At 36.3% G+C, this 288,358-nt stretch overlaps 1 protein-coding gene across 1 annotated transcript; it reads right to left on the bottom strand.

Moving 5' to 3' along the window:
• Positions 1–78,595: 78,595 nt before the first annotated feature.
• Positions 78,596–205,392, bottom strand: LOC124157230. Its single transcript, XM_046531791.1, is given in 19 exon segments — positions 78,596–79,994; positions 80,773–80,944; positions 81,115–81,249; positions 81,823–81,979; positions 82,098–82,307; positions 83,781–83,986; positions 84,158–84,270; positions 85,135–85,251; positions 86,856–87,081; positions 87,494–87,630; positions 87,711–87,839; positions 92,534–92,666; positions 95,335–95,460; positions 96,781–96,893; positions 102,823–103,011; positions 104,519–104,702; positions 127,450–127,716; positions 143,395–145,715; positions 204,786–205,392. Coding segments are annotated over 18 exon segments (2,928 nt in total). The 5' UTR covers positions 143,504–145,715; positions 204,786–205,392; the 3' UTR covers positions 78,596–79,789.
• Between the last annotated feature and the right edge of the window lie 82,966 nt (positions 205,393–288,358).

The following is a 288,358-nucleotide window of genomic DNA, read 5'->3' as shown; positions in this document are numbered from 1 at the left end:
ACATATAATTAATAGGAAAATATATTTTCCTTTAGATTAAGCTTTTCAAAAATTTTCTCATACATTCTGACATTTCAATTATTTGCTTATTTGAACATCGTTATCTGAGCGGAACAGCCGTAAGGGTAATCATGATGTTCTCAACTCCTTCAGAAAATCCTTTCAATATTTTTATGAGGTATTATCCTTTAAATAGCATAATTATGTTGTTAATTCTAATCTATTTTCTCTATTTTCAGCATTTGACTTGATATTAATGATGATTTCTGAGTATTTTTCTTAAAAACAATTTGAAAATCCGTATTTTTTTTAGTGAAACCATCTGCTGTCTCACTTTAGCACTCAAATTCATAAAGTCTCCAATGGCAGTCTTGAAATTCCCTTCTTTCCATTATTCATAAAACATTTCTTTAATAAAAATTAGATTCCTGGGATTGTGTGTCAAGAATTCCATCAGCAAAAAAATAATTCATGAATAAAATTCATGCGAAGTTATAACAATTTTAATAGAGAACCAAATTGGAACTGGCAGTCTTAATTAGGTTGGTAATAAATCACTTGTACATGTACAACCTATGGCTACATAGTTTATGACAGTTGAAAGCTAGAAAAAGGTATTTGTAAGCGAAAAATTAATTATCACGTTACATTTAAAATATCGTTTAAAAAAGTATTTGAGAGTTGAAGTGCTTCATGTGAAAAAATGAAGGGGAATTAAAAGTCGAATATTGTTTCCATTGTACTTAGCCGATGAAAACTATGTTTCAAATTATACATTAAGCAACGACGTAAAAATGATTCTTTCTTTTTTGGCGACATCAGCTGACGTTATATTGAATGGTTAATGTTTTAACCTTACATGGTTCTCATAAATTGCCATTTATGCCCTTTTGCTAACAGGTGTATAGGTGAAGTTATCATGAATAAGACAGATCTTTAATTATTAAAAATAAAGTTCCATATCAATATTAAAACTTTAAACATGAGCGATGCATTGGTCATATCCATACCACTCAATCGGTCATTTATGGTGACGTATTACTCATTTGAAACTCATTTAAACATCTTGTAATTTATAGGGCACATAGATTAGACTCTTGTGAATATTTCCTGACACTTTTTTTTAAATTACCTAATAATTTTCTCAGATGTAAATTTTTGGAATTTGAGATTCCGTCAAATTTCCGCCTAAAACGAATATAAAATGCAGCTGGTTCTCGAGAGACCGATGCATTTTTTAAAGGAGAAACGAGTTTCATGGGATACCGTTGGGTGTAGTTCTTTCCATCAGAGTCAATCCAATGGCGATATTGGAATCTGTCATTTTAAGTACGAGCCAGAACTATCTATTTTCATCAACTTCACTTTGAGGTTCATTGTTTTGCAATGCCATTAATATCAATACCACTAATGCATATGGCGGGGGAATCAGAGAAGACAACCATTCTGCATGAGAAATGGGGTCCATTTAAGTGGATTTTCACTCAACGATTGCGATTCACCCCTTTGGCAGTTAAAGTTTCCAATCCAAGCAAGGGATTCCTGCTTATGCATGGGGATTTTAGCGCTAAAACATGGTCCTATGGTCTTTACTAAGCTTCAAATCATTACAATGACATATTAATTTCTTTCTCGCGCTAAAGCGTTATTCATGCATATTATATAGTTTTAAATTATTTTTTTCAGTAGTGATAATACCCTAAAGTATTTTCGGGTAGCATAAAAATTTCTCGGGCACTGACTCAGGTTTGATAACTCAAATACAACCTTATCTAAATTTTTTTAAACAGTTATTTCATTAAATATTTGTACTAATTGTTAAAACTTTTGGTAAATACTCATCGCATACATCTCGCATAAATTTGTTGAAAATTCATTATTATTGATTTCATATAATATGTGTTAAGAAGCATTTATTGATGAAATCCCAAAGACATTAATGAGCCAAAATCAGATTTTCATTAGAACAAACATGAAGGAATTTTAGCTGCTTTCATTTTGTTACCTATGTCAAGAGCTACCTGCAGAAAAAAATTAAAAGATAACCAGGAGAGTGCGCAAATCCCCGCTCAAAATACAATGGAAAGCCTGCCTTCATTTTCTGTAATGTGAAAGGGCAGAAACAAATGTGCTGGATAATGCTATGCCAAGTGGGATTTAAAAACTGGGTCGTCACTGTTTCGAATTATACCTACAAGCAAGCTAGGATGCAAGAGCCTCGAATACATGTTGCGGGAGACTTTCATATTCTCTCTATGAAGCTGTGGTTCTGCGGATGAGGTCGTTTACGAGTCATTTCCGAGAGTTATTTTGAAAGTACTTTGCACTTCTTTCATCCAGCAACTCATAACCTAAGGAGTGTTATGTTTCACTTAGAAATTACCACGTATCAAGAAATTACGATGTAAAAATCCCCGGAAAAGTTGTACGTGGTCTCTATTTCGCAGTAATGACATATTATAATTTTTTACCTGAGTAACATTTGCTAATTTTTATTCAAATTATGAACCTAGTTCAAAAGTATGAAAATATTTGCGAAATGTTTCATCGGAAATTGTCCCAGTGTACGTAAAAAGATATTTTATTTCTTTATTTGTATCTTACACTTTGATGTATTGATATCAAACAAGGAGTCATCGATTTTACTACCTTCTCAAAAAAACTAACATCATGAGGAGTCAATTTTCATGAGGTTTTGAAGAAGACTTTGACAAACTAGGAAAGGACATTGCCCAGATATCAGCTGAAAATCAACAAAAAGAAGAATAAGATATCAGTTTGCAGCAAGAGAGGAGGCTAAGATAAATATTAACCTAGGAAAACATAAGCTTAAAGAAGTGAAAGAGTTTTCTTACCTGTGAAGCCGAATTATCAACGATGGACGATGGAAGAACGAAATACTCTGTAGAATAGTGCAGGCGGAGAGGGCTTTATACAAAAGGAAAAATCTTCTTACAGCTGAGAATACAAGCATAGAAGTAAGAAAGCGATTCATCATATGCTACATATGGAAGTGAAGCTTTAACATTGGCAGCATCAGAGAAGTCAACAGTGGAAGCATTCGAAATGTGGTTCTACCGATGAATGATGAAGATAAAATGGATTGACCGTGTTAGTAACGATGAATGTAATGTAAACACACTGTTCTACATCTACATACTACCCCGTAAGACGCCTAAAAGGCAGGGGGTGTTAGGACATCAGCCATTTCCGCAAAGAAGGAAACGCTCCATTGAAATTACGACCGGTATTTATTAAAGTCCTTTATGTTTCGGGGGAAAAAGGAATTCGCATATCTATCCGTTCGACAAAAGATCTCTCTTAATTTATCGCTTCTGTCGCAAGAATATCTACCTGTAAAGATATCCATTCTCAATTGTTCACGCAATATAAGCCTAGCGCGCAGCCTCCGAGTCTCCAGCCGCTCGCAGTCTAATTCGCTTAACATCTAGATAACGCTATCCGTACGCCCGCAGCAGTTTTTGACGCACTGCGCAGGCTTCCTTTGTTTTTTATTCAATTCACGGATTAAGTCTTTCTGTACCGGACTGTTGTGTGACATATTAAAACTAAAATAGAATTTATTTAACCGAAATAACATCAATACAACAAACGCAAGTACTTAGAGAGATATGTTTTCCTTCTATTTCCCTTTCTCCCATACAAATATACCTATAGGTATATGACTTTATCTTTTTCAATTAAAATATCTCTATAAAATTTCAGTAGAACCACCCATCTGCAGTAGTTAAGCAGTTTTGCCCCCAACGGTTTCTCAGCCAAGTTAGGATAAGTTTTAGAGTTGAGAAAGATCATTCTGCTGCAGCAGCTGATGAGGGTTGTGAGAATCAATGACCAAGATCGTATGGTGGAGAAAATTGCTGCAGTGCAAAGCTGAAAACATTTTACAGCATAGGTTTGTGACGGGGTTGTGCTTGGAGGTTTCATTTTCCTTTTCCAATTCGTTTTGATACCCAAAGTCTGAATTTTACTTTAAAATTCGAAATATTGCTGCTTTCGTCCTCTGCCAACGCTTCTAAGTGGATTTCAATTATTTTTTTGGCGCCGGTGATTACAAACTCAACGGACGTTTTTTATAAGGAGGTTTTTGGCTTAAGCGAGTAAAGCTTGTACATATTGATAAATTCTTGTAGAAACCTGTTTTCAAGATAACTGTTTATGGAATCAAGACGGGTTGAAGATATTTACCATAACTTAATTTTCTGTGCTAGATAAAGCAAAGGTTTTGTGTTTTAACTGTGCTTCCTGTGCATTCTGCACATTTTTTGACTTGGCTATATAGTGCCTATACTAAATTATATCTCAGTATTTTCCCCGCTTTCCTTGAAGACCTAAAAAGTATCGCCATAGAGCTCATTTCCTTTGGTAATGTCGAGAGAACGCCAGCTACCCCAACTTTTCCAAAATTGGGAGAAAGAGCCTGTGATGAAGAAGTGTTAAATCACTATTATATAAATAAGATAGCATTTAACCATATTTAAATTCACTGCGAACAAAGAGAACACTCCGCCATTTCAGTAGCAGGTAGGACAACGAGGTCCATGACACGACCGGCTCTGAAAACTGAATCTACAGTTCACTTCACCCTGCAGTTCACAACATCACACTGCAATATGACATTTTGTTTTTCTTGGGGATATTTACGCCCACCCTCCCAATTAACCTTCCGTCAGGCGCAATATTGGAATTGCTGAGCTCAGGCGCAATGTGCCTGATAGCCACAGGTGTGAAAAAACATCATTAACTGTTAGCATATCCCGGCTGTACACCTTTAAAGTTAGGAACACCATTACCTATTTGTGTAAGCGAGCACTTAAATGATGTCTTATTTGCTATGTATATACCCCTTTCCACAACTTAATACGGCCCCGGATCGATCCAGAAAAGGTGCAAATTAACGTGCTCTTTAGTCTATTAAGTATTATTATATGTAAGTAATGCATTTCAGCATTTTTGTGAATTCTATAAAATCGGTGTTTTTTTAATTTGATAACTTATTTAGATAATGACGTTTTTATTTTGCTTTATTGTGCCACTATTTTATTTAACTATGTTAAATATTTCACCACTGATGCATCAGCATGAATGAGAAAATCAAAAGGCTGCATATAGCATGTCAAAACAAATAGCTACTATAAGCGCCAAGGGTATATGCCGCCTGGTGGCACGGAGAAACAAAAAAGCACTCGCGCTGTGCGTATTAGATCCATTGCGCCCGACGGAATGTAAGTATATCAACACATTAATATCAAAGTATTTAAAACTTAAAACAACCTTTATAAAAACACATTTTATGCAATTACAATTATCTAGATTCGCTGATTAAAAACGGTATTTTCCCAATCCCCAATAATTTTTATAAAAAGCAAATCAGGTTCAATCTCCATTCAGATAAATATTATGGATAACCTTTAAGAAAGGAGAGAAGAGAGGTATGTTACGTTTACTAACGTCATCTTCTTTCCAAAGCCAATTAAACATGATAATGGGGTATTTCTAATATAAATCGCGACAAGGACTTTGCTCATCAAATGTTCGGTTGGAAATGATTGAACTGCAGGAGCAAGTTCAGCCAAGTCTTGTCCCCAGTCTAGCCTGCTCGCCGGATTAAGCGCATGGAAGAGACCGAATTCACTCTCGTGGATATAATTCCTAGATCACATTAAACTTCCCATCTACTCCGAAGACCAAATGAAAGAAGTTATAACGTTTATAGCAATCATTACCACCATAAATAAGGATTTTCATTATACCGATGAGCTGTAAACTTAGATTTAAATTATTGAATTAGTAATGCAGCAATTATTCAAAATATATAATATATAAGAAAGAGAATTTGCCTAAAATTTTGTGAATCGTTACATCCCATAATACTTGTGCACACATCTATTTGCGTTCCGCACCAATATTTTAGTTTTTCCTGTCAACTCCTTTCGTTCCATTTTATTTTTTGCTTGCGCTTTAATGCTCTAACCATGAATTTGGATCTTTACAGGCACAGTGTATTTAAAGTTTCAAGGAATCTGCTAAAATGCGTTATGCACCTTTTGGTCAATATTTTTGCATAAACAAAACGTATTAGTTATTTTAACACACTTTACAAGTTTATGACACAATTGCACAAATTAATGATCAATTTTGGATTAATTCTCTTCAGGATCTATCAATATCTCCATTCAATTAAAACATGATGGAAACACTTCAGAGCCTTAAAAATCAGCTTAAATATTTCTACAAAATTGTAATATACTATAAAAAAATTCATCAGCTCGCTTTACGCTTAAGCATGACTGTCCCTAAAGATTGCTATTTTTTATTTATTTAAAAAAATTCCATATTTTATCATTGATTTCCGTTGCCTTTCATCTTCAGTCATTAAAAATAATTCAAATTAATTTCTAATAAGACGATAAGGCATAAGGTTTTCTCTATTATAGCTAACTTAAAATGATATCTGTGAGGGCATAAGACACTATACTTTCAAGATTTATGTTAACGTGTCATTTACCATTATGATGTTATTAAAAACAAATTATATAGCAATTGAATTAGAATATATACAAGGATCTTTAGCTTTCAAATCACTAAGAAGAGATCTGATGCTCTAAGCTATAACCATGAGCAAAAATGAAATAATTTTTTACCAACTCCAAAGAGAAAATGTGCCCAATGCTCGCAACGTATATCTTGAATTTAACGAGAACTGTGAGTGATGTTTACTTCATAACATTAAAATTTTTTACTCTTCTGTATTTATCTGGGTCACGTCTTTCAAATGAATATAATCTATTTCATACACCCATATAATATTCGTGGATACTGTACGGTCTCAAAGGAAAAATATTTATATAGGTCTTCTGCCTACTGAATTGCGATAGGAATTTCAAAATTGCGCCCTCCTTACTATCAGTCCATAATCAACCTTAACGTGCCGAGAAGAAGCAGAGATTTAGCTCTATATATAATAAAAATAAAAAATTCAATAAAAAATATATAAATAATAATTTATTTTTTATTTACCTATGCAGCAATGATTAAAAATGTTTATTATATGAGAAAGAGGCTTTACCTAAAAATTTGGGAATCTTTACATCCCATAATACCTACTTGTGCACACATAAATTTGGGTTTATTCTCATGGTATATTGTAAATATTCATTAATGGGTTTGTCCTCATAAATATTAAGCGTTGCGAATCGGTCTCAGAGGAAACGTGTTGTCACTCGATTCCGAGCTCAGATGAAATTTTGCTTCACTCCCTCACGGTCGCAAGCGAACCCTCGGCTCCGAACCGAAAGTTCTACAGAAAGCAAACACCAGGTGACAGGAGCGGAGAACACAGGAACGTAATTGCGGAGGGCACGCTTTGAAATTTGCTCTGCGACGGAGATCGCGGTTCGCCACGCTGCTGCGACGAAAAGGCTAAATCAAGTGAGGTTGCAGTAGCATTTCGGACCTCGTTACCGAGAGGCAAACATATAAAAGGACCCCCACATGAAAGAAAAAAAAAAAAATTCGGCAAACAGAGAAAAATAAGCCACAGTCACTGTTTTAAGTTCGGGGCGAGGTCTCGTAGTGAAGCTCGCGGTGTGCAAACCCAAATGACATTTAGGTACGCGAAGCACACCCATTTCACTCTCCCGCAAAACCCAGATCCATCGGTAAAGGTCTCGAGTGGGACACAACATATATATATTTCTCTCCCCCGCAATTCGCGCGCAAAAGGAAGTGAGAAATTGACCGTGACTCTCATTCGGTGGGATTCGTCCCAGTTTTCTTAGAGGAGAGATGCGAAATTATCAGAGGGGTAAGGATAGATTCTACCGAGTCATCAAAGGCTAAAAATGTTCTTTTTTTCTCTCTTTGCCAAAAGCTGAGCTGCAAAAGTACATGTCATAGAGTGAGTGCACGAGAACAGAACGCAAACACACATAAACCAGGGCATATAAAGCTTTGAAAGTAATGACAATGTAGTCGTCGTTACGCTGGTTACTTTAAAAATTCGCGACTCAAGTAAAAAACGTTAACCGTCACAAATAACGAGGTTCAATAACTTTTTTGAAATTTACATCTTAGCGGTTTTTACTGCTAAAAAATCATGACCTTTTGATACTATCAAGTTATGTGTTATGTAAAATTGTATTTCGCTATCCAGTGAGAAAAATTATACTCTACTTAAAAAAAAAAAACATTTTAAATTAAGTTAGCCATTAAATGAGATAGTGAATAATTTCGGTTGAGGTTTATCGTTATGCATGAAGCAAATTTGAGCACTTTGAGAAAATTATTCGAGATTAACTTTGCGTGGCTGCTTGAAATTTAAAAATAATTTACTAAAATGTTAATTAATGGTTAGCCTAATTTCCCAACTGAAGTGATACTAATAAAAAAATAAAGGAAATCATAAAGAATTTCAGCTTGGTTGTTAAACATCAAATTGATATGGTCTGGAAACGACAAATAATTTCGATAAATGTAATTAATGTTGCTACTACTGATGTGTAAAAATCTTCACTTGGGCTGCAATTCAACTTCTTACTTCAAATGCCATGCAAAGTAATGGGACTGATAAAAATAGAGAGCCTCAACCAAATTAACATTTAAAATTCAATTTTTATGAATATAACGTTAGTATTTAGAAACATAATATATGATAACTACCTGTACTGAACTTGGTTTTTAAAATTTACCATATCAAGGAATATAATTCGCACATCATAACAAAGTAATATGATATTATAATTTTAATTAGCTTTGCAATGATAATATTTTATGCTGATTTTAATGACAAAAAAGTAGAACTATAAGTATCGACTGCATTTAAATATACGGTCTAATAATTCTTAAAACAAGAACGATTTTTTTGCACAGCATCATAGATATTTTTTCCCATTCGCACAAAGTATCACTTAAGGCAGCTTTTATTGTTTTATTTCCATTTCTTCTTCTAGAGCAATGAATTTCGAGGGTATTTCGCTCCTTCGGTGTCAATACCTGCTGGACACCATATCCTTCAACCGAAAAGAGGGCACGCATGCAACAATAAACCCGTCGGAAATTTCATTTCTCGCTCCCCGTGGCAACGCAATCTATCTCTTACATTCACGTCGACTGCGCTTCTATTTCCAGCCCCATGTCCCCTTATATCACCTTCCAGTATACTTCCATTGCTTTCCAAAATAATTTCTTTCAGCATCGCTGCGAAATATTTTGTGGCAATCTCCATTGAAAAGTTCAACCCTGACTGACAAGGGTCGCAGTCATCACTGGTTACTCGTCAAGGCTACATTTAAAATTAATGTGAAAATCCGTAATTATCATCACAGTTGCACGGGTGGACATGATTTAAAAAAGTACATTTCCTAAAACATTATTTCATTATAAAGCATTAACATAACTGCAATAACAATTCAATGTACGACAAAATATAAATTACAAAAGATGGATAAATATAGTCATGAAAGAGGAAAAAAAACAAAGGTGATTATTTGAAAAATACTTGTGAGGAGTCTTGACTGTTAGCACATTACAAAAAAAAAGAATTATCTAAATTGCATCAGTATCGAAGTGCACGTATTTTACTGCCACCATGCAATTAAAATAAAGTAAAACTCACTCTCGAGAACTACCCGCCCATTTAGAGAAATTAATTTATAAAATAAAAAAAGACTTTCATAGATTGGATAGATAGATAGATAGGATGGTCTCTACATCAAGTGTATCCACATTTTGTCTTCATTCTAATTATAAAATTATTTTTTGCTCTTGTAGCCACTGCAATACTTCTGCGCAGCAGACACTATCACGTTTTCTAGTCTTTAAGGGAAGTTATTTTTAATAAAGGCGATTACTTTTCTTCCGTTTGTAATTCGATTATGGGTTAAATTTTTCTTACGTACATTTAATTAAAAATTAGGTAAAAGTAAAAATGTTTTAGGTAGTATCTCAATTTATTATATTGAAATGTGTGCAAAGTATCAGACCAGTGTACCAATGCATAACAAACAGTAAATATTCAACTTAAATTCACGCTTTAATGCACTGCTAAGTAACGCGTTACTTGCTCAAACTTTGAAGTTTGTGCTACGATATTATTACGTTTGTTTCAGAGTCCTAACACCAACCAGAGTACTGATTTCATGGCTTTTAATGAGGCGAGCCGTTTTGACCCTCCCAAGCAATTTCATACGTGAGCAAACTAGTTCAGCATATCTCGCGGCAAGGTGCACGATATTTCCATTCGCAGACCAAGTAAGGAAAATACGTGTTCCACAAACGCCTACGTGAGAAAATGAAGAAACGATGTCTGCTGCACCAGCTTGAACCAAATCACGAAGATATGGCACTCTACGTCTTTCACCTCTTCAACACCGAAATCTTGGCCTAAAAATTTCGTTTTCAGTATTGAAAAAAATTGAAAAACCAAGATAGGGGATTGCACTTCTCACGAATTTCAAGCATCCGTGCTTTCAAATGTTCAAATTCAAGTCATTTTCGGACGAGTTTGATGACTTGGTTTTTGCGTCGAGATTTAGCAAGCACATGTGTTTTTACCTTTCCTAAAATACAAAAAGCATTATCTACCCTTGCCAGATACAACCATTTAAGCTCATTACATTTCAGCCCATCTTCTGTGACCAATGAGAGCGTCTTAATGATAAGAGTTGTTTATTTTCATCAAGCGAAAAACCTCTACTACAATTGTCTGAAAAAGGATACTCTCGGAAGTAATTATATTATTCAATAATGAACCGAACAAGTTCATCATTTTCAATGTTTTGGGTTATAACATATTATTTTAGTACCCTGGTGATCTTTTGAAATACTCTGGATTGCTTCGTTAACGGCTCGTATAGTGACGTCCCATGGTAACGGATTATAATGTCCATTTTCCTAAGGTTCTTCACACTCGGTTTTTATCATCGATTTCTATTTCACAACCTAAATCCTGTCGAATACAATGCCTAAGAATTTCATCCCCAATGGGATTTTACCCTAATCCAGGTGAGGGATAATTATTTCTTTCTAATGTAACAACCCAAGTACATACAATAAGCTATATGAGGATGTTTCTGAAAGTTATCAAATCAATATAAAATTATCAAGCATTTCCGAAGACCAGCTACAATATTTTTGAATGTTAGATACAATATTGTTCCAATTAAGAGAATTTGAGCTGCTCCCTTCCATGATTACTACGTGGATAACTTCCCTTGCAGAGGGAAGATAATGGCCCTTTGTCCTGAGTTACCCCATGGCGTTGATCATAGATTTCTAATACTGTCAATAAGAGCTGCCAATCAGAATGTCTAAGATGATAATTCCCCATGGGTAGAGGACACTTTGAAAGATTAGGGGTGTTAATTTTTATCCACGCATGACAGGAGGAATATGTATATTTTTTCGCACACATTAAATTAGAAAAAATGAACTAAAATCATCTTGGAACACTCATAATATTCAATGAATTGGAATATAATTTTGATCCCCTTTGGGGCTTTTGAGTACCTGACTCTCTACCATGATTCCTGGAGACGTCTTAAGGAGAAGTATCATAATCCTCCCGAGTTTCTTCACCCCATAGCGTTAATCATTGATTTTTAATACGAAACCTAAGATTAGCACCACTCATACTCCAGACGACTCATATCTCCATTCTACGAGGGCTGAAATTCTCAACCATAGAATTTTTTTCAGTCTCAGTGTAGGCCATTCATCTTGGCCCATTACCGTCGTCTGAGATCCACCGTCTGAGACCATCCGGCCAAGTGACACGCAGTTCTACGCCTCCAAAGAGCGATATCATCCAATTATTTGACGGAACTTCCAATACTTCGTCGGAGAGACGTTTCTCATCTACCGAGAAGAAGGTGGGGTGTGGGGAGGCCCAGACCGCTAGCAACCCATCGGTCGCGCTCTCCATAACTTCCTGCGGATATCACCACCCCTTCCTCCCTCTAGCCAGGCATCTTAATACTCCCTTTAATGATTGAATTTATCTCTATCCAACTCGAAACTTGCTCATTAGCTCCTACTCCGGCTCTACACCCAAAGGTACCATTAATCCTCCTCCGCTCTTCTCCACGCCAAACTATTTCAGAAGGAGATTGGAACCTTATCACTTTCTCTCCCCCAATTTTTGCCCATCGTCCAATTAACGCATCTCCTTTCGCATGGGAAATGTGAAATATAAATTTTGTTATTATAACCCCACGGATAAATCATCTGGATGAACTCTCCTCGACGTCATTTCTCTTGATTAAGACTATTCAAGAAATGTACACAAGCTGTACGGAGCTCTCGCAAAAATTTGAAATAATTTTCAGGCTTCATTGAAAGTAAACATAAATTAACTAGGTATTTCAAGATCATTTCATAGGCATCCATCATTGGGTCCCAAATAATATCCACAGAAGAGTTCTAGCCATAGAAAGCTTTCAGAAACTATCAAAATAAAAATGCTTCAATATTTTTATCACAGTTTTGTTCATTCATAAAGCAGAGACTTTTGCCAGTTAAACCTAAAAGTAAATACGCCAAATCTGTAAAATGTTATGATTAATTATCGATGTACTATTACGTGTATAAACAAATACGCCTAGCCTTTCCGCAGAAATTTTATCAGCTTATAAAGGAGTATAAAGGATTATAAATATTATAGAGGAGTGAATTGTCATTACAGAATAGGCATTGACTATCCTAACAAACCACAATCGTTGCACGCATTTAGTAAATACATGTTTAAAATATAAAATTAATGTAATATAGGTAGGCATATAGATAAAATAGCCAGCCCAACTCAGAAATAAAATGTGCTTGCATTTAACTTAGCTGGTTTCAAAATCAGAAGCAAAAGAACGATGGACAGAATTACTCCAGCCGGATCCTTGCTTTTTTTCGTCAGATTTTCTACTCGTTTAATCGACAGCTTCAAACTTCATTACCGTCCCCTAATTGTATGAGAGATACGTTCTAAGAGAGAAAGGGTGACTAATTAGTGCTACAGGGTGAAAGTGAGAGATTATTTAGGGAAGTTTCACGCCATCTATAGACCTTGTGTGCTCAGTATATCGTCTGTTGACGTAATAACCTCAGGAGTGCATACATAGCACCGGCTGTAAATTAATCAAAGGCCGTTTAATCAGGGTGCGGAAATTTAAACGCAGTTTCTCGTAAGTTCAAGCAAATAAACACATGGCAAGTTGGCGTAGCGGGGCTTGCCTCACTCTTATTCATGATACGTTTACCTATGGGATACTAGAGACTTCCATCAGACTGGAAACAGCAATTAAGTTAAACGAGTGATGATTTCACGAGTTCATTTCCGAGTGTGCCAATTATTGATGGAGTGATGAAAGGCGTGGCCACAGGACCAGCATTCAAAGGCTCATTGCCAAAGTCTGAGCAATTTCCCGCTGAAGACATGAAAATTTCCATGAATCTTGAGAAGCATAATGAAAGATGTATCTCCAAATATCGGAGCATTCAGAGTGAATACAATGAGCTAGTGTACTTACCTGATCCATAGTCTGATCCTGAAATCCATAACTGATAATTTTTTATATTTTATAAGGTAATTAGACCAATACCAAGGGTTTAAGTAAAGGGGTTATTCCATTACCCGTAATGGACTAAGCCCTTAAATACAAGGGATAAAACGAAGATCCATCTCCATTGCTTTTTGAAGGTGCAGGACAAAGTATTTGCAAAAGTTATATATTTTACAATGACGGATGTCAATCATAATTTAGGTTTCTAATGACCCACATTTGTTGGTCATTGAAAGAGAAAGAAAAAGTCCATTTCAGACAGCATACGTCTAATTTAATTTCTCTTGTAGGTTAATATGCCACCCAAAAATTAAAAAAAAATATTTTTATTGCTATTACCATTGCCACTAAAATTGAACAGTGCGACTGATCATGGTAAATAAGCACACTAACCTTTTTAAATTACATAAAAGGGGGATTTCAAGAAGAAATACCTCATAATAGAGATATCAACTCAAAGAGCTCAGCTAAAATAGTAATGAAAAATAAATTAAGATTAGGTGCTTTACTCCATCTTGTAAAAAAATATTTATCCATGTCGTAAAAATAAAGAGGAAATGCTTGTAGGAAAATGGAATACCACGGACATAAGTGTATTTTTCAAATTGAAAATACAGACAATTGCATGGTGGAATGAAGAGATTCATCTTTTTTGTTTTGAATTATGTAATAAATGAAAATGATACAACGTGCATTCATAATTACAAGAAAATGCATACAACTTAATAGAAAATGCCATTCGTAAGAGGAGTTGATGCAATGGTCGAATTTGGAAGTTTTTACTCAAGCAACTATAAAAAAAATAATACGCATATTAACTAGACATTGAAAGTACCTCAGCAGTATGGAGTCGGTACGTTTAATCATTTAATTTCTTTTTATATCCGTGGGAATTAGCATACCTATGTTAATATTGAGTAGATAAATTCATTTGGAATAATTTTATAGGGATGAAAAGCATGACTTCGTATTGACCTGTAAAGTGTGCAAGGTTCAAATTTGAATTTGAATGCGATAATTCAGCACCAAATGCTCTGATGTTTGGGCAAATCAAACAAGAAACAACAAAATTTTCACTTGGTTCCCATTGCTCAAATTGTTAGCGAAAAAACTTTGGCTTTGGTAAATTATTTCCATTTGGCCAAATGAAATGAAATTAAATCAACTGTTCCTAAACCTTATTAATTTAATTTTATATTAACTTAAAAAAGCCATAATGGATGCGTGAACTTCTCGCACACTCTTTATTTATCCGTTCATTTAGGTGCTAGTTCACGCAGAGCATAATTACAGACCACAGGATGTGATGCATCGAAATGGAAACAGGCTATAGAAATTAGCTCCTATGTTCATGGAGCAATTCCATTGAAATAATTTGGGCGTAGGTAATTTCTATGTAGGCATACAAATAGTGTTGTTCCAGAGAAATTTACATCGTTCAAAAAAGAAAATTGAATAAATATAACAGCTAATTTCTCTTTACAAGGTAACAGGAATGATAAGTGCAATATATTTTGCAGGTGAGGTGCATGATATTTCACAATGCCTACCTTTTTTACATAATGTTATATCTTACGTTTTTCCTACTCAAAAAGTAGCAAATAAACAATATAAAATATCGTTCTATGTAAAGATATGTATGTTAAATGTTACTTGGAGCACAATATTAGGAAATGTAGTAATGACGCTTGAAATAAAATCTTTTAATTGAAATTCATTTCCCAAAATATCCAGCGTCAGCTGCACTATCGTTCCAGTTTCATAATATTTTTTACTCCACATATTATAAGGGCAGATAAAAGGAATATCATTAAAATATAGGAGCGCATTTGAAAGAATGATTGATGTTTATTTATTGTTTCATTTTTATGGCAAGAAGGAAATAGGAGTTATTTACTTTTATTGGATTTAATATATAATAGGGTAAATTTTAATTTTAACAATAAAGATTGTAGCCGATACCGGAATTTATTAACCTTTTATTTCATTTAAGGCCTTATGGTAGAAAAATTATTTAACCATAGAAAATTTGACGGCCACTTTAATGATTTTTTTGATGATATTTTGACTGAAGATAACTTTAACTTTTAATTTAGCGGAACAATCATCAAACGCATGGACATTTATTAAGACTTACAGCAGTTTAGAAAATTTATTGGTCGTGACAAATACTCTATATTAAACTACGCAACTTTTATGTTTCTGTATCGTACAACAAAGGATCATCATCTTGCATTGGTCGATTACCATCATAAAATGTTTCAAAATATTACTGTAATATTTATTTTTAATAAGAGTGATGTAATCGGCAATGAAATACTCATTAAGTAAACAAAAATGTCACTTATGATAAGAAAATATCTTTGCATGATACAACGAAGCAGAACTGTTTAATGCTAAATGGTGTCAGCATATATTAAAACATGGTATAATTCAAGGCCGTAATTTCGCCTATCTACAAATTTCATAAGTTAATAACATCTTGCACAAAGGGATTTCACTAAATTATTAAATTATTGACGTGTTTTCGAACTTTGAGTTTTCCTCATTATATCAAGTCTCATCAAGTATGTTCATTCTGAAATATTTTGAGATTACGGAAAAGAATTCCGTGAACTCAAATGATCCAATAAAATATTTAACTCTTTGAAACCCAGTGCTGCTTCTGGGAGAAGTTAAATTTCAATACTTCTTTAAAAAATGTGAAAAACCATTAAACTTTACAGCACAAAAGTACACGTGCTTAACATATTTCCTGAATAGAGTTGAAAATATATACCTACATTTATGATGTTATTTAGAAGCAACTTTGGATTATAATGGGTTAAATACAATACAAGTGCGAGAAAGGCTTTAGTTTCAACAAAGGAGAAAACTCATGCATGACACGATTAAATGTAAAACTGGCTGTAGACTGAAGAGAAGATTATATTTGCGGTGATGGAAATGAGGGCACAACTGGTAAAGGAACGTGACACGAAAAGAAGAATATTAGAGCAATTAAATGCCGATGCGAGGGAATTCCTAATTACCACTTTAAATTCAATATTCCATGTGGACAGGACACTAGGGAAGCTTTCTCGTGAGTAGGCATGCCATCTGTTTGAGTGATCTTAATACCCTATCGGAATGCGACCCGTTCGAGAAGAGATCCATCCGTTAATCATTAATCGATAGGATCATTTCGATAACTACTTACGGAATATTTATGCTGACGCGTTCTTATTAAAAGTCAATTTAAAAAAATTACATTACTGATATATTTACAGTCACAAAATACTTTCTCATTAGTGTATATTCAATGAAGATGCAGTCATACACCAGACGGTTTCATGCAACCATTGGGTGACTGTCGTTGAAATATTGAATTTCTCTGAATTAAAGTCTGAATTTACGCAAATAATTTAATTGCTTGACTTTAAACGTTTTTTTTTTGAAACGATATGCCACTTCAGTACACCATTTTCATTAAACTAAAGGTGGTATCTCGGCCTCATTGTATGTAATATTTAATGAAAAAATTCGCTCGTAATACAATAATACGCAACCGCGATAGAGTTTAAACCTGCATATTGTAAAAATATTTCAGCAGTTGGAAAAATAATTATGTTTTATGAGTGATTTTCAGCTAAACATTACCTAAATATGGATAATTCCATAGTTTTAAAGCATCATTTGAGTTTTCTCTGGTTTACCCATTTCCATGATTAGTGCATCCTAAATTCTCTAAAAATGCGACCTTAATGCGACTGGAAATCGGCCACGGGAATGAGAACAAACAGCGTGACCTCCAAATAAATTGTTATTGCATCATTTCAACGCAATTTTATAACTATGGATAACAAATGGTAAATGCATAAAGGAGGGGGTAGTGGCAGCTCATTGTGAATAAGAAAACGATGTTTTTTATTAATAAAGTTTTTTATAGCAGATCCCTAGCGATTTGTCATTTTGAGGCACATTCATGTTTAAACTATCATGCCTCAGAGTTGAAAAACCCACTTTTCATGTCAAAAAAATACTTGTTGAAACAACGAAATGTTGCTCATTGCACAGAGTATACAAAGTTTCCACCAAGTCAGGTTTCATTTCCCGCAGTACCTAGGGTTATTTTTCTTTTAAAAGCAAGGCAAAGTTTAAATTTTGGCCTAAATATTGATTCTACATATAATTACAAAAAAATATTTTGAAAAGAAAATGCCCATTATAGTCGTCGGTTTAACTTTGAAACTGATAACATATGATTCAACGGAAGAAAAAGGTAATTCTTTGTCACTAAAAAAGGAGGAAAGAGCACGAGAGCAAATGAATTATGTACATTGCAATATTACAGAAATGAATTTTGGAATTAACTAATTAAACCTCTAGGTAGAGGTTCTAAATAAGAGATTACCGTTAGTACGAAGTAATGAAAAGCATCTCCTTAATTAGATTAGCATGGAAACACATCCCGATTTTTAGGTACAGGTTTATAAAGCGGAAAATCGAATACGCAATTAATCTGCGGTAATTGTATGGGTTTCTATCTCAAGGATTCAAAGATCAAATGCGGGATCATCCTAAGTTCCTATGAAAAATAGAATACACCTAAAATATCCAATTAACGTGGTTAATTGGCTCTTTGTTCCATAGATGACTTTAATCAAAGGATAAAAATTTTATTTGAGTGTTTTTGGTTTTTTGAACTTCAATACCACATCGATCTTGCTACTCTTAGTCTTCTTATAACCTAACATGCATTTTTTAACGATACCTAATATAATGGAGGCACTACCATTTAAGTTGCGACTAGGTACACTAGATGGTCTTCAAAAATGTTTTCTTCGGTATCGTTTTTTCAAACCCTATTTAAGTATTGTTAAAATTACCAAAATAATCCATCTCAATTTTTTTAGGGAACTGCTTAAAAACATAGTATCAAATGGAGAGATACAGTGCGGATTTTATGACTACGTAAACAGAAACAGTTAGCTACAAGTTTTTCGAACTGCATTAATTTATGAAATATGGATGCGTCTACATGTGCCGGAGCGGTTATACATGCTGGTGAATGAATTTGATTCAATATAAAATTGGGAAATATATATTGGGAAATTTTGGTCCACGTGATTAAAAAAAACATACAGAAATGCAAAAAAATATTTTCCATAACTTCTATCCGACCACATTTTCCGTCAATTGAGTGATATTTTTTGAAAACCTGCCATGACGTGGTACAAGCATTGATAATGTTTAAGATGGTCAAAGTGAGTATCAATCGACTGGAAAAAATAAAGCGGTAGAATTTATGTTTCAATAGGTTGATAAGTATTTTATTCAGGGTTCCGATAACGAGATTCATCAAAATTATTGCTTTCTACTTCGCTCAACAGTATTGATTAATGTCTAAAATCCTGAAGTTTTTAAACGAAAAATAAAAATTGGGTCACAGAGACACGGACGTTTTCACACATTCTGTCTGAACAAACTTTGAAGCTAACTCAATTCACCACACATGGCCGCAGCCCAATTCTTAAGAAAATTCTTGGGTCTATGCAAATCGTCCAGTGGCATTAACTTCTGCCGGAGAGCTTTCTCCGCAGTCACTAACCGTAAGAGTTCCGTGAATTTTAGCAAAAAAATAGCCGAACGAAGTTGCAGATGAACTCGGTAGAAGAGAGGAGGATCTTAAAGAAACCTTGCCAGAGTTCTTGAACTTGGGTAAAAATTACGTAAGGAGTAGAGAAGTGTCGAGGAGAGAGGCTCATGCGGAAGGGGAAGTCGTAAAGAATTAGAGGTGAAAGATGCTGCAAGTAGATGGTTGGACAGTCCCGTTCTGGGATGAATATTCTCGAAAGTACCTCACCCATTCCAACCAGCCTTCATCTCCAGCCCTGAGTTTTTTTTTAATATTTCGTCAAGAGTTCCCCATTTTCCTTAATCGTCCGGAATCGCCCGACTCAGCTATTTCCCTGGAGAGAGACAGAGAGGGTGGGGGGGAGAGGAGTAGGTACGCACATACTTCTGTTTTCACGGTCGAAAATAAAAAAAAGACAATTTTCTTCATATTCCGCAGCCATATTAAGAAAAGCACTCACCCAAAGTTACGCCCGCATCCCCCTTTTCTTTACGAGGAAAGTTGAATGTGGCCTGCCACGGTGGGAAAAGAAGAAAAGAGGGGTTGGGCGGGATTTTGAATGAAAGATCAATGACTTCAAGCAAAGAAATTTTTCGCGGAGCTCGAATATTTCTGGGTCTGTTCTGAATTCAAAAGTAGGTATCCGTCTGGCAACACGAAGTTTTCGACGGAGTTTTGAGTTAAATTATGCAACAAATAGGTTAAAGTAATGTCCTATGAGGTAAAGTTATTAAACCATCTTAGGAATTGAAACATTTACCAATTGTATGATTAATCACCAATAATTCCTTCTTTTCGTTAGCATTGATGAAATAAAAGTGGTGAATACTGAGATAAAAGTGCAGCTTCATGCAACTTAGTAATTTATATCAATTGAAGTGTAGTGAGATGGTCAATGACTTCGATGACTCTTAGGAATTATTGGCATTCATTTTTTTAACCAAATTAAGAATGCCCCATCGGCAAGAGGTCATTTAGTCATTTAGAGTTAAAAATACGAGAGATCAAATTCTATCTTTTTAAAATCTGAAATTAATTATGGAAATTCACCTGCAAACGAGAAAAATAGAAATAAAAAAATTTCTAGGAACACTGGATTCTACATTATGAGTAAAAATCATACAAGGAAACGAAATATCATAGTTGTGAGGTTATATATATATTCCGAAACTACGAAGTAGACGTAATGAAGTCGCAAAGAACGGTAATAGTTTATTTTCCTACACAGATAATGACACAAATGCACGTCTAATTTTTACCAAAAGTGCACACGTAATTGTTTGTGTTTACTATGATGAGGGACGATCAGCCAGGAAATTCGTGAATTAACTTACCATGAAATCGTATTTTCATGATATATTATGACTCGTTAATTCACTAACAAATGTGTATGATATATTTTTAATAACCTAAGGCGTCTGTAAGTTACAACTACAAGTGAGGTGAAACAAGGGCAGGTAAATATGCGAAGGATGGTAATTCATTTTATGTCACCATTCTTGCAAACCCTAAACCTCTCTGATAAGCCTTAAGCCGCGCACCTTTTTTCCGGAAATGCCGGTGAAAAGAAGGGGGTGCGCGGCTTACACGAATCCTCCAAATTTTAATGTAAGCCATGCACCATTTTCCCTCAAATTCTTTTCGTTCATTTCTTCTGAGTTTCGCATTGAAACTAGAAAACCTTCGCAGGAATTACATTTCTAACATTTTTTAACCTTATTAATCCAGAGAACGTAAATTTATCGATTTAGCAACGAATCACGAGTTCTTATATTACACCGCACCCAAAAAGCACAAGGAAGTGTTTTTCCCTCACGAGCCGGCCCAGAAATGAAGGTGCGCGTGAAAATAATTTGAAAAGCATAGCGTTAGTTTCATACGATTAATTCTTCGCGAAAAAAAGACAAAATGGGGTCAATCTAGAGTACGTGATACGTCCTCTTAAGAAAATAGATTCATCAACTGGCAAAGCCATCTACTGCGCAATGCCATAAGCTTTAGCGAGGGATGTACATTTTGTTTCGCTGATGAGGGTGTCTCATTGTTTCATAATCTTAAGAATCTCATAGAAGATCAATCATCGTCTACAGAAGCGTGATGCTCATTGCATCTTAGCAACTGGAAGTGGGAAAGGATCAATGTGTGACGGCTTTAAGCGCGGTCCCTTCGATAAGCTGCAACTCAAGCCTTGGCAGCACCCAATCTCCGATTCGTGCGATTTCCCGGCTCTAAGGTGACGTCGACATCCGCGGGACGTGTCAAGGGGTGTGCTGGCGCCTTAACCGATTCCATGGGGACGAAGGGTTGATGCCAGGGGAGGGGTTTCATGAGAGGTGACGTTGCAAGGACCCCTTGTCGCCTGGGGAGAAAGATATTAAAGATGCCGCAGGAGATTGAATCGCGTGGAAGGTATAAAGGTATGAGAGGATTAGAGGTGGCTGGATGAGGATGAAGAGGAAAAAAGTTCATATTTTCTATTTAACCTTTAAAAATCACGGTTGCCAATATATCATCGGAACAATGCGACACATTCTCAAGCAACTTTGCTGTCTTCAAAGCGACAGGTGCATTTTCGTATGAAGAAATGCACAAATTGCAAAAACGATTGAAAATTGAGTACCAGATGTTCCGAACTAAATCTAGCACAACATTTCTAAAATTTTGCATATCAATTAAAATTGTAGGGTATGGAGAATTAAAATAATGATAAAAAAGGTAAGCAACACTATATATTTAACTGCATGTTTAACCGCCAAATGCTTTACTCACAAATAGGGAAATAACGCACGCAAATTGTACCGATTTAGTAAAATATCAATCATGTTTTGACGTAGAATCCAGACACATACATCAGTATTGCTTTACGTTTAAGTTTTATGGTGATTTAAATCAGAATGAGGAACATACATGTTTGTTCATCATGCTACTAAGTCTCATTAAATAGACAGTTTTCTCACATGTCCAAGGATTTATGCCAAAACTATCCTTGTACTTCACAAGCGTTAATAAATGCTAATTAAAAGTTCTGGAATATCGCTTGAAGTCACGTGATCTGAAACGTCTTCCGACGTCATCGCACGGTACACCATTTACTTCGCTAAGGGATTAGAGCCCTGATTGAAAGAGATCGAAGTACATATTCATCGTCGAGCTTTGTTATAGTTCTTCTAAGGACCGTGACGTGAATTTGACTTGTGCAAAGATAAAGTGAAAGATCAAAAGAAGTGTGTGTCTGACGAATAAGGTTGGGTTTAGGCATAAAAAGGTGAAATGAATCATTAAATAGCCCCACTCAGTGAGTGTGCGAATCAGGGAAGCGGTGGTCTACTTAAAGTAGTGTGTGGGGAGACACAATTGGTAAATCTTTTCCCGCGAGACTTTACTCTGTTTCGCCCAAGAGCCTCCTTAGTCCCTGCCAAAATTCGTACCTCATTTCCTCAGAGCAATCGGGGCACCGCGCCATACCAAGGCCCATTCATTCCCGCTATTTCATTCCGCCGATCTATTTCCTTACTTACGCCATCAACCGCGCTAACTTCCCTTCGTCTCGAATACTGCCACCCCAACCGTTTCTTTTGTATAATCTCTTTTTTATTACGCACCTCCGCCTCGGTGACGACCCTCTGTCAAACTTTTAAAGCTCAGCCTGAAATAAAAGGGAGGGAGGGCCTCCTCCTTCTTTTTATTAGACCCCCTCCGAAGTCATTCTTTCCCTTCACTTCCGGCAGACCTCCACGAATGAAGTCGAGCCCTCTTTCTTTGCACCCGTTCATTTTTCCCTTCAAAGCTCGGCTAACACTTGAACGCCTGTCGTAGGCAAAAGTCGCCCGTAGACGTATTGATATGGTCTCGCATCCATGACCTTTACTCGCCTTCTTGACATGAAAATTCCATTAGCTCAAGTGGCACCCCACTATGAGAATGAAAATAGAAAAATATAGCTGCGTAAAAAGAAATTAATTGTCCAGTTAGACTCTGTGGGAAAAAACTCATTTTTCGGTGATAAAATTGAAACAGGAACTTATGATTTTGAGCCAAAAAAATGAAAACAATGGTTTCTGGTGTGTCTTAGAATGGAATGGCTTAGAATAATGGCATCACTCAAGAACCAAAATGGAAAAAATATGCCTATTGTAGAATTATAGTCATATTAAAAGTAATATACCTTTGTACATATTTTATACAAGGCATTAAAGTAAAAATAAAATCTTACAGCTTGAATGATAGAAATAAGGGTAATAAAGTCCATAAAAAAATAATAAAGTCAATCGTTATTAAAGATAAGTCACCAGCATAATCCAATCGAATATTTTTTGTTAAGTACCTTAAGAAGAATTACCCCATTAAACAACTGCTGTTAAGCGTACTGTCCAAAGTAATTATAATCCTTTCATGATCATATTTCTCCTATAAAACAACAAATAAGTATTTATCTAAGTTTCATCCACACAAGCTGGATTCTTCAAATATCTTGACTGATATGATAATGAAGCGAATTTACTCTATCATATTTCAGATAACTTTTGGATCGTTTTTAGGTTCTTCTATAGGTCAGATAACTGCTTCACTGAAAATTAACCAAGGAAAATATTTTATTCCTTATTCTATCTACATTAAAGGGGAAGTATTAAAGCTCTTCTTTCATCGCTAACACGCAAGGGGCTATACTATCCTCTTTAACTCAGCTACTCTAAAATACGAAGCCGAACCCGCTAATTCTAATAATGATTCAGCGTATGAATGAAAGCCATATGATGTTTTCGGAAGAAGAATTTTTTAATGCATTCAGAAAGAATTTCATTTTATGCAATTCTTTCAGAAAGACGCATGGAATTGGTGGGAGTGTCACTGAAATAATTGCATGGTCAAAGGAATTAATTAGGTGCAGGCGTACAGATAGAATATGTGAATTAAATACTAGTTGCATGGATTAATATTAAGAAATTAATTACGCTTCGCCATTGAAAGAAGCAGTAAGAATACGCTTTGTTATAAAAAGAGTTTTTTGAGGAAAAATTGGATAATTTAAATTAACCTGTACCTTCGATTTTTAGTTATGTCAGTCTCGCGCAAATCGTCGCTAAAGAGTAAGTCTTGACATTTTGGCTTCAAAATGGAACTGAAAAGTAATGTAGAGAGAAAATACTCCCATGACATTATTCCTTACAAAGAAAACCAGGAGATTCTGAATCAGCATATTATCCGAGGAAAGTACAGCGCCTCATTTTTCTCCTTAAATTACGCACAAAAGAAGTCATATCAGCTCTAAAAATTTTCATGAAGATTATCTTTCTCTCCGCTTTTCAAATCTCTTTTGATTGAAATGGCGATAAAAATATATCTTGGTAAGAAAATGGCGCTGAAAGTTTGATATACTGAATGAGTGTCGAGGGTTTTTCAATAAAATATGTGGGTGACTGAGAATGGGCTATTCAAATAATTGCATATTCCGGGTAGAAACGATTCAATTATAATTTCTTGTTGAAAATGAAGAATTGATGCAATAAAAATAGTCATTGGTAAAAAATGCGACACTAATTTTGACCGTTTAGAACAGTAAAAAAATGATAAAGAGATTGAAAAAATAGGGTGTTTCCAAGGCAAACAAAACTGGGGTGAACCGGAGTTGGAGCCCCTTATTCGCCAATTGGCGGTGGTTTCTAGAACAATTTTCCCCGCGCGTTATGGTTACTACATTTTATCAACAAATCGGATTTATTATCGAAGTTACCATTTCATAAAACGTTCGAACATGACTTTGATGGGAGTGGATTACAAAATGAATTTCGAAAAATGTTTTTCACGAGAGGTTAAATATTCTAGCGGATATTTCGCTTTATTGCCTGTTTACGGACAAAAGTGTGTGTTAAATTGGTGTATGAATGAAGGTTTGATTGCGTCAAGTTATGAATGTCCTAAGTGTGAAAGGCAATGAAATTAACTAAGAGACCAAAGAAGACTGATGGAAATGAACGGGTATGTAAAAATCAAACTCAAAATAATCCGCATGAATGTTCACGATCTGTAAGAAAGGGTTCTTGGTTTTTCAATAGTCATCTAAGTATATGTCAAATTTTAAAACTGACTAGTCAATGGCTAGGGCAGTGTATGCAAAAGTACAATATGGCAGTATTGAAAGTGACGGATAAAACAGAGACTGATTGGTATAGTTTTTGTAGAGAAGTGTGTGAGACTGTATTGCAAAATAGTTCTAGAAACCGCCGCCAATCCGCCAATTGGCGAATAAGGGGCTCCAACTCCGGTCGCGCCCAAAACTGTTACACATTCGTCTCTCCTCGGATGAATGACCAGAAATACGCAGTTGAATATTTTAAGCGGCTCATCATCGATTCATTACTGTTACCACACACATTCCTAATTAATCTATATGACGTCAACCTGTGGGAGCACTCTCCCGAAGTGTCACGCAATTGAAGTTATCGATGAGAGCGGGGGAGAGACAATTTAACGGATCCCAAAGCATCTTGTTCGGTAAAGCCCAGCCCGAAGTTCGCTTGGCGGTGTAACTGGCTAACACACCTGACCGGCAATCGGGAGATCCGAGTTCGAATGCCGGCTCCGTCAAATATTTTTTCATGTCGAACTTCATCCGTTGGTGTATTTAATTTAACGGATAATGAAGGAAATGATTGAAGCTTTTTTGAGTATCGAGAGATTGATATCGACAATTTTCCTAAATAGCTTCCGAATACTTCCAAGTCGAATACTTACTACTCTCATTTTATTCGCTTACTCCCAAGTCATTAATAAAATTATTATTTACTTAAGTGGTAGGAAGTAAATAATGAATGTAAGCTTAGGGTTGGCAGCAGTCAACAATAAACCAAACGTATGCAACCATACGTTGGCGGCCATCTGTTAATTAGGCAATTTTCTTCATCTTCGCACATGGAAACTTTATAGTTGCTAACGTGGACCCATGGATCTAATTCGTCATGAAAGAAACACATTTCTTTCTATAATACAATAAATAACTGTTATATCACGAAGAATATTTGGATGTGTTCGCCATCCTCTGCCGATAGAAATGGTCATGAGATGAACCGAAAATTTAATGCCACTGCGTACCCTAAGTATTCAAAATTTTGCATTAGGAGAATAGGAATTAAATGGATCGACTGAGTGAATGATGAGGAAGTCCGAAGAAGAATGAGAGGAAAAAAGTCTGCAAAAATCCCTAAGAAGAAGTCGGCCATATCATGAGACATGATGGCCTGATGAATACAATCGCCGCAGAATTGGGGGATGGCAAGAAAAGGGGGGAAACTGGGGGAAAACTGGGGGAATAAAGGTAAACAACAGCCCCAGATGAGTCACATAGGACAGGTTTTTAGTAATGCAAAAGATAAGAAACAAGCATAAAAATACTAGCACATAGGACGGCGAATTGGAGAGCTATATCAAACGAGTCTCATAAATGTCTTCTAAATAATCATAGAATGGCCAACAACTTCTACGGACGATCATGTACGTCAGCAGACATGAAGGCCTAAGGAAGAATATTAATTTATGCAGGACCAATGGACGCCAAATATGGTAAAGCCCAATTTGCAATGCCATTAATACGCTGCAAGGCTATTAAATTCAAGATTTTCATTTCACAAACAGAAACTCAATTCATTCCACTCAACCGATACCGTGGTCTTTCTCGACCAAACTAGCATTCTTTTATCTGCAATGGAAATTAACTCAGCCATTCTGATCATGAAAAACTTTCACTCATCCTGCTCCCAATTTATGTTATTCAACAATTTACTTCCTCGTTAACACATAATTTATGCTATTTAAAAGCTGTTTCCAGAGATAGTTTTTTTCTTTTCTATTTTTATCTATCTGATGATTTTTTACGGTATATTTTTATTCCCCTCCTAAAATTTACAAAACATTGAACGTCACTGTTAAAGTCACACAACATGTATTACAAGTGCTGCGGGAGAACTTTGTCGCCTGGCTGTTTGACCACAGGGCTTATTCATTAATGTGATATTCCAAATAAAATAGTCGAGTTATTAAATTATGTTTATTGGGGAATTTTAAAATCGTTATAGGCCCTGCAGAAAAGAGGTGGGAATCCTAAACCATGTATTCGAAATCCCAGGGTTATTTGCACTCTACCCTTATGTGTCAGAACCACTCCTCGAGTCATAATTCATAATGAGAACTTTCATCAATATTTAAAAAAAAACATTTTCAACTACCGTAACTAAATTTTTAGCATTCTTACCTTAGAAAGGAAACATTTTGACACCATATTTTAAACGAGCCAAGCCATCAAATTTCAAGTACCTTTATGAGCCCAACAATCTTTTTTTTTGGAAATTGAGGGAGTTGAGAGAATTCGGGAAATCAAGGAGCTCATTTAGGTGATGCAATTATTTGATATGAACGATGAATAGTTAATAGAACACCGTACCAAAGAGAAGTGTCAAGGATTATGCATTATGAACTATGTCCTCGTATGTCACTAATGAGATTTTCTTCCTCAAAGATCATGAACCATAATTCAACGTCCATTTTACCTCCAAGAATATCCACGGGGGAGCAGCAGCGATCAAAGGCCCCATTGCATGCTACTAACCAGTAAGCGATGTTAATTAAGGAGCATGCTCCCATCAAAGGACGTCTCTGGTAACTGCTGCCGCTTACATTGCTATCCTGTTGCATTTTTATTTACTTCTGTGAGTGGTTATTTTCTCGGTAGAGGACTTGCATAAACTCATCAACGCAGGGCGTATTCTCCACTTAATATAATCAGGGATTAAATTGCGATGAGATACCGGTGCATAAAATACTAACAATACAACTGCACTAGCCATGAGCACAAGTTACTCATATTTAATCTCAGTTAAGATACCAGTAATATGATTATTAGGAGACAAATACCATGGTTAATGGAATATTTGTCCATGATTGCTATTCAAAATGTTACTTAAATCCAATATATATCAATCAAATCAAAGCAAAGGAAAATTTATTCAGGTGTTCAAGGTCCGATTGAAATTGAAAAATGGGTTAATATTGACAGACCACTCTTATTTTTTTTTAATCGGCCTCATCAGTTTTTGGCATAACTTGATCACATATTCTTATATCACCTCATTTGAAATGCTTGCTTGCGTTCTTGATTACTAGCTGAAAATATATAAGGGGAAAATTTGTTTTCTCCCTCATTTCCCAGTTGCTAGAAAAATAAAGATTACAGACTACTGCTCAGAGAAAACTGCTGACGGAAAGAGAAGAAATAAAATTCAATATGAATCGTTTATTTGGTCCTGGTGACCCGTATTACCGTCTAAAAACTCAGTGATGCCGTATGATCTGAAGCAAAGGTAGAACTCAGGGATCGAAGCAAAAGGTAAAATCATTGAGGAATCACAGAAAATGAGAATTCTTCCTGTATTTCGCAAACGACCTCCCCTGAAGAACCGAATTGAAGGGATGGAATCGAAAGAGATGGAGGAGGAAGAAGGGAAGGTTGGTCTTTTTTCGGAGGTTTATTTGGGGGAGAACGATGCAAATGAATGAGCTGTAGACAGAGAATCCCTCGGAAATCGGGAGAAAACTTGCGGAAGAGCGGGGGCCGAGTTGAGAGACAAATTGCAGAGTAGATTACCAGGGATGGCAGGAGACAGTTGCGAAGAACCAATGAAAGGTAGGAGAGGACTGGGTTGGCATGATAATGAGGTAGTAGACGGAGATGAAATTACAGGCGGGATCGAGGCTGGTGATTTGGAAGGAACGACTTCTTTCCAAGAATGTGGCGAAAGATGTAATATGAAAGATGGATACGTTTAAAGTAGGTTATTTGGGTTTGTGAAGGTTATGCTTTGCTCTCTCAGATACCGAAATAGAAATGACCTTTAGTCAGCCGGACTTACTCTGCATCCATCAGAATTTTTTGATCAAATATAAATGGTACAAATAATTCCCTTCCTTTTTCTCTACATTTTTGAAACTACGCATTCAGTGAAGGTAATTGATGGAGATGGCTGATTATTTTAAGGTCATTTGAGCTACGAAGAAAGGATAGGGAGGAATCGGCGTCAGCACTTGCCTGCTCTTACCTGAAGTGCCCCACGAAACACTCAACACTGATTTTTTTAGTGAACTTGGCACTTAACAATGAATTTTTTAGTGGAATAGAAAGATTTGAGGAGTCAATGGTTTCGAGTTGGTGCTACTACATGATTCATGGAGGAGATTTGAATGTTAGTATTGCTGAAAACTTCTTCAGTTTTAATTATCTCCTTTATAAGAAATCTTATGGTCTACTAATAGGGTGGTTTCCTATTATTTTTTTATTGCCTAAAACGAAAGATTATTACTCCTGGAGTACGTATTTTACGCTTTCAGATTTTTAAATGACGATATCTATTTTTCGCGATTATATGACAAGTGAAAATTTTCAAGCGCGCGAAAACGCGACGGGTAAGTATGAATGCCGGGAAAAACTCCGTGTGACGTCGTTCTGGTTCCCGCTGCCGCAAGTGATGTGACCTTGGGGCGAGGCTCTGAGTGCTGATACGATGCAGGATGCTAGCAAGTAGCAGAGTACCATGCTAGCTGGTAGCGCTAGGCTCAAATAATGATTATTAATACCTTATCAAACGAAGAAAAGTTTCCGACCTCAGCCAGTTTTAATAGGTAACTATTAAGACATATTTCCCTGAGCTCTGTGCCTCATGCATTCATTGGTAACCTAAGACGATGTAAAACTCCTATCTACTCGTATAGAAACTAGGTTACTTAAGACGTCACGTGGAGTGGTTTCGCATGGGCGCCAATCTGGCCATTTTCAAATGAGGATAAATTGACCATTGCCATTCGTCTAAACCGGTATTTATAAAACCAAATAATTTGTATATTATGAATACACTAATGGTGGGTAACGAATCGCAATCAATGCCTTTCGTTTTCTTTGATGAAGGAAACTACCCTATTAGGAACGAATCTTCAAAAAATGGGCCTTAGTAAGCAGAAAATATTATATTGGATATAAAATTAAAGGTGGGATTGGGTTGGTGTGGTGGCCAGCGTGCTGGCTTCCCATCGTGTGAGTCCGGATTTGAATCCTGGCCGTGGCGGAGATTTTTAAAATCCAATTCATGCTTAAATGCTTATTAGAGACACTTCAGATAAGAGAAGGCTATACTGACACCGGGTATCTCTCCCCATTTTCCTCCCTACCCTTCCTTCGTAGTAAAAATTACCTTAACTATCGGTCACCTCCTTTAATTAGGTGCCTTCGACGGGTGGGTGATTTCAGAAACGTAAAGAAAAAGAAAGGGAAGATTTTGTAACATAATGTAAACAAGCCACCATGTTGTTTGTAAATAATTTGAAACTAACAATGGTAGTGAGGGACGCGGAGATTGTTGTGAAGGGAAAAGGGGGAGTCGTGTATGGAGAGAAGGAGGAGGTAGACGTGTTATAAAGATCGGGAGAAAGACTGAAGAAGTGGTGTATTGAGAGAGCGGAGGACGAAATACGGCAGAATTCAAGATCGGCAGGGAGAGGGAGAGAACGCAGAGAAAAGGAGGCGCCTACGAGAGGAGAAGAGAACGGGAGGAAGAGATACGGCAGAACTCAAGATCCACACTGGTGCACTTCATGGCGGTGGTTCAGTGAGTGGTAGTACGGATAATATAAATGGGATTGCGATAGTAATGGTGGCTTTTTGATGTTCCCAAGTTTCAAAATATAGAGCTTGTTTTTGAATTGTACTGAAATTATTTGTTAAGTTAGTAGTGGATATTTTAAAAACGCTACAATGTTTGCATATATAATGGAACAAATTAATCCGATGGACATGATGTAAGTATTGTTACTTAATTTTCATTTCAATTTCGGTATCTGAGAGAGCAAGCACAAGCTTTTTTCAGGCACCGAAGATTTTTCGTCAGGTTATTAAAGCTTAATTTATGATAGAGGCAACGGAGAGTTTCTCTGTGACTAATTTAACTTTGCGGTACCTCTTATTTCAGACATGTGTTTTTGACTTGCTAAGAGGGGAGGAGAAAGATTAAGAGGAGCGATGAAGTTTTTATCAGACATAGTTTATTATTATCCACTAAGACTATTGGCAAGAAATAGTTTCACTACATATATACAACTTGTTTAAATGATTTTAAATTTTCCCGGCGAACAACTTTAGAAAAATCTTCTCGGGATACCGCGCGGGTTAGATTATTTAAGAGCGCCGACGTTTCGGGTACCGACTCGCTACCCATTCTCACGGCTACTGAGAGAGAATGGGTAGCGAGTCGGTACCCGAAACGTCGGCGCTCTTAAATAATCTAACCCGCGTGGTATCCCGAGAAGATTTTTCTAAACTTGTTTAAAATCAAAATTGAAATTAAAATAAGATCCGTAGGTATAATGAACAAAATTTGATTTGCGCTTCCAAGCGAGGAATTCCATTCTGAAAACTAATTGGCAAATTCTAATAGGTTATCCTATATCCTCTTAATGCCCTGCCGAGAAATTTAAACTAGACTCAGAGGAAAGAATCCAATTTTTCTGGATGCGTTTTTTCAAAGTAAAAATTCTACAAGCGGATCCGGAAAGATTAGGGAAACAGATATGAGAGAGCTGCCTGCCTAGTGGATTTGCGAGGTTGATATTTAGTGATAGAAAAACGTAAACCCCTTTTTGCTATACTATAGAAATGCGAACAAAGAGCGAAGAAAGGCAGCAGAAAACTTATTCTAGACTGTTCAAATTTTAGGAGCAACGTGGATTTGCTCTGGATAATTGAGTTCATAGATACATGGTGTCATTTAAATTTTTATTGGGCTCTTACATGTTGGTTAACCAAACTTTTATTTCGAAAGAGCTCTAAAGCTATACCCAAAATTATATATGTAACTATATTTTCTCTATTTTAAACAGCACCTGGATAACACAATGCTCCCACTATAATCCAATAAAGATTCAGAGAAAATACTTCAAAGAAAATATGAAAAAAATAGTGAACCATTCCATTGAAATTCGCGGTGGAGGTGCGCTGTGACGATCATAGTGGTATTGATAGCCTATGCCAACACAAGATAATTCGCAATAATTTGAGGAAAATAAAATCTCAGGGTTAAAGTAAAGTTGCGTGGAGTCCATCTACGTTTCAAATAAAGTATTCAGCAAATTAATAGAATTTAAAAATATTTTCGCTACCTCAGTCACTAATACATATTGCCGATAAAAAATCTATAAAGTTTTTCCTTTCCTAAGTTTGGTCAATATGATACAGAATATTATTAATTTGAGATAATTTTCATCTAATAAAATAACCACTAATATATTTTAGCAGATTAGTATTACCCACTTACCATAAACATCTGCGATGCAACAATTCAAATACACGTGGCGAAGTACACTTCAAAGGCGCAGGAAACATAAAACACACATGCTGTCATCACGTCATACTCATTGTAATACCTCTCCGAAATGCAAAAGGGTTTAAGTCTAGGGAATTGATTTCCAGTGCTAGGATTTGGGAATGAATACTTACGCATGCCTGGAAAAAACGGTTACAAATGAAACAGAATAAGATACATGATTTGCAGAGTAACTTGCTCGACTTTAATGTGCGATTATCACCTCATCAATATAAAAATTGGTTTTCCTGAAAAAAATAACATGAAACAAAAAAGTAAACCTTGTTATGAATGTGTTATATTCAAATACAAGTGGTAACCCTTGTTATGCTTGTATTATCATTAATTTTATTTATTCTATTGTTAGAAATTGAGTGGATTAAATAATTGTTGCCTTATCTTCTGTTTCCAAAATTTTAATCATATTACTTTTAATGACAATTATTCTTTTTATGGAACAAATTGTCGTATTCTTATAATTAGAATGTTTCCGAAGAGTCAAACTTCTTTTTCTCGACAGATTGAAAAGTATTTCATTAGCATCAACCCTTGTTATGCATGTGGACGGCATCATTCATTTCAAAATTATGGAAATTTTAACTATAAATTTTCAAATATGGCTCAATATTTGTTCCAGGAAATCAGCTTCGAACTATCTACACTATATTAACAAAAATAAGTTGCTAAGATATTGGCAATTGATTCAAATAATATGAATGAAAGTTAATGGCAATCAAATGAATAACTACTGAAACGATTTACGCGTAATCTTGTCTTTCAAAGTTGTTTTTCTTCCCCACTTGCCAAGAACCTGCTGCATTTACATAATATATTGAAATAAAATATTTTTAATGACTAAGGAAAAGTAAAGATACTCAGATAAAGAAAATTAAAAGAAATATTAATAATTATGATGTAATTATACAAAAATTATTCAGTATGTCCAACCTTAGCTTTAGGTATTTATAGCATCATCAAAATTTTAGCTCAACATGATAAAAAAACGTTATAATGGAGAACGAAACAAAAACGAAATTGGTGTAAGGCCTTACCTATATTTCTTCAGGCTTGGAGAATTGAACGTCGTGTCTATTCGTATTTCATTTCTACATCACTTGTGTTGCACCTGTGACCGACTTTTAGATCTTTGAGGGAGCCGGTCCGGTTTCAATAAACAGAAAAAAAAACAGACAAACGTATACGTAATCAAAGTTACCCAGGATTTCGAAAGGTTTATGGATATAGTTTATCACTAAAGGTCACATAATTATAGTTCATGATCGTTGAGGAAGAAAAATTTATTAGTGATATCTGACATAGGTTCAATGCGGTGAAATTACAGCCAAAGAAACCATACTTATTGAGGGATACGAGCCCTATTAAAACCAATTTCCGTATTATAGTAATAAATTGTCATCATTAAAAAATTATAGCATTGAACCCATAGAGCTCCAATCTCAATCCTGAATAGTTTTAGTAATTCCAATTTCTTCAAAAAAGGTCCTTAGATATTTATTTATGAGGATGCATGGTAAATATTTGAATGATTTTCGAATTTTTTTCGATGCTAACTGGATTTTCAAAGGAGATAACAAAGCGCTGCGCATATAAAGGTACCTTGAATAATCGAAATGATTTAGGCAGCATTCTAGTTGATGACGTAGGATTCATTTACAGACATTGTCAATGCTATGTCAGGGACAGGAAGGTCACTTGATCGTATCATGGGAATTAAAATAATAGAATAAACGGAAATCGGTTTATTATTACTCCTTTGATGTCATATATTGCAGTTTACTGCTTGTGTATGGACTGAAAGTCTCTCCCTTGGGAGAATTTAAGGTTATATGTCCTTACCTCTCCTCTTCCTCCAATTCTCCAAATCTGATATCATATCACCAAGTAGCAAAGAGTAAAATACAAATATGTCCCGCTCTTTTTTAACCCTGAGGAGTGCTGCAACATATATTATTTACATCAATCAAGGCACGATCCGCAGAATTTATTCATTTGGTTGAGTGCACGTGGAACAAAATCTAGGAATGCAACAACAAATCATCTTCAATTTAATTTTAACTAGCTGTAGTTGGAATGGCTGAACACAATAACTTCGAGATAGTACTTACATTTAGGATAAAAGCATATAAAGAGTTGGCTTTACGGGATATAGAAAGGCACATTTACGTCAACCGCCATTGGAAACCGACAGTTGTCTCTGAAAGTATTAAATTTTTTCTAGAAGTATCATATGGAATTGTTTAGAGACTGCTACTTAAAATCCCTTTACTGTACTGCAAATAACAACTCCATGAGTTGAACTACGTATTGCAAAGTATTTCCATTTAATTTTAAGTATATTTTAGCATAAATAAGTTCTTGCTTATGAAATAATGGGAAAGTGATGTTAGAGAAATTCACTTGCGGCATGGGCAATGGATGTGGATGAATTCTTTTCAGCTACATCGCCAGAACCTGTATCAAGCTAAACACTTCCATTCATCGACAGCGCCTCAGCGAGAAAACAATCAATCAGCTCCACTGAGACCTTGTTTATGGGAATGTTCGAGCTCTTAGGACTTCGCCTTCGTGGATTTCGAACGGGAGCATTCCAGCTCATATTTTTAGAGGCGTACGATTCCTTTAATGACCTTTATTGTAAAATTATGGCCTAATTTTAGCACCTTACAAGGTATTTACATAGAGGTATTTCTTTATTGACTACGAAATTATTATTCTCTTGATTAGAACTTAAGTGTGTCTTTCTTTATTATGATACTATCGAGATAAACACATGATAATTGATATTTTTGGTCCGACAATTTTTGGAGGAATCGCATTTCAAATTATTTGTGAACAAATATTGATCAGAGACTTTATAAAATTTAAGGGCTGAATTTTAACTGAAAGCTGTAGGCGTACGAAAATTGTATTTTCAAATTTAAAACCTGTTAATATAAAGCTAAATGGATTGATTAATTTATTGTGAATAATTTCGCTATTTACTATCCTGTCAATCTATTTCTTCTTCTGGATTTCAGCAGGGTTTTTACAGTTCACTTTCAAATCGTTAAACTAAACTGTAAGGGTTGCACTTTTTTTACCACTAATTCCATGCAAGTTAGGTATTTTATATTTTCAGGTGAGGATCTTGGAAAATTGTTAATGTGAAATGCATCGAGTAGGATGTATTGGTATTGTTTTAATGGCTTTTGAGTTATTAACATCAATACTTTGACATGAATTTAATGATCCCTTCATCAACCCTTCCGTGACTGTTCCGAGAAAACTTGCGAAAACGACAATGTGGGTATCACAGGTACCCCAACTATAATTCATAAATTATATGTTATATTTAAGTATATCCTGTGATTCCTCCCCGCGGCTCTTTTTTAATGATATATCATCTTCTTTTGTATAATTTAGAAATACATTGTAGGCTGCATTTAGTTTTTTGCATTGGTTTTGTGCGAAATTACAGGAATCTTTTATATTTTGGTCTTGTAACTGTACATTGACGAACATGAAAATGAACAATGAAAAAAACAAGTAAAAAAAGGTGCCATTACGTAGAATATTGGAATTATTGAAGTTGTAATATAATAATATTTATTGCACTACACTTATATCCTTGCACTCATATCATAAACAAGTTTTTTTCTTCTCGCCAACAGCAGAGCAGGGTTAACTCAGTTACCCCACCAATTATAATGAAGTTTTCAAAACCAATTAAAATAAAAAAAATAATTCGTCGCCTATATAACGACAAAGTGGTTGAACTGAAAAAAAATATCAAAGGCACAAAATAAAAAATATGAAAATCATACAAAATTAACATAATTTGGGGTAACTGAGTTCCCCCTCACAGTCACGGAAGGGTTAAATAGTATAAAATACCACTTCTTTCTTACACTTTTGCAAACCTATATGACTCGCTGGTGTACCTAGCAGCTACTTCTCCCATCAAATCCCAGGGGCGCGTCACTCGAGTACCAGTAGAGTGCGCTCAACTCACGCCGCCCCCTCCCATCCGAATCAGGTTTCAAGAAAGGCAAGTGGTAGATGGATCCAGCTCTCTTGAGAGCTTCACCCCAGTGCTTTCCCAATTTTTTGCGGCATGCCGCAAAGCAAATTGGATATGCAAGCCCAAAGATTTGCATCTACTGCGGTTTCCGCAATGGGTACTCCAGTGCCTAAAAATAACAGGATTCCATCCAGGATTCTGTTTTTGCTGCAAATGAAATAGATGCACATTCGCCGATTCAACTCTACCCAGGGACTCTGATTAAGCTAAAATAATATTTCACCTTTTTATTCCGATACCCTACTTGTTCATAAGGGAAGATATGATATGAGATATGATACCTTCGATGGTTGAGGTCATGAATTCAGCCAGAGATATAAAAAAATCAGTGATATTCACTTAATATCGGAAAATAACTAAAAAAGAATCTCGATCCGCTTCAGTTTGCATTAAAAATTGTAGAAGAACCGGTAAATCCTCTTAAAACCTGTGGTAATACTGGAAGCATCTAACAATTAAAAAAATACAAGCGGTACTTTCATTGTTACAGCTCACATCAGTTCATATTCTATTAAAAGACTTTATGAGCATTGATTTAGAAATATAGACTTCACAAAAATCTAATATAGTTATTACTATTTTGATATAAAGTAAAAGGCCAAAATTAAGACAAGAATTCCAAGGTACACTTTATTAATAATATTTCATATTAGTTTATTATATTTTCAAATTTATTTTATTTTGAAGATTATCTATAGGCCTTTGGCATTGTATCGTGATTGATGAAATGGTCTCTTGGGGGTAATATAAAAGTCAAGAGCTTTCAATTTGCGTTGCTTAGGATAAAAATTATTTCCTTTTTAATTTTAGCCAAGTTTTTTTTGCATTTCTTTGATTTGTGCAGCCAATTATCACAACGGAATTCATGAAAATAAATAAATATATAGTTCCATACAAAAGATTCCAGACTAAGTAACATACGAATAGATTATTATACAAGGAACATGCAGGAACATAAGCTATGTATGGTGTGAGGAGGGAATCATAAATTGAAACTGAAGGATATGCAAAATTTTAATCGATGAATTAGATCTTTATAAAAGAATAAATGATAGAATAACTAAATAATACCTTTTGCTGTGCAGAAAACAACATAGAATTCCGACGCAAAAACTTTCATGATATTTTAACCTTAGAAAACTATTCCAATTACTCGCGGACAGGTAAAATGTTATAAATCCAGAGTTTTCTGTTTTCCAAACATTACCGCAAACATTAATTCGCAAAAAAACAATTTACGCTGGCAGAAATATTTTTGACTGTGTCATGTGTCAATGACTCATGAAATGGGGTTCCAGCAATGAAGAAGTCTTTCAAATTTTAAAGATGCTGAAGGAAATAAAACAGGAGAATATTTTTCTAGGAAAAGATTATATTTATTTCGAAAAAATGGCAATTTCAATATTGCGTCATGATATTACAGGGGGTACCATAGATACCAAATTTCATCGCCTTGGCATATATATGGCACCTGTTTCCTATGATATGGCGATAGAAAAATAGCAAAACCTATAAGGCGTAGGTGGAGGGGACGGGTGGGGCAAAGAAGCTGAGCTTCATTTCGGAGGCAAGGGCTTGTCTATGATTGGGAGAGGCTTTCGGAACGGGAGGCCGGAATTTGATTTCGGCGCGAGGAAATCGCAATTCGGAACGAAGTGAAGGCGCGCCGGATGGCCATGCCAGTTGAAGAGCCTTCCACCGCTGCCAACAGCCTTTGTTCTGTATCCTGCCCAACGTTCACACAAGAAAAAAAATCAACCCAGAAACCCTAATTGAATCGCAATCGGGGAATATTGTGTTTCCGGGACCACCACTGTTTCTACACCGTAAAGTTCGAGCTCGTTCTTTCCCTCCGCGGCTGGGTTCGGAACGAGGAAGCAAGAGGTATCATTTAACAGGATCCTCATACATGGATGATCTTTCCAGAGCATCAAGACAAAAAATCTGAGTGCGGAATAAATCGCAAACAAGCAGGATAGAGAAGTTGTAGCGTGAAAACCTACTCAAAGATTATTTCCTAGCTGAAGATATATGTATTCAAAAGCTAATCTCATGTGATTTGGGAGTACTTTTATTTTATATTTCATAGTTTCAATGCATTATTCGCCGCCATAAAAATCGCTACATCATCACGAAAATGATGAAAGTTAATACATCTGAACATATCTTGAAATAAATTGAAGTAAATAAGGCAAGAAAATATTTTTCATGTCAAATCTCCAATAAAGTTTCGAAAGACAATGCTTATTTCAGCAAAGTATTAATTTTTATGGTACGTCATGATGTTACAGGAAGTACCATTAACAGGGTTCACATATATGGTTGATCTATCCATAGCAAGCAATAAGCTCTAAACTCAACAAGAGGACGTTTCCACGTTTCAAAAGTAACATACCTAAGAGACTGACCTTTGCTAAAATACACAGGGACCAGGACGATATTTTGGTGGTACAACGTGCCGTGGTCCGGTGAATCAAAGTGCAATTGATTTTCCTTTAATGGAAATATGCATGTCAGCTCTACCGAATGAATTTTTATATTTCGTGGAGTAATCAAATCGGGATATTGGATTAATACATAAAATACATTTGCACTCAATTTTTGATTGCATGCAATCGATGAAATAAACTTTCGATTCCGCGGCGGAAGAAAATAAAAAAGTTGAAGATTACAAAAAAGTTAAAAAAAATCGACAATAAAGAAAATAAGATGAGTGCGTGTTATTTACGAATCATATGATCTGAAATTTTTATATCATGAGAATATTTGATGGATTGATCTATCGCATATACTTTTAAAATGCAAATGAGCTAGAATTATAAGAAAATAGCTAAAATAATTTCTAGTGTTTACATTTGCATATTTAGGCCCTCACTGAGGCAAATTGTAATACTTTAGCTTACAACCCATTCGCATTTTATTCATATGGAATCAAAGCTCGAGGAATTTTGTGCGCTCAGTAGTTATGACCTAAATATACCTTGCTACCATTTTGCATCAATAGTTGAAAAACTTGAAATTACTTACGAAAATGGTCGAAGAAAGAGCAGTTTAGAAACCAATTTCCTTGTGATAAAACTGAGATACTAAATCAGAAATCTCCAGATGGTAACGCCAGCTGCATACGAAATTTCATATCCATTGGAAGTAGGTATATTTATATTTTCTTTAGATACATTTGGAATAATGGGTTAATTCTTTAACTGAGAACTTGCGGAGAAATTAAAAAAAAACTCTGGGCCTTCACACTTCAACTAAAGTGTAAATAATGACGTACAAGCCTTTTGAATCCCAAATTAATAAAAATAAAAAGAAAGCATTTCAATTTTGTTGCAAGATAAAATTTTAATAAAAAATATGCAGTTAAAATATACATAAAATCCAAAGGATAATTCCATGAAATGCTGTTTGGCCACAGAATATATTTCTATGGTCTCCTAAGACAGTTAATACTTAATGGTGAGAGTTCTGATCAGATCAGAACTTCGAATTTATTTGGAGTTGGACGGATAAATTACTTTAAAACTTTCCCGCCGCAATCATTAATGCACAGTAAAATGTAGAACATTTTTATTAATATTAAGACCATAAGAAATCATTTTATGAATATTTTGCTCGCATACAATATCAGTTCATGTCAAATAGAATAATGGGTTCTGTTTATGCATATTTATGAATTCATTCAATAATTTCCCGAATGACTGAGAAGGAACCCATCACCAGGATTATAAGCTGAAAAAAGTTGGCAATTCCTTGAGTATGTGGGGTCTACCTATTTCTTTTTTAGAATAAACATTCAATATGGAGTTAGCAAATTATATTTCCAATGTATATTTTATTACTTTACGAGAAACATCAGGCAAGTTGTTGATTCACCTATTCTTTAATATATTGAATGTTCAAAAATTAATGAATATTTGTATGAATTTATTTATTTACAAAAAGACAACAATAAAAAGTTTGTGGAAAAAATATGAAGTATTGCAAACCCTCTTTTTAAGAAAAACAAGAATCACCTAGAAAGATGGTTTAACCCTGTCATGCGCTGGTACAAGGAAATATCTCGGAAATTTCTCTGAAGAGAATTCAGCGCACAGCGCAACACGAAGAAAGCGGTGGTATACGATGACATGGGAATGTCCCAGTTTCTCCCCGCTTGAAGCCACGAAGTGCTCACCGATGCAAACAAACTCTCGCGGTAACACAAACCAAACTCACTCATACGCATTCCCACGGGTCAGGAGTAATGAGACCTGAGAATATCTCTTCCACTGTTCAGAAAAACGTTGTTCCATCACGTTTGACAAATGATAATGACTTCAAATTTTTTCTCACAGGTCTTACACACTGTCACATTTCTTCGACCTTTAACAGGGAGGATAAAATTTAAATAAAATAAGATACCGTAAATGGAGTAAATATCAACAACTGAAGCCACAATGTATTATAGCGATAAGGGTACATTAATATTTTTATTTCATACGATTGGTTATAAAAAAGTTATTGTGTCATTTGATTATAAAAACCCTAAAACTAATATTTTGATGAAGGAGACTACATTATAATCATTACTAATTTTAAGAGAATAAATATGATTGACGATTGGATCAATTCAAACCAGTAAAAAGTGGATAGGAGATCAATTTTCAGTATTTTTCCAGATACGCAACCATTTGTAGTACTTTTAATCTTAAAATTATTCATTTTAATCTTAAAGTTATGATAATTACCTTCATGCTCGTAGAAAATGTTTGGTATTTTTTTGTGATGATGTTCTAGTATTTTACTTAAGTTTTTGGAATTTACTTTTATTGAATCTTTAAATATGGATTTTAAATTAAATAATTTTTTAAACAGCGCAAACAAAGAGTAATAAATTGGAGAAAGATATATAGCCATTTGAACGCTTTCGATGAACTATAAACAATACGGACGTGAGCCTAAGGAGGTGCTCTCTTAAGCTTGCCCAAAATATTATTTCAGCAGGTTACATAGGGTTCAATTTCAATGCGATTAATGGCATGTGATTTTCACGTTGATCTAGAGTAAAAATTCATAATTATAGCTTCTTAATTTATCTGCGTTCCTTGCCCATATTTTTACGTTTGCCCAATTTTCTCTACTCTTAAGAAACTCAACTCCTTATCTAAACTTTTGTGATGAATTTTCCCTCATCTAGCATTCTAATCCAGTAAAAAAAGTTGTACGTGGTCTTAGATAACTTTCTGTAAGGAAATTTTATTAACAAGTCCAATTTACGAAAAAAGCTGTTAAGATTACTTTGCTATGCTCCATTGCTTCCATGCGCAGAATAACCAAGTTTAAGTGCCTCATTTAACATTATTCCTTTCGGTAGATCATAAAATCTGGTACTGACGGTAGCTTCACGTACTCCTCGGATATTATTGCCTTTCAGTGTTTACTAGGGCCCACTTCGATCCAAGGTGCAATTCCAAGATTTATAGTATCAGAAGCCACTCAAAGTTTCCGCATACCTCGCATTCCTCGCAGACGAAATCCTGTGCTTTCTGCAGAATAGTTTCCATTTGAGCACGAATTCTTTACCCCGGTTCGGCTATTCCGCGAAATTAATGGCCATAAATTATATAGCCTTCCAGTGCTCCATTGTTGGTGATATTGGTGGTCCATTCTACTTTCAAATGGCTAATAGCTGGTTTCTCTCTACCACATGGGTGGTCCCAAAGACTGGTCGAATCGAAGAAAAATTAAGTTATCCCTAAATTTTGATTGAAATAGCTGAAAGAGAGCGGTCATAATTTAAGGCAACATCCAACCCAACGCCAAAATTTTACCTTTTTACCGAGTAATACTTCGTTCACGGATTGCATGAGATGAGTAGACGGACAGTGAAATATCACCTGAGTAATTGAAGAGCCAATGAAATGTTACTAATAATAAGTAAAAAATAAAGTTAAAGCTATGTATTTTTTCCTTGGGATAGCCTCATTTTAAAGTTGTGCATTTATTGCAGCGAAAAAATGTTTGTAAAGCTGTAGAATTGTACAATATACTGCTACTTGTCCGCAAAAATATTATTAGGTTTTTTTTCCGCATCGCTTATACGTCTTTAGAGAACGAATCACTCCTACTCCAGCTGTCTCTTTTAATTTCGTATTATGCGTTAACTATTATGTCATCCTCTGCCAATTTTCATCGTACCCAAAGAATACCCGCGTCAATATTTGAAAATATATCTAGTTTGAGAAGTGTACCTATTTATTTTCTCAGATATAAAATTTTATTATAAGATATGCGGGAACATATTTGCAATAACGGGATGCTAAATACACCCAGAAAGTTTGAACATATTAAAGTAATTATAAATTGAGTCATTTATAGCGAAATACGGACATGATGCAACCGGGCAAGAAAATTTACGCACCTATGTTTTAACACGTCTTCACTCCTAACGTATTCTTACTAAGGAGGAAGAACATTGTATCTTATCAAGGGCTTGCAACACTGGAACTCACTCTCTTTATATTGTGGCCCAAGAATCCGATTGATATAAATGTACTTTCGTGTCATATTAAAATGACCACAAGGCTAAAAATATTGCAAGCTGGGAGATAGATTCACCAAAATGATCGTTGGTTGGTTACAGCCTCGGCACGATATATTTCTCCGTACTACCAGTGCGGGGATCGTTAACGACCGTGGAAGGAAAAAAAATAAAAAAATACGAATGGAGGGAAAGTGGTTAAACATTCTGCACGCGTGGAAAAATTCATGACGCATGTCCGTGGCCATCCTCATCACTGCATTCTATTGATCTGGCTAGGGGGGGAATCAATTTTGACAACAGACTTTGATGCATTCCCCTACCATGAGATTTCTCATCCGTTTAAAATTTATTCTCACTTTATTTTTCATCCATTTAACTGAAAACGTACTTTAAGGTGGCACAGAAAGAATCTAGGAACTGCGCAGAAATCTGCGTCGTCAAGAATTTACGGAGAGTTTTCGATTATTATTGATTGGAAAATTCGGTATCACGAGTATCCTGGTTTTTGCTGGGTCAATAATTCAAAGGGTCAGAATTTCCGAAAGGAGAGTATAATGAATCAAGCACGACACATTTGTTACAAGTACTATGTTCCGTGCTGTTCGGCTAAAAGTTTAGTAACCAGCTATTTATCATTAAAATTTTGTTACCAAAAAGCAGCCGCCACCTAAAATAATGGAAACTGTATACATTGTTCAATATAAAGTAGAATTATCAATTTCTTCTATTTTTTGTGAAAAGCATACTTTAAATATTTACTACAGTGATCTAGCTATATTAAATCTCTAACTGAGAAAATTAGGGTAGATTTACTCACAAGATGATGTCAGATGGAAGATTTTAACATTGATAAAACTAAACACCACCATCCACATATTCACCTATTATTTCCACTTTGCCAAACTTTATTCAATAATTATATTTTACTAAATATTCCGAAAAACTTGTACGATTTGAAAAATCGAATGAGGGTAGCGTTATGAGAATTCACGAAACCAAACGTCCACGGCACTGAACTCTGAGGGAGAAGAAATTTTTAAAGAAAATCCATATTAACTCGTATGAATTGCCCTATATAACCATTAGGGATCTATATTTCGAATGAGATTACTTCTTCATATGAGAGAGATACGTCTTCCTTATTTCATCAAGACCATCGATATAAAGACACCTGTATCTATTTGCCGTCATAAAATGCCTTCCTCTGTACCATCTCGCAAAAACGCATAAAATTAAATGTGGTTAATTTCAAAAGCGAACTCAGTAGGTTAAAATATCAACACTCCCATTAAAAATTTACAATTTTAGAAACTACCTACTGTTAGAGTTGACGTAAGATCACCATCATAAATAAATTGAGGCTTACTAGAAATGATATAGCAAAGTATAATGTTGACCATTGATATGTTAAGATGACCGTAACATGCTTCTGGATATTAGTGCTTTATGGATTGATACGTTCTCTTAATTTTTGCTACAATGCGTATTTCAGAGTGCATTAAAAATAACCCCTATTTCCTCAAAAAAAATCTTACAGATGGGTGGAAGAACATTGAAGACGAAGAGGTACCAATCTTTAAATGCATGCAGGTCGCATGCACAACAATGCATGAAATTAAATTTATATCATTCATTTATGCAATATATCTTATTAACAAATAAACCCATATTTTATTATACCAGCATAACTGTATTAGCCGTGCGGGTAATATGAAAATGCATACTTGGCGAGGACGGAAGGGTTTCTGCGGCTCGCGAATTGCCGATCCGTTATCTAATGGAATTTTTAGCAAAATTTTTAATGCCGTATGAAATAAAGCAAAAATACTCAAATATTAGGGATGCCATCCAATTTTAACGCACAATTGGTCTTCTTTCTGAGACATATATTCAGGTGAAAATGCATATACAAATTTACTTACAAACCCATGTCCCCGAAGAAACGCCATGCAAATACGCCTTTTGTTTTTAATAGGATAGTTTCCTTCGTCAAAGAAAACGATAGGCATTGATTGCGATTCGTTACCCACCATTAGTGTATTCATAATGTACAAATTATTTGGGTTTAGGAATCCCAGTTTAGACGAATGGCAATGTTCAATTTTAACCGCATTTGAAAAAGGCCAGATTGGCGCCCATGCGATGCCACTCCACGTGACGTCTTAAGTAACCTAGTTTCTATACGAGTAGATAGGAGTTTTACATCGTCTGAAATAACCAGTGCATGCATGAGCCACAGAGCTCAAGTAAACATATCTTAATAATCTCCTATTAAAACTGCCTATGGTCGGAAAGTTTCCTTCGTTTGATAGGGTATTAATAGCCTTAATAAGCCAAGCGCTACCTGGTAGCAGGGTACTCTGCTACCTGATAGCAGCCTGCATCGCAGTGGCGCACATATCCTCACCCCAAGGTCACCTCACACGGTGGCAGCGGGAACCCGAATGATGTCGCACGGTTTTTCCCAGCATTCATACTTAGCCGTCGCGTTTTCGCGCGCTTGAAGATGTTCACCTTTTCATTTACTCGCGAAAAATATATGTTGTCATATAAATATCTAAAAGCGTGAAATGCGTACTCCAGGAGTAATAATCGTTCAATTTAGGCAATAAAAAATAATAGGAATCCATCCTATTATGAAACAGCTGGAGGGAGGAGTTACGTAATTTCAATTTGTTAATGAACGCAACATTCAAGGCCTAAGAAGACTATACTATGGTGGTCTAATGAGTACAACGCTTCCCGATAGTGTAAGGGTTCCAGGTCCGACTTCCGGATGAAATTTTCGGAGACTCCCAAACCGAAGTACGAGGCATTCCAGTGAAAGTTACTTACCTTAAAACAAACCTGACTTGAGTTATTTCGCAAAATGAGTCGCAGAATCCAGAATGAGTTTTACCCTCACCTTTCCAAATTATTTTGAGAGTTAAGTTACATAAGGGTGACTACAATGAATATAAAAAAAACATCGTTACTTCAAAAGGTTAAATTAGTCAGTGGAACACGCAATAGTAAATATTTATCGCTTTTCGAATGGTTCCTTTTTTAATTTATTATTTCTCTTCCTTTGCTTTTTCTACCCCTGTCACTACTCACATCCAAATCCTTTCTAATCACCATTATCTCTCTCTCTCGTCACAGTCATGCTTGCCGGTGATCCTCGTATATAGAAAGCTCTTTTCCTTTCGTCTCAAACACACTTCCGTCCTGTTGACAATCTCTTAAGCCGTATTAATTTGAAAACTAGGGACGTGTAGCCGTCCCATAAGCTACAATTAAATAATGCATGCTTGAGTTTCGTTGCTGACGAGAGAAAGTGGTGAGAATTTTTTTTTCGCATTTCCTTCCATCCCATGGGTGAAATATTAGAAAAAAAACCTTTGGAAAGCGCCAGACTGTATGCTAATACGCTCGTAAGGGTGGAAACGTCGTACAGCTTTCGAAATTGCCATGTTGAACGAAAAGAGAACTCAATCGTAATCGTCAGCTCCGTAAACATTTATGCGCGATTGGGATTTATTGGAGAGGCAATAATATGGTCTTCTCGGGTATCAAACTAGGCGTAGAAAACAAGCTTATTTTAGTCGGATTAATAATATATGAAAAAATGATCAGTCTGTATATTTTAAAGGCACAGCAGGCAAATTGAAAAGACTTCACGGACCCAGATCAATTAAAATGGATGAAAAATATACGTAAAGCCTGACAAGTCCTCTTTAAAATAAAAAAAATGCATAATTCATATTTTGATTCTCATATTTATTGTACTTAAATGTTAATCTTTCACTTTAAATCAATCCATTTTTTTAATTTAGACTGAAAATTGTATCTAAAAAATAAAAATCATAGATTCAGCCTTTTAGCTATTCCTCCTTGGCTTGGATAACTTCGCGAATATTATTACCAGACAGAAATGTGCAACAATAACAATTCTTACTGGCTAAAATATATATGGCCTTATGTCAAGTTAGTGTGAACGATAAGAGATAGATTGTTAAATGTGGTAACAGTCACCCAACACTTTAACACCGACCAATACCGGAAACAAGGAAAAAAGAGAATTACAAATATAAAAATTTATTCTATTAGCCAGTGACATGAATTTCTAATGTTTCATTAACTAACGATCGATAAATAGCATTTTTGAGCCAAGGGAAGCTGAAGGTCACGGCTGTTTTATTGGACAATACTCTTTAGATTAGTAGTGGATATTGACCTCACTACCAACGGCAGAATTTATGGTTTTATTTTCGATAATGCAAGAAAATATTAAGGACTTTTAAGAGCTTTATATTTTCCTATGACGGTCCTTTTTTTACTGAAACCATAATTTTTAAACCTTTTCTTCATAGCATGAGCGATGTTTGCTCTAAAATAATATTTACATGTTAAGTAATTTTTTTGGATTTATTCTAACGGTATTTGCATTATGACTCTGCTTTAAAACTAAATTAATACTCACAAAATGAATTCCATTAAATCCGTTATCTAATTATTTGAGAATATCTAAGAATTTTTTGAGGTGCTAAAACGTAAAGAGCCTATATATGTATTGGCACCTTGATCGTGCAATGCTGGAATTTTGTTGTTTCCCTATTCATTAACTCGACGGCATAAAAGCATTATCCAGTCTATCTCTTCCATTCAGTGGGTGGCCACACACACTCCTTCCACCTTGAAAACCCTCTTCACTTTCACTTAGGTCTCTGGTATTATTCATGCTCCTCTCCCACGGCCGACCCTCGCCCCCGGAGCAATTTATCTCAACGGGAGCAAGCTCTTCCTTCGGCCCCACCCATCTTCCGGCCCGCCACACATCGCATACCACCATGCATATACATGCTATCGTTCCCCGGAGACGCGACACTGTCTACACATCCTTCATGATCCTCTCCTAAGTTTTCCCATGTAATCCGTCCAGCCATTACGATAATATCAGGTATTGCAAGTAAAAATATAATATTCTATCGTGTCAGTGCTTCCTAACCCAGTTTTGCTCTTGAGAAAAATCAAGTTTGAACATGCAACATTAGAATACATTTTCAGTTCAATCATAATGGTCATGATAGCTAAAAGATTAATTTATGACGCGAATCAAGATCTTTCTTTGTATGAGAATAAATGCTGTCCTGCAGCGCATTAATGCATTCATTCGTGGAAAATGTACAAATTTAATGTTACTTTTTAAAATCTATTTGGTAAAATAGAGTTAGAATGTCACCAATCTATCGCCAAATCCGGAATTCATCTCTCATTTGTCTTCTTGTAAAAGAAGGTGCTTGCTTGATTTCCGTACTCCATTCCTTTTTTTCAATATTGATATCAAGTGTATTTGAAATGGTCGGAGAACAAGTAAATCCAAATGCCGATTACAGTTAGAAAGAGTTGTCTCCCCGAAACTTGCTTTTCGATCAACTTAGGCGTCATGTGCAGGGAAGAGAATACGTATTTCACCGCAGAGGACTAGGCTGAGAGTGATAAAAGGAGACAAGTGTCCTACAGTGATTCTGTCGTTTGGCTCCTCTGAATTCTGAGCAGTTGGAAAAGAACTTTAACATTAAAAAGATCCTGTCGGTTTAAAAAAAAGGATCAACTTCATTATTATAATCAAGTGTAAGGTTTCAATCCATTTTTACCTAGCCATTTACGTTGATAATTTACAAAATATCCGTTTATACAATCCGTAAATATGAAAATAAACTTATATTTATTCAAAGCTGCTTTACAAAATGGCAATTTTAACTTGTAGCAAGACATTGGAAACAAATTCGGAAGTCATATCGCAGAGAAAAATGTTACGACTAAGTACTCTTTAGTGATTATTCAACGATGGACAGAATGTATGTGACCATCATTATTGTGGATTCAATTTCAGAGGAAAACCAGACGTGCTCATAAACACAGCCTCTTACACTCACTACCTATATAATGATAATATTTTACGAAGGGCGAAAAGAGTTTCGGATAAGGGGACACATTTTTCTTACCCAAATGATAACTCAATTAATTCGGGCTCAGTATGTAATTGATTTTTTAGACCAGACGATTTACTTCAAAAATCAGAATGTGCAATCAAAATTACTCCTGCAACGATACGGATGTATAATCATCGGCTAACATGCGGCTTGCAAATGAATTCGGAATGCTTTCATGGTGCCTTCTCAACCTCACTATCCCGCGGTCGCATTTAATTTCATTATGTTTCTTCCCTTTGAAAGCCGCACAGCGGAGTGGAAATGAGTTATCCACCATTGGTCACACGTAATTAGTTTTCGTCGATTGCCATCACTGAACTTTACCAGACATGCAAAGGTTTGTAGCCATGAGAATGGAATGAGTTCCAGAGAAATTAGATTACCGATCCCTTTCGTCTGCTATCGCGTGGATTATAACGGTTGAAACAAGCGCGAAACCAAATATCACCAATGCGCTGTCCACATCCTACTGCGGTTTTCATTAAACCTTTACAACAGATCAGCCCTATATCATTGGTAAAGATACTCAGGATGATTGTTGCAACGTAAATTCAACATTGCAATTCATTGTTAGAGGAGATAACGTATTTCAAGCTATAATCGGTTATTTAAGCCTAGGAACACAAAAACTTCGTTCATGCAATCTGTAATAAATGAAGGACCTTACAAATGGCAGTAAATTTAGAGACTGCTCAAATGCCAAATGAATTTATAGTTTAGGAGGTTTGAGTTAAAAAAGATATTTTTGAAGAATTTCGAAACGCTTTGCAATGAGCTTAAAGAAGTAACGGAGTTAGGTGTGAGCAAGTTCAAGAAAAAAATCTCTCTTTGTTATTAACGCAGTGATAATCAATGTATAATTAACTAAATATCTTTGTACTTGATATTTACATCCCTGGTTTTTTTTGCTTTTTTGCAAAGCTGCATTTGTAAAAAGTAGTTTAAAAATCATTCAACAAATATCATGTTTAGTATTTTGTCTGGTAGGTTTTGAAATTTATACCCCCATAACTACCAGAGTAAAATAGGTTTCAACTAAATTAAGGACCTCATTAAATACTATATTATTATTTTTCATTGAAGTGCTGCCCAACACCACTGAGATGAAACCGAAGAGGAGAACCAGAAATATGGAAAAACCAAAAAAGTTCATTCGTGAAATTATAAACTTACGTTATGTTCCATGCTGAGTGGCTGATAAGGAAATTATCAATAAAGTTTTGCTTTGTGTATAAGTTGATTTAATACATTTTTTATCTTAGCTACGTACTTTACTCTGGTACTACGTAGCTAATTCAAAAACGCTGGTAGCATTAAAATATATTTTTTCATATGAATAAAATTCAAACATTCCTGCACGAATTTATTTTATTTCATTTACTTTTAGGACAATAAACTTATTGTGTGAGTACTAACAAGGGCTAGTGATAACAATGGTAATGGTAATGGATTTTCGAATTCTGAAGACAATCGATGCAGTTCACCACCATCAAGAGGTTTGCCTTTGTCTCCAGACAATTAATATTAAACAACCGTCCATCGCAGGCAATCACTTTCCTCACTCGACTGTACTCCAGTCTTCCATTCTTGCGCCCACTCCCATCCATTCCCTTTATTCCTCATCTACATCCTTGATGCTCCGCCGCATTGTGGCCCAGAGACCCCGAGAAAAGTCATCGAGAATAGAGAGAGGATTCGTCCATCTATCATTAACTTCTACTCAAAGAGGCTTTAGGCGTCCCTCCATGGTTCTCATAATACTTCACCTTTAGAGGAATGACTAGGATGATACAGTTGATATATATGGACAACGATAGGCCACCTAAGCAGTTAATGTATCGCTGTATACAGCTGTTCATTCTTAATGTTGTGTCACTGGACAAGGTGGACAGATGACATACCTGATATCATTGGGACAGTTTCTCTTGTCTCCTTAATTTGGGTAGCTAAAATCTGCATGCCCAATAACTAAAAAACGGTTAAGATCAGCTATGTATCCGGGTAATTCCTGGTAATAATAGGAAGACTGGAGGTTACTTAAGACGGAAAACACATAAAGAGAGTGATATTTCTTTGCACCAGGGATCCTCTCGAGTAATGAAAACAATAGAGTGTAAAAATAAGCATGCGTAGGAGCATTCCAGTTGAGTGTGTATTGGTGGGTCGTAGAAATGGGTCAGAAGAATAAACCATAAAGGCATATCGAGTGTTCAGCTAAGAATAAGCGGATTTTACCCGAACAAACTTAAAATTTATATAGTCTGATCATATTCACGATCGACTATTTCCAGTGTAACTCAATATAATTAGGCCAGAGTTTAAAGGCTAATTCTTTGCCTCTTTCAAGCAGGATTAGCAAGATTTTCGGCGTTAGACGATCACGGTTAATTTTCCTCTAATGGATTTGAGAAAGTGAATCATTGAAAGTAACAGTATTCCGAAAGTTTAGAGATTAGAGAGCAAGGGGAAGGAAGCCACCAGGTATCCGAGGCTGGAAATCACTGGAGGTTTCCACGGCAGTTGGAAAAGGTTGCGAACTGTCCGATGAATAAAAACTGAACTAATTACTTTCGATCATTCATTGGATTAATTGGATTGGATTGGAACTAATTACTTTCGATCATCACAGCTACGCAATGGCCTACCTACGAATAGCTCAGCGCCATTGTGAATAACGGAATGTAAGGATTAGCCTTTAGCCTTTGCTTTCCCCGCTCTTGTATTCTCTGTGAAAGACGAAGCATTGCAGCCACACATCTCACATAATGACGATCTCAAGGGCATTTACAAATATTTGTGACGTACCTAATTGTTGCGAAAAATTGGTTTTTAAATTGTACTCTGAAATATCCTACTCAGCAATAATCACATAAATGATTTCCGCGGAGGATATGACGGCTACAGAATACTTCGTGTCTTAACCCCGTGAGAAATTCACGGTCGATCTGAGGGCTCTTTCACGCCCCGTCATAAAAATGACTTCACAGGTCAAGCCCCCCTTCCTCCATGAGCTACATACTCCTTTTTGACCGCTCGAGTGACCACCGAAGAAAAGGACCTCCCTCTCAACGTAAAGGTTTTATTATTCTCCAATGCGGAGGAATGGTTCCGTGGCCTTTCAAATTCGGGAATTAGAAACTTTACTGCTCCTGGGTGGTAAGAGTTTTGTGTCCGGTACTGTCCATAGCTGCTTTCTCTCTTGAAAATTATTGATATCGTGCTTTATATACATCAAGCTTCATTTTTAGGAACGATAAGAAATTAAAGAACAAATCTTCTAAACTGCTTATAAATTTTATTTTTTTGTATATGAAGTTGTAACTTGTAATTTAATATAAATGCTTCCTATGTTGCCACTGCGTAAGATAAATGGAACCTTCTGACAAGCCATAAGGATTAAAAGGACCAAATTTTGTACATGCTAATACAGGGAGTCTATATTAAATTTCCACGAGACGAAATTTCGAGAATACCTGAACGAAATATCACATTTTTAGTGTTCGCTAAAATTCAGATTTTTGCTTCTTGAATTTCTGCATCAAAATCATAGTCTGAGACCTCAAAAGCCTACAAATACTCTACTTTTGTTTCAATAGTTTTCCGCGCCGCATTTTCCAGCATTCTAGACCATGCACCGTCCCGAAAACTTTGCGCTGTTGAAACGGGGGGTTCTGACTAAAGGGTAAATGTGTACAAGAGCGCTCAAAGTGGATGCGCATTCAGCAAAAGACGGGGACAAAATTGTATCATTCAACTTAGGTATTATTTAGAAATTGGGGAAAGCTAGCGAATGAAATTCTATTATCAATAGATTTCATTTAAATACTCAACTTTTCCTTTTTAATACTTCTGAATTATAATAAAATTTCCAATGGAAGTCAACAATTATTCAACGAATGCCATCGTCACAATCAATTTGAGGCACATATGGAAAATAGAAATCTCAGATATTTACCGTTAAAATCTTAGTTGCTTGCCAAAAATTGCTCTTTCAAATATGTACTTCGAGGGCTGCCCTATTTGGCCACTATTTCGATCAATCGACTCTCGCATAGCATTCAATATTTCAACTGAAAGACATTAAAGAGGGGAGAGGAAGTTTTATTCGTGCACTTTTTATAAGCTCTAAAACGAGATAGGTCCAAAGTGTCACGTCAAGTTTGCTGTTGGCAGTGTCTACCGTTTTATTTGCCATAATGACCACAGCTGTGTTCCATTGGTTTTGAGCCAGATGAGTAAGTAATAATTACATTCACAATGCCATTGATGCTGTCTTACTTTATTTATAGACCATCGACAAGGTCAAGGCCGTTATCTATGCATCGACCTCTAGGCATGAGCATGTGGGCTACGAATTATTCGAGAGAATGGTTCAAGCAGGAATAAAAAAATAGGCCATAGCATGCATGCATGTAATTATTTCATTTGTGTGAAAATCGCGTATCTTATAAGGTTATTTAAATTGATCACCTCATGAACAGAATAAAAGATTAACTCAAAATGAAGGCCAAATTAAGATTTTAACATAAAAAATAACTCACTAACTACGGTGGCTCACGATGCAAACCTATTCTTAAGCTAAGAGAAATCTTTGGCCTAAATTCAAAAATAAAGTTTTCAGGATTACAAACAAATCAAAATATACTAATGCCATAATTTGTAAATCGTTGAGTGTGTTAGTTATTATTAACTATTTATTATAATTTAGTGAATAATATTATTTGTGAACTCTTCTTTGCGATTATGTTAGCAAAATAAATACACAATTATATCGCAGCACGTCTGTGTTGTCTTGTTTTGTCATTTTGACCTTTAGAGGGAAAAATATCAAGAAGGTGGTTTTGGGTTATTAATGGAAAACCTACTCTGATATTCTGATACAACTCTTTTTTTTTAGCTTTCGAGCTTTTGTATTGCTTGGGTATTAAAGAGAAGCTAATTGAAATGTAGATTTTTCCATTCGTAAGCAATTTCAAATGAAAGCGCGGCGTGCCTTCCTGATTTTGGCGAATTTAATAGGTAAATGAGATGATAGAAATGATATAGCCTCTCACATATTCTGCGTGAGCCCCTCTGTAGTGAGAGCTGGGATTAAATATCTTCACACAATGTGTTTGGAACTCAACGAAGATAACAGTATTGGCGGACGAGTAATCGGGAAAAGCAGCTGCCCTCAAGCAGAGAGAGGTTCGGAGCTCAATGGGAAATCAGAAGCAGATTGACTAGCAAAATTGGCCACTGATTCTGGCTACTACAGCATTTGTTCGGGAAATTCCACTGGTAAATTATTTAAAGTGATCTTACATTTGTGAGCAAGTCTTCAGGTCCCAAATGTTCGAGTGAAAATAGGGTAATCATTAAAATTAACAATATAAACACAGCCAAACAACAAGCCATGGTTTCATTAAATATTGATTCATTTGATGACAGATTGATAACTTAAATAAAGTTTAACCACAAAATTAAAACTTTGACATTCCACTGCTGCTTAATCGAATTGCTCATACTAGTTGCCTTTTATAAACTACATTACACTTAACTTAGTCAAATTAAATTAAATTCAAAATTTTGAACCTCGCCTTCCTAATCAGATTCTAAATAGATACGGTGATTTTGACAACGTAATTTCCAAATAGCTAATGGTAAATGTGAGCATCCCAAGTTAGTCGTAGAATTACTATTGATTATTTACTATTTTCCTTTTATTTTTTATTGCACATTAATTTCATTTTCATGGCTTGCTAAACTCTATGTTTTGTAAATAATGGTTTTGCACTCTTTTTCGGATGCCGGACTCGTAAAAAAACCTTGTACTTATAAGAAAAGGAAGCAAAGGCAGAGATATATTGATACCGGCTTTTTACACGCACAAAGTCTACTTTCTGCAAATATCAATTGTAGGCCTCTTTTACCGTTCCATGAAGGTCTTCGATAGAATAATGAGAAGTTTTCTTTCTACTCCAAAAAATACTCCTTGCTTTCAAAATAATTACTAAGTGTAGTATTTTATAAATAGACTCCAATTACATACTAGTAGTCAGTTGAAAACCTTGGCTGCTTCAGTATTATGACCTAGACGCCTGGCTGGAATTAAAATAGCTACATTCTTTTCAACTATTCTCCGTAACTGCTCTATGATCGAGGCTTGGAAGCCTTTCTGCTGGGTGGACCCATTAATTTCAATACTGACGATAAATAATAGTGCTTAATAATTCGTGAAAATTTACGGAAACGACTTCAAACCATAAAGTTTCATTTCTATTTTAAACTTTATTTGATCATAACTACATCGCAAGGCCAGTAGAAGAACGAGTAATATCATTGCCACTGAAAAATAAATCCGGAGAGAAGACATATTGACAATGTATAATCATTCGGAGAGAAGACGCAAAATGATTTAAAAATCTATATGATCCAGAGTAAGAATTATATATGTTTCTAAAGCATCACCAGAAAGATAAACCTGGTCTCAAATTTGTCAATTGGCGTAAAAATAAAATATTTTTATCCTCCTACTGCCAGTATAAATAGAAAACTCTCATTACAGTGCATTAAGGGCTCAAAATTCGAACTCTTTTACTCAGAAAAAATATCTCCATAATATATCAATAGGTTTACTGAGAGTGTTGGACATGCACTTTAAAATTACAGTCATTCGATCGAAATCATTTCTCCACTTCACCATGTCACGATCCGGATAACTGAAAAAAAGGCAAAGCGTTCCCTATGTCTGATCGAAGCCCCGAACTACTCCAGGGCGCGAGCGTGAATTCACCACTTCTGCTCGGCGGGCCCGCAAAATGTAATTCCGACGCCAACTTTCACATGGGGACACGCTGTTCCGGAGTTCCGGGCGGCGGCGATGTTAAATTCGCAAACACCACGGAGTGGTCTCATCGCGACGCTACGAGTCATTTTTTTGTAGATCATATTTTTTTTATTCTCGCTCCGCCCGAGATCCCGCGGCAGGAAAAACGAACGAAACGGGAAGGTGCACTGAAAGAGGTCAGACGTCTCGAGGAAACGCGATCGGCCTTTGAAGGCGCGCGAGAGACGAGGCGCGGACATCCCGAGCGAAAACGGACGGACGAACAGACCAAGCATGGGAAGAAGTACTGACAAATACCAACAGCAGCGAGGAACCAGCCTCTCAGCTCGCTGGCGTTTCTTACGCTGTTCTGCCGTCGGGAAATCTTTCAACGTTATCACTTCAAAGCGTTGAGAAGAATTTTTATGCGATTGCTATAACTTACAGGTAATATAACGCCATTTTAATAATTATGAAAACCTATATTTTCAATTGGAACACATATGAACTAATTGTATAAAAGCTCAGCTTAAAAGTTTTAAGTCAGCTTCTCTTAACGTGAGTCCGATTAGGAGTATCGGACTCACGCTAAGAAATTTAGTATCTATATCGTTGAAATTTAAACCAATTACTTCATCATGTTTATATCATTAGTTCATCATATAATCGTTATCATTTAATTGAAAATGAAGATTTATATCATGTGGAAATGCCATGGTAATACATGAGAGAAACTCAATTATGAAAACCACATAATATTATCCGTTTAAAATCACTTCTAAAGTAATTTCTATATTCACAGGCTCACCTAGTGTTGAAATTCATTTCAAAAATTAAAAAGAACAATTTATGTATTTATCCACCAATTTATTTTCGTGGTACAACTAGTTTCGACGCAGCGGCGTCATCCTCAGGTGCTGGTACAGGTATAAATTGTTCTTTTTAATTGTTACTGCTAAAGGCTTTCTAGTGAAGAAATAATGGCGATAGCTTCATAAAGATGATTCTATTTTTTCTTCAAAGTTGAAGAAGGTAGGTGTGCAGGAGAAGAACAGCTGGAGGAACTATCCTCTCAGCTCGCTGACGCTTCTCACGCTGCGCTGCCGGCGGAAAATCTTCCGACGCTCCACTCATCTCAACACGTCTTCTACAATTCAGTGGTTCTTCGCAATCTCTTTCTTTCTTCTTTATTTTCCGAAAACAAATTCCGCCGCTGCCCGTGTGGCTGCTCGGATTCAAATTTTTGTCGATCTCTTTCCTTTTAATACTGTTTTTTATTTGAATTGCCATCTCTTACGACGTATGCCGTGGAAGCAATGGGAAGATCAAGGAACTCTACCAAGAAGTTGCACGGCTTTGACGAATCCGTTGCATAGGGACCGGACTGCAGGTTGCGTGTGTGTAGCCGCGTCAAAAATGCATGCAGTTATTATATTTGAAAGATAATTCCACATTCAAAGGAAAAACAGCTTAAAAATAAGTGCTCACCAGGAGCACTTAAAATCAGCTGTTTAAATATTTTGAACAACATCTCCACACAAGTAAACGGTATCCAAAACATGCATTTAAATTATAGATCTTTAATTCATGAGGCATGGATTATTATTAAAGAAGAAATGGATGTAAAAATTAATTTCTTTCGGGAACTGTGGTAGCCATAAACAAGTTATAAGCATTTAATTATTTTTCGTTTTTTTGGTTCAATAAATAAAAGTCGTCAGAAAGCTGATCAGCTGACCGTATTTTTAATAATTTGACCTAGATATAGAAGGTGGCTTATTACGAACCAGCCTTTTATACCAAAGATTCTCTGCTATGAAAAAAAATTCTTCATGTACTGGAATTATCATGCATATCTATCCAAAATGTTTCTTCAATTAGGGCAGAAATCAAAGTTTATAGGATTTATAGGAACTTAATTAAATAGCGACCTTCAATACCTCATTTAGTCAATCAGCAGCGTCGGGTTTGCGAAACAAAATATATACATTGATTGATAAGTTTCATTTTGATACATAACATTTAGAGTTGGCCTAATCGTAAGTGGCTTGAGATAACCATATTTTCTTCGGAAGGAAGGTAATTATAAGTATTTGATGCTTGAAAATGTCAATAGGACAATTAATATACTCATAGTAATCCTATCTCACTCAAACATTCTTCCAACATTTTATAACCGTTCATTGTGCTATATTTTTAAATTTTAGTTCATAAACATCTAGATAAGTTATCCTTATTCTCACTCGAGATTGAAGATAAAATAAAAAGTGATAATTCAATTAATTGTTTCAATTGCAAAAACATTGGTTTTCATTACTCTGTAACGGCAATATGGTACCATTTCTAAAATTCTTATTATCATTATCTCGTAAAAATACTGTCTACGTATTCGATTTCATGAACGACTGTGATAAATTTTAAGGAAGGCGATTTATTTCTGAAATATGGTGAAAGGTGGGAAATAAATCTTTGAAATAGGATATTTTCCGCTTACAGATTTCTGTTCTCCGACAATAAGGGAGAGATTTCCAAGAAATCCCTTTTATCCTACTTGTTTGGGGAACATCTCGTTTTGGAGGCCATGAAAATCCATGGCAATAGACTGGAAAATATTACCACAAGATCTCATTGAAATTACACCCGGGGCAATAGTTCTTCGCGTCTCTAAAATGTGTCGTTTCAGTATTGCCTCCGTATTCCATGCATCATGGAAGCTCTTGTAGGAACAGTCGAAGAATAGGGATAGTGAGCTCTAAGGCAGTGCCACCGGGAGGCAACTAAACGAAAAAAAAAAAAGATTTCTCTCTCCATTTTGGGGAAGCAAAGAACTCTGAAGCAAGCGAAAAATATGCATGCATCCTCGGCGTGTGTTGCATGAAAATTTCATCCCCAGAATCCACGACCGTCTCCTATGTTTAGCCACTATGCATATGTCTTTGAAAGTACATACCCCCGAGCGATGCAGGAGCACTTGAAATATTGATGTACTGCCTAAAAAAAATTGCTTCTAGCGGAGTAACCCTTATTTTGCGCGGTGAAATTTGCAGTGCTCACGAGACAAATAAAACGCCAAAAAATGAAGAAAACCTCAAAAGCTGTTCACGTTTCAATATTAGGGATTTGTGAATCAATGGTGCCACCCACGAGCGAAAGGTAAGGCCTACATGTAGAAACAGTGAGACTAAAAGGTTTCTATTTATAGGTATTTTTTTCCTCTGCCTGTTAATTTATCACTTTCGATAATATTATTCTTCATTTTGAGACTCATTAGGTTCATTTTGGAAGTCTATTAAATTTATTTCATATTTAAAGGCATAGATTAATGCGAGGTAATAAAACATCAGTGTGAATTGCATTTATTAGGTGAATTATACGCGAGAATCTTTATAATTGCCACTACGGTTGATCAAATTAGTAAATGCATCTTTTATTAAAATATCATATGAATGATTCAATATAGATAGTGTAGCAATAAGCAAAGCGATAGCGATTGAGATAGATACACTTTTCCTCATTTTCAGTATTATCCCGTCAGTGTTTAAGTAAAATGGTAATTATTAGTACACAATAGGGTGCCTCGTTTTGCCCCTTTTTTTAGAAGCGAATCATAATACCCGGCAAAAGTTACGTACCCGGGTGGCTATCATAGACATTATTTTTTTCAAAATCGGTTAATATCTTTTGCTCGACATTTTGTCTTGAAATTTCGAAATTTTCAACGAAAAACGTTGAAAATGTAAATAATTTAAATTTGGTTTTAGAAAGCACTCATTTTTTCCAATGGGGTTTAAAACTTGCCTTTATTATATTTTTGACCAAATACTTCAGCTATATTGATTTTAATTATCGAGATATTAATCTTCCATCGTGTCCCCGAAAGCAGTTTTGTGGTAGGCAACCCGCAACACATCACCTTATTGTACTCTATGCATACGATAAATGACGCGAAACAGAGATGTTTTTCAGTGAAAAACGTGGAAATCATGTCTGAAGTTGTCTAGGGATGAGAGTGTGCCCTTTTATGCCATCGCCGACTATAGTGACCATATTTTCGTGTAAGAAGATATCACTGAAGATGGAAATTATCATTCGGGATTCACTATCCACTACACAACAAGTCAAACGTATGAAAACAATTCCATCTTTTTCAAAATATCTCGAATGGACGCTTGAAATCATGCGTGCTAACAATACTTACCGACGCCGTATAATCTCTTTTGTGCTGGTATTCATTCATTTCCGATCCATTGGGAGGCCGTGAGTGGGACACTAAGCGTAAGCTGCCCTAATCCATCCGGATGAGCTACATTCGAATACCCAACGCACAGCGAGTTTATATGGATCTATTGGACTTTTGAAACACATTTCTCAATTTGACGTCACGCAAGGCCCTCGAAGATAGTTTTTGCTCTTGGACTCCCTTATAAATTGTACCCGTTCGATGCCACCCCTATCCTCTTACTGAATTCCTTTTCCACATTGTTAACTCCACTTTTCTAACAAAGTCTGCGATGAAAGACCCGTTTATATGAATCCCTTTTAGTAAAAATCAAGTGAATCATTTCGAGAGGTTATCTGGCAGAATATATAAGGCTCAAAAGTGGCCACTGCGATTAGAGGACTATCTTTGCATGAAAACAGCATGCAATATAAATTGCCTTTCTACATGGCTTTGATGCTACAGAATCAAATATATGATCTTATGTATCAGGCCCATAAAAAAAGTTCAGTAAAACCTTAAACACGTAAATGAAAAAACTCGAACAATACTTTACTCTATTCTATTCTTTAGGTTTACATAAATTATTTTATAAATGTGTCATACAAAAACAAAGATTTAATCTTTGCAGCTTACATATAACATCTATCTTTTATGAGATAGACCAGACGGCTGCATTAAAAAAATTTGCCTCGGGCAAAGGTAAATAACTAATATTTACCTCCATTATATGATAGTTATCTTTTATTGATTCATTTAAATCTACATACTACCCCGCAAAAACGCCTAAAAAGGTGTGTGGCAGGGGGTGTTAGGACACCAGCCGTTTACACATAAAAAAGAAATACTCAAACGAAATTACGATGTGCATTTATTAAAAACCTTTATGGTTCGAGGGAAAAACGAATTCCCATATCTAACCGTTAGGCTAAATATCGGTTCTCTTAATTTATCGGTTCTGGTAAGTCTACATGGCTGCAAAAACTTTAAATTTTGATGATTTTTTTGCACAAAACTGACACTGAACTGGAAAGGGTTTTCTAATGAATGCACAAATAATTGAATTTTAAGGAATATGCGGAGTATTACCTATCCTCTTGCATCAAAATATAGTACAAAAATATCAATCTCGCCCGGAACGCATTCGGTGTAGATAAAAATTTCATTATATGTTTAAAAATCACTGTTATCATCTATTAAAAATTACCGTATAACTACGAAATATTATGAATAGTATATAGAGTAAATCTTTTTCAATGCTCAACTCAATCTCAGATATAAACAGTTTACTTCAATATACGCACACGCGTCAAATTTTCACTTTCGAGATACAGGTGAACACATTGAGCAATTTAAGAAACCAAAAGAAATATTTTGATTAATTATAGCGACATCTTCCGCCGAGGTAGTAATCTCTCTTGAGGAAGTACGGGTAGAAATATTAGGAAAGAAGGAAAAAGGGCTCGAAAATAACCATTTAGTCATTCTTGCCATACTTCTTAACGAATGCATCCAAAATATGAGTATTCCACGTCATAATCAATATACGGTTGGAAAGTCATTTGTGATACAAGTGATAATTGATAATTGATGTATGTCAACTCTTCATATTCATCTTGATAATTTGAATATGATTGTGCAAGTTCTAGGCTTACTATTTCCGAGAATTTCAAGGCGTCATATGACCATCTTAGTGGAAACAACACACCACCACCTCCTCCCCAACCGGTCGTTTAAGTGACGGAGCTTTCGGTTAAACTTAGGATATCATTTTGATTTTTTCATCGTTTAAAAGGAGGAAGAATATTTGAATATTTGTCTGTATCTGAAATTTGGTAATGATGCCTTTTAATTATTTTCTCAAATGTATTTATTTAACATTTGAAATAAAGGCAAATAATAAACAGGGTTTCCTGCGACTACTCTAAAATTTCACAGATAATAGCACGAGCTACGAAAGTAATGCGTAATAATATAAGACCGGTTTAGTAGTGGGAGGTAAGCATTCTCTTCAATAAAGCTATCCCAAAGCGCAATGCATCTTGAAGACCTATTTTCGAATGGCCTTTGAGCATCGAGGTTATGGGAAGGAAATAGATTACAACAAGCACATTCCTTAATTTGACGCCATAGACTCTATACGAGAATATTTGTTTTCCCCGTTGTTTTTCTTATCCACAGTACCGCTTGTTATCTCTAGGCTCGTACTGTGTTCTCTTTCCCAACTAGATGAATTTTCATTTCAAACATTAATCTAGAGAGGCTCCGAAGGAAGGCTCACTAGCACATTGGTAAGCTATATGAGCTTAGATCGACCATTTGACTTTAGGTGAGGGCAGTAGGAAACTCTGCGTTGACAAAAATAAAGCCAGAGTATGGATTATATGAATGGAATATTTATATTTTTTCACTAACACCGTGGACACATTCGTGTGAAAACTCGGAAAATATTTCAGTATTTTCATGTTTACTTGCGACTTTGTAGACTATATTACTTTGATTTACACAGATAATTTCAATATCCATGCCAATGTAAATATTGAATAATGACCTAATGCAAAATTAATGATCACTCTTCGCTGTTAAAAGGTGATATCTTAATTTGGTCAAGAAAATGCACGAAAGCATGTTGAAAAAAAATTATGCAACGCTAGTTCGAAATCTGTTTTCCATCATCAAACACAATGAAACAAACAATATCTCGAAAGGACTATACACATCCATAGCATACTAAGAATTCACTGAAACATAAAAGTGGTGTAATACCATTAGCGGACGCCACAATCTCGCTTGTTCGGCCGTATTTTGTTTCCATCCGTGACTAATAATTTATTTACAACTCACGCTATCATCATGAAATATACAGGGAATATTGATGAACTTAGTCTACGTTTATCTGATTGAAAAATATAAAAAAAATTCACTCCTGAGTAAATCATCACATAAATCATCAAAAATCATTAGCTTTATTTTACTGGTCAACAATCCTAGGATTGGTTTGACGCAGCTCTCCACTCAGCTCTCTTTAGCTCAGCTAATCTTTTCACACCTACGTATTTCCTCCCTTCCACATCCTTCTTTACCAGATCCATGTATTTCATTAGAGGTATTCCTTTCCCATTCTTACCATCTACTGGTCTTCATCAGGCCATCATATCTCAAGCTTTGGCCTATAAGGTTGTTCCGTCTTCTTATCAAGGTTTTCATGATTCTTCTCTTCTACTGTTCTTATAGTTAGTCTTCCTACTCATCACTTCCAACTTACTCTTCCTACTTCCTCATAGCTTAATCGGTTGATCCATTTGATCCTCATCATTCTTCTTTAGTAACACATTTCGAAGGCCCTTACCCTTGATTTCTAAGCGACTGTCAATGTTCATGCCTCACTTCCGTAGAGAAGCATACCCCAAATGCAAGTTATGATAAATTATTTCCTTGCTTCTATGTTTAAATTTCCCACTGTAAGCAGACCTTTCTTTTGGTGAAATGGTGTCATTGCCTGGGATATTCTCCTGATAATTTCTTTCTTGCCAATCCTATCGCTAGTGATCCTGCTTCCCAAATAGCAGAATTCATCCTTTTCTACCAGTGTTTGCTGCCCTATTTTGATGTTAGTCTTGTATTCATCTTTTCTGCAGCATACTAATACCTTAAATTTATCGGTGCTTATATAAAAATACTTCTCAGTAAATTATAAAGTAAAATTTTCACATATATAACATACTCGTAAAGTTGACGATAGGTTTACCTATGTCGCCGAAAAATTTCAAGGTAATGTTTGCGAAATTTTTAAACAAGCAATTTAGTTAGAGAAAAATAGGTACTGGTTGAAGAATCAACCGGTCATTGTAATGGTCTGCAGTGATGCCCACGACAATGTGCAGAAGCCAGTGCAGGGATAAATTTTGCCCGAGAAACGGGAGGAGAGGATCACAAAGGGCCATTAGATTTTGCCCCCATCCTTCTTCCAGACCCCGATCCATGCAACGCATGTTACCCGCACGATGCGCTCGCAATGCCTGCATATTTTCTTCGCTTCTCCCTCCCTCCACTTAAGCTTGGAACCGGTCGAGGGAGAAGCAGGCTAGCGGCGGCGTTACATGCGGCAATCGACCTCTAATTTTCATAACCCACTTAGCGCCCTGCCAAGTATCACGAAACCCGCGGGACGTCCCCCCCAGCCCTCGCCAAGAGCCATAGCGTCACGGTTGAGAGAACGCAGAGAGAGCGGAGGATGTGGGGTACGAGGCGAGAATGCAGTTTGCCCATAACACGAGGGGCTCGCATCCGATCCGCAACTTTTTACTCTAAGATTTAAGCCGGCGGCTGCAGTCAAAGCAAAAATAACGGAAGCCAAAGTACACAGCCTGATATATTAGCAATGGAGAAACGTATGTGAAAATAGTTTTACAAATATATTATTTACTCCGCATTTATGCTAATAAAATAATATATTCGTTCATGTAAAATATTTACATGTGATTATTTAAAATGATGTGATGGAAGACAAACGTTGACACTTTTAACGGTGAAAATTTCAGGAAATTAATAAATGAAGAACTTCTATTATTATAAGAGGGGATATTAAATAAAAAAAAGATATAACTAAATAAGGTATATTATCGTAAGGTAAGCTATATTTGTAATGGCATATCTAAATGACGTGGATATACATCTCAGGAAATTAATAAATGAAGAAGTTCTATTATTGTAAGAGGGGATATTAAATATAAAAAAGATGTAAATAAATAAGGTATATAACCGTAAGCTAAGCAATAGATGTAATGGTATATCTAAATGAAGTGGGCGATGGCATATATAAATGAGCAGGAAGGCGATACCGCGGAATATCGGAGTTGGCCAGAGACTAAATTGTCAAATTGTCATTATTTTTTATTTTCAATGCAGGAAAAAATTACTGCTATACAGGGGATATTTGGAAATCAATACTGTGAGGGAATAGGAATAGAATATTTTTTTGCAATTGTGCATCCTGATTATCGAGCTGAAGGCCTCGAAACGAGTTCTACCAGGGAAACAAGCCTTCCAAAAAAATTAATAAAAACTAACGGTTTGCGCAAAAAAGCTGAAGAGGAAATTACTGATTACTTTATCTATCCATTGTCATATCCAAAACACGGAAAATACCGATAGTTATAACGCGTTGCTATGTCATCACAGCTGTTGTTATTCCGAATAAAAGAATGAACTATGCAACAAAAAAAATTTCGGGAACAAGCGAAATATTTCTCATTCCACGATGAAAAATCGACATGCTATCAACACTGAAAATTTATATTCACAATCAGTGACTAGTATAAAAACGTAAGATACTTTCCTAAACCGAAGTATTTTATCCTTTCCGAGTTTGAGAATCCATCACATTTTATAATTACTTTCTTAATCATTAATTTTCTATATTTTTTTAATACGAATTATTTTTATTTTTTATCTGGTAAATAATTATTTGCCAAATGACAGTGTTTAGTTCCTGAGCGATGCGAGTGTTTTTAAATTATAAAATTCAGAAGTAAAAGGATGTGGGTATCATCACTATACGGAAGGATATCTTAGCTATTCATGATAGCACGAAGGCTGTTCAGCAGTCTCCCTGCCCTAAATGTATGAAATGCACAAGCCCCAAGCTTATTTTGGGGGGGGGGGGTGTAAAATCTTCCCTCACATTCCCTAACTGACCTACCGCTTGATGAAAACACTTACTGAGTGAGTCATATGACAGTAAGAAGATAACGCATAACTCCCACCCGTGTTTTCTGAGGTGCATTATTTACATAAAGCATATTTTATCACCAAAATCTACATCTAAATTCTAACCCGCAAGCCGTCTCAATATGCGTGTGTAAGTATACCAGCCGTTTGCAAATAAACAGTAAATATTCCATCTAAGTTCCACCTAGCATTTATTTTTTCGGATTTTTTTTTCCTACGGGAAACCTAATAACTACTTATAGAATCCGTTGTCATTGAAGTTATCATGCAGCGTATATGTTTTGGATCACGTAGTAGAGGTCGGAACCCCTTATAGCTGAAGCACAGCGAGGAAGAGGCGTTGGATCCACCATAACCTCCCTCCCTTTATTCGGAACTATGGAAACCGTGTGGCATCTGGTGATAAGGATGATTTTCCGAAATACAGAGGCCGGTCGCTAGGCAACGGATAAAATCCGAGGAGGCAGGCATGTGTGACTGGATGCATTGAAGGAATCATAACAAGTGACGTAAACAAGAGGTGCGGGATATAAGCCGCCCCGACGATTATTATTTTCGGATATCCACGGTTGCCTCGATATTCGCAAGAATAGGTAGCTCATAATTCCCCGTGAAAAGGAGGATGAACATTCCGCACACAATCGGATCCCATATGGCGCCACTCTTTCCTGCATCGGCCCTCATGAAATCGTGTTTTAATTTTTTACATTCGCTGCCACCCAGACGATATTTGTAAAGCGCCCAAAGCCCTCTGAATAGCATGATTCCTAATATTTTTTAAACAAAATTAAAACTAAAATCGTTTTCATCTACCTTTCCATGAATTTTCCTTTTGTTAACATGATGCAATTGAAACATGCATAAATTCGATTGTGAAAATGTTAATTGCTCTTTCTCGCGGCTTTGACATTGGGTATTGTTTTTATTTTCCTTGTATTAAATTATGTAGTATTCAATTATGAATAAACAGATTAATTCCATTCTTTCCATCGTAAAATTGGATTTTTCAGCCTTAATGAGACAGTTCTAAATTAAATTTTTCACTTGAAATCCATGCATAGTCTTTGAATTGGGTATTCGTATTGTCTCTCATTATGATACATTATTTTTATGTATTTTGATTTTATAACATGACTAATTAATTTCTCTTTATCACTCAAATAGATAAATTAAGTTTATGAGTATAGAAATTTGGTTTCCTTTCGCCTCAGTTTGGTATTTTTACTAAATAACAGGGATCAGATAATATTATTATTTTGTTGAATCACTTTAACATATCGCTTAGTATATTATATCACAAAAATGGTCACCTCTTTATTTAATTTGTGTACAATTTTACTTTCTTACTTAATTTGCATGTAAATTTCTCGTAAAATTTGGTGCTGAGGTTTATTTCTCCATTGAATACTTACTGGAAGATGAAACCCGAAGATTAATAATAATAATAATAATAATAGTAATTTATTTCACCGATTGGCAAGAGTACAATTGCATGGCTACGTCAAAAAAAAAAGCTAATACAAATATCAAATAAAAATACAATGATGATGTGTCATCAAGATTTACAATTTACATAGAAACAATAAAAATAATTTTTCTAAATACATAAGAATTGATGAAATAAATAAGTACAATACAATAGTATGGACAAAATAAGATGTCACAACTAGCATCATGGAGATCATCATATTTACAAATTATCTTCCATGTATTCGGAAATGCTGTAGTAGCACTTTTTAGAGAGAAGGAGTTTCAGCTTGTTCTTAAATACAAAAATTGAGGTGCATTCTTTTATTTCATCAGAGATTTTGTAAAATATAGCAGTGGCTGAATGCCTGGGACCCTTTAAACAGAGGGAGCTGGAGTACTGCTTGTGGTGTATATTATTACTTGATCTTGTGTGGTGATGGTGGAAGGTGGCATTAGAAGGAAATTTATCAAGGTTTGCTTTAATAAAGTTGGCACATGTCAGGATATAGAGAGAAGGGAGTGACGTAATTAGTAACGTTGTGAGCGTAACAGAAAATCAAGAAAATGAATTTAAATCAACTCAGATGACATTTTATAGCTACTTTTATTACAACGTACCTAGATAATATCGCCAAATGAATTCTATTTAGTACATTTTAGGCCGTATATTCAGGTATGCATTTGTACCCTCTAACCTGGTGACACTATCATGAACTTATAATAAAATGATATTATATACATATATTACCGCCCACCCAGACAATCGCCATTCTGACCATTATATTCAAGGTATTATGCTCAGGTTACACAATGTACTCCTACCCTCTAACCTGGTAATGTTGTGGAGCCAGGCACTTCTGGGAGCTTTTGAAGAGCTCTCTGCGAATGTGCTCAAAATGAGATTGAGGCAAGTGTCTGATTCCGTCAAGAGAGCCATTGAATACAGCAAGGTGTTTTAACAAGGAATTGCACGGTCCTTTTGGTATCTTTTTCGAATTTCATTCTGAGGAATATCCTTGATTTATCGTGATATGAAAAATAAACTGTTTCTAAATATTTTGAAAAATTGAAAGAGGGAAGCTATCGGTGGGATTCTGACTTGCATTACTTGTAACCCATTATAAATATAAATCAGCTTAAAACACAACAATGTTTAGTTTATTACTTTTGATTTACAAATTTATCATCTAGGACTAAAATTGTGCTTTGCTTCGCTGCAAACGGGCTTTGCGAAAATCTTTTTATATTTAGCTCTTATTAGAGTATTTTTAGCTTTTATGCCGAGAGTCTGTACATGTTTTCCATAGTGGGACCACTGGCTCTTCACACAATAGGGTTGTTAAAACAAATTTTATTGTACATGCTTATATTGTGCTGGATGCTAATAGACTCAGTTTACAAAGATGAAAAAATATTTCTTACCGAAAGCCATTCCTTAGCACTTAGTGCATGATTTATTTTCAGTTTAAATGTTTTAAACTTACGCATCCCGGCCAAAATGCATTTATTTTTCCCAGAAAAAAAAAATGTTTATCTATTAATAAATGTTTTTTCCATGATTTCTAAATGGAAAATTACTTTCTGAACTTCTTGCTGAATACCCAAGCCTTCATAAATCAGGGTTGAACTTAATAAATAGTATTTTATTGATATATAGATTGACTTAGTTTATTCAAAACTTATAATAAGGATTTTTTTTCTTTTTTATATTTTTTTTCGGTACTTATATTTTCTATAGCGTGTTTCTATTTCTCATTATTTTTCCTTGACAAATTGTATTCGATTGAATTACACCGGTTAGGATCAGATATAAGATTTGGCAGCATTACTTATCCAGATTCATATTGAAGTATCAATATCCGCGACCAATTTCTGCTATTGCATTTTCACATTTCAATTTCCGCCAAGTTAGTGTGCTATCTCCAAAGGACGAATCAGTTATATCTCTCCCAACAATGACTCCCCCTCAATCAGTCATATATTGCGTTTTTTACTGTCTTGTTGAAATTGCTACAATAATTTTTTTAATTTAGCAGACCATTTCCAACATACGTCAGTGTCTCAAACATAACATATTATATCTTATATCAAACATAAAAATATATCTTATATTGAGAAAGTACTGGTCGTGGGTCAAATTTTCTGGCCTCTAGTGACGCGGGGGTTAAGTCCTCGCCTGCCAAACCGATGGTCACGGATTCGAGTCCCACCTGGGCATGTGCATTTTCAAATGTATTGTGCAATTACATTAAAATGATCGTGATCGGGACAATCAGCGATCATTACAGATATTTAAAGTTTGTAATTATTAAATACAAATATTATAAAGTGTGTGCAAAGATCTCCTCTCTATATCCTGAACATTTAAAGAGGCTGTATGCTAATTAAAATAATGCGTCAAGAAATAGAGCTGCTCTAGTGGTCCCTCCGAGTTCTATTCCCACTTCCTCATTTGCAACTGTGCGCTCGCGTCAGCCCATCTTGTCCATTTTCATTAATCGGGCGTCAATCAAGTCCGGGTACCTCTAAAAAAAGTCCACTCACGCCAGAGCTAAGAACTTGGATAATCCTACGCACTAAGTGATCGAGAAAGGAATTGGGAAACATAGTGTTGCGTTCTTGCGGACGAAGGGGCTTAATGCAGCAGAGCGCGTTGGCGTGAGCCTGAGCTATTAGACCGTGCTAGCGAACAGTTTCTCGCCGTTGTGGGCGCGGCTATTAGGCGATACACTGTTCCTCCCATTTCACGCCGATGGATATTCCGCGCTGTTAGAAGGAGCACTTAAAAGCCGGCGCGCCCGCAGTCAGCGGGGCTTGCGGGCGGAGGCGGCGGCGGTCACTCACACTCGCCCGAGCGCAACATGTGCGAGCCTCGAACCCTTGCTGCATCTCCCTGTGGCTTTAAGCAGTCAAACGCGAGTGATTCGAGGAGACCGATAGACGCCGTTCACACCCTCTCCTGAGTGTTTTGAAATCATTTTCGGCTGCTCGTCGAACGAGATAAAATATACAGTCCGTTTGAAGTTAGGTGGCCCCTGCGCGGACATTTGTATCCGGCACGGGCGTGTCTTTTTTCGATAAGAACCGTAAATCGGGTATGTTGGTCGAAAATGAATCTTATACTTGGCAGTGGCGCAGTCAGGGGGGTGGTTTGGGGGGGATAAACCACCCCCCAGATCTCAGAGAAATTTTTAATAGAAATATTTTAATCTGACAAATTTTTAAACTTATATTTGTGGGGACGGATGACTCACAAACAAAACATCAAAATATTCACACAGCCGTATGACTCACCATTTTGAACCATTTATCTTAAAAAATTTCTGGGGGAGGGCCCCCCTACCTGTCGGTTACCCTGGTAGGCATCTCATACCTACCAGGTCCCGAGTATTAGTTGCGCCGAAACCCCCTCCCCCTTTGCCGTAATTCCTAACTGTGTCCTGATGGTTGTTTCTCGTCTCCGTTCGAGATCAATGCTCAACTCACAAGTATGCGAAATCTTAGAATTCGATCAAACTTTGCTGAGCTCAGAATCCCATTAACTTTGTAGAGTTAGAGTCCATAGGACGTTGTCCTCAAATTACCCCCAATATGGATTAATGAAACCAATAGTTTAAGCAAAAAATGCATTCAAATCTTTTTAAGGGCTTTAGAATGAGTCTAACACCCTTAACTCTGCATAATGGTAACACACACATTTAATGTATTCTGAAGGGAATACATTCCACCCGTAAATGTTTAAATGGGTTTTTTGTTTAAACTATTAGTTGTACAGGGTGGAGAAAAAAATGTGTCACGAAATTTTAACCCTGGAAAGCTGATTCGACTTGGAACCAAATTTACTGATGATAATTAGTTCGAAAACGCACCATTTTTAAATAACAGAAACTTTGAGCCAAGCGCTCCGATTGGCAGCGAGTTTTCCCTGTTGCCCGATGCTCTGCACAACTCGTGATTTCGTATGATTTGCCTGCTGGAGATTGCGATGCATCCAAGGCATCCGGCAACAGAGCATACTCGCGCCCAACCGAAGCGCTTGGCTCAACGCATCTGAAATTTAATAATGCTGCGTTTTCGACCTAAGCATAAATAGTAATTTTGGTTCCTGGGTTAAAATTTCGTGAAATAATTTTTCTCCACCTTGATTGATCCCATATTGGACAGCGCCAAATGGGCTATAACACTTTAAAGTTTGATTGAATTCTGAGACCCGGATTTCAGACACTCCCCTTGTCAGTCCGAAGTACTTCCCTCCCTTCCGAAGTTCCCCCACCGCAGCCCCTTTCCCCGCCTATCGCTGCAACTCTCCGCATTCAGGGGTCACCAAATTTTGATCGGCCTCTACTGTGAATGTAAAGGAAGCCTCGAAATTGGACTCATCCCTCCCTCTTGACAGGTCATATTTTGTCTTTAAGGTGTTGTATTACTCATATAGAAATAACACTGCAATTTTGAAATTCTTAGGGAATGTGGAGAAGATATTTTTTAAGTATCTATGTAAATCCAAGTAAAAAATGTTTAATTATCGTTGAAATATTTTCCAATTTGCCGTGAAGGCAAGACTACAAGTTGACTACATCTTCGACTGGAACTTAAACTCGTTGAAGTTATTATGTTAAAATCAAGTTGAATTCCTAAGTTTATTGTTTGATTCAGAGATGGCGCTGCGACGCCGATTTTGTTGTTATGTACGTTACTAAGAGAGTCAACAAACAGAGAGAATATAAATGGCTAAATTATCGTTGATAAATTTTCCAATTTGCCGTGAAGGCAAGACTACAAGTTGACTACATCTTCGACTGGAACTTAAACTCGTGGAAGTTATTATGTTAAAATCAAGTTGAATTCCTAAGTTTATTGTTTGATCCAGAGATGGCGCTGCGACGCCGATTTTGTTGCTATGTACGTTACTAAGAGAGTCAACAAACAGAGAGAATATAAATGGCTAAATTATCGTTGATAAATTTTCCAATTTGCCGTGAAGGCAAAAATTGAAAATATGATAGTTTGCACAGCCTGAGAATTTCAAGATGACTACATCTTCGACTGGAACTTAAACTTAGCAAATGTATGGCGGTATATATCTTACGTAGGTCGTACAAATATGTGTATACGCAGCTGGTGGTGTCAATATAAAGGCGACATATAAATCGAAGTATCAGGGAGTTAAGATAACTTTGAACCTATCTTGGGAAACATACATAAGAAATATTTGCGGTAGAGCGTTGAAAGAGCAAGCATACGTGCAGCGTGTTGTATACCGATTTTCGTAAAAAACAGTAATAATAGGGAGATGATATTTTGCACTCGTCCAGCCTCACCTAGAATATGCAGCGATTATGTGAGATCCGGCACAGAAAGACATAATCCAAGAAGTTTCTAAAATGCAAAGGAGAACTGTGTGATTCGTCAGTAACTGCTCCGAGCGTACAAAGCGTTACACATATGAATCGCTAACTGCAGAAAGGCATCACTTCCAAGTTCTACGATTTTTCTTTTTTTATCTTTAAGTTGTTGCGAGGTGCAAGACTCAACGTTTTCTACAAAAAGGAAATATGTCCGCACGGTGTTATTAGCATGACAAGGCCTTCAATATTGTGTAGTCTAGGATAAGTTCCCTTCCTACGGTAAACAGCTGCCTGTTAGACGTGGTAGACGCGTGAACCAACATCCAGTTCACCTGAGTTGCATCTCGTATCCCTTGCATTCCTTCCCAAGACACCTATTACCTCAGACAGCTTGCTATTAACGTCTTTGGCGAGCATAATTTTAATGACTTTATCATCCGAGAAACACCACACGCTGCATCGTAACATGAACAACGCCGCTTTGGCAACGGGTTATTTCAGACTAAGGAACGCCGGAGAGACGATCCTGGCTCCTACCAAAAAAGCCTTTTCAAAGGTACTCCCAATTAACATAAAAATTGAATATCTGAATAAAGCAAAGGTATACCAGATATAAAATACCAAATTACCAGATTATACCAGATTAAAAATTGAACTTTTGGAATCTGATTTTGTCATGGCGAACGACAACAGCATCCAAAGAATATGAAAATTGAAATAATGTAGCCAAACAATTTTCTTTCTTTATTCTAGTACATTTTTACAGAAAAGTTTGTTTGTATACGGATTGTTCTTGTTTACGGCAGAAAATTCTTGTTTATGGCAGAAAAGAAACGTCCTCAATACAAAAAAATCTCTAGCCAACTCTCTTATAATATTTTACTTACTTTGCTAGCATATACAAGTTCCTAATGCCCATTCATAAAAAAATATTTAAAAAATATATATGTAGTGTATATGGGTTAACTAGGTCTCTTCTCCCATGTAAAGTTAGCCAAATTAGACATGATGCCTTTCTGCAGTCAGCGGTTCATAAGTTAAACGAATTAGACTGGGAGACCCTACAGACTCAGATTAGGCTTCGGTTGCTTGGGCACCCTTGGGCGTCCAATTGAAACTAGATGGAATGGTAATTAAATTCACTAATTAATGATTTACTTTGTGGTATTCCACTTTAAGTTTTCCTAGATATCTGACAATTACTTATACCACTTATTTTATATCAGAGCGCGACCCGGGTTTCAATGAGTTATCATCATCTTCAGGCGCTAATTATGATTTGTTTATCTTATTATTGTTACCTAGTTACTTGATGAATTTTACAGTGGATGCCAGAATAGGGGAAAAGGATGGGTAGAGATATTCATTTATAAGAGTACTGTCCTGGCTTTAAAATAAAATGAATATTTGAAATGAATATTTTAAAATTTTGCAAGTAACTAGGTAACAATAAGATTAAACAAATCACAATTAGCGCCTGAAGATGATGATAATTCATTGAAACCCGGGTCGCGCTCTGATATAAAATAAGGGGTATAAGTAATTGTCTGCTATCCAGGAAAACTTGGAATGGTAATTTTTTTCGGACCAGCAATACTTCTGGGAGTTTACCCCATGCTTAGTCCCCCCTTGTCCCTACCCTCGATCCGCTACTGTGTGAAACCAATCTATGTTACCACCCCAAGGAATGGTCGGCTAGTAAATTTATATTTAATAATAAAATCATATATATTTTATTATTCTTAGAGCCGGTTTTATAATTTATGGTTACCCCTTGCCATAAAAAGATACAGCCTTTATCTTCACCTGGAGGTGGGTGAAAGTTCTTGTTAGCTTAAGTCTGATCTTATACAGAAGCTAACCAGAACTTTCAATAACCCCTTATTAAAGCTAAAGGCTATATCATCTCAAGGTTATCGTTAACCACACATTGTAAAATCGGTCCTTAAAGTACCAAGTACCTATTATTCTATGATAGGTACTTCGTACTTTATTCCTGCATTATTCGTGAATTCGTCGTAATACCATTGCAGCCACCCCGCCCAAGTATCTACCTCCTGCTATAAGTCCTAAACCTCTCCTTCCGCTGCAGGGTCATCGACCGAAAAGGAGAGGATGATGAGAGTGGATGTGTGAGAGAGAGGAAGAAGATATAAGAGCAAGAAAGAGGAGGGATTTTTTTTATCCCTCTCGGGGCAATAAAAAAAAACAAAGCACCAGTCCCACCTCCTCCAAGTCCCAGGGGACGATCGGGTGCGAGGGTTAAAATCCTTTCGCGGTACCGATACTATTCCCGAACGCCTTGCACACATCCACCGCGAACAAACCCTCCACGCCACCACCCATATAACCACCGCTCACGCACAAACCAGCCCAGATCCATACAATCCTATGAGCGCATTTCTCTCGCCTTCAATTCTTCCCGCCCTTTCCAGTCTGAATGAAGCTATTTCCGCCTCTTGAGACTACCCCACTCCAAGGAAAAGGAATGGACCAGAGAAATGTGTCTTCTTTGGAAATTCGCTCAACACAACCATTCTCCATTTATGCGTTCCTCTGATAGCACATTCGGAGCTTATGGGCGATACGTCACACTGCCTTCATTCCTTCGAATCCCACTTTATTTTCGCTTTATTCGGGAGTGTTTTTTTTCTTTGCTGATTCGAATCGTTTCAAGGTCGTAGCCAGGAAACATATTCTTGGGGGAAGGGGGAGGTGATTTTGGAAGTGGTTGATTTTTGGGCTTCGAAGGATAAAAATTGACTTTTGAGACCAAAACACTCGAAGACGCGAAGAAATTGTAGATTTTAGGGAAATACAACCTAACATATGATTGCTTTAACAAAATTGTATCCATTTGTCAATTTTTTCGGTAATATTCATGGTAAAAGAAATCAAAAAACACTGCTATTTCAAAAAATAGTATAATGGTGTCCACTAGTTTCATCAGCTTAGCGTCATTATCAAGGCAAGTAGATTTTAGGGAAATACAACCTAACATATTATTTCTCTAATGTCATTGAATTCAATGGTAATATTTTTCGGTAATATTCATGGTATACAAAAATTGAAAACGAAGTACTGTTCCACAAATTATTTAATGCTCTGTACTAGTTTCAGCAACTTAATATCATTATCAAGGCAAACAGGAAGCTAAGCCTTTTAAACTAGTTCACTGCATTAAATTATTTGTGGAGCAGTACTTTGTTTTTGCTTTGTTCTACCAATGGTTTTACCTCGTTCCACATCGTTACGCCAAATTCACTCGATTTGATTCATTCGGTAAGTTCGCTCTTTTTTCACACAGAGGTGCATTTGGGCATTTTTATTTTTGTATGTGACAATATTTAAATATTTATAATTTATTTTTATAATATAAAGCTTCAGAAGCCTGGTCTAAGCCACTGCTGATCCAATGCGGAATCATGCGCAAGGAGAAGCATGCGCAGTCTTAGCGGAAACCTTCCATTACCACAGAACAGTGAGGGTGAAATGTATGGGTAAATTAGAGGAAAGAAACGTAATGGAAAGTGGACACATAGCAGGTGGGATGCCCAACAATGCTCCTCGAGTTTAAATGGGATTCGTGGCTGAGCTACGTAATTCAACTTCAGAAGAGGCTACTTCTGTCGAAGGGGCTACTTCTGGGAGAAAGTGAATTTTAGACTAAATTATTAGACTTTTTAGAATTAGACTTTTCATTTTAAAAATTTGAAAATATTGCACTCAATCATAATGATTGTGGCAGCTACATATTTCGCCATTTAACTTTACAGCACAAAAGAACAGGTTGTTTAAATTTTTCAAAAATAGAGATGAAAATTTTTGCATATTTGATGTTACTGAGAAGAAAATTTAGGTTATAATGGGTTAAAGGCCAATTACTCAATCCTGTGTTAGTTATGAAAATCGTGAACATTAGCTCGGAGGGACTACCTTTGCACCCACGATGGCTGATGCATGGAATATTGATTCTTCCAGCCCCAAAATTATCTATGTAGAGGATATACTCACGCGACTATGCGTTGATTAATGCTAAGGTATGGCGACTACTATAATCACGTGTGCCCTAGCATTTAGCCTACCGTAATTCCCCTCCCATACATCAAACGGAAAGCATAAGCCACTCTGCAACATTGGAAGTGGACGTGTCGATGGATGAAAATCATTCAATGTGTCCCTTTGCCCTCTCACGCATGACAAACTAAAAGAGAACGCCAAACCTCGATTTCCTGTAAGGTATAGTATATTGAGCAATTACTGAAGGAATACCACACATCACTGACACTTTGCATGGTTGTATTGATAAATTAGGAACACTACTTTAGAAACACTACTTCCAGGAAAGAAAGAAAAAACTGACTTACCTGCGTTGCCGACAAGTAGTCAAGTATTGATGCTGCATGCATCGACAGCAAATGTTGAAGGGTCCATAAGTCTCCTCTCATAGTCCATTCCGCGAAGATTAAGCAAGATGTTCCTCACAAGTATTTGCACTCAGATAGTTTCAGTCTTTCTCTCAAGTACGTCAATATTTATATAGGCTCTACAATTGATGGCAGAGACGAGAATAGCCCGCGTGAAGAATTCGTCCAACAATCTCCATGTGTTGCCCTCAGGTCACTGAGAGTTGTCCCTAGAGGCATCTAGCAGCTAAGATATTATATGCAATCGAAAATTATCTCCTCATGAGTACTTCACTGCAACAGCTACCTGATGACAGGAATTCACAATCCTAAGTTGAAACGATGTGCTTAGAAGAAGATTCCACTCTTCTACAGTGACAATAGTTGCATGGAGGAATCACTGTTAACCACCTTTAATTGGACTTTTCGTGTTTCAACTTAAAGTTCTTCCTCTCCGTGATAACAGTCAAAATCCCGCCTTTGTGCGTGAATTATTTCGTTACTCCAGCGCTAGCACAGGTAGTGCGATGATGGCAGGTGACAAATCATTTTAATCACAAATTCACAAAATAATAATTTGAGTAATAAATTTGACTCGCAAATAAACGAAAAGAGTATAAAATTTCCTGATACGATGTATACATTAGAAGTTAATTGAAGATGAAGCATCCCAGAAATGATATCTAGGAAGTTCTCGAAATCTCTCCAATCAAGCAATAAACGGAGACTTAAATTCAGCGAGGTGATTTTCCTGATAAGGAATTAGATCATTAATACTCTAGATTTATTAAAAGAGTGTGTAAATGTTTTTTTCAGTAATAAACAAAAGTTCAGGAAATTTTGTGATATCCTGAATGTTTGAGCATGTAAAAAAAAGACGATTTCTAGAAACACAATTATGAAAAAATCACAAATACATGAAAGAATATCATGTTAGACATAATTTAAATAATATGGAAATATTCGTTTGATGCGGCTTTACTACTTTGTACTATCTTACATATAACGTTTTTGGGCGTAAAAACTGAATTATTATCATTATGAAAACAGAAAATTAAGGCAAAATAAAGTCATGAATGTTAAATTTTGCTATGATAATCAAAATTATATTTGATTTTGTGTGAGAAGTGATTTTGATAAATTTTATTCCTATTTTTAACAACTACGAATCAATCATCGTGAACTCGGTTGGAAATAGTCCACAGCCTTCGTTGAAATACCAGACAGATATGGAAAAAGAATTAGCTTGCCCGAGAATGATTCTTAAATACTAAAAATGTTTAATGTCTATGCGTTATATTTAATTGGAAGCATTTAGTGTATAGCCCTCTTTATCGCTTATTTACATGACAGTAAAAGCCTCCGTCTATCTTCTTCTTTAAGTTTTTATGGGACTCTCTTCTCTTCTCTAGGGAACTCTTCCCTCCAACTCTTAAAATGATATGCGAGCGATGTTCACATTTCCTTTAATATATTAATTTTTTACAATATTCTGACACCATTCACTGGGCGATACAAAGTTTTATCAAACAGATTATTATTTAAAATAAAGGATTTTTTATCTGTTTTCAACATATGCCGCTGCATTTAAGCACTGCAGCATTTCAGTCTTGACTCGATTTCTAGGGTCACATAATAACATTTGAATGAGTGTCACTATTTGAGGCAGGAAACATCAATTTCACCCGTCAAAATCACTTTTTTTTTAAAGTCCGTGTGACCACTTGAGCCACACTTAGAAGACACATTAGGCACTCCATAATCCATGTACGCCTGGCTAACACGTTTCCCACGATGAAGGGTTTTCTTTAGTTTATTGCCTAATAATATCTAAAGAGGATAATTTGCATGTAACACTGCTTGAGGCATAATATTACATTATAAAAAACAATTCCTGTAAACTCCTTCGTCGAATAAATTGAGCAGTTTCAGGATGCTCATTTACTTGGCCGTAACCATTGGGCGTATCCAGGGGTAGTGGTCGCTTAGGAAGTTCGCTTTGAATGGGAGCGGACTGATACGTTACATACTCTCAGCCTTCAAGAAGTCCATTGAGAGCCACGCTAGTGATCATTTTAATCACCTAGGGACACTACTGTCCACCCAGCACTACTTATAGAGCTCCCAAGAATCAAGTTTTATAGGCCGGTTCCTAGAAAAATTAACATTAAATTAACCACAGGGAGCAATTATATCGATATTAAACCAACAATGACGGAGTACATAAAAAAAGCGCAGAATCTCATGATGTCAATGGGAAAATTGGTGTGGAGTTCGGTCAAATTTGAATTTCAGTGACTTTTTTCGAACGTTCAATGCTATAAGCATTATTTCGTGCAAATTTCATTGTGTCTTTCGTAATTTTTAGGAAATCATTTTATTGAAATTTCCGCTAATTTTTCTCTCAGCAGGTCTTGAGGCTCATGATCACTAATTTGGGTGTGGGATCTTCGAAACAGGCCCATACCAACTTCAAAATATCCCATCGTTACGACAACTTTGCGTGGGCAATTTTATATCGTGGCAATCGCTAAGTCATTAATTCTGGGTGTATCTTGAACATCCTTAGCGCTCACTCCCCCTGAATGCGCCAACTTCTCACAAATGAGCATACAAGGCACACTGTCATCGAACACTCCAAGGACTACGCCATCGTAATCCCTGAAAACAACAAACTTCTTTCATATAATACAATGATATACAGAGCAACAACAGAGAGATCATAGCGCCAACAAACACTTCCTTTTGATTGACTTTCGGGGGGATCTGCGGTTCTTGTATTTGCCAATTCGGTCTGAGATTTCCATCTTATGGAATATTCTGCGGGGGAATTGGACAGTGATGACAACCTGTAAAAAAATGCACATTCAGATAACATTTATTCGAGTACTTACTATACTTGAAATGGTTAACACTTTGAGTGCCGGCCGCTAAGTTTAAAGCCCTACTGAAAAATCCAGTCAATTTTACTAAATTCACATTTTTTTAAACATTAGCATAAAAAATTAATTTATATCGATGTGTATTTCAATAAAAATGGACCATGCTCTTCTATATGAATGAGTTGAATAACATTTATTGCTAACTTTTAAATATATATTTTAATAATGAAAACCAACTGTTTTTTGAAAAAAAGTAGCAACAAATGATGTACCGCCATAAATGCAATTATTTATTTTTTTACGCTCAATTTGAACTATTTAAACCATGGAAATCATAAAAAAGCATAGTTCCAAGAATGTCATTCAAAATCCTGGATGACAAAAAGGGTCACTGCACCCTCAACGAACGGTTCTTTCCTCCAAAGAATTTTCACACAAAGAAAGCTGAGATAAGGGTGCCGGTAGCTGTCCTCAAGACATTAAAAGGACTCTTTTTCCATCGAGCAGTTGATTTTTGAAACAACAGAACCAACATTAGCAGTAAACTGGAAAAGTACCATGGGCGAAATATTACAGCTTGACGCAAACAAAGTCAATTAAATAGATAGACGTAACATTACGTCTATGGCAACCCTCAGGAGAATAATATTACGGCAATAATATTATGGCAATCCTCAGAAGAATATTACGCCCATGGCATGCAAAGTGTTAATGACAAGTAGTCAAAATACATTGAGTGACTCACTTTATAATGATATTATTTTGCCTCCATTGAAGTATGAATATTTTCTTCTTTTGCTTGGGACAAAATGTGTGCATAGTTTTTCCAATGCTGTGCTCCGCTATTTGGGTTATGTCTCCTTGAACCCCAATATCCCTGTACTGAATGATTGTGACATTCCACACGTTGCAAGGTTCTATAAAATAAGACATCACGAAAAATAAAGACGACGAAGATATAAAAAGGCACCAATTTTAAGCTCATTGGTAGCAAGGTCTCCAAACTGTGATGAATTTAAGCTTCAACCTTCACAAACTTATTCACTTTAAATATCTCCTTATAATTTTAAATTAATGGAGTACTTACTGTTTTCAGATGAGTACATTTCAATCGTCAACTGCCTATCGATTTTGGAATGTAATAGCCAAGTGCATGACTCATGGTAATAGTTTCTTAAAGCAGCAGGAAGTGCTTTCATTTTAGTTTTCGAGTCGATTGAACCTGGAACATAAATTTATTGCTATAAAATGAAATAAAAGAAAAAAGTAGATAGGCAACTAAAATCTCAAAAATATCTTTCATTTTTATAATTCTATCATCACAATACATTTTATTCGTTATCGTCTACCACCATTACCATACGGTAATAATTTAATTTTATGATGATAATAGATATTTTAAATAAAATTGAGGTTTTTGAGAAAGTTTGGGAAGCGAGATCAAAAAGTCCGTCCCACAGCACATTTATTAAATATTTTCTACATTCTGACGATATAAAGTTGCCTAGCAATTGTTTTTAAGATATTTTATTGCCAATGGAATACGATGAAAAATAAAATAATAAAAAATTGTACCTGCTGTAATTTCATCAGAATAAAACCAGGTCATTTTTGAATAAAAGATCCGTTAAGAGAATATTATCCGTATCAATATGAAGGCATTGCATCAAAATACTGTTGTATTACTTGAGTTGTAAAATACTAATAAATCAATTCGCATGCATTAATGTTGCACTCGTCTTGAAAATTGTAAATTATGCAGTGGCTGATTTTTAAATAAATTGCGTTAAATCACCTGATGGCTCAGTTCTTATCTTCTCTCCGCATGAATTTTCGTCATCGAATCGAAATGTGCCCTTGAAGCCAAATCCTCTTGCAGTCCAATTGAAATGCGAAACTCTGTACTCGACGAGGAGACTGGTAGTACTCTTCACAGCAATTGGCATCACATGCTGCAAAGAAAAATTTATTATAATAGACTGAGTACACTTATAACGGCGACGTCAGAATTATTTACTCTGAACCTGGTGCAATCGTCTTCGCCAAATTTAGAGCGAATGAAACACTCACGTGAAAATCACCGCAAAGGCAGGAAACCTGGCTTCCTGAGCCGTCTGCGGCGAGAATCACCATGTGGTCCATTTGCTATAACGGGATGGAGTTTGTGATACATGAGCATCCACCCCCAAGGTCTTCATCCATTATACCCCCTCCACCATTCTCAGTCTGGCAGCGAGTGTTGCAATGTGGATCGTTCACCAGCCTCTCCCCCGATGTAACCTTTCGGGGTGATAAGTTATAAATCGTCTTGTGATTGTTTTTTATATGCATACCTTGTAAAAAAACTAGGGATGAGTCGATTCCACTTTTTTCGATTCCGATTCTTTCAAATCGATTCCCGATTCAGATTGCATCGATTTCTTATTCATACTAAAAGGTGGGACATTGATTATTCTTCGGCAGTTCTATTGGAAAAACAAATAGGAAATACGATTAAGTGGCCTAAAAGGTATAACTATTAAAATAGCATTAGAAAAATAGAAAAATAGAATTAGTGTTTTAGTAATATAGCCTCAGCTTGAGTAAAATAATAAAAACTGTAACTGTTACAGATATAAATTGTTAACTTAATAATTTACTGTACATAATGACTCAGGCATGTAAGTTTGCATTTATGCCCCAATGTTAAAATCTATATTCGAAATATTTATCTTCCTGGAATCAAATTAGGCCATCGAATCTCGATTTCAAATCCGTGCCCGAGAATCGGTGGAATTGATCACCGATATTTGAAATAGAATCATCCCTAATAAAAACACATGACTGAATTTAAATGACATGTACTATTTGTCAAAGATGACTCCTCATAGAATGCGCCACCCACGATATAAGAGTAAATTTAACTTTTTCTTTGGCCGTTTGTAACTATAAAGCCAAGATGTAAATTCAAGCACCGTATGACAGGGAAGGAAAGAAATTTAAAGGCAAATTATGCGTTATTAATTTGCACTACACGAATAGCTGTCGTGAAGCGCCGGGACTGTACGATCATTCGCCTTTACCGTGCTTAAATTTTGATCTTCAAATACGTTGCATTCACAAATAATATAATAATGAAGTAACTCATTTTAAACGCGACAGAATGTAGTACCACCTCATTATTTAGAAATTCAAATTTCACCATCAATCCCTTAATGGTGGGTATCCAATCTTTCTGATCGAAGCAAAAATTTAATAAGGTAAAGAGTTGAGAGGTGGTATAAGTTCGTACTATTTCGTAGAAGGATAATAACGAGAAATGACAATCCTCTTTTAAACCGCTGAATGCAAGAAAAACATTCCAAGAGCAGAGGTCGAGTAATTGTTCGAACAAAAGTAATTTTTCCTTGCATCGCATAATTTTTTGAAGTTACATGAATAGTTATTTCACTGTATATATAGTAAGAAGCGTCCATTTATATTTCCCATTGCAATCACGAAGTCGTGTAAAATTTTATTAAAAATAAAATCGTCATAGTTGGTAAGTTGGATAAAAAGCCTTTAGATGAGTAACTTATTATGTGGTAATTAAACACCCATTGAGCAACTTACAAAACAATTCTGAAATTTTATCGTTTGTTATAAAAATCGTGATTTTTATATTTATGTAGATTTCAGGAGTTGTGGAGGAATACTACGAGAATGGCTAAAAGTGTATTGAAGAAGCCAATTTGGTTGGGCTATTACCATTTTCCGCACAGTCAAACTAATTACCTTTAGTGTTATGGTTTGGCCTTGGGTAAGATCAAATCTCTGCGAACATCGCAGAGGTCCTTCAACATTCCTTAGAAAATGATGCGAACGACCTGATACAGGTTCAGCGAAGGGTTCCTCCTTTTTCGCGACCCGACCTTTTCTTTTAGCACCATCATAAACAACATCACAGAGAGTTGACGGCTGAAGAGCACCATCCATACGTTCTGAAAAAATAAATATTAAATATTCTGAGAGGTGTGCAAATTAATAGAGTTATCTCAAGATTTAGCCACAGAGGATGTGGGAAACATAAACAGGTAGAAATAAGGGGAAGTATGCCTGTGGAATCAAAATGATCTACCTCAATCAGATTAACATAGACCTGTAATACGTACCGTCGTGAAAAAGGAAAGCACCTTCGAGATATTCCATGGTTGGGTCAAGCACTTGATGAAAGACTATGGTGAGTACGTTTCCAGTAGATATTGTTGTTTTTTGATCGGATAAACTGTAATGAGAAACAATGCATTCAACACACATAATGTTTTTTAAAGATTCGTGGTAAAACACTGGAACACATTACAAATGGATTATATACAGTATAATCATGTTATTCATAGGTGTATAATTATATCAGTGGTAAAAATGAAAAAATGCGTACAATATAAGCGGTATTTATAGTGTATTGAGAGGGTAGTAGAAATTTTACGGTAATTTCCTACACACGGTCTTATTTTCTATTGAAACTAAATATATAATTGAAAATGGAATATAATTATTGCCCACAATTTCAAAGCTCGGAAGAGACAATCCATGACAATTGCGAATAAAATGTCTAATCTCAAATATGATCTAACACTTCAAAAATGAATGGGAACAGTTGATTACTAGCCTGAGATTCTTTGCAATTAAGAAACGGTTTATTAGATATTTTTTTCTCAATCAGCACATATTTTTCAATAAAGCAGTAATTGGCTCTTTCAAATATATATTTGATGGTATTTGATGCATTAATGTATCAAATACTAATTTTAAACGGGCATAGCAAAAACTTTAATTTTTTTATTTATCTTAAGCAAACTATGCCGGTAATAAATGGCTTTTGGAATGTGGTGGCGTTGGGGGAGGGTTTTATGGCCACTAGCCTCGAGTAAAAACGCAGAATGATTTTAGATAAGACATTCAGAAACTAAAACCCCGCGTGGTATGAGGCGGCCAAGGCAAAGTAAAGCTCCCACACATTTAATCTCCAAATCAATCCAACCTCCGGCATGAATATAACCGGGAAATTTGATAATTCTCGTAATACGACCAATTCATTTTATTAAATTATCCGGAACAATAAGGAAAACATATATTACTAGTTATTTACCTCTCTTGTCGATCTTCAACACTTCTTTTGTTGGGACTGCATATCTTTTGCACACATTTACTATTTTTTCCCAGTTTTCCATCGAAGATTTCAATCGATGATTCACAGTCCGGTGCTCTGGAAAACAATATTTTTGACAAATTAATTTTATTGTGCGCGTCAATTTTTAACATTTAACCAAGTTTAATTCTCGGAAAAGAAATTTATGTTTTCTCCGAAGCAGCTACTCCAATGCAGGATTAAAAATATAATAAAGGAACCAAGGATGTTAAAAAACTGAAAAAACTATTAGAAAAACGATATATTACGCAATCGATACATTGCAGCATTGTGCGACTAATTAGAGAATTGAGAATATTTCGGCAGCAGAGAAATGGAATATTTTCAAAAGCGACGGACTAAATAGCTAAAGAGAACATAATGACAAAAAAGAAAAGAGGATTATTGGAGTTATAGAGGATATTTTTACATTCCTTTGTCCGGACAATGTTGAAGTGGGTTTTCACCTAAAACTTTGCAACTTTTGCTGCGTTCACGTGCACAAGAAAAAATGTTTCTAATCCAATTGCACCCAGCCCCACAAGAGATGTGTCGGCAGTTGGCCTATTCAATGTACAATCTTCTCCACGAGCTTGTAAATAATGACGTTGCATATTGGAAATATTTTGCACAGAAGTAAGAGTGTGTCGTGATATAGGTTTATACGTGTTACAATAAAATTTTCGCCAAATTGACTCTAACGCTTGTTACTAATAATGCAATTTTATGCCTAAAATTTTTAAGCGAAAATTTTCCCATGTTTGAGTGAATTTTCAAAAAGTTGATTTTCAAATAGGTTTGCACCTTAGGAAAAACTTCTGCACGGGCACATATCGTGACGAATGTCTGTCGTGAATGAGTTAGGTGGTAATCAGCATGAGTGAGAGATAAATGAGGGACAGATGCTTAGGAGGCAGTGATGATCCATTCAAAATAGAATCCTGGATCAGGAATTATTTGTAACGATGACGATACTCACTTAGTATCCATACGTGTGATCGGACAATGTGTGACCCGGTTCCAACGAAATACTCGGTTTCAGCGGTGAGGCATTTTTTATATTACTATAGTAAAGCTAACTTTTCATTTTATAATATTTCGTGAAAGTCAGCGGCAAGACCGTTCAGGCGTAGATACGATAAGGTTACATAGAATGTTCCTGCCTGCAAAATCTAACGTTTTTGGTTAAAACTTGGTGCGTCAGAACAATTCTAATAATGGGTGTATATGATTGTTTATATTATTAATATTAAAAGTTGGAGAAATGCCTGAGCAAATATACAAATTAGATATTTCATTGATATTATTACTATTTTTAAATAGATAAAGCCTCATTAGGGCATATATATAACTACCAAGTTTCAAGGAAATGTAGCAATCCTAACTTATCGGAGGCCTTCCACGCAGTCCGCCGTATGGGGATGATTTCAGTGGCAAATATTTCACGGAAAACTTACCGAACTCTCAGTGATACATATTTTTTTAGCCGGCTCACAAATCATAGGCCTTTTCAAAGAATTTAATGCAAGATACGAATAAAAAAGGGGCAAATCAAACTGCCATAAAGAATAAGGGATGACGATATCTGAAAACATCTTAAATTTAATTTTAAGCAAAAAATACTGCTAAATTTAACTACTGCAAATTATATATTGGATTATATTTATAAAAAATTTACTTACCTTAAATCAAAGTTGAACAGAGACATGTAAACTTTATCCGAATTTTTTCCGTAAAAAACCAGTTTACAAGTGATGGGAACGGTGACAGATGAAGGACTTTGTGTTGCGAACATCTGAAGACCTTTGGTTCTAGTATCGAATTGGCCTGATCTTGTTGTATTGCCGTAGTATACAAAATCACAGGTAGTATTTGGCACTCGACGAGGAAGATTTTTTATTTCATCCACTGAAATAAGGTAAAGTAATGATAAAATTATCAAAGCATTTATTTTAACAAGGAAATCTTTTAAAATGCCCTAAGAAGTACCCTTAGAATACATGTTCTCCTATAGATTTTAGATGATAGTTCATTTTACTGCCTCGCAGCTGGTAATTACTAAAATTTTACATAATTTATACACTAAAATAACAATTTCGGTTGATATTTTAACCATACGGAAATTATTTACACTTATATTATTACATTATTGTTATATCCATAATGTGAAAAATTTCATAAGAAATAACAGTTTTTAAGATTAAACCCCAAAAAAGCACATTCAACATTCTGAACCAGTACTTTGCTCTCTAAGAACGCAGTTAGGTGGTCGTAATGTTGAAAACTTGATGTTTTTAATTTAATATTTTCTTAAACTTACTTAAAAGTCCAGAATCCGCTGGTTTTGTGGACGAACTAGTAGGCAACTCTGTTACTGGAGGATCTTCAGGTACTTCATGGAATTGCAGCCTGGCCTTGAATCCGTTATAATCATAAGGTGGAATTGGTGGGCCGGATCTAAAGAAAAATGAAGCCGGTTAAATGGAAGAATAAAATATTGGTGCCATTCTGACTAGAGGTTGATAAAAGTCAATTACCTGAATTCTATGAGCATGTTTGGTCCAGAGAACTCGAGTTGAGTTTTACGACTGCCGCAAATTTTCGTCATCACCTCACTGGATGTGGTCGATCCTTTATGGATGGCAATGTAGTCAGTATCACACTGGCTGAAATGCAGAAAATCATGCATTTATAATACAGTAGATTGCGATTAATGGGTCCACCGGTTACTTGGGGCAGCCGCTTAATTGGGGCAGATTTTGAAGAACAGTACCCAATAGAGGAATATCCTAGAATATTCTCCGCTTAATTGGGACAACATGCCGCTTTATTGGGCCATGAGTCGGCAAAATAGACTTTATACTCGCGACGAAATTAAATTTTTTTCTTTTCAGAATACTATTTTTTTATATTTTCCTCCTTTGATTTACTCTTATTTTTCACAAACGTTCCTATTCTTGCCCTATTTTGAAAGTTCTTGTTGCTATACTATCCGCAAGAGGATAGAACTTTTCTTTAATAGGACTTACATTAGTGAAAGACATTCATTCAGCGTTGCCCGAGGCTGTGAAAAATATTTTTAACTAAATTGTTATAATTCTTAAAAAAATTATGATAAATTAACTAAACTAACTAAACTAACTAAACTAACTCGCTTATTTATGAATCAAAATAATAGTGCAATAAACTTATGTTGCATTATAAACATTATTTAGTCTTCTTTATAATATTTCAACGTTTGTTTATGCCCATATACCGGATAGTTCGCCTAATTGGGGCAGCCGCTTAACTGGGGCAAAGTGCACAAGTTCCGATATGTCCCAGTTAACCGGAATCTACTGTACAAAAAATACTTCATCTTACTCCACTCGGAACTTCTAAAGCGAAAAATCTTGTAATTTATAATAAAAAATGTTTAAATATTATAACTTTGGGCATCATCACCACATATATATTTTATGATTTCATCGCTTCAAAAAATACTGACGGACTAATTTAACGAATGATGAAGTAATATTAAAGTTTTAGGGGGAAAATGCTTTCAGAAGCATTGTATTTTGCTTCAAAGGCTGTCACATGTCATATAAGAGAACGTTTCACGTCGTAGTCAGTTTCACAATGTAGTCAGTATCACACTGGCTGAAATGCAGAAAATCATGTATTTATACTACAAAAAAACTTCATCTTACTCCATTCGGAACTTCTAGAGCAAAAAATCTTGTAATTTATAGTAAAAACTATGTAAATATTATAACTTTGAGCATTATGACCACGTATATATTTTATGATTTCAGCGCTTCAAAAAATACTGACGGACTAATTTAACGATTGATGAAGTAATATTAAAGTTTTAGGGGGAAAATGCTTTCAGAAGCATTGTACTTTGCTTCAAAGGCTGTCACATGTCATATAAGAAAACTTTTCAGTCTACGTGCCCTCTAAAATAAATACTTATTATAAAATACGTTGGCCTAAACTCCAGGAAATATTATAACATGTAAATACTTATTCTGATATTCAGGTGCACCCAACGCTACTAGCAAAAAAACACAAATTTTCCGGGCCCTGTATCTCAGCCTACAGGGTTAGCTGGTATTTGCATATTCATTGACATCCTTAAAAGTTGACTTCATTCTTAAAGGTAGTTACCACCATCATCTTAACCATTGACAGAGAACTGTTTCATTGCTCTATACTGGATTAAATAAAAGTTTTTCTAGTGATTCAATAAAAAAACGTCGTCGTTCTTTATTCGTCGATATTACACTGGAGCTTCAATTTTAAGTGCGAGTACACCATTGAAAATATTACATTCCGTATGATATGGAATTAATTAATTGGTGCTTTATCCAGTTCAGATTCTAAGCTGTACTTAGCCCAAGTATTTTCTTAACATTCTTCCATCATGGAAATGAGCTCCTCTGATATAATTTACTACAGAGAAAAAATTTAAAGTTACTCATTTACCAAGGAAACATTACTTAACTGTTATGATTAATTGGTACTTTGCACTTTTTTGCTTCACCCGATAATTTTTCTTAAGCATAAAATTCTCAAGCGAGGCTCTCATTTTACAATGCTATAAATTTTAGCATTTTAAGGGTTTAATTGGGTTGAAATGTAGGTGATGTATATTAATATTTTTTTTCATAAAGTCACGGAGCTAAATGCATCATTATTATGTTGCTAACTTGGAATTCTTGGCGGCCAAGTACCGCTAAGTCTGTTGGTAAATAATGTTTCATTCTCTTGGCATTGAGGCACATCATAGCATATCAGATAATGATCAAGCACATGAATAGAGCTAAACCAGGACATTAATAACCGCTAGACTACGCTCATGTCTGTGGTACCCCAAGAAAAGTAACTGGCTCCACAAACCTCAATGTTTGGCATTGACACACCTATTACTTAGTCTGGAATGAACTCGACCTTCACCTATAAAACTTACCCTGCAAATGATAGAGTGAAGGAGGTTTAAAAGCAGAACCAAACGATTTTCCGTTAAAAACATTTTCCGGTCACGGTCGAAAGAAAAAGACTTCTGCGAGAGAATGGATGTAAAAATAAGCCATTCCAGTCAAATGAAAATGCGAGCCTATCTTCGAAAAAAAGGAACTTCGAGAGAAAGAAGGTCAAAGTCTGAGCAAAGAAAGAAGCTGAAGAGGAATGGATTACACGTGCTGACACAAGCGTGGCTTATCAGGATCTTAAGAACGCCCTCACTTGCCACTATTTGTCCTTCACCTATTTTTTTCTGCCATCCATTGTGGGCCCTCATATTTTTATTTCAAATGCCACCACTTCACTCCTCCATGCCTTATTCTCAGATAGTTTTCACGTTTATCGGATTTGCAATGACAACGAGCTTAGCACACCGGCGAAATGTCAAGAATTTTCCGATAGTTTGTTCCCTTTATGTGAAATGTAACCCGATGCAGGAATTTAATCATTGACTACGAACATAAAAATACTAATGTTTAACAAAATAGCTTGAGTTAGAGGTGAAATATGAATTTAAAAATTTGATGCCACAACTATCAGTAGTTTTTCCGTTATTATGACAGCAGTTTTCAGTTAACTTATGAAGCGAAGAGATTGCGATTTAACATGAAATGAATTAGGGATTTTAATTAAAAAGATTACAGGGCTTTTCCCTAAATTATATTGCTGTGAACGAAAGTACAATGAAGCGTCAGTTTGCAGGAAAGATAGCGTAACCTCACCTAGTTTTCGATAGAGAATACATGAGGATAATCTCATCCAAATTTTAATACTTTGATTATCCTAAAAATTTGATTTTTTTATCGATGGTCAATTAATTTTCTACAAGTTGTCATTAAACTTATATTAAGTTCATATCGACATTATGTAGCTATTCTCTCAGAAATACGATGAGCTAAACATTTATGACATTCTAACATGTGTAATTGGCATAGCGATTATCTGTGCTAAAATATTTACCATAAGCATGATACATAATGAAATATTGGAAAAGTGAAATACTATTATAAGTGAAGCAAATAATAATATTTTGTGTGTAGCATAATGAATAATCCACAAAGATATCAACGCATTATCTATTCTTGTTCCATTTCACGCTCATTACTGCAAAGGTCATTATAATGTGTGGTGCTTAATTGAATATAGCTGCTGGCATAACGGTAGCAACACCATTTTGAATCTCTAATCGCTCATTAAAGTGGAAAATGAGCTTATCTCCATTGAAATTTCATCAGATATGGAAATTGGATACAAAGCTTGGCAACGTTATACATCGTTTGGGTACATTATTCAAAAGTGACGGTTAGATCAATATATTTAACTTTTTTGGCTCTGTTAAAATATTATGGGAAAAATCCATTCTACTCTAGCTCTATTAATTTATAATTAAATTATAATATTTTAAAGTATCATATAAAAAATGGGAATACGACCAACTACTTAATACTTAACCAGAAATGTAAAGAATCTGCAATTTAGATAAAGCTTTTTGGAAGTCTGTACAAAAAAGTATTCGATTATTTTTTGTTTTTTTCAAAGTGTTTGTTTTCTTTTATACAATTTTTAGTTAAATAGTCGTAATTGATGCATCATTTTCAAATGTTCATCTTTAAAAGCAAATTTCCACATTCAAAGGTGAAAACGAGATGTAAAAAAATACCCGCAGTCCAACAGAACAGAACTTTTTCCATAATATTTTTTTACAGCAGTGGAAATCCCTTAAAAAACATCATTTTTTAAAATATTAATGAACCTAAAACAATTATTACAATGAAGACGACGCTTTAACATTAGGGACTAAGAAAAAAATGAAGTGCAACATAACACGGCTATAAGAACATGGGTTTCAAAATGACACCCTCCCGGCATTCTTGGGGTATGCCAATTTCCCGGCATTCTAGTGCTAATGCAATGGGAGCAATGTATTTTATTTGATTTAAAAAAATTTATTTAATTGAATCCAGTTTTGAATTTAATTGAATTTAATATAAATCCAGTATAATTGACACTGCCTTTCGTCAGAATCTTTGAGAGACACTCAAGTCTTTCTGCCATTTAAACTGTTTTCAGAGTCATCGTTGCTGTTCTTTTGCCTGCGCCTATTCCAATCTCAAGCGTAGTATAGAGTAGCGTAGAAATGAAAACAGGCGTACTTATCCCTGTTTCTATTCCCTGATAGATAAACTAATATTTACATTAATAATATAAAAGAATAAAATATTTCTTGATATAATAAGGATGAAATATCCAACATGGATCTTGTAGTACGTCTATGACTATAAAACATACCAAATTGGAAAAGAAACAAGCTAGAAGGCCTATTTTCCGAAATCAAATGATGACTGATTCTACTTACTTGTAAGGTAGGAGTAGACTCGTAATAGTTAGATTAACACGCGTCCTACTTGATGACGTCGTCACCAAATACTTGCAAACAGTATTTGCTGGATAAACACCAGGAAACCCAGGACTGGCGAGTACACATCCTCCTGAAAGAAAAGGAGCACAAAAATTCACGAATTAAATCGCTAATAATTAGTGCAGAATGCCTCACATATACCCCGCAATAGAGAAATATGTCTTTAGGCCAGGATAAACGATTCGCTAGCTCGGACACATTGATTTGCAAATGCATTTACGAGAGAATGAACGCGGTTTTACGCCGCGTAGCCACCCAAATTGTGCAATAAAAAAATGTTCCATTCCGATCCACCAAAACTTGCATGCAACAGTGTGTTGTGTAAGTGGCCGTATAAAGGTGAAACTGTGAAATATGCATTGAGCCATCAGCTCAATTTTAATTCCGGCTGAGAGGTCCGCAGAATCATAAAGTTTAAGAACCCCATCCACGTAATTATCTCTCAGAAAAATTCCAATTCGCATGAGACCTTACCTTCAGTTAGCAATGCTTTTGAAAGCGGACGCGGTAGGGGGACGTTATCGGCAGGGGAAAGTTGGAATTAGGAACACGCTGTATGCCCTCTCGTCAAGTGGGACTTGTATGCAGAAGATTCGTCTGGCATGTAGGCGCTGATAGTTTACTTGAGCTGCTCACGGACGGTATAATTCGAAAACCTTCCTCATAACCTTAGACCCCAAGCGGTCTCAGAAGAGATTACCTACGAGCGAACATCACCGCCCACGACCTTAGCAATCAATTTTCTTTTGATCATTTTAAGCATTTTCCTGCAATAGAGACAGAGGTGCTGCTTTGACTACCTCTTGGCATACTCGCGATATCAGCCACTTTAACGCGAATAGCAGTGGGCGAGGGAAATTTATTAGCTCAAAACTTAACTTCATTATTTTTTCATGGAAAATCAATCATTGCTGTTGCCAAAAAATGCAAAAAAACACGGTAAGATGTCACTGAATATCGATGGGCTTTGGATAAAAATGATGTAAAAAAATATCTTGCATTGAATTTTGAATAAAGGCTAACGTTATCGTAGTTATTGGTCAATATTAGTTTATTATTAACGATAAAAACGCACCACAAAAATATTAATACATTATTATAGGATTACAGGGTTAAGAAGAAATTCATCTACAAATTTTCTAACTCAAACCCAAGAAGGGATTTTTACAAAAAACAAGTGTTTCATACATTATTAAAAATTACGTCTGGATTGTTGAATTTTTTTGTGAGTTCTTTCATCCCTCTTGAATGCAAAATAAAAAGTTAATCATATGGTAATGAAACTTGTTTTCGGAAAAAAATTATTTTACGCGGTGTGAAAATATAATAAGGACGGTGAGCTAAGTTCCTTGAAATAAGTTCTTCTGTTTTTCAAACTCCTCTGTTAATAAACTATTGGAGGTGAAGAACACTTTTGGTCTCGATATTTCCTCTACGAGGCAGTCTCATCCCGTAATTAAGACTCAATATTTGTCGCGGCTGAAAGAGGGACTTGCTTATACTTAGATTGTCCCGGTTAAAATGGTGGCTCGTTGAAGGTGCAACTTTGCTATTACGGCCCAGTATGTAAGCAGAAGCCACGAATAATAAACTGGAGGATTCTCTAGTTGGTCACTGTAAGTATTTTCTATGCGTTACGGGTTTATATAATGGTATGGTATGGTATTTGGAGGAGGCGACCGACAGCTGTGGTCATTGGCGCCATGAGGGAAAGGTAGGTAAGGAAGGGTGGAGAGAAACCTGGCGTCGGCATTAGCCTGCTCTTTACGAATGGCGCCAAGGGGACCACGGCTTAACGTCCCATCCGACGGACGGAGTGTTGCGATTGAAATACCAACATTCAAGCAGGGATCGGGCAGTCTCTGAAAATTCTCTGCCGCTGCCGGGATTTGAACCCGGGCCCACCGGGTGGGAAGCCAACACTCTAGCAACCACACCAACCCGATCCCCAGTTTATATAATACGGGTCGCTACTCGCGTCGTTGTGTGCTTTGTGATCGGAAATTCACGGGGAATTTAGCAAGGATTAGAGCTGCTGGCCAAAATTCATATTCATGATTGTATTATCTAACATATCAATAACTTATTCATCCTATTCCTCTCGAGTCTAAATACTCTATTGATAATATCGCGAATTAAACAACAGAGGATTCCTCAGTCGGTCACTAGAAGTGTTCTCTACGCCTATAGCCCGTCAGGTTTATATAATATGGGTTACTTTCCGCGTGTATGAGTGCTAAGTGATCCGGAATTCGCGGGAAAGTGAGCAATAATTCGAGCTACAAGCCAAAATTCATATTGGTGATTAATCTGTCATATGTTTAACCTTATTATCCTAGTCCTTCTAAGTTTAAATACTCTTTTGTAAGTAATTCGAATAAAAATTACGTCTAGATGGCTTAATATTTTGTAAGATCCCTCCTGGATGAAAAATAAAAAGTGATAAAAATGGCAATGCAAATTATTTTTGGAAAATAAATCAATTTATTTTACGCGATGTGAAAATATTAAGATGTGATATAAAAATGAGTGAGGTTCGTTCTTAGTTTTTTCAAGTCCATATTCAAGCTTTTCACTCATCGTCGCACCACGGAAATTTTCTAGCACTGATTAAATTGCGCCTTAAGAGGCTACAAATCAAGCTCACGCGGGACGGACTGAGTCCTCCCATATGTAGTCCCTTTGACTGTAATCTATGCGTTGGAACTTTAAACTTTTCCTCCCTCTCTCTCTCTCACCTTCTTCATTTGCTGGGTCCTCGCCCCCTCCTCCCTTCCCTTTCCCCCTGCTTCCCCTCCCGCCCCCGCCTCCCCCCTTGCCAGGCTTCATCCGACACAGGTGCTCCTGGTATATCCAATCGCACTCTGAAAAGGAAAGCGGGAAAAATGGAGAATGAATTACCCTCGGAGAAAAATCTTCTATATTATTTCTACTGTATAGATACCTTTTTCTCAACTTATACGCAACTAAACTCTATAAATGAGGTACCAAAATGCACAGAATTTATCAGAGAACATGCGACGGCATATCTTACTTCCTAAATATTGCTATTGTTTCCTAAAATTGGTTTTTAATTTATATTTAAAAAAACGGTAAATATTCCTGGCGTTAACGGCGCACAAACTGATACATTTGTTCATTTGCAACAATATCTCGCATTCTTTAAGTAACTTTTATCAAAATGCGGCTGATTCCACATTCAAGTCTCCTGTTGATACGCAAGTATGAGTCATCATGTGCGTTTAACAGAGGATAGTGTAATTACTTCCAATGTTGTGTTTAAAGAGGTCCTCTGACCTCAATTTGTACATGAACATTCCAATTAAATTTGTTCATAAGATCCTGCCTTTTTTTTCTACATTTTAAAATTAGAAACGCGCCTATCCCTCTGTGGACCTGCATTGAAAAGAGCGGAGGAAGCCCGCTGGGAGTGGGTGCAGCACGCTCGTATAGCCTAAATGAAAAGAACTCACAGCGCATCTCCTCCAAAAAAATCCATAAGGCCCTCACCATAGTTATCCCTGATACGAGAGAAATATGGATTTCCTTCTTTGAATTTGAAAACACAGCAACACATTTTACATATGCTTAATCCATTTATGCCCAGGAGATTTCTTTCTAAAATTTGACTCTCGTCATCTTGTAATCATTCCACCTCGTTTATTAGCAAGGCGCCATCTGATTCAACCAGACTAATTAAATCCTAAATATGAACATTAAATCTACACGAGACCATCGCGTGGTGGTTTCTGAATAGTTTATGACCAGCCATGCAAAAGTGAGCAAAAAATGCAAATATTTGCTAAAATAATCGAAATCACTACCATACCATTTAATTAAGGCTCTCTTCTGTCATATTCAAGTAAGAAATTGAATAAAAACAAATAAAAAGTATTTATGAATTTTTAAAGTACTTATTACGTATCTGATGATGCGTCTGGGCATTAATAGGTTAAGAAAGATAAGATTTCATAAAGAGAAAGAAATTATTATTCAGCAATATATGTTAGAAAAAATGTACTCAAATTAAAATTTTCAAAGCCTTCATATTGAGGGGTGTAGTTTTAAATTTGATATCAACATATTTCGACTTGACTTTGTCTGTTATATCTGCTGACAGTGATGTGGCCGACTAAAAATATCATCGGAGTCATACAGATGATCAATATATCCTTATTCGTTACCTGTATTGTCCACTTTTCTTCCGCCTCGGTTGGCAATGCCCAGTGTCCTGTGGTCATACGGAGTGAAACTGAAGTACGCGAAAAACTGCGATCGTAGAGTAGGCTCTTCAACTCTATAAAAATAGTTAAATGAGTACATTAGAGTTTGCTCTTCTAACTCCGATATATCATGGTAATAGGTAGGTACTTACTAATAAATATCATCACTACGTCTATGGATTCACGAATTTAAATTATGATAATACCAGCAGAAAGGTACCAATGGCGGGATAAATGATGAATAGGAAGTTAAGGCTGATGATGTAATAACAGATATGATATTTATAAAACCTGTATGATAGATAACAGAATAGTAGACAGAATAGCAGATAGAAACAAAACAGTAGATAGAATAACAGATGATATTTATAAACCCTGTATGATTGCCATCTAGGAGAAATACTTTTATATTTGATTTTAACGGGAACATAGACTCTATCCTCGTCCAAACCTGACAGGATGGGAAACCGATTTTGGCTCAAAAGGGAACTAATCCTCCCCCCCGTTAAGGTACGGGGGGAAATAGTTCCCTTCTGTTTCTAAGAAAAACTTTAAGAAAGCGAAGAAATGAAAAAAGAATCCAAAACAGTAACTCCACGGTAGCAAATATGCAGCTTACATAAATATTAAGCATAGAAGAGACGGTATGCGCTATTCGTGTTTAGAAAATTCGAATTTTTCTTAGCTTTTGTTTGTTGCAACAATCTATTTTCATATAGAGTGAAAACTATTATTAAGTTGAGTATATTAGGGATTCGAGATGGTTCGCCCGTGAATTTAAGAATTAGAGCATGGATATATATTTTCAAAGAATTAAATTCACGCAACCTTTTGTGCTGAAATTGCTAACTTCCTGAAGCTAACTTATCACGAAGATATGACCGTAAGAAAAACACATGCGAAGCAAAGAGGTTTTGGGTTTGTGGGTTCCCAACGGCTTCGCCCTGTAGCCTCCGAACCGTACCTCATCAAACAAAGCGCTGATATGGCTCTTTATTTGAGGGGAAATTGGAAGTAAATGGCCACGAGAATTGGCCGCCGCCCTCCTCAAGGTGATGATATGATTCCCTCGGAATCGTCCAGAATGGGAGATATCAACGTCCCGTGGATGAAGTCAAGAAAGAAAGAAAAATGAAAGAGGGAGAGTTGGAGAAAGAAGCGCGTGTGAAATGGAGCGGAGCAATGGAACGGCTCCAAAGAATGGAGGAAGGCTCTTAGCGGTATGGAAGAAGTGCGGCTCTTTTGAAGGGAATGAGGGAGGCGAGACGGTGCCGTGGGATGAGGAGAGAGCAAGGAATGGATGCAAGGAGAGGGAGGGGAGGGCCGGAAGTGGAAATGGAAGCGATCGGAAGTGGAAGGAAGTCTGGAAGAGACACTCCGCAGGGGATTGATGGGGTGGGGAAGTATGGGGTGGAGACGTGGGGAAATACAAGGGCGGCATAAGGGTGGTGGGGAGGTCAATACTCCGTGAAGAGCGGCCCATTACTGCATCAAGATGGATACGAGAGAATATCTACGATGAAACACGCATCTGTGCCGTGAGATCGCTTTCATGTAGATGCAATAGAATGCCTCGAGTGAAAGGGACTTTCTGGGGACAAAATTGAGATGAACTACACCAAGGTTTCGTAAAACAAAAAGTGAGTGGGTGAACGGATGAAAGGAAGGAGAAATAAAATAGGTTTCACGATAAGCGGCCATAAAATAAATATGGCGGCTTCTAGTTGATCAAAATTGAGACGCGAATAAAAAAGAATATGGTGTTGCACAATTTACGATAACTATGTCATATGAGTGGGTTGGAAGCCAAGGGGTGCGAGTGATTTCTTTTTTATATTCACAGTTACGTATTGAAATAAGGTATAGAAAACAAGCGAGATCAATTAAATATTTCGTACTTAGTGCATTTGATTTTCCACTCGATGTCACCACAGGCCTGAGACTCACTCGTATACCTTGGCAACAAATTTTTGGGTATTTCTTCTAAAAATTAACTTTACCTGCCTCTGTTTAGAAAGAAATCTTTTTTACCCCTTGGCTACTCACCATCTCAAATATATCGATGGCTTAGTTCTAAAAACACGTATCCCAAAAATAGCAAATTTTCAGGAGAGCAAAAAAACTAATTCTTTTTAATTGTATATAATCTTGATTGAAATTAAAAACCAAAAATACATGAAACTGAAAAAGAAGTACATATACATTTGCAAACAAATAGTTGTTTTTTGCTTGAATTCTATTTTTTATTAACAGTATTAGCATTATTGACTCAGACCGGCCAAATTTTGAGATACGTGTTGCTAGAACTTAGCCATCGATATGTTTGATTACCTAAGTGTAAAAATTATGAGTATCAAACATGAAGGTGTTACCCAATATACAACATCAAAGAAAGAGAAATTAATAAACGTTTAAAAGAGAGTAGATAATTACTAAGTTGCAGAAGATATGCGAAATACATTTCCGCACGAGAAAATATTTTAAATATATTAATTATATTAATATATGCATGGCGGCTTTTTAAGCCTCAGTGATTATTACCGGAGTCGCGGGACCGAGTACCACCTCTATCGTCCGCCAAGGGGACGCGTATTTGTCACCTCGTATTTATTTCATATCCCACGATTTCTAAAGTCTCAATAAAAACTTATCAACGTATCTTATAACTACTCGTCGTAAAAATGGCAAAATATACAGCATTGTGAATGAGAGCCTTAAATGCGTACTTTTTTCTGTTTCTCAAATTTATCGGATTGAAGCAAAAATATAATTGATATAGCAATTGACTATAACGTTGAAATACTGTTTTCCTTAATTAATGATCATTTGAAAAACATTTGAGTTTACCACAGTTGTGAAATATACCAAAAGCCAATTTCGATGGTAAACTGATGTAAAATTGGGTAAAAAAGATGAGCTCTCCGTAGCGGAATTAGTGAGTGGTTGCTAAACCATTTATTACCTATTGTATTAATTGGTTTCCATGTGATAATCCTGATTCAATAAACTTAGTTAAAACACGTCTTTAGACAAAAGACATTGATATGAAGACCGATTTTTTAAAAATAAAAGTGTTTGACGAACTCAGACGAATTTGTTACTCACGCAGACCCTTTGTTTCCAGAGAATCAATATTGCGAAAGCTAAAGGGTTCTTGGACACATCCTTTACCCTCCACGTCAACCCCTGCGAAAAGGAATTCCCTGCTCGAAGAAAAAAGACCCTTTCACAGTCCTTTTGGCGCACTCAAACGCTTCTTCCCATACTTCTCCTAGCAGTGTCATTCACACGGCTAGCATTCCTCATCCTTCAAGCCTCTCAGTCCCATTGCTCTCCCTTGCAATGAAAACCGCTTCAACTCACAGCCCCTCACTCTAACGCAAAAAGAAAAGTCAACAGCACTAATACTGATGATGACTTTGGTGAGGCGTCATGGAAAGTAATTTCAAAATAGTTTCCGCGACCAACCACTGGGATTTTATCATGTCAGCGATGCTGCCTTCGTGGTGATTTTATTGCAGGAAGACGGGCGTGGCTTAATCTAGAATTTATTTAAAAAAGATTTGGCATTCAATTGATTTGCAGAAACTAAGGCTACAACTGCTTGAAGATCGGGAGAAATCTTCTGTTATTCATAATTTATACTATAACCATTCTAATTGTATCTTCTATTATTCATGTACAGAGCATTGATTTAATATATAATAAATCAAAATATTACTATAGATAATATTCACCTATCTCCTATCTCATGAATATGTAAAGCTGATTTGGAATACGAGCGGATATACCTTGGAATACATAAACCTTACATAAATCTTAGAATCTCTGCAATGCAGCCGTGAAAATGGGTAGCGAGTCCGTACCTGAATCGTTGGCGCTTTTACAAAATCTTACCCGCACGGAATCCCGAGAAAAGTTTATGCATTCTGTTCGCCGGGAAAGTGCAAAATCTTACATAATTTCTTTCTAGTTATATTTGTGCTAACGCTGTGACATATCATGCACTATACCAATACAGTACAGTAGCCGAACTTGTTAAAATCAGTAAACTTAAAGCAGAATTTGCTTAAAAAAATATAATTTCAAAAATTAAAAACGCGACGTAACTGTTCATAAAATTACTAAAAATATAATTTTGAATGAGAACTTTAATGATCCTGGTAGAAATGCTCTCGGATGATGGGGGTTTTAAACCCCCAAATGCGCCCCTTTCGAAACCATTCGATATTTTGCGTTGATAATAACCCACAAATTCCACAAAAATAGTATTTGATTGCATTGGCCATAGTGTTATTCGAGCAAAATACGATATATATTAAAACTAAGCTGCGTTTTCGCGCAGATAATGATCTTATAGTTTGAAGACCTAGAAATGTGTGACAAATTTGGCCCCCAGTGATAAGTAAAAACTTACATCCAAAGTGATTGACTCAAAGACATGCTATTTCACAGCAAGTAAATTCCGGCATCCGACCTTCCTCGAGACCCAGGAAAATCCTCTTACATTCATCATCGGGGAAAGCTTGTCCACGTGGACGAGAGGCGAAGGGACACATGTCAATAGATTAGAGGGAAGACGGAGAGACGTGTTTTAGAGCAAGGAAAGGTTTTCGCAAGGCCCTTACGCTCTCCTAATTCCTGGAAGATCTTGCGTAACCCATTTCTCTCACACTGCCCTTTTCTTAATCCCAAACCCTTCACCCTCCCTGGCATCTCTCCAATCCAGAAATTGGGCTTAGGCCGAACACTCTTGGCTCTTTCATTTGCTTTACAGGCGGGTGTATACAATCCAAAATTACTGTACACGTACATTTTAATGGGTCCTAAAATAAATTAATGCATGAACTGAAAATAACATCTATTTGAATTAAAAACAAAATAAATTTAGTATTTTGTATGCTTTAAGTTATGACTAAAAATGTTGTTTTTTGTTGTTACAACTTTTCCTCATCATTGAAAATTGTGGACTTTTGGTGGTTATTATTAATGAATCAAATTTATTGTTGATAAAAATAAAATCTAGATGTTATCAATAACTCATGTCTCTAGTACGAAAATTAAACATTTATTAGTAGAAAATTATTGATTAGTCTAATTACTCATCACCTATTCAATCCATTCAATTCTTATCATATCCTTGATGTTGCCATTGAAATCGAAAAAAAAAAGATCAAAAACATCCTGAAATTGAAAGATACCCATTAATGGAAAAAGAAGGTAACGAGTAGTGATTTCAAGATGATATAAACCTGTTAAATATATAATTTTTGCAACTCAACTTGATATTCAAGCACCAGTTGGATAACAAATAAGTTTTATTCCTCATTTTGGAAAAGGGAAAAACATGAGATCCTCCAATATATGTCAATGAAATTTTTTTATACATAACTGACCACACCATTCATTCCATTCCTTTCTTTGACAATCGACAGATTTACTTAGCTCCCTTTTAGAGCAAATGGAATGGGCCATTATGAGCGACCACTTCATAAATTTTATGCCAGAGCAAAGACTAGTAATTAGACGTAAGAAACCGCTATGAGGGAATGACGAGTCCTCCGCATCAAGTGTTTTTGTGAGATTACGCAAATGTCTCTCGACGTTCAAAAAATTTAGGATTTTCGAATGCAATTCCAGGAAAAAAATCAGAAAGTCAACTTTTGTGGACGCTAAGTGGGTACGCTTAGAGGACCAAATGTTGAAATGTGCATCAAAATAGTATACCACTTTTCCCTCGGACCATAATCCATAACCTATGTCTCAAGAAGTCTACTATTGTTCTCCACTTGTTCAGGTTTTTCATGGCCGACGTTTCAGTGGTAGACTCGCCTATCATCATCAGTTACATGAGTTACCTGCCCCGATTGCTGGTCGAGCATCGAAACGTCGCTCATGGAAAACCTGGCCCGGGGTAGAACCCGAGAAAAATTCATGCAACTAGTTCGTCGGGAAAGCCTAGGATCCTATTAACTTGATATAAAATAGTTGGGGTCCACTTACTTGAAAAGCAGAGTGGCCGACATTCGGTCAGCGAACATGACGGCGGGGGGCGCGAACCTCTCGTTCTCCCCGCAGAGCCGTAAGCTCCGTCCGCCACCGACCCTCGGGACTCCCCCGCCACTCTTGCCCTTGTTCTTCTTGCCGGAGGCCTCAGGTCCCTCGCTGAGTTCAAGGTAACCCGAATTGCAACTGAAAGCAAATGCAGTGTGGTCGATATATTCAGCTGCACATTACTTGGAGACTCGTGGGATCAGTTAATAATGACGTCATGACCACTCGGAGGGAGCACGCCGGATGTAAAGGGACGCAGCGTGACTCTCACTTGTTCCATTACATTCACTCTGACAGAAAATATTAATAACTAAATTTTTCGAATTCAGTGCGTGCGACTAAGATTTAAATGAAGAAATGAATACCACTTCGTACTTTTCGTGTCAGGGAAGGTCGCCCATTTGCCGACATCGATGACTAAGTTTTATTCCATATTATGCATTTCGATTGGAATTTTATATACATTAATATTACATTATTAACTTACATAGAAAGAAGATCACCACGACTTTGACATAATACAAATATATCTGTGAGTATTTTATATAATGACTCTATCCATTTCTAATATTAGCAATTGCTGAGTAGGGGAATAATAAAGTATCATACCTGGCCTTTTGATGAGGTCTATGGCTTTCTACTGCGCGGCCACCTGAATCACTCTTCTTGTAACTTTGAAGAGCAAACGTGGAGCACTTGAAGTTGATTTAGACATCATTATCAACGAATCATGGAATAAATGTTTTGTTCAGCCATTTTTCCGTGGCTAAAATTCAGACTTAAAAGTCATTGTCCGTAGGCTGTTCACTAAACCACTCTAAGTACAAGTTTATATTTTAAATGCTGAGCATTATGAAAGTGTCGACTCTGTCCGTGATAATTATCTCCACTTTCCTTCCATTAAGAACTTAAAGGAGATAGAGGAATATATAAATCATAATCATGGCCTTGGATGACGAAGGGAGTCAAGGAAAGGGAAAGATGGATTTTTCTACTGCACGGACCATTAATTTCCGTTACCATAAAAAGCTATTAGATGGGTCGATAATGATAATAAGTCCCACAGTATGGTTGAGTGAGTGAAATCGATTGAGTGATTAAGTGGCTTATATAAAGCAGAAGATAAATACAAAGCTACCTGGCAATTCATCATTGAGAATAATGATAAACAAACAATAATCCATCATTAAAAATATTTTGGGAGAATACTGACGTACTAGGGTACATGCCCATTAAAAAGATAATTATTCCTTATAGTGAGATTAAGTCCATAGAGATTCTACTCTATTCTCTACAAATTGTTTGGGATGGTATGTTTCAGCTAGGTATTTTAATATACGTACGAATTTGAAACAAATATTGCTCCAAAATATAAGTCATATAGTACTTAAGGTAATTGAAGCATAATATAGAGATTTCAAATAATTAGAAGGTGTAATCACTGAATGCAATGAATAAACAAACGGCACTTATATCATGAGAAAAGAGTACGCAAAGATGAGTCCTATGACTGCGAGCAATGATTTACAGCAATGGAAGTTTAAGAGTGCTACGGAGATTTATAGTTGTCATCTAATGGTATGGGAAAAATATTACACAAAAATAAAATAGTGGAAGTCGATATGTAGGTATTTGTATGCAGTACCTGGTTCCGTTGAAGTGTCCTACACTCACGAGGCGGTACACCTGTATCTCGATGCGCTGGTTTCGATCGGCCAGGAGTAAATACCAACAGGATCCGGGGCCGACGAGGGAAGGGGACTTGATCTGACCGAATGTCTTGCCGGAGCGGGACCTGAGAACTCTCGAGTCCAGGGTGACATTGCACACTGAAAGCAAAGGAAGCAGAAGGAAAAAAATTATACAAATTTCACCACTGCTGCACATAGTAATCGATAAATGACAAATACCTAAATGAATGTTATCGATTAATCAAGTTTGAGCTCAGTCGACTTCTAAATGTTAACACGTTGAGTGTAAAGGTAAATCTTGCGGGAGGGTAAAGTTATGCTGCTACAGACTTAAAGAATATAGTCACAACGGCTCCGAGTTAGCTTTGCATGGCTTAACTGATTACGTAACTGCTTCAGAATATGTTTTTTATATAAATTCTCTTTACAATCATACATGGTGAGCTAAGTAACGCAAAATTTCAATAGATGTTATAATCTTTTGGAGGATGATTAGATTGATTTGAAATATCCTTGGTACATGAATAACTCGTCGCTGACTGAAATCTTTTTGATTGATTAATTAGTTCCTAAATTAAGTAATTCATGTTCCTAAATGATGTAATTCCTTAATCCGTAGGCTCAATATCTCAGGCGATTGTCATTCGAGCTGTTTCCTTTTATTGTACGTAAGTACATAATTGCCATATGACCACGAGTACCTTTCCGAAGATATTTCTTTCGCTTATTTAAATGGAAATTTTTCACGCTTTAAACCATTTATACAACGTTTTTTATGCTATTAAAGTAGAAATATAACCAAGGAAAGAAAAAGAAAAAAAAAGAAAAAGAAAAGGTACTATAACTATTACTGAACTATTACCCCCCTACAAAAAGCTTAAACTCAAATCCTAAGACGAATCATCTTAACTGTATTTTTAATTCAATGGCATTTAATTCAATAAAAACAGCAAGTTAAACATTTTCAGCCTAACCTAGATAAGCTTTTTCGTTAAGAAAAAAATAATAAAAAATGGTAGTGAAGTGCTTATTTAAATTTTATCTAGGAATAGTATCAGAAATTATTAGGTCCTTTTTTATGGAAAGGAATTGTAGGTGAAAAACATGAATAAGTTTTATATGCCTTAAGGTTTTGACCAAAAAGCTGTGAGTTATCGTAATCTAGATTCCTCACACGCCAGTTTAATGTAAACTTCGCTTTGTTTTCTTGTGTTGGAATCACATGGATTAAATTAGTTAGAGCACTCGCAAGGATTAAGACTTGCGAAGCACTACTTCACCGCCAGATCGTGAAGCTTGTGGGCACTTTGTTTTTACAGCAAATACGGTCCTGGAGCACATGCGGCACTAAAGTGAAGGCACGGAAGAGGAGAGGATGCATTATGAGTCGAGGCGGTTGCGGAACGGAGGGTTCTGCATTTAACAATCGCCACGCGAGTCCCTCTTGCGGCAAAATAAAAAAATAATAATACACCAAAGGGTTTCCCAGAGCACCTGACTTGCCGAGGTCATCTTTCTTACCCTCAAGTTACGACAGGGACGCCTTACCGCGCTACCGTTGGCCACCCAACCAATTGCCGTTTTCACTCTGTTTTGTGCCCTAGCTTGAAGGCGCACTTGCGACAACCGTGGTGTCCATGAAATGTTAAATGTCCGATTGGGAAAGCTGAGAGACAGGAGAGTTATCGTGCATGTACAGCACTCCTACCGTTGCGAAAGCATATGGGTCTCTTTGGGAAACGGCTAACGTATCTTGTACATTTTTGAGAGGAGTGATCAAATTCTAACGATTTAAGAAGAGGAGCGGTAAGGGTCAGATTAGTAAATATTTGATGAGGACAGGCTGACGTTACACTACTGCAGAGGCTTAGCTAGACCAAGAGGTTTTAGTAGAAGTGTTTTCAAGAGCACTTTAAGCATAATGTAAAAGCGACATCTTACGGTAAAACCCTACTTAAAGCATTTTTACGAGATTTTGGCCATCTTTTCCTCGATCAACCAAAAATTAACCTGTTAGTCTTATATTTTTTGCACTCACAGCTGCGGACTATTGTTTATTTGATGAATAAAACTTGAAAGTCTTGAATGATGGGCAATAGGCAGCAAAAGATTTCTCATTACAGGTCCCTCTATTTAATTATTAGGACTTTCTCAAAGCTGTGATCCTGTGCCATTATTCCAAGCCCACAAACTTATGGAGGCTCTTGTTAAGAGCAGATGATTGGGGAAGGACAGAAAATGATTATTTAGTTTATAAAAGACAAAATAAATATATGGACACCCTCGCGTCACTCAAAGGGAAATTTATCTTCATCGATGAAGCATTTATTGAGTATTATTGATCTTGTATGGCAATAAAAGAATGCTTTGTAGCTATGGTATCAAATATACACGGTTAAAAAGATACTGGCTTTGTAAAGAAGAAGTTGGTATACCCACTAACCTTAAGGCGAATAAAAAGACAAAGTCAAAGAAGTTTGGGTGCTTATGAAGCTAACATCAATAACTGCTAGGTATATATTACTGTGGTATCTTTTCCTATCTGTAGTACAGTTCCTCACTCGGGATAACTGAGTGATGTTTCAAAAGCAAAAAAATTAGAGTCGTCAATTGGATTTTAACGTGGAAAATATTCAAAAATGACTATAATAGAGAACCTATCATCTCTATTGTCTCTGGCTCAACTTTGTGGAAGTTCATTTTGAGCAAATTAAAAGAAAAAAGTTTTTACTTTTACACCAATATATTTTCACGGTACCTGAAGGTACTTATAGGTACCTGAAGATGACGCCGCTGCGTTGTAAGTAGAAGTACCGTGAAAATAAATCGGTGAAAGACAACCTATAATTAAAACCGTTTTGATTGAATCCTCAAAATTCAACAAACTTCCTTGAGAACGGCACGAGGTATTAGCAAACTCAATACAAAAGAAAAATATAATAAATACATATATATGTATAGCTCCAACTATTCTGGATATGCCTTGAATTCTCTAAGTCTGCCATCGTTCTCACAGGCGGTGAAAAATGTAAATAAGTCAGAAATGCAAATTTAGATAATTTCATCGGCCAAATTGTGCTCATTATTAGTTACGGATGGAAATTTTGTGTTGTGATCAAGCTAAGAAGGAAGTATTACTTAGAAAAAAACTTGGCAAACAATCTATAAATTAAGTCATTTATATTGAAAACTGGGCGGTTCAATGGCTTATTAGGATTCCATTGCCCAAATTTAAAATCACCTCGGAGGACTCGATATATAAACTTTCAATACCAAAGTACTTTATGGCATTAATTTTTCTCTCATGAGGTGAATAAGGTTTTTTTTGTTGGAAAATGTTTTCATTCGGTGGGAAAGTCGTTGGAACTAGGCTTCAAAGTATATGATTCAAATATTGCGCCTAGCAAAGCGAGCATATTCATAGCTAGAAAGCACGCTAAGTTTCCACTGGCGTTGGCTTGACTTGTGAGACATTTTAAAATGCAAAAGTTAAGTTTGAAATTCAAATAATACCAATTAACTTAAATTACCAAAATCGCATTTTATTTGCAATTGTGGCTAGAGATATTAACTCTTGATGTAGCTAAATGAGAAGTATAATATAGAAAAAAACGATATCGAAAAAGAACGATATCGAAAAAGAACGATATATACATAAAATTATATTTTAATTAAATAATGTGTTGTTTTTAATCATTTCAGAGGATTCAATATTTAAAACTTCAATATCAAAGTACTTAAAAACATTAATTTTCCTCTCATGAAATAAATAACGGAGGATTTTTGGTGGATATATATTTCGGTGAAAATTTTTTAATTCGGTGGGAAAGTCGTTAGGAACAGGCTTCAAAGTATCCAAATATTTTTCGAAGCAAAGCTGTATGAGAGAGCACCCCAAGTTTCCACGAGCCTTGCGCTTCACTTGATTGTTGCCTGCTTCTATGAAATCCTCTCACCCGCCCACCTAGAGGAGAGACGTGGAGACCTCAACTCTTTCCCTTCACAGCACTATTTCCCTCTCGGAACTCGCTCATTCCCACGACGGCCTAGAAACGCCCCTAAACCTCGGTTCCAAATTCTCCCATCGCACCTTTCCCAGGGAGATCCCTATTCCCACACCTTTAGGCAGACGACCCAGCACTCACTCGGAATTCTTGATGCGAAGAATGGGGATGAGTCTAGGTGAGGGTGAATTGATGCGCGGGAAGAGAAAAGGGCTGCGGTTCGGATGAGGGAAAGCGGGGAGGGCTTCGCTTCTTCTTCTCTCGCAAATTTATTCACCGGCAATCACCAAGACTCAATCTTGCAGGAGAGAGAAAACAGATTTTAGGGGAGAAACGAGAAGATGAACGGATTTGGAATCGCAAAGATCAAAACTGGTGACAAGGCCAGACAAGTATCCTCAAGATAATTTCAGTCATCAAACGAACACACCAGGAGGATCCGTAGTTGAATTTAACTGGGGCTGTTGACTGGGGCGCAGAGTCTATCCACATTTTATTTCAATATGGTTATATGAATTACGTTCAACTATTTAATTAGGAGTAACTAAAATATCATAAATTTTCCAATTCATATTTCAGGGATTTTAGATATAATTACCACACAGTAAAGAAAATTTTAAATACTCAGTAGTGATGATTTTCACTCAATTTTTTTCGCGAAACGAATCGCAATTGAACCAAAGAAACTGAAAATTTTGAAAACGTAAATCACTAAAGCACTATTTCTACCGGAATATTGAGCCAAAACGAGAAAGATAGTGAAAAACTAAGCCCACTACCAACTAGTTATCATGCTCTCCCTAAAAATTCACATTGGTACTAAAGTTAAACAGGAATATTGCTTGTCATCTCAAAGGTTTTTGAGAATTTATCAAAATCAATATTATCATTAATTAGTATATATTAAGCAGGAATGTAATTTTATTTAAGTAAATATGTATTTTCCAAATTTCCATTCCAAAGCATCAATTTGACACTCAACATTATTTCTGAGAAGAGCAGTCAGAAATTCATGGTTAAAATTTTTTTTATTCAAAGGGTTCCATTTAGAGGGCTTAATATTTTTTCTTTTAACCTCTGCCGCGATATAAAAGGATAACAATTACACTAAATCACCTATTTCATTTTATTTGGAGTAAAAGCTTCCTATAGATGAAAAAAGCGCAATTAAAAGATTTGGGTCTATAATTAAATTTGCCGTCTATCATTAAACAGGCAACATAAATGATGCGCTAAAAAATAAAAAACTGGGTTCCTGAATGATTATTTTGCAGACACTGAGTAATTTTTGGAAGCATGGTTGATGATTGTATTTTTCAAGGATATGTCACTTTAGGTTAAAACATTTAGAAATATATCTAATGGGGAAAAATAAAAAGGGAAATTGATAAAAATAATAATAACAATAATAATGCATGAGCTATGAAATATTTAGTTTGAAATTCAAATTATTTTATAAGAATTAAACAGTGTATACGTTAACAATCATCTATGAACTCCAAGAATTTCGGTAAATAAATAGGAAAAATCGTATTCTGACGTTTTGGCAATGATTCAAAATTAGAAGTTTTTGAATAGGCATTGCATTTCCTGTAGGAAATGAAACAGGTTTTGTTTAGAACGAGACTGTAAAGTGGTAGTGACAGCGTCATAAAGTGAGCTATTAGGAAGAAGTAGCGATAAAATTTATTACTACTCAGGCCATTCGGCGGGCTTAAAGCAACCGATCTCTTTTACTGCCATGGAATAATTAGATTTATAGTAGCAACTGCATTAGGCACACGCCGTGACCAGCATTGGGCATATTTTACTCTTCATATATAGTCCTCATCGGCTATTTTCGGCCAAAATATTGACTTTTAAAGTCATATCATATATCATCCATAAGTTTCACATAATTATTCGGTAATTTATAAGTATCTGTGATTGAACGTTTAAGTTTGTAAATTTTTTCAATTAGTCTTAATATATTTTGGTTTTATTATTATTTCTTGAAAACCTTTAAAGCGCGGAAAACGAATGAAAATATCTTACAATGGATCATATATATTTAAATATTTTATTTTTTTTCAAATTCTTTCATGAAGAGTTCGTCTTTTTAACAGAAATAATAAATATATAAAGCATTTTGTTTCATGCTGTTTACTACCCTATGATTTTCCTATGGAGGGAAAGTTTTATTACTTTATTTATTTAAAAAAATATTTTTCTTCGACCCTTCATTTGGACGCCTATGACAAATTTAGCTCCTGCATCGAATGGTAAATTGAATTTTTATCTTTGCATTTGCTTACATTCTTCCATGAAGTAATGCTATGAAGCACACTTCTCTATTAAAGTGTGATATTAAGGTCCAGAAGGAAGGAAATAAAGACGTAATAAATCTCTGGAGGAATGACTGATTCAATATATATTTCTCCTATAAGAAAAAAAAATATTTTATAACGACATTGAGGTGGTATTGAGAGATCTTGCACTATCGTTTGCGAAAAAATATGTTTCTTTTTCACATTTTTATTACAATGAGCTCGTTAGATAACAAATTCCAGAGTACTTTCATCTAAATTTCTTTTAATTTAAATTTTTAAATAAAACAATCTCGTTACTACAGCGTAAAAGTCAGCGTGTAGTGACAAAATGTAGTGGCTTGCGGAAGAGAAAGCTCACAGGCTGCGACGTGACTGGTAATTGCTCATTAGATGAAGGTGTTTCATTTTTAAGGCAATTATATTTTAAATTGAAGTCACGTGAGTGTGAATATTGATCATTAATTAAAAGGTTTCCTTAAAAAGTAACTATGGAATGGTGATATAAAAAATGACACTTGATAACATAATTGCAGAAGTATTGTTTCTCTAACACTTGATATTGATTTTCTCCCCCTTAATTTATAATTTTGACATAAGGAATTTATGATGGATGTCAGCAAAACCTTGCATCGATTAAGTAATCAACCATTCGCGACCAATGCTAAAAAGTCTTACAGAAGAAGAGGGGTAGAACACAGGGGTTAAATGAGGAAGTTTGGATGAATGGAGGAGAGCGAGGGGAAAAATAAAGACCGCGGAAGACAAAGTGAAATCGAATGGCCATTCGGGCCATAAGATGATGGGTGAAAACCCTTAATGGTTTTTTCTCATGACTGCGACGGATGATTTTCCCTTTAGCTTATAGCATGAGGGGAGTAAGCGGACGTGATAACTTGTTTCGTCATTTCTGGGTAACGGCGAAATTTTCAAATTTCTGAAGTTCCAGTAATAAAATGATCATATGGAATATCAATACGTGCCCAAAGTTATAAAATGATTTTAATGTGGAAAACAGGCCTCCGTTGCATAGTAACCTATTTACGTAGAGAAAAAAGTTGCGAGAGCACAGCGACTAAAACATTTCGTTATACTTTATGCACTGTATAGTTACAGAGTATGAAGTATAATTTAAAGGACTATTTACAAGGTAAATAATAAATAAATGTCAACGCGTGCGAGAATGAATTCAAAAACCAGTGTGTAACCACCCAACTGGTGCGAATCCATGAACAGAAAACAGAACCTGTCTGTTTTGTTTCATGCATTCGTAAATGAACCATTCCTGTCCACCAAAATCGGTCATGCATTTAGGCATTGACTCGCACGGGTTATTGTATAATGTAACCTGAGAAAAGTACGTAAGGGTGGTTGATATTCTCAATGCTAAAATTTATAAAATTCAAGGGGTAAAACATAACAACTACGCATTTTTAGGTAAAATATTTCCTTTGAAAAGAGATACCATTCGTAAAAGCATAAAATAGAAATAATTTCTACGGACTGTCCAATATAGTTTGCAGAGAATATTTCTACGGGCATATTATATATTCTAAATATTATCGCACCGCGTGACGGGATGGTCCTCAGGACTGCCCGAGGGATATAGCACTAACGGCCAATCTGTTTCCAGTACCACCCTCCTATACCTGCACGCCTGCGGGTCCAATGAAGACTTCCCTATACCTCCAATACTGTCCACCGACACATATCATCTCACAGCAGGCTCTAAAGAGGACCGCAGGCGTGGATCTCCTATCTCCAGCCGTGCGGCTAACCTAGTGACGTGATTGGCTGGATCGTGGCCGCTCGTTTACAGTGTTTTGCACAGTTTCCATTGATGTGGGTACAATGTTACTAGCAAGTAATATGTTATATTCCTAATAAAAATTATTACATCAACACCGTTATTTTGCAAAAAGGGAGACTTGACTTGACCTTAGTTTTCTTTTACCTGGCTCTGGTGAGGCCACAATCCGGCCCCCTCTTCCCCCGAGCCAGGGCTCTTTTGCATAGGAATTTAAGTTCATTCTTGCAGTACAAAATATGATATCGGTATGCATTATTTTCTTCTTTAAGTACATTTGGTTCAGCTTCGTGGACATTCAATGGTCATTGGATGTCGTTCTGGTCAAGTCTTTCCTTTGCTTCATTCGAGTTCATCTCAGGAAATCCAGTATATACGATATGTATATAAAAAATTAAAAAAATAAATAATTAAATGAAGCAATATTAAATATACATAAAAGTATAGGCAGCATCCTCACCAATCAGTGAAGGACATGAACAAAAAACAGATGCTTAAAAGTTGGAATAAAAACGTAAAAACATTATAACATTCAGGTAATCAGAATGAAAATTTAAAAGAAGTCAAAAAAGGAGTTAAAAGGGGGAAGGTAAGATTTATTTTGGAACCACAATATCACTCTTGCACCAATTTAGCCGCCATAAATACTATTATTCGCTCATGTGAAACATTGTGAAAGATGACTAAAGAAATGTGAGCGTTGAATTTAAGAGTGATAGTAGCAGAAATTCTCGAAGAAAAACATAAAAATATTCTTAAGATTAAAGCTTGCGAATTTAAAAAAAAATTTATTTGTTCATGGCAAAAATTGAGTAGCTCCAGGGCACAATATATTTACTTTGAATAAAAATTTTAGAAAAGTTACTGCATAAGCTTAAGCCTAGCTAAAGCGTAGCCAGCGATACAAATGAACTCGATAAATGTTCTACTTTAGATAAGATTACGCCTTCATTTGTTTATTTATTTGAGAACATTTTTAATAAATAGCCGACTGAAAAAGGAGTCCCTTAATTACATGATAAATTCTTGAGGAGGAGAAATGTGCGTCAAATTTGCCTTGTACCATTTTTGCGGAGAGTACAAATAAACCATTTTTACTGAAATGGCACAGCTCTGAAGTTTGAAGTGCTATAAAACCTTGAATGGCCATCCTTTCATTTCACCGCCGACCAAAGCTGTGACTTGCTGCGACACTAAAATGTTTAGGGCATCCTTTCCAACCTCGCATAAAGTTATACAGTCATTTTAAATGCGACGCTTCCTATGGAATAAAATAGGATGTTTGAGAAGCCTTTAGCCCAATTGATTTATACCGAGTAAAATAATAAATTCTGTGCCTAAAGTTACTGGGAACGGATCGCTGTGAGGGAAAACTGTGCCAGTAATATTTATCTCTACCCCAGAACTTCCTTATTCGTAGCTATCGTTTTCACCGTAAGTTCCATTCTTCGCTCAGTGAATTTCATCTTTGGTGCATAACTTTGAATCCGCGCGTGCGACTGCATTCAAAGTTGCTTGCTTCATGCAGTGCTACGGAAAGCATTCATTCTGGTGGGTGGGTACGGTTGGGCAAGTAAACATATGCCTCACTACATTGAAACCTTGATAACCTTTAGGTAAAGTGAGATCAAAAGAAGCACTGCGACATTATAAGCATTACACAGTGACTTTTTCGCCAGCAGGTATAAAAATTGCAAACATCTTTAAATTTAGAGGAACAAAATTTATAAATATCCGTAAAAGAATAATATTTCACCACGATGGTAAAAAATGTATACCATCTATGGCTGGGATATCTTTTCAGACCGACTATTTCCCTGAACAGTTATTTTCTTTGCCGCAGTAAGACATCATATATTTAAATGCTCAAAAGCAAAAATATCCGTTTTTCAGTGGTTAATAAAGTGTTCTTCACAGAAAACCGCAATTAAGAAATAATTGTGATGTATTGTATCATTTAAACAAGCAAACAGGTGTAGATGAGAAATGGGCGGCATATTTGGTGTTTTATTTTCAATCTGTGAGAGAGAGGCTGAACAAAAAATATTTTTTCATCGAAAAATATCCTACTCCTCCCTCAACTAAATTATTTTGATAAATTAAGTGAACGACCCCAGTTCCACAGCATTCTGTGGAATATAGATAAGTATTCGAAGAAAGAAAAGAGAAATACTAAAGATCAGGGGAAAATTCCGGGAAAACATAATTACAAGCAAATTAAAGGGACAAAATAAAATGATTTCGTGAACACACATTTCCTGAATCAGAATTAATGTGCCGCTAAGCCGAGAGAGGGAAAATTGATTTATCTTTTTGGAAAATAAATTTTATTCCGGTGGAACTGTAGAAACTTGTTGGACAGAAAAGCTATATTTGACAGGTCAAGACTTTGGTGGCGAAATCAAGCAAAGGACTGAAGGAGGGAAAAATGAATGGTCTGGGGAGAAAATCCGTGATACACTGGAGGAATACGGAAACAGAAGGAGAGGGAAGAAATGACGTCTGAAACCTTGGCCGTCCCCCCCTGGCGTGAGTGAGCCCATACGTGGGAAGAATTCAAGCGCTAACTTTTATGGAGACCCGGATGGATCCGGCACGTGCAGAGGGCAAAAATGTGAGGAGGGGATTAGAGCAAAAGGGACACGAGATACCCGCTTGTCCTACACGCCTAAAGGGCTGACGGAGAGCATCGCAAACTATCCCCGCGTTCACGCCGCCCCTGGTCTCCTCTGCAGGGCATGTCCCGGGACAAGTGCGAAAAGCTCACGGGCTAGTTCCACGGAGAATTGGATAAACTCCGTCCGTTCCATAAACGGCTCAGGGAAAGAGGTCATTTTTCATTGCGCAGAATCGGCCCGATTTTTTCCCCGTCGAAGTATTTCGGCTTATCTCACACGTGTCATTAATGTCGAATTTTAAATTATTACAATATGCATATAGATAATGCAGAGTGCCTCATTAATTGTGTGTCAATTTCGAACCCTAATTTTAGGCATTTTAAGTTTGACGATTTCACGAAATTTGGAATGCACATAAAAAAATTGTAATATTTGTTTGGTGTAAACCAGACTCTTTCATTTTGTCCTCTTGACCTCATTATGCATGTCAAAACGCGAAAATTGATCGCCTTAAGGTAAATCGATGTTTAAAAAGCTTATAAAGTAAAACGTCTGAATTTATTTGTGAATATGTGATTTGCTAAGTGTTTGGGCATGGAAAAAACTATAGAACTACTTTTATCAGCATAAAATCCAACTTTGACCGTTTTTAAATTTCAGAGGTGATCACCACCGACGTCGAAGGGGTGACAAAAGAGAAGCATAGCTACCAAGATGTCTAACCATATGTTTTTAAGGGTTCTCAGGTCAGTCGTACAGTCCACATTAGCGTATTGTCAATTTATTGACCTCCATGGGTCAAACGCGTAGGCAAAATATCTGGAAAACCAGCATGCGTAACCATAGGGTTTTAAAGTTGAAAACGTCATAGATGTAGTCAGTAGATTGCTCCTGTAATCAAGTCCTTGATCTCCAACAGCTATCCTCCTCTGTCCCGGTTATACAATACATCTACGTTTGAATTTTTTTGCCGCTTGGCTAAGTGAAATGTCGTAATTGCTACTCGTTCAGTGCCTCCTGAGACATGTTAGCATCAAACAGAAGCACACAAATCGCTAATGTTCTTTTTTAACATCTAATTAACCAAAAAATATGAAATTCAAACAAAAATAACGGTAGATATGTCCTGGGACAGAGGAGGTTATACGGATGTCAAGCGTCACTGAAGTATGAGGCAATAACTCCGTTACTTGCACGCAAAACAACTTTTTGATAGAATATTTTTCATACGTTTGATAATAATTAAAAACACACTACAAAACGCTCAAATTCTAAAAAATAGCATGTTTTTAATAAGATAATTTATTTCTATGCAAAAATACTACACTATTCTCGGAAGAAGCTGATAAAAGTAGCGTTATGAGGAAAATTCTTCTCTTTCCATCCCTCACAGTCGCCTGGTGATGAGAAATACACCTTCACGCATGTGTCGACATTGAGTCGGATATAACCCCATAAACAAGCAGGCGTCTCTGTAAACACGGTACAATATCCTCAGGGCTGTTTGGAGGTCAGATTCCCGTGGGATATTGTCCTGAATTAAGTCCCGTGGAACTTAATGAAGAGAGAAGATGCTTAAAGGGGATGTAGACTGAGGATTTACCCAGCGGAAGTGAGATAGAGAAGGATATTCCGGTCTCCGATAGTTGTAGGGCTACCTCTATTCACTTTCCACCAGACAATGAACTTTCTTCGCGCTAGGGTATGGGTTGTTGTGCTTCGCTAAAACTCACCTGCATGAATGCGGAGATAAACGAGAGACGGTGATGCAAGTGAATGCAGTCGAACGTTTCCTAGAGTCACTCTAGTTGAGACACGCACATACTTCATGTTTTCTATGTCGATAGTTCACCTTCTTTGTTGCTCCCATTGGATGGAATGTTTAGCATCCAAACTGGTCTAAGAAGCTAGTATAAAGCTGCGGTGAAACTAAAAAATAATCTCGGTAAATTACTTCCACTACCTCCGCCAAGGTTTTTATTATTATCAATAACAATAATACAAAAATAAGACATCTAAATAAATGTTAATTACCCGGAATTTATTTCATGTAATTTTGTGTTAAAACCTTTAAACGATATTCGAAAGGCGATTCTTGAAAATGTCGCACTTTCAAAAGCAAATGAGGAACGAAATATCACCACAGGAAATTCGCAGACGAACGTCAACAAAAGCAATTAAATAAAATTTAAGGATGTGGATTCAAATTCGGTAAGTCTACTGAAGCAGAACCAGGAAAGTTACCGTTGACAATGAAAACAATGAACTTGCGCATGCAACTACCAGAAATTTCGTTTTGTTAGTGAACACATTTCATGCACACCAACAATTTTAATCACAAGGTACTTGATGAAAATAGCTTACGCAATTTAATTACCAGTATAACGGCAATGTAATCATTCATTTCATCAGAAGCAAAAAGGAAGCTTTGAGTTTTTACCCTATGCCTTCAAATTTATTCACAAAAAGTTATTCGTGAAATGACGACAAATCTTAATCTAATACACGGGTTCGGTTGTTTGATACGGTTGCATCCTGTTTACAGAAGGGCAAGGGTGATAGAGGCAGAGGAAGAGGCTTTCTAAAAAAAAAGAATCTTCTTACAGCTGAGAGTACTAGCATAGAAGCAAGGAAACTATTCATCAGATGCTATATATGGAACAGGTTTCTCTATGGAAGCGAGGCTTGAACGTTGATAGAAGCAGAGAAGTCAAGAGAGGAAGATCTTGAAATATGGTGCTACGTAAGAATGATGAAGATGAAATGGATCGACCGTGTAAGTAATGAGGAAGTACCACGAAGAGTCCAAGAAAAGAGAAGTCTTCTAAAAGCATTATTAAGAAAACGGGAAAACACAGTTGGCCACATTGCGAGGTATGATGGCTGATGAAAACAATGGTAGAAGGGAATAAAGATATGGGAGGGCCTAGAAAGAGTTACATGAAACGGATTACAAAGGATTTAAAAGGGAATAAATACCCCAGTAAACACAACAAGTCGCAACAAACATTGTAGAGGGGTTGTGCGAGGTTGCGGCGTTATTCAGGTCGCTTTGCAACATTGCTGCAACGTAACAATCACGTCTCCAATAGTTTGGAGGACTTAGAATTTTTAATTTTGAAATTGCTGAGGCAGAAAGTGACTTAGAAAATGTGGTTTTATAAACGCTTCTTTGTCAATTGAAGTGAATAAACTATTGCCAGAAGGATATATTTTTAACTTCCAATATGAGAAAGCTAGGGGCATTGAAAATATTCCCACGGGGTTATCACTAGAGCGTTCCACTGTTAGCTTAATTTATTGATGGATGAAAAACTCCGGCACGAGTATTTTCCGCTTAAGTCTTTCATTTAATCTTGCATGAGAAACCTAGTGACTCATAATTTACCCACTCAAAGCACTATTCAGAGTGCATTGCAACGCACCTCCAACCACCTGCAACGTAATAATTACGTCTCCAAAAGTCTTTGGGACTTGAAATAATGTAGTGTGTCATGTTGTAGGAGTGTTGCAATAATTTAGGGTGTCAAGTTGCATGAGTGTTGCAATAATGTAGGGTGTGACGTTACAACAACGTTGTGAAGACATTTCCAAAACGTGCTAGGGAGGAGGTTTGGAGGTTTTCAAGACGTTGCCATCGCGTTGCAGCAACCTCCAGTAGGTTGCAGTAAGACATTGTTGCAACGCTGTGGCACCATGCATGGTTCACAGGGACGTTTCTATGAAAAGGATAGCGGATTGAAGAGAGGAATGGAGAGCTGCGTCAAATCAATCTTAGGATTGTTGACTTATAATGATGATCGGTGATAGAGAGAAAAAATATTGTATCCAATGAGAATAAAATGCTAAATGATGCCTGGCGAGTGGAAAAGCCTGAAAGTTCAGAAACGTACGAGAGAGAGTGAGTAACGAGGAGAAAGAGTGGAGTTAAGAAATATGAGAAGGCTAGGTTTCTCCACTCCAGAACTCCAAGGGCGCATGGACCTCGCTTTAATCGAGTCTGCATATCTTAACAGAAGTTTAGCCGATTAAAAACATTCCATCCCTCAAGTTGAACCCAACCAACCCCTTTTATCATCCATATTTTTACTTCTTTATAGTATATGAGGGAGGACTCCATTCCCTTAGCAGACCCTAATTTTCTCCGAGCCACTCTCTCTTTCTTTTTTTCTCGTATACGTATTCAAATCTCCCAGGAAAGCTCTCAACAACGCTGTACTTCCCGCCATTATGAAGAGTTTTTAATCTTAATTTTACGTTCCTTTGGGGATCCTGATTTATCTCCGACTCACTTTTGCCCACTCACGAAGGAGAATAATGGCTGGTGAAATGCTTATCATCTCAAAATTGGCTACGGAAAAAATGGATTTAATGGGGCTGTGAGGGGGATAACATAATCTGAGGTTTTTTTCCTGAAAACTGTTGTATACTCACTTTCATCTTTATTGCTTTGTATGATCTAATCCATACAATATATATTAATCAATTACTTATTAATTATGGTGTTTCATGGATTACAGTAACCAATTTTGGCGTTATTTTCTGTAGTAAACTCTTCCCTAGGCTGTTAGGATATAAATGATAATGTTTTCGCGGGAATTAAAGTTATAAGAACGCATAATTCCCTCCAACAGTAATCGTTTTTCTTTTACTTATGACTTATTATAAAAGTTAACTTGCGCAGCACTTTCAAATGTGTAAGGTAGTTATAACAGACTATCGCATAAATTTTCCAGTACCTCAAATGTAAAATTCAAACATTCGAGGAAATTCTGGGAAAAATATTTCAATTTGGAAGGACAGGTAGTACTTGCTTAACCTATCCAGATAACTTAAAGATTATATCATAAGTTATGTACGAGTATTTGCCAAAAACAGGAGGCCGCTCGAGGCGGAGTAAAGGGTCTTACGAATAATTTTCTCTTGAAGTAAAAGCTTAAGCTACCATTTGAAACACTAAGGAAGTAAGCTACATGTTTAAAAAATGCAATCTGTTTAAGTCAATACATGGTATTCCCATAGACTGCGGCAGAGCTTGCATGGAAGCTCTTCTTGCCAACCTTCACGCTCCACGTGTTCCCAGCGGGAAAGTGAGCTAAGGGCTGCTAGTTAGACAAGGAAATGGTTAAGACTTAAATATCAACTATAAATTAAAGGTAAACTCACTATCTAAACTCATTATCGGTATTTGACCGTGTTTGGTTTTCCATTGTATAAAACGTGTCAACGCTTGACTTTTCCGTAGAAATATTGACTGCAGCGGAGGATATCAACCCACCCAGTGGGAACTGCGAGACCATTTATTCAACTTGCCCTCTGGCAGAGCACCAGGTTTTTGGTATTTGGATTACGAATTTTAAATGGTAAACCACCTAAAAATTTAAAATTTTTAATATTGTCAACTAAGTGATACTGGCATATATAGAGTGAGAAGTAGAAGCTAGTTATGAAGGATCTCAGGCTTTTCCGGCGAATGGGTAGTAGGAAGAGTTATCGGGTCACCCACCGGGTCCAAGGGTTGATTTATTCCAAAGTTTCGAGGTCTTAGTCTGCTATATTCCTCATGGGGTTGAACCCTGACCCTTGGACCTCGTTTGAAGCCCAAGAGATCTTGCTACTAGCGCGTAATAATGATTTATCCCATATTTATCACTTGTAATTTAAAATGCACAGGCTATATCAAAAGTGATTGAGTATGTCATTCGACCGAACATGATCTGACGCCAGCGGAAAGTTGAGACCACATAAATAATCGCTCTCCACAGTCAAAATACGGAGAACAACAAGTGACGAAATTTCCATTTGGGACAACGGCAACGAGGAAGAGGAAGTACCGGGCTATATATAATTGTTTGAAATTTAGGAGAGAACAGCTGAGGAGTGTGTTAGAAAGCTAAAGGAATGCTAAAGGGAGCGGGGGCGAAATAAGCGACGAGTTTTCGGGTGGTAAGAGGAGAGAGAAATTGAAGAGGCCGCCTCTCGTGCCAGGGGCTAATGAAAGTTACCTCTCATCGAGGCGAGTGTGGGAAGAGGGGGAGAAGGCACGTAGAGGAACGGAGCGTGAGATGGGGAAGTGGAGAGGTTGAAGGGGTTTTTAAGGGACCAGGAAAAACGATGGAAACGCGTAGTTGAACTAGGGAAAGGACGAGGAAAAAGATTGGATTGGGGCCAGATTGGAGGTGGTGCTCCTGTAAGGCGGGATATTTTGATTCTGAATGGAGAGCATTCGGAGTGGATCCAGAACCTTTCACTCCATTTGGGTGATTCCCCAATTTCTTATTAGCTCCTTTTCTATATATATAGCTCTTTATAGACGAATGCCAATAGGCAATCGGAACAAAGAAAGAATTTAAACTAGGGTTTATGTAAAGTAGGGTTTAGATTGCATCAGATAAGAAACCAGTAAAATCGAGTCTGAAAACATTTTATAAAATTAATTAATAGAAAACAATATGTAAGAGAAAAATACATTTTTATATGTATGTATCTTCTTAATTACTAATGGCTTAGACGGGATGAATGGGGTAATTGAAAATTTTCAGCCAAGGAATGTTTAATTTTTAGAAGAAAAACTGTAATATTAAGTGTTTCAAAGTGCTTGAGAGTACTCAAAGTAGGGCATTGCAGCGAGAGAGAAAAAAAAGGAAATAAGTAGGGATTCGATCAGAAAAAAACTGCATTGCTGCCTTTTGCATGGATACTATTTCTCAAAAAAGCACATTATTCATAGTCAAGAACCAAGACTTGATGATAACCGCCGTATCGATCAGCGTTTCCCAATTATTAGGAATTAATTAACTATTGCGCAATGAGTAGTCTAAAAAATCTTTCAAAGTAATCAGTACTTATGAGAGGTGATGGAAGTATTAGGAATAAATTAAGAACTCACGGAATTCTCGATGAAGAATATGAAGCCTTTCATCTTTCTTAGAGCGAACTAGTGCGGTGATCCGGGAATTGATCGTGAAAGGTTTTCTGTTCCAGTTAATGGAACACTTTTAGTCTGTATTTTGTATTAAGGCTGGAATCACTGCCTAGATGTGAGTCCATAGATTATTCAGCAGTGAAAGACCTCGCAGATGAGGTGCACTGATATGCGATGAAAGAAAAGGACTATGCGATGGTGTGCTTTTGGATTTGGACGGCAGATGTGCAAGGAGCCTAAGGAGTGGAAATAATCCCCATTGCCACTACATGTCTGAGAATCAGTCTCTCTTCTCCAGGCAATGGGATCTAATTTGCTTTGAAGGGGACCATTTTCTCCCTTACCAATCGTTACACTCCAATCAGAGTCACCGTGTACGGACTCCTCTCACCTCCCTTCGTCCCTCATTTTCCACAAAACATTCTCCGGTTGACTAACTTCATCAAGCATCTGCAATTCCCATTTTCTTGTCTCTCAGTTTAATTCCTCTATCCTTCCTTAGACCAGTGCGGCAATCAAGTCATCTGATGAGTAGCTCTTTTTCCTAGCTAAGAGATGACTATTGTCATGGTGCGTAATAGAATTAATGGCAAGAAATAGTAGAAGACCTTTTGTATCCCGACTTCTTTGCGTAAATATGACATATTTTGACACAAAGGAAGAATGTGATCAAAACAGATTTTTTCGTCATTATTTTGAGTGAACTTCCTTATTTTCTATAAATTACTGTAAAAATCGCCAAAAATGCGTGCGTAGGAGAACTGATAGTATAGGAGAGTCAGCAATGCATCCAGGATATGACCTTTGACCGAATATGACATATTGATCGATATCACAATTTCTGCTCCGTTGCTAGTCTCCCTTCTCTGCACTAATTTTCTGACCAGTTTCCACCGACAGTTCACCCTTCTTGCATTTAAATTTCAGCTACTATTAATCCTACCATAATTAATTCTACCACTTTTTCCTTCATACCTAGAGTCAACCTTATCTCAAAATAAGGACTAATATCCTTATCAATGCAAGAAAGAAGAGCTCTAACAATGGGCTCTTCATTTCTCCTAGAATATGAAATTTATATCATCCATGTTAATTATGTCGTAGAAGTATCTATATTTCCTATATAGGTGTTTTATTCCCGTATCATCAACAAAATAACATTCGCAGCACACAATCAAGTACATTTTCTACACGCCTTCTACGCTTTCTGGTAACCAGCACTAATCAATCAATTGACGGTCACTTCACTGACACGAAAATTTTGGAGCTAAATAAATATGTGGGTGAGGGACTGTGTAATCAAGGCTTCCCCGGTTTAAAATCGGAGGCATGTACCTACAAAAGCTGGAAATCGTTCTTTCTTAATCCAAAATTCAGTCACAGTAGCCACGAATACATAAGTGTAGCAGAGTTGATTATGCATCCAGGATATGATTTTTGACTGACTATAAAATGTACATCATATATCGTATATCATTCATGTTTCCCATATAGCGTGTATTAAGAGCAACCTAATCAGTACATTATAATTTTATTTAGATGATATGGAACCCGCTGACAAGCCAACACAGTTTATCCGGACAGTAAAGGGTTTTCATCTGAAATTTACTAGGAGATGAGGTATTTTTTTGTATTTTTAAATTACTGCATGGCATTTAATTTTTTTAGCCATAACATATAATTCCGTTCTTTGTAATTTTTTATATAACCAAATGTTATTTTATTTTTTAATTAATGCAAAAAGTTATTATGAAGCAAATAAAACTCTTATAGTGGTACAGACACGTCGGAGTACTCTATCGCGCTGCTCTAACTGTTCAGGCGAATCGCTTTATGGTCTCCAAGTTTCCGTAGAACAAAAGACGTGAGGTGACGATGACGTGGCATGGAGCATCTTCCTTCCCCTTTGTACATACTACGAGCAGCCTACTCCATAGCATGCCGAAGGGGAAATGTTAACCGCCAGATGCATCTGGATCTCCCAACTACCAACCATGCTGGTCGGCTCAAAAGGCATGTGCCGAGAAGTCTTAGGACACATGCCGTTAGTATGTCAGAGCACTCATGTCATGAAGTATAAAATTAAAGCTTTAGATGTTTTCTAGCAAGAGCATCGTATTGTTTTGGTTGTTCAAAGGAAAAACTAATTCTTATCACCAAGGATCGAATGAGTTTGATGTGTCCAAATTGTTGATTTTTATTTTAGAGGCAAAATAACAGCATCATGCGCTTACAATATACACATTAAGTGCTGTTTTTCTTGTGTGAAATCCTTGGAGAATATTTTTTTAATAATGTGAAGAATGCAATTATTGCAAAACCTGAAATTATACCTCTCATCACTAGATGTCAAGCATAATTTAATTGCTGCCCTTTGAATACTATAATCAATTCATCCTTTCACGTAAAATTGTTAAATGAGACTAACGTTTTAGGTGTGTGACCAGATTTATTAGTTATTTAACTTTAAAAACTTATAAACTGGTTAAAATAGGAAATTGCCCATTCGTCATTATTAACAAGATAATATAGATATGTGAAGACCAGGAGAAAGTGAATTTTGGCCGTGAAAACCGTCATAGCTACGGAATCCGAATTCTCAAGTTCAATGTATACCTTTTCAGAGATGAAAAATTTGCAGTGACATTGATAGAAATAATTTGAAATTTTTAGATTTTTATGCACTTTCTCTTTCCATGAGATACCAAATACCGCTTTTACTACTAGAGTTGGCCTGTCAAATGATGCATTCTAAACGGTAGACAATTGTACTCTCTACTATTTGAGTTCTTTTTTTAAACAAAGTTTACCAAAACGTTATCATATCTATTTTTTCACTTAGAAACTCTCACTCGTAATCGGCATTTCATTAAATGGGTGGGGTAGAGGTACGCTGAATTCAGCCCTTAAGTTTATCAGGTACATCCACGTGTTGGGAACCACTCCCTTACCTTGGTTCCTGCGATTGAGCACACGTTGCACATTAGACTCGTGGTAATTCAGTTGAAAATATGCAGAACTTTCGTCAATTTTCTCAGTACACCAGGGCCCTAAGTAACAGGTCTGAGCCTCTCTTCATTAGTTTTTGTAGTATTCTATTTTTTTGACTTTAATACATTGCCGAGAGATGGAATGCCATATCATGTAAACTTTCTCCAAAAATAATTGAATATAGCTCGAGGAAGGCTTAGAAATTAAGAAAAAAAATAAATTTTATCTAAGCTCATTAAAGGTAACGAAAAAAAAGCATTGCCGCAGAAGTTTCGTTTTGCCATTGTCCTTCAACATCCTAAAAAAAGCATTTTTTTTAATTGGCGATTTAATTTCGGTGGTAGTGGTGTCCAAGATGAACGGACAACAGCGGCACGATTCCTTTGAATGTTGCTACCAGTACAAGTCCGTTGTTGCTACGCATGCTTGAATCCTCAGAATTTCCCTATTACACGCGCTCGTCCTATTAACAGAGGATTTCCCGTCAATTAACTCTCATAATTTGTGCTCTAGCTTAGGGAAGTGCTGCAATCCCTGCGAAAAGGGAATTACACTGCTGCTTGGACGGGTCTTCTTAGTCATGAGGATAATTGCGTCTGCTTTCCAAAAGGGAAATGGACTTAATTGGAGTTTAATTTGAATTAACATTGAGTTTTAAAATAGGCAGACAAAATTTTTAAATAAAATTGAAAATTTTTTCATCGAACTTTTCACGAAAGGTGAATGAAATACAAATAATTCAATAGAAAATTAATATTTTACCGACAAATTTTGCATGAACATTCTAACGCCAATTATATCTTATTTATATTCTTTGAGACTTCTTTCCTGTACTCGTAAATGAGATTGTTGCAAACATTTCGAGCATTATTTCCAGGTTGCTGCTCTCTTTAAATGAATTGAAAACGATAAATTAGTTGTGCCGAGTTCTGTAGCAAAAGTGCCCTCAATGCAGAATTCAAGAAGGGATTGAAATATTTCTGCAAAAATTTTATGGTAGGAATGTGAAGCCGATTATGTTTGACGTCATAACTGCTCAATGTCTACTAAGCTACCCAACGTCTTAATTAAGACCCACACTAACTCAATCTTCACAACGAAATTATTTTACCTTGAATTATTTTCCTAATTCATACAGACCCAACCATCTTTGCATTACTCGATTGAATCCGAAGACAGATATCACTATCTGAGTCATGCTCACCAAGCCTTACCACGCCACATCACTGTTTACCATTGTAAATTGTTATTTGCGTGATGAATTTACAAATATCTTTATGAAACACTGCAATATTTATTATTTTGACCTCTTAATTCTACAAAAGTCATAGATTACTAGGTCTGGAACATAGATGACACCCTTAGCGGGGAGGGCAGACTTCTGAATAAAATATCCACCCTATCTATTGACAATTTAAGTGATGGAGCGCAACATTCAAGACCTGAGTTAATCGTTAATTTGGGCCTCGAAAACGTTCAAAATTTACGGAATATAGCATCATAGTTTTGGTGGACAACCTTTTTACTAGGGGATGAAATTTATTCGGGTAAATGCAGGGGTGTCATGGTGCCGAAACGCGCCGGAACGCCGTTCCGGCACTGGCTAACAAAAGACATAAAAGTCAAATAACACTTTTATCAATTCTTTTTCTTCAAGCTATCGAATACATACATTCGTAACCAAAACATAAAAATTGTAATAAATGCAAATAATAACTTGCAATAAAAAACACACAGAGTAATATTTCACTTGTAAAAAAAGTTAAGGAAAGTGCGTTCCGGCACTGCTAATTTTACCGTGACGTCACTGGGTAATGCCTCATTCACATTACGATTGTTCCAGCGATTGTCGGAACTATCGCGCATTCACACGACGATTGTTAAAACCTCTGCTGACATCTAAAGTGAACGGGAAAGTGACGGTTAGCTGAGCTGTTGAGGTATGCAGGGACAAGGCATTAATTGTGTTCAACGTGTATTTACCGAATAATTTTTCTTCCGCCCATATTCTTCCTTTTTTGGACAAATCCATGAAAAAAATGGAGCGGAGGGAGCTTCAAGAAATTTTCGTCTTTCTCTTGTCACTTCCGTTTCCGGTCTCTCAGCGCCTAACCATCGTTCGGAACTACGTCAACTATTGTCAGGACATGCATTCACACGGCTAGTTCGGTCAATTATCGTTAGGACGATGGCTCGGAAAATCGTTATGTGAACGAGACATAAGTGGCACTCACTTTGCATGCAGTGTGACTCGAGTCCGCACTGTGTGCACCTCCGGGGGGAGGCGGGGCCGCAGGGGCAACCGCCGTCCTTGACGCAGCAGGCGCAGTCCGAGGACGATGAGTCGTCCGTCAAAGAGGCCGTCACGTTGGCCGTTGAGGCGGTGGCGGAGGTGGTGCCATATTTTCGAGCCGCGGCGGACGAGGGAGTGTGCTTGGAGGACACGGCCTCCCGGGGGCAGCTGCAACCCGTGTCAGACACGGTCCACAGATCCACTTGGCCTAGCGGAGGAAAAAAGAATTAAATTAAAAATACAACAAATTTAAAACTTGATATAATGAAGGAAGTAGAGGCACTAAGAAAGTCAGTCGAGTTACCCTTTTAATGACTGTCAAATATCTCTGTTACACTGTTCTTTTCAAATATTGCATATCGTCCCGAATCTAAATCCAAGTCAGATATCTAAAGAAATCGTCAAACACAGCCGCGGTTCCGGCAGTTTTTTAAAGATTGCTATGGAGGCACGGGAGAAATTTCCACTTGCAAATGGGGTAGAACTTAAAACTAAAATAACTTGCATTGCTTTCCAGCATTGTACTCCTGGAAGAATGAAAAACAGCTAGGTTGGTTATTGTACGAATAATCAAATGATTTCATGAATGACTAATGAATTTCTAGCTCCCTCAACACAATATACCATTTATGTGTCCTATGTAAATGCCTTCTAATTAGCATAATTTTCATGAATGCATATAAAGACATAGAATTTAACATATTCTACAAGTAACGCTGGTCATCTCAACGGATAAAATTTGAAACAATTTCATCTGACGCTGACGTTGACATCATATCTTTCGGAAATTCCGACTTGGCTGTCGTGGAGGAGTGAGACGATAATGGGCCCGCCCATCTTGTTGAGCGCTCATACTCGAAATTTCAATAAAAGGACATGCGGGGTGGATAACAGGATATCAATCTTCGGGACCCGACGGTGGGGTGGGCAACGCATAACATTCATTGGCCCTCACTACGGTGGCTGGAAGCTGCGGAGGGAACATTTTTCATGCACCACAAAGGCCACCTTTCACTGACCACGGAAAAGTAAAGAGAGGGAAGTGAGATACGGGTGTCCTGTCGATTCTGCAGGACATGGCAACAAAGAGCAGCACCCTCTCCACACGGTTCTCATGGGCATATCACAATCTATGCCACATCTTAGGAAAAATCATGCTGAGTAAAAATGGTAATAGTAGGTAAGACATATATCAATGAAATACAGGTTTTAAACTTAATATTTCAAAGTATTCTTCATCTTTATTTCTTTTGTTCTAATATTTTTGGAGTCATGCTATTTATTCACCTATTCCATGTTCGTTCACAAACCTTTACTTATAAAAAATTCATTTCAATAAATATACAACAATAAATTAGGTTCCCCATAGGTTGAAACCTGCTTTAGGTTATCAGACTCTTCTGGCAAGAGTCAGCAATACTTAATCACCTAATAAAAAGTACATGATAAAAAACAACCTTGGTCCACGTCAAAAAACCACATTATCACATTAAATATAGAAAATTTTGTAAACTCAAAGATTAGTAGTAACTATAAATAATTTAAGCATAATGGAGCATAAGAAGCATTTTAAAAACATTAATAGCTTATAGAAATAATTTATAACTCTCGTATTATCACCATCATTCAAACGGAGTAAAAGCCTTCACAAAATCATCCTGAGAAAACAATCCACATATTTGAATCCAAATAGCCAACCCATCACAAGCTATTAGAAAGTTATTTCGGTAAAAGCACTTGATATTTGAGAACGTAGGGATATACACAATTTTGGGCGCAAAGTACAGAAATAATCTACGAGATATTATCCATTGTAATGAGTGTTATATATTATTTTCCGAATACTTTGTGACCATAGATGGAATAGCCATTACGATGGGGTTTCGCCCAAGCAAGCTAAAACATGAACTTTCCCGAAATACGAAACTATATAAATTAAATTTGATATTCCTATATTTCCATATTTAAATTGGGATCGGTATGACTTCCACCCTTTTTATTTCATTTTTATATATTTGATTTATTTAAAGACAATTTCTGCTCCACATTTCTAGAGAATGTTTGATAATCTTTCCACAAGCAGCCATTAAATATTGAAACATTATAATACCTACCATCATACATTTTTTCATTCAATCCGATTGCTGTGGTAGAAACTGAAGTTAAATTGTTTCTATCAGAGACCTTGTTAAGAATCTATGTCACGATGAGAAAAAAATATTGTTCATATCATTGGTGTATGTAAGGTTTGATATAATTTGCGGGAAGCGTCGCCTGTAGAGAATGACCTTTCATTATCGCTCACCTTGAAACTATATCAGGCGTGCAGCTAAAGCTTTTGCATTTTTCATTGCTGGAAGTAATGTAACGACCGTCTGGAACGTAACCGCAACGTGCTCCAAGGGAGAGAATATCTCGCAGAGAACGTGCTGAATGTTTCACAGTTTTCTCGCTCGCGAAGGTGTTCGCTAATGAGGTTGCCCACCGGCCGACTCACTCCTTGCTCGATTCTCCTTCCCGTTATTCTTAATCCACTTCTTTTCCCAAGGATAAAACACTCAACAAGAATACACTGGTACTTCTCGGGTCAGGATACTGTTGGGCAATGAAGCAACAAATACCGTGTTGAATATTCTCGCATTTAAGACACGGGACCTAAACCTCTTGAATGAGTTCTATAAACTAAGGATATTTAATTTTGATGTTGGGACAGTCAACTGAAGAATCAACAGCTATTAAGTTTTAAATATTTAATTTTTGAAGCTGGGACAGTGAATAGATTTCACATTGCATTACTATTTATTTAAAAGCACCCTCTGTATTCATGAAGTCGTAATGTATTTTGAATCAAATCCCTAAATGAAAAATATTTAATTTTTATGATGGCATAGTCAATAGATTTCTTTTTTTCCAGAGAGAATTATTATGGGATTATTGTGACTCCCATACTTCTCCCCTCATTTTCACATTGTATTAAATTCCAGCTTATTTCTTTTTCGCATTTCTATAGAATTTGATACTCTTTGCTCAAGCAGGCCTTCCTTTTAATCTTATTCCACTTCTTCTCCTAAGGAAAAGTCACTCAACAAGACTACACTACTATTTCGCAGGTCAAAATAATGTAGCGCGATTAAGCAATATATACCGTGCTGAATATTATAGCATTTAAGACATCGGACCTGACCTTACGAAGAAGTTTTAGAAACTAAAGATATTTAATTTTTGAAGCCGGGTCAATGAATGTATTTCACAATGTATTAGCGTTTATTTCAAAGGCACTCTCTATATTCATAAATTCGTAATTAACTTTAGAATAAAGTCCCTAAATGAACCCCTATCTAAACAAACTCTCCTGGATGGACATTAAAACAAGAAGAAAGTTTAAATTGGCCAGCTTCATGTTTTCCCTGTTTAAAAATAACGAACCGCAATACATCATAGATTTTTATCCCAAGAGATCAACTTTACCTCATTCATGATGTCATTGCCAGAGCCGATCCGAGCTATCTACATATATCACATTATAGGTCCACAACCTTCCAAAAGTCATTTTCAGTTGCCGCCTCAAAATTATGGAATAGCCTCCTCATAACACTTAAGGAATCTTCATCCCTACAAGTATTCCGCAATAGACTATACTTGGTGTTCGGCAGCTCATCTTGAGTGGCCGCTTGTACGTCGTATATACGTGTTTTGTGTGTTCAGTATTGTTGTTTTGTATATTTTTCTTACGTTATATTTTGATTGACTTGAAAGTTTTGTAAATGTTCATTGCTGTCGATTCTTTCAATTTATTTTCTTCCATTGTATTAGACTGAATTGCAATTTTTGTTAATTGGTTCAAGTTGTTTTCTGCTGTATTTGATTGACTTGAATTCTTTGTGTATGTTGGTTTTTATTGATCGGGTCAAGTTATTTACCTCTGTTGTGTTTTATTGTCTTGAAGTTTTATGTATAAGCTCATTTTTTGTTAACTGGTACAAATGAATAGTATATTGGTTAATTTACTGCTGAGCTATAAACTGGCTATATATAAATGTTCCAACGGATGTAAATCTGAGAACAATAAATTATATTACATATTATATTAAATGAATATATTTCACTTTGTTATACTGTTTATTTAAAAGGCATTCTCTATATTCACAAAGTCGTAACTCAGGGTTGCCACCTGCTCAATTGTAGGCTTCTAAAAAAAAGTAGCATATATTGCTTCCATAAATTTCGTCAAAAAATAATTCAACTAAAATTATGTCAATTTCATTCATATAAATTTTAGAAAAATATTCATATAAAAATATTACTGCGCTTATTGTACCATTTATGAGTCATATCATATTTTGTTTGAGTTTTCAGACAAGTGATCATAAGTTGGGCGATGAAGCAACAAATACCGCGTTGAATATTCTCGCATTATAGACTTCGGAACTGACCCCTGGGATAAGTTTTAGAAACTAAAGATCTTTAATTTTGATTTTGGGACAGTGAATAGATTAGACAATTTTCTTTACTTTTCAGGGTGAGATTGTAAGTGATTTTGTCCCTATCATTTCGCGAGAAGTGACAAAGCTGTATTTTAGATGAGTTAGCTACATTTTATTCCTTGTCCAAGTTTTCAAAATAAAAAGATATTAATAGAGAGAAATGAGTTAAAATGCTTATGAATAGTCATTAACATGATCATGTAAAATTTAAATAAATCTTGGCTATTAAAGCGATACATTCCCATTTTTCTTTACAGCATGAGTCGAATTTATTAAAAAGATCAAATGCTCTACATTTCCAATCGTAAGATCCATTCTGATTCTCAGTGATATTTGGAAACTACCGCCATGTCATTCCAGAAGATTGTCACACTGAATGTATGCATTTCTAGAGATTCAAAGACAAACGGAATGCGTGTGTCAGCACTGTTTTCACGGTTCACAAATTCCGATGGCTGGCTGCGAAGCGTCTTTGATTCATTGATACAGCCCTTACCAATTGTCCTCTTCGCCAACTTTCGCTCTCCCTTCGCATTCCTTCCCGCCCTGCGCCACGCCATCATCATCGCATTCTTCTGTCTTCAGCTATTCGGAATATTGGCACTCACAGAGACAAGGGGACTGCATAGAGGAGGCCCAATTCCATCCAATAGAAGGGCGATTTCTGTTGCCACTTCGGTCGCATTTTTATCGGTTTTCAAAAATGTCCGCGGCGCGGTGATGAGTGTAAAGCAATCTATCTTTCCCAAAGCAATCCCCTTTTTTCCGATATTTTGCAGTATAATATTTGCAATTTTAAGGTATATGTAACATTGAAAAGGTACGAATTTGATAGATCGCATCATCACGAATAAAAATTTCTGTTAAAACCGTTAAATTATTATTATTTATCATTAAATCATTATTTCCCGTAAAACTCAGATCACTTTGTGCGTGAGTGACGCGAGTGGTGGCTTTTGTGAACGCATTTAAGCGCGTGGTTGTTAACAACATATTTAGGGGCCGGCCTGACGATCCTCCTACGTAACATTCGTGCAGAGATTGCTGAATATTCGATGAAACATGGCGGCATTTCTAGAAACCAAAAACGAGAGAACAATAAGAACCTTTCTGTTCTTTTGAGAACTCAAAAAGTAAAGGTGTCGTTATCACAGCCCCTAAAAATTTGAAGCCACGTCTAAAACCAATAATTTGAGAATCTATGATAGGCTGCGCTATTGAAAGTGAATGAATTTTTGATTTAATTAGTGTCACTTAGGTTTATTCCTCGCATTAGGGATCCTATGAGGAGTATTTTGACGAATATAACTCTGAACGTACGAGGAAGCTGGGTTGTTAGTCTTTTCAGAGTGTTTGAAAACAATCTTTGTATCCATAATTCTCATTTCCTTCACAGCGATGTACAAAGGAACGTATAAGGAATGCATACGCTCAGAATACTATTCTTCATATAACTGCCTTTGAATATCGCTGTGAAGATAATGAGGATGATGAAATAACATTGCTTTCATATCCACATAATAGAATGACAATTTGTTACTTATGAGGTTTAGGTTAAAAGGAGATTGAGTTTCTGGAAAATAATAAATTGTTTTTGAAAGCATATTAGAATAAAAGTAGGTACGGCAAATGTCAGAGATTTGACGCTTAGCTTTACATATTTTTCTTAACGACAAGGGATTGAAAATTACATATTCGATATAAGTTACCAGTACCTTTTAATTTACCTTTCTTACTCATACTCCATTATAGAGAGTAGTGTATTCACGATTTTTCGCTATTTTGTCTTTTGACAGTTAATAACCATTTCATTGAATGAATATTTATCCTGAATACATAATCATCGGTGAAAAACAATTTAAATTATTAAAATTACAATTAAAAGGTGTTTGATGCGTGAATAATCTTGCTCAAGTTTTATTACTTTCTCTGCATCATTCTTTTATGTTACATAGATTTTTAATTTACATTTTGTCCACGTATAAGATTAATCCTTGATAAAAAATTGGTAAAAGAAGTTTACTGTTTATTTTAAAGGCACTCTCTGCATTCATGAAGCCATAAATAACCGTTTTCACCTGCTCGATTGTTGTTTTCTCTGAAAATAAGCATTTTTTGAGCAAGTATATATATCTCATAGAGGCAATCTTAGCATTCAGCCTGCCGCCCAGAGCCATCCCGAAACCAAGAAAACTTCTTCCGATAGTTCACTTCCTCTGCATCTAGCCAATCTCATCTTTCCCTCGTGGTTGTTACTATCTTGATTCAACTCTAAACTCACTCATCAGCCCCTCATCTGGCTATCTTCTCCTCTGTCAAATATATATCTCCTCCCTAACTGTGCTCCAGTAAACAACTCCATGAGATGGTTGGACCTCCTCCCTACTCTTCACGCAGTATCTCTCGCGTTCACATCGCAGCCTTTTGAGACGAGTTAATCACGTCAGAGCCGAATTTGATAGTTATAGTTGACAACGTACAGAAATTAGTTCAAATTTTATGGGTACTTTTTATAAGGGAATCCATCTTTTGACCACCTGCCTATGTATTTTGTTTTTTCCATTTAATTATAACTTTAATTTTCACGTTAAGTATAGCTACACTTCTAATTTTACATCAACGTTTGATTGAAAACCAAATAATTACACTTATGCATCACTTAAGATTTCTCATTTAGGATATTTTCTATTCTACCTATTCTACTATGAACGTTAAAGATCCTTCTCTGTACGATTTTTAATATTTTTTATCATGCTGTTTCGTAAGACAGTAAATATTTCTTGCATATCTATCTAGCTTCGTGGAAACCCCTAAAACAAAGGAAATGTTAACTTTCTATTTTATGCATGGCTATGCGTTGTTACTCGGATGGTTTCACTTCAGGGTGGCATTCTCAAATTATATAACGACAACACAGCACTATATGAAGGCAGATAATATAGTAGAGAGGTTATTAATAAGGTAAAGACGTAGGATTTTTTTAAATTCTCAACCTTAATGCCAGCCTTTAATGAAACTATAACTTTTTAAATATTCTTGTAGAATAAGCAATTTTAAAATGATTTCAAAAGTTCTCTCACAAGTGTGGAAACCGTTTGTAAAATGTCTCAAAAGTATTGCACATGCTTGCATGCTACAAGGTGATATTTTATATTGACAAAAGGCAGCTGATTAATATTCATCGATTATTAGAAAATAATTATTCTAAATAATGAAAGATGAAAGAAGGAGACTTCATGGCGGAAAATCACCGGCCTAAAAATGTTTGCGCGATGCTGATTTCACGTGAATTTTCGTTGCGTTTCAGCCTTTCCGGCACCATGCCAATCTTCATAACAATTAATACTTTTTGCAATTCTTGCCTTGCATTACTAGGATTCGTCGTGCTCTTCATTATTTCGTTTTACATTAACAAGCTTTCAAGTCGAAAACTCACATTGCGGCATCATTAAAAAAATCTTGAAGAATGTATGCATTTAATACATTTTTTTTATTGTACAGCCACCCTTTTAATAAGATATATGGAGAGTCTTATCCAAAATTTACATCTCATCAATCGGATATCTTATGATTTCTATGGCATCATTAATATATGCCGGTGTACTTCCTCCTAGTGTTTTAATTACTTTATTTTCTTGGGTTCATCAATGCTTGAAAAAAGAGTGGTCGAGACTTTAAAGATTAGACTTGAAACTCCATCAAATTAAGACTAATGGGTTGATGTTTTATTAAAAAAAACACAGGGATAAAATCTCTATAAAATGTAAAAATATAGCATCGGAAATGTCACCGTTGTTTACCTTCTGGCGGTGTGGTAACCATGCCCACGCAGTCCTTTGAACACTTCCGCTTGATTGGTATTTTCACCTGCAGATAGCCGGCCTCAGCTCCCATCGCAGTTGACGTGCGGGTGCCAAGAGCTCGTCGCTGAGAGAAGCGTGCTCGGATACCGCACGCGTGGCCGTGCATAATGACGTCGCCATTGTTTGCGCCTGCATGCCGGGATGCGGGCCGGCCTCAGACGGGCTTAACGCGGGAGTCGTCAAAGGCGCACGGGTAAAGCGTAGAATATTATTACATAAGCCCCGGGCGGTGGTGGGTGGATCAAACGAAGGCTTTTTCGATGGGCGGTATTCGGTATCGAACTTTCAGACCCCCCCTCGCGACCTGCTGTATCTTGCTTTTGTTCGCGACGAATACCTCGATTAAAATTTACATTTTCGATTTCATATTTTCAGGTTACATTGAGTGGAAAATTTTAGCCATTCAACCATGAGTAATGCTTAAAATGCTCAAAGATAAGATTTAGTATGGTTACCATTTTAACTTGTGAAAGAGGTCATTAGTTTACTCAATATTCCAAATTTTTCGGAATGATAGTTTATAGTCACACATCTGTTTTGAAAAAAGTACCCTTTCTGCGAGCCATCTGCATCTACTTAAATTCATTTTTTCCATTCTTTACCAGGTGGAATCGAAGAGTATTTGAATGCACTAAAGGTGGCTGTGCAGTAAAATTAAGTTGCAGCCAACACTAAAATCCCAATTAAGTGTTATAATGGGGATTAGAAAAAGTTAGCAAATATAATAATTATGATAAAATGTTATTTGAATCGTAAGAATTCTCTTTTTTTGTGAGTATTTAATGCAGTAAAATGAAACCTAATCGAAGAAATAAACATGAAAACCAACTCTATCGACTCAGCTAGCTAATCAGACGTCTCATAAAATGATCGCATTCACAGAGGCCTATAATCCCGCTTGTACGTATAATTACTCTGCATATGGAATACTGGAGACTAATGGGAGAAATAGTATTGCAAAGCGCGTTATGCAATTAAGGCCCTGGGGGTTTGAAAAGGGGGAAAACGGCAGCAGCAGTAGATATTCGACCACGGCCATAAAAAAATCGAATTTTTATGGAATACTGACAAAATAATTATAGCAAAAACTCATATCCAATAATCAAACTACATTTAAGAAATACAATTGTCGTTGATATTTTTTACCCTTGGTAATTCACTGGAAGATTTAACACGATAGGTGGAGTTAGAGCTCACCTTGGATTAACAACGTAAATGAAACTGGGCTCCCGTGTGAAAAAAATGGGAAAACATCTGACGCTCCGGATTGCAGAAAAAGATTTCCACGCACAAAAATAAAATTTTCATTGAAAATAATAAAAATAACGATGATCAGCAGGCTTTTGTAAAATGAAAAGTAGAAAAAAATTATAAAAAAAGTGTTGCATCCAAGAATAGAACCTAGCACCACCAGGTAGGAGTTATATACTGTAACCACCGGGCTACCGCCATTTATTATCAATATTTATTTTCTAAAGGAATATAATTAACCTGAAAATGTTTAACTGCGGTTTTTCTTTAAACTATTGGTTACATAACCCCATATGGGGGGTGATGGATGTGGACAGCTCCCGATGGACTAAAACACTAATAATGTTTGTATGATCTTAGGTTTTCCCCGCGTATCAGTTGCAGAAAAGTTTCTCGGGTTTTCCACCGGTTGATTTCGTCCATGTCTCCCGACGTTTCGATCCGCGACTTGCTGATCATCCTCAGGGGATCTTCCGAATGCCGTTCTTCGGCAATGTTTGGAGACCAATGTTGAAGTCTATTATATTCAACAAAAATGGCGGGAACACCACAACTCGCGTGAACCAATCAGGTTACACCTGACCTCGGATGGAGTGTATATATACTGGAAAAAAATTTCGAAGAACGGCATTCGGAAGATCCCCTGAGGATGAACAGCAAGTCGCGGATCGAAACGTCGGGAGACATGGACGACATCAACCGGTGGCAAACCCGAGAAAATTTTCTGCAACTAATAAGTTTGATTGAAATCTGAGACCTACTTTTGTGTCACTCCCCTTGTAACAGACAAGCTTTTGAAATTAGCACCTGAAGGGCTGAGTTCATTCCTTTTCGTGGAGCACTATGGAAATTGAGGAAAGTTTTTTTATTAGATATTCCGAGCGTAAAAGCAAGGTTTGATAGACAAAAAATTATTCCAGAATGCCTTCTATACAAAGGGCAGGTGGTAGGATTGATTCGTGCACTCTCGGAAGACGTTCCCTTGAAACAGCAATGTGGTCTGCGTCTAGTCAGAAAATGTTGGGGAATGTTATTCCAGAAAAACATAATTCCGTTGTAGTAGACAGCAATTCTGTCTATAGTAAATATCCTCACCAGTACAACCATCAATATTAATGAAACCCTCGCATTTTTTCTCTCCCTCCCTACGACTTCTAACCCAACTTAGCTGATTCCGTTCCCTCGTTTAGTAAATAATACTGCTCAATTCTTTCTTTCGTCCATATTTTGGAAACATCAGGGGGTCGGAGGGTAAACCACTGTTTAGTGATCGTCATAGGTGACCTGATTGCAACCGTAAGGCAATGATGTTTTGATGTTGGAATCGATTGGGCATAAAATTGATTCAGCTTAGTTTTACGAGGTCCATCATTTTTATCATCACCGCCTTTGCTGAGTAAAAATTCATCAATAGGCTCTGTCATCAAAAATTACTAACTTCTTCCACCGGTTTAAAAAAATCCATCGTTGCCAACGTATGTACATGTCACATTCCATACAAGAAACTGCTAACTCACAATGCTAGGTTAGCATTTTGTGTTTAGAATTGTATATCTATTTGCTTTTCAAAGTAGCATCAGCTGCGGAAAATTACAAAAAATGATTGATTTCCTACAAAATGGTAAGAATTTTAGCTGATCCATTGGCCATTAGATGATGAATAACTTTTAAAGTTTTTGCCAAAGGTTTTACCTGGTGAAAGACTCGAGAAGCATTCAGTGAAGAATTTCCTCATGAAAGCCACAAGTTTACAATCGAATCCAATGTCGATGATGACCAAAGAAAATTAGAGGGTAATCGATACATGCATCCTAATGCGTGAAAATCGCGACGATTGACTGTTTTCCATTGCCAGAGGTCTTCAACTGTTGACGATCGTCCCTAGTCAAATTCCAACAAAAACCACCATTTACATTGAAATTTTGATGAAGTATAAATCACCTTAAATGGAAAACAGAGGTTGCCATGACAATTTTTTGACGTTTACACGTTTTGACCAAAAACTTATAAAACCTGTGAATCCAACTGAAAATATATAAAATATAAAAGCTTAAAAGTTTATGCTCTTCCATTGTGTTTAACACGATGCTTATTATGATATAAAAAGCCATATATCTACCATATGGTATTCAAGTTTAAAGTTTATGATTAATGATATATTCATGAAGAGGATTTGTAAAATTGCCTGTTTCAAACCGAAAAAATTAACCTGGATGGGCTCACAAATAAGAGAATGAGGCTTAACTGGTGAAGCCATTACTTTTTTTTTATAGTCATTGCTTTGGCAAGCTAAACCGTCAAGCTTCACAAGGCTCAACTTAGTAATTGCAACTGCAGCGTCAAACAAAAATGTCATGCTGCTGTGCACTGAAAGAGAAGAATTTAGGCCCGCGCCCAACTTTTAATTAAAGCAGAAGGTTGATGGTGAGGATATTGCGTCAATCAAGCCAACAGACGCCCGATATCAACAGCGCGGAGAGCGAAAAATAAAAAAAAGATCAGCTTCAATACGAAACACGAGCACTCGTGTATAAAACGTGGATTACAATGGTCGGTTGAATGAGTCATCCAGCAATCAATCCATCGACGCCACGTCAATTTCGATTTGCCATCAAATTAGAACTCAAAATCTAGCTGGCAGAATTCGCGCTTCAAGGGTGTGATTTCCATCCTTTTACATTTGGACTTGCAATTACTTGTGGTAAAACTGCAATAATTACAATTTAAAGGATACTGAGTATATTCTTAAATCGCTTTACCATAGTTTTCAATCTTTAATTCCTAATACGACCATAATTTATTATACAAGTTGTAATTTGAAGATAGTTCGACCATATATGCTTTCTTGATGGCTGAATCGCCTTAATTCTACTCTTTATTATTATTATTATTTTTTTTCCTGTAAGAGGAGTCATAATAATTCTGTTTTTCATTCAAAATATTGAGTACTAGTTTTGAAATAGACTCCTCCTCAGCACTAGGCATATAGAGTGATTGGCAAATAGTCTGCAGCTATAAAGTTATTTAAACCTAAAATTATGTTACTTCTATGTCGCTCCGAGGGTATATGGTCTTCTTAAGTGCAGTTCATACGACGTTACTCATCAAGAATATGAATATTTCGAATGTGCTTCGGTAAATGCTTTCTTATAATTCAAAGAAGTATAAAATAAAAAATCAAGAATGATATATCTGATTCACTTGTGTATCCCAATATAATTAAGCCATCAAAGATTTCCAAAATCTTGGAAGTATCGTCAGGTTTTCTAACCATACAGCTACTTTTTTTAACAGAGGAACGAAAACAATTGAAAAGTGAATGTTTTACTGTAATGTATTTCATAAGGGGTAGAATTTGAAGCCAAACTCTCCGTTATTAAATCATAAATTTTCATTTCCACACACCAATTCAAAACTCAAAAACCGACCGTGATTTCAATATTATGTTATTTTCAAGGATAACCTCTGTTGGTCGGTTTATGAAACTTGAATTAAAATGTGGAAATAGCAATTTGAGCTTTTATCATGGATATATCAAACTTCCAAAAAATCAAGCCTTAAACAATGCTATACGTTCCAAGCTTTCCAATATCAATGAAGTTATAAACCAGATGTATTTTATTGTTCATAAGGTGAAAAAATCAACAAGTGAGAAGGAGCAATAAAGTGTATTGAAACCTTTTTGTTTCATAAAATTTCCGAAAAATAGTTTCATTTGACACAGCAGTAAAAAGTATAATTAGATGTTTGTATCGTAAAACATTCATTAATGGAAATCGCAAAATAACATTACGGGGAAAACTACTTTTTTGTTTCATTCTATGCCTAAAAAACTATTTGAATGCGTCTATTTGTAGCTTATGATTAAAGAGTATGACTGAAGCAGTAGCATCAGATGGCTCGCAAGATTTTAATTGCAAACAAAATAATTACAAAAAATTTATTAAAAAGTATAAATATAGGTCTGTATCGTAAAACATTCAGTAATGGAAATCGCAAAATTACATCACGGAGAAAATTACTTTTTTGTTTCATTTTGTGCCTAAAAATCTATTGAAATGCATCAATTTGTAGCTTATGATTTACAGCGTATGACTGAAGCAGTAGCATCTGATAGGTCGCAAGATTTTAATTGCAAACAAAATAATTAAAGAACATTCACAAGTTCTGGCGGAAATAAAGTGAAAACGTGGAGAGAGGGCGATATATAGAGAGACTGTTGAAAGATGGGCTTTGACAGAGCAGGGGCCGAGGGAATTCCTCGTAATCACTTCATCCCATATCGCTGGATTAAACGCCGGAGAACTCGCGCGGAGGAAATGGAGCATCCGCGCGAGTGACGCAGAAAGAGGCGGGAGGAAACGCGATTTCCGCCGCAAACGACTCTCGAATATATATCGATGATCGATATTCAATCGATAGGGATGTGAGTGGCGATGGTTATATATATATGTATATGGATAAGTATATATATATATATCACGGCTCCTCTAAATGGGCGAAACAGGTTGATGACGAACTTTTTTTCGTGCTTCCTCTTTAATCAAACTTATGGCCCAAATATTTTTTCCACACGTGGAAAAACGTCCTCGTTCACCGATCGCCCCTTTAATGGTTTTGACCAAACTTCACATTTTACTCTCTAAAAGGATCGATATTTTGGTAACAGCTGATGATGTAACGTATTTTCGTTCTTTGCCTCAGGGATTTTCAATTTTGCTCCTCACCATCCTTTGATAAAAATATTCGCTGCAATATCTTTTTCAAAAAGCTAACTCATGCATTGCTAGGGTATATTTACAAAATTTAGTTTAGATGTGTTTGGTGAGTATATCTCTTTGGTTTGAGGGAAAAGATTACTGAAAACCCTTTTGACGCCCTTGGAACAGATAGAGGCTGTTGGGTCCATTACGAGAACATAGAGTATTAACGAGATCAAACGGATGGGAATCATTAGTTTTTTTTTTTGTTATTTAATTTTAAAATTCCAAGTCCAGCACATGAGATATGAGAGATATATGCTATAGAGTTTACGGCTTCAATTATTGGAAGCCTCACTCATGCACGCATGCTATTTTTCAAGTCGTATTTCTCCACATGTCCACGGGCAATGGTACTTCATTTATTACGGTTTCTATGTACGCCACTATCAAGTAAAAATATGGTGATTATTGTAAATGGGAAAATTGTTTTAAAGGAGGGTTAAATTTCAATCAGAAAATTGGAATAAGTTATTACATATCTCTCTCGGAAATAAGGACCTACCTACGACAGTGACCGCTGATGACGTCTACTTACTGCTACACGAAATTGTCTCTTTTAACAGATATTTCATCCCTGTGATGGTATCAATGGTATCTGAACTATAATCTAACTATAATACAAACTATTTAAAACTATAATACAAAAATGGTATAAATCCAGCTTCAACCCAGAAAAATATGAGATTTTCGAAAAATTACATTCAGAAAATTGGAATAAGTGATTAGCTATCTCGGAAATAAGGACCAACCTACGAAAGTGACCGCTGATAACATCTACTTACTGCTACACGAAATTACTTTAAGGCACTGTTGTAGTAATGGCGGAGAATAACCAACGAATTACATTTGTTTCTCTAACAGGAACTACATGTATAGTAGATAATTTAATTTTTACCAAATTCAGTTGATTACCAAATGGAATTCGTCTTGACCCACGGCTATTCTAAAAGATTTACAGAGGTTCAAAATTGACTGCGGAGGACACCGAAATTTGAACAATCTTGAGCCAAAAATACAAATATTAATTTCTATGAATTAAGTGCGGCGCGACCGTAGTTGGACCGATCGACGCACGATGTACTTTTTGAAAAATATGTAAAATTACCGCAAAAATACAATTTAAATACATAATTTTATTTGTACTTCCACCAAAAAGAAATAATTAATAAGAAATTTATAATTTTACAGAATTAAACAATTAATTTGACTTCGATTTTTGAGGGTGAAACCGTCTTTCTTACATCAATCTAACAGATACTTTTGACCGTATATAGGCAACAATGCGAAATATCCGCTAGAATATTTCACCTCTTTCAAAAAACATTCATCCAAATTCTTCTTGTAATCCACAGATTCCATCGAAATCATGCTAGAACGTTTTATAAATGGGTCACTTCGATTATAAATCCGGGATTTGTTGAAAAAAATTAAGTAACCATAACGCGCGGCGCCAATTGGCGAATAAGGGGTTCCAACTCCGGTTCACCCTTAAGTGCAATATAGTAGTCAATAACTCTGTACTCACTGTTTCCGTCGACATAGATGGGCGTCCAGGCCACCTGCGTCTTCCCCTCTTGACCGATGTAGACCAGTGCTAGGAAAACTGGGATGATGAACCCCTTCCAAATAGCCATTTTCTTTGTTCTTTTTGAAACACAGTTCCAGAGATGAAAGTTTTCAACCACTCGTAATGATGTCAGGTAGTCACTCACACTCACTGATTTTGAGACATTCCATAGAATGGAGTTCCGCTCATTTTAAATCTTGTACGTGGTATTATTCCAAGTGATCACTTTCAAAAGTATCAAATTTATAAATTTTCACTGTGAGATAGTTAATAACCTGGACTTTTAATTCACACTGCTTTACACTTTTCGTTTCTTAAAATGTCAGGAGCTTATTTACGCTGGCAGCTGGACATTATTACTTGTAATTACTCCTATTTTAAAGTCCTATCTCAACTTAGGCGTTCATAGAATGGATTCAAGAATAACGTGAAAAATCAACATAAATGACTACCATCTTTCATTAGCTCAATAAAATATTCTCTTGGGAGTTACGCTGATAACAAAAAACTGGTGCAAACTACCACTTAGCTTTCACGAGGATTCATGTGATTGATAATCGTTGTCTCTCGACTTTATCTTAGGGGATAGATAACCGAGTCAATTTGGATGTGAAAATTGGAAAAATGGATGATATTCAGTTGGATTAATGTGGATATGATTTAAAATATTCTTCACACGCGTGATAGAAACTGTCAACAATCAACAACGATACGAAAAGATGCTGAAACGTTGCTACCACGCATCGTCATCGGTATTTTCGTTTTAAAAGACTTTCTTACTGAATCTCATTCATCTGTTTATTTTATTTATTGCTTTTCATTCTATGAGATAAAACTAGAGAGGTAATTTTTAACAGAAGTACTTTAAAAAAATAATTTTCCGCTCTCATCCTTAGATTTTTATTTTCAAACAAGCCGTAACTTGCTCCTTCTAAATGGGGATATTTATAAAACGATGATGCACCTAAAATTAGCTTGAAATAGGTTAAATGGTGCACTCAACTGAAACTCTTTCTTTCTTTTCTGAATGAGCGGAGAATGGGCAGCAGAATGAGGCCTACGAGACAAGATATTTCAATCTTTGTTTGACAATTAAAGCGATTTCAAAATTCTCGAAATTATCAACTTTTACTTCATCTGTGTTCCAAAATAAAACGTTTAATCTTTCATCATTCCATCATGACGAATAGACCCTTCACTGATATGAAGGTATCATGCACTAATATAATCAGGTTAATGAAGAGTGAAAGGGTGACAAATGGGACGCATATTGTGAAATATTTTTCAATTAGCTGGGAAAATACCTGACAATAGGTAAGTGCTCTGTTTGAATTTTAGAAAATGCAGTCTCTCAATGGTGACAGTTTCTTGAACAAATATTCAAATTAGAATCCTATGTGCGCTCTGTTTTCATAACAACTCTGTTCATGAGAATGAATCTTGGAATAAAAATAGAGGAACTACAAGAAAAATACCGAAGGTTCATTTTCGTCGTTAATTTGATCATATCGCAGCCTATTTACCGGATAAACTTAAAGTAAAACGCACCCTGTGTGATATAATAGTTACCAAATATTGGCATGGACGCAATGATCTAGAAGTAAGTATATCATGGTCTCAAATTAAGAGGCACAACTCTGTTACCATATGATTATCAGTTATTCTACCTCTCATGATTCATCGCTGAATGATTTTACGAGTTCCTTCATGTTAAGCATTTGTATAGCAAACATTTTCTTCGGGTAAACTAATTAATATATCCTATTATAAAATCCTAATTTCGACTCTCGTTAATGTTTCGTCGTTCAGTAATCTTCACTAAGCACTACTTTTTGTTAATTCATATGAATACCGCGCTCATATGTATATATCCAGTTCAATGAACTGCAGGAAAACTTGTGGCGTAAAAAAGAAAGTACCTTTTTAGCTCCACTGAGAACTTCTTGAATCGTCACTCAAAGCAATGGAATGTCACACACTTCAATTGAAATGATCCTTGATATTCCGCGTCACACGGGAATAAAGTCATAGAATGGCAGCCCCAGGTGTGGAGAGGTTAAACCCTGGGAGTAGCACTGACGACACAAGGGCTCTAGCCTCGGGCAGAGCGCATGACTCCGTCGAGACTCCTTCGAACGGGGCTAGCAGCGAAGGGTGACAGACGCACCGCCGTGCCGCTGACTGCGTTGGATTCCTACGGGAGGGAGTGTAGGCTTCGCACGCTGGGATTCTTCGCCTCTCCCCCTCGAGACCTGCTTTTTACGATGACACGATGGTACCTGCTAGGGAGAAGGGAGAGAGAGACAGATAAAAAGTTGGAATTAGTGCCTAGACGATAAGGTACTCTACTTCGACGACAAGCTTCACAAATAATATCACATTTTCCCTTTCCTTAACCAACCGTTAAATTAAGGTGAACATTAAAAGTTGCAGTGACACACCTTTTTGGAATTGTCTTATATTTTTAATTGTAATCATTATACATTTTATTTTAATTTTATCGCTGTGGTGTATGAATTTGTCTTAGTTAAAACCAGATGATTTTTAATATTCTGAAAAAAGAAAGAAAAGAAATGAGTGTCAAATCAGAAAGAATATCCTATTCATTTCAGAGTATAGTAACCGACACTATAAAATTCCTATTTATTCTAAGGAAAGAATGGTTATTTTTTATTTCATGGTCGATTTAGAATAAGTAGAATTAAAATGTAACCATTTTCCCATTCAACACGGTTTCTCCCAGTTATCGACCCCATAAACTAAGAAAAGTGCTAGTAGATATTGTTAAAGTTTTTTCCTTCATAAAATAAAATAATTCATTGCACCTTCGACCTGAATGTGCAAACAGCAATCCTCGCAAATCAGATGTATCCTACTGAAAACAATGCGGGCGAAAAGCGCGAAGTTTGGATAGACGCCGGCTGGCGACCCATACTCTCCGACTGCTCGGCGGCGCAATAGGTAATGCAAAGTCATTACAAGTAAGCGCTGACACTTAAGGAGATGTGAATTTTGCGCGATAAAGATAGAAAACAGCACAGTTATCATCCAATTCCCAGCTGTTTTCGTCCCAACAGCTTTTCCAACGCCCACCGCGTCAGTTCCATATATACCCAATAAGTTAAGCTAGCGTGCAAAAAATTAGTTCTTCTACATCAAGCTTGAATCGGATTGACATAATTGAATAAGAAACTTGTGATATTAGCAACGGACGTTAAAAAGTTTAAAAAAAAATTTGAATCATGGTTAATTTTGAACGAGTATCTACCCATAAATATCGCAAAAAAAAACATTTTACGGCTATCGTTAAGATATGCGAAAATTAAAATAATATCAGGAACATTTTTTGTTTCCTGCCTTCCTCACTCAGTAGGTGACTCACCCCGATGGCTAGTTATGATAGGTAAGGGCAGAGCGCATTTGAAACTTAGAAACAGACATGTAGATGTCCCACATACAGGGAGGGTGGGAAAGTTCCTTTTCCCGGGACACATTGAACTTAGAGGATTTTTGCTTTGGTTCTCTGAAGACATCCGCCGAGATATTTGCCTGGGACCGTTCTATCAGTAACCCAACGCCCTCCCCCCTGTGTTACCATACTCTCCATGAGGAGAAATTAATTATTACAAAAGTTAATTCGCTGAGGCTTCATTGTAATACTTTACATTTTCCCCTCTTAAATTTTACTCGCCATTGATTTTCTAATGCATTAAAAAAATTTCCACTTATTTTCTATGGCAGGATTCAAATATTGATAGCAATTATTGCATATAAAGAACTCCAAAAAAATCTGAATAAAAATAATCCAGATTCTTTTTATATGAGGAGATTTATATTTATATCTATATCTCCGCCTTATATAGTTTTCCATTTATTACTCGTATTCTATCCTTCCATATGGATGAGTACAAAGTAAATATGGAGAGGATGAAAAGAAAACTATGGAAGAAGATGGGAAGTGGATTGTATGGGGTCATTTTCCGCTTTGCACGGCTCTAGGGCACAAACCCAAGCGTGAGCCATAGCCCGGCCTTGCTCCGTCTCCCCTCAAGCACCGTTTCTCATTTCCACAGCCATCTATCCTTCTCCACTATATTTGCTCCCCATGCTGGCTTCCATTTCTTCTACGTCCCAAATTTTGCAGCCCAAGCCCTTTTTACAACCCATTCCCTTCTATCAAGCTTTCTTCATTACGCAGTATTTCCGAGTGGGCGTCAACCTCTTCTTATTCTTTCATTCTCATCAGGAAGTGAAGAAAACCATCTTCTTTTTCTTTTTCGGAGATCACTCTTCACCTACTTCTTCTTCTCACTTGTTTCCCTCTTAACTCTTTATTGAGACTTTCATTTTAATACTACTCATTTTCCTCTATTACATTTTACGGTGGCTTCCAACCCCATGGATTCGGGTTCTCGGCGGCGGCGGAGAAATTTTATGTACTGCATGATCCCTGATTTAGTGTTAAGTGGAGGGAACTTCAATCAATAGCGATGGTAACAGGATTAGTTGAGAGATTCCATAAATGCAGAACACGATTAATATATATCTGATCTACATTAGTTATTATTAACGATGCATCAATGATGACTTGATATTTCACGGGAAGGAACAATACAAGGATTGTGTCACTCCGTATGTCGGATGAGAATTTAAGCCGTGGTCCATTAGGTGCCTTTTGTTAAGAGCCGGCTAGTGCCCACGCCAGGTTTCTCTCGAAGCTTACTTCCCTACTCCTCCCTTAATGCACAAATGACCTCATCTGGCGGTATTTTTCTTCTATTTACCATGCCTTGTAACACTACCTGGATTTGAATAACCGCAGTTGAGATCAAGAAAATCGTAGTTCCAGCTGCTGGGAGAATTTTTTTTCCTCCACCATCTTACGCAATGAAATCCAACGCACGATCAATAGCTACTACACAGTCTCCTGCATTTCCCTTTGTTCTCCTCCCTACCCAATATTCGATTGGATCTTTATGCTTGAGACGGTTTCGCATTACCTCAGCCAGGGGCTTGAATTCAAAATAGTTAAAGAGAACCTTTTGATATTGTATTTTCTCTCTTTAAAGCCTTCCCGATCAGCAGTATGATGTTTGAATTATCTTTAGACATTTTAAATCCTTCCTCATTTATTACAAATACAAATTCATATTCAACGTAGAGTGTGTAAACGCCAAAATTCTCACAAAATTGATTACTGAGAGGAGGTATCATACCACAATTATTTATTGTAATTTTGGTAACAAGCATATTAATAAAAAATAAATGTGGCTAGAATACGTTGACATAGATAATTCAAAGATAATTATTAAAAAATATGAGGGCTACTCAATATTTCTAATACCTTTATTTTGAATTTAACTAGAATCTGAGAAGCTTTACTGGCAACCTCGATGTCACAGCAACTTTAATAATTTTTGTTATTATATTTACAAAATAAACACGCTTACCATAATCAATACGATTCCTCTGCTTTCATGAGCAGGAGTTCATAATATGTAGACATTTTTTCATAGCCTGTGCTTTGGATTTGGTACCTAACATCGGGATGTGACCATTCAATATCCTATATTCAGCCATCAAAACAAGATTTAAAATGCCGATGCGATAGCAAAGGATATTGATCTCGGCAATATGGCTTAAAAATCAAAGTTATCGCTGGGAAAGATGCGAACACATCCTATCTACTCCAAAGGTCGACACCAAAAATGTCCTTCTCTACGTATGCAGCATCCACTTCAAAGGATATGGGACCCTAAAAGTCGGCTATACCTTTCGAATTCAGATGCCAAGTCCCCAATTCTTACGCTCACTGCTTCTGATATCCCTCCTTTTCCTCTAGCCATATTTCCTTTTACTGTCGGCATCCTTATTTTCCCCTTCAAATCCGCGTCCCTTCCTTTCACTACCGTATTATTTGGTTAGGGATTCTCCGCTGTTTCCTATCGTCCACTCGCAGCCGTGGAATCACCAAAACCTTCGACCACTCTCCCTTTCCCCAAATTCCCATTCTGGCTTCGTTTCGTCGACCTTTTTCCCTCTCCACCATTTATACTATACTTTTTTCCTCTCTTAATTTCTCTCATTTTTTCTATTAATAATTTTCAAAATTTTTTTTCTGAATTGAAAGATTTCAGTTTTTCCCTGCAAATTTCATGAAATAAGACAGGAAGACTGTCTCCGCTATATATTTCTAAGAATAATTCTCAAGCTCGATTTTCTGCATTGAAAGATTTCAGTTTTTCCCGACGATCTTCACGAAAGAATATTCTCCTGGTCACTGTCTTCTTGTGTGTATCAACGTTTCGGATAATGACTGATTTATCTAATCTCAAGGCGTTTAAATTCTAAGTTTATATTTTCGTTCTGCAACTGACGAGATGTCTGAAAGATAGTCTCATTCCTAAATCTGGATTTTTTTAAGGATTCCAACGATAAAATCAACGCTAACAGAAGCTGTTGCAATTCATTTAAAACACAAGTAACTCGTAAGCTTAACGACTCTCAAAATCTCTTTTTTTTTTAAATTAACTCTGATTAAGAAACTGAATGTGTCCTTTACGTTAGTACGATAGTAAAAAAAAACCTGATACGAAAATATTTCCAATATTTTACCATGGGGAAATAAATGAGAAATTATGATTTATTAGTGGAGTATAAGCCTGGAATTTACTCCTAGACTGACATCCGACGCCGACAATTTACTCCACCATTGGTCACTAGATGGTGATACAAATTTTTCCTATATTTCGTTTCATAGGTGATGTACATTTGCAAGATATTTATTGATAAAATTAGTTTCCTAGTAATACCAAAAAGAAATTTAGTTTTAAGGCCTGTTAATAAATTTTAATTTCAAAATGAATATACATCAATAGTCCGAGTCAGAAAGTCTAGTACCTATCATGAATAGATTCCCTATGTTATTTCCAAGGACAACAGCTGAAGGCCCTGAAGAAGTCGTCACTATTTTTAGCGTTCCTATTGCTAAAATCATAAATATCTACGCACAAATATGGCTACGGGACCCTTAATTCTCAGTTCCCCATTCCCTTTTTGCCTATACACTTACACATTGAACGTTTAAAGTTGAAGTAAGCGGGAACTAGATGATTCTGATTGCAATTTGATTTTTCAATTTATCCTTACTTTAATATCAACCGGTATGATCAGAAAATGATGAAGTTCTTTCTCTTTTCCATTTTTGCTGTCCCAACTTTTTTATGAGCTCGATTACAATTTTTCCATCGTTTCATTATCTTATAATCCACAAGTGAGGGATCATTTTAAGAAGGGTTTCCTGAAATCTCAGAGCCACCTATGGACTTAGCAACTTGATCAAGTTCTAATATTTTCCAAATTCGTATGACATGCTCACTTTTTTTTATCATCCTACCCTTATAGATGAAGAATTTGAGGAAGTGGTTGGTGAAGTGGTGATATCCTACTCATTTCGAGTCTCTCTTTGAAACGCATTTGCACAGGGACTGTAATTAAAATTACTTGCTGGCATTAAAGTCCTTTGCCAGCTTCTTAAAAATTAATCTTTAACTATTATTTCAGAGCATCATCTTCAAACCCTAAAATTTTACGAAACGTACTAGAGGAATTCTAACTAAAAGCAATTATTTACAGTTATGAATCAAATCAACAAAATTTCCAAATTATATCGAACATATTATATCATAGAAAAAATATCCTAAAACCAATCTGCCACTTCTCGGTATATATATTCAGTACATAGATATGGGTATATTTAATCAATACTGCAAAAGAATTTGCAGTGAGCCCACACAGAAATTAAAAAAATTACTTCCCTTATAGGAATCTTGAGCAGAAAAAGTTTATAAATCAAGAAATAATTAGTAATTTTTTTAATCAAACACTATCGGTTTTTAAGCTCCGTGCCTTTTCTCAAGATATTTAAAGTACCTAACTAGAAAACACTAAGTATAAAAAAAAGCAAAATCTAAAAAATACCACCGCAAAAATGTACAATAAAAATATAGTATTAAAGAGCGTACAAATACAAAACCCAATACTTGAATTTATACCTGATTTTAGAATTCACATAAGTTTTCTACAAACGGTGAAAAATACCATGGTACGAATACTGAAATATTTTTATCTGCTCTATGGAAATAATTTTATCTGCTCGTGTCTACAATACTTCAGGGTAAAATATTCCTCCTTCATTTTTGGTTGCTGGAATAAACTAAACGCTTGGTCACTCGAGTATACAGCATTCGATCTGCCACAACCGTAAAAAGGTTTATATAAGGCGAGACTAAGAACCAGTCATGCCGAAGGAAAATTTGGGTATGTTCGAGGAATTAGCGACGCACAATCTGTTTATTCTAAAGGGAATACCCTTGGGCGGAGTGATATTTACAGATGGCGGGACGAGAGAGTAGGCGCTTTCCCGGAGGGCAATGGAAGAAGGTTAAGAGAGATACATTACCATATAGTTTGGGCAGGGCAGTTCTTTTTCTTATCCGTTTCCTTGGAAGCCCCAAGGGATTGTGCGAAGATTACGTTTAGTTCCAAAAGGAGCGCCTTGGCATAAGAAAATATGTACTGCGGCCTGGACAAACGGTAAGTCTCAAAATATGCTCACAGAAAATTTCCCCCAAGCGAATTATGAGAGGTTTCTTGGCTTGTACACATTAAAAATGATATAATTAATCCGTCTTGAGTTCAACAAACGAAGTGAATAACCTTCTAATTACAGTATAACTAAAAATTACATTATTATATTTAATTTTGGTGTTCTAGAATTATATTTTCTCAAATTTGGAGAAAATATATGTTGCAAAATAATGTTACACGTGATTTTCAATATTTCCCACTCAGGTAACTTGTGCACAACTACACATGCCAATTTTAATAGCCCCCAGTGACGAAATTTTCCATGAAAAAAAAAATGATTTGGCTCAGCCGGGATTCAAAACCATAATATCCAGGTTGCTGGTCAGGTGAGCTAGCTACTTGTTCGTAAAATCCAGTCTGAGATTCGCGCGAGAAGAGGAAAACTGGGAGGTGTAGCTGGTAAAACACCCTACCAGAAATCGAGAAAGTCGGATTCAAATCATGGCTAAACCAAATGATTTTTTTTTTCAAATTTCCTTGGCGTGAACAAAATCCAATTTAAAAAAAGAAACTTCACGCTAACATAATTGAATAAATATATAATCAGAAATCACATATTTATTTTTTAAATTTCCGTACGTTTTCCTATAAAAATACTTGTGATTTTTTTAATGCGTGTTGGTAGGAACAGATGACTCATTGAACGCGGTAAATAAAATGTTAAAAAATATACACCATTGACCTTAGAATCCAGTTTATGATCTTTAAATCGAAAATTATAGCATTTACATGTGACATGACAGCACTAATCACGACATCAAGTACATAGAGTATGCAAAAAAGTTGAGAATTTTAATTATCCAATAACTGAAATTACTATTGAACTGTTAGACTAACAATACCTCGGTCAGCGGAATAAAGGGAGATGTAGACACAATAAAAGCCCAAAGAAAATAAAAAGTGAAGCCACAATGACGACCTAAGTAAGATCTAAGGATGAAAAAATGTATGTTTTGCAGCCAGTGGCCAGTTATACTCTTAAATATAGGGGAGGATAGATTTCGCGCTGGCATAAAATAAAAAATGAGGATAATAATCGATCTGAAATAGAGAAAGTAGTAGATGCCAAGAATACTGGCTCCTGGGAGATTTACTGTACACGGAAGGGTAAAACAAAGAAGGATAAGTGGTTTTTTTATGCTCATTGAGAAAAAGAAATAGAGATAAGAAGTGGATTACGTGGTGCGGTAGGAAAGAAAACTGAAAAACGAGAAAACAACCGAAGAGAAAGGGGTCTCTCCTTTCCAAAGTGATAAACTGAAAATAAAATGAGATTAAACAAGCCAGGAATTATTATTACATGCGTTATATTCTATATAAATAAGCTGAAAAAGGCTTAATATTTAAAGTTAAAATTTTAATAGTAGGTAACATATTAATGAAAAATCGTAGAAGATCATAATTCATTGTGACACGACGGAATGTCAGCATTTGCCTTCATGGTGAAGGCATTAGAAGAGAAAGATTTCTCATCCCACTTTGCGAAGCGTATCCATAATAGCAGTTTACGTATTGCAAAAAGTAGATGCTGAAGGTTTTTGCAAAGCTATTGTTGTTATTTGTGTAAAATATTTATAAAACTATTGCGATGAAAGATATAGTTGTTTTACCCTATTTTCTCCCGGTATCACTCAAAATAATCTCTTAATGAATGTCAAAGATTTCAAAATTATTGGAAGTAAACGATTTAAACATATGTACACATCTGAAACTAAATTCAGAGTGCAATCCAAGCCAAAGATAGACTCATCAAAACAATGTTAACCATTCATAGCTTCATTTACGAAACACGTGATTATTGAAAGTTGTGGTGGCCTAAATCGGGTATTTTGGCCATGAGAGGCTTTCAAGTTAGATTTCTATCTCGAAAGCGAGGCCTATGGAGTCTCATGCTCAATCGATTACACTGATAAATTTCGATCAATATATCTTAAACCTTTGATATTTCGCCGTATTAGGAGGAGAGGATATTTTTTTTCCTTTCTCATCGAAGAAAAGAAAATTTCCCACTTTCATATTCTTTGTGTACGAATTCAAAAAAAGAAAAATATCTCACTAGAAGTTGGGAGATCACTGAATTTTTCGTTAAGTTGGACGCATAATTTTACGTCATTTAAAACTTAATTTCAACATGGCATCTTTGGAAAATAGTGACTGTTATTTAACACGAAAAAAAATCATCCCTCGTGAATTTAATGAACGAATTCTCAGAATCACACAGCTCTCACTGACTAATTACAGTATATTTCTCTTGAATTAAAGGCAATGGAACTTGTGGTTATTTTGCAAAAAAATATTTGTTGAATTTAAAAATACTACCCCCGATAGCCGCTAGTTTGAGAGTAAGTCAGGTAAAAGGAAGAGCATCATCCTTATACACTGTGTTTTTTTAATTTTTCTAATGCTATTTACACAGCGAATTAAAAACGATCAATGGTAATTACATTTGGTAAATTTGATAGGATTTTTTGTTTCTGCACAAATGTTTCAGAGTGAACTAATACTAGTATATTTTTCCCTAGTACACCCTGTGAAATATTACAATACCATGACTTGGCTCTGATATCAAAGACATTTCCTTCATCAATGGTCTAAGGGCGATCCTTTTTTTAAAATTTCCACTGATTTATTGCTTCCTCCGTGAACCTAATGTGATGGAATTTGTTGAATCTCAACCATATTTTTCATTTGTAATATTAATGTACTTGATAGCGATATTTCGTGTTTGAACACGTCATTCCAAAAATTTTTCTATGAATAAATGTGAATAAACCATTAATAATTACAGAATTGAATTTATTTATACCAAATCTTATTATCACTACCCCTTCTTTATTACTAAGCATGCTAATTGATGATGTACTTTTTAGATAGAGCTAAAAAGTAGGACGAAAAATTTCCTTATTATTTTAAAAGCACGAAGTAGCTCTATAGAATAAGGATATTTCTCCAAACAACCCTAGTTTTCAAGGATAAGAGGATACACTTCAAGCAATACATTGTGACTAAACAGAGAAACTGGAGCATATCAAATAGATCCTTAATTATGTCAGCTGCGAATGTCATCCCGCTGTTTTATCAAGTGAGTGGCAATTAAAAGTTGCCACATATCTCCTTGGACTACTTAAAAAAAAGTTTAAAAAATGTTTCTCACAGTACAGTTAGGTGGCGGGAAGGTTTTTCAGGTAAAAATAATGCAATAAAAAGAAAAATATGTCAACTTAAAATAAAATAAAACCTGAGCAGGTTAAAAATTATACCAAAACAATTCCTCTCTCATTTCATTCTTGGAACAATCGAATACCTATGGACATTCACAAACTTTATAATAGACTCTGACAGGAATTCTGCCACTTCCTATTAAATTCATTCCATTTTCACTTAGAACAACGCGATTGTAAATGAAGTTAGCTGACAGTCGCGTTCTCCAAATACCACTACCACTGTAAAGACAGACACAGTGCCTTAAAGAGTGACTCACGAAGAGCTACAGAAAATTATGGCAATATTTAGTTAGCGGCGGACTAAACTGAAATTTATTTTAAGGCTATCTTTAATTATAAAATAAATAGCGATTAATAATGCCGATGATTCAACCCTGATAATAATAATAATAGTAAAATAATAAAATATCTTTCTAGCAACATTTTTCGTTGATAAAGGGCCCGAATCAATGCAACTATTGACACTCATTACGGGATAAGAGGCTGTCTGCATTCAATTATTAAGGTTGTAACCTTAGCTGTCAGCGAACCTTAAAAACCTACAATAAGATACGACGCTTAACAGCAAATAATTATACAAGGACCTTTTTTTTTGCTTCGACGCATTACGGCGAAGAATATCAAAAGCTCAAATATTGTGACATTGATCGAGTGGATCGATTTCATATAAGTTATGTAATGATTCGTAAAGTAACATCATTTTAATCTTCTATGGACAGGTAATTATCTTGATGTTTTAAATTTTCATGACCGCTATTTCATTATAAAGAAACATCTCTGACACCAAGATCGTGACTAGTTAGCACCTAAATAAATAAGATTTTTTCTATGATGAAAGGCTCTTATCACAATCTATGAAAATAATTTCAGGAAAATAGTGACTCATGCTATATTAATATTATAATATTATCCTTATGAAGTAAATAAATATTGTATACATATATTACTATCGGTATCAATATCGGTTTTACCTCGATTCTCGATGTCTTATTTCATGCATTCAGCTGAAGTTTTCAGTGTCATATTTGACGTCAAAACTCATGGAACATACTAGCGCCCTATTTGAAGCATAGCCAAGATCAACATTCGCCGCATACAAATATACATCGACAAGTCAGTCAATCGGGAAAGATTCCAGCCAGCTTCTGGAATTGTTCCATTCACACACAAAAATTTATGACTATCCCCATAAGCTTTTATCGATATTATTTTACAGCTAGCACGCTTCTATTATTTGGCATTACCACATCATCTCTACGGCATAGCAAACATGCAGGTCAAAGTTAAAGACTCGGAGATAGTATATACTATGCAATGCACACCAAATCCGTTAGCTTATGACTCAACGTAAAAAAATGAAAACGAAAATGTATAGATGAAATTTAAACAGGGTGGAATGGATTCTGAGATAACTTTTTTAAAATCTCACTATCGGTTGAAGGGGTTCACCCTTGACCCGCTTTTGAAGAACGGATATTGGAGGTTGGCTTGCCTGGCTTGTGACTGCAGAAATGTGCGCGGCCGCGGGTCATAGGAAACGCTTGTGGACAAAGGAGATAAAACGGATTTATTTTTAGCATAAATTATGGGTAAATGAAGGGAAAAATATTCATTTTTCGAATGCGTATGAGCGCTTTTATACTCTAACTTACCTCCTATCAGGCTAAGTATTCCTTTTAGGATCACTATGGGCGTGCTAGAAATTATGTTATAGAATACGTATAACGCAAATGTCATGAAATTTGGTCGAATAATTTTCCATCCATGTAGCTTCTGAAAGGGCATATGTTTATTTTAATATCTAGCAGAAATATTGGGATATCAATACTGAAGTCCACAACTTTAGATACCTTATGCGTAAGGTTTTGATATGCACTCAAATCGTGTTATCTCTTTTAATTTTCGGTCCGTAAAAAATATATATAAAATTTAAAAAGATAATAAAATGACGCATAGCCCCTTATCTCAGCCCTTCCTCCGGATTGGGAGACGGGCAAGGAATCAAAGAAAATTCACAGTTTTATCCGTAGCATTTTATTAAATTGGATGCAAACATCAACTTCGGTTTCCCTGCAGATAGCTAATTGGTTGAGATCAGATGCACAAATTTATTAAAGCCACTTCTCGATTCTCATGGTTGGATAGATGCGTAGGCTTTGGGGTGCACGCTTTTGCGGGCTCTTTAAAAACACAATGGGAAAGGTCCCACAGTTGGGCTTGTTAAATTCGGCTGTTGGTCTCGATTTGTACGTGTGGACAGCAAATGCGAATCACTGCAAAGGGAGTACAAATCGATTGAGGCGTCGATTTAATCTATTAGCGCAGTAGAACTTTGTTCCATAGGTATGTATATATCGCAAGCGGCAATCAATAATTTATCTACGCCGGGAAAGAATATAATAACGAGGGCTGATGTTTTCAACCTACGATTGCTCAGCAATATTTCCATACAAGTGACGGGTGGATACTGCGAGCAAAAGGCTCCTGCGCGTCCTCCATACCACAAGATCAAATGTTTCTCAGAATAAGTTGTCAGCATCATGTGAGTAGCAATCTTATTAACAAGTTCGCTTCAACTGACTCTCCTTGAAAGTATGAACTGAGAAGCAACAGCCAGCTGCAATAATCTCGCTGAAAGGCTTTATCTTGGACATACGATCTTGATCTTGGTGCCGATAAAAAGAAGAAAAAAATTAAAATCAATTGTGGTTAGAGATGATACGGATTCAATATGACATACCTGAAACAACGCAACAATTAATTCACCAAAAATCACCTCAGTCAAGAAAATTCAGGCGATCCTTCAACGATAGAAAGTTTGTGCTACCGTATTTTGGGATCAAAAAGGTATATTGCTGGGAGATTTCATGCAGCCGAGGACAAAGGTATATGCTGTTGCTAAGTGTGAACATTACAACGAGAGCTATCCTCTCAGCGCTGGTCCAGCCCCACTACTCCTAGAGCAATTCCAATGGGATACTTTCGATCACCCGCCGTGCATTCTCAACCTTCGAGCGTCGTGTTACTTCCATCTTTTCACAAGTACGAGAATGTGGTTTGGAGGGAAGCGTTTTCAAAAGGGTGATGAGCTTCAGGGTAACGGAAGAATCATTGAATGTCATTAACGGTAACGTTTTATGAAGAAGGTATTGTAAAGCTTGACCTATGCACGACCAATGCCTCAATAGCCCAGGCTAGTATATAGGAAAGTAATCGAAAGAGTACTTAATATCTAGCGATGAAATAATTTTGATGAACCACTTTGTCTTTTATTCATGGCCCATCGGAAGGCTAGAAAAAATATCCCTCCTTCTTATACATTTTTTTAAATTAATTACTTATGAGATATTGAGAGTAAGGCCGCAATTGACATATTGAAACAAAGGTAAACAATGTTTTTCCACATAAAATATTTATTAGATCACTACCATGGTATCAACGCACTTCGTCATCCTCAGGGCCTGGTAAACCATGGTAGTGATTTAATTAATATTTTATGTGGAAAAACATAGTTTAATTTTCATTCAATATGAATAATGTCCATAAACTAACGACTCAAACCATCAACTTCATTGACGTATAGATTTTCCCACAGAAGAGAAAAGACGAAATTATTTCTCCTTCGCGACAACAACTTTTTTCATTCTATGCATCACAAAGAGCATTGGCTCTCTCAGGACACTTCTGTGTGGATAATCATCGCGAGATGTCGTTCTTGAGCCACTGCAATATGAGTCTACTACGACGGGTAAACCTGGCGTTAAGGACCCTTTCAATCTTTATCGAGAGCCGCAACAATCGATGCGAGACTTGCGGAAAATATGCCCGAAGAGGTGCACAACTGTAATGAAAGCGAAGCGTGAAGGAAGCGTTTAAGCGTAGCAGAAACGGATCGTTGACGTAAGGAAAAGAACATTCAAGTGATACAACGTAGCGCATGAACCACTGAAACAGAAGGGGACTTTTAGAGAGAAAAATTAATTCAGCCGTTACTTTTAGTATTGGTCGTATTTTTGGCTGTACAAAGGTAGATGAAGTTATGTGTATCATAAAGATAGATTAAACAATGAAGGATGATTCAGAAAAAGCATGTATCACTATATTTAGATTTTTATAGCGACGACGCAAGAGATCTCATGTAATAAAAAGAGAAACGAAATTGCGATGATACGCCTACAATGACAAGGTTGTGCATTACGATGAAAAGAGGAGTTGATGACAATTGTATATATCTTTGATGTATTTTTATAAATGCTCACTCTAAGAATTTTAAAACGCTTGAATGTTATATTAAGTAGCAACAATTGAAAATTTATAGCTAGAATTCGCTCCTTTAGACTCTCTATATGGCTGGAGAAGCTGCCAATTTAAATCAGATTGGAAACAAATTTAAAAGCGTAGGGCATAATCATGGATACAGGTATGTATTTCAAGGTGGTAATATTGCCCAACTGCTGTAAATCTAGTACTTAAAACCTTATATGATAAATTCACCCCTCCCAAAAGCAGGTCAAGAATGGCATGACGTTTCATGAGAAAATAGGCTAATAAGTAATTGAAAAAGTTAAATCGATGCCTCGATAGCATTTAAACACCATAAAACATGACGGCTGAATGGATTTTTCCATTAATATACCAGTTTATTGGATAAAGTAAAATGGTGAGAAATAAAATATGCATTGGAATCGAATAAGCTCATCCTCAACCACAACTGATGTAGATGACTACAAGTAATGAACACAGTTAAAATATTGCACAAGTTAACCATCGGAGAGCAATGATAACTGCCTACATCTGACAAACGATATGTACAATAGGCACATATAATAAACTAAAAAGAACCAATGCTAAATTTCAGTTGAAGTTAAATGAATGGATATGAGTTTTGAGATCACAAGTATATGAATAACGAGCAGAACAGATTTTGATAAATGCAAATTCATCAGCCTGGAAATATCGCAAATGTATAGAGCTGTTACAGAGAATTTATCAAGAGGAAAAACACAAAGGTTTAAACCTATTTCAGGGATATGATGGGCAACTATTTTGCACAAAAAAACTATTTGACGAGGAGAGATACTGAGAAAAAAGGTAAAAAAGGCCAAGTAAAATTAATTTAAAAATATCTTGGAGATCACCCGTCACTTGCGTCTTTTGAACAGGTATTTAATAACTCGCCATTTTTCTTCCAGGAAATGGACATATCAAAATGAGAACTACGTAAAATCACAAAGACCTTTTGCGACGATAGACGCGGAAATCATAAAGGATTTCAATCTCTTGCTTCGAATCGATCAAGTCATGTGGAACGGAGACCCAACCAAGTCCCACGTATCGCGGCGTATTCTATTTATAGGGGAGGTAGGTCTCCCCTGTCATGGGGACGCGTCTATTTTTCCATTTCCCCGTGCACCAAGAGCCTGCTATTCCCTTCAATGCAGCTCGGGACACCATGAACCACTCGCCCGGAGCGCTTACTCTTGTGTGGGATAAGATGCAATCCAATAAGAGCAACATGTCCCCTAAGAGGATTCCTCCGCGACTCCTTACCGCTATTTTTATACATGTATATGTATGGAACATGCGCTTGCTGCAATGATCAAAAATTCAAGACCGAAGAAAGGAATTGACTCCGTTTCTGCCGTGTGTGTGACGTATTCCCCAAGGGCTCCACTGGAATACCTACCTGGCTATATATTTCACAGACAGAAGCGAAGCGATACACGGTCGCGGATAGACATTCCATCCATATTTCCGAGAATTCCCTTCATAAGCACTTTTTTTCTTCACATTTCTATCTCCCTTAACGCAGAAAATGGGTCATAGATGACATAGACGCTATAAAATGGATGCGAAATATTATTGTGAGAATTGATTGAAACCAATGGATGGCGTTAGGGCGTGTCTTAACTAAAAAAATTGAAAATCAGTGCAGTCGAATAAAAAAAACTCCTCATTTATAGTGGTATGGAGACCTTAAATCCATTTTTTCTGGCAAAAAATTCAAAATAAGATCAAAAATTACAAAAAAGAAAAGCATAAAACATTAATATAATGAAGAGAGTTGGACCAGCGAAAAATTTGACGCAAACCTAAAATTAAACCATCACATAATCTTCATAATACTATATTTTCTACGAGCTGTTTCTATAGGTTTGCCAAGTGCATCGATATTCAGTTCCATATTGGAAGATGTTTTCGAGAACATGGCAATTAAGCATGAAATTGTAACCGTTGGATATTTTGTGCTTCCTAGTCGTAGTGAGAGCTTATTTTTCATGCGAATATTTTTTTTTATCCTCTCGCATAATAAAACCCATGCAATGACTGAAAAAAAAAGTAATTAAGAGGGAGAAGGGACCATATGCAATTTTCGAATGATGATGCAGGTGTTGAGAGTAATTCTAAGATAGAGATAGGGAAAAATTTTAATTTGAGTCTCGTAAAACTTTGTTAAAATCGGTAGAGAAAATATTAGTATTAAATTATTAAATTGTGGTACTATGGGTGAACCACCATATTTATGGACAAATTATATGCGTACATACATAGGTTACGCGTTGGTTACTTACAATAGACCTTCGGAAGTAAATGCATAATTTCCATCTGAGTGTCAGAAGGTATTTACTGGGAATAAAGCTTAAAAAGCCATGGCGCTGATGCCGGTATTGTGATTCTAGCATCAAAACGTATATTGCGAAAAAGGAAAAAAAATCGTTTATTGTGTGATAGCAAAAAGACACCTATTTTAACTTTTGTCCTTTTAAGCCAGACTGAATGACGTATCACAACGCACATCAAATTTTCATTCCAATTTTTTCGCACATTTATCGACCATTAGTTGGAATATAGGATTTATATATTTTTTTACGCCGAGTCATAAACTTTTAAAAACGTATTTCAGGAAGTAAACTATGCCTTTGCTCGTAAATAACGAACCTGAAAGTACCAAAAATTACCATTCATTTCAGGACTTCCACTATTATATGTAATAAAAAAAGTTATCAGTAATCATGAAATGATAATGAAAACCTTTGGATAAATTGGGCAGAAAACCTACCAGTTTTGATTTTTTTAAAATTGGTCGATAAAAAATCAGAAAGAGCTGTAAAAATTGCTGGTTGCAAATGTGCAAAATTCCAGAATAATACCTGCAACGATTATAGTCTGAGGTTTCAGGCGAGATGGAGTGGAAACGTGACATAATGAAAAATGAAGATGCAGGAGCAATTTCCACAATGTTACATTTATTTATACAACCGGTTTCGCTTATCAGCATCATCAGGTACCTGCCTGCAACCTGCAACGATCTTATGAGGTGGTATGGTGCCACTGGCGCGATTTGAACCCGAGCCCGCCAGGTGGGAAGCCAACACTCTAGCCACCACACCAACCCGATCTCCCTGATAAGGTGGCCAAGTATGCTCTATACTAATGTAGATGATATTTCAGAATAAATTTTCTTTCTAATAGGTATGTGTTTCATGATTTTCTAAACGCACAAACAGCTACTTTGTTTGAAGATAACAGGCATCGTATTTAATAGAGGAAAATGTTTAATCTTTATGAAAGGAAAGACTGACGACAGTGAAAAGTGATCGCTATTTGATTCACCAGGTCTAATTAATTACGTTCGGAAATGGGAATAATCCAATATTTTGAAAATGTATTTTGAATTCAAAAATATTTAAATTAAGCATGGTTTTTATCATTGTGTTTTAATTTGTATCAGTCCCTTTTCTTGACCAAAAGATAAATTAGGCATAACAATACTGACTCCCAAACTAAGTGCTAATTTATCCATTAAAAAGTGTTTTACCATGCGATCATTGCTCACAAAACTGATGGTAATCACCGTATAAATATGATAATTTTAATTTAAAATTCACTCTTAAACGGCAATTAAAGACATGCTCACTTTAATCATTTCTGGTGTCATTTAAAACTAAAATTATTCTTGATCTAAGCTCAAATAGGGAATTCAGACAATTAATATTTATAATAGGAATATTAATTGGTAAAAACTAATCGTAAACTCATCAAGCACATGGGTTAGCTATTCTTACCATTTTTACAATTTATCTGCCAGCAAATTTTTCTAAATGAAAATCAATGAGCCTAGTATTCATGAAATATGAAAAAAAGAGGTTAAAAATCATCAAAATTGACATACGCAAAATCAGGCAAAAATATTCAAAATATAGTAATTAATACGTATATATTGTATAAATATATATAAATATAAATGACTAAGTAATATTCAGAGTATAGCCGAAATGTTTCACCTATGCAATAGGGAGGTCAAATTATATCACAGCTTTTAAAACAACAAACGAGACCGCTCTGTTGAATGTTCCACTGATTTGTTCAACGTTGTGCTCCCTAATTGTTTTAAATGAGTAGTAACCATATCATAGAGACATAGATACTTTAAAAGCTATATTATTTTGAATTAAGACACCATTACGATGTTTCAAGGAAATTTTATAGATTCATATTATTATATTAGGGTGTGATACTCGCTGTTCGTCTCCTCAGATAGTTGCAAGATGACCTGAACTCCTAATGAGCGTTGGATGGTATGATATTGGCTTCCAAACTTCAAGGGAAATAAAATTCATGAGCATTTATGAGGTAACGTAAATGTGTGCGTGTTACAGATGTAAATTCATGATGCCTAACGATATAAAAATAACAGTTAGAAGGTAAATATAATGCAAAATTCTATGGAAATCAATAGGTGTATATTAAAGTTGTGGGATTTTTTTCAGATTTCAAGGAAATCTTTATATTAGAGGTGATATTCTCATCCAATATAACACAGATATTCTCTATCCCATTGTTTTCCTGATTTATAGTTTTTTTTTTGTTCCAAAAACTAATGTTTATATAAATCAAATAATTGAAGGTAGTGCAAATATCTCGTGGTGTTGGAACTTTTATATCATTTTGATTGTTATTTCTAAAACCGTTTGACGTAGCGTTTTCAATATGCTGTTGATGTATGTAATTTATAGACGGATCATTATTAAATTCATTACATTGATCACCAAACTTTTAAAAGAATAATTAATTCTAGACTGTGTTTCAGGGGCTTTTTGAGAAAAAAATGTTTACAATGCCGTCACATATGCTGGATGACCTTTAGAAAACACAAAGCAAGTTACCTGTAGAAAATTGATTGAAAAGTTAAAAATTAAAAGATAAGGTACCTTTTACCAGCCAAGAGCAGCTTAATTTCTTTTACCTCTCGGGATTTCAAAAGCGAAATGTTTATGTTGCTGCACCTAAAAATTACAAAGTCGTCATTCCTTGAAACAGTTAAAGCAAGGGACTAAAAATAACGAACCTGTTGCCTTTTCCTTATTACACGGCGCATCCCCCGAGCGATAGGTATGACGTCAGAGGCCGCCTCTGCTACGCTTCAATAGATTTTTCACTCGGCAAGCCGCGAGCAAAGCGTTTTTTTAAAAAGAAGAGAATTATCTTAAGCTTTCCTTTGCCAAGCGATTAGTTTTCAAGGAAATTGAATCGTTCTTTTGTAACATGCACAAAATATATATTATTGAAGAAAAATTTAATATGCAGCGTAATCAGAGCGAGGAACCTCATATAAAATTAGTTTGAGGTAAATGTGAATGAGGGACTTTATGAAAGATATGTGGGCCGGTTGAAAGATATTGAATTGCAATAAAGGTGTGCCTTATGAGGAAACTTTATTTTCACATAATATTTCTCATCTCAGTGATTGTAATAAATTTTGTTTCAATACGCTTAAATGAAATGAAAATTCTATCTTTAAGAAGGTAGTCATTTTCTCTATTACCTGCAGGCATTGTAGCTTACTTAATCCTGATGAATTTCTTAAAATGCAATTTTAACTTATTAAGATATTCATATCGAATTCTATGAGTATAATTACCATAAAAATCAAACCACGAAGCTTTACCCCTCTGGGCATCTACACCATCCATGGATTTAACAAATTTTCATGGAAGGAGGTACCTATTAGGCCCTCATAGCTAGCAAGGACGGATGGTATAGCAAGAGAGAAAGGCCTTCAGGTGTGTAACTACTGCTTCTAAATCTTATATCAGAACTAAATGAACTAAGGAAGTGTGGATTCTGGATGGCGGACGTGTGATTGTATCGCCGTAATTTGAGAAACCGAAGGCTTGTGGTTCCACCTAAAGCCCAGGTAAACTTTAAAATAGTTTTTTTATGTGAATTACACCTTCATTCTCGCAGTGGGTTAGGTATTAGTATTGATTATTATATTCCCACTGAATATTCTCCGAGCCTCATTTGAGCCTTTCTTTGCCCCTTAGAGGGCGACAATTAATTACGTCAGGTGATTTTGGCGACATTTGGATCCCCTTTTTGTGAGATATCATGAGATTTGGCTTGATCCTCTCTCCCCTCGCACTAATCTCGCGTGAGATTGTTCAAAATTAGTATTTTCAGTGCTAATACGCTAATATATGCTTCATTGCGTTGGATTTATTTAAAAAATAATATGTTTAACTATTTTTACTTAAGAACGAGCGTGCTGTGCCCGCTCCCAGCGGGCTTCCTCCGCTCTTTTCAATGCAGGTCCCTAAAGGTACGCGTTTCTAATTTTAAAATGTAGAAAAAAAGGGTCTTATGTACAAATTTAATTGGAATGTTCATGTACAAATTGAGGTCAGAGGACCTCTTTAAACACAACATTGGAAGTAATTACAATATCCTCTGTTAAACGCACATGATGACTCATACTTACGTATCAACAGGAAACTTGAATGTGGAATCAGCCGCATTTTGATAAAAGCTATTTAAAGAATGCGAGATATTGTTGCAAATGAACAAATGTATCAGTTTGTGCGCCGTTAACTTCAGGAATGTATACCAGTTTTTTTTTGTTTTGTTTTTAATTATTTAAAAACCAATTTTAGGAAACAACAGCAATATTTAGGTAGTAAGATATGCCGTCGCATGTTCTCTGATAAATTCTGTGCATTTTGATACTTCATTTGTAGAGTTTGGTTGCGTATAAGTTGAGAAATAGGTATCTATACACTAGAAATAATATAGAAGATGGTTTAGGCTGGTATTTAAGATTACTAAGATCGTTAATTTACACTTTTCTTGCGGATAAATATTACGTGATGACTGCCAGGACCCCAACTCTACCCTATGTGAGGTTGGGTAGGAATCAGCAGGACCCCTTTACCTCCCTAAATTCCTCACTTAACTCTTGGATGCCCCCTTACATGTAATGACTCGATATTGGGCGCAATTTTCGAGAAAGGATTCTATTAGTCGAACAATATCGTTGCAAAGAAAATTGGATATTCCAAAATCTGCGCCTCCCGAACGGATTCCTTGACACAGTTACACAGCGAGATTCAAGGACACCAATTGCGCGTGAAGTGCACCTATACATCAGTGTTATTTTCTGTTGAATACGAGCACCGACGGAGGACTAAATAATGGAGCTCTAGCGAAAGATTTTTTAGCCCTTTTTAGACCTTTTGCACCCATGCCAAGCCAGTCAACGGAGCGCTTCGAGAGACGAAGAAACGAGATATTTTGACCCGCATTTCTTGAGATAGCAAAGCTAGATTCAGACATTCCAAAATGAGTTTTGGCTTGATAAGTGCATAACTTTGGATTCTGTCTATCATAATTCGTGCTGCACAAAAAGTATCTTGAGTTGGGTTGTTGTAAGTCTAGAACATTTTTTTAAGAAAATTCCCCGAGCATGTGAATGAAGACGGCACAGGTATACATGTCAAGGATATTTATAACACAAACTGGCCAAAAATTGATCATAAAATTTATGCTGGTTTTATAAAGAATAAGAAAAATAGCAAAAGAAAAAACGGGAAATCATGCTTTGAAAATTATTAAATGATCTTCATTTAAGTATACCGGGAGTAGCCACGGTGATTAATTTACGGAGTCACAATTTGTGTGAAAATTCCAAAGAAAAAAATCATTCGCCTTGACTGAGATACGAACCCGGATCCCTCAACTTACAGCCGACTGCTTCAGCCAGTTAAGCTACCAAGACTTCATTGTCTTCGATGGAAATTTGTATTTTCCATCCCAATAATAAACTCGACTTCGAAGGAATCCGGATAAGGTGGTGGGGGAAATCAAGTGATCTGGGTTCGAATCCAGGTCAAGGCGAATAATTTTTTCTCCCTGTTGATTTTGCGTGAAAAATGGTCCATTAGTAAATGAGAGAACTTTCACTCACTTAATGGTTCAAAACGGTTCATGCAATTAGATTAGAGCTCATTCTGTCGGGTTGGTGTGGTGGCGAGAGCGTTGGCTTCCTACACCGTGGGCTCGGGTTCAAACCACGGCGCTGGTAGAGAATTTTCAGAGACCTGATCCCTGTTTGAATGATGTGTGGAGGAAATTTCAAACGCAACACTCCGTCCGTCGGATAGGAAGTTAAGCCGTTGTCCCTATTGGCACCTTTCTTCAAGAGCAGGCCAATGCCGACACCGGGTTTCTCCCTACACTTCCTTACATAGCCATATCTCATGGCGCAAATGACCTCAACTGCCGGTCGCCTCCTCCAAATACCATACTTTATGGACTTAGCCTAACGCATGTAAATTTCACGCACGTCTCTCCCCGGTTTTGGACCTAAAACCCTGATTTCAATAGCCAAAGGGTCTAATAAGCAGTCTAATACGCTCACTCTTACACATAATAAAAAATGCACGCATTTCTAAAAATAAGTCCTTTGTGGCTATTAGGCTGAGGTACTGCACCTCTTTACAGCAGGACATATTCAAGTTGTTTCTGCATTTCCTTATTCTGCAGTTCTGTGATAATATCGCAACAGTTGTGAAAGGAAATCCCATAACTCCTTCGTATCTTTATTGCCTCGCGATCGCCTAAAATTTCATAGAATTCCTTCAAGGCCATAAAATTCTCCTTAGTTGGGGCTCCGCAATATCGCTCGTGCCTTTCCTTCCCCGTATATTCGCTCTTGTAATGAATTCGTATCAAATATCCCAAAAAAATATGGAGAAAATTCCACTGGTCCGCAAAAATCCCGTCCAAACCGATTTCAAATCACTTTACTTTCTGACAAGGGCACTGCCCTTTCCATTTTCATAAGCCAGGCGAACCTCATGGAGATATTTTGTTTCCTTTACCTTTGCACATCACTTGCCACGAGTAATGAAAACCTACGCTTCCACCTGTATAAGTTGCAGCTCCACAATTTTCGCGACCCCTTTGCCTGTCGGTGATAAATGAAACCTTCCCTTATATCACCGAAATCTACTTTATTATACCTTGGTGTATCGGAGAAGTCAGCATTCTGGTACCAGCTTATTACTTTCATAGTGAATTATAACAAAGCCAGTGTCTCGATAATGTAATAAAATTCTTTTGATAATATAATAGCATAGTGATAAAAATGTAAGGTGATGAATTTCGGGCTGGATAAGAATTAATTATTTTTCATATCCATTCTTATTCCTGATTTAATCTGCAGGAAAAAAAAGAAGTGGTGGTATTGGCTAAACGATATATTTGTTCCACATAATCTCCCGGAACAACCAAAAATATGTGAAATAGTTTAGTCTCTTTATTGCTTGTTTTCGCGTGGGTGATGATCATTGACGCTACGAATTCTCTTACAGTATTACGTCCGGAAATTTTTGGAATGATGGTAAAATTACTAATGTTTCCGAGAAAAATGAATCTCGATGGAATAAAGAATTGAATGCGCAGAGCTGCGATAAAATGCCTATTTAGTATTAAGTATCTGACATTGCTTTAAAGAGCCACGGTCCTGCTCTATATACACTAATATTCTTTCACACTTTAACCCCCTCTCATTTTTGTATCAGGCTCTCATATTCTCCTCTAAAACCCGAGAATATTTCCACCACTTTCTCGTCACACAGTCATACTGGAAACTCTGAAACACAATGGGATATGTCCACTGTTGTGTACAGGTTCATGCGTGGAAAATTTAATTCTGAAATAAGAGGAAATGAAAAGAGTTTTAGATAAAATAGCTATTATAGAAATAAAATCGCAGAATAAGAGTAAAATATGAAAAACACGAACAATTAAATGTAATGGGACGTCTATCGATTTCCATTCAAATTATTGAGGAAGAATTTAGCAAAGCTATCGAACATACTTATAGCCATAAATTTCCGCGAAAATTATTTTCCAAACAGAATAAAGGAAAAGTAATAATATTTCCTAAGTGGCATCATTAGAATAGGCGTGTTGATAAAGTAAATGGATAGGAAATCCATATTCCCGAAGTTCTAAATTCTAATTTTGAATTCCATGAAATTGAATCAGTTCAAAGTTACTCAGCATTTAACTAGGATATGGAAGAATGAAATAAAAATCTATAAACCCCTGTTCTTTTTATAAAATAGCACAATATTGTGATTGATTCTCAAGACCGTAAATATATGTGTGTAAATATATGTGAATGCTAAAGGAAAAAAGTCGTAATTTATTCAGAAAGAATGTTTCCATTTAAGATCTCTCCAAAAGTTGTCAAATCTGCGCAATGAAAGTATGGGAAATGAAAATTTAATCAAATGAAAATAAGCCATTAAAATGTAATTAATGTGATATTTTTTTCATTTTTTTGCCCATTCCAGGTGTACAGGTGGAGGAACTTTTTTCCTACATTTTATATATGCATATTTGGCATTTATGAGAAATGCAGTTGAATATGTAGTCCGTATTTATCTGGCCTCTGACAAAACACCCATTCATAATGTTAGCCTCTTTTTAAAAAATATATTCAAAAGCATGCTTTGTTATCTTCACCCTATGGGAATGAAATTACTTGCTCGCTTTTTAAACAATCTGAGTTAGTGTGTGGCGCCTCCAGGCATGTTCGTTACGTAATTTCTTGGCTCTGCGAGCACATTAAAAACGATACGAACTCCACACACGACGTAAATTTATTCGCATAAATCCTCTTATGCATAATTAATTCGGAACGATGCATGAAGAAAAAAATGGAGGGGAGGAGGACGGGGTTCTTCCGTTATTTTGCATTGCGAAAGCTTTGTTCTCTTTCCCGTCCTCGCTGAAAATGTGCCCACCGAGCCATTGTGCCAAGTGTCGCCAAATGGTTTTTCTGGTGCAAGGCAGTCTGGAGGGATGCGCGTTAGTTAACCCGCCCTGCACTTCAAAGCCTCTTACTTCCCGTCCGCTGATGCCCTCGCGAACCATCTTCCGCTCCCATTCCCTCCGACCTGAATGCAATGCATTGCGCTACAGAAAGAAAAAATACGCCAGCAGGACGCCTCTTTTCGGCATATTTCTCTTGGATCGAATCATGATGCCCGGCAAAAAAGAAGTCGTCTACCATCGAAAAATTTAAGTTTTAAAAATTTATTCTCGTGAGTTTGGAGAGCCCGAATTTCACGATTTTTTATCATATTAGTATACATATTCGTGTGGTATAATATATTGTCAGCTGTATTTCCTTTTTACTTCGTCTGTGGCAGTCGCTAAGGTCAAACGGGTTTTTATGAGCTCGGGATTTTCGGCTCACACTTTTCGTAGAAATTTCGGCCAAAAACAATGCTGTAACGATGCCCCATCCTCCATTTAGTGTTTAAAAAATAACGGGAAATAAATATTTCCCACGTAATGAATGGTTTTTCCTAAAGAGGTAAATGAGCCAGATCTCTAAGGATGCATTATACTCATGAAAAGTGGGTAGTTTCGTTTTCTTACTTCAAGCTTATGAGCACGTGGCTGAATGGGGATAATTTTTTTCCTGTCATAACTTATATATTTCCCCTGCTATCCAGCGAATTACTTTAGTGAAACCCGATTTCGGACCCAAATGAACAACCTACGAGTTCTGTTCAGTTCTGTTGAGAAAATAAAGGGAGCTTAATTTTTAAATTTCTCGTGACCATGAAGACTTCCAATCTCATAATATTTTTATCTGTTATTATACATGCCTTTAAAGCATGATACAATTTTTAGTTGCATTTACTATTTACTTTGTTTATGGCAGCCGCTAACGTTAGAAGTGTTTTTGTGAGCTCGGCGATTTTTGGCTCACACTTCATTGCTTGTCCGTGAATTTTTGGACAAAGAAAATACTGTACTAATGCCCAATCATCCATTTTTGCTAGACATGGCTGCGTGTGACTTTTTTTTAATTCTAAAAGCACAGAAAACCTTAATGGGCCTTCACTTTTCAGTCATAGATGACATTAAAAGCGAATCACTGGGAGAGCTAATGACTATCCCCAAGATCGAGTTTGAGAAGTTTTTCGTGCATAAATATCTAAGAGGACTATTTTCATGTTAACAAAATTGATATAGATGAATAGACAAATATTTTATCAACAAATTTAAATTACCTTTATTTTATGAACACACCTGGTATGGATATGATATTTTCCTAATTTATTTATGCCTAAAGATTCCGTTTTTTACCCCATTTCTCGAAATTTTGACTGTAAAAAATTAAATTTATACTGATTGTTTTCAGTGACGGTGACCGGATTTTTAGGTTAATGGACATGATGATAATTAAAATGAAATTTGAAAATATTAATGTTCAATTCATGATTTATCAGAATTATTCCCAATTTCATAGCTGATTAAACTTTGTGAGAGGGCCGCACAATTTCGTCACATAAACCATAGGCAACCGGCAATAGACATTCTTTCTTCGTCAATATATGACGATAATGGCCTGATGAAGGAGTGGTTTTCAGTCAATTTTGCAGGAATGGCGATAATATTTGTCTAGAAATTGATCAATTAGCCTTTGGATAATGCCAAAGCTGACACTAAATTCTCAAGAAAAATGAGTATGGGTAAAATAAAGCATGGCTAATCAATTCATTGTCATATCTGATTATAATTAGCAATTTCTTATATTTACAGAAATGACTGGAAAACACGTTCTTATTGGATCCTTTGTTTCATTAATACAAAAAAAGTCGTTTACCACCTAAAGTGATGACCGAAAGTGCCTTCGCTTATTATTCGCTTATTCGCAAATTTTATGTCTCGCTTTGTTGAAAATTGCGAAACTTTTATGGCAAAATTCTAACAAAAAATATTATTCTATTTGGAATAGAACTACAACCTACAATGTTATCATGGAAGGCAGATTTTTAAGGGTATTACGATACGCTTACCGTAAAATTAAGGCAAAGTGAGGAGCACCCTACTATGCACCTTCACACACAGTATCCCCTACTTTTCTGCGTGAGGCTATCGGCCACTCCCCCAAACTTTAACGATTATGCCACCACCTCCTCCGTACACAATTAAGCTGGAAACCTTTTAAGACAATGAGACACGTTCTCTATTGTATGGAAGTTCAACCGAAAAACAAGCGATGTTAGCACCCTGAAAAGTCGATGCTTTTGTCGAAGAGAAAATGCGGATATATAAAGAAAACTTTCCACAATAATATTGAAGCCGATGGGAAAAATTTAAATTAATGAAAAAAGTCCATTTTTGACTACGATTTTTCGTGAAGTATATTCTAATGCATATATATATATATAACTAGCAAACTTAATCTCACCACCACATTCTTCCCGGGCACTCAAAAAATTAAAAAAATACTAAAAGATCTGTACCCCATCATCAGCAAAAACAAAACCACAGCTGCTCTTCTTCCATCCTGCCCCTCCATTGCCTACAGAAGAGCACCTAACTTAGGTAATATTTTAAAATCCACCCGCCCCCTCCTCCGACACACACTCCCCCCACTTTCCTCCCTGACTCTATGCAACCGCCCCCGATGCAAGTGCTGCCCTCTGCTACGCCCCACCACTTCACCTGTCATCAATAGATCCTCCTCCACACCGTCTTGTACTTCCTTCAACGTTGTCTACAAGCTGTTTTGTAATTTTTGCCCCTCGTACTACATAGGAGAATATACCACACCCATATCCATCCGAATGAATAACCACAGGCACTCCTGCAAAACTCCCCCCTTTCATGAACCCATCCCCATTCACACTGCCTCATACAACAGCTCTTTTGACAAATGTTTTTCCCTAGCTATCATTGAAATTCTGCCAGAGAAGGCAACCATCGTCGAGGTGAGAGCGAGGGAGATGGCCCACATCTGGGTTCAAAAAGTGTTCGAAACGCCCGGGCTAAACATTGCCCATTAATAGCCAAGGCAAACCCTATCCTCCCTTCCCCCTCTCCCCTTCTTCCACCCCCACTACTTCACCAAGGAGAGCTTTGGAGGAATTTCCCCTGCCTGCAGCAGTTCACCTTCGGCACCGAAGATAGCGGGTCAACCCGCTCAAAACGTCTGGTTGATTCTTTGTGAGTGTCCTTTTTTATGTGTTTCTATGTTTTTATTAGTGTTATTTTTGTCCGTTCTCCTCGATCGGCCACATACTTATATATATAGTTTCCTTTTTTTGTGTCTATGTTTAGTGTCTGTGATTTGAACCTCATATTATGTGCTAAGTTGCATCCCATTTCTACAAAACATTGAATATATATATATATATATATATATATATATGTATAAATAATTTAAGTTAATGTCAGTACACACAGAGACACAAAAAAGAAACACTCACATTGGATAAATAAACTTGAAGCTATCGAAGCCCTTCCGGCTTCTTCGTCAGCTGAAGAGTGAATGGTGAGGAAAGGAGAGGGTTGGAAAAAGGAAAAAGAGGGGTAAGGGGAGAGGTGTATGGGGAGGGGGGAGTTAGGTATAGGGGTTAGGATGCAACGTTCAAACCCGGGAAACTATTGGCTTGAAAGTGCCAAATGCACGCCAATTCGAGGGTGTGTAGGTTGAGGGCGGAGTCGGTGGGAGGGAGGGAGGCAATAATGGATACTTTGTAGCATTGATTGAAAATGGAATCATGTGAAAGACAATGTGTGGGAACTGGTAGAGAGGAGTGGGGGGAAGATGGACAACAGGAGGCGCGATGATTGTTAATTCTGAGATTGAGAGGGGTAGTGCATAGGCCTATATAAAAAGCGGGGCAGAAGTTGCATTGAAGGAGGTATATGATGTTGGTGGAGGTACAGGTGGTGGAAGGAGATATCGGGAGGAATTTTAGTTTGGAGAGGAAAGAGGCTGGGGGTGGAGAGAGAATTTTACAGGTTTTACATCTAGGACGGTTGCACGGTGAGGGTGGGGTAGTGGGGGCTGAATTCAATTTTTGAAGGGGGCGGGTGGCTTTGAAGATGGTGCTGAGGTTAGGTGGTCTCTTATACGTGATCCGTGGAAGAGAGGGGAAAATTTGTGAGGTGGATTTGTGGTTGGAGAGAATGGGGTACAAGTCCTTCAGGATGTCCTGTAAGGCATGAGCACCGGGGAAGTAAGTGGTGAGAAGAGATGGAGAGCAATTCTTTTCCGCACGGGGTTTATCGGACCTGTAGGGTTTTTTTCTAATTTTGTTGATTAACAGTTTATCGGGATACCCGCGGCGTAGAAGAGAAGTGTGTAGATTGGAAAGGAACTTCTCGAGGTCTTCGGGGTTGTTGCAGATTTTGTGACCACGGACGGAGAGAGAAAAAGGGATTGAACGTTTGGTATGTGGTGGGTGGCAACTGTCATAGTGGAGGTATTGCTGTCTGTTGGTGGCTTTGATGTGGACAGATGTCTTGAATTTGTTATTTTCGGAAAGAAGAATGTCCACATCTAGGAAAGTGATGTTAGTGTTAGAGATGGAAGAAGTGAAAGAAACTGAGGCGGAAGAGTTAAGCGAAGAGACAAAGGTGTTAAGGGAATTGATGTCATGCGGCCAGAGAATGAATATGTCGTCAATGTATCTGAGCCAAAGGAGGGGTTTTAGAGGGTAATTTGATAGGAAAATGAGGAGAAACAGAGTGAAACGCTTATCAAAGAGGAGCCGGAAGAGTACAAAAAAACAACCGAAGCAACTCGTAAAGAAGACAAATGGTGCCACTGCCATAAAATGCCAGCGGCGAAAAAAATCAGGAGATATGAAGACAAAATATTTACTGCAAAGTCCTCTGAATGATAAGGTACTCAGAATTTAAGCTGTAGTATCATATTATACAAGCATTCTAGCTCACCAGAGCTAAGGTAGATACCATTTGTCGGCCTCGGTGGCGGCGGAGTAAAGTCCTTGCCTAATAAACAAGAGGTCGCGGGTTAGACTCCCGCCTGGGTAGGTTTCCACTGTCTAGGTCATTGTTGTTCGTGAACGTGTATTTGTTAAAAATTGTTGAAAATCCCCGATGTAAAGGCCAACACGAGCTGTTTTCGGTGGTATGAAAATAAGTAAATAAATATTATACAAGTAACCTCGCTCACCGCAGCTAAGATGCTTTTATAATATAATATCACCATTACATTCTAAACATTCTATGATTCAGGGGACTTTGCAGTAAATATTTTGACTCCCTATCTCTTGGTTTTTTTGCATGACTTTTTATATGATATTTTATTCGTGTGTGAGAAAGATATCAAATTATTTCGAAATAAGGGAAGTTCTGTTTTTATTTTTTCTTTCCTATTATTCTATGCGTCTGTTGGTGGTCACTCCTTGGAACAATTCAGGAATATAAAGGAAAAGCCGGAATGCAGGTAAGCAAGAAGCCGATTAATAATTTTCACCGTGGAGTAAACTTGGATCTGACCAACATACGGCTATTAATTTATGTTAGAGGAAGGAAAGGAAAATACCTTTTTACTCAAATTACAATCTCCAATGCTCCCAAGAATAAAATGTTCCATAAAAATCATTAGCAAATTTCTGCACTAAACGTGAAACATTTAGTTTTTGTTCTTAACTCAGAGAACGAATACCAAATTATTGAAAGGATCAAAGATTGACTACTACTAACGTACTTGGCTTCATAGACTCAGTTATGTACCAAGTAAAAATGAAGACTAGAAATAGTGACATATGATCTTTTTAAACTTTAATGAATTCACTACATCGCCTTATCCCGCTCTAGATACATTATTGGCTATTTGGAAAGACCTGGGTATACACTTCATCGGGCCACAAAAAACTTTTAGAATATCTACACATTTCCTTCCATTCACTGAAGACATCTCAGTTAATGAACTGAAATAAAAATAACATGGCTAGGATCTTTCCATAGCTTCGTATATGGCTTCATGAATTATTGCCCTTTTTCTCCAAGTCTGGCTGGAACTATACGATGAAAGACCTTGAAAAAATACTTATACATAACCAACTCTCGCATAATACGCCCGAGGATCAGCTAGGCAACGTTTAATCACATACATCCCGCTATGTGGTAAGACCAGGAGAATGAATAATGGATGCTTATGAATTTATCCCTTTCATAAAAGTCTTCTCATTCCATTCCGAATCGCGGCGAAGATGCAGCCGCGGTTCTATTCAAGGAAGTCGATATTCGCGCACGGTGTCGTGAAAAATGCCTCATGCTCCACTTGCTCGAAAATATTAATGCGCATCCTTGCATAGGAAACCGCGAGTATTCAGAGCGCGAGGTGAAAGGCAAACGTTTGAGGAATTGGAATGCTGCCCAAGGCAATATGTCCTCCTACTCGGCAAAATACGTATGCCTATTTTCGTCTCGGGACATCATCTGTGGAGCACGGAGGCATTCAGGTGTGGTCGGGACGTCACTGTGAATTTCAGCAAGGAGGTAATAAGACGAAGAAATGAATAGCGAAGACCTTTTTATCTACAGTCTGCTATTAAAAAAATACAGAGAAATAAAAATACTCCCGTAGGGTTTTCATTATGTCGTATTCCTTCGCTTTTCACAAACGTCTCCTATGAATTTCAACAATGTCACAATGAGTCAAGGGGTGGCGAAGCATACCTTAAAGTCTTGGCTGAAGAGCTATTTACTGTGGAACGGTTGGGAAACAAAAATTAATTATCTGTATATTTACACTACGAATTCTTTGCACATTTCCAGAAAATAAGGCTGAAAAATAGTTTACCCAACGGAAGAGGTGAAAAATGAGAAATAAAATTAAGGCTGGTTGATTTTTTTTTACCGCTTTCCATTGAATTCAAAATTTTTTTAACCATGAGCGAGTTGGAATTTGAACGCATTACTATTAAATAAGGTTTAAGAGTACCCACAAAAATTAGTCTTTTTTTTAATGTTAAAATGATTCAACAAAATTCATTTGCCAATTATATCTTGTAGAAAATGCCATAAGTAAAGAAGACAACGATAATAAAGGATATTTAGTGCTCACACGGAGATAATCCTCGAAAAAAATTGGATGGCAAGAACGACATAGGATTTTCTCAAATGTCAAGAATTATATTATTGGGAATAGTGTGGAGAGCTGAGTCAAACCAACCTAATGAGTTTTGACGAATGATTTTAATAACCAGTCTCACTCCATTCCTGTACGAATACTGTTCACTTCTTGCTGCAAGCTCTCCTTCACTGAGAAGTGCCTCAGGCAAAGAAATATACTCCACCTAAACATTGGAGTTAAAACTCATAAAGTTTATGTTGTTCGCTATTGGTTTGTAGGGTATCACCTAGTGGTATTGACTCATAAACCTTATTCTTCTTGTTCCCTTCACTAGTGAAGTAAAGCGAGCAATTACTATATTTACGGAAAAAAACTATCAAGTGAACTACGGAAAAACCATTTTCCCAGATGTAAATCATAAATATTAAAGTTGTAAAAGGAAAACTTTTGAACTGAGTTAGGATTTTGAACTGAGAGAATATGTTATTCAGTAGTAAAACTGCATTTAGCGAACATCGAGGTGTAAAGAGAGGCAAACGTACGAGCGGTCATTATTTAGGAGTCAAGGGAGTAGATTCGAAGGACTAAGACAGATGAGGGCTCTCATATATGTCATAAATAAGCCGTTGGCATACATTTGGGCCAGGATCAAGGGTAGGGACAGAGGGAAAGACGCCCCTTTTCAGCGCGACTTAAACCCGAGGCTAAGACGGCTTTGGCAAGAGAAATGCGTCCGTATTCAGGAGAAAGGACTTTCTGAGTCGATGGAGACGTCCCAGGAAGCCGTGACTTTAAAGATGCAAGAGAATTCATTCACTAGCCTAATTCCTTCTTGCCATCCGGCATCAATCTCAGCTGCCTTTCCTGTGCTCCCTCTACTAAATCTCTTTCACTCTGTCTACACAACGTGCCTATTACATTACGAAACATCACATTTTCTGGAAAGGTAATGGCGTGAATAAAACGGTTTTCATAGAATAAAGGAAGTATAAAATGAGATCACTAAATTCCACATTAAACTTGGTAACCATTTCCGTATGCCTCAAAGAGAGAGGAATTTAGAATGGCATGAAAAATCTCTAATTTGGCCCACTATGGTTACTTTTCCCAAGAAACTTTGGAATATCAATGAAATTGGGATTTGCTATTTTGTGCTAATAAAATGTCAGAGGTAAAAGTAAAAATAGTATTTATACTTAGTTTTCAACGCTTGGAAATTTCTTGATTAACAGAGTTATTGATTACTTAGATGTCGCATAATGATGATAACAATTTACAAAGGAACTTAATGTATGATTGGCTCATAATTTAAATAGCCAGAACTGATGGATTATTTTATGGGAAAGGATGTATTTGATATCAATGAAAGTGGGCAGCAAAAAGTATGAAAATTAATATAAAAATTAATACCGTAGGATTTACACGCAAAAATTCAGTATTTTTATTTTTTAATACTCCAAGGTATTCGCAAATGAAAAATAGCGCCCTACCAAACTTCAACTTCTAACTCGCTATGAACACTTCACAATAAAAGTAAATGCCGGGATACTCTTAAAAAATACTCGTCATAAAGGGATAATTACCGTCGCGGGACTCATGCCGGGAAATAGGCAGGTAGGATTGCTACGAAATCCTTGAATCCAAATAAGACTTCACCTACAATAGGGTGGTTTCCTATTATTTTTTTATTGCCTGAATCGAAATATTATTACTCCTTGAGTACGTATTTCACGCTTTTAGATTTCTATATGACAATATCTATTTTTCGCGATTAAATGAAAAGGGAAAATTTTCAAGCGCGCTAAAACGCTACGGGTAAGTATGAATGCCGGGAAAAGCTCCGTGTGACGTCCTTCTGCTTCCCGCTGCCGCAAGTGAGGTGACCTTTGGGCGAGGCTCTGAGCGCTGATACGACGCAGGATGCTAGCAGGTAGCAGAGTACCATGCTAGCTGGTAGCGCTTGACTTAAATAAGAGTTATTAATACCTCATCAAACGATGAAAACTTTCCAACCTTAGCCAGTTTTAATAGGTGATTATTAAGACATGTTTCCCTGAGCTCTGTGCCTCATGCATGCAGCGGTAACCTCAGATGATGTAAAACTCCTATCTACTGGGCGCCAATCTGGCCTTTTTCAAATGAGGATAAAATTGACCCTTGCCATTCGTCTAAACCGGTATTTCTAAAACCAAATAATTTGTATATTATGAAGACACTAATGGCGGGTAACAAATTGCAATCAATGCCTTTCGTTTTCTTTGATGAGGGAAACTACCCTATTATATATGGACAAGATCGACCAACTCCAAAATCGGCTGACACCGTTGAAATAATTGCGAAAACATTAAATTTTCTGTCTATCAGAGTTTTGGCAACTGCCTATATGTCTCTACCTTGTGGGGTTATTTGGGGGTCAAAAATCGATCGTAATAATGAATTTGAACATTGCGGAGAAGCTTGTTAATGGCACCAAAGTCATTGCGGCAGTCATTATTCCACACCGTGTAAAAGTCAGTATGCCTGGAAACCAAGAACTGTTAGGAATTCCTAGGATTCAATTGAAGTAGCTAGGACATTACCGAAAAAAACAAGCCATATGGAACAAAAGGCAGACAAAAATTGTGATAAGTGACAGATAAATTGGAAGAGTCCTTACCTTCATTCTAGCGCGTAGATAAATGACTCGTACCCAGGCTCTCGGGTTCATTCGTGGAGAAAAACCAATCCTGACGGGGTCATATATGTCTGTTTGGAAGGTAATTGTCTATTCCTCTCGGCAATCGTGTATGCTTGCTTGTAAGTATACATTTGGCTAACTTCTAATTTCATCTCAATCATTTCAATATTCCAGAATATATTCAACCCTTCGTTAAACTGCAGATAATCATTAATAAATAATACAGCAGGGTTGAATTCACGATGTAAAAAAAAGAAGAGAGAGATTGTTCCCAAAGTTATTTTTCCAAGTATAAAAACACTTATGTGACTGCAAAACTTTTTCATATACCACACGTTGGACGTCATGGAAGACGCCATTAAATTCTACGTGTGGGAGAAAGTGTTTTTACTCCAGTTGAGGGGTTCATTAATACGCAGAAGAAGCTAAAACTTCAAGGAGAGCCAAGTTTTCATTGCCAGACTTGATGAATATGCAACGAGTCTGCACGACTCCACATTCTAATATTGAGGATGTCAGTAGGTGAATAACTACGTCATAAAATGTTTTATACTGACTGGATACCAAGAATATTCCGTGTTTCCAAAAATATCATATTGCAAAAATATGTTTTAATCCATATGCTTTTTAATCCATATGCCATTTTGCTAAAATATTTTTTAATCCACATGTGCGCTTTTTCTCCCTAGTTTAGTTTCATAATTCATCGACCGTTATCTTCAATGGTCGCGTGATACAAGTGCTTTAAAGAGCTTGATGGATATTAGTCGAGTAACGTTACATTTTTACTTGAAAACACTTTTATTGTCAACTCAATGACTGTAAATTTTGAATTTAAGAAATGAGTCAATAATGAGTGAAAAAATGCTTGATTAACGCTTGCTAAACCACCATTGCGCAAGACAGTTGCGAAAGAAAAAGAGAGGAAGGAACGACAAAAATAATTAATTAATTATACCAACAACTAGAGCTAAAACATTAGCTTCTGTCCTTTTACTCAACTCATATCTGGGAAACTCATCACCTGTTTTAGAAATCCAGTCGACAGAGTACCGGATTTGGTCAAAATGACTTAGTTAAATAATTAAAAATATCTATCCATATTATGAATAACCTTCAGTCATCATTTTGTTTATAAAATTGCATGCATAAAGATGGAAGTGAATTTGAAATTAATAAAAATTCCAAACTATGGCACAAAAACGCTTAACCAAACGCTATAACGTAATATGCTCAATTTACACGAAATAAATTCATAGCTTCAGTATGCGGCTAAAATTCATATAAATTTAAACGTTCGAGGTTTTGCTTGGGATGAATATTGGTTGTAATAGACATTTCATGATACCGCACCTTATATTTTCTCACTTAGCACTGTAAAGATCCCGAAAAAGGAGTAAATTCATTTTATCATATAAAATTCACTCATTGTTGGACATTTAAATCAATTCCCCGGATAAAAATGTCCGACAAAATGTGTTTCATAAATATTTAAATAGTTTGTAAGCTCTGATTTGATGATTTATAATATTACTTGAGACCCAGATAAATATTCATGAAGAATATGATGTTGGTCTACCATGGGAAAACATCTTCTCCTTTTCGTTGTCAGTAGTCCTTACGGTAGACGAGCACGCAATTAAATTCCTTGCTAATGCCCGCCTCAAAGAACGTCTGCGTTAATTTTTTATGCACTACCTTTCACCGCTGATTTTCTCTATTTTAGAATATCTCTTTTTTCTCAAAATTCCATGGCTCCCGTCGTTTCTCTTTTGGTATAGGTACCATTTCAGTCTATTTTTCCTTAGACGCGTAGTCACTTAGTCGACTCAGTAATAAAACTTATCTCAAAAACTTACGCCTTCACTCAAATAAACTATTCGTCAGAATGTGAGTACGTATCTTAGAAAAAATTTACAGGACTTGTACGCTCTAGCCTTTCACGATACGAAATGAGCCGAAAAATTGTTATCATCTCAGGTTGGTGCTTACGAAAGTCGGGAATATTAGTACTTAATCATCCCATCCATAAAACTTATCTTAATTAATAAATATAATTCATATTTTTACGTTTTCATTAGGGTCACGTGAAAATAGGATATAACCTAATTTTTCTGGCATAATTTCAATTACAGCCAGAGATGTACGGGAAATATATAAATAAAGATATAATAGCTTTCAGCAGATACCAAAAAGGGAAATATTTGAGATATTAATAAGACATTTGGGTGCTCAACTTGAAGAAAATTTAGGTAAATATTTAATTTTTGAATGTACATCACAATTTGAAGATGACTACAAGGCAGCTTAAATACGGTTTCATCGTATATAGTATGGAAAAAGTTACATTAGTAAATTTATTTTAATTTTATTTGGTTACGTTTTCATGGTACTTCCGTTCCGTACACAATTGCAATTATTTCTTCATCCAATCATCCGATGGGATTCTGGCGACAACTTATTTTCCAAGCGAACGTTTTTGAATCCAGTGCAAATGGACTACACATTGTTAAATGCAACTCTATCGAAGAAAAACTTGCCATCATATTTTGTAGTCATCCTTTACTGACCATTTTACAGAATATCGTGAAATCCAAATAATTAAGAGTCATTATAGCAAAGCATCATAAACATCGTATGTGACAGCCAGTGAGAAGAGCAATAAAATCTTACCTAGCCTAACGAAAGAAAACGCATAAAGATAAGAACGCATAAAGAAGCATTTGGCGATATCCAGATTTCAGTTCCCTTTGTTATAATTTCTAAGTAGCGATAGCGATCCAAAGCTTAAAGGCTTTGTTGCATTAATAAATTTATTCCAAATTTGAAATCAAAACAGTCATAATAATCAATCAATTCTCAAGAGGCTGTCACTTTAAGACGAGTTTTACATCATTGAGTTGTCATCAAACACAACACATACCTGTTTTTATGGTCCTAACAGGCGATTAACTTCATCAATGTTCTATTACAGATTGTGATTACTTACAGAATGAATAAATCTAATGCAAAAATTTGCATCATCATTCCTTTCCATTAAGAAAGAAAGTAGTCTAAATCTATTGCTATTGTTATCTTTCATATGTCATTGAATAAATCAATAAAAGTTGAATGGTAGATTTTTGTATCAAATGATAAATTCTTAACGAATTTAAACCGGTGAATAAATGGCGAATAATTTTGAGTTGAAGAGTATCATGTGTGTAATACGTCATTCAACGAACGTTGCACGAACATCCGGAGAGTATTAGGGTGACCAGTGTGTATATAGAGGCATAGCTGTGACACAAGAATCTCTACGTCGCAACATTACACCTCACATGTTACATGAGCATTTTGGAATTCTCTCCGCATGAACTTCGCACCCACATCATGATGTAGCATACGTGTAAAGAGGGCAAAAATACTGTTTCTTCACACCTTCATGCACTCCACTATTGAACTCTCGGCAAAAGATGCCATCACTTTAAGAGTCTACGATGTTTTATTCATTTTTTTTGTAAGAGGCTGTACTCTAGTCACGTGTCATTTGAAACGTGCTAGAAGAAGACCTCTCTCACCTCCAGCAGTGGCGCAGAGCCTCACATTCCCCCATTTCATCTCCTTTTCCCATTAATGCCTCTATTCACTGTGAAAAATGAAAAAAAGAAAGTTTTTTATGGAAGACATCTTGGCACGGCGTCGCATTGAGCGCTTCCAAAACTCTTCCCATCCATCGCCAAATATTCAATTTACTGAGCTTATTTTCGCAACAAATGTTGGAATCCTTAAAAAAAAGAGAGAGAAAATTATACACGTGTCCGAAAAAATGGCAGCCAATTGGTTAATATGCTTCAGGCCTAGAGGATGAAAGCTAAAATGATATTTATAGAGCGCAAATAAAGGTATAGACTCTTAAATTCTCCTGTTTATTTTTATTTCAATTGGTTCAGACAAAGAATTTACGAGCTGAAATTGGATTACAATGTCAGATGATGTGCGTTAAGGTACCTGATAGTTGAATTAATTTTATGAATGAGAAGAAAATACTGGCGCCTCATTGGGACTTTTCAACAAAAAATAGGCCTCTACTTCTCATGAAGTTTTAATAACACATACTCGCAATTTGATTTAAAAAAACCAAAAAAATTGGACCAAACATGGAACTTCCTTGGTATATAAAGTAAGTAAATGAGGCGTTATTTTCTCCTCTAATATTTGCTTCTCGAGATTGATGATCAATCTTCATTGCCATCACTTTAAGCAGGGTAACATTTTGCGAGGCCAAGTGTCCAATGAAAGTAATTGAGGTAGCGGCCAATAACTGCATTTCCTCATATAATTAATAAAATCCATAGAATCCCTCTCCTTTGAAGCATGATTATAATCAAAAATAAAATTTGCTGCTAAATTGGACAAATTTAAAATTTTGTTGGATGAAACTTCTCTAGCTACAGATATTTACATAAAATATTCTTTATGATTCCGTTTAAAATTTACATAAATCACAACAAATATTTAACTCAAAAATTAAGAATGAAGTCACAAAAGCACAAGTGAAGTCAAGCGTCTTTGTCGAGTCTCCAAAACTTTCAGGTTTTCACCGATTCAATCGATGTATGAAGCTAAAAATATCTACGCGGGCCAATTACCTTGCTGAGCAAAGGCAAAAAACAATGGTCTCTGTGTCCGTGTTACTAACTTGACCTGTAAGTATATGAGCAGCGAGTGATTTGGAGGATAGATTAACGAATGATCCACTCAGGTGGGACCGTACCAATTTTGGAGGTGAGACGCGGATTATAAGAGCAAAAAGGATACGCCGCGGAGCAATTCATCTTACCCACGCCTTTCCTCACCAAAAGCCTTCCCTTTATAAGCAAGCATCTAGCAAAAAAAATTCTCGCTCACCCCGTGTTCCATCACCCTCGCTTTCTCTCGCCGTGTCTCCGAGCCAGGGTGACGCAGAAGTGGGCTAATGGCGTTGCGAGCCTTGGTTGACCCCTGGTTCCCACAATCCACTTAGCGCCCTGAGTAACATCAAGACCCCAAGAGAGCGTCTTTTTTTTACCACCGGAAAGAGATAGACCAGAATCCTGCGGAGCCCGGAGGAAAGACGCAGGACTAGTTAAGACCCGTGGGTGATAAGGCTGTGCTAATAAATTAATAACTAAGGCTAATAAGTAATTGCACTGAATCATAAATGCCTTCGTTCGTGAGCTTTACGAATTACAATTGTAACTAGAGTTTAATTTTTCTCCAGTATACAATCATATACAGTAGACCCCCTATTTTTAATGGCTTCGGCTTTAGATGGATATTGCCTTAGCAGCTTCTGCGCTCTCTATCTAAATTTTCATGTTTCATCAATATCGTTTGCACTCATAAAATTAGCCAGCAATTACGTCATAATACGCCTTATTTGTGAATGTATTGCCTTTTAAACAGATAAATTCGTCAATTCTCTTCAAATTTATCCCATCATCATTAGTAAACAATCCTAAGATTGGTTTGACACAGCTCTCCATTCCTCTCTCCTATCCGCTAACCTTTTCATAGAGACATATTTCTTCCTTTTACATCATTTATCTCATCCCAGAAATAATTTCAATTCAATGTGCGATGGAATTCGCTAAATATTCGGTCCTACAAAGTGAATTAATAACGCAAAAAGAAGGTTTAGTGTATTTCTGAACGCTTTTGCTATGAGTAACACTATTTCTATGCCAGTACCTTGTTATCTCGATCTGCCTCGGACACAATTTTAATTATGTTAGTATTTGGAGGACATTTAAGTATTTAGCAAAGATGGGGAAGAAACGGTGAAAAGGAACCTGGCCCCTAAATTCGCCAGCTCTTAACTACAGGTACCGAAGGTATAACGGCTTAACGTCCCTTCCAACGGACTGATCGCTGTATGTGTCCTTAAAAGAACTCACGGATTGCGCTTCCTCTGAAGAACTTCACCCATTACAGGGATTTATACCCAGGCATACTGAGTTTTATTCCACTTAAAAAAGGAAATCTCAAATATAAGTAAAAGTGCAATATTAGCGAATGGCTGCAAAAATATTCGATGTAGAAGATGTGTGTACCTTTCCCTAAAGTAGTGCTGCGATCGCATGCATGTCTCATGCCACCATGACGAAACTAACAGTAAGCCTCGAGAGAGAAGGGCAATGATTATAATTGGAGCGCTTATTCCCAATCCCTGACGCTACAACGTTTCCCATTTCTCGCAGCAGGATGCCAATTCTTCATGTCAGAGAATGGGGTGATATTAATATTTATGCCGCTGCATAAGCAACGAATGCCATACGGGTGTAATGGAAATAAATTGTTACGGTTCCCGTGCACGACCTTCAGATAACGGGCGATTCTTCATCCTCCAAAGAGATGATGCAGACATCCCCGCCCGAAGATATCTACCAAATCTTTCTGATGAATGGCGCCTTTTGTTTCTGTGATATATCTATTCCCGAATTCTATTCGGTAAGATACTGTGCTTCAGCCGGGTGCCTAGCAACGCATGATGTGTACAAATGTGAAATAATTACTAGAGATACATTATGGTGCTCATATTCTGAGACAAAGGCAAAAAGTAACGAATAAATAAATGATTATAGCTAAAACTAAGTCAGAATATTGCAGTAGTCGAATTGGTCCATGACACAGAATTGAATTCCACTCAAATTATTAAAAATGCGACATCCTAGTAATTTCATAAGATTCTTTTGCACATGCGTGAATTCCTAGTTATGATTTGACATTTCCAAACTTCTACTATAGTGAGGTAGAAAAAAACTTATACCTGGCTTTTTCTGTGAATCTCTTAGGAAAACAATTACTCTTATTTTAATGGAAAACAGAACAAGAACTAACAGGAATTTTACTAATAAATCACTCCGTCTTGTAGTTAACTTGACGGTTTATTTTTAACATTAGGCAGTAGGTCATAGGGCAGCGAAGATGCAACCATTATTTTACTCTAATTAGAAGTTCTTTGAAGCCTGCCAGTACACTCGGCACCATATTCCTGAAATCTGCATAAAAATTGCCAGTGATAGTTAAATATAGGTATTTGGTTGAAATTAAGTTCGAAGGAAGTTTACAAGAATATTTATAAATTTATGATGCCAAAAATAAATATCTATAAATGCTAATAAAGAATAAATGCTTTAAATGTTTCCCGTCAAATATCTTTCAAGGAATTTTCAATTATGAAATAGCAGTTATTTTTCCCTCATTTTCCCTCGTTAATACCCTCCCGTCAAAAAAAAAAACTGCCATTCTATTTTAATTGGACATGTCAAATCGTTCATGAGTAAATTGAAGTAATTGAAGTTTCATGTGTATGTAAATTGAAGAGAAAAATAATTTTCCTCGTTCGGAAATATAAATACCAAATCGTAAATTTTTACTGATTCCCCTAATGCGTCAAAATTGTGTAGCTTTAACAGTCTACAAATATTTATTCGGATACACTTGAATACATTCTTGCACATCGATGCCTGCTGTGGTTACTAGTATTTTAGCAGCGCAATTTCTATGTGCATAGGAAATTGACCGTGAAAGTTATTTGAGTTTACGAATGCGCCATTACCACTAAGAATCTTTAATAAGAATCGTCTATATGATATAATATACACAGGGGAATATTATTTAAAGTATAAAATGAAATTAAGATACTATTTTAGGAGACTGAGGATTAATTTGAACATAGATATTTCAGGCAAACTTCGGCCAACGATTTCAGGTGTATCGATAGTTAATCCGATTTTAAATTCCCCATAATTAATAATCCTCTCTTTATGTCAGGCACGGATGAGTTTGGCTTTATTTCCGCGTGCGTGATACAAATTTGGCGAAGGCGCAGGTGCACGAGGTACGGACTGAACTTAAGCAAGATTGATAGACGGGCATTTTTCACTCCCACCCTCGCTCCAACGGTCATATTTACATTTGGTGAGTTGAATTCGGCTTCGAACAGTGAAAATGAACAGTCAATAACGAACAATAATGGTTAGCAAAAGAAAACAGGGGGCGATTTATCAATCAAGGTACAACCGTTGAATTGTATAACTTTGGTGAATAAATATCCGCAGAAAGGGCAACTTATTTTGCCGTTGGAAGAGGACAAAGTTAGTGGTCAGCTAACACATCTGTCAAAAGAGCCGAAAATCAGGATTTCAGAGACTGAATTGCCTTTACAAAGAAAATTTGATAAAACTCATGCTACTTAGATCAGATTATATATAGTTTTAAACTTGTTTATCCTCCTGCCATTTTAACCAATACTAATAATTCCATCAACCCCATGCCAGTACACCTCAGTCTAACGCCACATTGAGAGTAGATTCAACCGGACAGAAAATTGACCTCTTCGAAATAAACCTTAAGTTTCAAAGCGCAATACTGTACATATGTGTAGTTATACCATGTATCATGTGTATGAGTAAACTCAAGTGGTCGAAGGATCATGTAAGGCTTGCGAGCCACAGTTAGGAGACCCCTGGACGAAGCAAATGACTGGATTGGATATTTTTACAAATTATAAGGCATAATTTTCAGTGAGAAACAGTTGCGGATTTGGCAAACAAAATTGCAATCCTCAAACTGTATGGTTTGATTTTACAATCACGTCTCTCAAAAGATCCAGCCATTCAATATTTTTATTCCCTATTCATTTTACCTTTGCGGGTGAGCTGGTGTGACCAAAGCAAGTGGAAATGAGGGGAGGGAAAGTTTCTCGACACGTGACTTTCACTTTGCCAATCAGCAAACAGCAGGCGTGGCCTCAGTCGCTGTCAGACCTCCGTCGAGCTAACATCGTGAATTTGCTCGTGGAGCAGTGTTGCCAAGCCTCATGCGTTCTCTTTGTATGCCTCGGCGCCGTGGCCAAATTATCAGTGGCCACCAATTACTCTCACAAAAATCAATAACTCTTGATTAACTTTGTGGTATTCCATTATAAGTTTTCCTGGATATCACATTACTTATACCACTTCTTTTTTACAGAGCGCGACCCAGGTTTCAATGAACTATCATCATCTTCAGGCGCAAATTATGATTTGTTATCGTATTACTGTCACCTAGTTACTTGATGAATTATAAAACGGACGCCATAGTCGGGGAAAAGGATGGGTAAATATATTCATTTATAGCAGTACTGTTCTGACTTTCAATAATTTTTAACATTTGTAACTGCTGTCTAGAGTCCAATTCACGGCGATCATTGCAGGCTTTCAAAATATTCATGTTAAAATCGCTCCTAAGGCAGTATGGCAATGGCCGCCGTGAATTGGACTCTAGAGAGCAATTAGAAATTTTAAAAATCATTGAAATTCAGGACAGTACTCTTATAAATGACTATCTTTACCCATCCTTTTACCCGATTCTGCCGTCCATTTTAAAATCAGGTAACTAGGTAACAATAATAAGATAAAAAAATCACAATTTGCGCTTGAAGGTGATGATAATTCATTGGAACCCGGGTCGCGCTCTGCAAAAAAGAAGTGGCATAAGTAATTGTGTGATATCCAGGAAAACTTAATAACTCACACTTTTTCAGTTACGAACTAGAGAGGCTATGTACATTTGGCGTAATTAAGTCTCCTTCTCGGTACTATCCCTACCCCATTAGGCAAGCCTTCGGAGAGTGTCCGGGCTCTAACGAAAGCTCACCCGCAAACATACAGTGAATAAAATATAGTTATCGATTGCTATTAATATAATTTCAGCTCATCCAATGGACACCGTTACGAGTTAGAAATCACATGAATCTTTTTTGATCCCACAAGAATTATAGATGCGCCGAGCCTTGATATTTAAATTTTGAGTCGGTTGTGGGGAGTAGTAATTTAAGCCTCGGGAAGTAGTTGGAGCTTTGTCTCTGATATGTAGTTACTAGGGTTGCATGAGAGCGTGTGAAATTTGACGGGTGAATATATTTGGTGTACCAACACTTTCCGACTCTTTGTGAAGACTTTTTTATACTATGGTGATGTTAATGGCTGTAAAACAGATGGACTGACATAAAAAATGGCAAAGACTCACCTGGCACACCTATAGTTGCTGCATGATCCCGTTACTCGCGGAGTTAGGATAATATGGCGTGCCATAATTACAGTAAATCCTTTCTTAAATCGTTTTCAGTTTTGCCTCACTGCACCATCAAACATGTATGAATTGCAGCAGGATGAGCCGTGGACCTCAATCATAGTTTGCCATTATTTGCAGATGACTGACTAAGATTATCCCCCCTGGAGAAGACATGTGAGGCCAAACTTACAAGCCAAAGTGAAGGGAAAAACTTTCACTCGAAAAAAAATATGCCGTGAAGAAGTTCTCAAAGAGGTCAAGAGTGTGCCAGCTGCGATGGAGTTCGAAAAGAAAATGTAAGCATTAGCCGGCTGGCGAAAGGGGATGAGAGGCGCAAAGGGAAAAGTGTCGAGCAAGTTACGTACGCAAACGCCTGCAGAGAATAGCGCCCAATCCGGCAAGCTGAAAGCAAAAAGATGTTCGGGGAAAGAATTCTGGAAGTTGGACATTTCTTTTTGCCTGTATTTTATGTTTTCCAAAAATTTATACTTTTTTTAACCTTGTTGTGCATGTGTGACGGTCAATTAGCCCCTGAGACTCAAAATTTAAATACTACATATGTTTAATTAGGAAAGGAAATACCTTTTCTCGTTTTTTATGTTTTCCAAAAATTTAAACTGTTTTGCTGGGGAGAGGTGAGGTTTGATTAGCTTCTGAGACTCAAAGTTTTAATTGTTTCCAGTATTTCCTCTTTCTAATGACTCTAAAACTCCTGGAAAAATATTATATCCAGTGGATAATGCTAAATATCATCTTTAGCGAAAAGAATATGTGTAGGATATCAATGAAGAGGTTGCTCGAAAATCAACAATAATATAGTACTGAGTATAGTATCCGTTTGAGGCAATTACTTGCGAATCCTCATTTATCTACTCTTGCGACACGGTGTGTGGTAAGCATACTCACATTTTGGAATATGATTCCTTTTTTGCTCATTACATGTAGCTTTGTTTCAATTGCATTTAATGAAAATATTAGGTGTCAAATTACTTTCTTTTCATTAACACTTCCGGTCAACATTTGTGCATAATTACCATTACGGAATAACATAACGGTTTTTCTACCAGTGGATAGAACGAATTCATCACTTGAATTTTGCAAATAGGCGAACTATAGGTACTCATGATCTGTTTTATCTAGTTCCATAATGACCTGGTTGTTCTAACAATCCTTGAATGGCTTTAATCATGTTACATCTTCATACCTAATAAGTTGCCCATTTTGTTGTACTTCATGTCGACATTTAAAATTACCAAAACGTCTGTATCCATCAAATTACTCCATCATGCCCATGAATTTACATCCATCCGTGCCATTTCATATTTTTCACTACAGGAGATGTAAATTTGAAAAGAGGGAAGACTGGAATACACCGACGAGCCATGGAGAAATTGGCTGCCAACTTGAAAGAAACCAAATTACGATATAGAGTTTATTTCAAATATCTTTCCGACAGAGAGGCAGGCCCAAGTTTTTTGAAGCAGGGGGCACGTAACTTCCTGAAAGCCAACCAAAATGCGATAAGCGGAGCCTAACATCGGGAAATTTAGTCGTTTTCAGGTCCCCGTGGTGAACCTACGCTTTGTGAGCTCTGCTGCCAAGTGAGAATAGGGTTTTTGACTCAGTATTTCGTTTCCATTAGAAACGAGTTGGTTCCATTGTTTTATTCCGATTCTTTCAAATCGATTCTCGATTTCAATTCCATCGACTCTTATGCATGCTAACAGGCGGGGTATTGATTTGTCAGTGGCATTTCTGTCATTAAACTGTAAGAATTTAATGGAATACAATAGCGATGACAATTAAGTTGACCCAAAAGTATATTTATTTAAAATAGCGAATCAGTATTGTAGCAATGTATCCTCTGTTCCATTAAAATAATAAACAATTTAAAATTTTCAGACATAAATTGTCAACTTAATAATAAACAGTACACAAGTCTCAGGTTTGTGGCGGTATTTATTCCCCAAACTTATAGTCTGTTTTCAAAATATTTATGCACCTGGAATCAATGAAGTAGGAATCGACTTTAGGGTATAATCGGTGGAATCCAGGATCGTCACTTGTTATCTACTCATTCCTACTTTCCACGCACTGATCAAGTCGTTTGAGAACGCATGGCAACGCCCTCCCCTCTCTCTCTCTCCCTATCCCGCATCCCTAATGCCGCAGGTCCCACCTCCTGCCGCGACCCCAGTCGACGAAATACCGAGCTTGCACGACTGGGCCAGTATTTCAAAGTAAATATTTTAAAGCGACCATAAAAGTGTGATGGCTCATCTATTTTGACAGATCCCGCCATGAGAATCAGCTGGTAGTATCACTCCAAAGCTTCTCATTCAAATCTATCGATGCAGTAGAGAAAAACAGCAAGCGATTTTTGCATGAAAATTGACCGTGGTCTGAGAACAAGCACTGACCTCATTGATTTAAACACAAAAACGATCATCCGTCGTAAAATCAAGGCCAGGGTGTTTGGATGTGAATACAAAAATGTTCATGCTATCACTTGGAAGAAAGTGAAATACCTAATAGTTCCTGTACAACAGTTTCCTTGACAGAACTCCTACCTATGCTACAGCTTTCAATGAGGATAGGATATTCCGCAAATTGGATCAGGAAGCCAAAGTTCCGGGGCTGATTTTCGTGTCTGGTTGATTTTTTTCCTAAGTTATATCAAGCATATGAGACAGATAATAACATATATAGTTTTCAAAGTTTTTTCAGAGTCCACTTTTTTTACAGGGAATAATTTTCCGCCTGCTTTCCGTTCCCTTACAGCAGAGAACCTATGATCTAAACTAACCGTTAAAACTAAAGCCATCATTTCCATGCTCAAATAAAATTGAAAGTGAAACTACCAGTGACTCTAAAAAATTATCTCTAGTTAAGCTAATATCAATGCTTGAGAATGTACTAATTGAATGCTCATATGATTCTGAGCAGCCTCCGAGTGTGTGACAAATTCTTGTTCAATATTCTGCGTTGGGATTACGAAATAAAATGTTTTTTCTCTTTCTCTCTCCTTCTCTTTTTATCTCTCGCTCTCTCAATCCCAAGGTCGTCCGTCATCATTAAAGTTTTTTGTGAAGGGATTAGCTTCCTTGAAAGGGATGATGCATTTGATGGGGTTCTTTTGGAGGTGATAGAACGGGTTTTTTTTAGTAATACTTAGCCCCTTGACCTCTCCCACTAGCCAGGGTCTTACAAAAGCCTATAGACTGCTTCAGCTACTTACAGGATCCTTCGCTAGCATCTTCCAAGTTTCTTAGATTTTTTAATGAATAGACCAAAAATAGCGCAAATCAAAGCCTGATGATAAGGATGAGTCGCCACCGATGGGTTTTATATATGAAATAATAAGAAGTATTACCTATTATGTAAAAATCGTTATCATGAGTCATTAATGACTTTAGGTTTGAAACCGATACGGTGATTTTTTCATCCGACTTTATACATCCAATACTAATTAATATTTCTAATATAATATAAATAGTTAAATGGCTGTTTCTGATTCTCGAAAGTCACCTTGAAAGATTCAATCACTTACTGAATGCTAAACAGACGTCAATGCGTTAACGCCCAAAAACTGTTAACGAAATAACCAGCATTACGTAAAATCTTAAACTCCATGAAGAAGTAGTGATCCCGCTGCCATTCTGGCTATTCGCCAGGAAAGGAAAGTTGGAAAGGTTTAAGGAACTCAGTGGTGAAGGATTTTCGATGAGGTGAGCATTGGCACGAGGAAATTCAATTCCGAATTAACTGACCATAACACTCCTTTCCTCGCCATTCTCATTTGATTTCAGTGTTTAAGAGAAATGCGAAAAGTAAATAACGAAATTCTCATTGCGTTTCATAAAATTTGCTTCGCAAACTGAACGTGACAACAATTAAAATAGGTGGGGAGAAAGAAATAAATTGAATATATCAGCGCGAACCAAAACTTAATTAATCATAACATAGCTATTTATTCTTCGTCGGCTCCCAAGAGTAAGTAACAATTTAACTTTGCGAGAACGCCCATAATTTAGGTCAATATTAAATATGTAAACTAAAGATTTAGAGCAAATTCACATCGACGTGGATCAAAAACAGCCTTCAATTAGTGAAATTTATACACAAATGTTTTTAAATTATGAAAAGTAATTTTAACCTAGAAGATAGTTACACAATTATATCGCTAGACAAGTATTTTCGGAACAATAGGAAATTTATTATCCTTCAAACAAGTTCTTCATATTTTCAAGAAGCATTTATCATCAGGCCGAACAATCTAGAAGGAATTCCAGCCGCCCTTCAAAGAGATGATGAGCTAGGATTCCAAAAAAAAATGCAATTTCAAAAAGCGAATTCAGCGAGAGAAAAAAATCCCAAATCCCTTAAGCGTTGAGTCAACAGCGTAAGCTTTTATTCCATAGTGCCACTCCGCGGAAAGCATCCCAGAAACTCCGCTAATTTCTGAGAGCACTTCATTCTGGGACCGAGTAATGAAATCTACATTTGGGCAAACGCAAAGTTTTTGAAGGCGCGTTTGAGAAACAGCTCCAAAGTACGACGCGACGACAGATCTCTCAGAACTTATAATAAATGAGACTCAAACGGGGGGAAACCTAAATGCCATTATATGGAGCTTTTTTTCTCTCTTTTTATATTTCTTTTTACTATTTTCTGGCACGAAGAGAGACTCCTTCGACATTTTTTTTTTTTCATTTTCGCGCCAAGAGAAATCTTCCCATTCCTCTACTTCGTTTCGCACCATCCATGTCACGGAAGCGTCTGCACTAAAAAACACTACAGGGTGTTTCTAAAAGGACTCTACAACTTTGGAAATTCATATAATTTTATTCAACAAAGTTACAGTCATGGTTTTAGTTTTGTTTTAAAAGGAAATACATCAAATTTTGGCTCGCGTAGTTCACTGGAGTAAAATCGCGCCGCAAAATGCACTAGCGGCGGTTACGTTAAAGATGGCTACCTTCACCGAACCTGAGCGTGCTACCTGCGTATTTGGATTCGATGAATCAAAGTCGGCGACAAAAGTTCAGCGTGATTTTTCCTACCACGTACGCTAAAGATCCTCCTAGTAGGCCTACAATTTATGATTGGTAGGTATAAATGTTTTTTTTTAAACGGGGTGGACAGTAAAATATAAGAAATCATCAGGTAGTTCAAGCACATCTGACGAAGTCGCTGATGAAGTGAGGCAAAGTTTAGTCAACAGCCGTACGAAATCAACCCAGCATTCAACTCGTGAGCTGCAAGTCCCACGTACAACTGTTTGGCGTGTGATGTGGAAACGTTTGCATTTGATTTTTGTAAATTTTCAAGTTCTGAGATATGAAGTGAAACGCTTTGCACTTTCCACATAAAATTTATTAAACTGCAGTCGACATGTTTCGCTGCACTGCAGCATTATCAAGACGCAAGTTTCTAAAAGGATTCTACAACTTTGGAAATTCATATAAATATATTCAACAAAGTTACAGTCCTGGTTTTAGTTTTGTTTTAAAGGGAAACACATCAAATTTTGGAGTCTTGATAATGCTGCAGTGCAGTGAAACATGTCGACTGTAGTTAAATAAATTTTATGTGGAAAGTGCAAAGTGTTTCACCTCATATCTTATAATGGATCTCCACAAAGTATCTGCCTCATCCATCCAATTTGTCAAGTTCTTTTTAAAAAACCCTGTACTGCACCACTAAAGTTTCCTGTCCCTCACCCTTACTCGGTCCCTGAGTCCGAGGCGAGGCCGGGAAAACTGTGGAGCCCTTTAGGCTCAAAAGTTGTACACACTTTGTTTTGCTTCAGGCCCGTCACCTCTCCTTTCCCCTTCCGATAACTCATTCCTGATCTTTGGCTTTAAATTATGGGACGCATTAAAGGGGGATGTAGCGCGGTTCGCCACTGTCGTTAATCTCTGTGCTTCAGGGTTGACGCTGGCCACGTTAGAGTTTCGCTACCGTTCGTGAGGCCTGTCGATCTTTTTCAGTGATCGAGGAGTTCTGCCTCGTATTTTGGGGTCCAAAGGGTTTATGGCATCCTACAGCAGTAAGTTGTACAGACAGGCAAACCTAGAGACGTAATACCATTTGTTTAGGTATTTTTTTTATATTTTAACTCTTCATTTACATAATCCTGGTTATTAAATGCTAAAAATGGTGGTATTTAATGCTTCTACGTGCGCCAGTATCAAGCCAGAAGAGTTCAATTTTATGCGGCGTATTTATCGGAGATGTGCTAAAGGAAATTATTTAAAATATGTACAATTTGTGCAAAAATCAAAATCTTTAAACAGACCAGTAATTGTTTTCTAGAGGATATATATATTGTCAATATTTTAGAATAAAGTCTAACGCGTAAATGATTCTGCCATTCGGATGATCATCACTCAAGAAATCACGATTGATTCATTGATAGTCAAATCTTGTTAACGATCAGTCGTCAAAGGGTCACGATTTATCTGTTGCAAGAAATAAAAGGGCATTTATGACTTTCGGACGCTTAAATTAAAAATAGTCGAGGACTTTACATCTCAATTAGTACTTCCAGTTTCTTTGGAATTTGCCCACGCCTTTACACAAGTCTGTAAATATTTCAAAAGCTAACGATTTTCCGCTCACCACAATGACTCCTAATCCCTATTTCATTAATAGTTCACTATTATCACGAAACAAGATGTTACAAGCATTGTGTATCGTCATATTCACATTAGACATTGTCAGAAAGCAGAATAATGGAAATGACTAAGGTCACCAAATTAATGATACCAAAAAACACATAGGATAATAGAAAAAGTAAGTTATAACTACACTTTTCTCGGAACTTGAGGAATAGTTTTTCGAATAGTCGTTTGTGATCGTTTTTAGTAACCTCAAGGAGTGGTCTAAATATAAATTTACTAATGTCACTACCCTAGCAAATGCGGTGTTTTTTTAAATTAGTTTTTGGGCTCAAGATAAAAACCAGGCCTGGCATCGAATGCATTACTGCTAATCAAGATAATTGTACAATTGAGATGATTTCACCTTACAAATTGTGGCGTTTTTCTATGAATTAATAAATTGATGTGATTACGACACGCAATAATTTAAGGTTATAGCTCGCGTTTGTGAAGAGTGTAAAATTTTAAGCATAACACGAATCTAAAATAATATCATTTTTATAAGTTGTCTCAAAATAACAGGGGTTCGTTTACAAGTTTCCATTGGAGAATTGTAAGCTGCAAAAGATCTATGAGCTATCGTCGCATCAGTCCCGTCCAAGTGAGTTATAAATGGCTTCCATGACAATGTCAATTCGCGTGAATTATGCCGTAAGTCTCACTGTAAAGAACACTGGAAAGCACAAAGAGAATAGATGAGCGTTTTAGGAGACGTGCCGTAGTTACATCAAACGTGTCTGGACTTTCATTTAATGATGTTTCGCGTGTTTTCGGAGGCAATCTCCCTACTCCTTGATTATAGCGCAGCGCTAGAGCAATCCACAATGCATTAAAGAGAATGGAAAATGTTTTAACCTCAAACGCATGAGTTATTAGCCTTTGAAAAAGTGTCATGGTCCGTTTTTCGTCATACGCAGGTATTAAAAAGGAACACAGTATGTGCTCGCTAGCGATGGAAATGAGATTAAAAATTACCCGCATATCAGCTCATTTTACGCACTGGTGAGCTGGGAATTTATTTAGAAAGTATTTTTTACTATTAATTGCCTCCTCATAAAAAAATGATAGTGAGCATACCTTAAGAGGATGCATCACCACCGCTCAAGCAGTTTTTAAGCAGTGAATCTATCGTTTAAAACCTTTTTCTTTAGAAAATTACCAGAATATATTGAGACATTTTGTGTGCCTCACATTTAAGAATTTTATTTCATAATTTTTTAAGGCGGAATACTTTTACATTTGAGATATTGTAAAATTTTTCAAAGGCCTAAATTATGCATTTAGAAATTTTTTATGAGAAAAAGTAGGTTTTAAACAAATATTCGTCGCGAAAAAAGGAAAAATGCGAACGGTCAGAGGGATTAATGCGCTCTTTTAAGTCAAATAAATTATTGAAGTAAAAAAAAACGCGTAATCGTTAATTCATACAAAAATCACTAGATAATGGATACCCTTAATCAATTATAAGTGCCACAGTTACATTGCAGAAGTGTCATAAGAGTAAATTACCTAATTAAATTGAAAATACCAAAGTTTAGACTCCACCTTTTCACATTTAAATTACCTGAAACAAGCTTTATAAATAGAAATAAGAGTAACTTACATAAAAAAAATATACCTGATCCGCCTTTTAGGAGGAAGCAAAAGCGTACTGAAAATTAATAAAATGGCAATGACTCCAATTTTCTATGGCACTAACGAATTTATAGTCTATAGCTTTAAACCCAAAATTATCTATGGATTTAAAACATTAGTTCTTTGATCCATAAATGCCCGCTATAACCATGGTTAAAGGCCCCTAGCATTCAAGAGAATATTATTTTAATGCCATTAAGCTTAATTTAATTATCAAAGAATGAGAAATTAATTACAATAAAATACAATAATAACGGATACTATAATGGACTGTTGCATAAATAATTAAATTAATTACATAAATTTAAAGCCCCAAAACTCCATCTAAATCTCTTAAAAAAGTTGCAGACGAAATATTTTTCTTCAAATTGGAATCTTCATTTTTCAGTATTGGTCATATTCCAGAAATTTGCAATCAACTGGCATAAACATTAACAAAAACTTCAATTTTATTCCTGTTCAAAAATAATTAGTTTTTTTAGTTTCCACAATTTTATAATATTTTTATGTTTCCATAGAAACTTCAAATACAACTCAAGTACTTTATAATGCCTAAATTGCCAAAGAATGCAACCAAAAAGCTAAGCCCCCGTATTAGGAGGAGTCATAATTACAAATCCACAGTAATTTACGCTTTCTCAGTGGCCACGATTTGATACATAAAAAAATGAAATTGCCGATGAATATATTTTATTAGGTTTTTCAAATTGCACCTCATAAGGGCGTTTTAATAGTTACGCAGATACTTGTTTCAGGCTTTATCGGATGGAATTCTAACAAAGTAGGACATTATAAGCAAAAATAAAATTTACCATTAGCTTTTAATATTTTAATTGTTAATTTAAAGGCGCATTTGACAACGTTTTCGTTTCCTTGTCAGTATAAAAGTGAATCCCACATTATTTCATTACATTAAATGTATTTAACACCTCTTGAAGCATTTTAATTAGTTTCGAATCATCTACATATTCCGTGATAAGCAAAACAATTGACAAAAAGTCTCCACCAAGACTCGAGTCTGAAATCATCCTACGTAGGTACGTGTTCCCTGCTAACAATAAACGCTCCGCTGCGTCTTGTTACACCCAAATATAATGGACCTCATCGAAAAAAAATCCAATCCCGCTGCCGACGAATGAATTCGCATCAAAACCCCAGCACCGAGATTGCTTCTGCCCGAAGCCTGGATGGAGTCACATTCAACCTGGGGATTGCATAAAAGAAAAAAAAGAGACTTGCTTCCGATGACCCAAAGGTATTTGATGTACGGGAGCATCACGCTAGATCAACTGGACCACCGGGCGAACTAAAATGGTGTGGAAACGAATGCACCCGAAAAAGAAATGATGGAAACAAACTCGGTTTCCGTCGGATTCACAGTCACCAGATACCTACTTCATCACCATTTCCTCTTGTACATTGCGGTAGATCAAAAGCTAACATTTTAATCCCAAAAAATAGTCTCGAAAAATTCACATAATACTGGCGTATATTAATGGTATGTTGCCATCAAGAATGGAAATTTTGTGTTTCAAGGCACTTGATTGATATCTTAGTTGATTAGGGTATAGCGCACCTCAAACTTAACTGCCGGCTTGTGCACATATTCCTTTCTAGTGACTGGTCAGTGCACTTTTTTGAACGTCGTAAAGTTTCCAAGTTCATATTTAGTCATATATATCTACTTTCCAACCCTATTTTAGAATATTTACACGGTTGTTGAACCACAGTTTTTAGCATTCTATACGCTAATTGTAGCTCTTAAATCACCATTTTCACTAAATTTACAGAATCCTCCATAAATTATCACGAAATTAAATCAGACTACTTCAGATATACTTAAAGTTTATTAGTAATACTATCGTAATATTACAGCTGTTTGTGCATCAAAACAATTTCTACTGTAGTCATGTAAGAGTTGTTCGGACGAGTTTACCATTCACCGTGATGAGCCACATAGTTCGCAATATTTCCCAAACAAAATTCTAGAGGACAATGGACATGCGGTGAGAATCCTCCCGACCCAAACAGGAGAAAATACACAAAGTTACACCTAAAATTGATAAGGCAAACAAATTGGATAAATATGTACACTAGGTGAAAATGCTAGAAACTACTTTCAACCTTCTTAGGGGAAAAATATTCGGAGTGTGGTGGCTCAGGGCGTTGAACGACTGGTTTAATGGTACTGGGGTCCAATCCCGAGTGAGCCTTCGGTCACAGGTAAACGAAAATATCCGAAGTAAGAGGTGGCGCACGAGAATGAACTGGTCCACCTACACTGATTTTCCACTCACCAGTAAATAAACTTGGGTATATCTACCCTCACTGATTCATTGAAAGCTTGAGATTTAAACACTGAATTAGTGAGTGAAACTTTTAAAGATTAACATAGAATAACAAGCTCATTACGCAATTATACAACCCTAGCGAAATCTTAAAAATTATGAATGTTATTATATTTGAAGCCAAGAGTAATCCCATTAATGAATAGGCTGTCGAAACTGTGTTTTTCCTCAACGAAAATGTTGAATAGAGGCATTATACGCGCATCACTTTTCGAAATGGCGGCGAAGATACGGCTCCAAATTTGTCATTTTGAGTACGAAAGTATCAAAACCTACAAATCAAACAATTGAAGTAAGTGACAAACTCATTCCACGCACTGCGCTCACAATGAACCAGCGCCTCATATTCACCTTACAATGCTTAGCACTCTTTTTTCAAATACCCCGAAAGCAACAAACAGAAACACACAATAACGGTTATGTTTTATTTCCCTTTTTCAAAAGTTTTATGACATCCTGGAAAACAATTTAAAAGCCTTTTTCATCTATACTATCTCTAAATTATTCTCATGGGAAAAGAATAATAGTTTTTAATTTTTCTATGAAGTTGCGACGTAATGTTTTCGTAGGCAAAAAAAACTTGAATGAATAAATAATATATATATGTATGATGCTTTTATCATTTTCATAATCATATTCATATTCCCTGGAAAATATTTTATTCTAAACCATATAATGCCTGATAAAGGGTAGAAAAAAGATATTAATTTAATTCCAAGGTAAGAGTCAAGAAAATCAATACCACTAGTTCCACTTATGTCATGTCAGTCATGGATTACTTTCTTTCGATAAAAACAACCTTTCTGACAATGCTGATGGCATAAGGGTAACATGGAACCTATCTGTACCTTATTTGCAATATCCCTTCACTAAAAAACTTGATAATCTTTATGCCATGGAGCCAAACAAAGTACTACATATTCATTATTGCTTGGAAAAAGAGAATGTAAAAACGCAGTAAGATGATTATCTGGCATGCTATGAAAGTCACACTAGAATCTGATTGCAAAGTTATCAAACTGCATTGCGTGAAGGGCATCAGATTAAAAAGAGAAAAAACCTGATTCTTCTTCCATAAAATTTTACAGCTCACCTTGCGGGATAAACTCAACGGTCGAACTTTTCTCCGGTCGTAAAACCCGCCGACAGAGAAAAAAAATCGACGGTCCCACTAAACTCCTGCTCACCAAGTTTGGTGGGGTGACTACAAAGTCTCTGAGCCGGAGAAGTGACTCCTGCACCCGCTGAGGAAGTGGTTAGTGCAATAAACTATAATCCACTTGCTTGGGTCGCGGTAGGAAATACATCATCACCTATGAACATAAAATACGTAACGGAGAATTTTAGGGAGGATACGTGGAGAAAAATCCAGCATAATCCACTCTTGACGAACGACGTCAAGAGCACCGTGACTAAAAGGCCCACTACCGCTGCATCGGTCTACTCGGGTGATTTTTTACTTGTTTTATATTAGTCTCTGCTTTCGGGGGTTCCTCCGCGTTTAGTTGTCCATAGGTGACCACAGTTTCTCCAGCCATCCTGCTGGCGTCTTCAGGTCAGAAGTAGCGATGTATAAAATTTGGCCGTCGTATATAGGTACTTATGTGGGTCGGAGGTTGGTTTTGATTGGTTGGTTCTGATTGGTTATTGATTTTGAAGACCCTTTTCCAGGTGTTGGCTAATGTGTAGCCGTCTTCTCTGTTGCAGTTCCCAGGATGCTTATCATTAGTTATCTCTATAGCTTCTCGCATTAGTCTGGGGTAGTTACGCCTTTCATTACATAGGACTTTAGGCTTATCGAAATCCACAGCGTGGCCAGGTTCCGAACACATGTGCTCCAAGACGGCTACTGCTACTTGAAATCTCTTGTATCACCTTAACAATTGCTTACACCTCAAAAATCGAAAATTAACCTCGTTATTTTACAAATGTAACTTCTTATATCTGAGATACAGGCAAATTTATACGGTGGTCTAGGTCATACACCCTAAAAACATTTAGATAGCAAAGCAAATTAAACCCAATCACGAAGTCGAAAATACGTCATCGTCTATGAACATAAATACGTAGCGCAAAATTTGAAACTGATTAGGTAACAACTATTCATCCAATATGTTCCGAATATGATAATGATACTGTTTCTGGCAAACATTAATGCTAGAATTTTATTTATATTTTTAGTAATGTTGTATGAATGCATTAGAATTAACCTTCTTTAGCTACTTTCAGAGTTTGATTAACTTGGGATGCATGTAGTAACTACGGCAACTCCTAAAAGAATGTACCGCATGTGAGTTAGAAAAAAATCTATTTTATGCTGCGTTGATAAATTTGTAACAAGGTGCCTTACTTGGGTTGATTGGGTGAAATTTCTAAAAATAAATTCAGAAATTCGATGTTATAGTTGCACTTAATGTAATTTTTATATTGATTCGTAAATATTACTCAAAAAATTACATTCCTCGTATTGCATGTGACATTGTACTGTACGAATGTATTTCAACAAATAATGGATTTTAGGAAATTTTATTACTTTGGTAATAAGATAATTTTAACAAGGGGTATTGAGGTTCCCAAAAGATAAGCATTAAAATCATTCACGTAGTAAAAAAATTAATAGTTTTCAAGATAAATTAACTTTGGAAAACTGGATAACTTTTGTGATTTCAATTTTAGGCTGAAGCCTGCTGCTCATAACGTTCAAGAGAGAAACAGAGCATTATGTAGCAGTGTGCTATTCAATACATTCTTTAACGCGACTAACATGTTTTTGCAGGCATTTAAACGCTACAGTTCAACGTTTCGAAGGCGCTATTAAAATAAAAACTTACATGATTTGAATTGCAATATTTTGAACAGATAAATACGAGAAATAGGGATAAACATAGATTCTAAAACGAATGATCCAATAAATCCACCGTTAAGATATAATTATTTCCCCTGACACATAATAAATTGTTTTTATCAATGAATTGGGGCTGCGAAGGTGCCAAATTCCACTAGGCCTCGTGAAAATTATACTGTTTTCCTGATTCTGTCTAAAAATATTTAGATACATGCTATCGATTCAGAGTCACTAAACATAAAGAAATAATGCCTTAGGTAGGCATGACTAATCCAGTTTATTGCTATCCGGCTAAAAATTAGCCAAATTAAAGTCACTAGGGCAATAAGAAATATCTTGAAATACATGACTCTCTGAGAATAAAGATTAGCCAAACACGGTAGAGATGGTCTTCAAATGAGATAGTCGGTATTCCCTACAATCCACGAACTAATACTAAAATTACGCAATCAATCGATTCAATTACGGATAATAAAGGTATCTGGAACGAAATCATGTGGAACTCATGAAATAAAACTACGTAAACTGCATTAAATATATCTACTAGGTACACCTCTTATATGATGTGAGGCACGATATGGTGGAAGTTATCAATATTAGTAACAATAGACATTGCAATATTTCCACTGAGTTTCATTATGACACTACGCGTTTCGTCGTTACAAACAAGATTATCAAATGTAGACGCGTAGTGTATTAATAAAACTCAGTGGAAATATTTGCAATGCCTAATTTTACTAATACTACTAGGCACAACTTATGCTCTACTTATTTCTGTATCTCCATGATAGATTCGACCCGGTCTCTGAGCGCTCTGTTGCACGAATTACTATCTGTGATAGTTTGAAACGGGTTTTTAACTTCATCGGGCAAAGGGAGAAATGCGATACCTTTTGGCGCCCAAAAATTCCTTTCTATAAATATAAAATTACATCAATTCTATAACCTTTTTTAATTATTTCGCCATCGACAATGTTGGTGTACAAAATCAATGTTCAAAAAAATACAAAAAGACATACCTTCTCAATACTGGCTATTCATAGATGATAGCTGGCTCCGGCCACGCGCGGTATTCTGCTTTCTCGCAGCGAATTTTCAACAAAAATTTAACAGTCCCAAAGGGCGATACTCCTTGTGTCACTGGATCCGCTCCGAAGTACACTTGTAAATAGAGCGCTGGAAAATACAGGATAGCGTCAAAGCCTTATGTGATCACGCACCATGGAATTTCTTTCGCGGAGAAACGGAGCGAAATCACCACTTAGTGACAAATTGCATTCCAACGCATGCAGTGGAAAGTCAAACAGAGGCTCGAAACACGACAGTCATCCATGGATTAACAGTTCAAAAAAATCCATATTGAAAGGGAACCAAGTTCACTGGAGTCCAATTATTCAGGGCGTCACGTCCACTCAAAACTTTCACACGTAGGGGAAATATCGTTTTAAGAGATAGTAAATGCACCCCAGGTCTCCCGCACAGAGCGCGGTGACTTCACGAGGGTTCTACCGGCGAGCGCAGCGGGGGGTCGCCGGTATCGGATGACAAGGTCTTACGTCCGTGGAACGATCCCGACAGAGCAGGATGCTTTTTCCGCGGGACATTCGACGACGTTCACGCCGGAGAATCCGGAGTGCGACTGAACATAAACAAGGCGAAGGGCTCGTTGGGCGAGGGAGGGGAAGCGGTAAGGGTGGTAGGAGTGGAGAGAGAGAGAGGGAAAATGCTTGAACGAGGCGTTGGGGTACGCGGAGTGAGTTCAGCGGGGGAGAGAATGGTGGTTAGGTTGAGGAGGGGGTGGGGAGAGAGAGGGAGGTGGACTACGCCCAAAGTTTCGCGCAAGCGCCCACCCTTCCCCACACCAAAAACTAACTCTTCCGAAGTTCTCATGAAGGTTTCGGCGGATTCTCGTAGTGGGTTTTAGAATGTGTATCTCTTCATCTCGGGAATATTGCCGGTTTCGGTGGCTGCGGGGTAAAGTCCTCGCCTTCCAAACGTTAGGTCGCGGGCTCGAGTCCCGCATGAGTACATTACCCCTGATCACGATAGGGGACTGGGTTGGTGTGGTTCCTAGAGCGTAGGCTTCCCACCCGGTGGGCCTGGGTTCAAATCGCGGTAGCGGCAGAGAATTTTCAGAGACTGCCCGATCCCTGCTTGAATGTTGTGTGGAGGACATTTCAAGCGCAACACTCCGTCCGTCGGATGGGACGTTAAGCCGAGGTCCCCCTAAGAGCAGGCTAATGCCAACGCCAGGTTTCTCTCCAACCTTCCTTACCTACCCTTCCTTCATGGCGCAAATGACCTCAGCTGTCGATCGCCTCGCCCAAATACCATACCCGATCATGATTGTTCGTACCAGTGCCATTGTAAAATATGTTGAACACCCCGATATAAAATGGCGAATATGTCTTGCATTTGGTGGTGCAGGAGTTATAAATAAAAATTCACATTTGTATAATATCATTCCATTTTGCATAATTATATATATATATATATATATTTAGTTACATTCCATTTAATAATAGCATTTCATATTACAGCAGTGATGAATTCAAGGGTGGATGTTTGTGAAACGTAATACTACGATAGAATGATGGGGATCTAATAGGTCGACCAAGTAATGAGAAAGACCATAGAAGAGTGGAAGATAGAAGTACCAATCTTTGACGTGGAGTGTGAAGGAGTGGTGTGAACGTTACGTTACCTATTAAATTACTTTAGAGTGATAATTATGTTTATTATTATAAACAAACCATTTTCTAATCAATTTTTTCATTCATAGGGCTGTTTTTTTGGGTCTTCCTTACGATTCTTTTCATGTCATATTCAATGCCTATTCCAGATCCGATAATATACAATATTTCACTTACTTTGTACGGTGTTTTCTCAATACTGATGAAGAATTTGGTCTCAATTGGTCGGAGCGGTGTATTACTCTTATCCACCTGTGTGAAGCGTGTAGCTATCCCATCGGTAGATGTTTTTTTTATTATTTTTACTATTTCCACTTCAAACTGGAAGGATCGAGAGAGCGATGAAGTCAGGATGGGAGGAGAGCTACAAGCTCCACACGGCGTGGACAAGATTATTACACAGTTCAGCGCGGTGGCGCAGCGAGGGGGGGGCCTTGGGGGTTGAGACCCCTCCCCCTAGAGATCAAAGAAATTTTTGAGTTTAATCCCTTTTACTTAATTGGATTGATATTACTAATAGAAAAGTGTAAGGATAAATATAAATATCCCTCAAAAAGTAGTAAAAGTCACCATTTTGAACCGTTAATCTTAAAATTCTGCAATTAATAAATCTGGCACCTACCGCTTATCCAGGTGGGTATTTCATACCCCCACACACCCCGGTATTGGTTGCACCTAAATCCCCCCCCCCCAGCCTTAACTCCTGGCTGCGCCCGTGGTACAGCCAATTATGACGCTCCTCCGCTGAGCAGTAGCGAATAAGACCAGCCAAACTTTACCGGAGACACGATAAAAAAACAATTCTTTCACAACCCGTTCGAGCCCATTGCATAGAGCATATGGAGGAGGAGATCAACAGCTTAGGTAACATTAAGGAAGTATAGGAGGGATCGGGTTGGTGTGGTGGATAGAGTACTGGCCTCTGACCACGAGTGTCCGGGTTCAAATCTCGGCGGAGATTTAGACTTTACAAAAGTTTTACCTACGATCCCTGCTTAAATGCCGTATGGAGGGTACCTCAAGGCTCAAGCACAGCACTCTATCCGCCGGATGGGACGTAAAGCCCCCTTGGAGCCTTTTGTTAAGAGCAGGCTAATGCCGACGCCGGGTTTCTCTCCTCCATTCCTGCCCTACCCTTATCTCAGGACGCAATTGTCTTACAATGTCTGTAAGCTCCTTTAAAGACCATAGCATACCAGGAAAGGATAGATAGATAGATAGATAGAAGGATTATTTATTATTCTAGGACTGATGTCCTCTAAGAACAAAACAATTTACAAAGCATACATACATACTTCAATATATTTGCTCAATTACTCATTGTGAGCAGTAATAGAGAAAAAAAGAAAAATATTATACAATATCCAATCAATGATACAAGTTTTATACAATGTATACAACGGTAAGACATACAATTTACAATCAAAATTACAGCGTGGCGGTAAGCAATAAGCTATAGACCTTTGACTTAAATAATTTCAGAGACCGAATGAATTTCAGAGATCGTTTTCAAAATCAGAAATGAACCCGATCTTGGGTGGTCGGTAAACAACACATAATAGTAATAGGGAGGTATAATAGTAATAGTAATAGGATAGGGAGGGAGGGTGGAGAGAAATCCAGCTCCACATTATGCAGATATTAATGAAGGACACCAAAACTAAACCGAGGCTAAAGAGAACCCACTCACTGGTCTTCTCAGGTGACATATTAATGCTTTAAAACTTTTTCTATCACAAGTGTGCGATAATCCACATGGGAAAATCATTCGCTTTGACCAAGATTCTATCCCGGATCCCTCGATGTGAACGATGTGAACATGTGAACGTTAAATCAACCTTATGAAATTGAATGGGAGATTTATGATAGCGGTATTAATTTTCATATTAAGATCATGGGAATCATATTACATTCATCGCCATCGTATTAATAAATCAATTGCTCAGGCGTTTATTTATCACTTGTCTCAATGAATTCTTTTCGTGAAATTAAAAAAGAGCGATAAAACATAGATAATGCAGGAGTATAGACAGCAACTTCAGAGTGAAAAATAAAGATAGACATTTCTTTATTACAGTGCGAGCCACCTTTTATGTATTTTCAAAGAAAAGCCACATTAAAAAATAAGGTTCAAGAGGAGTGAATTCGAACTAAGCATTAAGAGAGATTTTCATGCGAACCCATGCATCCAAGAAGGGCTTGAAGTAGGGTGTAAAGGTAAAAAGTCATCAAATGCCGTTCCCTCGTAGAAAAAAACAAGGTTGAAACTCAATTATTGAGTACTGTACATGGGTAAAATAAAATTAATTCTTAGAGAGCAACTGTGCTGGGTGGCATCCTCTACACATTTATTCTCCGAAATTCAAGGACTTCAAAATTGAGAAACTGCAGTGAATCAACGCGCGCACCCAGGCATTCGTCCAGATTGAATGACAAACTTGCTTTTGCTCCAATTTCCACGTTCACTTCCATCTCTTTCACCTGCCGTCAAACTTTGAATGCCTTTTAAATATACTGCCCGTTGCGTAAACATCGACAGTGTCGCGTTTATTATCACGCCAGTACTTTTCGAAATCTCCGTTATTATTTCCTCGCCTTCACAAAGAGCACGTGCACAGCACTTTTTCATGAGAGGATGCATCCCTCCCGCTAGACCGGTTTTTTTAGTGACGAAAGACTCATTTAAATTTATTTATGCATCTTGAATTCTTCATGGTTGACCCCGTAGACCCTGGACAATGACATGAGGTATTTTATGAAGAGGAGGGTCTTTGGCGTAGGTCTCTGCATTTCTAACCACAATCCTTAGCTTCAATGCCTGTGGCGTTAGATCTCTTTAATCCGAAATACCAAAATACCTTTCTCACGAGTCTTAATGGCTGAAAGATTTGAGGTAAAATCTTTCTCTCCTTTCATCTACTAAGTTACGCCTGACCCCTATCAGTTTCAAGAATGGTTCACCACAGAACTTTATGTATCCCTATCTCATGCCATTGTATTTATTTTGTAGTGGTTCCTTTTCCTCGTACATTGTGTAGCTTGACTAAATACTTATCCCCAGGTCCTCATAGGGAAACATCAAATTTTAATTAGAGTGTGCTTCCCAGACAATGGTGGTGTGTAATGAAATGCTCAGCCACGGCGTTTGGCAGTTTTTTCTTGCATCTCAAATTTGAAAATTTTTCCTCATTTTTTTTCTTTAATAGAAAAATATTGTTTGAGATAGAGATTAAAAAAATAATTTCTGCTCTTTAAACCTTAAAGGACGTCTAGATCATAGCTTTTGCTGGGATGATGTGTGAGGGGGTGAGAAAAGGAAGTGATGCACCCTCTTAAGGGGCACAAAGATATTATTCTAGCTTCTTCTAATTATTTAGTTTCAATTCAGTGGCTACAATGCCTCTCCATTGAATTCACTGCTGAGAATATAGAATCCTTGCTAGAATATTGCAAGATCCAAGTAATTCCATAAAGAAAGCAGAAATATCTTTTATCATCTAAATAATTGAAAAAAGTCCTTAGATGTTTTAGAAGACTTTCTTTTTCACGGCCATTTGCAAAACTCGATGTATAAATCCACTTTATCCTAAAAAGACTTGTAGAACTACTTTTTAAATATTACATGTCTTTCTGATACTGTCAACGCTTTCTACCTTCGCCATAAAGAAGATATTTCAAATATTTAATCGAATGAATTGTTTTCTTACTTCCATGCTTCTATTCTTACAGGTAAAAAATAATCTACTTACTCTAGAACGCCATATTCATCCGTGCTATACTTCTGATAATTTCTTTATTACTTTCTCCATCGTTGGCTACTCAGATTTTGCTTCAGAAGGTAGAAGAATTCTTTCAATTCTTTGAGCCTTTTTTCAATAGATAAACAATGTCCGTCCCATCACCAAAGTTTTAAAATATTAGTAAATTTCGATTATCAAGTCATATGGCTGAAAACATAGGAAAAGAAACTAAAAGAACAACATACATTGCATATTCACGACTCGTGGACCTCATGATTTACTTATTAGCACAGGATAAATGAACTAGTACAACGCCAAAGCCAACTTGAATAAAATGGTATTTAATTCACGCCAAAGAGCATGGCGAAGGAGGAAAGAAAGTCCTGTTAATATGGGTGAGATAGGTTTGCCTTCGTCCACCAACGATTGCTGGTCTGCCTAAGGAACAAAACTCTTCCTCCTATTCAATATTTTGTTTATCTAATTATACAGCGTTCGTACTAGTATCTATGATTCATACTACGCATGCCTAGGGAGTTCAAAACTGACGTAGGAACTGCAGGCTGTAATAGATAAACATGCATCGCAAACTCTACACGCGAGCAACTTTTCAAGTCGTACGGATAGGAGAGAAGAGTAAAACGTCATAAGCGCCCATAGAATAAAACATTATATTTGATCCTCACCATAAAGTACGGCGCAGGAGGAAGGCATGTGTGGGGAGGCATTCGCTTCTTGAGCTGAGAATGACTGTGCGGTGGCCGTGGGGGGAGGGGTATCCAGGGAGAGACAAAGCAAGTCGGTTCACTCTAAATCCTCATCCGCGCAGGCAAATGAGCCGAGAGGATAAGCATCAAAGGATAATAGGGCAGTTACATTGTAACACCCTTCCATCACTCTCGGGAGGAGATTAAGGCCTAGTCATAGCTAAAATTTCATTGGATAACGTATTTCGAATGGGGCAGATGTTCTCGAAGCAGTACTATCAAAGTACAATCACACTGTGGATATCATTCATGCTTGAGGCGTAGCCTTTCCTGAGTCAATATGATAGGAATAACTCCCTCGTACGACATAATCTCAGTACCGTCACTGGGAAATGTATCTGGTATCTTTCGTACTGCACTCCTCCGAAATGTCATAGTACTTCATTGGACACTGCAGCCGGAGAGTTTCGGAGAAAGAAAATAATAGAGGACTTTGCTGAATATATTTTATGGTTAAATGTTTTGTTAATATATGTCCAAGAAATAGTAAAGTATGAATATATACAATATTTACATATTTAATATTACATAAATGCATAAAAAGCTAGTAGCACTTAAAATATTCTCAAAATCGGGTAAGACATATCATATCATACTAAATACGCAGCTGAAATATTATCGCAAAAAAGTGCAATAAACCTTTTACAGAAAAAAAAATTGCGCAAAACGCATACGCTGTATGTGTAAATACTTTTGATGTTTAAACTCATTATCTTTGATTCTCATATTTTCCTCGACAATATTCACGATTCATTCGGCATTCAGCAAACTTATCATGTAGGTATTCAGTTCACATCAAATGACATTTTTCACCCTTTAACGATATTATTTCTTATTTTCACTGAGACTAGGCTAAGTAGCGGGAAAAAAGAAGATGAATCAATTCTCGAAAAGAATGCATTCCATCTATAAATTGCAAGATTTTCATTAAATACATATCTATTGTTTTGCTTCACTTGGTGAAACCAAATACTTATAGTGTGAAATAACTCTCTTTTAAACGTTACACAAAACTTTATTATATTCTGACTCAGGGTTTCAAATACTAGATAGTCTTGATAATGACTACAAAATAGTCATTATGAAGACTATCTATTAGTTAAAAGCCAGAGTCGGTACAGTAAATTAAAATTTGCGGAACATTACAAAGTGAGTTATTTCGCTCTCCTCATAAAATGTCTAGAACACAACAAATTCATATTCTTTAAGGAATTACATATAACATAGGAAACAGTACGGCAGCGGATGTAAGTATGTTTTATGTTTGTTGGGATAGCATGAGACCCTTATTCTGAAGAGATACTATTCAGCGGTATGCGATGATTACAAATTTATCATACGCGCGAGCAGGCATCCCATTTCACAAAAGCCGCTTTCACCTGCGATATCAATGGACCGAGCATGCGATGCGGTATCCTTGTAAGCGGCACGCCCCCACTGCAGGGACGTATAACCTCAAGCCTGCTCCACATCTTCCCTCGCGTTCCATCCTCCGACACAGCCCATATTCATCTCACTCAAATTTCAGGCATGAGCCTTATTGAAGAGCGGCGGTGTAGATACTGATCCTGGGGACTATGGCGATGCGAAGCACGAAGAAGCAAAGCTCATATCATTTGAAGCACACGGTGGAGACTCAGTCAGGAGTGGATTCATGGGAACCAGTCAAACGGGGTTTGAAGCATATCGTGAGTGGCCGACCTTATCGAGAGTAGTCTCTATGCCGAAGGATTAAAGAATGCTAGGAGAAAATATTATGTTGGTGCAGCCTAAAAACACGACAGTCACTTAGTCGCAAACAGTTCATTTCAAGATGCTCACTATCACACTTGACTCTGGGGGATAACCTTGTGTAAAGACTGGATAGGATATCTACATCCATGTTTTCATTTAAATTCCAATAACGCAATCTATCTCAATTGGCGTGCAGGTCATTAAGCTAGTGAACCAGATTTGCATCTAAAGAGTGCAATTCATGTAAAATTCGCACAGGGATTGGTTAGCCCTTATCCAAGTTTCAATTAAGGGATGATCGATAGCTTTCTAGCAGGTTTAATTCAAAGCGATAATAAATAAGAGTTCATCTCATTTCCACAGCGTTTTAAATATTATTTCAAGTCACTTTGTGAGCCAAAACTGCAATTTCTCTCTTGAAATATTCTTCAAGGCGAAATAGATAAGAAAGTTGAATTGACCAGTGTTACAGCGAAGGAAAAATATATTAAGCTAAGTTTGGAAGAGGACATTATTCTACAGTCATTTAATATATCTTGAATATCAATATCCTTCCCTCAACTTCCAAAGGAGTAGCATTTAACATTTATTTTAATTTTATAATTTTTTATTTGGTATTTAACGTCTCTCAGGGGAGTCTCTAGTGTATTTCTCTGCGATCCTGACCTCAATCCTTAGCTTCATTGCCAGGGCGTATGTGAGCACCCTCTAATGTCCGAAATACCAAATACCTTTTATTGCGATTTTTAATGAACAGACTGAAATATTTAAGAAAAAGTAGTCTTCATTTCCTGTTTTCCACAAAGTAAGGCCTGACTCCCTTTAATTCCAGGATTGTATCACCTTAGCACTTTATTTATTAATTCCTTTCCCATGCCATTGTATTTTTTTTCTCGTGGTTATTTTTCCTCATACAATGCGTGTCAAGTCTAACTACTTATATCAAGGTCTTCATGGGGAAACATCAATTTACCTGTAGTGCGCATTCAAGACAATGAATGCGTGTAATGAAATGGCCTACACACAGCGTTTCTCTTTGGCATACTCCACAGTAACATTTAACACCTGTTCTTTCGCATACCTCCTCATCCATTCGTTTATGTATCTTATCTCAAGCATCCTCCCACAGCATGAATTCACGAAGGTTTCATGTCTTTTCCAATTATTTCGTTTTGTCTGTCTGCCAAAAAATATTTTATCCCATAATTTGCGTCTCTATAGCCATGAAAACCACTGGACTCTCAGTTTATTGCTTTTTAACCTCGTTTTACGAAAAAAGTATTTACTAAGATTAGAGATAACATTTTCCATTGTATTTGTGTGCTGAATTGCTCCTCTCCGCCAAAAATATTCGCCACAGTTTTTCACCATCTGGTTCCACGCCAGCACCTCTGATCAACCCGCGTGATTACTTTCTCCTTCCCTTCCGCAAATTTACCACTCCCGAAAACAAAGCTTATCTCAAGCGGAGTCTCAATATTGAGATGCATCGAGTGAATAAAAGTGGAGAACAAAGCCGAGGTACTTTTACCAGGCCTTTCTCTGGGCAGACCTCAGATATGACTATATACACCCCATACACTCACGAAACTCAATAACTCCCTTTAATTTGTGGGGAACAGCAGCGAATTCTTCATGGACACAGTGAGGAGAAACTATGCTTTGAAATTGGACAAAAATTTTCAATGAATGCGTGAAATGGTAGTATTTTACCTCCACGTATACTTTACAGGCTTCTAGAATACTGAAGGAGATAACGATATTATAATGACGCAGTATCTAGAATATTAATGGTGATATTAAACAAACAAGTCTAGCGTCATAACTATGCGTCTATCCAAGCAATGGTAAAGGTTAAGTTTGACAACAGAACATAGAGCTGGTCGTTCAACTATTTTAATGCCTCATAAATTTTAAGCTGCGTAAATTCGGAAACCTAGCATTATCAATCATAGTGAGGACGTAACTTTAAGAGATATAGAAAATGAAAGGGTTTTCCTATCATGTAGTATCGGTATTTTGATTATTTATGTTAACTATAAACTTATCAAGAACTTGGGACTGGCTATTCCTTCCAGCCATTAAAGATTGCCTTGATGATAGAATATGAATGGTTGCGATATTTTTGAGGCGGAAATACGTGTACACATTTTCAGGAACCGTATACTTCTTCAGGAACTAAGGTAAGTTACACATGTTAATCACCAAACAAAAAAGAAAATTTAGCAGTCGAGCTAAAACATCTCAAAACATCTAAATGCCTGATAAATATATATATAGCCCCATTGAGAAGTATCATACCCCGGTATGACATTAAATCCTTTTTTAGCACTTCACTATTTCTAATCTGCAGTGCAGCGATTTGCATTTTTATGGATTATTTTAAATCCCATTATCATATTGGTAGTTCTACTGGATTCACCGATAAGGCCAATCAGTGATAAAAAGAACTGTATTCAACTCACTTAATCGCTTTCTACGGTCCTAGTAAAATTCTTCATTAAAACGTCTTCAATTGGGAAAACACACAAGTGATCATTTTATATAGTATCTTTGATTCTATAATTATATAACCTCTTTAGATGAATTTGGGATTTTGGAAGTATGTCCAGTATTTAATTTATAGAATTGCAAAATCTAGTTATAGTTATTCACTTGTTTTCGTTTGAAAGAGACCAGGCTGCCATAGGCCTCCGGGTGGAGGCGCTTCAGTCGTATGTTCGACACCTGGCCCAGAATTTAGCTGCGCTTTGATGTCTCATCTATACACTCATCTCCAAGTAGACTAACTAACGTTGACTTCGCTTCTAGTAGCCACACCGCTAATCTTGCAGTCAGGTGAAAGCAGCTCTATCACCACCTGCCGCTGCTACCTATCCCAATGAGAATCTACGGAAAAGTGTGTAGAATTTCTCCATTTTTGTATTGTGGTATTACCCTCGATTAAATTTGGAATTAAAGGGTACCACTTATTTGTCCTTCTGGCCGAGTCATTCATTCAATGACACGGATTTTATTCTTTATAGAGTAAATACAGCCCAATTTTTACTTCCTCATTCCTCCATCGGCCATAATATTTACCAATAGAAGTTTCCTTGCCGTCACCTGCGCCTGACTGAACTATAATTTATTTTTAGCCAAAGATACAAGACTCCCATGCTTCGGCGAAATCTCAGTTTCCTCAAGGAGAGAAAGTGCGCGTTTGCGAGACTACACCTCGCGTACATTCTACTCCTTTTATAATCCTCTTCTCCTTTATTCACCGCAATGCACCTCGCGAAGGCACACAAAGTCGGTCGTGGACACCGTCGTATTGCTCACTCCACGACCTCTCACGTTTACGTTGTTCCCCACTCTTTTTTTTTAGCCTTTCTTTCGGCGCAAAGAAAACAGCAAAACCAATGCTCAAGTCTCAGATACCGCCCCGTTTTGTTCCGCCCTTTACAAATTCATTATATTTTTTTCGTTGAAGTCACCGGTGTATTGTTCTTCCCTTCGAGGCAAAAGGGTCGGGCATGGTTTCCTGCCCAACCCCCTCTGTCCTTTCCTCGTTGATTTATAAAAAAAATCGTGCCCCCTTTTCACCCCTAATTTAGACTTCTTTTCATAATTTACTACTGACCCGGTTTTTGTGCTGCCATATTTTTTCCTGTGCCTTTCTAAGAGCGCAAATGCAGGAGTACTTATCCCGTCAACTTTATAAGTAATTACCGTGACATGCCTCCTGTAAGAAGAATGAATATGTTAGCTTCGTTGTCGGTAAAATTGAAGCTTTCTCTGATGTTGCTAGCAACGGTGATGTACTAATGGGGGACATTGGATGACAGTCAAATAATAATTGGAAGTGATCATAGTTTTTAAAATATAACATTTCGGTAATACAGTAAAAGTTTTATTTTTATAAGATTAATTTAAAGGTAAGCTTCAATTTCGTCCTATTCTACCATTTTTGGCTTTCCCTAACATCTTACCAACGAAATTAAGCAAAAACAAATGTAGCTATGTCTACTGATAAACGGATACTACTTCAACCGAAAGAACCTTTAGGCGTACACAGGATCTTCCTCCATTGAATACGTGTGGTTCATGCAATTATAGTTTTTGAAAAATATTGATGTGTTATATAATTTTCAAACAAGCATTAGAGAGAAGGAAAAAGCATATACTGTGAGTGTGGTGTACCGGTGTCAACGTGCAGCAAAATTTGTCTTCTTGAATAATTTTGGCGAAGGCGCTGACAATATTTGGCCATAATCATTGCAGTGCGCCACGCATGACAGTATTACCATTTTTGACCACACATTATAGTAATAGCTACCATGGTGTCTCAGATTCGGTATTTGTTATGTATGGTCTTTTTTATAATTTACATCCTCAAATTTAGAAGAAAACGTTGGGTAACAATTCAGAGGACGTGAAACTTAAATTGACCAAACTACAGAATAACTTAGCTCACAAGAAATGAAACGTTTTGCGACGAAGAAAACTTAATATTGAGAGCAAGTAATTCATTGGAGCAGCAAAATAACTCTCGCAATTATTTCACGAAATCACTTGCATTTATCACCGCTGCATTGTAAGTGAACTTAAAAATTTGCAATGGTTTGGTATTTTTCCCTCACTCTGACAATAATCAAGGTTCTTGATCACAAGGTACATTTCTCGACCTCATGTTTTTAAAAGGTAGCGGGATTATTAAAACGTTAAAGTATGCAATGTCAACTATTTGACCACATTGGCATGACCTTCATTAGGAGAGCATATTAAAATTTTAAATATTTCATTATATTTTCATTTTATCGCAAGGAAAAAACTTGTAGTAGCAAAACCAATGTTGAAAATAATTTGGATTCCTGGGTTCAAGGTACACATCGAACATCCATATAATTTAAATTCTAATTATGGATTCTAGGCAGCGTATTAATCGGTGCAGTGGCCCCCTACTCGGTCTTTCTAAAAAAAAATTACCATAGCAATGAATCGTAAATACATATTTTAAGAATATAAATGTTTCACATATTAAGCGCTCAGGCTAGTTTGGTGGCTTCATATCTACTGCCTTTATATACCCTCTAATATTTACCTTGAAACACTTTTTCTCATAATATTAAACAATCATTCGTTGCCGTTTTGTTGACGATTGATGCTTTGATTTATGAATATAATAATAATAATATTTATTGTTCTTGGATAAATTGTCCATTAAGAACATAAAATGGATGTTACATACAAATGAGATAACAAAATAAACTTGTACAAAATATATAAAATATTTCCGAATGGAATTCAGCACAACTAACACATCAGGGCATAAAAATGAAATCTTGAAATGAAATCAATCAATCATAGCAAGAAAACCTAAGTATGCACATATACCCATCACTACATTTATGGTAGAACTTGAAAAATAAATAAATAATTGAGTAAATAGAACATGAATAATGATAAATCATTTACTCCAACAAATATGGCATTCGATTTCAAACAGACCTGAGGTAAATACTATTGCACATTAATTATGAATAGTTGGAATCTCAATGACGAATAAATAAATGCATACTCAACAAGTTTGAAAACCAGTAAATACTTGACTAGAGGCACCTCATCACAAAATTGAAAATATAAGTTTACAATTTTATGTAATTTTTTTGCCATATTGAAAATATAAGATTACATTTGATTCAATTCTTCCCTTGCATTTCTGATTTCAGTCAACTCCATTCGTCATTTGGCCGAATCAAAAATAGTTTCCCTGGACTTCTAGAGGAAATCCTTCGTATTATATCACTTGGGCGAGGAGAGGTCGCCTCTGAGAACACAGGGGCAACCTGGAGGATTGAGAAGTCAGGGAGGAATGGGGAGCGTTGGATGCGAAAGGGAAAGGAAAAGAAGGCTTGGCATAAACACGAGTGCACAGTTTGGGTCTTTGGCCTTGGAGGGAAAGCTACTCCCTTATAGGTTGGGCAAAGGAATTCCCGGCAGCCGTAAGAGGGAGGTGGGATCTCCTCCCTTGTGAGGCAGACGCCTGGGGCAGCTTACCCAACCTCCACGGCTATCATGGCATACTGAAACGTGTCTTTGGCTGGCATCCCTTCCTTGGGACAACAAACACTGAGAAGCTCTTTTGTAGTGCAGGTAAACTAAGGATTAGTAGCGAATCGGATGAGACAAGTGGAGTTTGCATGAGAGGATGAAGTAATAAGCAATAGTTAAAGTGCAATCTGTGCAAAGGGAAGTGAAAAGTGCTGGTAAAGAGTCCTTATGGAGGAAAAAGAATTATAATAAGTGAATAAATTGATACATCTGAAAGTAAAAAAAATAAAAAGTTTAATATTTCGCGCAGAGATCCGTTCAAAGAATCGTGAACCTAATGATTACAATAATGGAAGGTAAAATTGATAACCTCAAATTAGGACATATAAAAAGTGAGTCGTCCAAATGAAACTAAAACAGAGAAGAGTATCTTCTCGGGATACCGCGCGGGTTAGATTATTTAAGAGCGCCGACTAGAGAATGGGTAGCGAATCGGTACCCGAAATGTCGGCGCTCTTAAATAATCTAACCCGCGCGGTATCCCGAGAAGATTTTTCTAAAGTAGTTCGCCGGGAAAGTGTAAAATCATATATAGAGAAGAGTATCTTAAGACCACCAGAATAGGACTCCTAGGTGCAAAATGCTTTAAGAAATGGCCCTGCTACTCGTGCTTGGATGTCAATTTATAGTTTTTACCTTTTATAATTTACTATTCATAACAAATTGCTGAAATTCGATGATATTCTCCTGAGAAAATTGCCTCATTTGGCCTGGAAAAAGGCCTAAATCATGGATTGTGTGGTTATTATTTTACTTTTCATTTATATATCCAGATTTTGTAGCATTTTCCATTCAGTAAAATAAATATGCAGAAATTATGAGGAAAATTGAAAAATAATAGATTCATGCTGGTAGGATTTCAATTTTATATTTTAAAATTATTAATTTATTTATTCCTCAGCAATGTATTCATAATATTTAATTCCATTCATTTCATCTCCAATGGATTTCAACGGGTACCAAATGCTAGTAAATTATATAATTTTATCTTAGCAAGGCATATATTACCTTGCATTAAAAATACGATTCCGTCGTGAAGAAGTAACTATTTCCATTGCACCTTTCAAAGTTATACAAAAAGGAGAGATCCTAAAAATTTGTTTTAGATCCCAAGGAGTTGCAGCAAACATCTTATTTTTTTATACCTTTTCATTTGCTATGACGATAATGGAAAATTGTCCTTGCTAACAAGTACTCATCGTACTGCAAGTGGTATAAGACTCGACAAATGCATACGCCCAACAGAGCATTATCAGCGTTGAATGCCTGGACTTAAAAAAACAAAAAATAGTGAATTCAAGAAGAACATCGGGTGTCCTGTTTGACAAAGAAACTTATTTTTTAATGACCACTTGTGAAAACGCTGTCGCAAGCTCATGACGCGCACATAGTTATCAGGGAAACAATGGAAAGATGTCAAAGAAAAGCGCGCAGAGAAGACGACGAGGTGGACAAGATAGTCAAGATAAGGACAGGTAAAAAGAGACGGAGCATACAAATATACAAAGTGAGAGGGTCAAGTAATTAGGTAGCAATGAGGACATGTACCTGAAGGGCTCATTAGCATCTTTCCCTCGGCGTGTACCACTCCCATACTAAGGCAGCCCAAAGAAACTCACCACGCTCATACTGCACACGTTCAGTATTCGTATTTTGAGTTCATTAATTTTTAACAAGTAGGAACAAACAGTCATTTCAAGCCGTCAAAACAACCTCCTTGAACAAATACTATTCTTACATGAGTAGTAGCAACAGCCTTCACAGTTGAAAGGTGTTTCAGTAGAACTACAAAGAATGGAGTTTTCTCATTTCTGCCCCCGTAACCTAAAAATCATCAAACTGTAAGAAAACCCCATAATAGGCGCTTTTAGTTGACTCCAACTCAAAAAGGAAATCTTTCGTCATTGTATTTTATTTTGTAACGGATTGAGCTTCATTTGAATCGGAGGTGAATGGGTAAGTAACGGGGTAATGATGAGAGAATAAAAGGATAAAGAATGAAAATACGAAAAATAATTACTGGGCCAAATTATAAATGCTTGTGACTAAAAGTGCTTCATAAAAAGGATCGCCTTTTATTTTGTATTAATGAATCAATTAGTATAAAATCTGTTGAGTTATACTTTCATTTTGAAGAGCATATCTATTAGGTTTTTCATTTTCATTATATTTTAAAATGTATGGTAATGATATGAGCTCGTTTAAAGTACTATCACTGGTAATTTATTTTTGTAATTTGGTAAATGATGTTGAATCTCACGCTTACATTAACTGAATGACATTTAAGTTTTCAATTTATTTCCATAAAAATACTCTAAAGACAAATCGATTTTTAAAATATTAATCTTGGCACACAAGGCGTGATAACAGAATTTCCAGAGTCCAGTCCGTTTATTAACAAAAATATCCAATTTTTGCCATATTGTAAAAATAAATTATTATCTGTATAGGTTTCAAATTAAAATTCCCCAGTAAAATGCCCTACATTAATACCAGCTCGACTTTCTCCATTAATTTGTGAACTATTTTAATGAAACTAATGCGTATGGCAAGTCACTATATTTATTTTTCTCTAACCGAGTATAAACGTGAATTCCTTCCGTTTATATTAGTCTCACGTGAGAACTTATCATATTTACTTTTCCTCTTGGAAAAAAATGAAACAAGAGATAATTTATGAAATAACAATTTCTGGAAAAGATAAATTCAAAGTTGTAATGTGGTACCCATTTAACAGTCTAGAGGTGAGTTTAAGGCATTATCAAAAACCGCTATAATTTCATCTGTGGCACTAATAATTCGGCGCTAATTGCATCCTAATACGGAAAAAAGCAAAATAATTATGTGGGAAATGGCCTATTACTTACTTAACCTAATTACATGCATCAAAATGAGGATAAAATTATACATTTTCTGGACTACCGTGGTTTGAATACACTTGGTAGCCATCACGGATTGTTTATCTCTCTTTTTTTTGCTTTAAGAAAATATTCAATTCTTAAGAAATAATAACTACAATTGAGAATTGGGGCGCATATTCATCTGTTCATTTCATGCATCATATACTGGTAAAAAAAAACCTGTAAAAAGGAAACGGTACCTGGATGAAAAACTTTGAAAAATACGTAACTGCTGGGAAAAATAAGGGCACAATGTGAGAATCACTTGCAGACTAAAACAGTTTTCGCACGCTCTTTATCCGATGATAATGGAAATAATGCCTGTGGGAGAATAATTCATGTTATAAGAAAATGGAGCGTGCATAGAAAAATATAAGTTAAGCTATTCAGTTTTCGCATTCATTCTCCAAGTTACGAGAACAATAAAGCCAAAAACAAAGCAATCATAAAAGCCACATGGGCTAGTATCAATTTTCAGTTTCAAGAAGAAAAACAGTACGGATCTTAACAAAAGATTATTTTCGTCACTACTCTTATTTTATCATCCTTCCCTTCAGTTTCAAAATTTCTTTCATGAAGACGATCTGACAACGGAGCAATCTCAACTTTACATATCAAAATGGAATGGTCACTATTTTATTGTAAGAGAATTAAGATTAAAAGAGAAAGAATTTAATATATCCCCCACCGCTTCAAAACGCATTGAATAGTGTATATTTCTAGTTTTAAATGCATTTATGTGAAAACGCCATACTAAAGTTGATCTCTAAAATTGAAAAGAAGAATAGAAACTTTGTGCTGAGAATTGACTGCACGTTCTGTTATTTCTGTTAATTAAATGTAAATCTCTCCAACATCCATATGACTCTTACTTCTTGTTCATGTCATTTTCCTGATTTCTTCATTGATAATTGGATGCAACTGCAGTGCCTGTCGTTTCTTCGGCATTAATTTTATCATTGTATTTCTTGAGTTTGTAAAATAGTGGAAACTTTTATTCACAGTCATAGAAAAATCTTTACTTAATGTTCAGCAACAAGGCGTTTTCGTATTCCTTCTCCTTCCTTCCTTCATAATTCTTTTATAATCCATCTCCTCCTTCACTAAACGAAATGCTTCACATAATAGTGATACCCTTTACACGTATGGTGAGATTTTTAGTGAATGACACTCGATGATTCGAATGCGATGCAAGATATATTACAGGAGCAAAGGGACTCTTATCAATATAAAAGTAAATAAATTATTGATTAAACAATTTGTATCTAGAGACTGCTAACCATTAGAATGGATCGTATAGATGAATATATTGCTGAGCAAAGGGCCTCTTAACAAAATAAGGCCAATTATTTTTTATTTAACGAAGTTGTATTTTTTTAGTGCTAACCATGAACAAAACGTGACTGCTGAGAGCATCCACAACAGATACCGCTTACGGTTGGTGAGCTCGAAAGTGTTAAAAGATAAATTCGAAAACATCAAGTGAAATTCCTCGGTGGTGCTTTCATATTACTGCACTAATTGCAAGTCAATTTTCCCATTGAGGAACAGATAACGCCAAATAAATTACTGGGATGCGTTAACGATGAAATTTTGAAGAAATAATCGTTACCATTACCGCACTAAAATAGGAAATTTTTTATTATATTGCAAATAATGAAAAATGATTAAATGCAATCTGTACATGAAAACTTAATTATTAAAATTAACACATTTGGTTAATCCGTATCAAACATATAGGGTATTAATATTTTCAGGGACAATAAATCTTTAAACAATAACGTTAGTGATATTTTTCATCTAAAACGGTCTTTAAAAATCACATGGCAAATCAACTAGTGTCAAATAAATTATTATATAATACTTTCTTCATTAATTTAGGACACTTAATAACCATGGTTTTATATTTAAAGTAATTTATTACTGAGGATGAATCGGCGAAACAAATTTAAATTGTAAACATGAGAACACTTTAATACTGGAAATTTTGAGAGGAAAATAGAAGAGCCGAGAAAAGCATTCTTGTGTGAGCAAGGACCTTTATATTTGCTATAATAATTAAAGCAAATTATTCGTGGTTCCGCGGTTGCATTTAGACTAACAACACAGATCTTAAAAAAGAAATATATGCAGAGAGAATTTCAAATGGATAAGACTGGACAAAGAAAAACAAGTATGAGAAGGTAAAAACTCTTAGCACAGAAAATGAAGTCGAGAGTAAAAATATCATTAGAGCATAAAATAATAAATATTATAAAATATTACATATTGTATTGATAACTATAATCGATACCACGATCAAATACCATGATTAGATTTTAAAAAGAACCTTTGGGGAATATGTAAGGACTTCAGTGCGGGGCACACATATTATTTAGAATATGCAAGAGGAACACTTATGAGTTGAACATAGGTATACTTTTATGCATCTCACAGATTTTGAAAATATCTCCAGATAAATCATTAGTTTGAAGAATCACAAATTCTCAAAGGAAAAAAACGGCACAAATTCAATATATATTTGCACACTCTTGAATTAAATATTCTGTATGGAAATACAATTTGACCGCATATTTATGGGGTTAAATTCGCGGAAAATATTTCCAAATTAAATATTTGAAAGTAAAACAGAAATACATTTGGCAATAAAAAGATTTTTAGCGTGGTATAAAAATACCAACCATTTGAACTAGAAGATAATAGTGAAGCACAGTGGAGCGCATTCAAAAAATAAAAGAAAATGGAGAGCTAGTAAGATGCGGTCATTCGTCCAACTCCTGGGAGAGATAACTCGAGCCGAAAATGCTATTTTTATTCGACGCATGGGATATATGTACCTCGAAAGTCCCCAGCGAGTCTTTCGCGGAACTCGACTTTTATCGAACCATCTGTATGGGAGAGGAAAACCACTTACAGGGCCAATTTCGGAGATATAACCACGAAAACATACTGTGGTCGTTACTTATACATGCAACTATTTTCATGTTGGAACCATAAAAGTCATGCTGATGCGTCGAAGTTCATCTTATAACTCTAGTGTGACAGATCTCCACAATCTATTTTGATTCGTACTCACTCACACAAGGACCTATCTTGCATTCTTCAGTTTTCAGTCGCTTTGATTTTCATTGAATGCGATTTTTATTTTCACAAGCCATATCTATCTGAGATTTTACACGAATCTTCCTGCAATGCATTAGTGACATTTTTCACGATATTGGAATCAAATGCGCGACTTCATTATAGATTTTTAATCTCCAACTCAAGCCTATCAATTTTTCTTGGACTCAAAGTGCAAAAAATGAGTTTCAATTCGGGAATTTAAAATATGTACTTCTTTTCTACAATATTCTAAGACTTTAATATTCCTTAGAGTTTTTTCAATAACACACAGATGAAAACGGAGATTGTTGCAGACGTTGTATTCTAACATCAAAATAATCTCCGTCATTATCGCATAAACGCCGTTCCATTAATGTCCTCTTCTCTTCGTACGTAAGTTTTCAATTTTTTCTTTGTCTTTGATCCTGAATCACTCCATTAAAACCCAGCCTGAAAAACTTTGGCGAGATAAGAGTTGAAATATGAGGTGTTTCACCACACATTTAGATTACACAGTTTCAGAGAAGTATTATTTTTAATGATGTATACATTTCCCATATTTTTTAAGTGCTCTAAAATGTAATGGATAAGTCCAAAATGTCATTTTAAATTTAAGTCACTGTGAATGATAAATATGAGGAGGACAATTGCCAGATATTATCTGGAGAATTTGCAAAAAGAAGAAATAAGTATTAGTGAATAGCAAAAGATAGGAGACCAATACAAAAATGAACCAGGAAAACAAGTACTGGAAGAAGATTGAAGTAACGTATGGTGACAGAATTCTGCTACCTAGTAATCCGAATTATCAGCTACGGACCAAGTAAGAGAGAAATAGTGGAATAGCAGAGAAAAAGAGGGCTTCCCTAAATAATAATCTACTTACAACTGAGAAAACTACCAGAAAAATAAGGGAACAATTTATCAGACGGCATAAATGGAGGATTTTTCTTGGTGGAACCAAGGCATAGACGTTGACAGCAGCAGAGACGTCAGAAGTGGCGGCATTCGAAATGAGATACAACAGAAGAATGATGGTGATAAAATTGATCGATCAAGTGGGTAATGAGGAACTGCTAAGAAGAGTGGGAGAAAATGTAAGCTATCTAAAAGCCCTTACAAAAAGACGGAACAGCTTAATCGGATATATCTTGAGGAATAGTGAAGGCAATCGTCGAAATACAAGTGGATGGTATGAAAGGTAGATGACGGTCCCACATGAGAACGGTCCCATAGGAGAACGCTGAGCTTTAAGCATTTGTTTGAAATTTTGCGGAGGGTCCATAGGATCGTGTCTTATATCGTTTTACGCATTGTTTAATCGAATACAAAAATAAATCATAAAATCTTTTTTAAACGTAAACTTTTAGCGTCCACGGTCGAAAGAACGACGAAAAACACGCGAAAAACTATGAGAACGGCGAAGCGGTCGTCTTCTTCGTCTTGTCTTCAAACAATATTTAATTGGTACATTTTATTGTATTTTTTATCGATAAAAATATATCTATTCATTACAAATAGCTTTTAATAATGAAATTTTACACACTATTTGATTTTTTTAATGGCAGAAAGCAGGTTTTAATTTTCGAGATGTGGAAAAGTAAATGTGGAATATCTAAGTTACGTATGCCGTATAAAAAAATATTTCCAAAATTTTAATGTAAGGAAATGTTTATGTTGTACCTTTTTTCTTAAAATTAACCACAAAAACGAAAATTGCCCCGCGGATAAATGCACTACCAAATTGTTTTTTTTTTGCCACGTTCGAAAGTATATCAGCTCCTTATTTTTTCCTTCCTCAGGCGACGCTGTGCATGATGACGGCAACATCAATTGGTTCAATTCTCTCACGTGGCTGGTAGTTTTTCTAAGCTCTCATTTGAAAGGGTACTCACGGCCAGACGGTAGAGTGAGCGATTCTCTGTGTTATATGATCATGGCAGGGTCCGCAAACCGCCTAACAGCGGAAGAATCGGGCTGCTGCCCTGCCCCTGGGACGGGACCCGATCACATCAGCTCGGATAACTGAGCTCTTTGTTCCAGAGGTATGCGATCCGAGGACTGCACACATTCTACTGAAATGCAAGGGTGGACTAGTCATACAGAACGAACTACATTTACTATTGTTGTACACGTTTCCGAAAAAAAATCTTTCTGCCTTAAATATGAACACTTGCTTCAAAAATGGAATATTTATTTCAGCATTATCATCGCAGGATTGCATATAACAGGTAATGTTAGTAGACCTGCTCATGGGTGAAAATTTTCACCGAAAAATGTAAAATAATTTTATTTTGGAAATAATTGTTCATATTTAAGGCAGAAAGGAGGTCTGCTCCAGAAATATTTTATTGACTAATGTCCACTTTAAGGTAATGTTGCATGATCAAATATTCTAAAGGATTATACTAATTATTGCGCTTTGTAAATAAATAATTGCATTTGCATTTAGCGTGGATAAATTGTCAATATCTTATGTTTTGGCTGAATTTCCATAGATCTGGAAATGCGAGTGAAAGAAAACCGTATTGACTCCAGAGGTTGTTCCGAAATCGATCATGAAATGCGGGGACCAACAATAAACTAACGAATTTCCTCTTGAAAGAAAAAAGTGTATTATTTACTTTTTTACGATATGTTTCGAATGATTTATAAAAAAATGCAAGGGTTTCATAGAAGCCCATACAGGGAGAAGTTTTGAGTGATTTATTTTCACTCTATTCCGTTGTTATCACGGCTGAGCATGGATTTCCATATACGTATAAAAAAATACAGTTATCATCGCTCATAGCATCGCGTTACAGTCTCATAACTAATTATTTTTTTGCAAATATTTTCAACGATTTCCAAAAAAAAAAAATTTTAACCGCAAATCATTGTGGTTTATTTTTAAATTCAGATCAATGAACGACCAAACGAAGAGGTACATCTACAAAGATGCTAAAACTTAATATAATACCAGTATCAAATTAGCTCTAAGGAAGGGACAAAAAAGATATTATGATATCACAAATCGAGGCCGTGAACCTATCAATGTCTTACTTTGATGGGGATCGATCTATTGATCGGCCAAAAGAGCTAAATATTTAAAATTGTAGTTTCTGGTGGAGACATGTAATGCAGACTAGTATTTTGAGTTCTAGTTCGAATATTGATGAAGTACTGCAATGATTGGAATGGGTGAGCCTAAATTTACGAGCACAAGCATATAAAAACACTTAATATAGCTCCAAAATTGCATGTTAGAACATCTCTTTTCAATTATTTCGATAAGAGTGACTGCGATTAATGCGACTGAAATGCATATTCGTTCCGAAAAACTCAAATTTGCGAAGCCTTATAAACAAGAAAGGCTTTTAGATATTTGAAACAGTGTTTTTGTCCATTTTGGTATCAAAAATTGATTAATCGTCATCTTAAAAGAATATGTTTGTTCAGGAAAATGCAATTGCTAATGAATGAAACATTTATTCATTAAAAATTTCCTTTCGTCTCGTTTACTACTTCTTTTATCCAGAGTAAAAATAACTTCATACTTTGCATATATTTTGGTGACGACAGGCTCATTTGAATAGGACCATCAAAGGTACAATATATCAGTAGATATAAGTAAGTATTTGTCTATGATCCATGGGAACAGGAAAAGCTAGATTATGGCATACTAATGACTTTAAAAAGTGAACCGACCAAATATTTGATCTGCATAGACGAAACGAGACGAAATAAAATTTTCAATGAGCAAATTTTTGTGTAGTTATGAGAAATTCCAAAGGATAAAAGAGAATTCATACTTTAAAAAAGTCATATTAAGTTCTATGTTTCACGTGTTCAAGCTCTACGTCAATATCGATCGAAAATGGAGCTACAAGATTCCAAAACGCAGGGTATCAAGTATCTTTTCGCAATTCGGTCAGCGGTGTGTGAGAGACAAGTTAGGCGTTCAAATGACAACTTGTGTACAGATAAAGACAGGCATTGTTCGACGACCCCGATAATTTTTCCCCGGGGACCATTGCAGGCATTTCGGCCAAACTGAATAGAGACGGTGGGCGTACGTGGAGACTGTGGCTGGATTTCCTCCGTACGTTCGCAAATCCTATTTACCCCCTCCCCTCTGAGGGTGTACACCCCCCCCCCCCCCACCTTCCCTCTTGTCGGCCCCAACCTCAGTATAGCCCGTCATCCCTTATCCCCTGCCCGAATACAAAGCACGGACCGTTACCGTCAGCGCCCGACCAAAGTTTCCACGTTATCTCCCACTTTGTCACCTAAAACTCGGGGTTTGGCCCCTGCAGGTGTTAGCCAGTCAGTATTGGTTGAACGGCGAAATCCATGGATTTTCAAAGGCCAGATTACGGTGGGAAGGTACGATTACTGGGCTGGTAAGGAGGTGAGGAACAAGATGGTTCGCCCCCTTGGGGGATGGTCTGGTCTGGGGAAGTATTATGCGATCGAACGGGATGGATTTCCTCCCCGGCATGTCACTGAGTGGCTGCAAAGGGGTACACGGATTATTGGCAGCCAGTATTAGGGGTGTTCGGAGAGACTGATTAAGCCGAGGACTATAGGGGAGGGATTTGGTGCCGAATTAAATTTGGAACGATAAACTCCCTCAAAGAAAAAAATCTCCATTGCATCCCAATCTATCTTCATCAGCTTCATAGAAAACTATTAACTCCAATTGATACAACATAATACTTGAATAAGACATAGAGCTGGATTTCGAGTATAATGTTAAATTATAAAGATGACATTTTGATGAATCATAAAAAAATGATATCAAGAAGATTTAATATGAATAATAAATTTTCCAAAAAAATACTGAATATGATCAAATCAATCGAACCTGGTTTAAAAGCATATGCCATTTATAGCTGTAAATTATTAGAGAGCTTCTTGAGCAGCGATTTTATTCAGCCACCGAGATGGAAGTAACTGAATTGCTTTTAACAATAATATTTTAGGTAATTTTCACTTATAATTATCATATATTCAATCGTTTTCTATTCAAAAGCCGTTACTCCTGAAGGTGATCTATACATTCACTATACGTTTCCACCAGCAACACTAGACCTAAAACGCCTCGTATATTCGAATGGCTTTCACAGTAACTCTTCTTTTTCCTTGTCAGTGTATCATAGATAAAATGTATTCTTAATTTTGATCCAGGCATATATTCGGCCTATTAGTAATATGACTTTAAACACATCAAACATTTAATATTCAAATAAGTTAAATCCTTAGTGTATTTTGAAAATCATTTTTTATACAAATGAGCAGAAACTCTACACTAATACAGCTGTTAACAAAGTGATTTTCACTTGTAAATGGTAAGAAATGTTTAAAAGTAACTGTCACAGAGATTTAGCTGGCAGCAAAGTTAATTTCCGTATAAAAATATGTTTGGCAACCATGTACTGTTTGAAAAATTCCCAGTCCCTTGAGAAATGGCACAGGAAGATATGTTAATATTTTAATTCCTAATTTTTTTCGGACCAATATATTATTTATTCCCATTTCACCGTAAACCATTAAAGTAAGCGTATGTTGCCAAACCTATTCAGTACCTCCTTTTCACTGTCTTTAATCAAAGCCGAGGGAAAGGATTAGATGTAGTCTAGTCAGGGCGTGTTCCTATGGGAAAAAACCAGAGAGATTTGCACTGAAGTGCGAGGCAATCAATAGAAAACTCACTTCGTTTGAACTTTGAGATTTAAAGTATCACCTTCTTCTAGATACATACAATAGTTGATTTTCTACGCAGTATCCGTGTTTCCAAACCCTTTTCATAACTCACTCTGTATTTTTTCCAACAAATAAACTGTTACCGGATGAACTTAGCCGAGATGGAACCAGCTACTTATATTTATAATTTAAGGATCCTTGTTGCGAATCAAACTGCTCACTACCTATCTATATACTAAAAAGCCCAGTCATGACAACTCACTCACTCATACAAATTTTAAGGGTGAGCGAGACGAGATACGACAAAATGTCTTTATGACGACCACCTCTTCAATCGTCTGAAACCACAGGAAAAATTATGATAATACTAAACTTCCCCTTATATATCCGTCTATTCACTTAAAATTGAGTATCGGGATTTGTTCAAAAATGGCCACTGCTGGCTGCGCGGCGATCAGATACAAACAAAACATCATAGCAACATATTTGTTTATGTAAACAAAAGGAGAAAAATTGGAAAAGAAGGCAAAGGATTTAAAACGAAAAGATAGATACACGAATTAAAACGAAAATATGATGAAAATAAGGTAGGAAATTTACAAATTAATTTTTGAAAAGTCAATTTCTTAATGTTTCTTTCCATATGTACAAAAGCTTGTTTACGTAAGGTAGGAAATTGCTCATTGCTTTTAATAATTTACATTCCTGTCTTGTTGCCGATACTCGATTGCAGCCAAAAGATTTCTAAACAAATCTTCCATCAAAGATAGGTAAATAAAAATCATTTAATTTTCATTGATTTTTATAGCGATAACGTTTTATTTTTACGATATTTTTTCCTTTAATATTCTTTTTAATGCGCAATGTTATCCGTGAGCTGGTGAATCAAAGGCAGTGAATAATACAATATGGAGGTTAAGTGCAATTTAAGGTATTTATTATTGACTGCAGTTCCTGTCTTGTAGCCAATACGCGATTTCAGTCGAAACGTTTCTAAACAAAAGGAGGAAAAGTGAGTCAGCATATATGAAAATGCAGTCGGAATAAGTTTCGGGTATTCAAGAAGGGAAAAAATCAATCTTAATTTGGTATTTTTTGTAATTTTAATTACGTCTTATATTGAGATCAAAGAGGGTAGATTACTTGGGTGTAAATTGAAGGGTACCATATCCCTGAACTGAATAAACCACAGTGAACCGTATTTTCCGTTAACTTAATAAAATACAATGGAAGGCTGCGCGATTCGAACAAAACTGCTACGGCAGACAGAGTTACCCAGATGTTAAGCGTATTAGGCTCGACACTCGGAGGCTGAGCGCTAGGCTTAGATTGCTTGATCAATTGAGAATAAATAACTTTAAGAGCAACAGAGACAACATAATATTAGAGCCCTACCTTATTTCCAGGTCCGGCAGGAACCAATAAATTAACCCCTTGCGTCGAAAGTTCATGACGAGTCTAGCTCGTCATGAACTTTCGACGCCAAACCGCTCAATGACGAGTGTATCTCGTCATCGGATTTTCATAAGTTTAGCACTATTTATAGGAACAATATAATTATTTTAAAAGTTAAACAATGCTTAAACATTCATAGTATACATGAATATTTCATATTTAATGTAACATGATTCATTGGAAAGATTAAAATGATTTTATTCGAGTAGCGATAGCTGTGTTTAATAATCACATTTTATTTCACGGTTCTACTTTGAGTACAAAATATCATTTCACTAACGATCATTTAAAAGAGAACCACAGAAAAAATAAATGGAGAATAGGAGCACGATATTCGGAAAATCAATCGAAGTGGAAGTGGTTAAGAGAGATATTTAGCCGAGCGGATAAATATGGGAATTCGTTTTTCTCCCGAAACATGAATGACTTTAATAAATGCTGATAGTAATTTCGTTAGAGAATTTCCTTTTTATCCGTAAATGGCTGGTGTCCTAACACCCCCTACCACCCATTTAACACCCCCTACTACCCTTTTTTGGCTGATTGAGGGGTAGTATGCCGATATAGGTTTAGATGTAAATCCAAATACTTAGTTTCGCCTTCGAACGTTCCCAAAATAAATCGTCGAAATGAAAGGTGGCTCGGGGTGATCCCATAAATACATGGAAATCAGATGCTTGGGCTAATTTTGGGGTGAGCTCAGATCTCATTTATCCAAACTTTATTACGGATAAAATCACTTAGTGAGTGAATTATGCATTTATTTCTCAATTATCCGAAAACATGGTTAAAAGTTGGTTGAGGTTTGACGCGGTACCACCGTCCCTATATTTTTCGTTTTCGTTTCGAATTAGTTGCTTGAAGTCTAAGGATTATTGTTTCATATTTATCTATATCAAACTGTACACTAGCCCAAAATGAGCAACATATTTAGAGCGACAATAAGATACCAGAAGAAGTTTCTGACACTCAAGAAGGATTGGAATCAATCTTAACTGCGTAATTTTTGCAATGCTAATTATGCCCTTGAGTCTTGGATTCATAGCTCGTAGAGAACTTGGGTGTAGATTGGAATCCCAGATATGCGAAACATGATCTAAGATGTGTTCACATTTATTAAGGCAGCTGCATCACAAGATTATTTACCTTTCCTCAAGAATATGTAGTGAGACCGTAATCAGGATACGGATACCCCTACAATGTTCATGAGCTCGTCTTGTTCAGTGAATAGTGAGCGATGCATCCACAGTTAACTTCAAATGGCTCTATCCATTTTTCCTTACCATAGTCCCTGCAAGTGATTCTTCTTACATTGGTATATTTGTATTGCCCGTAATTCTTTTATTATCGTGATACAGACGGAAAATGTACGACTTGCGTTTCTCTGTTCCAAGTTGTTCAGAAACTTTCACGTACACTTTACCTAATATTTCCTGCATAAGACAATAGTTAGATTGCGAGGCCAATTTTACACCTTCGATAAATCGCTACAAATGGCTGCGATAGGAAGCCCTTGTGTATACTGTTAACGTTTTATGGTCCATTAAACAGCAATTCAGATCTTATTAATGATAAATTTTACTACCAAGCCTCTTTTCGCTTTTTATTACAAGGATATTTCATATTGAAAATACCATTCAGGAGAGGGAAACGGACCAAAAAGATGTCATTAAATCTTTACAGCTTCTCTTTTGGAATGCAGTTTCAAGCTTAACGGGCAGTATTACGTTAACGCAGAAGTTTTGTACAGCTCGAAAAAATAACAAAAAATTTAGAGCCGTCACAAAGTCACTTAGTCACCGGGGCTCATAAATGCATCTCCTAAATGTCCGAAAGCAATTTCACACTAGCTAAATGCCGAAAGAGGCGAAAATTACGAAAACAGGTTTCATATTCCTATCTTCACCTCGCTGACATGCAACACTTTTTCATTGGGGATTCTTTGTTCTTAATATTTCTTTGTATGAGAACAAGATCGAGTGATAATATTGAATAATGAGTTTGTTTATTCCAGTTAACAAAATCTTTTAGTGGGCACAAAGAAATTCCCGTGAAAAATAAGCATTTCTATGCACAATCTAGGAGTCTGTCCGTGTGATATCATATGATTGATATAATGGATGGAATATCTTGGATACAGTTCTATTTTCGTCAGCGCTAAATTGCTTTCTAGTTATTTATCTCGTACTATTTAAGTACTAATGCAATAATATCAATGAAGCAATAGAGGCTTTGAGTGGAGAGATAGTTAAGTATAGACGGTCAAAATAAAATTGAAATCATTCACTTAATGTTAACTACTTTTTTAAAATTGCGCTGAAAGTATTACCCTAAGTCGACAAAAAAACTCACTTTTTGGAGCATCAATTTATCAAAAGGAAGTTTTGAAAGGATAGCGAATACACTAGAAAAATCACGAGATATTATTATCTAATGCCATAAATTCTGAGTTCTAGAGAAATATTTGCTCACTTTATCGCGCATACCCATACAAATACTTTCAAGCAATATGTATTTTTCACTGCCACCTAATAAATGGTATTTGGAAAGATCTTTGGAGCAAAATGACCTTGCCGTGAACTCCCACTAATCCTCAATTCTAATACTGGTATAGAAGAATCTTTTTCACGCAATATTCCATTCAACCAATCATTCAGTGATTCTACTTGAAGACAAGTTTGGATAAATTCGGGTAGAGCTCACCCCAAACCAAGACAGAGGCGAGTGTAAGTAAAAAAATCAGGTGAAAAGTTCATCTGACTTTGCTACCTTGCTCTTCGTAGATTTTTGTCGGCAACTTTCATTATCAATAACACAGGTCAACAGCGGTTTTGGTGCCGGAGCTTTTAAAGCTGATTTTAAGAATAATTGGGGTGCTGAATCCAAACATGATATTATTTATTTCTTATCAGCTCTAGTTTTCAAGATACAGACATGTTGTTACTAACGTAAAATATCTTCAACAAGATGATATGAGATAATTACATAAATGATTAAACCCAAAAAATATAAAGATTTAATTCATTTATAGGACTGTTCAATCACCTACAATTACAACAGTCTTATAATACAATTGAATACAAATATAAACATTTTTTAGTGAAATAAAACACTTTGAAAAGAAAAAAAAGACGTAAAAACGTCACTCAACACTTCGGAAGCTTATTTTGCGCGATTTCCTTGAGTGAACTTTGTTAAAACAGTCTCGTTTTAAGCATCAGCAGTAATCTGCCATCATATGGTTATCCCATCTTTCTTGGTATTGAACTTTCATTCTTTTGATTTCATGGTGAAATCTTTCACCTTGTTCTTCACTTGTGTCTCCTAAATTTTCAGGAAAACAGTCTAAGTGACTGTGTAGGTAGTGAGCTTTTATGCTCATATTATATCCAATAGTTTAAAGTCCAGCTCGAGACAATTCTCACTTTTGTGATTTCCCAGAAAATATTTTACAACCTCAACAAATGAAAGCCAACGGTTTTTTTCAATCTCATTCATCGACTTGACAAAATCAGGATCCTATTTAAGTTTTCTGATTTGTGGCCCATCACAAATGCCAGCTTTAAGTTTTTATATACTTATCTGCGGTATTTTTATTCTTATGTAGCCGAAGCATGGTCCATCTTTGTCAAGAGACTTTACGAATTGCTTCATTAGGCCTCGTTTAATATGAAGGGGTGGTAAGGTGATTTCCTCCCGTTCAACTAAAGACTCAATAATGTTTTTTTGCCCAACAATTAAGTTTTCTCTCTTTGGCCACTCCTTCTTAATCCAGTGGTTTTGTCTGTCCCAACTATCCCAGAGGCACAAGAAGCAAGGATATTTTGAGTTGCCTGTTTGCTGCCCAAGAAGAAGGTCACCATTTTTAAATCTACACAAATCACCCAGCGATGTTCCTGGTATTTTATCTTCATCTTCTGTAATTGTACCCTTGTATCATATTCTTCTTTCAATTCAGTTGAATGAGCGATTGGTATTGAGCCAAACTTATTACCATTGTGAAGAAGAGCACATTTTAAACTACTCTTGGAGCTATCAATGAGCACGCACACGCATCACTAGCTTCATATTGCGGTAGTCCCATTCCTTTCAGAACACCTCTAACGTCTAAACAAAATGTAAGATTGTCTTCTTGAGTAAAGAAGGGTGGCAGATCCTTTTCCCTTGTGCGATAAAAAGTCATTTTTGTAACTTTTTCCTGTAAATTCTTTTCATGCATCCTTGAAGCTAGTTGTTCAGATTCTTCCTTCGATAAGTTCAATTCTCTAACGAGGTTGCTTAGTTCATCTTGATTAAATAATTGAGGATTTGTTGATACTGCCTCGTAGTCACTGTCACTATCGTCAATAGAATCATGAATGTGTTAACATATCTCATATTCGTCCTCACATACATCTGGTAATGTCTGAAATATTGGGATCGGGATTTCTTCTGAATGGGGTACCGGGCGTCTAGCTGAAGGCAAATCTGGATATGTCCAGATATGGATTGGATATATATATGGATTGTGGCGATTGTTTCGATTAATTCCCGAAACATTTCCCATGCAAAAATAACAGTCGTCAATACAGTTTGTAGGTTCTCTCCAAACCATTGGCACATCAAACTTTTCCTTTTTCCTGTAGTCTACTGCCGCAGATGTTCTGTACATATTTTACACACAACATGTGGTGCCCACTTTTTACCTTGGTCACCAAGCTGAACACCAAAATATCCCAGGTATGCACGTTTCACAAAGTCTGTAATATTTTTCCTATTTTCTTTTAACATATATTCCCCACAAATGTAACAAAACACATCACAATAATTAACACAGCTTCTTCGAATTGAGCTCATATTTAGAGGTTACATGAGAATTTGACCATTTGTTTTCGGGAATTCCCTTACTCCTTACTTACTCCCGCGTCTCCATTTTCAAAGACACACGGCCTCTCTTTTTACCCAACCCCCATATTTACCTCTTCTCCCACACTTATTTCACTTTTTCACTCTTCTCCAGACCCCCCTCCCCCGTTTTCTGTGATACTTCCCTCGTGTTGTTATTCTAGAGTTATGACTAGAGTCCTCCTTCCACCGTGTGTTTCCCACATCCTTTAGTTGTATCTTTTCCCACTGTCTCCACTCTGTACGCCTGTCCTCCCTTTCTTCAGACATGCTAAATCCTTCCCAACCCCCTTCTAAAAGATATGAAGGTGATTTTCAAAGTGAAAACTGCAGAGTGGTTATGCATTAGTTTATTTATGGATTGATTTAAATTTGAAAAATGTTTTCTGAAATGTATCAAATATTTAAAAGAATCTAATCATAAAATGCGCCGTATATAAAACAATAGAGCTGTTACATAAAAACGGATATCATATTCGGATTCAGCACCTCACATATTGTTAATATCAGCTCAAAAACTCCAGGCACCAAAAAAAAATGTTTTTGTTGGCCTGTGTAATAGATGCAATACCATCCTCGAAAACTTTCAGGTTATAGGATTTATGCATTATCCATGAGTTTTTACTATATTTATAAAAAACATTATCATGGAAAATTTCAATAAAATTTTTTGCAATATTTCGAACTTCCATAATATCACGCATTAATAACTTAAATTTATTACAATATTTATAGCTGAATAGTAAACGGTAAAAGAACTTATATTCTGGCTCTCGGGGTTATCTTCCACATGTATACTTGTTTTGATTTACGGGGTTGTGTGATAAAAGTGAGACCATGAAACCGGCAGCTGTCATAAAATCTCGATGCTGGCACTAAAACATCAATGACTCCACGCCACCAACAGATATCGCTTAGATTTTTTCGTAAAATATTTTATGTTCCCAAAAATGCGCTCAACATTTGATTACCTGTATTTTACACCGTTGTACTACGATCAATGCATCCCCGAACAGCAGTATTCCATTCTTCCTTTAGTGCACTCAGAACACATAGGTACGTTTATATATGATTACTACACTACCTCACAATTTCATACCTTCCCATTAAATACTGGTAAATCATTCTTTCAAATTTCTTAGTGGTAAATCGTCAGTGCTTATTCATTAATGCTATAGATGATTCTTTACTTAGTTTTTTAATTAATTTAAAAATAGCACCATACGTAATGATTTTTTCTTCTTACTTCTTACTTCAATATCTCTCGTATTGCCAAATGGAATGAAAGTAAATTTTTGTATATTAAGGATATATTCACGATAATTTTGAAGTTACGCACAAACGCGTGATTTTCGAACTTTTTTCAAATATTTCCTTCATCTATAAAAAATGAGAACATTTAAAATACATATTTATGGTACATCATCAGGGGCGTATTTAGAATATTTTATTCTATTCATTGCATTGAAAAATACTTCGAAATTATCAAAAAATTATTTTACTATTTAGAACTGGGGTACAACAAACAAAATATTGAATTCAATACTTATAAACAATGCTCGGATTGAAAATACGATGGTTGTAGTGATTTTCGTGCTTTATTAATAACACATAATGAGCAAATACCTCAGGGATTGCAATATTTTCCTCCGGCGTCCTTTTAATTGAGCTCCAATTAACTTCCACGTGAATGGAGCAGTTAACGAACGTGAGCATTTTTTCGTGCTGTCTTTTCCCCCGATGATTGGCCCCAGCCCCAATCAACTAATCAAGCCGCCGGTGGAAGCTCACGAGAGGAAGCTGATAGGTGCCTCACCCTGCCTCCAGCCTTCCCATCTACCCGAAAAAATAGCCCTATCCTGCCTCTCCGCCATCCGAATATCCTCAGGATAGTGGATACTCGGTGAGGAAAATGGCCTTCATCAGGTACTGCTCGAATCCCTCGTCCCTTAAGTTTTTCCGGGCCAAATCTTCCTTAATTCTCCTTGGCCGCAGAGATTTTACGAGTCACTTTGAAATTAGCATCGCTAGTTTAGTTTGCGCCAGGAAAACGATTGTGCGCATATACCATCCTAACAACACTGCCTTTATTCCCTGCGGTTCTCTAGCTATATACTTTATTGGGAATACTTTTATTGCTCCAGATTAAAAAAAATATATTGGTTAGCCCCTCTTATTCAAAATCAAATTTCAAATATCCTAATTAATTGCAGCGATAACCCGAATATTTTTCACTGATATAAAAAACTTTAATTACATATATTAAAGACTTTATGGCTAACTACTCATCATATAAAAAAAGGAAATCATAATCTGGGATTAATATATCCATTCATGCTATATATGAAAGCATATGAAAATTGCATGTATTCAAGGGAAGTCATGATGCATTATGATCGTATTGATGTGCATATTTCGAATAAATTGCGTTCCCATACGATACTCTTTATCCATTGATAAAAAGAAAAGCACATCTTCCAAAAGTATGAATGGCAATATTAATTAAAAGAGAAGTCAAAGTTAATGAATATCTTAGAAGAGAGAGAAACAAGAGAAGAACAAAATTATAATTCTACGGGTGAGCTCTTTCCATCAAATCCGACATGGTGAAAGCGTGACGGAGTTTGAACGCAGGAATTATACAAAGGAAAGAGGTGAATGAATGGCGGAAGAGAACTTGTGAAGAACACTCTGAAGTTATCGGCCGAAACAAAGTTTGTTTTGGCAAGTGCGGCCATGAGCCGTTGTCTGGAGTATCTTTGAAAGCATTTAAGCTTCCTCCTTAATGAGGCAGAAATTGGGGGCGGATTACAAGTTAGGAACGCTAGTAATACGCGGAAAATGAAAGCGAGGGATGGAAGTTGGAGGCGGACGATGAAAGACGAAAGTAGTAAAATATCATATAAGAACCACATTCTCTCTTGAGAAATTGGTTAGAACGAGGTGCTAAAATATTTAAGAATGAAAAACGATGAACTGCAACTATATTTTGGTTGTCTAGGTTAAAATTTTCATAAATTGAATCTATTTCATGTATATATTTAGTTCTATCCAATCATGTACAATATAAGTACGTTTATGTATGGTAACTGAAGTGTGGAGTATAACATACGTGAGAATAATGATTTAAATAACCCAAAGTATGGCAAAAGTATTATGAAAAAATGCTTAGAATTGAATTAAACTGACATCGAAGCTTCTTCGTATCTCACCCGCGTAGACTTCTTTGCAAACGCTGCATTTCAACGAATACACTCCACATCTGTGTAATTGATCTATCGGATCGTTAAACTTTAAAAGCAATCTTCTCGGAGTGGCATTAGGTTTGAAAGCCGCGCGGAATCTGTCTCTAGTATATGATGAGCCATTTTCAGAGAAACTGCATCGAGGTACGTCACTGTGCACCACTGCTTCTTTTAATTATCGTCCGCCGAAAACATTTGGTCGTTAGCCAAATCCTCACTATTTTTTAAATATCAATTTGTCTTTTAAATTTTTGGAATAACCGTTTGCTGAAGCAATTTGTTTGTTAGTGATGATGTCTTCCCAAAGTATTCTTTTTGATAATGGTATGCTTAATGAAAGGCCATAAAATTGTGCATTAATACCTTGAAGTTACAAGGATGACGTGATTCGGTATAAAAGGTTTACGAAAAATGGAGAAGGAATCAACAAAAACATCTACCAACAGCGGAGAAAGAGGTGACCTAAAAGCAAGACCACTACTTTTTTTATAAAATTTACCGTCTAGCTTGAAACAATGAACAAACATTTAGCCATTATTTGCTTGACAGTTAGCAAACTGAGAAACCTAATAATGGAATACAACACAGCTGAGAATGAGTAAGTGAATTTTATTCTATTTCCCTTTCAAAGAATCGCAAGCATAGAGAAGGACAAGTACTCATTATTTGATTTAATAAGAAAATGAGACATTACTTTTTCTCAAATTTATGGAGACGCGTTTCGGCCATTAGGTCATTTTGTAGTACACTAAGGTTCTGTTAAAGCGCAAAAAAGTTCCACCTCCTTTTAAACAAGACAGGATGTCCGTTCACAACATCTCGCTTTCCTGAATTACTTTCATTCATTCTTTGCTTGAGATATTTATAAAAGAAATCTTTCAGAGGAACACAGAAAACGTCATGTGAGCGTCGCACTGAATTTTCCATTTAGACGGAAACAATAAAATAAGAGAGAATTTTTCCAAATGAATAGGAATAAGAATAAATTTTTCCTCCGAACAATAACGCACTTACATAAATCCTATGCGGATCTCAAGCAGGAAGAGCTAGTATATAGTTGAAAATTATAATACGTTCCATACGGTAACTGACCACTACACAATTTACAAATACTATATCTAAGTGCTATTAAAATTTACATCTGTGAGGCAATTTAAAATATTTTTTAGTTTGCGAATAAGCCGTGGTTTTTAGTTTGTTGTTACACCTTAAGTATTACTGCAAGTATTTACTTAAGTATTACTACTACTAGAATATGACAGCAAAAATCTTTCAAGTACTCCGGGTGATGCTTCATGACTTTATTTCATTTAATGACTGAATTCGTTTTAGCCATCTCTACCAAACATTTTCATTTAATTCTGGACAGATTAATTAGCTAGTAATATTGAAAATATTTCATTTCACTTCATCTTTGTTATTCGACCACTGATATTGTCGACCTCCTTCACCGTAATTCTTAATACCTTTGACTAATTAACCGATTAACTATGCATGCGGGAGGTTTATATGCAACCTTTTCCTCCGTCTGTTTACGGTGCTACTACAGGATATATTGATTGGCGATCCCGAGTGTATATCAAAACTGAATTGAATTGATGTTTATTCTATCTAATCTCCGGCTTATAATTCCCTAAATTTGTTAAACGAGTGCTCATTACCATAGGTATTACTAGATTCTTCCGGTCAGATTAAATTCATTATATTCCTAATTAGCATTATTCCAATACCCGCTCCTAATGGTGTCACCACTTCAAAGGTACCTTCAAAAATCATTCGAGAGGATTCCAAGTGCTTAGCATTAAGCTAATCTGCTATCATAGAATTACAATTTGGGAATCAAATAAAGTCACTGATGAATCTAGCTGGTCTAAATGTTGAAGTTATTAGTAATTATTTTAACGAAATGTTAATGTAAATCAACAACATAGTGTTGAAGTTTATAAATAAGCAAAGGGTTGTCAAGGGTAAGAAGAAGTTGTTGACTAGTTACCAGTGCAGTTGAATAAATAACTAAAAAGAGACGAAAACATCGTGTATAATGAAGAAGAATAATTGAGTTACACTACAAAACAATATCTTAGTTTATGCCTATATCCATACTCCAGTCACTGGTCATGTGAATATAACGGAGCTAGATATTCCTCTAGATTTACTCTTCTGATATTATTACGTTAGAAACGTTATAAAGTCAGTTTCACTGGCATGAATTTAAAATTACAAAAATTTTAACATAAAAAATGCATTGATTTATTTCTTCCGCAGTTATTTTTGCGGACAAAATAATTTTAATTTCAATATAAAAATATATAAAATATTTGAAAATACTAAATAAATTAAATTTTTAATCAATAGAGTAAAATAAACATTGTTTTTTAACAAAAATATCTCTCCTATGATAAGGGAACACAAAAAATTTGATATGTATGGTTTCAAGGGAAGTAATTTTTTCAATGCGGCGGGGGAAAAATCTTTCATGAAAAGTATAATTGATGGAGGAGTGGAGAGCAGATCAAGTTAAAAAATTGAAAGTATCAAGGCCATAGTATCTTTGGTTGAATGGTCTTGCGTGCACACTAATTGATGAATTTAAAATGCTCCATTAATTTTAAGAATAAAATGAAAAGTAGAATATCAATTACCAAAAAGAACAAAATACGGAGCAAAAATAAATGACGCTTGCTATTTCCAAGTGAATATTTTAAGTCTCCATTGAAAATGCTAACTGTCTTATAAGCTCCAAATGAAAATGAAACATCAATCAATTATGTTGAAGTCATAGTCATTGGTAAAGAAACTATGAAATAAGTGAAGTTTTTTTTAAAAGATTGGTTTTGACAAAGAAATTGGCAAAATTGGTATTGGTACGAAAATGAAATTGGTATTGGCAAAAGAAACTATGAAATAAGTGAAATTTTTTTAAAAAGATTGGTTTCGACAAAGAAATTTATGTGGGAGCAAAAAACATTAAAACGGACAGACATTTGCCGAAAATCATGCAATAAAACAAATGTGAAAACTTTTAATACACGGAAAATGCCAAATAATAAACATAATAACTCGTTATGAACACTACAAAATATGCTGAAAATATACTTTGGAAAAGATTAAGTCATATATTCAGCTCAGTTGCGTGGTAGTAGCATTCTGCATTACACATTTTAGGGCCAATGTTTAAAATTTAACAAGAGATTATTTTTTCCTTTGACTGAAAGGGAATTAAAATGTGTATAATTGGAGCACCAAGTAATTTTAAAACTTGCAACAACGCATTGTATTTACCCTGGTGATTATTTTCACTATAAATCTCATTGGTTTAGCTGCGCCACTTATTGCAACAACCTTTGAGTTGAGAATTGATGTGTTCCAGTTGAATAATAAGTCGAGGCTTGTGCATTAATTTTAAAGTCAGTAGTTCTCTATATTAAAAAAATATATTTATCAATTTATTAAAATTAAATGGTAATAAATTCCGGAACTATTAAAAGCGTGCATTTAGACTAAAATGTTAACACAAATACTAAATATTTAGTCAGAGCTTATTAAAATTACTTTCCATTTTGGCGGAATATCTGCATGAGCTCCACTTAAACTAGAAATGCAAAAAATTATCATAACAGCCATAGCTTTGGACGTAAGACAAATTGCAAATAGGATTGCGACCAAAATATTTACAAGTACCCTTCGTGTATGTCATGGTATTTAATTAAGAGTGCTCAGCACAGCTAGCTACAGCTCACGATGGAATATCCCAAGGACAGGCACTTGGAGAGCTGAAAAGGAGGGCATACGTGAAGCTTTCAGGAAGGAACGGAGGTGATGAGAGTATTTTTTTACCTCTTTATTAATGTCCCTCGAGATTTCATCATTAACAGGGGTGAAAGCCGCCATTTTACTCTTCCTCACGACGATGACACTGCGATTCTCACCATGACATTTTGGGGCATACATGAGACTTGGAAAAAGAAAAAATGCCTTTTTTGTGACCTAATTAACAAATGAAAGAAAAACATAGTAATGAAGTAAATATTAATCCTAAAATTATTTTAGGTAAGTGTTAATTTTACTAAGATTTAAGTGTGGAAAACGCTTTTTTAAGAAAAAAACGCCTGTCACAAGTCGAGGCCGAATCAAAAGAAAGAGTTAATTAGATAGGAAGGATAAGTAGCATTGCTTTCAAAAATGTGGAAAACACTGATGATGAAGAGCTAAGGGTGGGAATCGGTTAATGGAAGTAACTGAAACTGAAAGGACAGGGAATAATGTGATTTTGAGCTCATGGCGACCAAAGAATAAATTATCTAATAACTGTCGCAAAAATCTTAAAATTCACAGGTGCCCAAATATTTACGAACTAATCTGCAGTCATTAGCCATAGTGGAGAAACCTCTTCAATGTAGAGTTAAACTCATAGCAATGCAATATTCGCTAGTTGGGTCAATGCGTATTCTATTGGGTGAATCGTAAACGGGTGGATCGTAATCGTGAAAAACGTTTCTACATTAATGTACATATGTAGAGAAAACCTCGTTTTCAAAAGCAATGAATGTTAGTTTTTACTTCTGGTTTGGATAATTGCATCAGCTATACTTCAAACGAACACTTGTTGCTACTCGTGGTACCAAACGTATGAATACACTCATTTCGGAGATTTACTCCATCCATGCGTAAGCACCTTGCCGAAAATTCCCCTCTTATTGTTCAATTTCTGGGTCAGTTTTATTATTCATGCATGACCTTAAACAAGAAATTCTCGTGCAAAAGTACGTTTAAGATGAAAATTTTCAGTTGGTAATTTGAGTAATTAGGAAGTGGGTGGTATGAGATACCGCGTACGTGTCAAAAACTAGATTTAACGCTTTCCATAGACATCCATTTCAATTTATATGGAAAAAGACGCAATAATTCGAGTAATAAGTGTACGTGGAAGTAAAAGTAACCTCATTGTCAATGTGCATTGTTTTACCGAATCCTTTTAGTGTCAGATATTTTATTGAATTCCGGAATGAACCATTTTAACAAAGGAATCTAGTAGATAATTATACTATCTAAGTGTACTCTAAAGAGGGATTATAGGACAACGGAAAACAAGGGATTACAACAGCACAAAGTTTAGCTGAAGTAAGCCTTAGAACCTCAAGCAAAACATTTTCACTACAGATATACAGTATTTATCAAGTGAGTGACATGATTTCCCCAATTATTTGCCGCATTTCTCTCCTGTTTCATGGTTGGTGAATACCTAATCCCCAGTATTTCTTCATTGTAAGCACCTCTGAATGAAATAACTATTTATTTTCTCTTCCACCGCCAAATGAAAAGCAACCAATGGCAATCAATTTTTCCTTTAATTTTTAATTTTATGCAACTAACTACCCTAATGGGTAAAACGAAAAAGAAAGCGAAATAGTCACAGCGGCACCGCTACTTAAACAGCTAATACGAGAATCTTGGAGGGAACTCGCTCGAACCCGATTGCAAAGCTTAAAGGAAGAGGGTGAGAACCATTCATTCCCGCTTGCTAGGGAAAGCTTTGACCATTTACAGAGGTAGCCAGCGTAAGCCAGGTAATGGATCCGGAGGATGAAAATGTCCTCGGCTGCAGCGTATTCGTGTTCCGCAAGAGTGGATGCTAGTAAACATTACGACCTGTGGTCAGAGGGAATGTGTAAATGAGCGCATAACAGCCCACAGATACTACCAAGTAGAGGTGGGTTAAACTGTTCATTTTTATGAACCGTTCACTTTGATCCTGTTCAGTAAAAAGAACAGTTCAAAATATCGGTTCATAGTGAACAGGTAGGGTCATTCGGTAGAAAATATTGTTTATCATGCGTTTAGAGTACATGAAAGCTTAGTGTGGTATCGTAAGGTTTGTGGAGAGTGTTATGGTAATTTCGAGCAAGAATCGCGTTTTAAACAATATTTTTGGATATGCATCCACATTAAAAAATTTCATCGTAAGCGCCAAAAACCAAGTCCAAATATCAATTTCGTAAAGGGACAGAAAAAATGTTCCACAATCATGAGTTCAATCGTTTCCTTAGTTCATGAATCGCGTTTTAAACAATATTTTTGGAGATGCATCCACATTAAAAAATTTCATCGTAGGCGCCAAAAACCAAGTCCAAATATCAATTTCGTAAAGGGACAGAAAAAATGTTCCACAATCATGAGTTCAATCGTTTCCTTAGTTCATGAATCGCGTTTTAAACAATATTTTTGGAGATGCATCCACATTAAAAAATTTCATCGTAAGCGCCAAAAACTAAGTCCAAAGATCATCTTGGTAAGGGGACCGAAAAAAATGTTCCACAATCATGAGTTCAATCGTTTCCTTAGTTCATGAATCGCGTTTTAAACAATATTTTTGGAGATGCATCCACAGATCCACAAATGTTCAAAATACGAAATCAAAATGAACGCGATTTCCCAACTGAACGCCCCGAGGAAACTAATATTTGATCTAATATTTCGAACGGTTCCAAAGAACTGATATTTTAAATATCAGTTCAAATATTAGTTATTTAGAACGGTTCTAAAGAACTAATATTTTAAATATCAGTTCAAATATTAGTCATTTCGAACGGTTCAAAAGAACTAATATTTTAAATATCAGTTCAAATATTAGTTAGAACGAACCGTTCAGTGGCTATCGCAGGGGAATAGTAGAGAAAGAAGGGGAGGGGCTCGGTCGTCTACGACGCACTTCGGCGGCCTTGGATGGCCTCCGTCGTAACCGCCATCTGTTGTACCCACAACGCACTTGCTCGAGTAAGCTGCAGTTCAAAATGCCTCTTGATGATCATACCTACTGTACCGAGTACGCCGCAATTGTGCAGTGCCGACATGAACAGTGAACAGGGTGTTTTAGAGAACGGTCCATTTTCGAACCGGTTCATTTCAGTGAACAGTTCGTTTTGGCAGTTCGGTTCTTTTTTACCCATCTCTACTACCAAGCCTCTCAATTCTCCCTAAAGCAGATAGTACATGTGCATATCCTTGACTTACACCTCCGTCACGGAGTACCTATATAGATTTTTAAAAGTAGAGTATAAATAGCTAAAAGAAAGTAGTTCGAACGAAAATTAAATCTATCTGTTAAAATGGAAATCATACCCAGTATAATTACAATTACTGAGTTCTTCAGCGCGAAGTATTTTTCATAGAGGGAAGGCTATCGCTTGCTACTGACTCATCCGTTGTAATAAATTTCAGCTCAGGGAGGTCAGTACCGCAAACAGCAAGGATTTTTTGTAGAGGTGTCCATAAGCTTTCTGGACCAGGTCACCATCCCAATGTTCCACGTAGGGGGCCACTATAGTCCCCTTCTGTGGTTGATACCATATGAATTGATTCGGATGAAATAGCGAGCAGTGAAACCAATGAACCTTCTGTCCTGTAGACAGCCTTATTCACGAGCCAGGAAGTTAATATGCATTCGCAAAAGAATTTTATATTTCATTCAGGCGATTCCCCTGGAGAACAATAAATCTTTTTTGGTACAGCATTTTATCCCTATAATTACGGAAATTCCATGTAATGCCATAAAACCAAGTTATGCTAAAGGTACAATATTCAATTGTAAATAATTGCTAAGTTTGAGAAAGGAGGTAATTATCAAATTAAGCCAAATTTATGTAGTCCTTTTTGTATTCTTTCCCGTTTAAACATTATGTACAAACGAAGTGAAGGGAATATCACGCAAGCAACTATTAATGTACCGACTTCTTACTATAGAGTAAACTATGAATAATTTTCTAAAACTTAAACAGTTACATTAATGCTCGCTTTTATAGCTATCATATCACTAGGATGACAGGTTTCTTATAACGAAGACGAGAAGAGATTTCCTTAAGGCGAAAATTTGATTTATTCACATCTTTCAGGATTGATTGAACGTATTTCCCAGATGATGGTAAAAAAATTTATTCGGTAGCGTTGCGTGTGATTTTTGCATGCATGATGCTTTACGTAACGGCAAACTTGATGAGTCCACAGCAGAACAAGGTAAACTGTTTGATAAGGGGCACTAAATGAGGAAAATTAATGAGTGCTCGCGCGGTCTGGTCGCTAAAGCTTTGCTTTATGTTTTGCTCCTGGTCGAACAATTACGTCTCACTGTGTCTGATTGCACATACGCATGTAGGTGAAGTTACGGAAGAGCGTGTGGCTAAAATTATTAGAACAACCGCGATAGGTAAGTGAAAACAACCTTTGCTAAGCTTGCAGAGCCATAAAAACTACCTAATGGTTGAAATCATACCTCATCCGGTGATATCGCTGGTTTCGTTTGAGGAAAGAATAAAATGTTTTCTACGCAATTCATTTCGCGTAAAAGGCACGAAATTCTCTCCCTAATTATTCCATTGGGAAAAATGTAAAAATATCCCTTCTTCGATTTATTATTTCATTAAGGTAGATATACCAAAGGGCACAAATTAATTGGCTAAATTAGAAGGCAAAAAGCACGAAGACTGTTTTGTCTGCACGAGGGCTTCTTAATTAAAAAAACACAAACGCTCTCTTTTTCAGCACGCCTTCCTTCTGAATCCATATTCTATAATTACTTTTTTACGAAGGCTTCTGCTTATTTAAATCAATAATCGAGAATTTCACAATGCGAATTCCATATTAAAATCATGTCTTTGCAGAAATTGGAGAGCAGGTACTACTAATTGGAACACGGATATAAAATCCCATTTTTGGGCAAACTTCAATTTATTCAAGCCAAGATATTGATGTATTCTTTAATTTATGATAAATTTGCGTCATAATCTGACTACATTATTAACTACTTGATGCATACTGAATATCCTGCGGGGAATCTATGTACATAATCATATGACTTTAACCACTCGATCGTGATCAGAACTCACAGTCAGCCTATTCCGCATATTTCTTTTTTAAGTCAAAAATATAGCATTTATTCATTTTTTATGAAAGTACAGTGAGTGATAACGCAATTCATTTTAGCTGTAATTAAATGTAGCATGTAGTTTTGAAGATTCAAATCATGAAGCGTGATTTCGTTCTTCAGCATTTTTTCACCCTAAAATGCAAATTATTTTATTATTATTTTTCCCCCACCCCCTTGCTGCATTGAGGTACAATTTCACTTTTCCCTCGAATGCAGTCATACTTTCGATAGGGTTAACATTAGCGAGGAATAACTTTTTGAGGTCTGAACTCGACGGAAATTTGCCATCAACTGTCGCCAGGCATAAAGTAAAATACGCTGAAGATGGAGAAGAGAGGACTGCTTAGAAGGCGCAGAAGGCTAACCCATGAGGTGTGGTTTTTGTATCAGCCACCAGGGCTCAATACTTTTCGAGATATTTGCGACGAAAAGTTCCATAAGGATCCTACATTTATGCATTCCGCATCACAACAATCGGTAGTCGGTGCTCTTTGCTCTGGAAATCGAAAAAAGCTGGACTAAACCTCAAAAATGTTTTTTTAGCACAGCATTCGAAACTATACTCAGCTGTACTCAACATATTAGTGCATATTTTAACACAAACTGTTTATCATAGGTTAATATTTTAAGCAAATAACATCGCCTCAAAGTTGAACAAATTTCGCAAAAGTTGTCGAATTTATTTTAAGAATTCCGCATCTAATTTTTTTCGAAACTGAGCATGTTAAAACTAATAACACCCCTTTATCTTCTATATTATTTCTACTACATATATACCTTTTTCTCAACTTATACGCAACCAAACTCTACTAATGAGGTACCAAAATGCACAGAATTTATCAGAGTACATGCGTCGGCATATCTTTCTTCCTAAATATTGCTATTGTTTCCTAAAATTGGTTTTTAAATAATTTGAAAAAAAACGGTAAATATTCCTGACGTTAACGGCGCACAAACTGATACATTTGTTCATTTGCAACAATATCTCTATTCTTTAAATAACTTTTATCAAAATGCGGCTGATTCCACATTCAAGTCTCCTGTTGATACGTAAGTATGAGTCATCATGTGCGTTTAACAGAGGATAGTGTAATTACTTCCAATGTTGTGTTTAAAGAGATCCTCTGACCTCAATTTGTACATGAACATTCCAATTAAATTTGTAGATAAGACCCTGCCTTTTGTTTCTACATTTTAAAATTAGAAACGCGCCTATCCCTCTGTGGACCTGCATTGAAAAGAGCGGGGGAAGCCCGCTGGGAGCGGGCGCAGCACGCTCGTTAGTTATTTAATGGCAACAAAAATGTACAGTATCATTAAACGGTATGTTATTGTCAATTCTCATCAACTTTATGACTTAGATGAAGTATTTGTGGCCGATATGATACAAAATGGTGGGCCCTGCTTTTCGTTTAACTATTATATTTGTGTAGCATTATAAAACAAGGATCACCGAGTTACCACGAGATATTTACTCCAGATACACAAAATAAACCTGTCGAATGTGATGTGTAAAGATGAATTGCGACCACCGATGGCGCCGAAATTAAGATCGATTTTTCGAACTTACGGTACAGTCCGGAGCTTGCTGCTTACCACGGGTAAATCCGTACTCGGTGGGTGTGGGAAATTGATTCTTTTAAAGGGAGTGAATTGTGTAAAGGCTATGATATAGTAGTACCACATTTACTTTACATTTCTTATAACCTGATTTCTTCCTCATAACCTTAACCTTAACAAATGTCCCTTACAACAATAATCTCATAACAATAAGTCCTTGAAACCGTTTCAATGGTTATAAGGACCTATTGTTTTGCTGAGGGTTGAACACATTTAGGTGTTTTCTGATATCTTCCGTCGGTAATCTCTCGAGGAGTATTGTGCAGAAACCAAAACTACATCTCGGGTATCCATTTCCTATAACCTAGCAGAATTTTCAACTACATCTGCCGGTGACATTTGAGGAACTTTCCTTGTAAGTCCAATCCGGAGACGCTAAATGGAGATATTTGCAAAAAATAAAGGTGGGAAACATTCCGGTAAAGGAGAGACAAGGCAAGAAGCTCAGTTGGAAGGTGAAATTAGAGGTCTTTAATGGTAATCTCCTCACGATTTCAGGCTCACATCCTTAGACTTGCTCCCTAAAACGCCGTGAAAAGTTCCGCACTCCTGAGCACCATTCTCGCTGTCAGCCACTCCACGGACGCTGCCGCTTAGCAGAAAGTTATTTGACGGAAATGAATATGTCCGAAAGGTACACTTCCTTCGCTTTGGCTTCACTCCCTACCCCGAAAACCTTCCTTCCCCAGACTCAGTCACTATATAGCCTTCACCAATCTCTGTATTCGTTTGCGAGTCTGAGGTCGTCTTTTCAAGGTAATCCTGCTCCCTTACACCATCACAACATATTGTGCCTTGAGAGTAGATATAAATAAGTGCATGGTCTTATGTTTCCCCAGCGTATCAGCGGCAGAGAAGTTTCTCGGGTTTTCAACCGGTTGATGTTCTCCATGTCTCCCGACGTTTCGAGCAGCGACTTGCTGTTCATCCTCACGAGATCTTCTGAATGCCGTTCTTCAAAGTTTGATAAAATGATGGATAGGGAGTATATATACTTGTCAAATTTGAAGAACGGCATTCAGAAGATCTCCTGAGGTTGAACAGCAAGTCGCTGCTCGAAACGTCGGGAGACATGAAAAACATCAACCGGTGGAAAACCCGAGAAACTTTTCTGCATATATAGGAGCAATTTGCGGACTATTCGACCATATCAACTCTTCACTCTCACTCAGCTCACTTCTCTTTCGTCAGCACCGCTTATTCTGCCCATTGAGTTGACACCCAGAAAGAAGAGTTTTCGGCTTCTCCGTATGTGACCATGACCAAAGTCACTATTATTGTGGGTCAGACACTAATGATTAATTAAGAGAGGTATTTTCCGAACGGATGGTAATAAGGATTCGTATTTCCCTTGAAGAACAATGGTCCTTTAATAAATGGGACTCTGTAGTAACAATTCTCCAACATACATCTCCTTTTCTTATCTTTTTTTCTCTATTTTTAAATAGCAGATGTCCTAACACCTTAGACGACATGCTAGGTAGTAGATGTATTTGAAATGGTAAAATACGGTCGTGATAAATATGACGGTTCTGACTACAACGATTGCTCTTTCGTGGTGGATAGAAATTTGGTACTTTCACTGCAAAAAGACTGTGTAAAGAGTTCTCGGGGTCCAACTCGGGACACCAAGATGCTCTGCCACTCAAACAACTTAGATAGAATCGGCTTGTTGAAGAATCATTTGAAATTAGACTGGCCAAAAACACCAGCAATCAGTGGCGTAAAAAGGAATATGCTTTTGGAGGGGGATGGGATGGCCTGGGGTGACAACCCCTTACCCTAGGCGACGAGGGGTCCGGGAAACTTTTTGAAAAGTGACATACCTATAAATATATTTTACATCATTTTGTCACTAAAAATTTAACTTAAGGCAGATGCAGTTATTATACGAGGGAGGTTTTTTTTAACCTTCATCGCTCAGCAAAAACACCATACAAACGACAGGCGAGTACTGCGCAGGCAGGGCAATTTCGCGTCCTCCGCTCCACACGCTCAATTCATTTCTGATCGTAAGTTGTTAGTTTAAGGTTAGTGGCAATCTCATTAACTACGCAGCCTCAATTGATTCTACCGCCAAGTGTGCACTGCGAAGAGACAGCCAGAAAAATCGCTGAATGGCTTCAGCACTGACATGTTTTGACCTTAATGCCGATAAAAGAGAATCTTTTTAATGCCCAGTGGCTAGAGTATGAAACAGTGTGAAACATGACGTCCATTCCCATTCAAAACAAAAGAAGAGACATGCTGGCCTCTGGAAGTTTTCTGATCTATGACAACTCCCGTCATTTCAGCGCTGATGCAGCTCAACCGGTCCTTGAGCAATTTCAATGTAACGTTTTCGATGCAGTGCCGAGTCACTTCCATCTTTACACTGAACTGGAGATGTGGCTAGGATGGAAGCGTTTTCAAACGGATGATGAGCTTCAGAGCAAAGGTAAAACTCATTCAAAGTCATTGGCGGCAGCATTCCATGAAGAAGGTATAGTAAAGCTTGTCCATATAGGCACGACCAATTCCTCAATCGTCGAGTCGATTAAGTCGAAAGGACATCACAATTGTGCTCAACAGTTAGCAATGAAATCATTTTTAATTAATGACTTCGTCTGCTATTTATGTCCGATCGGAGGTTGAAATAAAACCTCCCCCGTATGTCAAAACTAGGCAATAGTTTTATGTAATTTTTTACTTCTCTTAGGTTTTGGGGGGATCTATCCCTTCATCCCTACCCCCATAGTCACGCCAGTGCTCTCAATAGAGATTTCGAGTATACATTTAGCAACACATGAAAACCTGTGCTTAAAATTATTCATACGACGAGGCAAAATCATCAGTAGCACGTCAGCCAATCGGAGCGCGCCGCTGACGTTAGCCAATTAGTAGTCACCTAACCTTAGGAATTACTGTATATAAGTAGGTCAGAGATTCTCACTCGGCACTATAAAAAAAATAGAAATATATTATTCAAAGGAATGAATAAAAAAAAGAGAAACAAAAAATGTATTTGCATATTCATCATTAATATTAAAACATAATTGTAAAATTAACCCGTATTCCAAAGTAATCTAAGATTATTAATATATGTACCCCAATATATTATCAATGTATTCAATTAAAAAATGTTATTTTTATATTCCTCATTTAATAGTTATAAGTTTCTGCTCACACAAACAGAACACTACCCACACAACATAAACAACTGCGCACAATATAATTCAATTGTCATCTGGCTGGTTAGGGTGAGCTAGTTCACCGGGACAGCATGAACGCGCCTGCGGCGCATTAATTAATGAGACCTGCTCACTCGGCAGACCTGATGGCTGATTAGGACATCGAAAGGTTGGCAGAAATGGTGCTTATATTGTTAACTTTAATATGGACAAAGAAAGAACACTAGAATTTTGATAAAGTCGATTCATAAATATTCTATTTAAGGAATATTTCCATTTATCACAATAGTATTTAAACTGTGGGTTAAATGTTAGCCTCGTTATTTTCGCATCAATCTTGGACACTCCAGTTTATAATTATTCTTATTTCTCAACAGAAGGTCGTTTAATGAAAATGATTGTGTGAGCAAAATTACACGTCCGTTTATCTTAAGTCATCCCCCACCTCCCAAATTCCCACTTTTCTAGGCCCTGCCACTCCTTTTCCTTCTGTAATTGTTGTTTTGATTTGCGGGTCTGAGGTTGCCCTCTCAAAAATACCCTATTCTGTTTCAACTACTACCGTCAATTTGCCTTCGAAATGAATACCTACAGATAAATAATAGCGATTTTCGGCATCTGAGGGCATTGGAAAACAATGTTCAACAAATTTTCAATGTTCAAATGTATAGCTAGCAACACGTGGCGTCAAAAGAAAATAAAATGCGGATTGAATCTGAGATAGAAATATATTTTCAAGAGTCAATATGAAGATTCCACAACGTTCTCTGTTCTAATTACCATGGTATTTACCTAAATAATCTTCTTTTATAAGATCTTATCTCAAATTCACCAAAAATAGCGAAGTAGCAATGGAAAAATACAGTAGGTATTATAAAATAAAAAAAATTACAAAGTTTTGATAAGATTGAAAGCAATACAGAAATTATAAAGAAATTGCAAACAAGTTTTGCCGAACAAATTAATACTTAATTGGTGCCCATTCCAGTAATAAATCAGATATTTTTTATCCTATCGGAAATATATCGGCCCTTGATAGGAAAACTACATAATCATGCATCAAACGTTTTATGAAAAGATTAAAAATGGCACTATAAATGGCTATATTATGTGTTCATTACACTCAATAGTAAAATTTATTCAAAATTCGCAAAGTGATGATCAATAACCCTTTTCATCAAATTGAAGAACAGCGGTGGTGCACTGAGTTGATTACTGACTGCATCTACTAGTAAGTGGGTCACTTGGTGAGGGTTTTACCGCGAAATAGTTGGCGTTCGCAGGCACCAAATTGCCTCTATTTCGCCTAATACCCATGGAAAACTCTGAAGTACCCTTCACCTGTAGGACCATCCAACTAACGTAACGCAGATTCCGTAAAAATTGGAATGCTCTTCATTAGTCAACTTTGAATTGAATGGAGTTTTAAGGTTCCTGTTCAGCTTTCCCGTTTGAACTGGAATTCAAAAGAGGAACTCTGAAATAAAAATTTATAACGCTACAACTCATTCCGTTTCAAAATATTCATGAAATGTTTTTAAGTGGGGAGAGAATATAAAGACTAAATTGAAATAAAATCCATCAATGTGGCCGCACAGATAATAAAAGCCGAAGCCATCGTTGAAACCTCAACTTCAGTGCTGATATAGAAAATGGAAAAGTACATGTCAGTTCGATATATCTCCTCCGTATAAATCACTATGTGTTAAATCAAATTTAAATAAAATTTCCAAACGAATTAAATAGCATGAAATCTTTGGAATAGCTAATCACTCATCAAATCCATCACGTTATTTCAGAATTTGATATTTCAATATTTGGACCAATGAAAAGAAGAGCTCCTCTGTAAATACGTTTAGCGTTAGAAGAATGCGCTTTACTTCCACTCAGGTCATGAACCTTTCTAATCCTTGTGTATTTATGGCGATCAGGGTTTGAATAACGTAATTATCATTGTCTCTGGTAGCATGAAAGAAATGAAATTATCCTGGGTCGAATCCCATAGACAATGTTTTTTTCATGATTTTTAATTATTTATATCTATTATTATTTATGCAATGGCACTATTCGTTTCTAAGTAAGTACAGGTATTTTACTTCACAAAACAATTTACCTGGTCCATCTTGCAGGAAAGCTTACACGCGAAAGCTTACGTCCTCTGAATGTGAGGAAAAGGGAAGTGAGATGAGCTGGAGGGGTAAAAAATGAAACGCAGCGAAAAAGGGAATGGAACTTAGGCCCAACGTAGCGCTTTTGTCTGAAAATGGAATTCAGAGCAACATCAAACAATTTGAGCTTGGGGCACGTAGATGACACTTAAGTCAACTCCGTCGAGGAATGGACCACACTTCCTGCAAAGCTCAATGAAAATAATTTCTGGGACAAATAAAATCTTGGAGGGCACTTATAAATTTGACGAACATCGAGAACAAGAACATATCAGCACTACTCTCCTCCCCGAAATATCTAGTTCATAGAACAAGGACTCTTCCAGTCTGAATATCGTCATCTGCGCTGAACCTTAAGGCTTCAATGGAGCTGCAAAACATATTTGCTCCAAATTAATTATTTTTGCAAATCAACTGTAATCAATTGTACCGTAAAATCTAATGTTTCTTTCTTCTCTCTCATCTCTTATATTTTTTTGAGGGCTGGAATGCTAGCTTCCCAACCGGTGGGCCCGAGTTCAAATCCCGGCTGTGGCAAATATTTTACATAAATTATCCTATCTCTGCTTGAGAGCTGTGAAAATACCACTTGCAAGTACAGTTATTCGTTCATCAAATTTGTTCGTTCATCGAAATGCAATTTCTATCAATTTAGATCACATTTTACGACACTATTGAAGCAAGGTTGTATATGGTTCTTATGATTTCCAACGGATTGCTTACATCATTATTTATAATATTGCATGGATACCTATTTTCCTTTTGTCTGGGACTTCTTCTCCTTTAAAGTTAGGTTAAACATAATGTCCAGAACTTAGAATCTTTAGATGAGTAATGTTTTGAACGTAAATATTAGTAAGTGTAATATCCGAGAACTTGCTCGATCATTCTTCTTTTAAATCTTTCCGGACTTAAGCATGTTTCCTTTGAAATTAAAAGTTAGATGCCCTCTCGCACAGTTAATCTTATAATTAGTGATAAATAATTGTGCACATGCAATAATAATGAATAATTGTGGTAAAGTGCGACTACCTTTTCCTTCATTATGTCTACCTTGCTCTTTATCACGCCCGAATCGATTGAATCCATTTCCTTTTACTGCATTTTCCACAATAATTATTGTAATTAGTAATAAATTATTGTTCACGCGCTATAATAATTAATGATTGTGGAAAGGTGGGACTACCTTTTACTTCAAAATGGTGAACTTAAACTATATAACGCCTGAATTGGTTGAATCCATTTCTTTTTACTGCGTTTTCCACAATAATTATTCTTATAATTAATATCAAATAATTTTGCTCATGCCATAATTATGAATACATGAGGGAAAGTGCCTATACCTTTTATTTCATAAAATCGAACTTCCACTTTTTCAAAACCGAATCGGTTGAATCAATTCCTTTTTACTGAGTTTTCCACGATAATTATTCTTGTAATTAATGAAAAATAATTGTGCACATGCAATAATTATGAATACGCGAGGAAAAGTGCCTATACCGTTTATTTCATTACATCGAACTTCTACTTTTTCACCACTGAATCGGTTGAATACATTTCCATTTACTGCGTTTTAGAGAATCGTCGTCTCTATCATTGGCTCACGAATGTGGCACCTACTCTCAATTTTCGCCCAATTCAGACCTGAGAATCCTTTGACCAGGCCACTGCCTCCAAAGCACCGACCGGGGAGGACCCTCATTTCCCATTCTCCTCCTCTCGCAGCCGAAAACCCACCACCACAGACAGCTCTGCGGCCGACACGACGTTCTTCCGTGGGATGCGAGCGCTAAGTGAGTCAGACTGGCGAGAGAGAGAGAGAGGGGAGATAGAGGGAATTGGATAACACGAGGCGGACAGCAATGTGGTTTAGCGGAAAGGTGGAACTGGGAGTGGAGAGATAGGACGCCCCCTCCCAACCATTCGAACAATGACCTTCCACCCCTGTTCCCCATTTATCCCCTCAAACGACCTTCGACAGTTCCCTCTAAGAGTATCCATACCTCCTGCTAGACAGGTCTCTTTATCGGGGACGGATCAGTCGAAATCAGTAGTTTGCGAGTTTACCTTGTGGAATGGTGATATGATAGATTTAAAAGTAAACGTTGTTGTATTCCACACAGTATTTATAAAAATCTGAACCGGTTTCGACCTTTTCAGGCCATTATAAAGAGGTGAACAATATTTCTTGATGATGACCTGAAAAATTCGAAACCGGTGGAGCCTTTTTAAATAATAATGTGTGGAATACGACCGATAAGTCATTAAAACTTAAGCTATCATGAAAGTACGGCGTGAAACCTTTCCAATGTGGAAAATAAAAGAGTACAACTTTGCTAGGTTCACTTGCATATTTTTAAAGGTTCGATCTGGGTTTTATGACATAGCATAACTAAGACATAACTATATTACGAAACCGCAGTCGTGCCTATTTAAATATTCAAGTGGACCTTACAAAATTTTACTCTTTCGTTTTTTAAATTATATAATTTTATCATAAACCTAACACGCCTTTTTTAAGAGTTGAAATCCAATAAAATCTAGAGCAGGTTCAACTCTGCTTTCCAGGAAAATTTTCAGATGATCGAATGAGTTTTACGCGATTAATCCGTCACCAAAAGAGATCGGTCGATTGGGAGGCATGCGTTCTCTTACGGGCAAGGAAGAGCTATCCACGCTTGGGGTATCATGGTGCGCCGTTCTCCAGAACATGGTGTGGGCATGTGGGACACGTGGTGAGGGAACCTTTACATCCGTGGATTCAATGAGATGTCGGGTAGGAAGATAAAGCGCTCAGAGGGCGACAGTGAGATCTAATAGGGTAGAAAAGGGTTTGGAAGGTGTGGAAAGAAAAACCACCACGTCCTCAGGGAAGATAGCTGGAATAATACGATCGGTCTACGCAAAGGAAACGAATCAATTCCCCTCGATCACTTTTTTTAAGATTTATTACTTGCTTAAAAGTAAAATTTTCATGAAATGTAACTTTATTTAGTTCGTTCCTCATATAGTTCGTTCTCGTGATACTAAATTTCCGACCGTGGTTTTGTTAATCACATTCAGAATATAGCTGTATCATTGATTAAAAAAACTTAATAGCTTTGAAAATCGAATATACTTTCGATTCCGGATATTTTTTCAATGAAAGAAATATTATTGTTTAGATTTATCTATGCCTTATTTTGCAGCAAAAAATAGACCTGCGTCAAAATAACAAAAATATCTAAGCAAGGAAAAATCTTATTAAGTCCTACGACGTGTGAAAAGGCTTTTTTTTAATATCCCATTAGCTCATTAGATTTTCCATACAGCTGTAAGAAATGGAAATATCATTCAAACCTCCTTTTTCCAAGGTATATTCTACGGTTTGAACGACATTTTGGATAGTTTTGCTAAAACAGAAACCATATTAAAGCGTCGAGATTTGGATGGGCAGAAAATTAGATAATACGAATAAGAAAATACTTTTTGGTATCTTGATCTGTGTTATCAAGTCACAGAAAATCTGGAAAGGGATAATACTTTGCCAACATTTTTCCTCCATTTTTATGCATCTGAAGAAAAAATTGCCAACTAGATGACGAGGCGGAGGGGTTCATTAACCACGACAGGAAAAATAAAAGATATGCTAAAACTTGAAAAAAAAAATAGATGAATTTTCCTAACTTCCTTTCCCTTTGTAAAAATCCTTTGAACGGCGTAAGGCAAATAATTTGGGATAAACTAAGATGGAGGAATTCTGGAAGGAAGGAATTCCCGTAAGGTTTTTGTTGAAGCTTCAGCATTAGTTCCCAAAATTGCTTGATTTAGAACATAATAAGGATTCATAAATTACTGGCAGAATGAGAAAGAAGGAAAGATGACGCTACTCCAGTGAACAAAGATCTTTTAAAACAGCACCCGGATTAATTTTGCTTCTAGATTATTCATCCCAGAGTAATGAGGATAGCCAATGTTGGGTCAAATTCAAATATTTCGCCAGTAGCCTTAATGCACAAATTTGACAAAGAGAATATCATCTTTAAAAGACTATTTTCTCCTGAGGGCCATACTATGGAGATAAAATTAATTCTAAGAGAGATTTTCAACAAAATTTTTCGATATCAAAGATATAAAAAATGAATATTTTCCAATAGGAACAATCTTCTGTATTACCTGAAATTAACACTATTTCTATAGCATTCATTCCCTACAATGCCTTGACTTCTTGTTTTCTCCAAACTCCATGATATAGGTTTTCGTTTGACTGACTAGTGTAATTGCAACCCGTTTACAAATTCAAAAATGTTGAATAATAAAACAAAACCTCTCAGCCCCTTATTGTTCTTCAAAATTATCTACTTCCGACTACTTTACGCACCTCAAATATTAAAAATAAACCTTTAAAAAATTTAAAGCATTTTTCCATCATTTCTGGATCATTTTGTAGATACCAATTTTTAACAAGGATTTTTATCTGCGTAATTTTTGCATAATTTAAGGGATCTTTAGAGGATTCCAGATCGTGACCATATACGTCACTGCAATGATATCATCGAACAGAATCGTTCTGGGTCAACGGATGGCCTTCCACGTTGCTTCTGCTAAGCACGCATATCGGCCATAACGTGTGCAAACACATCAAAAACGTCATATCAAGGCGGTGCGGCCTTGCGCGGCGTAATAGCTAGAACATTCATCCATGTATACACAGATGCGTCTCATATCGCACGTGCGGACGTTAATATTTTTCTCTTTCATGACTCGCAAAGCTTTGATAAATTATCGCGTAGCAGAACTTGGTCAATATCAAATACACACATAAGCTCGATTGTTTCCGGCTTTATTTTGTGAAAATCCATTGTAAACAATAAAAAGTTATGGTACTTTTTCGCACAATTTATTTAAGACGACCGGTTTCGTAGCAGAGGCGACATCTTCAGGTACAGAAATCGTTATTTTTCGTTTTTTTTTATCGTTATACGACCGGTTTCGTAGCAGAGGCGAAATCTTGAGGTACAGAAATCGTTATTTTTCGTGTTTTTTATCGTTATACGACCGGTTTCGTAGCAGAGGCGACATCTTCAAGTACAGAAATCGTTATTTTTCGTTTTTTTTTTATCGTTATAACGATTTCTGTACCTGAAGATGGCGCCTCTGCGACGAAACCAGTCGTCTTAAATATATTGTGTGAAAAATTACCACAACTTTTTATTGTTTATCAAATACACAGTTGATTTTAAATTTTATGATCAGTTATTAAATGCAGGTAAGGTTAAAGAAAGTATTGACAGTGTACGCAAGTTGAAATGATGATTTTTAATTGATAAGAGGTTGTGCATTGTTAAAGTGAGGCCATTTTTGGACAGATTTATAAGTAATACAGGTATTTTGTCAATTGATAATTATAATAAAATGTGTATTGGGTTGGTTGAGCTAAATTAGTAATGGAGGCAGACTGAATGCATGTGCTCATTCAATTTCATCTCCAGCCAATTTTGTGAAAGCCTTAATGATAAATATTAACGTACGCGAGGAAACATCGCGTCGTTGCAATATTTTTTACACACATAGTAAGTTCCATAAAACCGGCATTAGAAAAACGCATTTATATGGACAGAAATATACACTATTTTTATGAAAATAGGCTTCCAAAAGATATATTAATGCTGCAACAGGACAGTGCAGCCAATTCAAGGCATATCCGGAATATCCAGCCGTACTTCATTCCGAAGTCACATGTAGGTGACAAGAGTAGGAAACTAGGGTAGGAAAATAATTCACCTTTGACCTACGCCAGCTGGAAAGCAGGTGAAACTTTTGTCCCCAAAGACGGGGCCAAAGACAATACGGTCTTTTAATAACCGCGGAAGCCTCAGTACGAGTAGGTTGTTGAATTTTGGAACCGCAATGAGATTAAGATTAAAATCTTGGTTAGTGCTAACGAAAACGGTGAAAATTCAGTACAATTATAAACAATGTCTCTGTTTATCGAGCTGATTAGCTGATCAGAAATGTAACATATCAATATTTAAGGTTGTAACATAACATAAACAAGCCACCATATTGTTTTTATATATTTGTTGTTTTGATGGAAAAAGGGAGTTGTGTATAGAGAGTTGAAGGAGGCAGACGTGTTTAAAGAAAGGTGGCGGTGTAGCAGAGAAAGGAAGAGAAAGCAGAGAAGGGGAGGCGCCTACGAGAGGAGAAGAGAGCGGGAGGAGCGGAATATAGCGGAACTCAGGATCCACGCTGATGCAGTTCATGGCGGTGCTTCAGAAGAGTGGTGGTGGTAGATATAAATGGAATTGTGATATCATGGTGGCTTTTGATGTTGGTTTTATGCTCTAAGTTTCAAAATATAGAGTTTGTTTCGAATTGTATTGGAATTATTTGTTTATAAAGAAGAGAGGAGATTTTTAAAAAGTTACAAGGTGCAGGTGAAATAATCGTTCATTTTCAACACTAAATCACATCTAAAATATGGAAAATTTTCCCCAAAGCCTTTGAGGATGATATAGTGCTGAGGCGTAAAATAAAATGGCATGTCATAAAACGGAGATTGCGGATGATACATGGGGTATTTTCTAAATTCATTACTTTCTCAATGGTCACTCTTACTCGTTTGCCCTCGCATCCTATTTCCTTTTCATTTCCACCTCTCTAGTTTTCTGTAATAATTCATCTAACACCCTTTTTCCTCAACCAGATTACCTAAAATTAATTCAAGGCACTTTTCTACGAAACGGATTTTCCCTCCTAATACATCTACTAGGTAGAACATAATTCAAAAACGACAATCCTACAAAGCATAAAAGAGGATAATTCGCAGTTTTATCCCATTTCCCTCGGCGTATATTACCAACAGGGAGCGTTTATAGATGAAATACAAGGAAAAACAGTTTTTTAAAGGCGTTATACCGTTAATTCTACAATATTAAGAACCTTTTTTAGAATAACCAATGCTGCTATTTGGAGAAAAACAATATCCACACATTCATAGATGAACGGGTAATTTATTCAGAAATCTAATGGTAATACCATTTGTTAGTTGGTAAAACCATAGGTAATAAATATAAAGCTATAATTATTTTTTAAACAGAAATGAATAATTCAGTTTAATAATGACTGCTATACCGCCATCAAAGCCGACGGTGTAAGGCGAAAGAGATTCATTTTCTATACATGATAACGTTATGATAAAGTTACAAATAAAAGTAAATATTACTTTCATTTTACAAAGTTTTCGCAAGAATAGGGTCTCCTAATTCTTAGTCTCGTACGTGAAAAGTATTTTATTTCCAACTGTTCATTAAATGAAAGCGAGTTTAGGTCACTCGCTTTCTTCAGAAGAGACAAAACATATGTTTTGGTATAACAGGTTTTTCGGAGGAACCGACGTACCGAAAGAGGGATAGAAATAGAAAAAAGAAGATTTGAATGATGACGGCGACCAACAAGGGAGAAACCGCAACTGTAATTTCTCCTAAAATAAATCCGTTCCTCTGTCGGAGTAATCCTTTAATTCCACACTAAAACCCACATCAAAGGTCTAATCCACCAGGCACACCTAGGGGGACGGATGCACAAAATCCCTTATCTCATTAACCCTTAAACGCTGATTTCCCATCCCACTCCACTCCACGCTCCGCCGGAATTCCCTCCCTTCCCTCCTCCACCTCGTCTCCTTCACCGCCTTTATTCGCACTCGCCTATAAAGCTTTCGACTCGCTACACACATTCATTTCACCTTCCCCGCTTGCGCGTCCTGCTTAATTCCTCAGCCAACCTCCATCCTACCACCTGTCCAACCTGCCCCCTACTAAGTGAATCATTAATTCAGCCGTCTATGAAACATAAATTCTCAAAATAATCCTATTACGTCACGATGGTACGTTTCAGCAATTTTCTCATGCACTGAATCTAGCCATTTCTATGAAAATGATAATTTTTCATCCAATTAGAGCCAAGGTTTCATGCTTTTGAGAGAGAGAAAAGGTGACGTTTTAAAATTCTGTTAAGGAAAGCCATATGTATTCTGACTCTTAACGAAATTTCCCATTTACAAATGCTATTAATTTTAATATAAAACAAGATATATTAATTTGGTTAACATGGGCGACGGAAAGTAAGTAAGATACACCTTTGTGATTACACTTTTCGTAATGGGATGTCTGAAGGATAGCCTTCCTGTTAGAGATTTTTCGTTTCATTGCACATGGTGATTCATTCGATTTTTTCTACCTCATAAGATTAATGCATAGATTTTCCTTAATCATACTTAGTACAGAGTATACGTTGGAATTGTGTCGTGAAGATTTTTACCTACTCGAAGCTCTAATCACAGACTAATTAAAAGCTATAAATTTTATAAATGCATCAAAGTTAGGCTTCTATAGCCTACAGGAAAAAAATTTGTTCTACGAAAAAAACAAACTCATGCTTATTCTGTAGACAATATTATCAAATGGTAGCGTTACATGGTAATATTATAGCTGTTAGAATTCAAGAATAGATATTATGCATTTTACATTGCATCTATCCTTCACTGCTTAAGAAATTTTACTCCCTTCCATGTGACGTTAGTTTTATTACGCCTCAAATAGACGTGAATGTATGGTGTCTGTATGCCTAACTGTCAGGTATGCCGTTGACCAACGAAAATATATTTCTCCCGTAAATTAAAGGAGAATTTATTACCGCTTCTTGAAATCATTGAAACCAGCATTTCTGTAAAAAAGTCTATAATTATTTTTAAATTGTTTATTTTTGTACGATTATCATGTTCTTTTTTTTAAGAATCAAAAAATTGACAACAATGTTAAAAGGTAAAAAGTTCTGCGGTTAAAAATAATAATTGTGCCATCTCGGTCTTCGATGTGAACAATGACAACTCGACGCTACTTCACACCAAATCGTTTTCTTATTAATCATTGGAAATTACAAATGAGTTACGGCTTAATTGATCCCTCGCGGCACAATTTAAAATGAAGTTCTTTAATATTTACGTGATGAAAATGGTGGATGCATATGATTTATCGTAAAAATATTAATCTCTTTTTTATACAAATGCAATGAAAGCTTCTCATGGTTTTCCACTCTTTCTGGAATACTCATGTCTCATAATCGGCCATTAATTATTTCTCACAGTAATCAGGCTACGCTTTCAGTACAAGAAGCAACTTTAGGCGTGGAAAACGATATTAACTAATATTTCCATTTATTTTAAATTTCTTCAAGTGGCCCTCTGGCTGAATGAAGGCTTGAAAATATAGAGAGATATACTTCGCTTCACAAAAAATTTAAGACCGATATTTTAGAAACACTATTGGCAGTAATAAACTTAGCATTCAATTTTGTTTTAGTTCATTTGAATGTGTTTCGCAAAAGTTTGCATTATTTGTAGGCAAATAATTTATTTTTCCAACTAAATCTCAGTACCTACTTCGGCTATTTCTTCCATAGGTACTCAAATATTTAGCCATTTCTCGTTCATTTCAAGTGAATACGAAATCTATATTTGCTATCTTTCAAATAAATTGAAAAACTATCCAAAAACTTAAAAACTTTTAGCTGGTATATAGCGTACTGACCCGCCTTGCCTCTTATTTCCAGAGCCCTCATAATGCCTCAATGGACTCCGTGAGTGCAATCATAAATAAAAGGAGGCTGATATTCCAGGAAACTCAGGCAAAAATATGTTTCGTAACAGGATAAAATTTCACTTACGTATGTATTTAATTCATAGCAGTAATCGAATTTTGTTGGGTGAACATTATGTACCTGGCGTACTTTTGAAAACAAAAAGCATTTGAAATATCTTCTTATGGCAAGGTGGTTTTAATTCCATGGTATCGGCTAATAAATTCATTCTTTTCATTTTCATCGTTTTATGTGTTTTTTTAATGGCATTTGAGTAGATATAAATTACTGAATACATGTTTGATCTTGGAAAATGTGGTAGTATTTAAGAATCGATAAGGCCATATTAAAAATAAGTTTCACCCCCTAAATTTTATTGTTCGCACTCATTAAATAATTAGCGTAAGAAAACAATTTTTAGTTTCAGTAAAGGGAAATTTTGATCATCTCTTGTCCTGTTACATTCATCCACCACCGCGACCGTTTTGGAATACTATCCTAAAATTTCACTTGTACTGTACTACGTCTTGCTCCCACATACGTGAGCAGAATGCCAAAATTTGTGCCCGAATAACTCCCTTACCACTCCGTATTTTTCTACTCCCAATGCTCCCAATGTGGGGCATTCCCCTTTCCAAAGACCGGAAAATTGTTATTCACGTTGAGTGAGATGTTCAACCCAAGTCACGTGTGATGAGGAGAGTGTTGATGTGAAATTTCCTCACTTCTCCCTTGGATAAAGGCATATCCCTGTGTTCGTGCCTTATATTATTCCTTTCGACACCACCGCTAAATACCACATTTTAACAGCCGACGTCCTCTTTTCCTCGCCCAAACGAGTACTGAAGGATAAAGTTTTGATGTTGCGAGATGTTTTGAGCGTAATTGCCACCGAGAAATGACCTCGTTTACGCTCCAGAAAAAATTTAATTCCCTCATTTTTCTGCAGCTACTTCCAATAGTAGCTTTGCCGCAATGGTGCGAGATTAAAAGCCCTTAAGAGTAAGGGAACATATGAGTCCACTTTCAGAATTCTCATTACCCCCAGGATAAAAAGACTGCAAGCTCTAGGGAATAGTATTCAAGAGAGGTGGAGAAAATTGAATGTTTTACTCAACTAAAGACCAAAGAATTTGCCTAAAACTGTTATAAAATTAAAAAAAAAATTACCTTTAATTATTCTCACAAAAAATAGTGAACCATTAATTATTACAACTCGTTATTATCCTCTGAGAAGTAAGAGGATCCAAGAATTTCGCGACAAAACGTTTCAACTAACGGATTTGGAAAATTACATATATTCAAAGGAGGGGAAGGTATCATTTTCTGTTCACGAATGTCTCATTCGTTTCACAGAAAGAAAATTTTTATTTAACATTTATTTGAATGAAGCTTAGGTTAAATGTGTTTTGAAAAATACCATTTCACGTAGAAAGTTGTCATAAAATAGGTGAATGGCCTTAAATATTACATTTGCATTCTAACATGTGAAGTATTTCGATTCACATAATTAAGTCTTGAAACTAATAAAATAATAAGGCAATAATTAGCCATTTCAAATGAAATTGAATTGGTTAATTGATCATTCATCCCCACTACTTAGGCTTACAAATTCTTAAGTTTTATTTTGTTTTTTTAATTACTTTGTGTAATTGGTAGAAAAAAGTGGAGACGATAGAGATTAACAATTGAGGGTGGCTACTGAGACGTTTATTTGTTTTTTGTACTCTTTCATGGCAGACAATTAAATGAAAAGCATAAAAATAGTTTTGCGTTTGCATAGTAACCTTACTTAGCAAAATTTCAATATTTACATGACAAATTATTAAATTTAATGTAATGCCGGCTTTATGAACGCCACTTAGTTGAGGAAAACTTATCAATCCTTAAAAAAAGCTATGCATAAAAATTACTTTAAAAAAGTTAAAATGCTGGAACTATAAAGTGAATATTAAGGAAATGATTAATTCATGATACAACCTATAGTTTCGTAATATTATCGAGTATATTCGGGAATTCATTTTACTCTTTCATACACGTTTTTATCTGGGCTTTATTCGGCAAATATCCTTGATGGAAAAAAATAATAGCAAGGGACAGCGTAAGCGGAATACGGATTGCACTGGCCTACCGTTTCAAATCCTATTGTGATAGTTATCTAAAGTTAATGTAAAATTCAAAAGGGTTATTAGAATCCAACTCATTTATAGGTAACGTCATGTTCAACGAAAACATGATTGGGAAAACAAACTACATTATCTGAATCGAAATATCAATCACAGGGTGTAATGAATAGCATTACTTGTTGTTTCAATTTCCAAGAATCTGTCTTTGGAAAAATATCGATTGCTTTGAAATAAAAGGATTGTTACCAGAATAAATAAAATGCCAAGGGTTCAATTGGTTTCCTATTACCTGAAAAATCGTATCATCAACTCATGTCCTCTTGTACTTTTACAATTTATAGTCTGCGCTTATTTGCTTTTATCTATTCGCCATACAAATATCTGGGGTATCGACAAATTACACGTTATCGGAATGCCATTGTTATTTTGCATACAGAGTAAAAAATAGATTGATGGTCAAGAATTTCAGAAAGAGTACATTCATTTGTTGAGATAAACTTAGAATTTACAACTAAGCGTCCCTAAAAAATAAAGTTTTACATTTAATCTTTATTTTTAAGCGCAAATGGGGCTCTTTTATATAGAAACCTTAGTAGTTCAGATTTCTAATGACGTTTAGTTCCTTATTTTGTCATTAAACACATACTGTAAAAAATTTGAATTACAGTAATAAGCAGTTTTGCTGACTCTGTATTAAGGAGTAATTATGCTATTTAAAAGTTGAAAATGAAGAAATAATCCAAGACTATAAAATAGTTTTAATTCCTTAATTTTTTTACATAGGAATCATGAGTTTAAAATTTCAGAATGCTTCCAACGTAGTTAATGTCTCATACATTCCGAAATTTCCATCACGCCCATAGGTCAGAAGCACTAGGACTTATTCGTCTTTTACAGTCAGGTGCAGTTCCCTGAGAAAACTCACCTATGAAGTACCACCAGGAACTTACTATAACTCGGTGAACTGTTATCTGCAGTAACAGTGGCGCGTTGAGAAAACCAAAAATATGGAACATTCATCATCGCGAAAGCATTTGAAGTTAAGAGCGTAATTATTGCTGGTAGGTTTTGAATGAACCACTGCATACAATATCATCCGTCTTCACTTGAATTAAAACGAAACATCAAAAGTAATGGAGTATAAATAACGAAAATAAATTTCATTAATATCATTTTCTTAAATCTGGAATCGGCGACAAGCAGCACAGATATATTAAAATTACACGATATTTAAAATTCCAAAACGCAATTTTGGCTTCTCAATCTTGAGAAAGACTTTCTACTTTTTGATTATGTCTAGAATTTAGGATGAGGATTAAGTTAAATAAATGTAAACATTGAGTTGAAAATTTGAAAACTTCCACGATTATATAATTGTTTTATTCAATATGGAAAAGTTCCGCTACTTCTCGCTTTGTTCCTCCGATTTCATTGAAAATAAAGTTATTATTTTCAGCGGAAATTAATATTTCATTTTTATCACCTCAGAAATGTCAAATCGATCGATAAGAATCTTGTCCTTAAGAGATATGAACAAAGAGCGTAGCTGCTGCTGTTTTGAGCGAGCTTTGTCATAAACATACACACACTCACGCGCAAGCAAGAGGGATGGACCGCGTTTTTAAGCTCCCCATTGCGGTGGATCTCCCGAGAGATGAAATTGGGAGAGGTAGAGAAAGAGATGTGGCACGAGAGAGGAGAGGGGCCGAAAATGAAGCGATAAATCTTCCCTCACCCTTACCCATACCATACTTCCTCACGGAAAAGCCCTAAACACGCATGCTAGACAAAGCGCATTTGAACTGCTCCCCCGGCTTCCTACCTCTCCGGACATTTTTAGGTCCGCTAGAGACGAGAGAAAATAGGCTAATGGCATTACAAGCCTCGGTCGACCTCTAATTTTCATAATCCACTTAGCTCGCGTTCTGTCCGGGCATCACGGACCGCCGTTATAGAGCGTCTCTTTTTTCCCCCGCGAAGAGGAGATGCAGAGAACGGGATTTCCGGAAAAGGCAAGGGATGGGATTAGGACGAGTGGGCAGCAAGGTGGCTGGGCAGTAAGATGAGGAGCCGAAGTCTAACGCATGCATCCAAGCCGCAAATTACTGGAAGAGATGGTGGAGAGGACCGGCTACTCGACTATGGGAAAGCCGGATGATTGTCAGCTGAATGAGACAATGGAGAGTTTGCCGAAGCATAATTTTCCATCAGACGTGAATTACGGGCGAGAGATTGCGAGGAATAGGCATGGATTGGATTGAGGGAGCTGGAACTGAATATTTACAACGACTCCAAATCGCAATATGAGCCTCTATGCAAATAAATGAATAAACCGTTTAATACCAACTTTCTTGGAATTGTAGTTGGAATTGTTTGGTTTTATATAAATAATACCATCTAAACCATTAGTTCACCCTGCCCTAATTTCAATATCATCAGATTTAAATTAAGAACAAAGTGAAACTGTCTGTCAGGGAGTATCTGAATATATTTTTCGAACCTAAAATTCGATTCACACTTATATCCCGCTCAAATTAGGGAAATATTATTAATTGTACCTTAACAACATTTTTGGATATTTTTTGCTGATTTTTTATATTTTTTGCAAACAACAAGTCATTTCATAGAATAAAATTATTTATCAAGCGCGATTTCTCACTTACTTGCCTATTCAAGTATGTACAGCGCACAAAGTCAATTCGTTATTTAATATTATTTTCCCAAAAGGATCAACAAGTGATGGAGCTTTAAAATAGTTTGGCTTCTGAAAATACTTTACACGCAAAAAACTAATGATTTATATTCTCCCGGTCAATTTTCTTTACATTTCCACACGAATAGACGCTTCTGATTTTAGATATTCATGCAAAAGTAAAATATCTATCCAGTTTATAATGGTATTATGCCAGTGGTTTGTAATTCCTTATTTACGCGCAATTGAGGCGGGTACAATATTATTTTTTATCACTGATCGAACATTCAAAAATCTAACTCACTATGAATTTAAGACTAATAGATCAATAAATTGTTTCCACCCCAATGTTAAAATGCTCGAGATCAATTCAAGTTTTCACAAATTGCTTTTGTCAATTATTGTCGAAATGATTTACTCTGCTATTGAGAAAATTTGTGGCTCAGTACACTTTAGAAAACTTAATTCTTTTCATGCATCTGTTTTACAGCTCAAAATTCGAAGTTTATAAGCTGTGAGCTGAGCGCGTAAAAGATAATTAAATACCACAACATTCATTGGTGTCCGATAAAATCTTAAAGGGGTTGCAACAACTCAGATCCAAATGAATAATAGAGCTAAGCCCATGAGGATCGGACAGTGTGCCTCCGCTACCACGAGGGACAATGCAAACAGAAGGTTAAGGGAGTGAATCGAGTTTCTAGAGACAAGTATGAAGTAGAGAAAGACGTATATCCTTCGCAAATAAACTCCAAAATGCATGAGGAAGTAAGGGCCACGGTATCAACAGCGGGGACTTTCTGCAGAGACTCCGCATTCAAAAAGTGCCAAGATCCTTGCTTCTAGATGGAGCCGCCAGAAGCCAGCGCACTTTAAATATGGGATGGAAAACGAGGCCCTGAGAAACCTCTTGCAAGGCGCCTGAAAGGAAAACACAAAGTCTTACTATGTCATATCGACACCAACTTCTCCAAATGTCGAAACACAGGATCAATTACTCTCAGGACCAAATAAGCAATTCAAGGTGGACGTTGATAAAAACATTTTTCCTAATGTAAAAATAAATGGAGCGATTTTATCAATAAAAGTCAGGGAAGACCAAAATTTTCAAGAGGTTTTGGTAAAAATGAGCTATGCACTATAGTCATAAGTTTTACATCGATGAATAACTTCAAACGCCACATTATATTTATCAGCAGAATCAATCGATAGATATCCTAGGGAACAAGGTGTTACCGTCGTTAGTTATATCATGTACACTGGCGGGAAGTCTACTTAGTAGTATAGAATATGTATAATTTTGCACATTCATAAATATAACATGAAATGAATGCTATTGCACCCGAAAACAAAATAAAATATTCATAAAAACGGAAAATTTTTATAAATATTGTCTTAACTTCAAGAGTTTAAGAAAATATACTATGATATCGTTTCATTTAAGAGTTTTCACGAGGCCAATGCACTTCGGTGAACAACATTTCGTACCTATCTCAGATTTCGACATAAAATGTTCAAAAAATTCATTCGTTCATGAAATACTGGCGGTCTTTTAATTGAGACTGATTTAATTAGGATATTTCTGTATTTATATTCGAAAAAGTAACATTATATGCATGTGTTTTCTATTAGGGATATGAAGATTTGGTAGTGCATACATTTTTAATTTCCGGTAGTGAAAAAAAACCTTTTGAACTAAAAGAAACTTTGTGTGCAGCATTGGCTGCTTAATGAGATTTAATGGTCTCAAAAAGTTTCATCATAGCATCAATGATCTTTTCCTAAGGGAAACCCTCATTTACTGTGGTTTTTCCCGTTCAAGCCGCTGATAACTAAAGCCAACACATTAGAGCATTAAACTGGAGGAACATGTTGAATGGAAGAGGATAGTTGAGATGACGAAATTTTCAAGTATTCAAAAGCGTAAAGCAGAACCAAAAACCAATATCAGAGGTAGAGTTTAAGAAACTTTTTCCTCCAACAAGCTGCAAAGCCTGATTCACGCAGAAAAGATAAAGGTTACTTTTTTAAACTCCTTCATAAGGAAGCCATGCAACGTATTATACCCATAAAAGGGCGCATACTCCATTTGGAAAAAAGTTCTTAGGTCTAGGATCGTAGTTGCCCATTAATTTAATACAAATTAACTAGATAAAATACCTCACTAGGTATAACTTGGTTGGCTTTTTAAAAAATACATGGAGACCTCATGAAAAGCCACACTCGTTATTGTGAAAGGTACTTTAGAATAAATGGCGTTATATGGATGTTCCATTAATAGCGTCTGCTCTGTGATGTTTATGGTAATCATAGCCTCCAAATAAAGGCTGCTAGTATAGAGTAACCACAACCTTTATTCACCAAACTTACTGTAGTCTTGCTAGTTAACAATATTTATGAGTTTAAATGAAAATGCTGTATTTCGCACAAATCCCTAACATTACCATTACAGCAAAAATTTTCCGATAATCTCGCTACGTTAATTTGGCTGGTTGAGGCATAAGAGACACAATGAGTTATCAATTTGCGTTATAATTCTGTCAATGCATTTTAACCTAGGGTCAGGTTTTTTGGGCTGCCTTAAAATATATAAATAAGCTTGCTTCAATTTTACTCAACCTGTTCTGCTTGTCTCTGGATTCCATTTATTGTCTAAAAAAATGTTCAATGTCGCGGAATTCCATTGCGACTGGTGAATAATACATCTTTGCTTCTTTTCAAATCCAATCTAAAAATAAATTTTATACCTACCAAAATTTATGATGTTCCGAAGTACCCATAATTTAATAGGCTAGATTGGATTCAATTGAATGACATCTCTGTGAAGTTCAAGGTCAATACCAATCACCTTTATGCCTATTTTATGACAGACAAGAAGTAAAACAAAACCTCTCTCTTTGCCATATAACCTCATGTTCACACGGTCGTCTGATCTCACCGTTACATACCGTATTATGATGCAGGTAAAATTTGAAAGTTTAAATAAATTCCTTGAATATTAAGAATTCTATCAAGACAATAGCTTGCGCGAAACTAATTTCATCCTCATGAGGAACTGACATATCAAGTGGATTATATTTAATAAAATAACAATAATAATTCCTGATTCAATATGATTACGTTAACCCCAGGTATTACTCAATACTTATTATTCCATGTTTTTATTATTCATTCGTTACAATTCGAATTTTTCTTTCGGATATTTTGAATTTAGGTATCAATTAGAAACATTTTTTAAAGAATCAACTGCATACTTAAATAAAAATAATTAGCTTATTCATCACAATAGCGTGCTATAAAATGAAACGCCTTATCTTTCAGCTAATAATGTCGTAAGCTATTCAAGCAAGATATTAACAAGTAAGAAAAGAGGCCCTCTACCTTCACAATATAAAACATAGAAATTTATCAAATTAGGCTAGTGCTACCATGGAATTTTGCAAGGACATCCAAAATATATGAGATTGAGAATTGAATGCAGCATAAATTAAGGATCTCCAACCGATGCGCACATATTCTCATGATAAATGTTGTCAGCATGCAAAGTCATGCGTCCAAAACCCTTGATGCAAACTTGTTGGAACATAATGCCAAGTAAAATTTATACTCAACTGTAAAAACGCCTAGAACCATTTTCAGAAATTGAGAGGTGATAGAATGGTTTTACGAAAGGGAAAGAAATGCCCATAGTGAAGAAAACCCTTGTTTCAAGTGATGAATTGATATATCATATTGGACTTAACAGCATCAAAGCAGCAGTACTGACAGCAGCAGTATCTAGTAGTAATACTCTAAGAAACAGCATATTTGTTTACAACCAGTCATTAAACTTAATTTTTTTCTGGTTTAGTTTTCAAACATTCGAGGTGTTTTACTTTACAGAAGCGTTATAGTATCATCTTTTCACATATTTTCCTGAAGAGAAACGAAAACTGTGTAAATATTTTCAACCAGCGATGAACCTTTTTTTTAACTTCTCGAAGAATTAATGTCATGTCCATCACAAGAAAAAAAGAGCTAAGTGTCAATTGGAACTAAAAAATATACTCTACTTTATTATGTCACACATATTGGCTGAGTTGATCGCTATCTCCCAAATTCATCTGAAAAAAAATTAAGACTTAGAAAGGATCACCAACCCTTTGTTAGTATTTGTATACGGGATGAATATGGAAGTAAATTAAGCTACCCACGTTAGTGAAAGCTGCCGTGTAAGTGGTATTTCCTCGAAAATCTTGTTGACTGGTAAGAGCGTATTGATTCCGTTCTGCCACAATAATGGCTTTTCATTGATGGGAGTTTTAATGATGACATACGGCACTAATGAGTGAGAGCGATTGATGTCATGATATTTGCGGCAATCCGTTATTATAGATTGCAAAACAGTTAACAAATTAATAATGCCTGGGTAAACAAAAGTTTTGATACTTGAAGTTAGGTACACGTAGATGTTTCCAGGAAACAATAAGGAGGACTTTCATTTTATTAGCATAAAATGTGCTATTTTCACCAAAATTATGTTAGGAATCGTAAAATAATGGACTATCTGAGACTAGACCAGATACCCTCCTGATCCTAGATAATTTTAAAGCAAATACCCTCCCGCATAATTCAGAATATATCGCTGAACGATCGCACTACATTTCCAGGTATGAAACTTAGAATAGCTTAAAAAATATTTATTTTTTTAGCAAGGGTGAAATCCGCCACGAAAAAATATTTGGCGATTAATTATTTCCATCCCAAGTAAAAAAATAGGATTTCGGCTAAATCATTTCTAAAACACCTAAAAATGTGATTTTTCAGCTTCATGACTTTCGTCCTAACTTCCTAAAAAAAAACGCCTATTAAGGTTGAATTTGGGGTTGAGAAATAATGAAGAAGATAAAAACCAAGAGTCCTTTTCAATACGTTGAGTGATGAAAAGATATTTTCTATTCACACGCAGACTGTTGGAGGAGTAAAAAGCATTGACAGGGGAGAAAGATTTTTAAATAGTAAATGGTTGTAAATTAGGTAACCAATGACCGAGGCCAATGACGTGGAGTAGCCGTTTTCTGCTTGTTATGTCAACTTTACAGCCGAATGGATGGGCGCGGTATTAATCCAATTACACTTGATGACGACTCACAAACCTTTATTAACCGATGCCGCGGGAATGATGCATTCGATGAATTACACTGGCCAACAATGAAAAAACTTTTTTACTGGAAATACCTTATTCTTATGTTTTTAAAGTTGCTGAATCCAAATATGATGGTTTAAAAGTTGTATTACCCACCATTTATTCACATTTTACAGTTAAATTTATGAAATCAAGCAATATTTTTAGAATTTAACAGCTTTTTTATAGTTATGATAAAATTGAAAAAGTAGGTCTAATGAACGAAGATAATGGATATAACTGTTGGTACTTCACCGAGAAGTTCAGCAAGCGATTCATCGCAGAAAAAGCTATACAAGAAGCTTCAAGGAAAAAAGGGAAAGATTATGTAGACCAATTACAGTTGACAAGTGAACCCTGTATTATCACGCTGTAGTAAATACAAACAATTTTATCTCAATGTAGTGAACAGTAAATGCAAACAATTTTATGATGTAACACAATGCTTCATTGATTTCCCTGTATACCGTATAGGGGTATTAGACTAAATATTAAGTACATATTGCTTGGAAACTATGGGTGATACAAAAAAACTAAGGCCAGGATTGGATTGGGCACATCAAAATCTATAAATATCAGCTATTAAAATAAAAAAATTTTCAAAAACTTTTTTGTTGGCCTGTGTTATCATCCATTACCGCTCCCTCCACTTACTATGATCGCAATCTCTTATGGTGTTCCTCAAGATGAAGACAGCCCTATATGGAAGCCGCAATCGCGATTCGTAAGCTGCTGTTCGTGAATGTAGAGGAAATAGGGAGCTGGTGATAGAACAAAGATAAGGATAATAGCTCGCAGGAGGAGAATTTGGTTATCAGTCGAAACCAATAGGTCATATCCTTCACATTAACTATTGGGTCAAGGCATCACAACGAATGCTGCAATTGAGTCGTCTTTCGATAAAGAGCCAATGAATCTTTACATAGCAGAGCTGTGGTGTATCTGACCACGGCATGGACAGCACAGTGATATGTTCCATCTAAATGCAACCCTCATAAGCAGTCTCCATAGAGCACACGCACAAGTAGGGCTGCCTCGCGTTCCTGTCTCTATCCTTTTCCGCGTTTATCTGCACCGCGTCGCGGTCAAACTGGACCGAATCAGTTCGGGCCCAGAGGAGAAGAGTCTGGCTAACGGAGATACGGACTTGGACGCAAAGCTCTACGATAATGTTGTGGCTATTCCATGGAATAGATGATTTGTCTCTCATCTTGTTAATTATACCATTATTTATTTGGTGCCACATAAAATTCATCTGGCTATTACAATAAAATAAACACCGGGCATTTATTTTACAATAGTTGAATGTATAAGTTGAAGATGATTGAAAGGATACTTTTTTCCTTAAAGGCCGTATTACACGGTACACGGAATTGCGCAATCTGACGTACGTGCGAAGGCGCAATCAAAATTGCGTCGTATAAAGCGGTGAATTGCTAGAACACATGCGAGAATGCGCGGATGCGAGACGGCAAAACAGCCCCTGTTCTAATTTCGTTCATGCATTCGCGCAATTCCACGCCATTTTAGAAATTAATGCAGCTCCAACGTGCGCAATTCCGTGCCCCGTGTAAAACGGCCTTAAAATTGCAAGTACGAGCATTTCTTAAACATGCATCTTAAAACCAGGCTTCGAAAAGAATGTTATTAGCCTTTATATTTTTTATCGATATTAGGGAAAATTCCCTTTTGATAATACCGTTTTAGAACACCCATAGCACGACAGTATCTTTCATGGGAAAGATATCAAGGGTAAAATCGCAAATTGTAGAGGGTTATATACCTTAGAATAGATTCTCAAGCTGGTGTTTTAAGAATTATTCATGAGTGGTGTACACTGTGATAGAGATGATTTTATTAGCTGCATAAATACTTTGACCAAATTATCATCCACTTATCTTCTTGGCAATCAAAACTCTTCAATCTAATCACTGAATGCATTACTAGCCACTTATCCTCTAACCACCTCGAGCAGCCCAATATAAAGGAGGTTATTGTCTCAAAATTAATTTGTTTTGGTACTGCTAATATTGATCACTATTTTTGCTTCACTATATTCACAAACAACCTATCTCGGTAGTCACATATGGTCACATGTTCTTCCGAAGGATTTTACAAACGCCTGCAAATTGATAACCACATTACTTGTTTTTTAGATGTTTTCGGTAAAATACGGATCAGATCTACCAAACCATTCCGAGCAACTCTTTCCACTACCAAACTCACTTTGTAGTCTATCTACTCTATGCCTATCTGTCTTTCGTTCATCCCCGTCTCGTTTCTATCTTTTCAAGAGGAACCCAAAACAGAAGAAATAAATTATCCGAAGCGACGACTACATTGAGGTTCTTGTCCAGTAATCGCTTCATTAGAGAAGCAAAAAAAATATCACTCGAGTTATCTCTCTTACAATTTCCCCGGAAAAGTCAAGCATATGGTTTGATAAAAGTAATTTTACATTGACCCATTTTTGGGAATCACTACAAACGAATTTTCTTGTACTATCCCGGGTGGCCGGTTCACAGATGGCTATTACAATTCATTCTCTTAGAAAAAACGCTTTCTTTATTTAACGAACAAGATTGTCATTTGGAAAAATATGGCGTGTGCTTGATTGGATGCAATATATGTCGTTTATATAGATCAAACAGGTCGTCAGTCCATTCCAGAGCAGGCATGCATAGAAAATATTCATGGGATTGCGATCTAACACCGTGGAGATATCATTCCTTAATTTTCACATAAATATGGCATAGAATTTTAAAAAATCCCCTCAAAGAGAATTTTTCACTTGCTATAAGACTTAGCGCTCGTTAATTTATAACATCTCGCAAGGTTCAAAATTTTACCACCATGCTGTCTTATGACCTTCTACAGATCCTTCGTCCACCTTGTAACGTTCACTTTCAATTCAGCAAATCAAGCGTAGACGCTTTTTACAAGCACACTTGACCAGGGTTATTATTCAAGAAAAAAATCAGGAAAGACGACATGCATTGTTACATCACAAATATAATAAACAAAACTTGCAAATACAATTATCCAGGAAGTGAACGAAGAAAATCGGGAGACACGACACGTACCTTACTTCACAAATCAATATACACACGCATTGTGAACACAATAGGGTAGTTTCCTTCATCAAAGAAAACGAAAGGCATTGCGATTCGCTACCCACCATTAGTGTATTCATAATATACAAATTATTTGGTTTTAGAAATACCGGTTCAGACAAATGGCAAGGGTCAATTTTATCCTCATTTGAAAAAGGCCAGATTGGCGCCCATGCGATGCCACTCCACGCACCGCCACAGGGACCTAGTTTCTATACGAGTAGATGGGAGATTTACATCGTCTGAGGTTACTAATGCATGCATGAGGCACAGAGCTCAGGCAAACATGTCTTAATAATCACCTATTAAAACTGCCTGAGGTCAGAAAGTTTCCTTCTTTGAGCCAATCGCTACCAGCCAGCATCTCTAATCAACTACCTGCTAGCATCCTGCGTCGTATCAGCGCTCAAAGCCTCAACCCAAGGTCACCTCACTTGCGGCAGCGGGAACCAGAACGACGTCACACGGAGTTTTTCCCGGCATTCAAACTTAGCCGTCGCGTTGTCGCTTGCTTGAAAATTTTCACTTTTCATTTAATCGCGAAAAATATATATCGCCATTTAAAAATCTAAAAGCGTGAAATACGTACTCCAGGAGTAATAATCTTTCGATTTTGGCAATAAAAAATAAAGGAATCCACCCTATTAATAAGTACTTATGGCGAAACATAGGGATCGACGACCGTAGGCCACTATTTTCTTTACAACATTCCCCCGTTTGTTTTTTTTTGCCTGGTCAAACAGAATTGCAGTCCATTATCACGTTAATCTCTTTGATTCTTCATGTGTCAACAAGAAATTTTACAACCTCGACAGCAATACCCCCACCTCTTCGCCCACCCTTCTAAAATTCTACTGCGTCCAACCACCTCGTCCTTCTCTTTTTTTAGTTGTACCCTCTCCTTCATCCTCTTATCACTGTACTCCCACTTCTCCCACTAAATGCTTCATTGCTTGGAGCGTGATTAGAGCAGATGTAAAATCAAAGCAAGGTAAATAGCTTTATAAGCGATTACACCGAATGTAAATTGGCATCATACAAGCCTTACTATTCCAAAACGTCGACTTAATTGAGAATGCTCTCTTGCGGAAGATCCATTGACTTCAGCACCCAAGAGTATTCTTAGAGAATTAAGAGCTAAATAATATTGCGCACGACTTCTACAAGGATGGAGGTCAAACTATTGCAGAACCCTGAGAAGCAAATTAGGCTTCCCAACTCGACCTAATTGGTCTTCTTACCCCATTTGAGGGAGCGAAACTTATAATTGGTTCTGCAGTGGAGAAGGAACTACTTTTCCAGCTGATGACCTCTTGAAGTCTCATCTAAATTCCTCTGTGCCATCCGTGGAAATGATATATATTGTCTTCATCGCCGATATTCATATATCTGGTTTTCAAACGTGAGGATGAATATGCGAAATAGACAACTTTTGTTCGTAAATCTTCATTTGAATCGTCATCACCTTGAGTAATCGATAATATACGCGTTTGGAAAAAAATCCATAAAATTTATGAAAAGTATTTGTGTCACTATCATTTAGCTCATTTTCAATGACCGGAAAAATAAATGCCATGAACACCCATGATCATTAAGAACAAGACTATCTCATTAAAGCCTGATTCAAAGCCGCTATCCAGTTAATGATTTACAGCTTCAAATTATTGAGAGAATGATTCAAGGATAAATTTATTAGTGTATGTCATAGACATACATTTTTTCCACCACAGGATGTAAGTGATCATGAACAAGCTACTGACTGAACAAAATTGCATAATAGTCGTTGTTTGCCATTACTACGAATCGGCGAAGTGATTAGGCTAATCAACATTTATTAATCCCGGCGAAAACTGGAAAACCTTATTATTAATATGACATATAACAGATAATTCCAGCGAAATAATCCCTTCCATTTTTATAATGAGTACCTATTCATATTTAGTTTCCATTTCCCCAACACGGAGTCCAAATGATTATCATTTTATCGAGTGTAACGAGAATAATTAATTTTTAAAATATGAGAATATATTAAATATTAAAATATTAATTTTAGTATTCCAAGTATATATAATATAGAATAAAATTTATAGCCCTTCCTCTTTTCCAATTAAAACAATAAAAAAAATACAATTAGCCATTACAATCCTTAAAAAATGATCGATTACTTTTAGCTAATAAGCTTCTCTTTTCGTTAAAGAATATCGAAGTTTTATATAAAAACGTACTTCACCATTCCGTTTCCTTTTTATTTTCGAGGTCCGTCAGTACGTTGTACAGAATGAGAATCACAGATGTAACCTTGAAAAATAACATTTCCAAACGCTAACAATGTGTGACATTTTCTCTCAGGAGGTTAAATAAATAAAGTTCTGCGATGACACTCGGTGATATTACAGTGGCGCCGACTCCATGGGGCCTGAGGGGGCCCGAGCCCCCTCAAAGATTCGTTTGGGGGGGGAGGGGGGGCGGAGCCCCCTCAATATTTCAAGAAAATAATTAAGTTATATTATGCTTTGTGAAATCACAAAAATATATTGGTTATTTTTATTTCCCATGTTTGACGATAGTTACCTTTTAAAATAAAGTCAACAATGTGTTAAAACAAATAATTATAAGGTGAAGCAGGTTGACTGAATCAGGTGGTGTGAATCATGATAGTCTTTCGGTGCTGCGACACACTTTGAATTTAACGTCTTCCCGGGGCAAGAACTCGGATATGGGCCCCCCCCAATATTTTTTATAAGTCGGCGCCCCTGGTGATATATGACTATATTTGAGATTTGATTGTTTAAAAAAATATAATATTTAGCTCCTTCTGAAGTTTACGATAATTAAGTGTCAAAATTGACATAACTGTCGTGCCGAGAGTACCTTTCTACTCCTCTTAGGATTGAAACACAGCCTCTTTACGATATAAGATGAAAAAGTATCAATCCAAAGGCATGTGAGGAGTATAAAGAACGAGTATCATACTATGAGTATTCAGAGCACTGAGGGTAAGTTAAAGCTCGACATGCCATTTAAGCCCACGTCTTTCAAAATTTTGTCGAGAGTTAAGTGCCTCTTTTTCACATCCTGGTTTTCCATTTTCGAGGCTCCCAGTCGTACTTAAATTCATCTCGTGACCTTGACCTCTCCTCTAATAAGCCATAAAACGCCTCCACGCCGCACTCGCAATGTTACGAGTGAAACCGGAACAATTGTGATCTCGTCCGAAAAATCGCAAACCCCGCCAGGAAAATATTCCCTCCCAAACTATTGATTGATGAGTCTTGATCAAAGAACCAATAGGGTGGTTTCCTTTTATTTTTTACTGCCTAAATCGAAAGATTATTGCTACTTGATTACGTATTTCACGCTTTTAGATATTTGAATGGCGATATCTATTTTTCGCGATTAAATGAAAAGTGAAAATTTTCAAGCAAGCGAAAACGCGACGGCTAAGCATGAATGCTGGGAAAAGTCCGTGTGACGTCGTTCTGGTTCCCGCTGCCGCAAGTGAGGTGACCTTGGGGCGAGGCTTTGAGCGCTGATACGACGCAGGATGCTAGCAGGTAGCAGAGTATATTGCTAGCTGGTAGCGCTTGGCTTAAATAAGGATTATTTATACCTTATCAAACGAAGAAAACTTTCCGACCTTATCCAGTTTTAATAGATGATTATTAAGAGACGTTTCCCTGAGCTCTGTGCCTCATGCATGGATTGGTAACCTCAGACGATGTAAAACTCCCATCTACTCGTGTAGAAACTAGGTCCCTGTGACGTCACGTGGAGTGGCATCGAATGGGCGCCAACCTGGCCTTTTCCAAATGAGGATAAAATTGACCCTTGCCATTCGTCTAAACCGGTATTTCAAAAACCAAATAATTTGTATATTATGAATACACTAATGGTGGGTAACGAATCGCAATCAATGCCTTTCGGTTTCTTTGATGAAGGAAACTACCCTATTAAAACCTGCTACAATGTGACCGGAGATTTGTTTTGTTTGTATTGCGCTGATTTTTATTAGAAAGCTTGTATGTACTACTATTTTATCTCACCTACTCATTTTACCTACTCATTTTGGTGTATTGCCACTTTAAAGCCATTTTTAAAGAGTTTCTAGCAATGTATGGCATTTTCTTTCTCACTGGATGGTAATAATATATTCATACAACATCATCATCTGCTATACTCCGTTTTATTTAAAACATAACTATTAAGAAATTTGAAAGTCATGTAATGTGAAGGTAATATCAATTCTGCGATTCTGTTGGATTTCGTTTCTAGGATACGATCTTTTTCCAGTATTCAGCAGTAATCTGATCTTTATACGAATCGCCGCTGATAATCCTACTGCGCTATTAAATAGATGAAACAGGATTTATGAATGATGCGTAGGCCGACGGATCGCGCGTTGGTATCCATCAAAAATCAAACCAGATCAGTAATAAATTAGATTCTCCGTATTGGGAGGAAAAAAAACAATAGCTTTGCCAACGTTTTCAGCACGTGGCGTTGCATAAAGCAGATTACGCTGGTTGAACTCGGACATTTAACGATTCGCCCTGAATTTATTGCTACCATCAAGACAAACCGTGTATTTCGTTTATAAGCTACTGTTCAGTCTCATTGGTCACAAATAGGGCAGGAAGGAACTTAAAGGTGGTACTTTTTTTAATGGTTTGACATAGGTTTCTATACTATACATTATGACACCTTTGAGAATGACGTAGTGTATAGTGTCGAAACCAGGGTAAATCCATTAAGAATTTGTGTACAATAAAATATCAGTGTATATGTGATTATGTTTCCAAGAGGTAGGCAAGCCCCACAGTTCCGCGCACCCGCCGCTCGACCTTGGAATCCAACCCAAAAAGAATTTCGGAGAGTAGAAGGTTCCAGTTCTTTTTTTCTCTTATTAAACTCCAGAGACGGTTGTCGCTGTAGCAACCGCTGTAGCACAACAATTAAAATGGGTAATATAAAGAGTGGAGAAACCGTGCGTACAGAATATTCGATGCCCCTCTTCAGGTTCGTATGGAGGAGGAGGAAATGATAGATTACTTTTTGCTATTAATACGTACTTCACCATTCCGTTTCCTTATTATTTTGGACGTCCCTCAGTAAGTCATACAGAATGAGGGAACTTCTCTCACAGATGTAACCTTGAAAAATAACGTTATTCAAACACGCTCACCGTTAGCCTTCACTCAAGCCAGAGAGAACTCCCTCCCTTTACACACTCATGGATTTTGGCACACTAAGCAAGCCATGTATGAAACAACATGCGAGGTTAGATGGCGAAGTTGTTTTTGAATTATCGCTGGGTCTCTATCTATAAATTTAAAAAAAAACTAAAAAATAAAATGAAAACAATCAGTCATTTTAAAAAGAGTCACTTTAAAGACTTGAATATATTCCGTTGTAGTGCACCCACTTCGACTCTCTCAGCGCCTGGCAGAATATTTGTCACAGATTGTGAATATTGTTAAAGATTAGAATTGGATGTTACAAAGGACGGAGGAGAGAACTCTCTCAGTTTATTTAAACAAATGACAGCGACGGAACCATGCTTTGGCGTCACTCCATCCGAAAGAATGATGTATTTATTGAGATTCCTCGATCAAACTTGAATGAATTCATCATTTAATTTATACTTAAAGTTTAGTTAAAAAATTTGGTCATTTGATGAATATGAAAATCGATCACCCCTTCTTTGACTTTAAAAATATTTTAAACAAGTATTGGATTTGAGTTTTACATTGCGTCATACGATATAACGGACAATGCAGGTGGAAAAATTAAACGAACTGTAGCTAACCCTTAACTTGCTCACTACATTTACGAAAAATTATATAAAACTGACCAATTACCCAGTTATACATATTGGTATTGAAGATCAAGGAACCTGCTGCCAAATGTTTTGAACTAACCAAGAGTCAATGTTATAAATGTGTCAGTAGTTCTGTTGAAATGATCTAATGATTCCTTTGAGTGCGCTGTCTCCATAGTAACTCAAGTGATAGTATCCGAGAAAATGTCCAGTGAACTTCAGATACGTCACCAAAATCTTTGCACTACTCCTGCTATGTTAGAAGCTACACAAAGCCTTTATTACTGAAAAAAAATGTCCCTATAAATAATCCACAAGGAATTCATGTTCAAAGATGATGAGTAGAGATGCGTGAAAATCGCAAATGCGATAAATGCGATATAGATGCGATGTGCGCAAATAAATGCGATATATATGCGATGACTGGACTTTTATGATATTTTTACGCAAATTTGCCTTTTCTATAGCAAAAATCGCACATTTTGCGCCGAGATCAGTTTAAATGCTCCGCCGACACTCACCGCTTAAAGCATGTGAGCGACTAGCCAGCTACTAGTTGGCTGGGACTCTACGTGGCCGCGAACTACAAGTGGGCGCGGGCAAGCTCCGCCACTATATGTCTTATTCCTTATTTATTATTGTTCTAAAACATGATTATTTAAAATATTCTGTATCTTGCCATTTGACTGTGTTTCACTACATTTTATCGTCATCTACCTCATTATGAAAAGAAAAAAATAGACGCTACAAAATGCGATAAACTGTTATTGAAAGTGCGATAAAATAAAAATGAAAGTGCGATTTTCACGTATCTCTAATGATGAGGTATTGGAGTTTAGTATTACACATAAGTATCATGGTCGTTAGGAAATATTCCTCAGGATTTGACATTACTGTCTGGTACTTTCGATACCGTTTTTCCTAAATGAAATTCCCAAGGTTCATCGCTCCCACTTAGTCAATCATTTCGCAAGCCGATATATTTTCCATGCTGAAAAAAGGCACACTCTCGCGTCGGAAATTTCATCCGCCGTTTACCCCGACAACGCCATCCATCTCGTCAGCCCCACTTCAAGGGATCGTCCCAACACTTCCTTCCACAGCCATTAGCGGGACAAAGCATTTTTTCCCAACCCTCCCTCCCTCCCCTCCACTCTCGCCGCCATTAATATCACTACTCTGCAAATCGTCATCATCAAAGAGCCCCTACATTCCAACGACGCTGATCTCCTCACGGTAATACCCGGTGCGTGAATTCCGATCTTATGAGGCCACGTCGCATGTCTAATCGCTCAACTGAAATTCGTGCAGTAATTTTAATCTGGAACTTCATTTTGTGAGTAAAATATCATTTAGGGCATTTTACTTTATTGATAATAAATTCAACTTGGTTTTTATTTCGATTCTCATTACTTAAGCAAACTTTTCCTTAGATAATATTTTTTCACGAAAGTTGAGGTTCATTTGGACCATATGTCTTAGTCTATACACAATGGACCATAAAACCTACAGAATACCTCTCAAAATGAACCATATTAATATCCGCGGGTATATTGGATACATGTAAGTTCAAAAATAACACATTAGAAACCGAGCAAAATTAAATAAAAATTTTAATGCGCAAACATAGGCAGTTTGATCACTCCTTGTGCATAAGTATCATAATGGTATCGTTTTCACTCCAGCTGATGATCTGATAAATCACATATAATACTCTTTCATAGAGAATTATTTTTTAAACATAAAGAATTGAGCATTAAATAAGAATTAAATATTTCTTTTGATCTCCATTACTTCTCTAAACCTACGGGATAACGGTACATTTATGTTAGAATAGTGGTATCTAGCATATATCACCACAGTTCTAAGGATGAAGTCTAACGCTGAGTGCTTGGTGGTAAATAGCCGAGATATATTCAACAATTTTCGTATACCGAGACCTACTGATGAAACGTCAATGAAGTATTCATTTCCTATAGAAATATTTTCTTAAAAATTCCCAGATTCCGACTTGAAGAAAAAAAATATTACTTCTAAAGTAACGCCTCTGCTTCAGTGACAGAGAAGGCAAAGAATGGGAGGCAGTGAATGAGTTATTAACAGAACCAATCCTACTTAACTCTAAACACAATATAGAATAAAACAACTCACCGAATCATTTGGGCGCTCAGGTACAATGGGTTCGAGCTCATTCATGGGGAAGTAGATTTTTTAGATAGAATGGAGTTCCGAACCGTTTTAGATAGTTTGACAGAACGTGAAATATCCAAATGGTTGCCAGCCTATCCCCGCCATCTCTCCGATGGCTTCGTCAAAGACAGGACAACACCCCATCCAAAAGTCACAAAAGTGACCATGGTGTTAAGTACCAGAAATTTATATCATCTGGGCATTATAGCCTATGAGCAATGAGAAGCGCTAGTTCATCAACCCCAACGTTGAAATAGAGTGAACATCTCTATGGAGATTATTCACTCTGCTTCAACTGAAACTTCTGCTTTATGATAATATATTGCTTTTCATATTTTTATGAAAACTTGTGTTCTAATAAAACATTAACACGTTTTAATTTTATTGAATACAAAAACTCAAAATATTCAATTAGGAATAAGGCAGCAGCGGAGAGACTGAAATTAAGTTTTCTTCCACTGATACATTTTTCAATACATTAACATAAATTAATTATTGAACTCAAAATTCAGGAGATCAATATCAAGGGTCTAAAAAAGGAATGGAGATAACGGTAATACCTCCATACTTGCTCTTTTCTCCAACCATACTCAGGGCCTCTTATGACACCTATCGCATTGGTCCACTTTAAATTATTGCATTGTTGAGGTAAAAAGTTTTTAGATGTGTGATACAAAAACAGTACGTTAAAAACATATTTTAGCAATTATAAGTGCTTACCTTCCTGAAAGGCTCCGCGTCTTGGTTGGTGGGCAACGGCGCGCCTCGACATTTATCCTCCCTCCTCTCCTGTGGGCCTGTGCGGGCTATACTGATTCCTTGGTCATGCTTTCAAGGTATTTAAGATTTCAGCGGGTGGGTTGAAGGGATATGAGTGAGTAATGTTTTTCCCTTCGTGTTTTTTTTTTCTATAATGGTAGTCATCAGGGCACAGCAGAGCGTTGGGTACACCCAGCCGGACGTGAACTGCTGATTGAATGGCAGCAAAGGAGTCAAAGTCCACCCAAACCATTGTCTAAAGTGCGCCCTAACCCACCCTTTCGAGTGCTTCCCTCCGGAACAAAATTGAGTGGAGCAGCTATCTGGCTGAAATGGAATTTAGAATTGTATCTGCAAACACCATTGAAAATAGGAACCGATTTTTCATCTTGCCTGGGCAACTATTATCAGGTAGGATAATGTATTTTATCATGTCCTTTGATAGGGTAAGATATTCACCTTTCCAATATTGGTTGTCTAGCCAACCGAAAAATAGATTTAGAAGAAGAATTTATATTTTGATGGCTTTAGGAGATACTTTTCTCATCTGCTTTCCTCCTAGTAGGATGAAGGTCTTTCCCATGCCAATCGCTCTGTAACGGACTTGGTTACGTATTGGGGCGCAAAAATGGGGCGTAAGGGGTGCATTACTCCTTCCATCACGATTATGGGAGGGGCTAGTCCCCCCTCACCAAAAATCAGAGGTTATGGCTTACAAAGAATAACAAATTGTCCGATTTGAAAAATTATTTGCTCCTTGATACCTAACGAGTCCGTTCTGATTTTGAATGCCGCGCAAAATTTTTTATGAAAAAGAGATGATCCTCCACTTTCCATTTTTAAAGAAATGAGGGCAAATGTTTATGATCCAGAGGCGCAACAATGGCGTTTCCCCCCTAACGGTACGAGTTGTTGCTCTCCAGGTTACATGGT

Source organism: Ischnura elegans, chromosome 4, assembly GCF_921293095.1.
Source record: "Ischnura elegans chromosome 4, ioIscEleg1.1, whole genome shotgun sequence".
Taxonomy (NCBI): Eukaryota; Metazoa; Arthropoda; class Insecta; order Odonata; family Coenagrionidae; genus Ischnura; species Ischnura elegans.
This window is presented reverse-complemented; position numbering and strand designations above follow the sequence as displayed.